The 253,511-nt window shown below is 40.5% G+C and overlaps 3 protein-coding genes across 13 annotated transcripts; 2 read left to right on the plus strand and 1 right to left on the minus strand.

Moving 5' to 3' along the window:
• The first annotated feature begins 23,981 nt into the window (after nt 1–23,981).
• ACVR2A (activin A receptor type 2A) lies at nt 23,982–84,899 on the plus strand. The gene is made up of 11 exons (XM_082057248.1): nt 23,982–25,734; nt 58,330–58,537; nt 60,792–60,901; nt 62,217–62,371; nt 74,372–74,515; nt 75,767–75,910; nt 77,203–77,348; nt 78,070–78,184; nt 79,344–79,482; nt 80,621–80,751; nt 81,642–84,899. Exons 1-11 carry the CDS (start codon nt 25,680–25,682, stop codon nt 81,834–81,836), a joined length of 1,542 nt encoding a protein of 513 aa, XP_081913374.1. The 5' UTR covers nt 23,982–25,679; the 3' UTR covers nt 81,837–84,899.
• Nucleotides 84,900–85,491: 592 nt separating this feature from the next.
• ORC4 (origin recognition complex subunit 4) lies at nt 85,492–102,105 on the minus strand. Of its 4 annotated transcripts, none has more exons than XM_082057250.1 (14): nt 102,063–102,105; nt 100,353–100,424; nt 98,326–98,402; nt 97,002–97,092; nt 95,770–95,845; nt 95,307–95,392; nt 93,146–93,194; nt 92,098–92,249; nt 90,717–90,890; nt 90,293–90,379; nt 86,982–87,090; nt 86,480–86,575; nt 86,319–86,386; nt 85,492–85,805 (listed from the first exon to the last, which is right to left on the minus strand). In XM_082057250.1, the coding sequence occupies exons 2-14, from the start codon at nt 100,407–100,409 to the stop codon at nt 85,617–85,619; spliced, it is 1,311 nt and encodes a 436-aa protein (XP_081913376.1). In that variant the 5' UTR covers nt 100,410–100,424; nt 102,063–102,105; the 3' UTR covers nt 85,492–85,616. The 4 variants fall into 4 exon arrangements, with proteins under 4 accessions (XP_081913376.1, XP_081913375.1, XP_081913377.1 ...); XM_082057249.1 differs by lacking the exon at nt 102,063–102,105 and adding an exon at nt 101,968–102,052; XM_082057251.1 differs by lacking the exon at nt 102,063–102,105 and adding an exon at nt 101,127–101,278.
• A 265-nt stretch (nt 102,106–102,370) lies between these two features.
• On the plus strand, nt 102,371–230,335 carry MBD5 (methyl-CpG binding domain protein 5). 8 transcript variants are annotated; one of them, XM_082057239.1, is made up of 16 exons: nt 102,371–102,795; nt 146,821–146,918; nt 166,817–166,952; nt 171,019–171,194; nt 175,761–175,818; nt 185,990–186,107; nt 186,241–186,670; nt 190,513–190,615; nt 191,069–191,249; nt 194,049–196,187; nt 208,112–209,140; nt 210,826–211,040; nt 212,738–213,946; nt 219,434–219,546; nt 224,558–224,633; nt 226,878–230,335. In XM_082057239.1, exons 7-16 carry the CDS (start codon nt 186,558–186,560, stop codon nt 226,947–226,949), a joined length of 5,250 nt encoding a protein of 1,749 aa, XP_081913365.1. In that variant the 5' UTR covers nt 102,371–102,795; nt 146,821–146,918; nt 166,817–166,952; nt 171,019–171,194; nt 175,761–175,818; nt 185,990–186,107; nt 186,241–186,557; the 3' UTR covers nt 226,950–230,335. The 8 variants fall into 8 exon arrangements, with proteins under 8 accessions (XP_081913365.1, XP_081913366.1, XP_081913367.1 ...); XM_082057240.1 differs by having other exon boundaries at nt 186,536–186,670; XM_082057241.1 differs by having other exon boundaries at nt 185,990–186,092; nt 186,536–186,670.
• Nucleotides 230,336–253,511: the final 23,176 nt, after the last annotated feature.

Here is a 253,511-nt window from a genome sequence, read left to right on the forward strand (position 1 = left end):
GATATTGAAAACTGAGCGCGGCGTTTCACACAAGCTTATGTTACGTGGTACTACTTTGTGTAGTTCTACTCACACTGAACAATGCTGTGCAGCTCTGAGATGCGTCACTTGTAAACTCTGAATGCGGTGGTATTTTTACAGGGCAAAGAGCATCGCTGCACACAGGGCAGGTCTTATACAGCTTCACCAGAACAAATGCGACTTCATGAGAAACAAGAGAATTCTAATACTGTGTTCAGTTGACCTGGGCAGCTCAGCTTGGCACCACATTGCACAATAGGTGCACACCATGACAGACTATAATTTTGTACTATAAAATAGATAGGTTGGTGCTTTCCTGTGGAATTTGCAGGTGAGAGGTGCGGAGGCAGAGCGACTTTCCACCAGAACGATGAACGGAACGTGGCCAGAAGCGCATCCTGTAAGTCTTGGCAAATCCATCCTCTCTGGTCACTTACACAACCGCACAGGCAAATGCTCTTTGATCCACCTGTATCAAAAACATCCAACCTACCATATAGTCCATACACATTAATAGTTCACTTCAATTTAAACTCAGCCATTTTGACAGAACTGGATTAAGAAACCAGTGTATGTGTTTTGTCAAGGGAGGGAGGAAGAGGTGTGGAAATACCTCTTCATAATCTCAGTCACAGCTCGAAAGGTCCATCTGGCCACAGCCGTACGGTTTTGCTGCTTTCGCAAAAGTAAAAGAAAATGAAGCAGAGCGTAATTTACAATTTATCCACCTGAATTCGTGACCATATTCTCATTTTCTGTAGGCTGTACGATAGGGATTTCATTCCAGGCGCCACCTTGTTACCCTGAACACTTGGTGAAGACATCCGATTAGGTTTTAATTAATTCTGCCAGACTTTTTGACAAAGGGCCTCCAGAATAATTTTAATACTGCAACTTTTGGTATGTGATGAGAATATTTATACTATTTTATTTCTGTAGGAGGAAATAAAGTACCAGATTAATTTTAGCTTTTAGAAACACGCATGAAAGCTCTAAAGATGGAGAAGTGAACAAGAGAGGTTAAGCATCAAACCCCATAATGATCTAAAGCTGCTTAGTACAAAAATTCATACAAAAATTCATTCCAAATGAGATTTTTCCTGAAAAACTATTGTAAAGGAAAAGCTTTCTTATAGTTGGAAAAACATAATATGGTATTTTAAGTCATGACATGGAAGACTCAAAAGATCCTGAACAAACAGTTCAAATTAAACTGAACTGAATTCTGAAAATGCATGTAGGGGTTTACTCCAGATTGGCACATATGCTACAGGAAATTAAGATTTATTTATCATTATGAAACTGATATGACAAGTGTTTCTTCTGAAATAATAAGCTAGAGATGAAAAAATGAAATTGGAACTAAGGATATGTTTACTAACATATCAGAGTTCTGTGTACATAAAAAGAAAATTGCATCTCCCAAACATCTTGCTGTTAATATACAATTCTGGGAACAAAGAAACTCAAGTTCGAAAGGAATGCTATCATCTCTGCCACCATCTGCAATGGGAAACCATCCACCAAATATATTCCCCTGAAAAATATCTAACTAGTGTTGGATATCATTCCCAGAAAATTCCAAATGCTGCTGAACACCAAACGCCCTTTTTCATGAGCTGAGTCAGTGATGCTGCACAAATCCTTCCATCGGCCACGCCGAGTCTAACCCAAAGCAGAGCCACGGTCTTCAAGAGCCATCACCATCCGCTTAAACGTTACAGCCTGTGTGAACGGAAAGGCAGAAACCGAAGCGATGTGAATATCGCAACATCTCACCTTCGCAACTCCAGACAGAAACACCCTCACCACTTGGTATATTTTTCCCGTTAGGAGGTTGTAGCTACGCAGTGAAGTCGTTGATATTCAACAGACCATCTCTGCTCGATGGGGCTTGGGATGTGGTGGAACAAGGTCTGATGAGCAACGTGAGCAAGCACAGCGGGGAATTAGGGAAGAATAAGAACAGACAGTGATATGGACGGCGTTGATGTGGTTTGAGAAGAAAAGTGCTTAGTTTTACCCTCAAAAGAATTAACTGCCACCTACTTCGTAAATCCACATCTCACTACAATCAGTTACACTGGAGTTGGTCTCATTAAGGTTATTTGAAGAGTGTCACTACATCTAGACATAAAAAAATTTTATATTTCCATATTTATCACAAACAATCTTATGGATTTGACAAGTCTTCAACATAATGTGTAGAGTCATTTAAACATTAAAAATTACCATTAAATGTTTTCCAAAAAATTACTCATTTGCAGTTTTAATTGGGAAAAGAGACTCAAATGAATTAGCTTAAATACACTTCAAAATCTTCCCTAGACCAGCCATTTAAAAATGTTTAATGCATCTAAATAACTGTAAGTATTCAGATAGAGCAAAAAAGAACCCCATCTGAGTATTTCTGTACATCAGCACTACATATTTCAGAACCGAAATGTCCCTCTACTGTTCTACTAACCCAATTTTTTTAGGAGAAAACACCGTCGAACACAACTAAGTCAAAGATAAGAAGTTATCCTCCAGGTGTATTTTATTTGGTCTGTAATGAATGTTTTTGAATGCTTAACTGAATGTTCCCAATAAAGAACCACGTAAATAAGAGTTCTGAATTTTAAGTTGATTTTCCAACATTTACGTGAATCACATGACATGATCTTTTTTATCAGGTGCCAACTCCCAAAAACGACTGAGAAAGACCAGCAACACAGGAGGGTTTCTTGTTGCTGTGTCTTCTGAATTCAGGTGAAGTTGAATCCTTAAATGTTACCAAAGCTCCCCCAGTTTACTTTGAAATCTAAGCAACCAAAAAAAAAAAAAAAGCTAAGGGAATTTCTCTAAGAAGAAAAGTGTATAGCAAACTTATTTCAAAACAGACACTTCACAACAAAACAAATCATCTCTGAGGTACATGATGATGGATGTGAAAAAGGATTTTCTGCCATTAGCAGAGCTCTATTTCATAATACACTATGTATCTTTTTAAAATGCATATTTTTTTCTTATTTAAAAAAAACAACAATTAAAAATAATCTCTTCTGCCAATGATAACCTGGTTTTAAACTAAATTTGATTTACTTCTCGTATATGCTATCATTGTTTACCCAAAGTGGCTTATAAATATGCATAACAAAAAATTGCATGATAACATTAAATCAGTAATTGTTCAGTAGACGCGCTGCATTTTCTCCTCAAATTTCCATTGACTTCTAACAAGATACAGTTGTACTAGTGGATTTATTACAGGAAAGACTGTGGGACCTTCAAGGTCCCAAGATCCTTCAAAAGGGAGGGAGCTCTGTGGGTGCAGAAGATGAAGCGCTTGGTGTCTCTAAAGGATGTTTTCTCCTCCACGCCTGTTGATTCTAAATAATAAGAGGCAGGCGAAGAAAAAGAGCAGCAGCATTAATGAGAGCGCTTGAGATGAAATGAGTAGAATGAGCACAAAATAGTCGAAAATAGAAAAGCAGTAGACCACAAGATGAGACTTGTTTCATTATCTATAAGTAGCACGATGTGTAGGAGCGTATAAAGTGCGGCTACATTTCAAATATAAAAATATTACCATGAGGCTTCTCCCTCCCACTCTATTATACTCTCCAAGAGAAAAGAGAGTAGGTAGACAATGAAATTCTTAGTTCACTGCCAAGAATTCCAGTGCAAACAAATTATCAAGAGAATCAGATAAGAATAATGATGTGATATTGATAGAGAAAGCAGAAGCTTGGTATAAATTAAAGTTTAAAATAAACTGTAGGAGTGACAGAAGGAAAAGGTAAAAAGGCAGAGAAAAAACATATATATATTTTTTGATGGAGAAAAGGGTATGTAAATCCTGTACGTACTACTGGTAACAGCCTGAACAAACAGATCTCACACTGTAGGTAACATCATTGGCAATGCAAGATGCTGGTCACATAAAACAATTTCTAATTGCCAAAGTTACCCTGCGCTGAACTGTAATAGTATCTGTACTAAGCAGTGATTCAAAGTAAGTTTAAGATTTTAGTAGCTCGGTGCATTTTGCTTCGCTCATAGGAATATTCCCATAGTCTCCCGAATTACAACACCCAAGTAAAAATATTTGGAGCCTGCCTGGCTGATTTTCAAGGTTATCCAGCCTGAAGAGATCGGGTATGAAATCAGAATCCTCCTGCCCAGGCCTTCTTGAACAGCCTCCGTCATCATTTCAGCTGACCTAGTTTTCCTCCTCCTAGATACTCCTGCTTCATGGTGTCTTGCTCAGATGTATTTGATACGATTCTGCAGGGAATTCCCAGGAAGATACATCCCCGCTCAAGGACACAGATTTATTTAGTCTGCCACAAATGTATATACCAAGAAATGTTGAAATTATGGAAAGATGGTGTTTGGTTGCAAGTCAAATTTAATCAAAGAATTGGCAACGGTATTGTACACAATCAAAGAATCAGCATTAAATGACGATTGTATCAGAAGACCTAAGGGAATTCAGGTGAATGATTCTTGAAGGGTGAAATGACTTAAAATGAAAAAAATAAGGGAGAATGGGATGCTTTACCAACATATGGGAATGAATAGAAGGTTACAAAACAGCAGCACACTAATAAAAGGCAAAAGATGTCACATGCAGCCACCACCAAGGCAACTAAGGGCTGATTAGGCTGAATATCGACTGCAGACCTGGCTGCACAGGTTGGAATGATGAACAAATCCCACCTGGTTAAGAACATCTACACTGAACTGGCTCCCACTTCAAGATGCTCTAAGATGAAAAGTCAAGGAGTTAAGCAAAACAGGCACCACCCCAAGTCCTGAAGAGATGAACAGAACTGATTGCGTTAATTTTCCACACAAAACTCTGCCTATAGAAATTCCACACTTTCCAGCTCTACAACTGGTTTATTCTATAGAAAAAAAGTACAATTGTGGTATGGTTCTACCCTTTTCTCAACAAAGAGAAATGATTGGAACTGAAATTAAGCCATTAACATGGACAGTTTGAATGTTGTCTCAAAACAAAAAGAGGCAAATTAAAAATATGTTATTGTTTTGTATACAGTAATGAATCACATCTAACCTGAAGAAGAAAAATAACACATTATAATAAAAAGAAAATATATTCTTAAATGCTGATGACTCTCCCATTTCATGCACCTTAACACAAAAAAGCAGACTGTAGAAATTAGTAACTCCCCAAAGCATAATTACTGTTACTCAAATAAGACGTGAACTAGATTTCATAAAGCCAGGAAGGTCTTCACTACCACTGATTTGCTTATGTTTTATTTTATATATACTATTTTATTGCATCTGAGGGGGAGTATATGCCTTGCAATACAACATTAAAGTGCATATATGCAGGCAGGCTGATAAGTATTTCAACAAAAAGAGTCCTTAGAAAGTGCATTGTCCCGTACCTTAGCCTTTCTAAAGGCTGAAAACATCTCCAGCACCTTACAAGCTGGCTCCTCCTCCTTGCTAGACCGTGTAGATGCTGGAATTTCACATCCCTATCTCGGCCCATGCTTGTGTCTATTTTATCTGATGTATTCAGCAATCGCAATTAGCCACATAATTCATTAAATCTGAATAACCTAGGTGCAGTCAAATGGCCATAGAAGGTAAAGATTTTATGTTAGCTGTTTCTTAATTAAACAAACAAAAAAAAATCGGGTCTGAATCACCTGTGTCAGCAGCCAACTACATCAATAGATTGGGAGACAAATGTCTTGAAGTCCAGCAACCAACACCATAAACAGTCTTACCAAGCAGAGCTACAGGGTCTGCACAATGAATGTGACGGGGATTTAGGGAGTTGGACTCGATGACTCTCACAGGTCCCTTCCAACTTGAGATATTCTATGGTCTATTTGTAGAAGTAAAGTGATTCTTTAGTACTTAAAGTACTAAAACACTTTCAAAAATTGAAAAAAACCCAACACACTACTACTGTTTTAAACCATTATGCTACTTAAACACAGAAGTGATAATACAATTAGAGTAGCACTCTAAGTAGTACAAGACCAACTCTATTTAATGACACCAGAAATTCAAATTGTTTCTCATTGTTTTACATTAAAGAAGGTTTAGGCCAAGTTTTGAAGCATTGTGTTTCTTACATAATTTGTTTTGAAGGAGTTATACTTTTCTGACTCTTTAAGCTCTTGATAAGTCCCTTATCTCATTTGCACTGCTGGAGATCTTTAAACCCACTCTCTTCATAGTTAAAAACAACGTAACAAGATTAGGCTCAGAGCCAACAAAATCAACCATGTGCCAACTTCTCTTCAGAATTCTAATTAGAACATCATTTGTATTAACCTCCATTTTTCTAACATAAGGACAATACTATCATTTCTATGATTATATCAGTGAAGTAATTATCTATTCCAGGAATATATTGCAAGATAGAAACAATAAAATGCAATACTAATAGGACGACTTGTGCAAAGTTATTAATAGGCAATTATTCCAGAATGCCTTATATTCATCTAAAAATGCTTAATAGAATGGCAATGAGTTGATAGCCATCCATAGTCAAGAAGAATTTGATAACAAGAGTACGTAAAAGAGCATTTATCTTCTAATCTCATGAAAAAATTGTCTAGCTGGGCAAAGAGCTCCTACACTTTCTATCCACCTTTTCTGATTAGTTTTACCATCCATAGCATCACTTATGCTCAAGACAGAACAGCTTTTTCAATCAGCCTTGGAAATGATTTTATTTTCGGCCTCCGACTTAAGAATGACAAGCACTGATTTTTAATATTCCGTTCTTAGTATGAATCCAATTACCTAGTTAACACATGCTTACAATATGTGTATATTGCTAAAGTTACCATGACTATTCTATATATAAAATAAATATGTATGGTCTCCTATTATTTTTGTTTAAATAAGACACTAAATAGCTTTCATTAACAAAGTGAAATTAAAAGAAACCAATCATTAAAAACACACATAGGTTGTACATGTGGTCTAGAAATGGAATGAGGAGCTTGTCAGATATATGTTGCACATAAACCCCCCTAAAACCTCCAAATCTAGTTATTACAGCCACCGACTAAACACATTGCACACTTTAAAGCGCTTTCCTGCTGCTGGATGGAGGTTGCAAGCTCTATTCAAAGGCCGGTAATGCTGCTCTCTCCTGTCACTTCACGTGTCATTCCACAAAATGTTATTTATCTCCTGTCTCGTGATCAAAGGAGGTGCCAGGTGCCTGTTCTACCCTCAGCTCCATCTCCCTGGGCCAGGGAAGGTCTCCAGAGTCCCCTTCAATCTCCCCGATTCCCTCCAACCCTACCCATACCTCTCCTAAATCCTCCTACGTTTTCGGGTTAATGCTATAAGCTGATCGAGGCTGCTTCCCCGCTACCTTTGTGATGAATTTGCCTTGGAACAGAGCAATTTGGCATTGGGTCAGATTTTGGGGTATTCCATATTACCATGGGACCCATAATGCTGAGACACTAAGTGAAGAGTTTTTAGTACAAGGTATGTTTTAGAGAAGGATATTCGGTGAGCAATATCTTCAAAATCTAACAAAGGCCCCTAGAATACCAGCCAGAACACTTTTTCATATAAAAGAGTAAATTTTAAAACCAAAGTATAGATTTTGGTGCAAAATTTGCCATTTCTTAATGAACCGACAAGAAAATGCTGGGACTTCAATCACACATACTATTATCACCCTCTTATATTGAACAGAGCTTGAAAAGCACACACTGAAATATTAAAAATACACTTACAACAATAGTTTCTACAACTGGCAAAATTAAAATAACATTCATATTTTAAACAGAAAATTGCCTAAATCTGTGTATTACCAATGGGTATATATAGTCACTGAAACCTATGGCACTCCTTGTGCAAAATAAACCCAACACAGAACCAATTAAAACTGGGGATATATGGAATGCATATGTTTATCATAATACACTTACCACAGTCAGATCATATATTAATATGAATCTCCAAGTGTGTAAACACGATGCATTTTTAGCAACTGTTTTCAATGAAGATGCTATTTTTGCATCTATATAAAGACAGACAAAAAATTGAAATTATAAAAATCTCGTTAGGTCCACCATCTTAGAATAAATCAGTTCAAACTTAAACAAGACGGGCCAAAACTTTCAGGAGATAATTAATGTTGCCCCAAGTTACGAGTGTACAATTTGACCCAAAATTTGCACGTTGTAGCAAACGGTACAGCCTGAAAAAAGATTTATGTTCTACATAGGACACCTCAAGCTGAGCACCAAAACTATTTATCATCCATCATAATTTAAGTACCTATTCCCTTTGCAGACAGAGCAGATAAAAGTATTCTGTGCGAGGAAAGACATTTCCTATAAAAACAGTCATGAAAATAGCTTTGAGTAGTAGATAAACTTATTTATCTGCTATATAATCTATTATATAATTAATTTATATGGCAATTAGAATTACAGAATCACCTCTTGAAGTTAGTTGGGGTACTATTACCTTATATTGAACATTGTCGTTCTAGACCTTTGAAAGTGACTTTGCCTACAGAATCTACAGATTGCTGGGGAGAACCTCGGACATTCTGGCAGCCAAGAGGCAAATGCACATGGGAACTTGTTGCTTAAGGTTTAATCAAGCTCAGCTGTAACAAAAACTTTGTCAATTATTTTTCAAGCCTTGCAGGATTCGTAAAGCTTTGGGTGGTGTTTTACAAGTCACTGGGCTCCATTTCATTTAAGAAGTTAATTTCTATTTTTGAATAGTCTTAAAGACAACCATATGACCGGAGCTTCCACTCGATTCTCCCCAAAAGTACATTGGCTCTGCGGCTCATTTTACCACTGAGCAATCTCACATTTTAATGCATTCAGAACTAGGTAAAGTTCCTTCCAGAAGGAAATATGATTGATTGTTACAATGACAGTAATTGCTTTTTAGTAAAAGTAACCATTATGATAATTTTCCTCTAGAAAGAGACATTTAACTAACTAAAGTAACTTGTTACTTTTCAACACATTAACTTCAGCAAATGTAACGCTACGAATGTACAGAGCGCACAGACACAACAACATGCATCACTTGGGGAGTCTGCACACTTTCTTCTTTCTATATTTCAAGTAGTGTTTCCAAATAGTATATGCTTAAAAAAAAAACGCATACATAACACAGCATTAATTAAACTGTTAAGAGCTGCTACAGCACATCTATTGCCAAATCTCCTGTTTAAAAATTCTGACTTCCAAGTAGCAAACTTCAGATCATTATGAGACATTAATTCCTCAGCATCTATAAAGTGCCAACTCTGAGAAAATCACAATAAAAGATGCCGGTAAAGCGAAGCAGCTCAACAGTAACTCCTGACACACCACCAGGAGTGAATGACAGACACAGAAAAGCATTTACAGTGCAAAAAAACCTGTATGGAACCCTATAGATATAGACCGCAACCAGGAGAGAGAAGGATTTCTGTGACAGACGCCCTGTTACACCACACTAATAGCTACAAGTTACTAAAACCCCATATTAACACTTAATTTCATGTATTGCTTCCGAGTGCCACTTGAATACTAGTTAGAAACCAACCGCCAAGTCTGCAGCGCCGCACCCATGAGAGGTGCCTTATTTTTTCCAAACTGCTATTTATAAGCATTCCATGCACCTTAGGTTGTAGTAACTTATTAAATATGTAGTTTCTGATAATTAAGAGCTGCATCATAAAATAATTTAAGCATCCAGGTTTTGTTTCACACCACTTCACATGAGTTGAAATAAAAATAACTCCACCTTTGCCTTAAAGTTGTCTAAGATAATAAGAATTCCTTATGCTTTAAAGGGATTCTGAAGTGGAGCTGAAATTAGTCTGGATTGAAATTTTGGTTTTATGAAATTTCCTTTAAGTGGAAATATTAAAAATTGAAATTCCAAAAAATCAGATTTAAAATTTTTGCTTCAAGCTTCCTACCTGCTCTGAAGAAACAGTTTTTGTATCTCTGGCTCCTTCTACCTCCTATACCCTCTCTGAATTGCACATAACGTTTACAGTGCAGAGTTGTGCATTTGCAACTCGAGTTTCCATATCTAACGTTGCAAGGAGAAGTCAATCCCTGTCTTTGCAATAATTTTTTCTCTGCCCTGTTGGAAAACCAATCTGCTCCTCTAGTTCTTCACACCTTGCAAAGGAAATATCACTAGCTAACTCAACATAAAAAGGGTTTTGTTATTTCCCTAATCAAAGCAGCGCTATTAGAGAGGAGGCCCTGCTTGGGCTGGCAGGTCCAGACTAACAGGTTCCATCCCCCTTATCATTAGCACTGGTACCTGCTCCACCCTGCTCAAAATTGCTGACATTTCAGGTATGTTAATATTATTTCTATTCTATCTTTTAAAAGGATTTTTTTTTGTAATGATTTAGATTAAGAAGCCTCAGTTCAAACTGCAATGTAAGTATTGAGCTGGAATGATCAATGGTTTTACCTTTTTCTTATTTAAAGATCCTAGATATACTTTTAAGATAAAATAACATAGGTGCTATAAGGAGAGACCAGAGAAAATTACAGAGACTCAATGATTTTTTGGCTTTTATAGTTTCAACTATTAGGGTGCAAACTCCTCGCGAAAGAAAAGCCAAACCCCTTCAATAATCAGAACGAACTGCAAATTCACACAGCTCCAGACTTCTTTCTTTCAAATATTTTCAAGATTAAAAGTCTTCCCACTCCTGTTCACTTTCTACTACATTATAATCAAAGAACATTCAAGAAAATTTCAGAAATAGTTTGGTTGCTCCAAGATAAAGTGAAATTAGAAACAATCAGTGACTGACACACAAACAGCCATAACCTAGGGCACGTGTGAGGAGCTTACTAACACCCATTCCACCATGGAGTTTTGTAAGACGGTTTTTATAACAGTGTCCTGGTTACTTTTGAGGAAGAGATTTCCAGTTTAAACAGAATTGGCAGTCGACCTCCATAATTAATCCTTTATCTTTTCCACATCGTCTAAATTTCACATGGCAAGCCACATTCCCAAATTTTGCTTTGCAGCGTGTAGGAGTTAATTCCTCAATATTAGCTGAAGAAATTAATGATTTTGCAGTGTCGTCGCAGTGTTAGCGGTGATGTGCTTTACTCAACGCACCTCAGAAGAAGGTTTTGATCAGATGTTTAGGTTAACTGTTCAAAATCATGCAAACCAAAACACTAATAGAGGGTGTAGCGCAACTCTGCCACGTCCATACCCGCACTCGGCCCATGACAGAAATGACGCTGATTTTCTGTAAAGAAAATAAAGTCCACACTGGTCAGGGCACCTGATGGGACCTCCAAAGAGAGACCACAGCTGGGAAGAGAAGACTTTCCAGTGGAGCTGAGCAAGGACACCTTTGCCAACCACACGAAACTGCCTCTTTCCATCCTTTGCTTCAAGGATCCGAGGTCAGGTTGAAGCAGCAGCTGCGGTGCAGGCTCACGATGTATCAGATCCAAGCGCCAAGCAGGCAAATACAAATTGGGATTGATATGAATAACTCTCGCACATAACGCATTAAATTTGGCAGGCTTAAAGGGAAAGACGGGGGGAAAAAATAGCATAACTAGTATTTGCATTGTACTAAAAGATTACTTAAATTAAAGAGAATTTAGCCAAAAAATAGGCATTTAATTTTTATTGAACTAGCTGTAATTGGCTCAGAAATTCCAAGAAATAGAGCAGTATGCATAAGTACTATGTAAGACCTGTAAGACTAACGAGTTGATGCAACTAACCATGATCCATATTTTTATTCTGATGTCCAACAATGTAATAAATGAGACAAGAATGCATTTTCTAGTATGTAATTTGGGATGAGTGAAACTCTAATTCTTTGTAATCCAAAGATAAAACACTTATAAAACGCATAAATTATCTTAGCACAGTTTTGGAGGAAAGGAACGAGCTACTTAAACTGTCAGGTTGTAACACTGACAAGCACAATTCACTGAAATCCCTTGTTTTTCTCCAGTTGTTTTGTTGCATGACTACTAAATGTAACTAAACAATATAGAAAAGACCTGTTGTGAGAGGTTGTTAGAGGGCAGAAAAATATCTTAGTGGGTGTGGAAACATGTTTTGGTTGGACACAGTTTGGATCACAGAAGATACAACTTGTTTAGAGTGAAATGGTTCAAGGCAGGTGATAGAGTCACAATTAGTCCAAGGCCACAGCCTGGGTTCCAACATCACTTGTGAGTCAGGGTGTAAAAAGACGACCATAAAGCCTCCTTGAGAACGTCTGGCTGTTTAGGGAAGAGCCACAATTTCAACTGCAATTCCACAAGCCCTTTAAACCAGCCCTTGCATCAAACAAGAGGCTCCTGGGTTTTTTCTCACACTCTCTGTGGTCTCAACACCAGGAAGGTGAGGACCTTGGAGCCAACGTCAATATTTGTGAGGCTGGGAATGAATTGGGTTCAGGACCTAGTTTAAAGCTAACGTTTTGTTTCGGTTTGTTTGCTGGGCTGGTTTTAACCCAAATCAGCTCCCCGATCAATTAAACGTGCAGCTGCAGGAACATTTGTGCAGGGCAGGGCAGCATCTCTTGGCTTACGCCGGCTTAAAGAGTTCGTGGCAGTACAGCATGAATGTAACCAAAGACCCGCTATAGTCTGACACTGCTAATAATCCACACATGCCATTCCAGAATACAGGAATAGTTAAAGCATATAAATGGCCTTGCCATGTGCCTTGCATTGGGGCCTGACAGAGGAGAGCTTAGAAATTGCTGTAACAGCCTGAAAAACACATAAATTTTGGCCTAACTCTGCCTTCCAACGGCAAGGACAACAATCTGATTCCCCAGTCATTTGCATCAAGCTGCAGTATGATTGATGACAACATGATAAATGTATTTCCCAGACCTCCGGCAGTACAGCTTCTGTCAGAAAGCTGATGACACTTGGTGCATTCTCTGCACTTCTAACCCCAACCTGTCCCACCACTGTTGATCCTCCTTGAGCCTCTGTCCTCTGCACCTTCCCTTCTCTACAGCAAGGCCACTTTTCTGCTTCAAATTTCCACCAACGCTCCAAAAGCAGCCGAGAAGCAAATTGAAATAACAGCACAAGTACCAGAAGAATCAGGATGGAAACAACACTCCAGTTTTCCCATTCCCGCCTCACTGTAGTATAAATGCTCGCTACAGACAATCTGAATTCTCATCTTGTATTATTTCCCAAAAAGCTGGACTGGAAACGTGCATATTCACAAGTGTTGTCTTTACTTGGAACCACAAGCTCACTGCATCAGTCTGTTCTACAGTGGCTGATCTGTTTGAACAGTTTATCTTCATTGCTGTATTGACGCAGCAATTCTACCAAAAGTATGAGCTATTCCAAGTATTAGAAGCTATCTATCACAACTAGCATTAAAAATAACTTCATGCTGGCTCTTTTGCCACATATTTTACATATTATTTTCATTTTCTCAACGTATTTTTAAGAATTCTTTTTGGTAAAAGGGTTGTAATTACATTCTAGTTGAATTTAAAAAGTCTCCAACAAAAACGTATGCCTGTATCTGGTACACATCTTAAGAAGAATTTAAGCAAAGCAGTAATGTAGAAGAATAATCATCTGCTAACATATATACAGAGACATACATTATATATTGTGCACATCTCAGGCGGGAATCATCTAATAGGGCTTAGACATAACAGCATGATATTATTTAAAATAATAGTTTAAAAAGGGGTTTTAGAATATTTTGAAGCCTGTTTACTAAATATTTGACAATAAGTCTTCACTACAGTCAATACTATAGAAAGCAAATCTTGCGGATAAGTACTTTTTCTCCAACCATCATATATTACTGATATTAGGCTGCTAGAAGATGCGGTGTCATGCTGACGATCCTAAGATGATCCACAAGTCAAGCAGTTATTTATACAGTTCCTAAATATACCTGGATAATTTCCATTACGAAATTACGAAAAAGCACAGCAAACAATCAATTGAGAGCATACTATATATATTATACACTGAGTTGAAAAACGCTCCATAGTTGCACAAAGTTACTGCAGCTCGGTTGTATTAACTTCATTAAACCTGCTTCAGAAACCGTCATTAACTGAATGATTCCGTATTATTTAGTTGGAAAATGAGAGAGAGAGAGTCTGTTCTTGTGTTCTAATTTGGTTTCTCCCATCACTGCTACAAAAGGCAACAAGGTTCTATTAAATACTCCCATGCTCGGTAATATGGATGAAACCAGGTCTTAGTTCTTCCCTCCAATAGCGCAGCTACTTATGTTATTCGGTGAATTGCCTGATATTTTAATGACAATAAAACTTGTACGCCAATAAAGATTGGGACTATTGGTTGTAACAGATTATTAAAAGAAAAACATGAAGCAAACAAGAAGAAAAAAGCCTCTTTCCTTTCACTTGCCTCAGACAGCGCCTGGAAACTTCCATGACAACATCCATTAAACTCAGCAAGAAATACTGTCTGAGCTTTCTCTGAGGTGAAACACTCAGCACAACCTCAATGTTCAAACTCTGAGTATGCTTAATACAAAAAGTAAAACTAGGCAGTGCTATGCAGAATGCCAGGAGAAAAACTCTCACCTTTCAACCCAAATTGCAGCCAAGCAACTGTTTCAGTGGAATAAGCCTCCAAAACCATGGGAATCTCTCTCTTGAAGCTGTTTAAGCTTCCTTAATGCTCTTAATCCACCTTGATATTGAAATACTAGACACACTGGCACCCACCTTCTGACTTCCAAATTGCTGGTCAAGCGCCTGAGAGTTTCTGTTCCCCCAGTGTCGATCCTGAGAGGCTTTGGGACATGGTCTAACTGGGCTTTTCCACAAAGGTTCTTGTGGCCCTCAAGAAACACCTCACTGGAAGGGAAAACCTCTCATGGACTCGGAGGAAAAACAGACTGTGATAGTGGTGAAACAACCAAATAAACCTCTCTGGAAAAAGAAAGACATAATTTAGGGAACAGCACAGAAAGAGGGACCTTCGGCTCTACCGCTGTGCCATTAGTTAGTTCAGTAATTATCGTAAAAAGAGGAATGATGGGCTTCTGACTGAGGCAATCCCTGTTTGTGTACAAATCCGAAGCCAAAAAGGCCCCACTTTCATTTCACACCTTTAGAAATTTCATTATCAGGCTAACATATATATAGTAACCACCAAACCACCAATACGCTCATTATCAGAAGTGACTAACAGTTTCTAAATGGTGTTCAAATGGAATCATTCAAATGCTTTGGGGCACCTACCATCTGTGTGTGTTGACTTCAGCTTCTCTACCCCTCCATATAAAATAAAGATACTTTCCTCACTGCAGTATTATAAAAATTACCTGATGTTCCAAAATCAGGGTGTATGCACTATGTATCACTAAAAAAACAACCTTCAAAGTATGTTTTCATTGTCTAAAGGATTTGAAGGCAAAAAATGAGCCTTTCTATTAGAAAGGTTGACTGCTACATACAAAACTTCCTGGTTAAATGGTAAAAAGCTTAGCTTTTACTCAAAATAGCCTGACCTGGAAGAACTTCTCATTATTTTCAGTACACAGGATTTTGTTGTCTCAGCCATGAAAATATTCATTTTTCAGTGTCTGAATTGTAATTATTGTGAGAATTTGTAGATGAATCTACCTCGAAACTATTCAGCAGTAGAAGCTGTGAAAGGATTTAGCTGTCGGGTGAGCTGGTCAAGAACTGAGCACATGTATGAACAGCAGCAGTCTGGGATTTTCTGACGGTTGCAGAAGATCATTTGGTTTTACTTACTGAACTTTAAATGGCCTTGGGTTGGCTCACCCCATCCAGCTTTCCAAAGGCACAATCATTCCAAAGAAATGTTACAGCTGGATTCTCATCATAAATAAGAAGTGGACAGCTAGTTGCTGTTCCTTGAGAGACTTTTAAGTCTATAAACTTTAGCCATCCTTCCGTGGATCTGAAACAGGACAAATTTGGGAATCTTGCATACCTGTTACATGGAAACCTGTAATGTGCCACATTTTCGGGAACTCTAGCACTTGGGGAGAGGTGTGCTTTTAGTAACAGTGAACAGGAACAAAGGGGTCGCTGCAGGCTGAGCTCCCGTTGGCAGGATTATTTCAACGCTGCTTAAATTCTGTGCAGAAATTAGGAAATCCCTAAATCACTGATTATGGGCTGAAAGCAAAACATATTAACTTGAACCAATTCATATTTCTTAGGCTGCGCTGTCCCAGAGTCACACTTCTGACTTCCTTGGGGTTCCCACTACATTTCCATAAAACCACCTTCAGTAAAAAGCAGAATTGTTTACTTGGTGGATCAGAGAAGGGAGACACCATCATGGGCCTGAGGAAAATGCAGTTTAAGATGAAACACTGAGAGGCAACAGCAGCTCTCACCTTTAATGTTGCCAGATCTCATTGGTCAGGCACTGATATAATAGATTTTCCTGCTATCTATCAATTAGAAATATTTCACTGTGCTGTAAGAAAATACAACCCACCATAAATAAAACAGCAGCTCTGGAATCTCCCTTTCCTTTTGTGATTTTACTCTTTATCAGTATTTATTAGACGTAGCTGTTCCTCTTTCACAATGGGAATGATAACCATCACTATTTGCCCCTTGAGTCAAGCTCGGACAGCAGCAGGAGCTTCAGTGGCCAAGTTTCTTTCAAGGAAGTGGGTCTCCAATCATACTCCAACCATTGTCCTTTGCAGGAAGGCTTTACTGGCCTGGAACTGCTGCCCCTACAGCACAAAAACTTGTGCCCCATAATATATTTGCAAGGGTTGATTCTACATTCTTCACTTATTAGCCACAATAAACCACAAAATTATTAGTAGCTTGTTCATTACCATGGACCTTCACATTTCTTTCCTAAAATTCCAAATGACCAATTTTCAAAACAAATATCTGCAGGTTTTTTGATAGATACTTGAGTCCCAGTTGCCACCTCTTTCTGAAACCAACCAGTTACATTTTAGAGCCTCTATTTATTAGCATTTTAGCAAAAACAGTAACTAACATTTGAGCTCCAGTACCCTCTAATCCATCTAAATCTTCAAAAAGTTCACCTCCCATTATTGCTCTTTTAACAATACTGTTGCGAACTTCATTATTAAAGTTACCCGTTGAACCCAAAACTGGCACTCACTCGTCTTCCCCAGCGCTCATTTTGTCTCTGACATTGAACTGAATCAAATTATATTTCCGGGAACATTCTAGTTACTGAGGTTTTAAGTTACTGAAGTGGGACAACAGGACGTGTCTGACAGACAGACCCAAAGACTCATGAAGGGCCATCACTCCTCCTCTTCCTCCGGGCAGCCAACTGCCATGGGGACCTGCAAACCTCTGATTCACTTCTCAAAGCGTTCGCATTTTAAGATTTGGGGCTCAAATGAAAACTCAAAGGACAAGCTCTGTAGTCTGTTCTTTTAAAAAATAATACACTTGTTGCTAAACCTTGAATCCAAACTGCATGTCACAGCTCTGATAACAAGCCCACTCTCTTAAAGTTCTCCACCCCGGGGGCACTTTTCTATGTGTTTCATTTTGATTCAATGAGCAGAACAGATCTAATTTTCTCTAGAACCTACGTCACATACCTGACTCTAATGCTGTGCTTTTCATCAGGCTCCCATAAATTGTTTGTGATACTAAGAAATAGATGAAAACTTTGGCTACACTTTTGATAAAACCTCTTTAGCTTATGAAGAACATACATGCATTATATTTACTTGTAGCATTGACTGTGACAGTGCATTTAACTTTCTTGTGCTCCTCTAATATTGTTCAACAAAAATAATACACATGTATTATTAATTTCTGATTAAACTCTGAACTTAAATCACACATCACAACTTGGAAAATTAAACAACTCTCCTGATCCCACTCTTCAGTCATTGCAGAAAGCTTCTAGTATATTTTGAAAGACATCATAAGTAATTACATCTATTCAAGTATTTTTCGTGTTTCAAAAGAACCAAAAGTCATATTATCAAAATAGTTCTAAAGAGCACACAACTTAATACTCTAAATATCAGACAATCTCTCCCCATATTGCCACTTTATCTTCCTATTTCTTGTGACTGTCCAATTACAAATTGTCAACCTAAACCATGTAATTCTTCATCAACCAATATACGTACATATAAAGACTTTCCAAGTAAGTGTGAAAGATACATTCTTTAAAATCTAGTATCGTTGTCAGGACACTGCAGCAGAAGAAAACACTTGTCACACATGTTCAGAATTCATCAAAAATCACAGTGAAAACATTACACTGGTTTTGCTTCCTGTGACTACAACAGAGTTTGTTTAGAAAGGGGTATATAAATTATCATACTATATTCTGAGAAGCAAAATCTCTACACAGACCTGAAGAACCTTGTTTTCATAGCACAGCTCAGGGTTTTAAGAATTCATCTTGGTCTCTTCTTAGCACTTCAAGAGAAGGATTGTATAGTATAAATTGAGAATATAGTACGATATTTAGAAAATGTGATCTTACTATGAAATATGCACTAAATCATCCATGATAAATGTCACAGTAATAAAAAATTGTGACACAACAAACTGCCTCTAAGAGACAACGAAGCGTCTGAAAACAACAGGAAGCTCTGGTCGGATGATCTTTCCTGACAAGACAGTGTGAATCCTAGAAAGAAACATTGCTCTGTCCTCCCCGAAAATAGGTTAGATATTTTTGAATCTCCGCACAAGTATCTTAAGGAAACAAAAGTCTGGGTAGCAGATCAAAAAGGAAAAGTAATGATTAGTATAAAACTAGCTTTGAAGAAAAATTTTTTGATGGAGATTGTATTTAAGTGTTAATTTCTGTAAAACTATTTATGTGTGTGCTTGTTTTTAAACTTGAAGCAGGGAAACGTTCATCTTCTGTGGGTCTACAGGCTCCACCTGATTACATTAAAGAGGAATTTGTCACACAAACTCACTATAGAAATAGCTTTATGTAACACTCTACTGGCCGAATCCTATTCATTTGTAGTTATTAGAACTGCTCACATGAATAAAACGAACACACTTCAGGCAAACCTCATCATACCTGAATCCAAAACAGGGTTGTTATTATTTCAGCATGTATTTTACTTTGTGGCTATCAGCTAGATTCAACAACCTCATGTAACATTTCTAAGTTTGATTACAAGTGCAAAAGGAGAAAATCTTGATGGACATATATACCAACCCAACCCAAAAGCACACCACAGGTAAGCTTTTGATTTCATTTCAGTTCATCAGCATTTAAAAGGTTGATTAATTCTACATTTTCTCAGGGTTTAAAGCTGCGTTATCCATTTAACTGTAAAGCATCTCAATAGTTTTTGAACAGAGCCAATAAAAATGCAAAATAATGAATAATTTTTAGTTATGCATACTCCTGTGAAATTCAAAATATCTTTAGGACACTTATTTTCCCATTTTCTTAAAAAATTAGACCGTCCTCCAGTATTTGCACTTTTTCCCAGAGCATGGAAAGCTAAGCTGGTCAAGATGAGATCCCTGACAGCAATCCATTTCTGCTTGTTTGCTCATTTTTGTTTTCGCTATGTAAGGTCAGTGTTTGAAATGTGGTTCTCTCTTCCTTCAGAGTTTCAAAGGGAGAATTACTTGGACCATAAGGGAAGATTAATGAGACAATGACAAAGCTTCTACCTGTTGATGTTACTTCTGATATTATAAACCCCATGTTTCCCATTCTACATTTCAAAAACGCTTGTACGGACACTGAATGAGTCTTGCACAGTAGCTTCTTACCTATAATGCTGTTTCTGCATAAAGAGTATCGATTCCGCGCTAAGTGTGGAAACAGCAAAGGCAGGGCTGAAATCCTCCATTCCTAGCAGGGCTCTGCAGAGAAAAATGAGATATTGCTGGGTTTTAATTCTTCTCATTATTCCCTAGAAGGAAAGTTATATTTGTGCTGCCTCTAGGCAAAGTATTACACCATCCCACACGGACGAAAGAAGGAAACTAAGATCACATCCATTCCACCCTACTGCTGCTACCCCTGCACACGAGCTCTCTGCAGATGCCCAAGTCCGTGATGCTGTATCTTCAGTGCTCATATACACAGTAAATGATTCATTAAAAATGCATAGACAGATTGATCGTAGAGGAGCGGAAAAAGATCTGGAGTTTAAGGCGAAAGGAAAATAGAAATGCCAAAGGGTAGAAATGGGAAACTCCCCCAAAGTTCGCATGAGAAAGGCACGCAGAGAGACATTTACAAACAGAGAGGAGACAGCAACTGTGTCATTTACTATGTCTATTAGGGATAAGACTCATCCTTATACTAGTAATAAAAGCAACAGCCTAGAGAAAGCCCAAAGCCCTTCAAGAATTTTGCATCAAGCACCTCACAAAAATGGCAGGCAATTTCTGCTAACACGCATGCAATGTTTGTACCACATTGCCTATTTTTTTTAAATGTAATTAAAAGGGAGAAAATCCCTAACGCAGACACAGATAGCTCTGTTTTCATGGTGCTTATAATGATATCACTGAAACAATGTTACGGTGCTGCATCCATGCAACAAATCTATTTTTTATTGTTTGCGTACCAAAAATTAGCATATTTGTACCTCTCCTTATGTATTTCTTTTCATACGCTCTATTAGGTACCTCTGCAAAGGCTGCAAGGCTTATGTGCAGCACCAGTGGGGCTGAAAACAGCCCGATGCTTCTGGAGCGCTGTGGAGATCTGACCCCAGTTACCAATACTCTACCGAATCCATACACCACTTGCCATGCTCCCATTCGGCCTCAATACTGGGGAGGAAAAGACAAAAAGATAAGCTTCATTTGTCATTCCTGTGGCCCTGATAAACATGCGATTGCCAAGAGCAACCGTGCGCTATTACTGTTTCTGTAATATTTACTAGATGGCCAGAAGGCATCACTCTGCTCAAGGGATCCGGCGAGCAAAAAAACACCCATGCTTAAGAATAATAAGCTCCTTGAGTAAGACACCCCTCCTTACTATGACATTCATGCAAATGGTGTTATATAGATATCTATTCTATTTTCATTTAAAATAATTGGTAAAAAAAAATATGCACCATAATTTACGTGCTGTCCGTAAAAAAAAAAAATAAAAAGCCAAATACCTACAATGGGAAGTATATATATATATATATTCACACACACACACATACATAGCAATATTTTTAGCTATAATTTCCTACTCATGTGGCAACATGATGAGCATTTTGAAGAAGCTGAGCCAAGTGAAAATACAACCTGCAGAACAGGTCATGTTTAAATATTCTGCTATTGAAGAATATTAAAAACTACAGATTAAGTAGGAGTGTTGTAATACTTTAATTAATGCTTGTAAATCATTCTGAAATACTTGGATAAAAGATGGCATAAAAAGTGTTGCCACATGTCTTGAAGCTTCAAGATGTACACAACGCCATACATCTTATTTTACTTTTTGGATGTTTTACATCATCAAAAATATTGCCAGTGTGTGAATTTAGCGTTGGTAAGTGTTCAAACACGGCAGAGAAACACCAAGGATGCCCGAATCCTGATTCAGAACTCTGGTAAATACCTCAATATAAATAGACCGAAATATCCACATTTCTTCATGTTTGAACCCAAGTGCTGGTGGCGGTCACCAGGTCTGGTTACTGAATGCCTCTGCTGATCAGTGAATTAGCACAGCTGACAGCCTGGCAGTGTTACTCAGCCTCCACTTGGCCGTATCTTCACATATGTGAAATATCTTATCCATAATATTCCTTCCAATCCAGTACCACCTACTATTCACATCACCAAACACCCAGACCATGCCATCAAGCCATCTGAAAAGGAAGGTCTCTGAAATCACTCTATATATGTGGTTAGCAAACGACTTGCCACTTTTCAGAGAACTTGGTGCTTCTTGCTTATGCAAACACAGCCCTTTATAAAAATGAAGACATTAAAGACCAACATTAAGGACCTTATGCTTTCCCACATTGATCTCCAGATCTGAGACATGTCTTCTGTTTCACTCATTTTCATATTTTATGGCATCCATTAAAAAAAAAAAAAAAAAGCATAGGGAGCCTCACCAAACATACAAAGGAGCAGAACTGCTGTTCTTTAGGAACAAATGTGCCAAAATGTTTTATCTAGAGGACGCAAAGTAACACCAATATACGCATCTTCCCAAAAAGGCAAGAACACTAGTAACTATTCACCCTTGCTGCTCTCTCCCTCCTTTGTTCCGAACCAAGAACACGTGCTGCTTCATACCCACGTTCTGGAAGCAGAGGCCATTTGTTCTGCTCTTGCACGGCACATAAAACAACGCAACGTTGTGCCCGTTTCGGCAACTTCTGACAGCTATCCCCCTACAAATAAATACTGCAAGCCCCTAGACTGCAGCAGCCAAAGGACAATGATAGGAAACAGAAGTTTGTTGTGATTTGAAGGAGGCCGAGCAAGTAAAGGTCGAGAGAAGGCAGCGTGGCCACCATGTGAGCACAGTTCCCTGCTCAGGGTGAACAGGGCACACCTGGTTAACCACACCTGATGTAAATACAAACATGGATTTAGGGACTTTCTTGATGTGATGGTGTCTGAGGGTGAAACTGCAAAGCACCTTGTGGCCCTGAGGAGCGTGGCCACCACAGGACCCACCACCATGTCCCAACAGGGGCCAGCAGCGGCACCCGGGCTGGGGGCGAAGGCAGAGCCGGGAAAGCTGCATTTCACACCTTTGGTACCAATTCATGGCTTCACAGAATCCCAGAGTGTCAGGGACTGGAAGGGCCCTGGAAAGCTCATCCAGTGCAATCCCCCCATGGAGCAGGAACACCCAGCTGAGGTTACACAGGAAGGTGTCCAGGTGGGTTGGAATGTCTGCAGAGAAGGAGACTCCACAACCCCCCTGGGCAGCCTGGGCCAGGCTCTGCCACCCTCACCCCCAACAAGTTTCTTCTCGAATTTAAGTGGGAACTCCTGTGTTCCAGTTTGTACCCATTACCCCTTGTCCTATCACTGGTTGCCACCAAAAAGAGCCTGGCTCCATCCTCCTGACACTCACTCTTTAGATATCTGTGAACATTAATGAGTCCCCCCTCAGTGTCCTCTTGTCCAGCTCCAGAGCCCCAGCTCCCTCAGCCTTTCCTCACCCGGGAGATGCTCCACTCCCTGCAGCATCTTGGTGGCTGCGCTGGACTCTCTCCAGCAGTTCCCTGTCCTGCTGGAGCTGAGGGGCCACAACTGGACACAATATTCCAGGTGTGGTCTCCCCAGGGCAGAGCAGAGGGGCAGGAGAACCTCTCTCCACCCAAACACAGCGCTGGTACCAACTCACAGCTTCGCACCGGCTCTCACGCCGGGTTTCATGGCGGTTTTGTTCCGCCGGGCCCCACCTCACCTGGGGAAGGAGGAGAGCTCCCCAGCACCAAGAACGAGCCCCGCAGAGGTGCACTGACAATCCCGGGGGGTGTGACCGGGCGGCGCCAGCCCTGCTGCCCCCGCGGCGCCGGCGGGGCCGGGCGCAGCGAGCAGGTGGCGGCGGGCGGCGCGGCCCGACCCTCACACCTGCCGGCCGGCATCGCGGCCCCCCCGGACACACACACGCACACGCACGCACACGCAACTGCGTTACGGAGGCGAGAGGCGACAGACTCCGGCCAGCACCGACCTTGGCGCTGCACAGCGGGGCCGGACGCGGGCGGGCGGGCGGCGCTAGGGCCGCGCCCATAGGGGAGCGCGTGTGCGCACCCGCGAGGCGGCGCGCGGGCAGGTAGGGGCGGGAAGAGCGCGCTCCGCCCGCTTTGGGATGGGCGGGGAAAAGGGGAGGTAGGCGGGGCCAAGCGGCGGCCGGCGGGTCGTGAGTGGGCAGCGCGGCTGTCAATCCCGGCGTCGCGCGACGGGCGGCCGCGGTTGTGGGAAAGGAGGGGAGAGGGTGGGGGAGGGGGGGGGGGGGGAGGAGGAGAGGAAACAAAAACAATCGCCCGGGCGCCGCCATCTTGGGTCCGTTCTCCACGCCACACAAGTGAATGGGTAGATATGAAATTACCACAGGGGAGCAGCAACAGCAGCAGGGTACGGAGGGCTGTTCCGAGCTGCCAGCTGGACTCGGGAGACTCTAGAGACGGCTCCTGTCGCCGCCGCCGCCCCGAGAGAACCCCCGGGCTCGGCCTTTTCTCCTCGCCAAGCCCTAAACTGCACTCCTGGAGGGACAAAGTTGGGCTCAGCCGCGCCGCCTCTGCCGCCCGGGAGACGCGAGAGTTGGGCTCCTCGGAGCCGGGAGTGAGCCGGGGACAGAATTAGGGCCGAGGGTGCCCAGGGGATCCCCGCCCCCGCCGCCCTCCGGCCGGGGCTCGCCTGGTGCGCGGTGGGGGAGGCAGGAGGAGGCTCTGCCCGCCCGCCCCTGCTGCCGCTCGCCCCTTCCTCCTAAAAGGAGAAAAAAAAGAAGGAAAAGGCAAGAACGGGATCGAGCCGGGGGGGGCTGGACTGTCTCGCTTCTGCGTTTGACCAGCGGGCGAGGAAGAAATCGCTGAGGAGTTGGAGAGGAGCATCCAGCGGGAAAGAGGCACCGAGCGGCTGCCGCACGGGGGAAGGAGCGGCCGCCGCATCCCCCGCCCTCCTCCCTTCCCGGAGCACAATTCTCCGAGCAGCACGGCGCCCGAGGAAGGATTCGCCACAAAGAATATATCACCCTTCTCCCCAGCGGCTGGATACTGCGTTTTATATATATAATATATATTTTTAATTTTTTTTTTTCAGTCGCTCTTCTGTGTTTAAATACCAAATATAGCCTCTTGGCGGGGGAAGGGGATGGAAATCTCTTAGAAGAATTTGCAATCTTGCTGGGATTGGGGAGTGCTGGTGCTGCCGGGCCCGGGAGAAGGGGAGATGTGCGGCTCCGACGGGCGGCAGGACTAGAGATTTGCCACTTCTTCGGGAAGCCCGAAGGTTTGTTTGCCCTCAAACTCTTTGTTTCTCCCCTTTTCCTATCCGGGGTTACGCTAAAACCCTCAGCATTATTAAAGAAAACCGAGGTGTTGCCCACGTGCAGCTGGTGGCTTGCCTTTTAAAGGTAGTTTTCATCAAAAAAAACAAAAAAAACCTGACAAAACTTCCTCCCCTTCACCTGGAGGCTTTTGAGGTTTGAAACTGCAATGGAGCTACTTTTCTTCCAAACACTACATGTTGTATAAGAGGAGCCAGGACTAAAAACATCGTGTTTACAGATTTCGATCTGACTCCCCGACACTCGGCACCCACGAGTGATGCTTCACGGAGCCTGGTGTGGAAAGGCCAAGTTGGAGTGTGCTCAGAGACTTCGGCCTGTCCAGCGGCTCCGTTGTTGACTTTTTTTTTTTTTTCAAACGTGGATTCGTAGCATACTTTTATGAATTAAATTTTGCCACCCTTTGTACAGAAGCCAAATGACACGTGTGTTTTGAAACACGGTTCCAAATATACCCATCCCTCAACCCGGATTCTCGCAAGAAAGAGCAGGAGGGAGATCGTCGGTGTCTAAAGAAATTTGATTTTACTGTTTCATGAACATTTGTCTGCTGCAGAAATGTTGCTATAGATTGCTTTATAGTGGTTCAGCAAGAAGGGAGATTTTTCCAGCTTGTAGGACCCAGGAAACTGGATACTTAAAGTCACTTAAATGTTTTAACAGCATTGGAAAATGGGAGCTGCTACTAAGTTGGCGTTTGCTGTTTTTCTTATCTCTTGTTCTTCAGGTAAGTGAACGTTCTTGGTTTTACCGTTTTTAACATAAGGCTTTGAGGTCAGCCCTTGAACGCTTGATGTAACTTCGTGGATTAGTGTGAAGGAGGAGAAATCTTTAGTTTTTTCACATGACAAATGTTTGGGGATGGAAGTGACTAAAGGCAGAAGCTGGTTTTATCTTTATCCTTGGAAATGCATATAACATGAGCACTTCAAACGCGTGCAGCGCTTGGATTTCAGATGAGTTGTGTGGAACAAATGGGGAGACATAACCACCTAGTGTCACATCCAGTCATTTGGCAATGCAGTTATTAGTGTTTTGGTGTGTGGGGGGGGTTGTTGTTGTTTTTCTTAAATAAGACTGAATGGAAATGATCTTAACTTCAATTAGGTCTCTTGCTCTGGACTTTCAGTGGTGAATGGTAATCTTCATTAATGCTTCATTAGTTTAAAATAGGTACTGCTCTGAAACCATCAGCTCGTCCTCTAATGATAGGAAGGGGTGTGTGCGTGTATAGATGTATGCACAGAATGAGCCTGAGAAGGCGGATTTTCAGTTTCTGAACAATATTTTGTAACGCTTTGTATTTTGCTACTCAATGCGACTCTGCCTTGTAGTGCAAAAAACAATAGCCACTACTTTTCTCTTTAAAACAGCAGAAGTTGGATTTCAAATGCCAACTCTGAGTCCTGAGGAGGAGGAAAATGGTCATGTTATGGGAGCAACCAGTGGTTGGGGTAACAGTTGGTACATTCCTGCTTGAAGCTCCAGCAGTTTCACCAAAAAAACCTGTTATGATCCGTGTAATGGATCTAATATTTGTTTACATGGCAAGCCTGGCGCTTTCTGCTTATGCTTTGAATGTGTATACGGTCCTCTGTTGAGGTTTAAATAGACTTTTCAGCGTTCTTGCGCGGTGTGCTGGTCTGAAATCTGGCAGGCAAGTGCCCAGCTTTTCATTGTAATCGGTGTGAGGGAGGGATGAGATCCGTACAACAATGCCTTTTAAAATTCCAGGGTGATAATGTACAGGATTTTGCTGAACAGGACTTTTTCTTGTGGTTAGTAAATGGATAGTCTAGTCTTATGTCTGTAGCGGTATTGATCAATTCCGTGTGCGCTAAATGTGCTGTGAAATGGCGAGCGCTGCCAGAAATAAACCAAAAAAATCCTTTCTGTTTTAACTCGAGAAATAACAGAGCAGGTTAAGGACAGGCAGAACGTTGGTCTGTTTTGTTTTTTTTTTTTTTTTATTAGGCTGTACAGTTTGTTCCTTTTTTGAAACAAACCAGGGTTTCTTCTGGCAGTTTTGTCTTGCAGTTTTTAAGTTACTCGAGCAACATTCCTTTCAATTCAGTAATATTTTCTGTAGGGAAACTTCTTCCCCCCCCCTCACAGTTTCTTCAAGACTCGGTGCCATCTGCTCTTCATGTCTGTCTCTGCCTTCCACGTCCTTCTAAGATCCGTTTGCCTAGAGCCCAGAATAGTGATCTTGTTGACTTCATGTATCCTACTTATTAAAAAGAACACTTAAGCAACAAAAGCCATATTTTCTTTAACGTTTCTTGTTCAGGTTGTTCTTGGTAAGGCAAAATGGATGTTTCTCTTGCCTGTGAAGGTGGAATTAATCTTTGCTAAATGAGCAGGAAACTGGCTGTAATTCCGACTGCTTCTGATGTTAATGACATTGTTTTGGTGGTTATTCCAGTATTACACATTAAGTGTTCCGGTATTTAACAATTATTAAACTATTTTCTACTCGCCTAAAATTTTGGAGTGTCTGCAGTCCCGGTGTAGGTCCAAAATAAATAGATTTAACAGCAAGCTTTTGGTTTTATGCTCGAAATTATAAGATTTTGTAAGCTTTTAGCATGAAGTACAGGCATTCTGCTAAGTTGTTTCTTTTCTGTGACTTGTTTTGCTTTGAAATCATACATGATCAATTGATTTTAGTGTTACTGTCAGACCAAGTTGTTTCTTTTCCAGTCTTTAGCCTGAAAATCTCTGCCCAGGCTATATTTTAAAGAATATTGCAATGGTTGAAGAAATCCTGGAGTTCAGGTGTGCAGATGTCTGGTTTGTCTTTCTCTGGTCTGGACTCTCCAGCTGCTCTTGAGTGTGTGTGTCAGGGGGGAGGTGTTGGTTTTCTGTATTTGTTAATTTATTTTTATATGCAACTATTTTCCGCAGTTGTTTTCACAGCCAATTAATACCAGTGTTCTTTAAATAGGTGAAAATGTTGTGGTTTTTTTCTACATGGTGGGTGTGGAAGTGGTCTTCAGGTTGAAGGCATTCTGTTTTAATAGCTATAAACTGCTGTAGGAGATCCTACAAATGTGCTCCAAATGGATAGGAATTCCCAGTTAATCTAATAATCTTTGCTAAGGGAGTGAAAATATTTCTCATTTCTGACTAAGATGTTTGAAAAAGAGCATCTGTGTTTTGTTATTAGGCTTTAAAATATTTGTGGATGCTTGGATAGAAGTGGGTGTAGGTTTGCACCCATTTGTACTAACTCAAGAGAATGAGATGAATGCATATTAACTAAACATGAAAACAAAGTGCCCGGGTCAAAGTTCTCCATGTGCCCTTTAATATACTTTTTATATAAACCGCTGTGTGTTTTTTGATTTAATAAAGAACAGAAGATCCTGAAGTAATAATAAAATAGTTACGAACAATTGAATGTGCTTCCTGTGCCTCTCCTGTAGGTGAGGCAAGATTGTAGGTGAGCTTAAAAAGGAAAAATAGTAAATAAATAGCTTGTTCATCAAAGAACACTTCTCCTTAGATATTATCTGTGTTCTCCCTTCCCCCAAGGAAGTGTGTTTCTGTGTCATCTGGTTTTTGTGTTTGCTGAGTGAGATTTTATAACATTTTGGGAACAGAGAATATATACTTTAAAAATTTTCTCTGATGTTTCAGAATATATACCCTATGCAGCTGAAAAATGTGGGAGATGTTGAAGTAGTGCGTTGCCTTTAACCAAAATCTTCTGTTGGGGGTGCTGTAGTTTTTAACACCTCATGCTTCCTTTTGTTACTCTTAAGCTCCGTATTTCCCAAACCATCGGCTCTCCTGAGCTACCTGTTCTGTCTTTAGTACCTGGGTGGTTCCTGATCAAAGTAGTTCCACCGCTTTAAGTCTTTTACAGGGGACAAGACTCTCATTTGTTAAAACTCACTTAAGCTCAGTTCACGTTAAAAATCACCTAGGCAGAACGAAGCGCATCAGAAGAGTCTTGGTGCTTTTTTTCCTAATTCTAGATCATTCTCAGGCCATTCAGAAGCTCTTGAGTAATTTTGCTAGAGGAAATGGCATGTGAAAGATACCTTTGTAGTTGAAATAGCTTTTTCACTGCACGGAGAATGTTTTATGCTTTGATTTTTAATTTATTCTTCTCCTGTCTCACACCAATTATTAGTGAGAATGATGTCTAGATAGAACAGTAAAGCTCAAGATACTGCTGGAGCTTCAGAAGCTGAATGGTTTGGTGTTCTGGAGGAATTGAGGGGTGGGAGGTGAGATTTTTTTTTTCCTTAATTTTACTAGTATAATGTGGTTGGTTGGTTGGTTGGGTTTTTTTTGTTTGTTTGTGCTTTTTTTGCTATCCTTTGATTTATTTTACTTTTTTTTTTAATTTGGTAGCACTTGAAAATCCTGCCAAAGGGTTAGAAGTATTGTTTGTGAAATTGTCTCTGCTGGTATGTTCTCTGCGAGCTGTCCATGATTGTGGTTGAACTCTAATCTCTTTATTGCACAGGCAGAGCAATAAAACACTTAGGACTTGGTACTGCTTTTAAAGTAAAATTCTGCTCCAGATTCCTTTTTTATAAGAGTGTACACTCTTTTTTGTGTAATGTGTTTTACCATTGGGCCATACCTTAGTGCTCTTGTTGTTGCTGTTGAGAGCAGCATTTGTAAAACCACTTTATACTGTTTTCAAGCATAGATACATTTAAATAACTGTAAATATTATGTAGTTTACAAAGTTTCATGGCACCAGCTTGATGTTATAACTTGGATTACAGATCAAAATTCTGTTACTAATTCTATGTAATCTGTTAATACTTAACAACAGTTACAAACCCTAAATCTTCTGGGTTATGAAAAATAGCTGTACTTGTGCGAAGACAATATTAGAACATATAAGCCTAGTTCTAGTAGAACTCTGCTTGACAAATGTTTCTGGTGAGATACTGCTGTCATGGGTTTATTTGCATTTATTTGCAAGTATTTTCTTATGGAAAAAGCTTAAATAAGTTTGTCTTCAAATGCTGGATGCCGTCTAAGTTGGGGGGTGGTCTGTGTGACGGGAAAACTGTTCTATGCTATATGGGGGTGCAAGAAGATAATTTCTGCTAGTGTGAATAATAGTTTTCAGCTGGTTTTGATGCAAACTATTTAAATAGCATTCCTTTTTTTTTTTTTCCTCACCTTTCTGGAATTTGAGGGCAAAATTCCTTAGGTGGTGGTTTTGGACAATTTGCAAATGAGGATAGACAAATGTTTTTTCTTTGTTTAACTATAAAGGCTCATTTTTGTCATAGCATTAGTTTTAGATGGGGGGTGTGGAAATAACAGTAACTCCAGTGTTTTTTATGCTTACTGATTCTACCTAATTGTCCAACCTTTTATGCTTCTAGTTTTGCCAAAGCCTGGCTTTCAACTCCCATAGCTTATTTGTCTTCAAAATCGAATCATTCTGATCTCAAATCATCATCATTATGAAGTTTATATGTCTAGTGTCTGGTTCCCTTACAAGGTGGTAGTAACACTTTTTTTCATAGACAGATATGGTGGACATGATATATAAAAGCAGTTTTTGGAAGACCTATATGATTTGGAGCCAAGGTATAGTAAGTCCTGTGTTCTTATCCTTGGGAAATCATCTGGAGAATAATCATTATAACATGGGCTGTAAAAAGATAGAGGTTGACAAGGAATCTGATTGTAGAGGAGATTTCTTGGTGAAGGGGAGATGCATTTCCACCACTTAATTAACAGAAGCAGATTAATGCAAATGTCTGCTTTAGCTGGTTGGTAGAATACATGGTCTGTTAGCTATCTGATGTCCCTGAAAATGAGAACTCTTTAAAAAGATCAAGAAAATTACGAATTTTACAGCCAAGTTCTTGTGTGATGAAATCTTAATGTGTTTTTGTTGCCTTGGTGCTTAAAATTCAGTACATCTTATTTCCTGTTATTTCCATATGGAAATTGAAGTGTTGTTGGAAGCCAGTGACTTTATGTGGCATCTCTTATCTTCTCTCCCCTACACTGTCTGGGTGGTGGTGGAGGTTTTTATTTTTTTAGAAGCAGTTTGTGACTACGGTGCCAAACAGCAGAGCATATTTAGGCTTAATCCCACAGAAAATGAATATTTACTGCTATATTGTATACATTGCATATCTGTGTGGCTAAGACACCCAAATGTACATTAGATGCATCAAATACTTCAATTTTTGGTGGGAAGAGAGCGAAGAAGGTTTTATCCACTGCAGCAATTATCGCAGAGGCACCATTCCTTAATAGCTTCACAGTAAAGTAACCCTTGAAGAGAAAGGTCAACATTCATGGATTTCTTCTGCATTTCCTAGTTAACGCTGTAATTGGAAGCAAGTAGTCTGGCTAGAAAAAAAAAAAAATAGACAATTCGCTTCCTAACTGGAGGCATAAATCTTTGGTTATGTGGTTAGAGGAATTGAAAAACACTTGGAAATGAAGGAAGCATTTGTGGGAAGACTACCTGTTCCTGCAGCCAGGAGCAGCTGGAGGCAGGACTGCTGGTGGTGTTAGGATGGGATCTACCGAGGCCGGGTGTTGGGGGCGTGAAGTGCTTCTTTGTACCCACCTCTGGTCAGGTGATGTTGCAAAAAATAAAGTAGTTCAGTGAAAAAATGTACCTTCTCTTTTTATCTTTCTTCTGTTCCATGGTTCTCCCAAATTATTCTGATTTTTTGGACTGGCAAGCAAAGAAGGGTGAGCAGGATGGCAGCCTGTACCTCTCTGTCTTTGGAACTTTCTTTGTGATGGTCCTAATGAACGGAGCTGCTCTTGCTTTCTGGCAGAAACTTCGTTATGGAGAAAATGAGCGAGTGACGTGGTTACAATTGTATTGATGCCAGCAAAGGTCCCAGTGACGGCTGTGAAACTTGAAATCTTGATGACTTTACACGCTGTGTATATTGCCAGCTCAATGTTTCATTGGTTTTTCAGAGGGTAAATTAAGTATTGCTGAATTCTAAAAACTTGCCGTGTAAAAGTTCTAGTATTCTTGTATCCCACTTGTATATCTGGTTAAATTGGTGAAAGATAATCTGTTTCAGTCAGGATGCAGAGTCAGTCCAAAACTGGAATGAATTTCAGTGTTTTTCTTGAGTTATTTGCTGAGAAGGCTTGTTAGTAACTGTTTAAGTACATTGATTTGGCGTTCTTATGATGTTGAGTACCTTTAGATGGCAAGAAGGCTGCGTGTTGTTGAAGTAGCTCAAATGGTTAGATATCCCCTTTTGAGCTTCCTTATTTTGTTAAGGCATAATTTATATTTTTAAGGATTTATATGAAGTTATAATTAGGTGGTAATTCGATTTAAAATGCTGAAACCGGAATGTAATTAAAAGCAAAGCCCTATATACTCTTAACCGTGACAGGCATGTGAAAAATGCCAAAATACTTTTTTTTCCTCTTTTCAAACTTTTATTATACGAGAGGAACATTGCCTATAGTGAATTGAACTGACTGGAATGCAAGATACTTGAGAAGAATCCACGTTTTAGAAATGCTAGATCTTGGCTAAAATGAAAGCCAAGAATATTTCTCAAATTCTTTTTTTTTTCCTGAACTTCGATATAGGTATCAACTAAGCTGTTGATACTGTATTTTGCATTTAGAAACAGTAGGTGTTGCTTTCTAATCTAAGTTTGTTGTGCGCCTAAGTGAGGTATTCTCACAGTTGGGAAGATTCCACTGTATCTGTAATGATGACAGTAAATGAGGGAAGTTTTACTGGTTTAATTGTTAACATTGATACAGTTTACAGCTGATACCGGAAAGGTTGATTAAGACATTCAGTTTCATCTAAAGGTTTGGTTTTCAGCAAGTGTCTGTATTTATTTTTATAACTAGGAATAAGAATCTATACTGCTGAATTTTATTGCTTTCCTATAGCTTTAACTCTTTGTGTCCTTCATTCCTAAATGAGCTGCATTCAACCTCTTGTCATTTCACCAGGAAAGAGCTTTTGTAGCTGAAGTTGCAGAGTTTCTTGTGGCAGATTGACATCCATCCCTTTTAGAAATGGAGAAAGTGGTTAAAATTATTTAGGATATTGTTTCCATATTTTCTGAAAGATATCGCAGTTTTTATGAGGCTAAGGCTGTGTGCAGTTTTTATTCTGGAAAAAAAGGAAAGGAGTAAGGCAACTCAGTTCGAAAACTGTCCTACTTATTAAAAAAAAAAAAAAAAAAAAAACAACAAATAAGGAAAAAGAAAACCACAACCTAAACAGTAAAATCCAAACAAACCAAAACAACAAACCAAGGCATAACCTGGTTTGGGGCCAGAAGAACGGAACCAGGAGGAGGAGGTCCATGGTCAAGTTCAATGTGGAATGGACGTGCTTGGTCTGTGACACATAGCGGAAGTGCATTCCCTGGACCTGCTGTGATCTGCAGTACAGGTACTTGCTTTGAAGAAGCAATGCCTGTTTCACGTGTAAAGATTATTGTTATTTTATATGAGGATTGAAAGTTTTGATGCAGGAACAGTGCATTTGGTGGTTACTGTAATCTTGCAGTCTATCTGTTTGGTGGGTTTGTTTTGCTTTCCTTTCTCTTTTTCTTTCTCTTTTTTTTTTTTTTAATATCACTTCATAATTATGGCTCTGAATAGAAACAGTTCTTTCCTCTTTGAAATTACTTTTTAAAAACATAGAAGCATAGATTGATTTGGGTCATCAGGCCACCTTTTCCAGCATCATGCTCAAAGCATGATGTCCACCAGACCTCCAGGTTCTTTTTGGCAGATCTGCTACCTCGTGTAACAGTCACCACTTGTACCGATGTAGAGGATACGTTGTCCATAGGACCTCACGTTTGTCCTTGAATTCCATGAGGTTCCTGTGGCCCACCCTTCTGGTCTGTTCAGGTCCTCCTGAGTGACAGCAGCTTCCTTTTGGTGATTGTGATTTGGAGATTATTTTTAACATGTAAGTTGAAATTTAATGTGTTTTTTAAAGCTGTTTTTAAATACAACCAATCATTTTATCAACTTGAAAAACTGTTTCCTTCTAGGAATTTTGGGGAAGATCCACATAAACAGGGAAGTGGTTTAATTTTGTTTCTCAGTTACAGTGTGAAGTGTATGACACAAAATTAAACTTTGCAGTAAGTAACTGTTAATTTTAGAAATTTTTGGTAGTGTTTGTCAGTAGAGGGTACAGATAATTCTCTTCAGCTCATAGCAATTACACGATAGAGTTTTCTTTAAATATTTCCCTGTTTCAAGGTTGAAAAACATTTAGGCTGTGAAAGTTGCAAAAAATTTAAATTGCACACAATTGCTTGAATTATTTCTCATAATTTATTAAGCTACTTTAAAAAAAGACCACTGGTTAAATATTTTCATTTTAATTCTCTGATTTTTAGTTTAGGAAAGGGTCTGTTTTGCAAGTTGTCTCTAGGCATAATTGTGTTTCATTAAATTTAACACAAAACCTGTCAAAAAGGTTGTCTTAAATGACTTTTTGAAATGTTATGGTTTGATTACATTTTGTTTAACTTCAGATGGTGGCACATACGGTGGGGGACAGACCCCAGCAAATTAAGCCTCATCTAACTGTGCCGGTTTAGAAAAATATGAATCAGCAGTGAGATCTTAATGTGTATGTGCCATGTATGTACTAAGAGCAAGATTTGGAGCCATGAATGTTTTGTGAGAAGGTTATTTAAAACCACAGGATGGTTTTGCTCCCATTCCTGCCCCCTAATAAATCCCGCCCTCCAGAAGTCAAACAACAACCCCAAACACTCTGGAAAACCTCCCGTGGAAAGAAAAAGTACTTGACAGTTTGAAAGTCTCCTGTTGCTGTTCACTTGAAAAAAATACTGAATCACATCGAGTTGGATCACAGGCTTTCAGCGAAGCCAAGGCTGCTCAGGTCCTGCTTTTTGTTACAGCAGAAACGGAGTGGATCCCTCACAAAAAATCGTGATGCTCCAGAGTGCAGCTGTAGTTCTTCCAGTGTCTTAAAAACATTCTGATGGTTGACAAATAAAGCAAGATTCATTTTACTTGGCTTTTGTCTCCTCTAAATGAGGGAACTGTGCTTTTGACAAGTTGAATTTAAATCCCCCTTTTGTTTCCCCAAATGATGTATAATTATTTCTGTAATGTATAACTTCTTGGTTTTTACTATTTTTTTTTTTAATAAGATAGTTGGAATGATTCAGAAAATACATTTGAATGTGGTTTGAACCTGTGGTGACAGGTGCTCTGTGCCTTTGAGAACACATACACAGAGGCTGTAGAGGAGATAATTTGCAAAAAAACCCATCAGTAATCCAGCTCTTCAAATTAGGAAGAATTATGATTTGCGGAGAATCATCTATGGCATATCCTAAGGAGAACTATCTTCTAATGACCCATCATGAGGATTCAGCCATAAAACTAATTTGGTTTTTGTTATTTGGCTGTTGGTTTGTTGCTTTTTTTTTTTTGTGGTGGTGTTGTTGTTTGTTTGTTTTTTTTAATCCTGAGTCTAAAGAGTGGCGAGAATATGTACCGAAGTGATGGTACCAATCTTACTCTAACTATGTATGAGAACAGAAATAGAATCATTTGGATTTTATGTAATTAATGCTGAATAAATTTTAGAATTGGGTGAAACATCTTACCTTACAATTTCAGAAGCAGAATGACACCTGATAGAGTGGGCTGAACCTTTTGTTGCTGGTTGAAAATTATCTAGAACCTGGCTTTGCCAAAGTATTGCTTCTGAATTTAGTAATTCTCTCACCATTAATAAAAATATTTTGGTATTGGAAGCTTTTTCATTTAAAGTAAAGACGAGTGATGGTATCTGTGCAGAAAACCTATTGGCATTTTTTTTACTTCAGCACAATCACCTTGGTCAAAGTATTAGGTTGCTTTCAACAATGTGTAGCACGTGGGCTCAGGCAGTTAAAATCGCACCAGCTGAGTGCTAACAGACTTGCTCCTGTTTCTTCAGATACGAGGGTAGGTGTGTGTTTGAATTTGGTTTTGGTCAATTTTACATGCTGCCAAGGTGTGTTCTGAAGAGCTTCAGTTCACCATCTGAGCTCTTCTCCCCACTTTCTTCCTTCTAGTCATAGCCAGTCTAACAAATAAGACAAGCATGTGCTAGTTTGAGAAATCCATTATTTAAGGAGGGACTGACACATTCACTGACCAATGGGTCATAGGCTTTGATAGGAAGTCTTGGAATGTTACTAATCAACTGCAAAATCCTTCTTGTGGATTGCAAGTAAGTTGAATATCTAGCATGTGTCAGATTTTGCTTGGTCAATGGTATAATTAGACAGGATGTTTGAGGAGAAAAAGATATTTTGAAACAGATTCAGTAATGAAATGAAGTTTTTTAAGTAAACTAACGAAGTGCATGCTTTTTTGTTGTTCAGCGAGCTCCATAAAACAGCCAGTTAGCTTTCACTTGTCCAAAAGGGTTATTTCAGTTGCATCTCTTGTCAAAGCTGACAGCCACTATCTCTTAATGCAGCCGTTTTGGGCAGCTTGTCCTTCTTTAATCAAAACTGGGGGTGGTTTCCTTCTGTTGAGAAGTCCCTGGTGTTCTCCACATGGTAGAAGGTTATGTGTAGTAAGAAGTTGAGTCTTTCCCCAGGCAAAGGAATTCACTCCCAGGTTCACTGGTAACAGTGAGGCAGAAACTACATAGGAAGTTCAGACTGGTACAATAGGCTGTAAAATCAAATTCTATCCCAAGCTTAAGAAAACAATTTGGAAAGATTATTTGCAACATAATCTTAGTAGTGTCTAGTTTATGGTACTCCAATTTTAACCACAGTTTGTCCTAGAAACTTATTCTGAGCAGGTAGGCATAAAACTTGAGAAATTCAGATACGAGCAGAGATAAGACAGCGCTCAAAGTTCTAGAAATGATGGGGGAAGAATGTAGGAGAGATGCTTAAAATAATGAACCTCATTTGATAATGACTGAATATACTGATTTCAAAACACTGAACACAGCACCAATAATCACATTTACAGAAAATAGTTGATCCAGTGACTTAAAAAAAAAAAAAATAACCAACTTATCAACTAAGTGGCCACATAGCAATTATGTCCAGGATCCCTGTCTCTCCAGTCTGAGAGGACTCAATCTTGTGAGCCAGTTGCCAGGCAGCATGTAAGAACCGGGCTCCTTGTCAGGAGCTGGTCCTGTTGTTACCGTTACAAATATTGTGTCTCTAAGCCAGATGAGCGAGCTGGTAGCACCAGGGGGGTCAGGAGTACAGAACAGTTATAAACAGTCATTGAATTGACAAAAGCCATAACGCAGGGAGATCTGCACATTTCCTGAAAGGTGTGGTTGAGATTGTGGAACATAGAGTTCAGCTTCAAGTCTTGGGGCACCTAACTAAAGCCTTGTGTTACACTCAAGTGTGAAGGAAGCCTCAGGCTTTGTTCAGATACGTTGTTTTTAACATACCCTGAAGCTCTACTTGAGGACTTCTGTATTAAAATCCAAGCATGGGCAGCCAAAGTGAGATATACAGTATTTTCCAGCAGCAGTATTCTGAGATTCTGAATAAAACATGACTAGAAGCCCGGATGAGCTTCAGAAGCGTGGAGGAATCTCACCTTGGCTGTTAGGTGAAACCCATCATTCTGTTTCTTCCCAGCTGTGGTCTTCTCCAGCTCAGTCCCAAACCTGCCTCTGTTTTAGGGAAGAAGCTGTTCCAAGGCCCAGGCTGCTGCTTCCAGCAACCTGTTCCTTTGTCTGTTTCCAATTAACCATGATGTTCAAGTTGTTTTCTACTTAAACAAAGCAGAACTTGTAAACCCTTTCTTCCCTGAAGTGGTGGCTTCTGCTGAGGGCATCTAGGTTAACACAACAACTTAGTGCCCCCAGAAAGCAGAGGCCTAACTCTACATTGTTTTTCTTTTCTGTCCACCTTCCCTCTAGCAAGGCTGTTGATTCTTCTCTTGGGAGAGCAATGTACCTTTCTTACTGACCTTTGCCAGCACACCTTTCTATTCAACTCAGCAACATCTCAGCTCCACCCTCTAGTCCCCCAAAAATGTTTATCTGTTGCCGAAATAGTGTGCTGGAATTTTAGGAGCTTAAGTGTCTTGTGGAGAAGTCTGGTAAGTTCTGGAGAAAAGACAAGATAATGGCACTGGAAGCAGAGAGTCAGACAGATGAGGTGTTAGTGGGAACTCTGGCTCTCTCTTTGTATCCTTTTCCAAGCAGAATCAGAACATTACACACAGAAAGTGCTTTATGTCTTTTTATTAGACTAGTCTTCAGCCTGCTTGACACGTGGGAACAGCTTATTAGTGCAAAAAGGAGGCAGAGCCCTGGTGGGATTGATGTGGCTGCCACAGTGCGGCTGAGGCAAATGGAAGTGAATGGCTGTAAAACTCCCTGGTCAGATGATCTGCAGCCCATCGTGGATGCTCTGAGGCTGACAAGGTGATTGAAGCCTGAGCCCCCACTTCCAAACTGCTGAGCTTTTACACAAAAAGCTTTTATGTGGAATTTCCAGTAGCTGCCTCTACTGGAGAGTGAAGTCTTCTCTAGTACATGCATTTCTTAAAAGAAAATACTGGTAGTCTAAGTGGCTGGCCTCAGGCCTGGGAAGGATGGGTTGAATGGAGGCGTCAAGTCTGGAAACTTAACTTCTGTGGGTAGGAACTTGTGTTCATGTGCTGGGTTACCTACTGATTTGCTTAGGGCAACTCTCTGTGGCTGGAGTCCCATGGCCCACCCACTGACTGTACAGGGAACCTGGGTTCATGGTGTTACCAATCTTGGTATCTCTGCATAAATAATACTATAGTCAAATAAACAATGTAAGAGAAGAAACAAAGGCAGTTTGAATGTTGCATCCACCTTAACTCTAGAACATTCCTGTTAAGTGTATTCAGGATGAAGGTAGGTGTCCTTCTCTTGTTGTTTGAGTTGGTTTTCAAGGAAGCTTTTGCTTATAAGGAAGGTAGGTCAGAAAATCGTAGGATTCCTTGTGTTCTCTCTAAAACGCCAGTCTTGCTACTCGTGATAGGACAGTATAAACCACTCCTAAGAGTGCTACAGGGAAAGGTTGAGTCACTGTTACTCTTTGGCCACTGATTCAGCAAATGTCTGTTGGTTGTGTTGAGTGCATGAAGGTAATCATTGTCCTGGGAGGAAGGGAAAAGCAACAACAAATACAAACAAAAGTGAAAAGCAACCCATTTTTCTTCTTATTTGAAGAAGAAAAGCAACCCATTTTTCTTCTTATTTGATCTTGTTGATCTACAGCTTTTTATGTACTTGTTTAAATAGTCTTTGACTATTGCAGAACAAACACATTGAACCGGCAAGATAGGAGAACTCTTCCATAACTTTTTTTTGCAATTGTGAAGCTTTTGTGTTCTGTACTGCCAGGAGAATTTATTGCGGAGTGAATTCCTCACTTGAGACGAGAGAAACACCTGTTTCTGGCTGAGCAGAAGCACTCCTCCATCAAAGACAACATCTGGCAGTAGAAGCCCTTAAACTTCTGTTCATGACTTCCCTTTCTGTCTAAGATACTCCAAATACAACTTTGGAAGTTCTCTTGAGAAAATAAATACTGGTGTAATGGAGATTTCTGGCTATCTTAAGAAATTACAGCACTAGAAATACATCATCATTCTGTCCATTACCTTATGCCTGAAGAAGCTTTATTTTACTATTAAAGAAATTAGTTCTTTTGGATGCTGCTTTTTTTTTTTTTAATAACTAGGAATAGAAAGTTAAATACGAGTGCATATTTAACTTAATCTAAACTAAATGTGAACAACTTGAAATCTGCTTAGTTGTTTTCTGTTCTCTGAGTGCACTAAGAATTCCAAGCATCAGACTGGAGGATTCAGCTTTTAAGCATCATTCTCTTCTAAATTAGGTTAGGAATTTGAGGTTAATACCCTAGATACAAGTACTTAGCAGTAATTTCTGTCCCAATCCATGCCAGTTCTACCTCTGGCTGATAACTACAGAATTGCACTTAAGGATGCTTTTGGGGCTGAGTACCTTGATAACTGGTCTTTTCTTCCTGTTGAGCCTGCTGGCCATCTGCTTCACATCAGATCCACTGAAGTGATTAATGAAGGTACTTTAAACAGAAAAAGTACATTTACTAATGATGGGTAATTGAACTGTAGAACTCACTGTTTCAGAACACGTGGAAATGAAGAATGGTCTCACAGATGGACAAATTCAGGGAGGATAGTTTGTTCGGAGGTGCTTAAACTTGGGCTGGGTAGAACTTCCAGATCAAATCATTCCTGATTGCTGAATACTCATATGAAAAGCCTTTATTTAAACCTACAGTCAGTGTTTCCTGATGCTTTCGAACCATTTTCCTCCAAAGGATATTTCTGATGAAAATCAGGCAAACCTGCTGGTTTTTCCCGTGTGTGTTCTTACACTGAGCTGGCACCTTAATACTGGAAGATATCTACTGTTCAAAAACATTTTTCTCATCTCTTCCAAATAGGAGAAAAGTTCTAGCCTCGGTGTTTGCACTTTGGAGTTTCTGTACATGTATGTCTTTGAAAGTGCAACATTAAATAAGTTCTTGTACTTGAGATTCCCTTTGGCTTCCCAGCTGACCCTGTGTAAGTGCTGAGTCCTGCTGACAAGGGCGCGGATCCTTCCCCTCCTCGGGACGGGTTTCCAGTGCCTGCCTGTTGCTGGTCCCAGCATTTCTGTGGCAGGACAGAGGGAGTTGAATCAGCACTTATAATCTCGTGCAAAGTTCACTTTGCTTCCACTTACCATATGTTTTTGAAAAGTTAAATTGTAGCTCATGATTCTGTAGTTGCTGCTTTTTGCGTCATCCTGAAAGTAGTCTTTAGGGCATGAAGGGGGTCAGAGGGTTCAAGTCAGGCAGGTTCTGAACAGTTTAGTCTGGTGGTAGGTTGGTAGGAAGTTCTGGGGGCTAATCTGCCCCTGTGAGTTTGTATTATCGATCCTAGGTGGGTTTAATGTCTGAATTCTCTTCAGACTCAGTGTGCTTGCATCACACAGTGTCAGCATATTCGGTATCAATGTGCTACTTGGGTGACTTTAGTCATAGTGGCAGTGAAGACATTGCAAATCATATAGGCTAATTCAAAGTAAGTATCCTGTCTTCTTGAAGTGTTGCTTTGATGTGTTGAATCTTCATCTTTAGTGTTGCTTGAGCAAAATAGATCAAAACTAGTTTATGTATAATAATATAGTCTGTGACTTGTACTCCCGATTCAAGTATAGATATCTTTTTCCTGGTCCTAAGAATTGCACATTTTAGAACTTTTGGTTAAAAATTCTGTTTTTCTGGTTACCACACCTAGATCATGGATGATCCAGAAAAGATTCTTCGTCCTTTGTGCATCTGTTGAGGTGGATATTCAACAGGTTCTCTTGCCAGCTTTGTCAAAGCCTTAGTTGACACAGGGTAGGCCTAGTCTTATTTTCCAAATGCTGTGAAACCTGAAACTCAGGATAATTACTTAATTATTACTTTGCCCATGGTGCAGTCCATGAAGAGGTATTCTTTGCCTCTTACCTGCCTCCACGTGCAGTGGGTGGAATGCTGGTTCTAGGGAGTCCTGTAAGAAACCGGCATTATTGTAAGTGACTGTAACTGCTGCCACGGCTTAAGGTGTTGACTGGAAAGTTCTGGTGAATTTGTGCTCGTTAGAAAATGACGTTAAAAGGCAGAATTATAACGGAAAATTATTTTTTTGAATCTTCTGTGCAGCATAACTGAAAAATTGTCATTTTCCTCTCTTACTGAAATTCTACTGGTTTCTTAGGAGTGTCATTGAAGACATCTTAGCAGATAACTGCTAGCAAGTGCTCTCAGAAATAAACTAATGGACTGTACCTGCTGACTTTGTCCTATTACCTTCTATAGGCAGCAGAGGTTGGTACTGTTGCCTCTGGGCAGGGGGAGTATGTATGGAAAACATATTTAAGGAGCCCTGTTTGAGACTTCTGTTAATATGGAACTTAAAGTTTTAATCATCAAATTTAAGACTGTTACTTTGTCGGAGTGTGGAGAAGCTTTTTAGTATAGAAGCAACACCCTTGTTCTGGCTTTCACTGTGTTCTTGAATAAGAAGAATAAGGTCAAAATCATCTCCTAAAGTGCCTTCAGGATTTCAGGTCAATACATGTCATTTTCTTAATTATTGTCTAAATTTAGAAGACAAATTAACTTCTAGTAGTGAGTGCAGTACCTGCACCTGAAAGCTTTTGTTTGTGTTGTTTTTTTCTATCACGTACATCTGTGATTCAGCCACGGTCTTCTGGATTTCTTTTTGTCCAGTCACAGCTTGATGAAAAGTGTCAAAACCCGAGCTGTCTTTGTGTAGCCACAGTGTTCCTGCTTCTAGGCTATGCGGTTAATTCCTTATTCCACACACAAAAAAAAAGCAGACTAGTAGTCCATTCTGACATTGAAAAAAAAAAAAAAGATGATAAAACATTGAAGTTTATGTAAGTGCAGTATGATAGAAACTAAATTTTATTTGCTAGGTACAAAACAGAAGTAGTCTGTCTAGCTTTAGTTATTCTATCAAATTTACCTAATCAAAATTAAACACAGTAAAAACTTCTGCAGCCAAAACTGATCCCGTGTTTTTGAAGATAAATAGCCAAGCTCTGAGAAAGCCTCTGCCTGATCTTTCAGTACTTTAAAATTTCCTTCTCTACCTGAATACTTATATGTATTTTTTTTTTTAACTTATAATATTGTGGTGGAATATATCAGATAAGCAACTTGAACAATTGGCCAGGAAATAGATTTCCTTAGTGTGGCACTATGAGGTAGCCCAGTTAAATAAAAAAACTCACACTGTGCTTTATATTATTGTATACTCATTGCATATGGCAGCCTAATCTGCTTTAGTTTGGTGTGGATTCTCCTGTTAACTCTCATCTCCTCTTCCTGAGGAAGCAATGAACTTAAACCACAGTACTTTAGGTTATTTCTCAGCGCACTCTTGTTTTCTACAGCTGTAGGGTCTCAAAAGGTGTGCAGAATATCCCCTTGTTAAACTGTGTTTTTTAGGAGGTTAAAGTTAAAATTTGTTGTGGGTCGGCCTAAAGGTAGATAATTCTTTAAATAGATTGTAGTCAAATGAACTACAGCACTACAGAAATACTGCAGAGCTTTAGGATGCTACTGATGCTGGTGCAAGAAGAATAAAACGCAGGTGCTTGCCGTGTTCACTTCAATGAGGTGTTGACCGCCCTAGTGTGAGATAGTATTACTGTGGCATTGGTGGGATTATTGCTGAAAAAGGCCTTGTTTGAAGCTTCGACTCTAAAAGTGAAGTTGACAAATTGGGAAGGGTTCAGAAAAACGCTCTTCAAGAATTATCTTTTTGTCTACGAATCTTGTGTTATTGAGGGGCTAAGAAATCCAAATCAGTTTAAGTAATGGCATGATGTCTGGACATTATCTACAGTTAGGCGGGATTTCTTACTAAAGGTCTTAGAAAGTATAAGTATTAATAATCAGTATTTTCAGTGATGAAGGTGAGATTACACACAGTGTCCATTTTTAAACTGAGATATTTAACACTGAGATTTTGAATAAGAGTCGTAAATTTTGAATTTGCTGCTACATTTCAGTAGGATTTCTGGTGGGATGTGGGGTTGTTTAAGAAGTTGTGAGCTTGATGCAGAAGTTACTGGTTGCAGTTCTTTGCTCCTATGGACTTAAAATGTAAATTTTCACAGCTGTTGCCTCAGGTTTATACAATGATGGATTTTTTTGTGGGCATGTCTCTCCCAGACTCTTGTTGATGGGTAGATCATATGTGAGAACTTTGGCAGAAGGGAAAACTTTAATGCAAGACACTTTCAATAAAAGAAATTTAATGACTGCTAGCAATTATACAAAATCCTAAATGAGAAAGAACCAGAAGGTAAGCAGAATAAACAAATGTACACAAGGAATAGATTATTTTTGCATTAAAGGATATGTATTAAATCACATAAATATTCTATATGTATATGTGCACCACCTCTCCAATTTTTAATTCCCCTTAAAAATGTAGAAGCAATATTATTTTTTTTTAATAGAAAGAAAATCAAAAGGAGGCTGATTATTTATGTTCTCAGGTAATTTCCCAAAGCTAGTTTAAGAGAACTGTGTACAGAAAATATACAGAAAATAAATATGCTACACTTTGTTGCCTGCTGAGTTCCAGTCTTAAATGCAGAAAAACAAATCAGAACTTAATTCAGTATTTAGAGAATTTTATACCAACAGTTCAAAAAGAATTCTGTTGCTGTTCAGTAGGTTTCCTTACCAATACTTCCTTCTGTCCTTTACATCCCCAAGTCCTTTATCCAGGGAACTGTGCAAGTGTGTTTAAAATTATATTAGCTTATTTCAAAGTCAATAGCTTTGTAATCAGTGATAAATATCTAATTTAAGGATAATTAAAAATGCTTGTCATATATAAGCATATGATTTTAAGTAAAAGTTGTTTCTGCTTGCTTGGGAGGTGATAAGGTTGTGGACTAAATGTGATTAATGTTCTTTGCAGATGTTGCTTTATATGCTTAGGCTTTCAGAAGTAAAGTAGTCTAGACTGTCTGTCTGCATTCTCCTGCAGCTTTGATCTTGATTAAAACTGGTTATATTACATTTATCATCTCCTTTTTTGAATGCCAGAAAGTATCTTAACTGGTTTTCTGTATGTATATATGCTTATATATAAAGATACTTTTAACTTCTTTGAGTACTCTAAAACTTACACATTCTGGTATGTTCAGCAAGTAGCAAAAATTGGTATTTTATATCTTGAAAGTCTTTAAACTATCATTTGAGTTCAGATACAGCAAATATTACTCAAAATGTTAGTGAAATCCATAGGGAGTGAATCAGGTTAACATTTTTAAGTGGTTTCTTCCCTCCTGTTGGATATACATCTAAAGAAAGGTGGTAGCTTCTTTGATCTTGGTGCTGCAGTCATCTGTATTTCTGTCGGCTCTGATATTAGTGAGCTGTTAATATGGGTTTCATTCTACTCTACTGAGATTTTTGTTCCTGACCGCTGCCCTCCCAGCTCAGGGTGATTGAACCGGGCTGCTTCAAGCTGGGAAAAAGGGTCAAACACAACAGTAAAGTACCTGAGGAGAATAAAATTTGGCAGGGAGTGGGATGTGCCCAATATATGGCAGAGCAAAAGATCTGAACGCTTGAGTTTTCAGATCTTTGCTTTGGTATTAAATCTTTTGCTGCTTTCAGAGATGGTCAGTTCCTTGCTTGTCCGCACCTATTACCACATGAATGATTCTTGAATAACCGGGTTTTCTGTTTGTTTGCTTATTTATCAGTTGAAGATTGCGTAGGACTAATTTGACAACTTGATATATTTTATGGGGAAGTTTTAAGTGATGGAAATCCTTTTAATACTAACAAACTATATGATGCTCAGTCAGTAAAACATTTTGGTTAATTCCATTAAATATTAAAGTAGATAAGGTTTCTTTTCTATTATAACTTCTGTTGTTGCCGCCACTGTGTCCTTTGTGTAAGTCTGGGTAGAGCTGTTTATGAAATGTTTTTAGTTTCTAGACCACAGTGGTGTCTTAAATCCAAGTTTGGGAACATGGCTCCATGTACTCATCAGCTATTCAAAACAGATGGAGAAGTAACTATATAAGAAGTTAAATAATACTTAGCTGTCATAGAACACTTGTAAATCTATTATAGGAGGCAGTGAGTTGTGCGTTGCTCTGTACTTTGCCATTACCTATTTTTTTTTCCTGATCCTTAGCTATACAGTGATAAAATTGTTTTGATTTTGTTGTTTCTTGGTAATGATGTGTGATTGTTTTGTTTTTTTAATTCAGTAACAAAACTTAATATTTTTATATTAGACTGTGGTTGTCATTATGGAGATCTGTAATCTTGCCTAATTGTTGACATAGCAATCAAGGGAAAATTAAGTAAAATATTTGCATACAAGTCTCACACAGCAAATCTGGATTCTCCCTGTTTTAAAAGCATTACCCAGTACATGGAATCACAGATGGTTTGTGTTGAAGAGACCTTCCCAGCTCCCCCAGTGCCCCCCCTGCCATGACAGGGACATCTTCACCAGCTCAGGGTGCTCAGAGCCCCGTCCAGCCTGGCCTGGGATGTCTCCAGGGATGGTTCAGCCACCACCTCTCTGGCCAACCTGGGCCAGGCTCTCACCACCCTCATAGGGAAAAATTTCTTCCTTCTATCTAATACAAATCTCCCACTTCCAGTTTAAAGCCATCACCCTTGTCCTGTCACTCCATGCCCTTGTAACAAGTCCCTCTCCAAGTTTCCTGTAGGTCCCTTTAGGTACTGGAGGCTGCTCTAAGATCTCCCCAGAGACTTCTCCTCTCCCAACCCCAACTGTCAGCCTGTCCTCCCAGCAGAGCTGCTCCAGCCTCTGAGCCTCCTCTGTAGTCCTCCAGGTGGGGTCTTAGAATTCTGGAGCCAAGGGGCTGAATCCCTCCCTCGACCTGCTGGTCGCGCTGCTGGTGATGCAGCCCAGGATGTGGTTGGCTTTCTGGGCTGTGAACATGCATTGCCGGGTCATATTGAGCTTCTCATCAACCAACAGCCCGGAGTTGTCCTCTTAAGGGCTGCTCTCAGTCCGTTCTCCACCCAGCCTCTTAATTTTGTAATTGGGATTGCCCCGACCCATTTGCACTCGGCCTTGTTGAACTAGAGTAGGTTCTCGGGCTCACCTCTCCGATCTGTCACAGCCTGTCTCGGTGGGATCCCTCCCGCTCACCCTTCAACGGCACCGCACGTACCCGATGTACTGGCCGAACCAGAGCTGCCCTTCTAAATGGAGGTGCTTTTGTAGTTGGGAGCTGTGTAAAGCTCTCATACAGATCTGAGCTCCTTGAGAGCAAGCTCTTAATAAAATTCTGGTCAAGTATCTTAATACTTCAAGTTAGCATATTGAAAAGTTGACGCTAAAAATTTTACACAACATTTTGTAACAAATGGATTTCTAAGGCTTTCTTGCCAAATTAAATGAAGCAAAACTGGCTTAATTGAACACTTTGAAGCATTTTTTTCATTGATTTGCATGCAATTAACTTCTTTAAATAGTTTGGAGTTGTTGTACTGTGTCAGATGCGGGCTATATGATCAGGGGATGTGGTACCAAAATTCTGCTTGTTCATGTGTTATCAAACATGTGACTTGCTAAAAACAAAGAATCCAGTTAGAGTAGGTTTTTAGTGTGGTTTTAAATACTTTTGGTAACAAACATACAGTGAAGCACAGTCTTGTTGACTTCACTTTTACCATGTGTGTGGTTGTTAAATGAGAATTTAATTTTATATATTAATTATTAAATGTTTAGGTGTTTAAGGCCTTTAAAACATACCTTCAGTATCTTCATACTTAGAGATAATTCCATCAATAGTTTTGAGTTTCTAAAAGGTATTTTGTATTTTTTTTTTAAGTGAGATATTATAGATGGACATCAAATTTTTGTTACTCATACCTAACCACAAATGTTTCAGTCTTTTTTTCCTTAATTGGATCTTTTTGGAATTACTTGATGTTGGTAGATTATATTTATAATCTTTCAAATATTTGTATTTGTGCATTTCAGGGAATAGGGAGATGATCTAGAAATTACTAGAACTGAACTCATATTCACTCTAATAAGGGAAAAAACAGGTGATTCCATACTGTTCTTCGAAATTCTCCAGTGTATAGGTTAAGTTATAGCAATTCAGCAGCATTTTCTGGTCAAAGAATAACAGTAATCTGCATCCACTTCAGAATTTCTTTTGAGAAGACTTTCTGGAGAGATTAATATTTTTTTTGCCATGTTATCAGGGCCGAACTTTAGAAGCTTGTGCATAGTTACCTTTTAGTACACAGGACACTGTTGCAGTGTTTATTTGGGTTTAGCTCATGTAGCACTGAGCTCTGACGATATTTTCAAGTATCTGTGTGCCTTGCTTCACATTAACATCAAACAGCCTTAGAACAGGCTTTTTTTTCCTTAAGAAAAACACTGAACATGAAAGCATAAACTATTTTTAAGTGCTTGTAGGCAGGTAAAATAAATAAAAGCCACTCTCTTGGATTACTTTTGCATTGATTTGATTCTCACATTAGATGAGTGCTGATTTATTAATGGCAGCTGTTGCAGCAGCCGCTGCATTTAACTGCTCTAATGACAATAAATGTGCTGGTTGTCCAATATGTAGCATGTTCTTAAAGTCACTACTACAGAGTTATGCTCTAGGACACTGGTAAGAGTTTTACGAACATTAAAATTTAATTTAAAATTGCTCCCTTTTGCAGTCAGTTATTCTTAAAGCCCTGACAACAAGTGCAGAATAAGTTGAGTTTTAGTACATAGTACCCTGACTTTAACCTTTGGCTTTTAAATACTTCATTTTTGGATTTGTTCTTCAGTTGTCAATCTTACTTTCCTGAATACAATTAGTAATAATTTATATATGTATATAAACACCACAAAAAGGCCAGTGGATAGCAAAATGTGCTTTATGAGAATCCATAAAGATTTTTTAAAATGGAGCAGGAAAATTGTCTAATATTGAGGTATGTTAGGAAATTGCTTTGTTGTTCCATTGCTTTTTTCATCTTGTTGTGAATCTTAAATTGCTGATGAAATTCTGCCAGCTCTCACTTCCACAGGAAAAACTCACTTTGTAGTATCTTTAGAGTACGGAAAGGTAGTGATGGGGGTTAAAAGTAAGAAAAGTATTTAAATCAGGAGCATTACATGTGGTGAAAATGTTTATTTAATGAAGACTCCATAAGACAGCTGGACTCTGGATTTCCCTGATCTTCTCTAGAACTAGGTATTGAAACAAAAATTATATTTGTTCTCTTGCATCCCTCAGTCGATGCCCACATGGTCCTTGTTGAGGATGAGGATTGTGGTTACCAGAGCTGAGCTGCTGTGGCTGGAGCTCGAGATGAAGAGTTGACTTAGGAGCTTGAAAGCGAGGACGGTATGTGCTCCTCATACCAACAGTGTTCTTGTGCATAAAGCTGTGGGCTGATTCAAGCTATGTGAATGGGATTTTTAACATAATCTTCAGATCACATTCTGATACAGCGAGCAAAATAAGGCAGCCTGAGAGGGGACAAACAGAACGTTCATTTCAAGTGATAGGCAGTTCAGCTAGAGGTAGAGAGGCAGTTTTGCCGGACTTTTCACTATAATCAGTGCTGATTTCACAGCATAAAGACACAAATTTAAGAATTCTTTCAATGTAGGAAGGGTTTGGAATTTTATATAAATAGGACTGGACAGTAGAAATGGAATTAAACATGCAGCAACGTTTAAGTTTATCCAGATATTTTTGCTTTAGGAAGGAGGGTTCAGCAGTCAAAAACACATTAGCATTTTTATGATGATAGGTATTTACTCAGATGTGTAATGCTGCAGTCTGACATTTGAGTTTAGTGGCTGAAGGAAGGAATTACTCGTTTCTGCCAGTTCAGCTCTTTGGGAGGCCATACAGCAGAATCTGCTCTTTTTGATTGCACTGCCACTTAAAAATGTATTTCAAACCGTGGTCTTGCGTGGTAACAGATACCATGAGCTCCTAATGTGATTTGGCTGCGATGCATCCGATCCTAAAATGCTCCTGAAGGAGTATTTCCTAGCAAATCAAAACAATATTGATACCGGACAAGTCTTTGGAAATGTCTTGAGAACTGAATGTAGTTCTGGCCAAGCTGTGTGAGAAAGATGACCTTGGGAAGGCCTGCTGTTGTGATGAGGTGCTGAAATGGAAAGGAGAATGAAAACGAGAATAGAAAGAAGCCCCTGGATCACTGTCTGTGTGGAATCAAGACTGAAGCTAAACTTGATGACTCTCCATAAATATGTTGGAGAGTTAAATAAGGGAGGGCTCAAAAAGGGTTTCCAGCTCAGCTGAATGGGTGAACCTTTAAAGGATTGAAATTTTTCAATCCTGGCTCCTGTGTTTTCCCCACCATGGTGTTGTATTTGCCTGCATGCTCGAGGTATTCCCTCTCTCCGTTGACACCAGTTTGGAACCTGTATTTCGTACTGGTTCGCTGCCATCTGGCCAAGGGCAGCTGGAGCTTGTCTGGATCTGCTGGGCCGGGTACGTGGGCTCGGCAGCTGAGCCAGGCCAGGCACAGAGCTCAGCGCTTTCCAAGTTTTCTGGGCCAGTGTTCAGCAAAGGAATACAGCTGATGCTTTAATTACCAAAAAAAAAAGGTGAAAACGGTTTGTAAGTATGTTTAATCTGGGATCTTGGTTGTAACCACAGAAAAGTATAGTGATGGCAAAAGGATTTTAATGTAAATAGCTTCATCAGGATATGAAGGATAACTCTGTAGTGTTACTGCTTGTTGGGATACAACACCCACAGGGAGAGCTCTTTGAGATCGGAGTTTAAGACAGAATCACGCTGGGCCTTGTTGTCTTTTAAATAGTTGTATAAGGTCTAGAAAGACAGAAAAAGAAGTGGGGTGGCATACGTTGCACAGAGGAAACATCAAACGTGAAGCTGGATGCCTGCCTCGTGGTGTCTTGACTGATTTTATTTGACTTGGTGTGCGGTTCGGTTTTCTTTGCAAACTGTTAAAAAATTTGCCTTGAACTTGATTGATTTGGAAGGCGAAAGGTATTATTATAATTATTTTTGTAATTTGCGTGACTTAACTCTTCTCTGCGCGTTTTGTGAGCGGTCAGAAGGGATTCTCCTTGCAGGGAGGCAGCCTTATTTCTCATTATATAGAGCTGCTAAACATTGATGCTGATATTATTCAACAGGGTTCTGGAGGATGCATGAAATAAAAGCTACAGAAAGAGAAAATTTTGTTTACTGATATTGTCTGCCTTACAGTCAAATCAGTTAAGGAGATTTAGAGACAAACCGAACTCCTGGCAAGCTTTTTTTCTTATGCTTTTTCATCAAGTGATGAATATGTTAGAATTTCCCATCTCCATGAGGTTGCAGGACTGAACTTTCATTTAGAAAGTTTTAAACAATATTTCATAGTTCATGGTTGGGAAGTTCTTTGCGAGGTTTCATAGCTCATGGAAGAACTTCTACAAATACCAACCCCAAGAAAGGATCATTTTCATCAGAAATACCACGTGTTATTGCCGTATTGCTCAGAGCAGGGTGGGCAGCAGACTGAAACACTTGGCCTTGGCATTTTCCCTGAGAAATCCCCACTTTTTTTTATAGCTATCTGCAAACCGATTCCCTTTTGCCATATGGAGAATATAGATTGATTTTTTTCCTTTTTTTTTTTTTTTTTTCATGCGGTCTGTAGAGAGGGAAGAATTGTGCTTCTCTCTCTAGGCTGTCAAGATAGCATTATTTGAAGGTAAACCATTTTTTCTTAGTTAACAGACTTCTCTGTGGCCCCTATTTTGCCTCTGGCAAATGTAGCATGATAGAGTGGGGTATGAAGAGCCGCCAGATGCCATCTCCTGAGCCACCTTCAGGCCCTGGTGGCGGATGAAGCCTCCACTGAACCTTCCGAAGCTGCAGGATCCCGCTTCCTCGGGACTCTCCGATCAGATGAACAACGGTGACATGTGTCTGAGATCACTGCTGGGAAACTCCCCGTCAGGCCTCAAAATAGAAATTCTGCTGGTGGCCACCGCCAGCATGATAGTCATCCTTCAGAACACTTCACATCTTCCTAATCTAGTGCTGATATCTTTAGGTGGTTGATTTAGGCTTTACTCTGGGACCATGGCTACCAGTGAAGTGCTTTACTTCTTTAGTTTAATAACAGTGTCCTAAGACTCGGTGGAAATGGTGTTAGCTGTGTGCAGTGGGATAGCTTCCCTAGCTACTTCATGAGCAGCTGCCTTACTTGAGCCGAGCTTCATCTGGAGACAGCTGTAGATGATACCGTCTGGATAGTCAGAACCCACGTTTTCAAGTTTTCAGTCTCAAGCACTGAGGTTTTATTTGAGTTTTGTTTACACATTCAAACCTGCACATAGTTTTGCAGGCCAGTATTCATGGGGGGAATAGTGGGAAGGGACCCTTGCATCCCTTTCATCTGAGCTGTGTTCCTTTTTCTTACTTCCTTTTATATCCTGGCTTCCTTGAAACAGCTTTTCCTTTGAGTTCAGCTACTGTGATTATTTTCTGTAGTTTACTGATTTTTTTTGTTTGTGTTTTGGGTTTGATGCTGGGGAGAGGGGGGTGGTCCTAATTGGAAACTGTGTCTATTTCTAGCACTAGTGCCTGTTAGTTCCTGGTCTATCTTTTTCAACCTCTGCATCTTGTAGAATTTAAACTCTTCTGGTGAGTATTGAGCCCTGTGCTACTTCTCGTGGTAGATTTTTATCATCTCGTAACACTTTCTCTGTTGTGTCAGGCAGGGGACGTTTGACCAGTGCCATCTATAAAAGCTACCAGCACGTATGAGCTGAGTGTGGTCCCCAGGCTGTGCTTCAAAAAGCCAAACAATTTACAGAATCTTTCAAGCTTTTTTCCCCTACAAAATCATTAGACAGTGGATGAGAAAGTTGTGTGTTGTGTGCTGCTCGCACCTTGCAGTGACAGGAATGGCATGTTTGAACTTGAAAACATCAGCCTGTGTTTTAGTGTGTTTCCTTGAAGTCAAGAAGTGTGAAAAACAGCGCTTGAGCTTTCTAGAGATTGCCAGAGGATGACAGTCTTTATTTCAGAGGTAGCTGATGCTATAGGTGCCAGTTGTGTCATTACGGGCACCGTCATTTCTGCCTAAAGAATCTGGCTGTCACCTGACGCTCTTTCTCCATTTTCTGCCACGTGCTTTGCTCTGAAATGATTTTGGAAAACTTGGACACCAGAATTCTGTTTGGTTTTTTTTTTCCCCACTTGCTTAAATCCAGTCTTAAAAAGATATTCAGAAGTACAAGGCAGAACAGGGAAGTTCTCTACAAAATCTTGTTATGACGTTATTAATTTATTCTAACAATAAAACAAACTGCTTGGAGGGACTGCAGGGAGGAGATCGTATTGCAAGAGTAATTTCAGCTTCTTTTTTCCTTGGGTTCAGCAAGATGGAGGTGCCGCTGTTCCACCTCCTGCAGTGGCTTCTTTCTGAGTACTCCACGTATCGTGTTTGCCCCCTTAATCCCATCTCCTTTAACCACTCAGATGGAGACTTTGCTTTGCATGGAACTGTAGAGTTTCTCAGACTACACAATTGAAATCAGAGGTTCCTCATCTTTACTTCCACCCTTTTCCTTGAATTCTGGCCTCACCTTTAAAGATGCTTTCCACTAGTTCTGCCACCACCATTTCTAAAATGAGAATCACAGAATCTCGTATTTCCATGGCCGGCTCATCTGTACCAAGTTTTCCATTTTGGCAAGGTGTGAACTGCCAAAAAATGGAAATATTTTTCAAGTATATGATGAGATATCTAAGAAAATAGAGATTTCCTGATACTCCCTACCTTTCTGCCCCATCCCCTTAATCCTACTATAGTCCTGGAGAATCGAAGTTTAATATAGCTGTTGTTACACAAAAAGCTACACTAAAACTTCCTGGTTTCCTGTAGGACCCCTGTTGAATTGCAAAATATATAGCAGCACTTGGTGGCGTTTCTCCGTTCTCCCGCAGTGAACGCTTGGTCGAACATTCTGAAAAGGAGAAGGATAAGGAGAAACTCTAGTCAAAAAAATATGTATTTTCTGTATAAGGCAGTGTGGCAACAGTTCAGGTCGTTTGTTACTTTACTGTCTGCTTTGTCTTTTTCCTGATTCTTGTATTGCTTAAGTTAATTGCTGTTGTGTTTGGATTTAATGAATGAACTTTGGCTCATTTTATGTGCAGTACAGACCTTGTTCGACCTGCGAGCATTGAGAACAGTGATAATGCGACTAACACTTGTCTAAAGGTCTACAAAATATGTTTGGAGGTATATTGGTGTGTATAAGGAAAATAGAATAGGTCCTTTCTGTTGTAACTCTGTTTTATTAGGTTGAAAAGAACCTCTTTATTTTTCCTTTGAGAAACATTCCCCTTGGTGTTATCAGCAAAAGTACAGAATGATAAAAACCTCCTTCCTGCTTGCGGAAACATCCAAGCCGGGCCTTTTTAGTATATATTTGTAGCCTGTTCTTAGATATGTTTGTGGGTTTGTGGAGGCAAACAGAATAACATATATGGACAAGTACTTGAAAAAGATACCTGTCCTGTAACTGAAGTGTTTTCAAGTTGCTATTTATGCTACATTTTCTATCCTTTTTTGTTCCTCCAGAACAGTGTATTACAATTCAGATCCTTTAGTGAATGGGCCGTTCTGTCTCTTCAGTAACACACCATGTCCAGTCCCTGTGGTGCTTCAGGCCATTCTCTTCAACTAGTTTATTCTAATAAACTACCCCTTTCCTTGTAAGTTTGTGGATTTCAGTGCTCAGAATGAGTTCAAATTAATCTTTTCTGTCACATGAGTATTCCGACATATAAATCCTTACCAATACTGTCACTGGTGTATATGATAGAACCAAGTTCAAGTGCAGAGTAATGGACTTGTCTGGGTGGGTTGTGCAGCCGTGAAATACACAGGTGATTTATTCTTCCTGGATTTCAGTGTTGCCATTTGCATCTCAGATTAGATGGAAAACAAAGTCTGTAGTTCTGTCTGGTGCTGGAAGACATGCAGAAATAAGTTTAAAATGACATTTTTAGTTCCCCTCTAGTCAGGGCTGTGTGAGGTGTGCAGAGCAATCTGCACACATAGACTGGCTTTCAGAAGAGTTGTGGTTGGTTTTTTTGGTTTTTGTTTTAGATCTCAGTGCTATCAAATTAATTTTTGTAGCCTTTCCGCCAGTTTTCATGACTTCAGCTTAGAAGTTTTGCTAGATTTCCAAAACCAACGTGGAGTCCCAGATTCACCTTCCCTCTGACTAGAAGACTTTGTTTCTTCTTGTGGTGTCACCAACCAAATATGCTGCAAAAGTGGGATTTGGGGCTGGGAGTAGGACATGGGATGGGGTGAGGATGGGACTGTCTTCACGTCTTCTCGGGAAGCGAGGGAGATAATCATGGTCACGTTTCAGACTTTTATTAAGAATGTCATGAAACCATTTTTCCATTACAGACCAATGGTGTTGCGTTGCTCAGTTTCAGATTTACTAAATAAAACTGGATGGTAAACTCCCATGAGTTTGTATCTCTCTTTTTGACTTCTAGGTGTGATGTAGTGGTATCTGTAATAAGGAATTAATATTTTATCCAGAATCTTTGGCCGGTAATGTCTTTCTAAATTAGGGCTGTGTTAGTTTAGTCCTTTTTATTAGCTATGCATAGATTTCACTGTTTGCCTCTTTTTTTTTTTTTTTTTAAAGTTAAAAAAAATGGCTAGATTTTTGTTTTTTCAGGAATTCGTATAGTCTTTCTGCTTGAAAAAATGGTAGTTGGTCCAAACTGCTGCTAAGGTGAGGTTTTCCAGACTGCACATGTGCGCTCTAATAAAATTGCTTTCTGTACTGCTGACAGTGTATCCTGTATTAACAGCGGTTCAGAAGTTCACTAGCAAATGGTGGTTTTCTTTTTTTACTGCAGCTGTTAGGGATGAACACAAATGTATAGCGATACAGCAGCACACTAACTGCAATATGATAACAGCATATATTAAATATCATGTGTCTTAACAGGCCAAAACTAAACCCTATTATAGACTTGAATATTCTTTGCCTTTTTAACGTGTTTTCCTCTTTTATACTCCAAGTTCAGTCAGTAGCGTACTCCATGGCTTCCTTCAGCAGCAGCACTTTGCCTGTTGAGATTCAGTAATAGATTTCCAGAAGACCTGACAATTTTATATGGAAAAATGTTGTCAGCGTTCAGAATGGTTATAGGAGTTCCATTACAGACATACTGTGCCTAAACTGGGACCTGAATAAATTTGCTTTTGCTGTAAATTCCAGCTGCCCTTCTCTTCTAAGAATCTGATTCCCATGGAGGGGGTGGCAAGGCTGGTTATGAGCAGATGTTGCTCTGTGCGTCGTGCTCAGGGCTGCCTGTTCCGTGTGGTTCCCCTTCTCTTCTTCCCTTCCCTGTTTCACATTCCTGCTTTTCTACTTCTAAAGATGAATCCAAGACTGTCCTGGTGTGTCCACCCATCAGTGTAGTCTGGCCAGACCTATTGCAAGTGTCCACTCTGGATGTTTGCAGAGGAGGTGTTTTGTTAGATGGTCTAATCAGATCCAAAGGCACTAACCCAACAGTGGGATTGCTGGGCAGTTGCGAACGTTGAACTGTTTCAGAGCATTAACACGTAAGAAAACCTGACTCTAGAGAAGTCATGTATAAGGAGAATGTTTGTGCAAAGTTAATTTTACTGTAGTTTCAGCATTTCATCAAATTCAGCTTGTCTATGGTCCTCCAAAGCCAGGCTTGGCAGCAGAAGGAAAGGAATGGCACGTATGAGATAAATCCAGGACTTCTGCTTTATTGCACTGACAGAACCAAATTGTTCAATCTGTTGCCTCATCTGTTTCTTGCCATAGCTGGGAGTTGTAAAGGTCAGGCCATCGCAGCACAAAGAATATAATAGTTAACATGCTGCATCTCGCAGTGTCACCAGCTGGCTAGTGCCTTTCTCCCGTGGAACAGCCAGGCTCTTTCCCAAAAAGCGTAAGCAGAATTCTCTGCCTATTTTGGGAATGCGTCAAAGTCAAAAGTTTCTGAAGGTGGCGACGTGGGATGCCTGGTATGGTCAGTGCTGTGCTTGGCTCTGACATCCTGTGTTTCAAGAAGACTGCAGCAATTTCCAGCTTGAAATCATTCTCGTCACCCTGAGAGGGGCTGCTTTTCTGTTCCCTGTACAGTCGGGTCTGTTCACTGAGAAAAATTCGCTTATTGTCGGCTGTGTGTGTTTGGGGAGGTGTTATGTGATGGAACCCCAGGCGCTGTTGAGTAGAGTGCCCGGGTGACAAAGGTTTCATCCTGCAAAAGGAGTTGGGGCTTGAGCCGCTCTGCTTGCGATACCCCTGTGTAGAATGAGAAGCACGGGTATGGCTAGAAAGCAATAGCTAGTGTATCAAAATTATTGTGAATATATGAGAATAAAGGAGGTGATACAAATAAAAAAGTATGAAACTGCTATGGAAACCCTTTTCTGTTTAAATCTGATCTTCAGCATGATGTACCTGTCCCTTAAAAATATCAGATGGTTGGACAGGCAAAGTAAACGTGCTTTGTCATCCTTCTGACCCTTCCTCAGTTTTGAAGCCAGTCCTCTGGCTCTGGCTCTTCCATCTTCCTCTCTGCTTTTCCATGTTTTAGTACATGTTAAATGATGAAGCTTGCATGAAGATTGACGATGCACTCTTAGAAGTATTTGACAAGATAAAACTAGAAGTAAAAGCCTCCCTTCCAGTGTTTTTGTTAGTGGGTTTGCATCCTTAACAACCTTTACCTTTGCAGAAACCAGATTGGTGCCTTATATTGCATTAAAATTATGAAGTTAGCTCCACTGTATTACATTAAAACCATGAAGTTACCTCCACTTTGAGGTGCTCAGTCTGTTAATACTTGCTGGGTTTTGCTGTACATTGTCAGTAGGCATTACATTTGTAATTTAAAAGCCAAAATTAAATTTAAAGGTTCAGAGACTTTTAAGAATATTGGGATGACAAAAAAAACTATCAGGTGGTTTCAGGGTAGGTCAGTGAGTCTGTTCTGGTTCAGCAGCAGGTTTAATAGAGACTGGGTCTGTGGGACCCCCCAGCACACAACCAGTGCCCTCCTTGGAGATGAGGAGTTAGTGTCACACCGAGTGGTCTCCGTTCCACTTCCTCCCTCAGCAAATCAGAATGACATAAAATAGGCTATTTTAACATAGTGTGGTTTGTACTTCAGTGCTCTGTGTTAAAAAGCTGCATCGCAGATGAAAGCTAGGGGAAAATATGGTTTAAAACTGCATTACTTGAGCGTAGGTTTCTAAGATATACTGTCTGCTTTTTTGGCACACGTAAGGAGACAAAAATGTCTTTTGGTAAATTCTACTAGCTAATATTGACTAATATTATAACTGCATCTTTGCTGTTCAGTATTATAAGTCTTCTCTGCTGTTGCTATTCAGGGAAAAGTATTGCCTTAGCTTGTTTTTTTTTTCATTTCTTCAAATCTTGATAAGTTCTCCAAGTTGTTGTTTGACTTAACAGAAGATCTTTGTTTTATGTTTCGACACTTGGAATGCTTAATGAACTTTAGATGTTTTCTTTCTTCATTAAAAAAGAGGGGAGAGAACGCCTTGTTGCAAGTGGCGTCCAATATTTTAGTACCTCCTGGCTTTGACTGTTCATATGTCTCATCCTTCAGAATGCCATTTAATTGTGGTTTACTTTTCATTCCTAAAAGGTGCCATACTCGGCAGATCAGAAACACAAGAGTGTATCTACTACAACGCTAATTGGGAAAAGGATAAAACAAATCGCAGTGGTATTGAACCTTGTTATGGTGATAAAGATAAAAGACGACACTGTTTTGCTACTTGGAAGAATATTTCTGGATCAATTGAAATTGTGAAGCAAGGTTGCTGGCTGGATGACATCAATTGTTATGACAGGTGAGTGAGTTTTCCTACAGATTGTCTACTTTTACATTATTTTGCCTGTCCGTAATTTACACAGCCTCTCCTTTGCAAACAGTACTTGGTACAAATGATAATACCCTAGTATGTGGATAGTTATCTTGGGTTTAGATGCACACACATGCTTGTTATCGGCTCACCCTTATTTAGGGACCTGACTTCATATAAGTACTTTATTTTGTTCCAGAATAGCATATTTTAATCTCTTCTTACTTATTATATATTAAAAAAAAAAGTGTTTAATTTATTCTTTTTAGGCCAGCAATAATATAGTTTTTTAGATTATTTGTTATTGCCAAACAGTGCAAATATAATTATTGAAACCAGAATGCAAAATTCTATAAGTCACTTGTCCAAAGTCTCTGGAGTGGGAAAATCAGCACATTGCATCTTCTTTTTACTTAAATGCTGAAGTATTTTGCTGATTTATTAAAAAACTCCCCTTGGTGGCATTTCTTAGAGATGTCGAATATTCTAAAATTGCAGTGATGTTTTTCTAACAGATGGTCTAGCAAGTACCTGTGAGCACTAACAGCGGGAGCTGGGGCTTGGGAGATATTGGCTGAATAAAGGTCATGACTCTCTTAAGAAATGGTATTCTTGTTCTTTGAAGTTCTGTACTAAGTTTTATCTGACCAAAGCTTATATTGTTTAGAAAGGGAGAGAATTTAGAAAATAAATACATTATAGATATTAATTAAAATTTATTTAGAAATTATTTTTAACAATATTTTAGACAATTTTTCTCTTGTTTCTTAAATATTGACTGAGTAGAGAAGTCATTACAGCCATTTGTACCAAATGAACTTCCCACACACACTAAGATGTTTTCTCCTTTAATGACAGTTTAAAGCCAAGTTGAACAGTGATTTTGATGTACGTTTCTCAGAGAAGCAGCAAAGCATCTGCATGCCTGCTTGCACAGCGTCATTGAAATCAGCTGTGCTGGGAGGCAAAGAACAAATCTAAAGAAATCCTATTTGTTGCTTTTGGTATCTAGTAACTGTAAGTCACTCAGGATGGGAAAATGGTGTTTCTTGTAATCCGTTCCTAGTTGTAGCTCTGCAGAAGAAGTTGGGGATTTACAGTTTCCAAACTAAATTTATTTCTGCCAAATGTTAAATTTGTAGAATGGAAATAGATTTTTATTTTTGTTTTTCAATTTGGAAATGGAATTAGATTCTGTAGCATTGTTTCCCATGCATCTTTGAAAAGTCTAAAAAAATGGTATTAAATTCTGCCTTGAGCAAAGAAAAGAAATGGGAAGAAGAAATAAAGTGCAGGAAGGATGGTCAGGAAAGAGTTGAAAACTGAGTATAAATTTCTTTGGCTCTAAGACCTCGTTAACTGCAATTTCTCATAAGAATGCGTACTGCCATATTTGTCTAAAATATCCATTACACAGAATCTTATCTGTGGGAGCAAAGAGTGTTTTCCTGACCAGGCAGTTACAGCTCTATGAACTCCAAACAGCAGCTGATTAAGAACATGAGAGAATAGATGTTTTGTGGCAGTTACAGTACAGTGTAATTGTAGATGCTGGTTCTATAAAATAACCTGATTCTTGAAGGTGAACCCAAAACTTTTTTGACAATCTTCAGCTGTTTTTAAATCCTCAGCTGTAATATTTCTGCAGGATTTTCAGATGTTTCTCTGCCTGCTCTCAGGTTGTTTCCTGCCTGACTCCTGGTTTTCTTTTCTGACGTGAATAGTTTCAGGTTATTCATTAATAGAACTTTTCCACAGTTAATTCACTGAGCGAAATGAGCCCTGTCCTGAGCATAAAGTGGGCAGGGAAAAACTGCAGAAACTTTTCTCTTTTTCTAAAATTAAAATAACATTGAACGTTCTCCTTCCCACTTACCTGAAGCCCTGTCCTGTAAGTTTATGGCTAAACACCAGCTGTTCGATGGTTTGTCTGTCCTGTTTAAATCCAGATCGTGAACTGTTCTTCAGTACTTTTGTCAGGTTTTGAAACGCAGCCTGTTGGTGGTTTTCTTTAACTTTGCCTAAAAATGTGCTGGTTCACTTGTAATATTTATATAAAACAATGAACAACATTTCAGTTTGTTTCTTCAGATTTAACTCTTATTTGAGTAGTGTGTTATCCTGGATGACTTAGTGAAGATCACTTTAAATTTTAAATGTGATCATATGTTTTCTCTTGAACAACAAAAAACCCCCACCCTGACTGAAGATAATTAAGTTTTGTATTTTTCTCTTTTTATAGGAATGATTGCATAGAGAAGAAAGACAGCCCCGAAGTGTTTTTCTGTTGTTGTGAAGGCAACATGTGCAATGAACGCTTTTTCTACTTTCCAGAAATGGAGGTCACGCAACGTAAGTTAGTCTGACACAGTTACAAAGAACTGCTTAGCAGAGTTCAGAAATACTGAATATTGGGCATGTTCAGGAGATAAGACTTTTCCAAATGTTGTGGGCACTTTTCCCTGCCAGAGGTTTCTGATTCCCAGGTGCTAGAGCTCTGTGTGTTCACATAACGAGCCCAGAAAATTGCCAGTTCATTTCTTCAGTCGTGAAAGGTCTCTAGACCAGAAGTAATTGGAATTGATAAAAGGTACTTCAGCTCTTTTCTAAGGGTGAGAAGGAAGGATAATCTGAAATAATAGGCTGTTTTAAGATACAGAACTTACCTTAATTGTATAGTTAAGCTTCTGTAAGTGTCTATAAATCACTAGGCTAAAAGCCATATCATCCTTATATCCGTGTACCAGCCTATGGATGCTGCTCTTCTTGAACCGATGCTCTCGCTGTTTCTTTAAACTAATTGGACCTTTGAGTTTCTCTGTAAATCGACACAGTAACCTTTAAAAAGGGAGACAGAATTTCCTCCCAGGTTACAAAGAAAATCAGATAGCCAGACTTAACAAATAATTGTTTTAAAAAACAGTAACTAAAAGATGATTTGATTATTCTTGCATCTCTTCTTCCAGTCAAGAATCTAATCTTTGTTGGAAAACTGAATAATGTTAATAACTGAACTGAAAACAGCAAATGTCTTGTGTACCACATAGCCAGAGGAAGTTGTTTATGAGATGAAATAACATTTTCTCTGAGATGAAAATAGCCTTTGTTGACCCAAGAGATACTCTTGTCATTTTTGTCAGTAGTACTGCTCAGGCAATAATTGACATTTTTTGCACTCTCATTGCACTCTTTTGCCCTAGGGCTCTGTGGCTGCTCCGGGGCCTTTCTGGGGGTCCTGGGGAAGCGTCAGCAAATCAACACCGCATAGACACGTTGGCTAATTAGTTCTGGCCTGGTTTACTAATTAATGACCTGCTATTGTATGCATTCCAAAGGCTAAACCTCTGTATCGATTCTTTTTTCGTTCATTAGGTGATGGCATACTTGTGATTTTTTAAAATATGAACACCTCTTCCATACTGTAGATAGGCAGAGCTTAGAAGCGGAAAAAAAGATGTGCTGATAAATCTGGGGATCTAAGTTAGTTCTGCATTTTCCAAAATGCTGCTTTTTTAAATATGTCTGTTGATAATAGAGTACACTATTTAACCAAGTGTCGTTAGCCTGTTGTGCCAGTTGCAAGGATTTTTAGAAAATAGGGATTTGAAACATTTCAAGCACTGGATGTTTTTTGTCTCTAAAGTTGTGCCCTTTGTTTATTTTCCAGCAACTTCCAATCCCGTTACACCGAAGCCACCTCTGTTCAATACCTTGCTTTATTCGCTGGTTCCTATAATGGGAATTGCAGTGATCGTGCTCTTTTCCTTTTGGATGTACAGACATCACAAGCTGGCGTATCCTCCGGTACTCGTTCCAACCCAAGTAAGTCACTGCTTTATGATTTTTGGCTTTCTGAATGGTAAAACCACTTTCTGAAGAGGAGAGAAAGGGGTGTCATGGCTGAAGTTTTCTGGTACTTTCTTCATTTAGAGATGCTAATGCTTGCTAGCTGCAAAAACAGAAAATTAAGCTTTACTTAAATACCCACTTCTCCTTTAACTAAACTAAGGAAAATTTGCAGTGACCAAGCCACAGTATTGCTGTGGGAAGCTTGTACTCCCCTGTACTTAAAAGGACTTTTTGTCTGAAAGTTGAGTGCAGCCGCGCTCAGGTTCTTGTGCTTTATGTAAAGCGGAGCTTTAAAAATAAAGGAGACCTGCTGATTCATAACAACAATTTACAGTGAATAGAAAATAGGAACTAGTAGAAGCTTAGCTAGTCTTAAAACAGCACAGAACTGGGTTACGGGGATCATTTAAAGGGAATGTAAAGAAAATCTTCAGTTGGAGCATCATTCCAGGGCTTAGCTCAGTGTGTGGCCTCACTTGGATTTGTCATCTTCTTCCCCTTCCTTGTTTGTTTATTCATTTGTGTTTTGTCTTCAAATGTTTCAGTTTTAGAAGTGTTTGTGTTTGACTTAAAAAATATTATGAGATTGCGGTCTCTAAATTAGAAATGTCAACTGGCCATGGTACATGAAAACAAAGCTTTTTTGGCTGCGTGTGCACAGTTCCTGCTGTTGTCAGGCTCCAGCTGGATTCTGGAGGTGTAATTACAATTAATACTAGAATACATCTTCCTTTAGTTATGTCTGGTAGGAATTGAACTTAAGCTTCCTAGCAAGCACTCAGAATATATTACTTCTCATACAATGATGATACCATGATGCTATTTGTGATTACGTAAAATTAAAACACTTATGTTTGGTAGGATAGTATTTAAAAAGGTTTTCTGTGTCTTTACTCTGTACTGCCAGCATCTGTGATATTTTTGTTTGACTTCAGATAGTTCCGGGAAGCAGGATTGCCTTTGGTGATAGATAAAATTGTTTTGGTTTCAGTTTCATAGTAATAGATAAGAAAAATTTGGGGGGAGGCAGTGGGCATATGTTCTTGCCAAATGAAAAGAACATAATTTAGAGGAAAGAAGTATGTTTGCTGTCCTTGCGGAAAGTATTGCAGATCCTCCAACTTCACGCAATCTGTTAGCATAATTATTTCATCCATCTCAGTTTTTATATATTTGGGACTTCACATCAACTTAGTAGCCTGCACTGTAAGATCAGATTCAGAAGTGCTGATTGTATGAAGGATTTCAGTATGTAATTTCCTTTCTAGACTTTATTGATTATTTTTTAGATTTCTTGAAGTGCTAGAAAACCAAGCAAATGTTAAATACATGTGAGATATCAAGAACTCCAGTTTTTGTATTCTTCCTCCTTTTTGTTGCAGTTCTTTTCTTGCATGTTTTTGTGTTTGGTACAGGAGTGGACACGTCATAAGTTTTTAATAAATAGGGTAATAACCTGTTTTGTTAATGCTCAGATTGTATCTGCTGGGATAAGTATATGTTGGTGCTTGAGTTGGTTATGGTGTCATAAGATTTTCTTATCTTGTGGTGAATAGGCATTAAGGTTTGATGTGGGAAGTCAGGAACAGCTACTTCTGCCTGAAAAACTAAATGAAATTATTATGGAAATAGAATGTATAAATATTCTCCCATATGCAGCAGAGCAGTATTTCCCACTTTAAATTTGATTAGAGCTGATTTGAACAGGAGGCAGAGGAAGCAGGAAGAGAGGGAAAAGTATTAGTAATTGTATAACCATGAAACAAACATTTAAATATTTATGCAATTAAAATATTAAATATTAATATTATACTTAATAATTAGGGCATGAGTTTGTAGGCAAATGGATTCTTTTCTAAATCTTTCTGTAGCAAATGGTGGCACGGATAGATCAGACGTATAGGAGTTACTCGCTGGAAAACAGGGATTTCTGTGTGCGATAAAGATAAAGGTTATCTCATTTTATTTGCTCTGTTCCCGGAAGGCATAGGGAGCGTGTAGGTTCAGTACACCCTGGTACTAATCTTTCTTCCAGTAGAAATTAAAGGATAGATGAGGAAGAAGCAAAAGATAAAAAACTGGAAACAGTGAAGAATGGGACATTTTGGAAGAATGAGAAGATGGGAGAAGTAAATAAAAAATCAGAGGACAAAAGGGAAATAAACTGTTTGGAATATTTAAAAAAAAAAAAAAAAAAAAAAAGCTAGAGGATATTTTTGAACCTGTATTGAAATATAAAGGACAAGTATCTGAAACAATGCAAACCACTTCATGTTCTTTTGAGAGTAAAATGGTTTGATGGTACATGCACGGCTCAGGCGGTCCCTGCACCACCCGAGCTTGGTTCACAGCCGCCTGGATTCGCTTAACTTTATCTTCTCTTTGAATGTACAGATAATTATTTTAAAGCATCGTGTAGTAGCATTAGTTGGTATGTTCGGTTTTAAGACTGGAAAGCAGTAGATATTTTTGTTTGCTCCTTACACGTCTCGTTCTTCTTCCTACTAATACTCCCAGTAGCAATGTGGATGCGGATGGCAAGGAGATGATATTTTATGCTCATTTATTTTTTACATCTCTTGAGCTTGGGCCAGAGTTGTCAGTCAGAGCTAATTCCAACCGTGGTGTTACCACTCTGCCATCTGATAGATAGGACCATAACCTATTTTACGGCACAACTGACACAAGTAACACTTGTGTTTTTTATCGGTTCGAAGAACTGTGGCTCCGCGCGTTTTACATCTGAACTGTGCAAAAAGACATTAACCTCTTGTACTTTTTGTTGGGTGCCCAAGTTATGAATATCTCACTGGATCACAGAGTTGCTTTTTTTGTTCTGTGTTGTTTTTAAAATGAGAGTCATATGTTGAGAAGGTTGGAAAAAAGCTTTAGATGTTCACATAATGTCACTTTTCTTCATAACCTATTTTTGCGCTTTCTTCGAAAACATTTGAAATTCCTTAGGTCACAGACTCTTGATGTTTTCAATCTCTAAGCGCAAGAAAGCCCTCATCTAGGCCCGTTTGGTCTTACCAGAAACTTAAACATTTGGAATGACCCCCTTAACCTGCTGCCGCCTGTTGGAGTGTCCAGGGGTTGGTTCTAGGAACTGCCATTTCTTTCTTCTCAAAGAGAGGAGGGTGATGTAGTTCAAACAACCAACTACATCTTCTGCTTTTAATATCTTGTATGTCCCTTCCTTTAAGCTTTTCACCCACTATTCCCTGTATTAAGCACAATAATCTTTTATGTGCTTTGGTTTTGATTTTTTCTTTTAATCACATATGAATGATCCTCACTGGTCCTTATATATATGGAGACCATCCCTTGTCTTTGATCAAAGTCATGTGCTGTGTGAACCGAGAATTAAGAATAATTGAAGCACATGTATCAAATAAAACCAGATACTGATCGTTGCATCCCTCTGATCTCAAAAGTGTTTTGAGCATCACAGAATACTCTGTGATTTTGGTGGATGGCAAAACCGTGACCATCTTTCCTCAGTGGATCTTTTCTTGAAGGCACCCAAATATGAATAGATCTTTGTAGCTATATCATGGGTTTATTTCATTTTCAGCTGTAAGAAATTAGAGTTGAGAACAGTATCACATGAGGTGAATAACGCTGGAGGAAAATCTGTAGCAGTGGCAAACACCAGACACATTGTGAGCTACTGACCGCAGGTCTGATTGCATGGGGAGCCACGGAAAACCAAACTCTGGGTTGGAAACTAGTAAGAAAAGAACATGTAACTAAAGTCACGCCACTTTTTGCTGTAGTTTTTGACCTCAGACATCTGGTCAGGGCCACCAGACCTGTGCAAGGATTTCAGTGTGGAGATGGGTGTTACTTGAATGGTGTGATTTCAAATAGTTAGTAATGGGAAAATTCTTATGGTTGGGTTTAGAAAAGAGTTTCATGTATTGTTTTTATTCTCTAAATTAACTTTTAGTACATTAAATAATCTGCCTGGTGCACTGAAAGTTTCTGGGATAATCTTTATCTTTATTACAGTTGGCTGCTGAAGAAGAAAAATTAAATCAAGTGTTCGGGTTTTTTCCATTTTTCGTCCATTTTTGGTCTTGTTGTCGTTACAGACATTTTAATAGAAGCATCATAACAATTGAAAAATGAAGAATCAGAAAGAGAAGTTTTTTTACAAGGACTTACTCCAAACCTGGGGAGATTAATAGCGACTTGAAAATATATGGGGGAAATGGCAGGTGCTTATATGAAATAGGACAAGAGATTGATCAACAAGAGAAGCTGGAGCTCAGGAAGAACAAGGATTAAAAAAAATAGATCAAGACTGAGTTAAAGCTTGTTGCTCTCTAGGAAGGAGTTAAGGTTGGGTACCTATCAGTGGTGGATGAATGATTAACATCTAATGAGTGGCAGTGTTGGTATAAAAAGGAACAGCTGGAGGATCTCAGGGTTTGGACTGCTCGATGTGTGAATGATTTTGCATTCTCTACTACTGCAGTCCATGTCTTCAGGACTAAGAAGAATTTCTTCTCTAATTGATTCCAATCAATAGCTGGGATGATGCAGGAGGAAGGTCCGGTGCTGTCCTTTGTGGTACTGGGAGGCTTAACCACGATATGGTTGTTTAAAGGGAAGAAACCCCACAAATATAGGGATGCTGTGAGAATGCACTAGGAGAGCTATTCTAGATAAGGAGTCTTTACATTTTTAGAATTCGTGGGCTATTATAATCCAAGTTGTTCCTTCTTTAACAGAGGGAAGATTTGTATGACAGATAATTGAAAACAAGTACATAAAGTGCTGCATCCTTTTTCAATGCTCAGTATACAAGCAGACGTCCAAAATTTTGGTTCTAAATCTTGATAGTTTATTTGTTTTTAAAGTACTTTCCTGAATTCTCAATTTGCTTTCAGAACAAGCTATCTCCATTTAAATAAACCATGAATTAACTATTTTTTTTAAATCTTCAAGAAGAGAGAAAATACAAGTGCAGACTTATGGCGTCTTATCCTAAATGGCAGCCTAAAGGCAACTTGATAGTTAAAGTACAATTAAAATTTTTAAAAAGTTTCAAGTGGATTTCTATAGTGAACTTCAAGTCGCTTTGTGTTTTTGCATTGATTCAAGCAGGACATTGTGTTATAAGCTGCACCCTTGCAATACCGTACCTTATTCCTGGCTCATTAAAACATCGGTTTAGTTTTAGGAGTGGGTTTGAGAGGCTGGTGCAAGACGATGTGGATCCATCTGCTAAAGCTGGATATCAGCAGCACTTTGTGTGTCTTCTCAGAAGTGCTGGCTTGCCATATATGCATTTAACAGCTGACAAGACACCAAAGGCTTTTGCAGCTATATATTCCTTTATCTTGAATTTCTCTCTGTCTTCCATTCATCATAAACAGTAACATTCAATATAATCCACATTATCAAGACCACATATAGATTACAATATTAGTGCATTAAACACAGATGTCATATTTAGGGTACTAGTTAGGAACAAATGGAGGAATCAGTGCAATAAACTTGTAATCAAATAATTTGAGCTTATAAAGATTTTGTTACATGTCTGATGTTCAGAATATGGTTGTGGGTAGCCCAGATTTGGGAAAAGACCAGACTGCTTGGGTTTTTTGGTCTAATTGGTTACAAATATCACCATCATTTCCCTAATCTCTGTTAAAACCTTTAGAAGTAGTTTTCAGGCAGTATAAATACAAGTTAGTGTGTGTATATACATTTGTGTAGATGATAGCTATTTGGGGGTGGGGTGGGGGGGTGTTCATAGCTCTCAGTTCTTATTTCTGAGTTGTATTAATTCCTGAAAATAAGTAAGCACATATTTGCATTTCTGTAATCGCCCGATACTGCTTAAACTGGTGACTTGTGCATTTCTAGTGACAAGTCTGAGGTGGTGCGCTGGAGTCTGAAGGGAAGGACGATGATTGTAAAATCAGAAGCTCTATGATGTGTGTAAATCCCTTTAAAAATGTTCACGCATGTGTAATTTATTAGTGTTTGAGGGAAGCTGATCCCTTAAAAGAGCAGTGAGAGGACTCTTCTTCCTCATAGTTTCATGTTTGCAGTTTCTCATTGTGGTAAGAACAAAAAGGTTGGATTTGTGATCTTTTTCCTTATTTCTGAGGAATTTACATAATGCTCAGGAGTTGGAGAATTTTAATAGCAAATAGGCCTGAAAAAATGACTAATAAATCTTTTACAGCCACTGGAAAGATGTTTGATTAAGCAATGCTTTTGAATTTTAGTTGTTGTTGTCCTTTGACTACTTGAGTTAGTAGAAATATGAGCACACAGAGATATTTCTCTTACTCTGTTCCTATCAGAGTGAGTGATGCTTTTATTTCGCTTGACAAAAGGAATCTGGGGTGCTGGGAGGAGGAGCCTCTTTCATTCACTGTGCTCGTTGTTTGTGGAGTTTATGCTGCAAAATCTGGTTTGTAGTTTTTCTACGTGTACGTGGAATAGCTGCCATTCTACAGGGGCCAGCAGCTGAAAGAGATTTGAAGGAGAAGATGATCGGCTGCTCTGAAAACCTGTTTTAAGGGCTTGGTTTAAGGGTTAAACCTGGTTAATGGTTTGGAGTGACCAAGAGGAGGAGCGATCCTGTTGGGCTCTGGCATTCTTTAGCGCTCTGTCACCGGCAGCAAATTCTACTACAGTATTTATAAATCTGAGTCCCAGCTAATCTAGCCTTGAAGAAATACTTCAGCCCTTCTATTATTAATTATTCAGATAATGCTAAGTGCGTGCTAGACGGTTCTCAAGCGCAGAGAAAAGCCTCTTGTTGGCCCCGGCGCTCGGTAGCATCCTGACAATGTTAAAGACAAAGGGTGAAGAAAAGGGTGATGGCTGTTACGTGGCAGCTGGATACTCCAAGTGTGCTTGGATTTCGTACTCTTGTAACATGTATCTGATTAAATTATAAAGGAGAAAGCAAATAGCTGAGGGAAAAGTACAGGAGGAGGAAGGAAGGTGTCGCGGAGCTGCTGTGCTCGGGCGGCAATGTGGTTGTTCAATAAAAAAGAGACAGAAGTAGCACAAACAAGCTCGTGTCATTACAATGCACTGAAAGTTACAGTAACGGTTCTGCGGGACTTGGCTTTTTAGAATGGATTTCATTCCGAGCCCATAAACTCCTGTGACTTGTTTGAAAGAATCTTTAATACTGTCATCTCCCTTCATATATACAGGCTGTGGTGCTTTCAGGCTCGCTTGTTCCAGTCACACCTCTAGCACGCCAGATTTATTGATTCAATTTAGTTATACAGACCTAATATATTATGACCTATTTGATTATAAGGTTCAGCTGTAACTTAGCTGTTAAAAAGTGATGTTTTCTCCCAGCTAGTACCAATTGCGGTGTTTTAAGAAATCCAGCGCTGCCCTCTACTGTGCACTTGTCAGCATAACAAGAAATCAATTCGCATAACTTGTGTTTGTCTAATTCCCTGCATGTGTTCATCTACTGTTTTCTAGTAATGTAACTGTTAATATACTTATAATGGACAATTCTGGTTTTAATTATAAGATCAATTCAGCTAATGGTCAGTGTGATAATCTTTATTTTTGCCCATTTTTCTTCGCTAAAATATCAATGATGGACTTTTAAATGATCTGTTGTTAGTACAAGAAAGTGTTGCTATCCTCATAAATATTTTTGTTGTTAATTCACAAGCAATTTATTTTGTCTCTTATGAGCTGTTTTTTTCATCCCATTCTTGGTATAAATAGTAATTTCTTTTGCCTGTGTTTTTTCCCCTCTCTCCAAGCACGCCTTTCATATAATGATTGAGGTAAGATGCATTGATGTTTGTTCATGGTTATGGAACTTTCTGTGGACATGTAAGAAGTTGTTTTGGTATGAATTTTCTCCCTACTTTCAACAAGAAATTTGTAAGCATGCGTGGTTTGAAAAATACAGATTTAGTCTGCTGTTCAGAGTTTTCTTAACGTTTCCTCTAATTTCTCAGGCTGTTTAGTTGAATATCTGCAGGGATTGATGATCAGATGTGCCAGATGTGGTCAGCTTGTGGTTCTTCATCTCCAGACAAGCTCGGGCTCCGGTCCTGAGCAATGGGATGGGATGGGGTTTGTGTGAATAAAATACCTGAGGGGAAAAAAATGTTCTTTCACTATTAAGTCTCTACTTCGACTTTTTCACTGGTCGGAAGTTATTTTTACTTGTATTAAATTCCTGAGAGTTCATATGAAATTACAAGCAACTGAAAACTGTTAATTGAGAAACTTGGTCATTGTTGCCCAGCTTTTAAATTGAATGTTGAAAAAGTCAGGGTTTGAGTTGTAGTACGATTGTCTCTGATAGCTGAAGTCTCTTGTAAATGTAATTTAGAAGAGAATAGAATGGTGCTATTTCAATATTGTCCTGAATATCTTGCATCTATAAAGATGGATCAGAGTTCCTTTTATTTGTATTACAGTTTTGCTTCAAATGCCGTAATTTCAGTTAGGGAAGAAGCTGAAGTATCCTGCCTACAAGTAACTACTTGGTTTATATGACTTTGGGGAATATGTTTGCAGCGTATGATAAAACAGAAGATTTTATGGGGTCAAAAAGAGAAAAGTTGTCACCATTTAAAATAAACACATCTGGATAAAAATCAGAATAAATTTTAGAATAATAACAAAATTTAAGGGTTCTGACTCCTTTTACTGTATTTGGATCTTAACTTTGCAGATCTTCTGGTTGAAAATAAACCAGTCGCATGCTAGAAAGGGAGGAAACAGCCAAGATACTCGTCAGACTAATTGAGAACTTGTCAACCGTGCTCACAATATAAGCCGTAGAATAAATCTAGCCAAGGGGAAATATCGCACCATTTAACAAGGAAAACTTGCGTGTGCTCTGGAAGTTTGAGAACTTGTTTGCATGTTGGAGTCAGGAAATAAATATTTCCATAATTGGTCTTTTTTTCCCCTTGGTTGTGTGTGGTGAGTGACCCGATCCAGTTGCCGTATGAGAGACACGACTGGAGATCAGCTCAAGAGCCGACGGCTGTTGGGGCTGCCCTTTAAACCACCTCTTCAGTTGGTCATATTTTTACTGCATTTATAGTTTCATGTTTGTTTTAGCTTCTCTGTGATGAGAACCATTCCTGGGGACACTTAGAGAAACCTATTTCTGGAAGTGGCCGTTCTTTAATCGTTATTTTTCCCCCTATTCTTTTGCTGGAGTGACCCAAATGCACTACCAGCTGCAACCCCAGCTATAAAAACCAGAACCAAAAGAGCCCTGTTTGACACCTGAAAACCTTACAGCGTTACAACATAACTAATTATCTGTAATTTTGAGCATATTGCCTTGATTTGCTGCGTGGTCCAACAAGAACCAGGGTCAGTCCAAGGGAAGGGACAGGGAAATTATTATAAACTATTTATTTCTCGACAACTGTGGCAAGCTCTTTGACTAATATATCTGCATTACATCTTTACGTGATGTTGTCATCTTTGGCGCCACAAAAATGATTTTAAAAAGCCTTACAAAAATTATGATGCCTGTGACACGTTAGACATTTTTGCTTAGAAGTAGAACAAGTTGAAAATACCGTCAAGGAATGTTTCTGTGTAAAAATAGTGCCTATAGTTTTGGAGTAAATGCCTGTTAATTTTAACCAAATTGTTTAGGAAAACAAACAAACAACAAAAAAGGAAAACTCTATTTTTTTTTTAGCGATGTTAACAGAAGGCAATTACACTTTGCATTTTAAATCTGGGCTTGTTTTGATTTGCGCGTGTGGGTGTGGAAGTTTTGACTTTACAGCATTGTTTCAACATGAAAGGGGAATGTGGAGGGAACCACAGGAGGTTGGTCCATAAGGCAGTGGGAAAATGTTTTGAAATGCCAGGATTTTCTAGGAAATGGGAAATTTGGGTGTACGAAAACTGTTGTGGTCTCATGTGCAAGTAAGAACCCCAGTTTTCACTGGCCACTTTTTACTGAGGAGTCTTTGAGAAGTAGTAGTGATCGCCTGTTTGATGGTTGAGGAAGAGATTCACATAGTGTGCTTCAGAATACCAACGCATTTTTTTTGGTAAGGGAGTTGTTCTGGGCACTGAAGCCAAGTGAGATTTGGGATAACACCCCATAAATTGTTCTTTTAATTCAGGCAAGTCACAAGGTTCAAAACTTTACGAAGTTGTCTGTTTGCCTGATATTAAATGCCCAGATGCTGCACGGCACTCGGGATTCTTAAAAATGGCAGGGGTTTGGTACAAATTATAGTAGGCTTTGGGGAGTAAGTTTGGGGTCTTTCTTCTAGTTTCACTTGTAACCGTAACTATTAGAGATTGAGGACAGTTATTTCCCTGACGCCCCAAATACTCATAGAGGGCTTTGGCATTGAATGAAAGGCAGCACAGGAGGGAAACCTCAACTCTTAAACCTCATTGTCTGCATTGTTGTTTGTCCGGTTTAAACCCAGCAGTTTTGATGTCACAACTTTAAGCTGTCATATTTGCTGAAGGATTTCAGACTTTTTTCCAAATATAATATTATAGTGTGTGTCTGATTGAATTTCAAGCATTGTGTTTTCTTTACAGTTGATTCGTGGGATTAGGTTATGGTTTCTTTAAACTGCTATAAATCTGTCTCTCTGTGAAACTCGTTCTTTTTGAAGGATGTTGTTGGTTAGTAAGGAAAAAGATAATAGTTATTTATTCCTGCGCTGAAACTACTCAGAACTTGTATTGGCTACAGAAGCGCTTGTCTCCATTCACACAGTAGTAAAGTATACTTAAACCCAGAGTTGTTCACACACACGACTTTCACATTGCTCACTGAAGTGCTCAAATACTTAACTATTGAGTGCTCTCATTCTGGAGAAGCAACTACTCCAGTGGTTTTCATTCTTGCTCGTTAGAACAGCTGTGACAGGGGAAAAATATAGAGGCCTAGTGTACGTTTTGGATGTGGTTTTGAACAGCAGACTTTAGGGGTTTTCGTGTTGTATTCTGCCCTCTTGATATAATTTAAAAGCGATACTTGGCTTTCATTTGTATGGTTTTTTCTTTCATCTGAGGTGTTGAGACTTGTGGCCCCATTTGTGGTCTCCACAGACATCACCGCCCCTAAAAGCAGCCGGTCACCCTCTTCCCATCTCTGGTCATAACCCTCTTGACATTTGCACTTCTCTGCAGAAATCTGGACTGAGGAATAAGCTGTGGTTTATACTAATTTTGGGGGGTGTGGGAGGTAGATGGTGACAGTATTGGTGGTTGTGCTCAGTGACCACTGCACACCAGAACTGGGCTTGTTTTCCTGCCGAAAACGGGGGTCAGACAGGAGAGATGATGTTTCTCTGGTAACGTTCTGCGATGTGAAAGTAAATGGGTCTGATGCATTTGTTGCTTGTAGCAAAGATGCTTATATAGATACAAGGTAAATCTAATGTGGTAGACTGGAGGGAAAAGGACGGCCCAGAAAGATGCACATCTTCGGCAATATAGTTGAAAATCTACTTCTTATATTCAGATGGCGTGTATAATAAAGAATATGTAAGAGATATGTAAAATACAGGATATTCAATAAGCTGTCACATTTTCTTTTCTAGAAGGAGAAATAGTTGAAATCGGTAGTAAGATCAGTGGTCCCATGGAGAGCTGTACAGAAGCTCTACCTCAGTTGTATTTTCCAACCCTTAAATGTATCAAAGGCACTCAATTCTATCTCTTAAAAATGAGTAACAAGTAAAGCTTGATTGTCTTTATTCCTTAATTTCTGCTGTGCTTGTACACCTGGTTAGACAGATTTATACTGTAACTGTTTTGCTGTCGCTTGCACATCAATTCCAAGCATGTTTTACAATCTCATTTTCCTTCCCTGTGGAGAAGGGTCGGTGTTTGGGTTCTGGTTGCTTTGGGGGAATACAAGTCTCTTCCAGTCCAGCAGCCTTTATGTTTAGTGCTTTCATCATATAACAGCAAAAGTAACTAATGGTTTTCACCTGATTTCAGGATCCTGGCCCACCACCCCCCTCACCGCTGATGGGTTTGAAGCCGCTGCAGTTACTAGAGATCAAGGCCAGGGGAAGATTTGGCTGCGTATGGAAAGCTCAGCTACTAAATGAGTATGTTGCAGTCAAAATATTCCCTATTCAGGTAAGCAGAGGTTCTTGGTGTTGCTTGTAATATCGTCCTGTTAAACCAGCTTTTCTAATCACAATAAGAGGCTTTTATTTTAAAGAATTTTCAATAGATACTAGAAATCTAGATGGAAATGTCTTGAGCTGAAAAGCATGCAGGTGGAGTTTTATTGAATTAAAGTATTTTAATGCAGCAAACATACTATTGGAACAAACTGTGTGAAATTTATATACGTTTCTAGTCATAAAAAATAAGTATTTAGCATGAATAGTTTAAAGTGGCTATCACACATCATCAGTTGAGAATAATTTAATATTTTTTGAATTAAATTGTACTTAGAAGGACTGTCCTGATATTCAAACCCATAAAGTGACTGTTCCAATTAAATGTGCCTCAATTGAGTGAAATGATATTTATTCCCCAGCAAGTACCCTCTGAAAGCCATGTTCTAGAATTTATTGTGCTCATAATTTCAAGATCTAGTCTTGTTAAAAATACAAAGCGATCAAACACAATGATATTAGGATAGATTTTACATTAATTAAAAACACCCGCTGGTACATGAGGTGAAGAAAAGCGCTTGTGTTTTCTGGTGATTAACCAGGTGTTGGCTTGCTGAATAAATACATCTGCAGGTTCTTATTCTTCTCGGAGAAATGGCATTTATTTAACGCTGGTTTCAGCCATCAACACAACATAAATTAAATCTGAGACTTTGTCCATTATTTCAATGAAGGAAAACCTATTTATAATTCTTAATGGGGTTCTTGTAGATTAATAAAGAATAAAAATGGAGCCATGTACTTAATATTAAAGCAATTGTAATGATTTGCATTATGTAGACTCCAGTCCTGATCTCCAGCTTTCTGTGTTTCCATGATGTATATCTCTGATAGTTGAGGTTCTTTTCAATAGTTTTTCAGGTTTTTCAGGCTATTTTTCACTATATGTGAATATTGAATATACGTGAAGAAAGGTTTTTTTCCTATTTCAGTGTATGTTAGGTCAGTATTTTGTAGCACAAATATTGTTATTAGTCTAAACACTTGTAATTTTTAAACAGGCAGCCTCATAATGTTAATAGCATACACTATGCTTCTTTCCTTTAGGTAGTAAATACCGTCTTGCCAAAAAGAAAAGGTTTAGTCATATTGACAGGTCACTTACAAATGCAAAGTAAATTCTAGGAAGAAACTTATGTCAGGGAAAATACCATCATAATGAGAATAAGAGGTATTAACGTGGTTTGTGTTCTTTCGTTTAAAGGACAAACAGTCGTGGCAGAACGAATATGAAATTTACAGTTTACCTGGAATGAAGCACGACAATATTTTGCAGTTCATCGGGGCGGAGAAGCGAGGCACCAGCATCGACGTCGATCTCTGGTTAATCACAGCGTTCCATGAAAAGGTAGATACCGCCACGAACACCGACTCCAGACAGTTACCAAACAAATTTAAAAATAATGTTTGCTTATTCTTAGCTTTTCTGTTTCATTGGATATGAATTTATTTAAATTTGTTTTCATCCAGCTGAGAAAGTTGTCATCAGTCTTTACTTCATAGAGAAGTTGTTTCAGAAAGCAAACAAAAACGCATTCTGCTTTTTTGCTCTTTAGAGTGTGTCATTTTTAATAGCCCCCATCTAAATCTGCCTAAATTAAGTAAACTCCCATCTTGCGAAGATTGTGGTGTTTTATTTCAGTTTTACTTGTGTTAGATGATTTGTGTCTATAAGAATAAAGTAATGTGTCAATTGTCTTGTGATAACCACAGTAAGAAACATTTAAGGTTTTTAACGTCTTCACAATCAGGTAGATAATATCCAACTAATTTGCCTTTCTGAAAGGTTATTGCCATTTTTTTTGTTTTTATTTTGTCTAAGGGTTTTAAATCTTGTTAATATTGGGAAGATGGCATCTGAGATGACTCTGATGAAAAATACCTATTTTGCCGGTGCTTTGTTCATTTTCCCTCTTGTGTTGGCTTTTCACAGTCACTTGTGGCATCTCACAAACTGGGCAATGTGAGAATCTGCGAAAACATGTGTGCAGAGTGGGCTACACAAGTGAGGGTGATGAGAAGTGCTTTGTGTAGACTAGATTTTTACTTTATCTCTTCATATTTATCTCTCATATTTATTCAGAGTCTGTATTTCACTCATTGGGAAACTGGAGTTTATTAATACTATTGTTGGTCTGTAAGAAAAGATGTAGATTATCAATTAAAGGTCTTAGAGAATGGACACGCACAATTCAGCAGGATTCTTTAAGGTGAATCTAACCTATAATTCTTGTGTCTGGAAGACGATAAATCCTCGGGAAAGCAGCACTGTCTTTAGAAATAACTTCAATAGCTTAAGTCCAGCTCTCGTTTGTTAGGCTGGCAGTTAAGCGCGGTTTATTGGCAAGTGTTCCGCTTACCTCGAGCTCATTGCACCATTTGTGTGTTGAGGTGATGCCGAAATGCATCTTGTTTCTATCCATGGACCAAGGATGATGCAAAGGTTCTTTTTTTGTTGTTTAAATCAGCAGTTTGATCATATATGTACATTTATAATTATGAGGCCTATCAGAAAGCAGAGGAAGGCAGACTGGCGTGTCGTGTTCTGTAATGACAGAGCCCATCTGGAAGGTTTCTTTATAACCAGATGAGAACGAAATTGATCTTGTAATTGCCTTTTTTCCTTTTGTTGCTGTGCAGGGTTCATTAACAGACTTTCTCAAGGCTAACGTGGTTTCTTGGAATGAGCTGTGTCACATCGCGCAGACCATGGCGCGAGGCTTGGCTTATCTTCACGAGGATATTCCGGGGCTCAAGGACGGACATAAACCTGCCATCTCACACAGGTACAGGACATGGAAAATATTTTCATGGTTAATATTTAACTTTGAGCTTAAGGATGTGAAACGTGGATAGATAGGAAGTATTGAAGTAGTTACTCTGTAATCTCTTCCTTCCAGGATTAGCGAGAGATAAGAAAAATCTGCTTGGCCCTTGCAAAAAACAGTTTATAGAACTGGTTGTGGTGTTTGTGGTTAATGTCATAAATTCTTTTTTTTTATGCAGTTAGTTATTTAAGTACCCTCTGCAGTATGTGAAATAATTGGCATTATAGCTATTTAAACAACTTGAACACTTAAGTATGTACTGCCTGTCTGAAGGCATTCAGTACTACTCAAACATCTACTTATGCCTATTGTTGCCTATTTTTCAAAGTGTTTTGTTTCCTATTATTTAAACAAAAGAAATATAGTTGTAATTAAAATATGCAATAACGACATTTTTAATTCTATTTCTGTATCATACATGCTTATAAATCTGTATGTATTTTAAACCTAAGCAGAAAATGATATTTCTAATTGTGGCCTCATATACTTACATAAGAATAAAGGTGTGCAAGTGTACTCGTAGGTTTTATTATTATTCTTTTGTTTAAATGAACTGCTTTTTTAGAATTTCCTTGCCTTTCATATTACAATGTTCTTTGTGTTATATATTACTTTTTCCGTATAACTTTATGTAGTAATTCATGTTCTAGGTGTCTAATTTTCTTCCTTATCTTGAAAGGGACATCAAAAGCAAGAACGTGCTGCTGAAAAATAACCTTACGGCTTGTATTGCGGATTTCGGGCTAGCTTTGAAGTTTGAGGCTGGAAAGTCTGCAGGGGATACACATGGACAGGTAAACATGGGTTTATTTACACAAATGATACAACTGTTAACGGCATGTGAACGGAAATGGATGGTTTAGGCATTCTTCGTGCACAGGATACTGCAGCATCAACCTTACTCTTGGTGACCTTCAGGGATGTGACAATCTGTGCTGTCTTCTCACAGGCTAAAAATTAAACGATTCTTTAGATATTACAGATCACAGCCTTCCCCTCCATCTCGTTACTTGGCCGCTCTCTTTGGACAAGAAAGAGTCGTCTTGCCATATTTTATTAACTGTTCTGAGATACTGTTCAGAAATGGAGAAATTACACTGGCACCAGTTTCTGACTTTCTGACCTGGGAACAGTCACTTTTCTGAAATGACAAGAGCACTGAGCAAGCACTGGTCATCCCTGGAGTTTCATAATGAAATAACAACCTTGAGATTAGAGCATCATGCTCTCTGGAAAAGTAAATATATTTAATTTTAGGCAGAACTTCACAATTTATGGCTGAGTGACAAAAATAAGCTCAGTAACACTGCTTAGGAGAAGCGTGAAGTTTTAAATAGTGGAGTAGATCTTGTTCAGACATCATATAAGTTCTGATTTATTCAGATGACAGAATTTATTAACCGATGGTGGTCAGAAAGCGTAAGGGTTTAATACGGCTTTCTCAGTGTGAACTGCATTTCAGGAGCTAGTTTGGGTTTGGTATTTTATTGCAGCTTCAGTCCTGGGAAGAAAAATAAGCAAGTTTCACGTTGTTTTGTGGAACTATAATATTGTGACATCAAAACAAACAAAACCAAACCCAAAACAAACCGTGGCCTTCCTGTGATCTGGAAGAAAATAGGGAATGGCCGTGACAAATATGTTGAATTGTTTTACAGGTGTGTTATTTTAAAATATATTCATGTTTTCCTTTTTCATGAATATCCTTTATAGGGTCCAGTCTTTATTATTGTTTCTAGTTCTTCTTACCTGCTATTGAATATAAGAATACAAGACACTTTCAAGATTTAGTCCCCAGCCAGGATAACCATGGCTATTTCTAATCTTTGACAAAAAATACTACTGGTCTACAGTATTTATTTTATATATGTTATAATCAGCACCAGGTGGAACGGTAAGCGTGGTCGTGTTGATTCTCAGTGTACGAATGTGTGCGCTTTCCTCTCTCCCAAGGTGGGTACCCGAAGGTACATGGCTCCGGAGGTACTCGAAGGTGCTATCAACTTCCAGAGGGACGCGTTTCTGCGCATCGACATGTACGCCATGGGGCTGGTGCTCTGGGAGCTGGCGTCGCGCTGCACCGCCGCGGATGGTAAGCAGCGCACGGGAGCCGTGGAAATAGCTCAGGGCGTTTGTGAGGTGCACTCAAAGCAGGAAATTGGAAGGTAGATTGTGTGTATGTAATAAAATTTATTAAGGGGTGGTGTAGTGAGGAAGTGAGTGAAACACCAACATCATGTAGTCACTTTTTAATTCAGTCTCTTCAGTATTTGGCATCCCAGGTCAAAGTTTCCCAATACGTGGACACCTGTTGCGTTTTGCATCTGCTGATGGTACGGAAGAGAATTACTGTGCAACTCATAATACGGTTGGCTTATTGTGAATTCAGCCTGATAGTCTCAGCACCAATCAATTTATCTTAAATTATTGCTTCCTTTCATAAGCAGAAGCTCAGATCAAGTTAACCTTGGTAACAGAGACATCCCACCAGCACCTGCAGAGGAATTGGGCAGGGAAAAAGTTAATGAAATATAACACAGGCAAGTGTAGAGTCTTGGATCTGGGCAGGAACAACCCCAGGTTCCAGTATAAGTTGGGGAACGAGCTGTTGGAGAGCAGTGTAGGGGAAAGGGAGCTGGGGGTCCTGGGGACAGCAGGGTGACCATGAGCCAGCACTGGGCCCTTGTGGCCAGGAAGCCAATGGGACCTGGGGTGGGTTAGAAGGGGGTGGTCAGTAGGTCCGAGAGGTTCTCCTGCCCCTCTGCTCTGCCCTGGGGAGACCACACCTGGAATATTGTGTCCAGTTGTGGCCCCTCAGTTCCAGCAGGACAGGGAACTGCTGGAGAGAGTCCAGCGCAGCCACCAAGATGCTGCAGGGAGTGGAGAATCTCCCGTGTGAGGAAAGGCTGAGGGAGCTGGGGCTCTGGAGCTGGACAAGAGGAGAAATCTGGCAGGTGTGGTTATTTTCCCAGAACATAAAGGAGCTGTCAGTGCTGGCAATCAGCCTGCCCGGGTCCCGGTGCTGTGTAGATCTGCACTTCTAACATAACCACTGGCTTTTCTCCCCCTTTTTTTAAAGCAAATGTGTAGAATCATTGAATAATTTTGGTTGGAAAAGATCTCTAAGATCAAGTCCAAGCATCAAGCCAGCACTGTCAACTCCACCTCTAAACCATATCCCTAAAAACCTAAGAAAAATGTGAGTTTTAACTTATTTTTCTTATCCATAGGCCCAGTCGATGAGTACATGTTGCCATTTGAAGAAGAAATTGGGCAGCATCCCTCCCTCGAAGACATGCAGGAAGTTGTCGTTCATAAAAAGAAGAGACCTGTTTTAAGAGAGTGTTGGCAAAAACATTCTGTAAGTAGTTATGCAACCAAGTGCTTCCAAGTTCTGCCACCATTTGAATTTCAAATTTTGTTAATCCTGTGTAGTGCTCGTAATACTGTCTTTAGGAAGAACTGAAGTTTAATAACTCTAGTAAGAATTAAATGGACTGTAACCTAATATGTTCTTAAAATATTCTCGCATTTTGAGTGATTTGAAAGTGATTTTTTTTCACTTTTTTGGCAAAGAGATTCTTGAGAGTTACTTTTGAATGCACATGTTAAAAATAACAAGTATTGATTTACTACAGAAATGCTACAAACTGAATGTAATAACTTTGCGTAAGTGGTGTCGGGTGGGAAGATTTGGGCTGGGTTAGGAACAGCGCGGTTTCCCATGGGGTGAGCGGTGGAGCCTTGTGGTGACGCTGCTGCTTATTCCTAGCGCTGGATTTTGAGAAAATGGGTTGTTAGGAACCACGGGTGACACTGTCTGTCTGCAAGAAAAACGAGCGTGTGTCACCGTCTGCTCCTGCAACTGAATCAGCTTTGAAGTCAGACAGAAATCCCCTCTTGGACTGGGGGATTTGCATTGAGGTTTTATTTGATTGCTGAAGAACTTCACCTCTTTTAGTGCCAGATCTTCTAAAACGCCACGAGGGCTTTCCTGGCAGACCACAACATTATATGCTCAAAAGGATTTGTTTAGGTAGTGCAAAATAAATAAGACATAAGGCCCTGTATGACATACTAGGTTTCAAAACAAATATTTCACAGCTTCCTGGTTAAAAGTGGGCAGGTTTACCTTAAAATGCAGTTTGCTATTAGAACTGCTCAGCGACCTCACCGTAATAGAATTGCTGCTAACTCCGCAGACTGATTTTGGGCTTGTTTTTCTTTCTGTCTCCCGGGCTTTGCTCGCAGGGCATGGCGATGCTCTGCGAGACCATAGAGGAGTGCTGGGATCACGACGCGGAAGCCAGGCTGTCAGCGGGTTGCGTAGAAGAGCGGATCATTCAGATGCAAAAATTAACTAACATTATAACAACAGAGGACATCGTGACTGTGGTCACAATGGTGACAAACGTTGACTTTCCTCCCAAAGAATCCAGTCTATGATGGTTGCACTGGGCACGGAACTGACCGCCGGGACTCTGCACTGGAGCTGCTAAAGCCGCCGGGCTCGCGTCGGCGCTGGTTTTGGTGTGAAAAGAACGGTAAGTCTCTCTGGAACGTCCCCAGGAGGGGGTTTTCCCTTCGTTTTCCCTGGATCCGTGAGACTTTCTGCATTCATTCCCTGCTGACACCGCGAAACCAGAACGTGCTGTCGAGGAACTGAACCGAAGGCCACGGACCCGCGCGCTGGCTAATCAAGCGTTTTAAAAACTGACGTCCGATTTCTTAATACCTGTCAGAAGAGACTAATTCCTTAAATGAACTACTGTTATTTTTTTTAAATCAAACATTTCATTTCAGATTTAAAAAAAAAAGAAAAAAAAAAAAAGGGTAACTTGTTTTTATTGCATTTGCTGTTGTTTATAAAATGACTATTGTAATGCCAATATGACACAGCTTGTGAATGTTTAGTGTGCTGCTGTTCGGTGTACAGAAACAAACGTAATCGAGTGGGATATAGCGAAGAGGCTTCCAAGTATTACTTAACCTCCCTCAACAAGGTATACCTCAGTTCCACCTCCACTACACCCTGACATTGACAACACTAACAGATTGGAATAATAAATCGATCCATGTTTTGTAAATGATGTATTTCAGATTCACTGTGTTATTTAAGAAGGGTAAGCTATGCTTCATGCCAACAGTAAATGGCCATTCCTAAAGCAGTGTTTTTAGCCTTTTCTTGTACTAGCTTGTTGTGTATAAAAAAAGTGCTGTTTATTGAAACAAAATTTTCCTTCCTGTTTTAGTTTAAAGCTTTTCTCTTCCCTCCATTTCCCAGAGTATCTCATACATTTATTTAACTGAATACTATTTAGGTTTGCTGTGTCTGAGGAATATTTGAAAACTTAAGCATGACTTTTTTTTAATTTTCTGTGAGCTGTGACACTGGAAAGCTCTGAATTCTTTTCTTTTTTTAAAGTCTTTTTCCTATTTATGTTTGTGCAAAGCGCGTGTTCCGGTCACTAAACAGTGGGTTCTGTATCGCTGTTTCAGGATCACCTCAGGAAGCTCCGTTTTCCCCAAATTCTGACTCTCTGTTGGAGGTTTGAACTGGGCTCTGGGCGCAGCTCGGTGCTGTTGGACGGGAGCACAACCTGGGGGCCGTGGTACGCAGGGCTGGCCTAGAACCGCGGGGGAAACTCCAGCCACACATCTTAGATTGGAAATTCTTACCAATTTCAGGGATGATTTAGCTATGCTTACAGCTGAAAATACGCAATGAGTATGTAGAGGTAACGAATACCAACGGCCGCAGCAGACTCAAAAAATGAGGAAAAACGTGTTGTTCTGAGTTCAGCGCTCATGCCTTACGGTCACATCACAGAGACTGGGACACAGGTGCCAAAGTGCTTCTCTCAAGTCGTTTCACTACATTTATTTGATCCCTTACACAAATTTTCACTTAAACTAAACTTTATAAACCTCTAGAGGAAAGCCCTGAGAATAGCTGGGAATATGCTGTGTATTCCATCATTTTTTACACCAGGCAGTCCGTGTCTTTTGAAGGGTTTTAATGTCGCAATTAGGAGCTCGCTGGGAACGTTATCTTGAAAATTGGAATTTGCAGCCAAAAGTTGCTCTCATTTCCCCGGGCACAATAAGAGGCGTTGTGGATAAACAAGACCAAGGTCAGCGCTGTTCTCACCTGGATGAACTGGGGGTGCTCAGCTTGGCTATTGAAAGAAAAAAAAGAAACAGCCACTTTCTGGCCGCTTCGATTGATACTTTAATTTTGCTTCCATTTTTTAATCCAGGGATGTTACTTTACGCACGCAGCAGGACACGAACGCAGCTGCTGAGTTGTGAACAAATCCAAGTCCGTTTGTATGTCACTAAAGATCTGTGGTCCGATGAGTTCTAACCCCTTTAGTGGCAAAAATGGAGTCAATGCAGGTGGCTTAATAATCCCCTATTCCAGATGTGATGCAAAAATTGGTCATGTATGAAAACGTGCATCACCTGTGCGTTATCCTTTAAGCTTCAGGTGCTGCGGGCTCCAGGAACACCGAGCTAAAACTTACCCTCATCTTTCAACCTGCCTTTGGTTATTGCTCATATGTTGTGCTCCTCCTGCTTTTTAACAGTGTCATTAATGTCACTGTGAACAGGATGGTGACAGTATAAATGCTTTTTAATTGGCACCAGTACCATCCCCAGAGCTGCTCGGGTGCAGCTGTTCTCGTGGGGCATTTTGATGCGTATTTTTTTGGTTTACTTCTGGAGCGTTTAATGCACCCAAGCCAGGACTGAGTGAGGCTGCTGCTGGAAACTCTGGTGTTACTCCCAGCGCCCCTTGTCCTGTTACCTCCCGTAGTGATGTGGCTTTGGTCGCAGCCCTGGCCCTGAAATCCAGGCCAAATCTGCCCAAACGGTGCCCACAGCCCCCCTGAGAAACCAGCCCAGTGTTCCTCTTACGTTGTGTTGGAGGGTGAAGGCTGGTGTCATTTTCAAATCCCACCTTCTGGTGTGCTAAATTGTAAGCAGACAGTACTAAGATTTCCCTGTTCACACGAGCATTCACCAGAACGCGTAGGGTTACCAGTTTGCTCTTTTTCCAGCTTCACTTTTTTAACCTTTTTTTAATACATTTCCTTTTATTAGGAACACTTGGTACAAAATGCAGGACGCTGCAATACACCTTCATGGGCAAAACGATTCAAGTAGCATCCTTGATGGAACATCATTTACCTCAGATACTCAACCAGCAGTACTTTTTGTTTCCTTTATTTTTTTTAATGCTGTTTCAGTCCATATACTATTCGTTACCTCTCAAGATTTTGGTAAACAATTATTTGAACTTTACTCTTTGTATTTGTCAGTGTTTTGGGCACAGGTTGTTGTACTACTGTCAAAAGGTACTTGCTGTTTTTCTGCAAGTATTAAAACCAACCCCCCCCACGCCCTCAATAAAGTGATTGATTGTTAAATATTGTACAAATAAAAATGTATACTCTTTCTCCCCTATTCCCCCAAAAAGTTAAAATAAAAATGTGACTACTATGACTCACAAATGCCTTTTTTCAAACCGTCACGCTGCGGGAGAAGAGGCAGGTGCCTGTTCCTGCAGCAATTCTCAAGCTGCAAGGCAAGCTCTGGAAAAAAAGGTGGTGACCTTGGAAGCATATATATGTTCTATACATTGCATATAGCTGTAGAAGCCATTCCTGCCCCACAGAGCCCAGGGCAGCCCCTGCTCAGAGCTCCAGAGGAACCTGTTCTGCACAAAACCACCACTTGGCAGCTCAAGCCACATGGGGTGAAATGTTCAATTATTACGTTTATGTCAAGTTAAATTTGAGGAAAAAAAAAAAACCCAAACAACAACATTGAGTGAGTATGAGCTGCAACCTGTGACAGGGACGGATCTGAGTTTTGGAACGTACGGTGCGAGTCCTGCAGCCCCTGAGCCAGCACCCAACGCTGCGTCCAAAACGGAGAAACGTCAGAGCTTCGGTTTCTACAAAGTGGAAGAGAGGAACCGTTAGTGCTGAGCTAAACCGAGCGCTCCAGCCGGTCAGATTGATGGGCGCCAGAAGATCCCAGCACTACGGTTCTCCGTAAAAACCAAGATCCTCAATCCATCAGCAAACACAGCAACCTTCTTACAAAAATTTATTCATCTGAACACCCAACCGTGGGGAAACGTTACATCTTCTGGAGTTGACAGTTAACCCCAAAAGCTTTGATGACGCAGAAGGTGATATTTAAGTTCCAAATGGTTCAGAGCCAGCTGAGGGACGAGGCTGCCCACTGCTTGACGTCCGTGGGGCAGTTGGGATACACCTGCAGCGCGTCCATGATCTGGCTGTTGTCCAGCAGCAGGCTCATGAGGAGGTACTCCCTCTGCGCACGGACAGACGGCCTTTCCAGGGGCTTTACTAACTCCAGTTGCACCAAGTGTTCAAATGCCTAAAAATACAGAAAAGGAAGATTTCATTCTGGGCCGTACTGCTCGTTTTGAGACGCGGTTTTGATGGAAACCTCTGGTGTGACCTCAGCAGCCAGACACGAAGTGATCGGCTCTACTGCACCTGCGCTTTTCTTCTGTAATACATAATCCCTGCAATCTGGTGGAGGTGTGACCGACTGGGAATGACTGTTACGCTGAGATACAAACTGCAACAGTCTATTACAGGTGCACAGACTTTCCATCACCTCCAGTTCAACTGGAGGATGTAGAATCAGAAACCACGGCTGCTCAGCTGAAAAGCTGCAGAACCAGAAGCCTTGACCAGAGAACTGCTGGTCCTGGGGATAAATTCACGAACTGGAAATGCAGGATTATGTCCCACATAGTGTCCTACAAGCAGTTCCCTGAGCAGAGCCCGGCAAAGTCACGCTCACCGAGTGACAGCAGCAGCTTTGTCCCACCATGTGCACTTCATATGTTGAGGCAAAAATCAAATGCCATTTCAGGCTTACCTTCATGACAACCGGCTTTTCATAGTTGTACATACAATGCGCCTTCCTTTGTATGAACTTCTGGAATTCTGTATCAGTCACAGGAAAGGAAAAAAAAAAACCAACTTATTGATGGGAAAGTAAGTGATTTAGGGGTTGTAAAGCTCATGCATTTCTCTCACCGTTGTAAACCATCTGGAAGTTGAATGGTTCTCCTTCATAAACATCATTTAAGTGTTTCATAGCTATAATCAAGCAGATTTCCAGGACAGACAAACCTGGAGGGAAAGACAAGAGCTCTAAATATTTCTCGTAAGCTTATAAGAAACACAAGCAGCTCATATACTATTTTTATCCTCTATTTTTATACGCTCTAGGCCTCACGTATTTGTTATGTATCTTCATATTGTAAAAGAATTCTAGAATCGGAGGGGCTAGATAAGAGGACATGTGTTTTCCAGACATTTGAAGCGAGAACATGAAGAAACAGGCTGCTTCCCTCAAAAAGCAAGAAATTGAGGCATAAAGGAAAACCATCATTGCAGGCTGTGTGGCCTGACAAAGAATTCCGAGCAGCACCAGAACAATCTCCGTGTGTCCCTGACACACCGCAAGGATTCCAGGGAAGGACCTGACACATTCTGTGCTCCTAAGAAATGCCCGGGGGGAAGAGCTGAGCTTTACCATGTACAATATTCGCTTTTGAGTCCATTCTATACTGCTTGCTTGCTTCGTGAAGATCTGACGCAGCGATGAGTGGGTGATGCACAGTAACGTTACTTACAGCGAGCATCTAAAAATAAAGCAAAAGACATTTTTCGTTTAATTACTAACTACCAGACATGCTTTCTGCTTGGAGATGGAATGCAGAAGAACGCACTTCCCCTGGAGTCACCTCCTGGAAACATTAACGAACGAACCCTACACACAGAGTAGGCTCAGACTGAAAACCTTGTAAATAGCTGGTAGCTACAGCTCCATTTGGCCAGGAGGGGCTTCCAGGCTTAAAACTTTCAAGCCTCGTCACTAGAGGAGATAAACACTCATTAACTTGTTTATATTAATTTCAATGGATTAGCATACTGCAGCGATTGCTGCGAGAAATGATTTACAACTGCTTTACACACATTGTACACAGAGCCACAGCGCACTCAAAGTGCTGAGAAAGGGCGTGAAGGCGCCTCTCGGTTTCGGAGCATCAGCTAAAGCCTCAGCTGCAGTTTGAATCCTTCATGAGCTTGAGCTGTCACAGCAAGTGAGTTTTGAACACATGCAGGTTAATAAAGAGCCAGTGAAGTGACGTCTCTGACACCAGTCGCTCAAACCATTGATCGTGCACACGCCGTAACACAGCAGCAGGCACGGGGCTCTCACTATCTGCCTTGGAGATACTTTGTCACTGAATATTGTTCAACAGGAAAGAAATGGCTTTTAGCAACTACCTCCAACTTTGTGTGATGAAAAGCTATTTATTTCACCCATTTCATTGAGATGCTTCATGGAGAACAGCCAATGCTGCCCATCACCAGCCTCTTCCAGTCCTCTTTCTCTCCCTACAGCCTCGCAACGCTGCGTGAGCATTCAGACTCCCAAAGGTACGGAATGAGGTTTTACACTACAAAGACTAAAGGGAATTTGGAGAGGGAAGAAGGGGAGAGGTGAAGAAACAACAGCCAAAAGCCACTAACAAACATGCGAAACGGAGCGAAGTTGAGGAAATGCAGCAATATCTCTTCTAAGTCGCTGCTCATCTGCGTCAGGGCCAGTGAAATGTGCAAGCGCCAGGTCAGGACACAGAACAGAGCACAGAGCAGCCTCTGCTTCACCAGCTCCAGGGGCAGATAATGAACCAGCGTTTACCAAAAGAAAACTCAGTGTTACCAGCTCATGTACAAGCTATCGAGTTCTAGCCACGTGAGCAATCACTTACTTTCCTTTGCTAAAACCTCGTTCAATTCCTCCCAGCTTTGTTTTGCGCAATACCGCTTAGGTTAGTGCAATGTGAACCAGATACTGAGTTTCCACTGAAAAGCCAAGAGTCCATCTCGCAATGCAAAGTGATGGGGAGCACTAAATGGAATTTAAAAATAGTTGGGCACTGAAAACAAGGCCTTGCTCCCAAAAAGCAGATCATCAGCAAGATCGGCTCCAATTCTCACCAAAAGAGTTACAAGAGAATCTGTATTATGTATTTTTATGAGTGAAAAAGCCCCCTTCTAAAGGAAAAGTTCAGAACATGCTAAAGAAAACAATCACGAGCTTGAGCCTCAGCCCCGACACGCGTTGGAGCTGCTCAGAGAGCCGCCAGCTCTTCTTGCACCCCGTCAAACCACAGAGATTTCTAAACTAGAAATAATCTGCGATCTTGTAATGAACTGAAGTAAACTGAGGAGCAGCAGAAAGAGGACTCTGGTTTCAGCAGCAGAGCAGGCAGTCTCGGATCTTGATTTCGGGCCGGTTATAAACTCCGTGTTGGGAAAAGCTCTCAGCGCTAAAGAGCCCAAGAACAATCACCACAGCGCTGAAGGTTCCAATCTGAATATGCGCACAGCACAAGCCGGTACATTTAGTGGCTTTGCACACTGACAGAAGCACAAAGGTATTTTAAGGTGCTAAAATCAGTGTCACTTGTTTTCTGTAATGAATGTTAGTGCATTCTTATTGTGTTAAAAAATGAGAGGGAGGTGGATAAAAAGAGACTCTTCAAGAGAACCTCACCAGCGTTAAGCTTAAGCTCAAGCTTATTTGTTGCGATAGGAGGGAGTTCAGTGTCAGCATTAGCTCTGACGTCCTGAGCACAGACTCTGCTCTCACAGTTACCAGGGAGCCATCAGTCCGGTTTTCCTCCCTCCCCTGCCATCACTGGGGAAGGGTGAAGATACCCAGGAAAACTCCTCAGCTTCCTCAGGCCCTTGACCAATTAACTTCTGTCTCAGTATTTCTAGGGATTAGGAGCCTCAGGCTTCCAGCACCTCAAGGTTTAATAGATTAAGATGGCAGTTCCTGGACCAGCGTCACAGTAATGGACAAATTCAGGACAGCATCTGGGCATCCTGCATCACTCCATATACAAAACAGTATATGGGAAACAAAGCAGTGCCTAATCATGCACTTCGTGAAGTGATTTAATCTGATAACTCTGCAGAAGACGACATTGGAAGTGATAAAAGAAAAGAAAAGCATTTCTCCATGTGAATAACAAGACCGTAGATCCATGGAACGCTCTTACAGGAGAGGTATCCAGGATCCAAAAATGCAAGTGATCCGTGCTCAGGAGCGTCTCAGCAAGAGCAACGGCTTAGGCAGGAGGAGGAGCAGGAAGAGGGATGAGAACAACAAATATTTGAGCCCTAAGTGACTGTTACTCCAAAAGCAGCACCGTGTGCTTTTATATCAAAAAGTGCATAGGGAGTTATCCAAGAGGAGCTCAAAAACCAGGCCAGGAACACCAACAAAGCCTTAGAGTGTCAGGAGTGCAGAGCACCATGGTGAGAGAATACACTATGAGGCCAGAGTCAAAAAATGGCACCAAAATGTATGGATATTTTAAGAGAGACATTAGTGAAGAGAAGCAGGTTCAGTACTGTGACAGATTGAGTGGAAGAGGAAGAATGGAGGAATATTTGGCTGCAACAACAGACCCAAAGGTAGAAAAAGTAGGTTCTAGTACAGGCAGTTTTCAGCGTTCACCAGCAACCAAAAACAATCTCAGATAGAATATTTTGAAAGTATTTCACCTGCACTTTTGGTTTCAAAATGGATAGAAACCAGTACACCCTGACGATGCAGCTGCTACAGAAATTGGAAATACTTTAATTGATTAATAAAGTGAGGACTGATAAAGCATGCAAGAAACCAGTACTGTCAAAAGCCAGCTCAATAAAAAGATATTTCAGGTAAAGCTCAGATAACTGACACGAATAACACAGGTTTTGTTTACCCTTTGTTTGTTGTTGCAAATCAAGAAGATACTATATACGTATGTAGATACATACCAGCAGCAACTGAAGTGAGCGCAGATCTTTGGTGTAGTGAAAGAGGCTCTGCAGCACATCTTGCACAGTTTTGTCCTCTGAGAGATGCTAAAAAAGAAAGGAAACAAACCCCATAAGTGATATTTTAATCATCTCAGCAAACAATTTCATACTCAGCTCAAAAAATGCCAGTTAGGTAACTTCAGGAAAGAGCTCACCTTGCGCTTGGCCATGCAATACTTCAAGCCTAACCTAACTTTCTGGTCTTTTGTGTGACACTTAAAATTTTATCTCCTAATTCAGTAAGTGAAGATTCTCTATCACAATGTGATTTATTCCATATCAAACTCGACTAGTGAAAGGAAATAGTAATCTTAGGTAAAGGCTTTACACTTACAAACCAGTCTAAGCTTTACTATAACTAAGTATAAAGAGCTTTAAATACCTGGACATTATTATTCCATTTTTGTGCAAAAGACTCATCAGGAAATTCGGCAGGAAGAGAAAGCTGTTCCTTGAATATCTTAATGTATTGTTTAAAGTTAAAGGAATTCATCAAATATATCTGTCGGTGAGAGAACCTTGATTTTACTCTCTTCTCCAAGAGCTCCAGGATATCCTTGTAAATAAAAATACATTAAAACCATTTAAAAGCAGACACATTTACCGTGTTCTTTGCTACGGTAAAAACTACAAGAGAAAACAGCACAGTAAATTGTGTTGGAAAAAATAATATTATTATATTCTCAGGCTTCAAATGTTCTAAGAAGACCTTTGCTAATTATGATAATCGATGTGCCTAACAACTAGCCATTTACCCAAATCATGTGATGCGCTACATCATACAGGGTAATTAGTTGCTAGGATACCCAGCACAATTTCTCCATAGATTATGTAAATTTTTCAGTTACTTAAGCCTGCATTCAAGATGTTGCAGCCTATCACGGCTCCAGACAAGTTGTCTGTGCAGCAGATCCGCAGGTTGGCAGCTGTCAGTTCACAAGCCTTTTGTCACGCTGAAAGAATCCAGCTTTAAAAAGGAAAAAAACCAACTGAAGAGCCAGTATTTCTCTTTGGAGATTGTCAGGCAGAACTAAGCAAGGCTACCATCAGAAACTAGATGTGGGATTCAGTCATTCAGAGAAACACAGTCCTATTCCCCAACCTTGTACTGGGACACAATGGTTGCACGCCCAGTTTCTAGAAATTTTAGATGGTTTTTTTAAGGTTTCTTGTGTGTTGGTTTTGGTGGTTTTACTTGCACTAAAAAAAAAAAAGGCTGAAATTCCTCACCAAAAAGAAAGTCATAAGAGTAAACATAGAGCCAAGAGTGCAAAATCTAAAGACCCCTTTTGATTTCGAAGTCACACGCAAGAGTGATTTAAAAAGAAAATAAGCAGTAACAGGTACCATCATGACCATGACACAGCCTCAGATTCCAAATCTGAGCCGTAAGTGGTCTGAAATGAGGGGTGAGGAGGATACCAGAGGCAGGACAGTAATGATACAGTAATATAGAACAGTCAGATGGACACATATGGCTCTTCTGCGGGGATACGGGACAACAGGCTTGAGTCCCCTCAGAAATGTAAACCTGCTCCTCTAGCAGTGAAACTGAAGGCTTTGCAGTTTTTTGGTCATCTAAGTTTGCTCTCAGCACGAATTATTATTGTTTTTTTAAATCTACCTCACCCTCCTTCCCAATTCAAGTCAGAAAAATGGATTCTTGCAAAAAATCTTGTAGTAAATTAAATAAGGTTCCAGGAGAGAAGACAAAAGTTTCTTTAAAGCAGCTAAAAACTGAATGAGAAAACACTATTTCTTACTTGTCTACACGTAAGTCCAATAACTGTAACCGGAGTCTGCGCTGACTGGGATACGTCAAAGAGGTTATAGAGCAGTGTCTGATTCTTGTGATGAACAAACAAGTCAAATTCATCCAGTATAAACAAGACTGGACAACTGCTAGTTCGATCTCCTGAGACAGCAATTTTAAGAGTTAGTATGTGGTAACACCAGACTTCCATCTCTACAGCTTTCACGGTTTTAACGATTTACATCTTTTCCTTAAGCTTTTCACCAAGCCCTCCTTCCACACACGTACTGCTACAGCAGTAAAAAGAAAAATACACTGAAAGAAATTCAGTGAGGTTTTGTAGTATTTTCTCAAGCATCATTTCTGGTTGCAAGGGAAGACAGACTTCTACGGCAAATGAAAAACAAACCAAAAAAACCCCACAACACTATTTTATCCAGATGGATAAAAGAATCACAGAATCCCAGAATGTCAGGGACTGGAAGGGACCTGGAAAGCTCACCCAGTGCAATCCCCCCATGGAGCAGGAACACCCAGCTGAGGTTACACAGGAAGGTGTCCAGGCGGGTTGGAATGTCTGCACAGAAGGAGACTCCACAACCCCCTGGGCAGCCTGGGCCAGGCTCTGCCGCCCTCACCCCAAACAAGTTTCTTCTCATATTTAAGTGGAACCTCCTGTGTTCCAGTTTGCACCCATTGCCCCTTGTCCTATCACTGGTTGTCACCGAGAAGAGCCTGGCTCCATCCTCCTGACACTCCCTCTTTAGATATCTGTAAACATGAATGAGGTCACCCCTCAGTCTCCTCTTGTCCAGCTCCAGAGCCCCAGCTCCCTCAGCCTTCCATAGCTGACCATCACATGCCAGCCTTTACGGCATCAGTTATGTTAAGTATATGTCTAGTATTACGTCTTTTTTACACTATTTTGTAACCATGACACATTCCTGGGTCAGATTTCTTCAAACCACTTGTACAAATAGATGAAGAAACACATGTACACTCATTTTTTAGCCAAGTGACAAACACAGAGTTTCAGAAGAAGGGCTGCTAGCACTTACCTTTCCTTAAAGCTTCGAGAAGGAACGCAAGGTTTTCAGCAAAACTGCCCTACACAGAGGAGAAAAAAGTGCACAATAGATTTTCTGTGTCATTCTCAGAATTGTGTAACTACATCAAGTTCAGGCATGTAACGAAGCCCATTGCCTTCTAAACCCCTGCTTGCAAAACCAGTGCATATTTGAAAATTTACCATGTTACTTCATGTTGTATCATCACAACCTCTTCAGGCCAAGAAAACTGATAGTTAACTCTACATTGATGCACTTTTTACCCGTCTGAAAAACCCCAGCTAATTGCCTCAGGCAGTGATCAGAAGAATGTCTACAACAAGCTAAAATTACAAGTAGCCTTATACTCATTTTCCATCGACGCACATGCAAAAACTGCCACCTAACGTGTTCCGCTGAGAATGAGCAGTAGGCAGCTTTTTAATGTGCAACCTTATTAGATAAAAACATCAGACATTCACGAGCAACAAATCACCGTGACCATCCTGCTTCAGTTACACGCACATTGACACGCTCTGAAGTGCACAAGTTGTGAGATGGGAAATAACTCTAACTGAAGACCACGAGCCCTATCAAAGGAGGCAGAAAAGCCAATTTACTCTCTGAATGAGAGCTGAAGATGCTAAAAAAAGGAAAAGTTTCTGTCAACAGATGTAAGGACCTTCCTGCAAATTGGTGCGTTTCCATGGCCATGTGCAACCAAAGGGATTTGAGATGGCTAAGAGTTTAAAGTAGTACTCCACAATAATTTATCAGGGAAAACGATAAGGGAATTAAGCATATTTAAGTCTAGTTTTGCCTTCAGCATTTTTGGTAATGGAACTGTGGACCCTGAAAGGTTGTTGTAGTTCTCTGTTGAAGAGCCAACTCATTCAAATGGCTACGCTGAAATTAAATAGTCGTTATTTCCTTTTATTACTGCAGCTGTATTTGGGAAAATTTTAGCTCATGACCAGTTTTCCAGTCACTGTATCTAAAATCATTTGGGATAAATAAGAAACCAAAGCACAGTCTAAGAAGCAAGCACTTCCAAAAGGCAATAAAACCTCATGACTACAGCCTACAAGACTCCACGCTGTCTCTAGCCTAGTTCTCTTGTTTCTTTTAACTGAAGTGGTAACATGTTATGTCTCCAGCTTTCCAAATGCAACTGATGAAAATAAACCTCATTTACTGAGATTTCACCCTTCTCCCCTCTCATCATTCCACTTTAGCCACTTGCATTGTTATTACATGACTCACAGCTGTGTAAGCTCTGCCCATCTCAAAGGTCCTGCCTGGGAGCACAGGAGATGACACCCAGAAGGACCTTCTGTGGTACCAGATGGTCCCTCAAGAACATGCACCAAATAACAGGCAACCACCAGCGGAACTCCAATCACTGGCCCTCGTTATTTCACATTCAAACCAGAGAAATTTAATCTGAAGAACTCCAGTTATTCTCAATTACTGACTTTAGTACTAATGTAAAAGAGTTTCTCGTCTTTGGGAAAAGGTCAATAGAAACAAATATTCTAAAAGAAATTCTATGCAAAATTTAAAGGCTTTAAGAAGCCTGGATATATTTCCCTATGAATTAGAAAAGCTTGCAAATATATTAAAGATACTGCTTTTTGGCTGATAAACTGGTTTACTCTTTGTCTCAAAACCTTACAGTGGATGATCCCAAAATCCTGTACCACTCTGAACAAAGTCTCTTTGGAATGCGGAACGTTTGTTTCATTTAAAGGCTTGAAGTAAATTTTAAGAGACTCTTTTCATTCTTGCTCCTTCTCTAAGTCAAAGTTGATGGTTTTTGAAAAACGATCAGGATGCGTTAATATCGCTCAACTAGCAAAACATAACGTTCAGCACTTGTGTAGAACATGAGGATTTGTTGGCATGATTGAAGTGTTTGTAAACCAGGATCTTCACAGGTAAATGCTGCCACAGTTCAGTGCTGCCACCAGTTATTAAATATTTTAAAATACTCAATTTAAAAATATTTAATTTAAAATTAAAAGCCCTGAGAAGACTGAGCCGGCCCACACAATTTTGCTAATTGACTCTCAAAGCTCATTCAGTCTCAACAAGCTGCATCCTATCAAGCTGGCTTTCCAGGCAAGGATTTTTGAGGGAGGTAAGTGAAGAGTATAATAAAGTTAATACTTACAAAAACTTTATCCCCAACCACGTTTTCCAGCTGCAGCTGCCTGGTGATCTCCTTCAGGGCCACTTTATCATTAGTCTGCAGGAGGCCTGAAAGAAAATGATTTTCCGTGAAGAACTGGCAGGTCTCCTTCACCCCTTCACCTACAGCCACTCGAAACTTCTCCAAACCTTCTCTCCATCTCCCAGCTTTTCAAAAATTAATAGACAGTAACTTACAATACATAATAAATTAATTCAAACAATTAATTCACAACTGAACCAATTTTTAACATTTTGAAAAGTCATCAAAAGCACACAAGTTCACTCTATAGAGGGAGGTACAAAGAAGGGTGTTTCGGAGCTCACATACATTTTTCCATAATCAGGGCTTGAATATAACTGCTGAAACCAAAATTTTTGTTCAGTACACACAATCTATAGCAACTGAATATAGCATAACATTTGAGTAATGCTGCATTACTTGCCATTCAGATGAACTTCCAAGAGGTTCTCTCTGACTTGTTTTATTTCCTTGAGTTCTTTTAAGACGTGATTTAATAACTAGGAAAAAAAATACATCATTTCCTTGTAAGAAGATGAATGTATTAACAGTGAAAAGGTGTACAAATTGATATTAGCAGACAGGAAGCAGTGTCACCTGTATCCTGGATATGTTTACTGTTTATCAATTTATTTCTATTCAGCTGTGTGTAAAAGCTTGAAGGCTGCTTGCTGTAGCTATTAGCAATACTTCCAAAGTAATGTTTGTAATTTTTCATTCTTGAATACTTTCTGCAGTAAGAACCAACCTATTTATTACACTATATACTCATGTAAACATAAAAGACTTAAGTGTTTGCATAATATTAAGGTATACAACACTTAAGTTAGATGTCATCCCTACACGCTTCAACTAAAAAGAATTACTTTAAAATACAAAACCTACACTTGTCATGAACAAACTAAAACTACCACTCAGTATTCTACCTCCTAGCAATTCAAGTAACAACATTCTCTGATGTGTTTAAAATAGAATTAAGATACATTACCATTTTCTACCTATGAACAGCTATGGAGAAATCTGCCTCTCAGTCTACTCTTTTTACAGTTTTTGGATGTCTTTTCAGTCATTTTTACAGCAAAGGCCCAACAGCACCAGCAGCATAAAGTAAGCGAAAAGCTGGATTAGCTGCAAAGATTAACTCTGCGGCAAGAACCATCACAGAACCGTAGCGGGGGAAATGATGAAAGGCGGCAGAATCTATGATGTAGTCAGATCACTGACCGACAACCGCAGCTCGTTCTGAAAGTAAACGTTTCCATTTTGCATGGTTTGGGTCCCCGTAGCGTGTCATGGAACTGGTGAGGACAGGCATGAATTCCAAAGCACGCACACTCCTGCGAGTCATTGTGAGGACCGACAGGTCCAACGTTTTGTCAGCCGCACATCAGTCTATTCTGTTCTACAAAATCACCAGGAACTCAGCATTTGAAAAATATCAGAAACCTGTTAGGAAACCAATTTCTCCATATTGTTATCCAACAGAAGTAGCTCACTAGAGGTCAGAGAATGTTTTGAAATTCTATGGAAACAATTAGCAATTATCTCTTTAATAACAGTCAGAGATGAAAATTTAGCTCCAAAAGCTCAAGGACCTCAGTGAAGTTTGACCTCATCTGTAGTTTGACCTCATACAAACTTTTAATACGTTTATACCGCAGTCTTTCCTGATCCTCGGGCTCCAATAATGAGGGCAGAATTGCTTTCTCCATGAACTGTAGTTCGTTTCAGCAGTTCCAGCAGATGTCTGTGTGGACAACAGCAATAGGTTAAAAACATCAAACCGGACAACACTCACTGAAACTATGGAAAACGCAAAGAATCTTTACCTGTAAGAGGAAACTTGATACATTTCAACTTGCTCTCAAAGCCAACACTCAGGGCATGCAAAATGTCATACAATAAAGTACAAAAGGCTGAGTTACCAGATCCCTTAAAATATTCTAAAATATTAAAACATGCAAAAGTCAGGAGTATCACTAATTCATAAAGTTCTACAGATCTCCACCACAAAAGGACAGACTTCAATAATTAGTGCTTAAAAAAAATAGATTGCTTTCTGTGATACCACTATAGCTCGTGAAAAAGGAGGACTGGCAAACAGATTGACAGAAAACCTTGACAGCAGTAAAAATTAATAATCTAGTGGAACTTATTAATTTTGACAATCTTCATAAAAGTGATCATATGCTAAATGTAGAGATTCAAAGCTTGCGAACAGTAACATCTATACTGAACTTCAAGTTCATATTCTATTCCCATCCAAAAGAAGGCAAAAAGAACAACTTCAAATTCTCTTCAGATAGACTTGTCACCTAATATCACATTTAAAGTACTTGTAATAACTACTGACACATCAATTTTGTACAAATGCGTACATTTATTATGGGGGAAGGGGGCTGTTGGGTTTTTTTGTTGTTTTTTTTTCCTTAGAATATTGACATTGCGCAAGCGCTTCTAAAGGAGTGATAGAGTTATCATGGAACAGCTGCAGCAAATGCACGTGGGTTTGTTCACTATTTCAGAGCTAACTATAGCCAAGAGCCCTGACACAACTCGGGAAAGAGAAACTCAGTGCTGGGAAGTTCATCATGTCTCCTCTCCAGATAATTCCTCAATGGTGGCATATGAAGTAGAAGACAGTCTGTAAATGTCAGATTCACAACAAGAGAATTAACTTTTCACTTGGTCAGGTCATAAACCATAGCCTTAGAATACACGCTCTCGGCATCTTTCAGGTACAAAAAAGAGTTTCAGGAATTACAGATTTGAAACAAGGACCAGAAATCCACAACTCAGAGCCTGACAAAGCAGCAAGCAACAGTTGTATAAAAACTTCATCACCATTTCAGGCAAACAAGCATTATGCTGCAAGTCATTTGGAAAACAGAGGTAGCAGAAAATCCTGACTTAGCATCTGACTACTTTTTTTACCGTGGTTTAAGTAGAAATGACTCACTATTTGAGTCTGCTCACTCACCTGTACTGCTGTTCAGTCCCAAACAGTTTTCCAGTAGCATAACTGTGACAGAATCTTTCACGTAAAATTTTTTGCACCTACAAATGTAACACAAGACAGAAAGAAAGTTTGGTGCTTCAAACACCAGAATGTACCAACAATGTAAGTACTGCAATAAAATAACAGTAAAAATATGCATGTTCCTGTGGTGTTACGCTCTGTAACACATACATTTTCATTGTCATCAAGGATATAAGGGTCTTGAAAGTAAGAATAAAGTTGCAGTAGGCAGAATACTTAACATCCCTTTTGTAGCAGGAAAGAATCCAATGATACCAACACTTGTCTTTGGTCCCTTCTGCTACAGCTTCTTTCCTTAACCCCAAGGGGATGCTATACTTGTCACCAAAATTAGGGCAGGAGTACATCTATTTCATAGTTCTAACTTATTGTGCAATACAGGCAAGAAAACATTTACCAGCTGATTTTAAAAAAAATAACCCACTTAGTTATTCCCCCAAAACTTCAGGCCTACACTTTTTGCACCACTGGCAACAACATTGCAGCCTAGTACCTTCAAACATTACAGAGTATCAAGCTTACAGGTTCTTTAAAGATTCAGTTCAAATATCTTGTTCCTAGAAGTTTGCAAGTGCGGTAGGAAGTAGTATAAAACCAAAGCTAACATTTTTCTCTCAAAGGACGGAATGAAGCTTGTCCAGCTTGATTACTAAAGTCCCAAAGCCCTTCAAACTGCATGCTGAATACTGTTATTTTAACTGTTAATGCAGATGTATTGTTTGAGATATCTTTAGATACACTGACTTCTGTTCTTCACATTAAGAGGTGTTACTTAAGATAGTATCTTCAGTCCCCAAACAGCCAGCCTCCAGCTTCAGAGCAGATTTCTTCCCACCACCCAACTAGCAGCACACAAACTGGACAATCCCAATTTTTAAGAATTTATAGGACTCTATACTAGTACTTCTCCACATCCCTCCTTTAAGCTCTTCTAAAATACTGCACACCCCATCCTTTTGTAATGCTTGGTGTCCAACTGAAGTGTTCATTGTCAAATAATTTCAGAGTAAACTGCAAACTGTGAATGAAGTGATTTTCCTTTAAAATCACATTTGAGCGCCCTGTCTTTCAGTTAAAGTGAATGTCTATTTGACCTAGAACCCAGCTGCCCAACTGTATCATTATCATGCACATCTGTGTCCTTGTTTTTCCATTCTCTTCATCTGAGCTGGCTTGTCTTCCCTCCATATGTTTTTTCTCTACATTCTTCAGCTGCAACTCTTAACTCATTTCTGCTGAATCCTAAGAAATCATGAAAATGGATACAAGAACAACAGACATCTATTTTGCTAAAAATTCCACTTCATGAATAGAATTAATTTCTAATATGAATTTTTGTACCTGACTGTTCAGTTACTTTTTCTTCTACTGAAGTCCTACTGATTTAATTTCCAGATTTATTCTGTTTTACTGAACAATCTATCTGAACAGTCAGCATTGTCCATCCACAAGGGAAAAGGTTTTCTTCCAGTAAAGGGATTTTGTAGGTAAGCTACTAAAATACGAGAAATCACTGAATCAGAGGTACTTCACTACATGACACATCACAGTTTTAAGCAGACACTTTGAGAAACAGAAGAAGAAAGCTGTTAAAAAAATAAGTCCGCAAAATTATGATTCATCCTTCAAACTGGAAGATAAAGACTCTGTTTAAATAAAAATAGATTTATACAAATCCGTTGCCACAAACACCTGTAAAAGCGCAAGACCATTCTTTACCATTTTTATTAAGACTCCAAAATGCAGATCATTACTGTAACACTTGAAGCCAGCAAACATGAGCTGAGAAGCTGAAAGGCATTCAGAACCTAAATACAAAACCCATTTACAGTCCTAGACCTGACATCAAGTATCTGCACATGCCTTTTCAACTGCTCTAGTAAAAAACTACAGAATGACATGGATGGCAGAGGATGGAAAAGTTTCATAACTTAAAACCAAAGTCAGCTAATGACAATGTTACTAACCTGTGAAATGCACTCTCCATTTGCTCCGCTGCTCTCTTTCAGCTTACGTTTACTCATTGCAGAAGTTTTAATCTTTAAATAAGAAAGAGAATATAAAAGTTATACTAAATTACTCCATTTACCAGATAATTATACTTGTCAGAAACTCAACTTAGATGCTAGCAAACTAAATTTAGTACAGCAAACACAAGACAGTTGCTCATTTCTAAGAACTTAAGTTGTAATGAGTATCTTTTAACTGATAAAGATGCAGTAGTTTATATTACTAGTAAAAAAAAAACAAACCTCAAATAATTTTAAATTCATTTCTGATTGGATGCAACCCATGTTTACATACAACTTCTGAACAGCATTTGCTTTGGGATGCCTTTCAGCACAATGCAAACTGTACCCAATGGAACAGATATTAAAGGTGTTCTTCCAAGCTTTTCTACTGAAGTCCTTAAGGGCAAGGATACTGTTCACAAGCCTGTAAATGACGTGCCAAGTTCCACCGAGACACAAGTTCCACATCGTTCTAACAAATGACATTTGAACACCTTCTTCTCTGACCAAACACCAAGTGCAATGTGTTCATTTTCATTGTGTTTAAGATGGTCTGAAACAACGTATTTATTTTTTTGCAGCTGGAACAAGCTATAGGCACATGGTAACACATTAAGCCACAACTAAGTTTTTATAAGACACCTGGCTACCCATATTTAGACTGGTGCAGCTTATAACAATAACCACAGTGACTCTCTAGATAAAGAACATGAGTAAAAACCAACTCGCCTTCTTCCTGCGAACAGAAAGCTTCCAAGACTTGCTCCACGGCAATTTACACTTATTTCGCACAGCCGTCTCCCCTTTCTCCCCGTTCTATTTTAAGGCAGCATCCTTCATCCCCAGCACAGCAGCTGTGCCTGCAAAGGACCAGCCTGGCTGCTGAAAAATACATAAACGCAGCAGTCACTGGGGAGGCAGATGCAGAGGAGCACAAGGCGCAGGAACACAAAGCCCGAGAGGATGAACCGAAACCATCACATTCATCAAGCAGGAGCGCAAGAGCATCGAGACCACCGGACGAGGAGCGTCCCCGTTCCCGGGTTTCACTGAGGGCTCAGAAGGTTCCACCAAAGCGCTGCAACCACCGAGGGCTTTCAACGGGAAACCCCCGAGCCCCGTGTGCGCTCCGGGTGGGCGCTCCCGCCGCACAGGAGACGAGACAGCAGCAAACCGGGACCCGCGGCGTTCGGGGGAGCGTGAATCAGTCTGGGTGGAAAATACCCTCAAGATCATTGAGTCCAACCATAACCCAGTCGAGAACCTCATCTCCTGTCCACCCCTCCAGGGATGGTGACTCCAGCACTGCCCTGGGCAGCCTGTTCCAATGCCCCACAGCCCTTTGGGGAAGAAATTGTTCCCCACATCCAACCTCAACCTCCCCTGGGCAACTTGAGGCCGTTTCCTCTGCTCCTGGCGCTTGTTCCTGGGGAGCAGAGCCCGACCCCCCTGGCTCCAAGCTCCTTTCAGGCAGTTCAGAGATCAGAAGGTCTCCCCTCAGCTCCTGTTCTCCAGCTGAACCCCCTAGGTCCCTCAGCCGCTCCATCACACTTGTGCTCCAGCCCCTCACCGGCTCCGTTCCCTCCTCCCCACTCGCTCCAGCCCCCGCGGTCGCTCCCATAGCGGGCCCAGCGCGGGCCCCGCGGGTCGCGGTTCGTCCCTCACCCGACGCGGCCGCAGCTCCAACCGCCGCCCGCGCGCGCCCGCCCCGCCCCGCCCCGCCCAGCCGCCGCGCTCCCGGCAGCCCCCGCGCCGCCCCTCACGTGACACCGGGCTCTCCCCCCTCCCTCCCTCCCTCTCACCCGCCCCCTCACTTCCGCCCCATCCCTCCCCACCACTTCCTTCCGCCCCGCAGCCGGATCTCTTTCCGGGTGCGCGCACGGCCCTGTGGGAAGGCACGTCCCTCCCTCTCCCCCCCTCCCCGCGGCCTCCCGAGCTCCCCCGCGGCGCATGCGCAGTGGCTGCTCCCCTCTTCCTCCCCGGCAGCGCCGGAGCCCCAGCAGCCAGAGCAGCAGCAGCAGCTGATGATGAGGAGCGCGGGGGGGGGCGGGGGGACCCGTTATTTATACCGTTAAAGGGACAGGCCGCTAATTCCGCTCGGCATCGGCGCGGGGGGCCGGTGCCAAGCGCCCCCCCCGAGTTACTCCCCCCCCCCTCCCCGCTCCCCTCAGCGGAGGAGCCCGGGGAGTTTCTTCCCCCCCACACGCCCCGCGGACTCGTCGGCGGAGGGAGCGCGGCCGAGAGGCGGCCCCGGCGGGAGGCGGCTCGGCGGGGGAGCGGCAGGAGGCAGTTGGGCAGCCCCCACCCCCTGCGCTCCCCTCCTCCCCCTTTATTACCCTTTGTGTGCGTCTCCGCCTGCGCCGCTCCGGGGCCGGCCGGGCGCCGGGGGGCCGCTGAGGTGAGTGCGGGGCGGCGGCGGGGCCGCGGGAGGGGGGAGCGGCGGCGGCGGGGCCGCCCGCTTGTTTACCTCAGGGACGGAGCGGGAGGGGGCCCGGCGCTCGGCCGCGCTGGGCCGCGGGCGGCGGGGAGGGGGCGCCGGGCGCCCGCCTGTCACTTTCTGCCCCTTCCCGGCTCGCCCCGTACGGTCCTGCCGGAGCTTTGTTGTCGCCGGGGCCGCGGGTGATGATGCTCCGGCCCTGCTGCTCTCCCCGCCGCCCCGGGGGCTGGTTCCTCACCGAGCCCTGGGCTGGAGGTTGTGAGGAAAGTTGGGGGAGGCTCCGGTGGGTGCTGAGCCCCCCGAGCTGGCCCTGAAAGTGCTGCTGGCCTCGCTTCGGGGGGTGGGATAACGGCGGGGGACCCTCGGGGTTCGCTCCCCCCCTGGCCGGGCTCTCCGTGGTGGTTTCAGGCCGTTATTTGACTTGTTAAACCCCTGTGGTCGTTAAGGCCCCGGCCGTACAAAGACCCGCTGGGGAGCTCAACTTCCAGGGGCTGTCCAAGAACCCCGTGTTGGCAGGATTGGTTTTGCTGTTCGATAGCGGTACACGGTTATCGGTGGTGGCCGGCTATATTTGGTCATTGGTTTGCTCAAATATATATATATCATGATGTGTTTTTCCCTGGCCTTCTGCTGGGAAGGCCAAATGTCTCCATTCGCGCTGGCGGTGTTGCTGGTTTGTTAGGTCAGGTAGGGCTGTTCGGCTCATCTGACCGTTATTTCTACTGATTAAAAGGAAAGTTACGTGTCAAAGCGTCTGAAATAGATTGAAATGTAAGGGGGCAAACTCAATGCCTAACTCAAGGAATGTTGGAACAAGCCTTGTAGAGATTTGTAAGAACCCAGAACTAAGAGTTTGGGCATTAATGCCAAGTTGAAATGAGAGTCCTCTACATAAGTAGGATGTTTCTATTGAAATTGCTGTTGTCTGCTTATTTCTGGAGCTTAATTATGTGCTCGGTAATTTTAAAAAGGCGGTTTGAGTGCTCAGTTTATGAATTACTGTGGAGCGTGCTGAACCATGGAGTAGGCCATGAGGACGTATTTCAGTGGGGCATCGCGGTTAAACGGTGGTCGGCAGAGAGCGTGTGTCGGCTCAGCCCCGCGCTGGAAGGCTACCCGCAATAAAGACCCTTCCTGAAATGCTTTGGCGTCTCCCATTTCTAATTTGTACACTCGTGTCTTGTGCAAAGCAGCAGTTTTGCGATCACACTGGAGTCTGAGAAAGCCGTAACTTGGTGGCATGGAAAGAATGAAAGAAAAATATAGTTGGACTGATACTTAATGGTACTGTGAAGAAGAATTGAAGGCAGCAGCCATGACTGTAGTTCTTTATAGTAGTTTGCTGTTAGTTTTCTGTTAGCTTGTGCAAACAAGATGACTTTGGTTTTAAACACATGAAAAAATTCAACAGCGATAATTTTCTTCAATATAAAAACTCTGTTTTTTAAATGCGTGACTGTCCTTTGAGTTAGTTTACTACAGGCAAGAGTTGGACAGCAAAAGACTGACCAGGAGAAAAGAACGCTGTTTTATTTTTTTATTTTTTATTTCTTTCGTGACAATGCTTCTTTTCTCAACCTGAGATACCGTTGATCTACTTTCATCTGTACATTGAAACCTATAGCTGCTTCAGGATTATGCTCCCAATGTATGTAGAGCTGCAGATCCGCCTGCAACTTTCATGGCCTACAGCTGATGAGATGTATTATTTATCACAGGCATTTAACACTTTAATTTCTTTGTGTTTTAGTGTTAAAAATAGCTGTGTTTTGATTTAATATGGTTGCTTGGTAAAATACTCTAACAGAATGCTAAAGCTGGACAGAATAATTCAGAACCTTGTCTTACTTTAAATCCTAGAGATACAATTAAGTAATAAAACGTTCATTTCCATAGGCCTCCAGCCCCTGTGCTGGAAAGACAATCGCTGATTTGGGGGAATTGGGTAGGGAAGGTCCATCCTGAGGAGCCACTGGTGGGGCTGGGATTCCAGGTTGTGTTGGAGGCAAATCCTGCAGCGCTGAGCACAAAGGGGTCCAGCGCTAATTTGGGGCTTCTGGCTGCTGTCACAACAGCCTTCTAAGAACTGAAAGAATTGAATCTCTCAACCTGTGTCAGGGAGGATTGTGTGCTATCAGCAGCTATACCTGAAGGGCAATACAGTTTTTATTTGTTTGGGTTTTTAAAGCTCTTTTTGCTGCTAGTATGAATGGGTATTTACAATTGCTAATTTCATTTAGGAAAACTTTGTATTTTCCAATTATTTTTCTTTTGGCCCAAAAATAATAATTATTTTCCTGTATTCCATATTAGTGGCTTCCCAGGTACTAAGTCAGAGAGATTGTTTTGGATTAGCGAGGAACCCATGTCAAAACCTAGGCTGTTCTAGACATAAAGATGCTGTTTGGGCCAGACTTATGTTTGTCTTTAACAGCCCTTCCTTGGAGTTTGCTGTCTTACCTTTCTTTGTAGATGAATGGGTTAGTTTCTATTTAGACTAGGTAAGCAGATGTTTGAAGAGAATAGTTATGATGCAATACTTTCAATAATTTAACTTTTCTTTGCTTCAGTCCTTTCATTCTTCTTTGGCTGTGGAGGGATCAGTCTTCTTGTTGAAAAGTACTGAAGGTCTTGGCATAAGTAACAGTCCACTCAAAAATGGGATGCCTTGGTTTTCAGCTGCCTTGTTTAATTTGGTTTGTCGGTAGATTATTTTTTTTTTCCTACTTTTATTCGTGGCGATTCGTTGTATATGAAAGATCAGTAACTTGAACACGGTCCATAATGACAAAATTAGTTTCTGAATCAGCAGCAAGTGCTTGTCGTGGATGTTTTTTCTGGAAAGCAGTGGACCAGGTGGGTGGCCCCCCATGCCCATCTGGAGCCCCACTAATGTCAGCGTGTCGTTCTATGGGCTTAAGAGACCACATGCACAAAGCAGCTTGCAAGAGAGGAATCTCATCTATTAATGGCTCAGGACACAATTTTTGAAAGTGTCTGAGCTTCCTTTTCAAAAATAGTGTTAAAACTTTTGAAAAGTGGGGGGGTTCTGTTTCTTCTTTCGGGCTTGTTCAGTTGTCTGTGGGCTTGGTTTTGTTTGGTTGTTTTTTAAGGACCCTGTTTTAGTTTCTGTTTTTTCCCAATGGAAGTATCAAAGGTACCGTTGATTTCAACACTAAAAAGATACAGGATACCTTTTTGAATGCTCTTATGTCATTAAGGACCTGCTTATTCTTTTTAAGAGTTATTTGAATGTTTGAAACCACAGGCTTTCACTGCCTTTTCTTTGTAATTGTTTTTGGAACTATTAAGTGGGATAGTACTGCTCAATCAGCTTCAAATAGGCCTGCACAGGAACCAAGGCCTGTATTAGGAATACAATTTTGGAAGAGCATTGGAGCCAGATAAAAATTAAAGCATCCTGAAAGCTGTGTAAGTTGAGTTAAACCAAGGGGGATGCTAATAAAAAGCATCAGTTAAGAAATTAAGAAGTGCTGACTCTTCTCCTCTCTTCAAATTTCAAGTTATTTCTTATAGCAATACCAATTTTTTTGGTAAATCTAGAAGGGAGTTCTGACTTTGTACTGTTTTTAAATGGAGGTAAAATTTGTTAAAACTGCTTAGGCTACAAACTTATAAAGTTTATGAGTACATATGCATGTATGTTTAGCTACATACACAAATGCATGTTTATATACAAACAGTATATAAAAGAAGTGTAAAAATTAGATACTTTGAAACAGTACATAAAATTAAAGCAACTGTGTGGCTCCAAAGATCTGTATTTCAAGCCTTTTACCTCCAGGTTGTTGTTTTGATCTGGCACATGGCAGCAGGAATCAGTCATTACCATGAGCTGGCTATTCATAGACCTTTGTGAAATGAGGTGATGTCTCAGTTGATCTGCAGCTTGACAGGTGTTGCCATCACAAAAATCTCCATTCCCTCCCGGCCTTCCCATGGGAGTGACATAGGGACGAATGCTGGAGAGTTGTTTGAGCGTCGGTTCGTTGGGTCGGAGCTGAGGAACGTTGTAGAGAGCAACACACAGAGCTGGAGATGCACAAGAGACACTTGGCACTTCACTGTTTGGGAATTTTTATTTCTGAAAACCTCTGTTTCAGGAGCTTTAAATTTACTTAAAAAATTAAATGGTAAAAAGTCTGAAATTCTTTTTGAGGTTTCTGATAACTTTATCAAATAAAGAATAAAGCATCTCATTACTCTTGTTAAATTCTTTATATCTTCTATAGGAAATATTTTAAAATAAGCTAACAGTATTTTAAAAATTATAATCTTGTCACAGTATCTGGTAACTAAGACCTATAGAAGCAATATGTTAATTGCATTATTCCTATATGAGGGAAAATTGAAGGCCAGGATTAATACAATATACATATTCTCATAATTTTTGATGAGTCTACATTTTCAGTGACATTAATTCCAAACTTTTTTGGTGACTTACTGAAGGAGGAGTAATCTGAAATGTAAATAGCATCTTTAATATTAGGCCCCGTGGTTTGCAGTGCCAGTAGCGTGGCCTCGATAGGAAAAATTCCCAAGTGAGGGAACTAGAACAGTTGTCAATTGTTTGCTCAACAAATCCTATTGGATCAAATGGTGATATTCTCAACATTTAGATAAAGAGAGGCTTGCAATTATGTTGCCTTGTACCCCGCTGCTAGAGGAAACAAACGCAGTCTAAGTTAGTAGAAAAGGAAAAGTCGGCCAAAAGAAGGTAGGCCTACAGGTCAGAAATACAGATAGTCCGTTTTTTCTATTCATACTGCCTAATGTTTCAAAAAGCATGTAAATTACATTTCCAGTTTGCCAATTTTAGCTTTTATTTTTAAACCCTGGTAGATCGTTGCCAACACATTGTTTAGGATTATCTGTTGTGACAAACTAAACTCTTTATAAAAATGTTTAAAACACTTGGGTTTGTCTTCATCCTTTAGGGTTTTACCTGTGTACCTCATGTATATTTTCATATACCTATATGTATACCCATGCACATATATTTATACACATGTGGATGTGTATATAAATGGATATATATGATTAGTGCCACTAGAAAGAGTACAAATTTAATGTGTTTTGGTAGGACTCAAGCTGTAGCATTGACAATAACAAGCAGCTCTCAATGGCTTTATATCTTGACGGTGTTTGCACCTAATCTACTTTTAATTTCTATATATTTTAAATATATATATATATTTATATATAAGACTGCAATGGAGACTTATGCATCTATTTCATTTTTTATACAAGCATACTGTCAACTTAAAGAGGTGAATTTTATTTCTTTTATATGTATGTAGAAAACAAGCACAAAAATGTTTTTGCTGGATCCTCTCATCCAACTCCTTGATGAGAGGAAGAATTGTAGTATCTTCTATTTTTGTAAGAAGACACTGCAAAAGTGGATGAAGAAATGAAGTAGTCAGAAACCTGTAGCAAGATAAATATGTGTGTGTATATATATGTATGTATATATATGTATATATAAGAACAGAACTTTCTTTAGTCTTTTATGGATGTGGTGGCAGGAGGGGGATATGTTGTCCCTTCATAGTCTTTTGGGGGAAGAAGCTTGGCTAAAGCAAATCATGAGAAGGATCAGATTTAAGAGGCAGACGTGATGGTGTAAATCGGTGAGGCAACGTGTTCTTGTCGTGTGGCTCTTGAGCGTGGCAACTTGAAATGCACAATACGATAAGATCTGCTGGTATTTCAGAGTTCAGTAACTTTTCTTGATGCATTTTGAAGTCTTAAGAGAAGAGGCCTTTGGAAAACACTGCTTTGTTTTGAAACCATTTCTTCTATAGTTTTCTGGCTTTTGATTTTCTTTTTCTTGAAGGATCAGCCCGTGTTTCTCAAGGATAGCCCCCTTTGAAAACTTAGTCATTTTCCTTGGCAGACTCTCATTCATACCACCTTAGGAAAGGTTAGGCTCTTTAAAAATACTCTTTCAAAACATATTTTTTTTCCTCCTTTAGCATTTTGTCACACAGGCGTTGTTGCCGAAGGGTTTCTTGGCCGTTGTAGGAACTGTAATCTAGTTAAAAGGTTTGTTTATGCTTCTCCTCTCTGTTCTGCTGATGGTATTAGAGCCGGGCAGCTCGCTCTTCAGAGCAGTCAAACTTCAATTAAAGCTGCAGCCTTCAGTTTACTAAATATCAATATGTTCATGGCAGCTGCAAATAATTGCAGAAAGGATGAAAGTAGAGCAGTGGCCTGTGATTTCTCTCGCAAGAAGTTAGTTTTTCACTTGTTGTTCTTTTTGTATTTAGAATCCTGCACGCACGTTTGGATTCAGACATGTGTTGCACATGGTAGAAGCCGTCTATGAAAGACTGAGATCTATATTTGGGACTGTAGCTTTTCAAGGCAAACCAGTCATTGATTTCAGTGGAAGTTTTGTCCTAAATAAGGGCTGTAGAGCATGTTCCACTGTATTGGAGCAGGTATCAAAATTGTTCTATCACAGCCATTGCGCAGGCTGTTGTCCACACTCAAAGTGCCGCTGACTTTGTATTAGGTAAATTAAATATTGAGGGCTGTGAAGTCCTACCTTCTCAGGGTAGCAAGAATGTGCTATATTTAGTGGACAATAACTCAAGAATTTGTGCGTTTAAAAAAAAAATGCTAACTATAATAAAATAGATTTCATGTAATACTTTAAACTTCAGGCTGATGTTTGGGTTTAAGGATTACGTATTTAAAAATGTGTGAATTGTTGGAGCCTTTTAAAACGCGCATGGTTTTCCTTCAAGTCTGCTTTGGTATTATTAAGTAATAATGCACGTATGTGTCTGTGGGCCATCTGAACTGAAGCAGCAAACCATATCTGGCCTGTAGGCTATTGGTTCCTCACCTCTGTTTTAAAATTAGTAAAATCATTTGCAGCATGATTCATTTCTAAAAATTACTTGTCCATCTGTGCCGAGCGTACTAGCTATAAAGTTGCAGGGCTCGCTGTGGTACTGTTGATGTTTTTTCTGAAAGTTGCACTACTCTCGTAACATCTTTGTTATATCGCACTTCAGCCAGGTTGTTGTTCCCTGAGAAATATGTGTGAGTTAGGCATGTAATTTGGGCTATTATGATATTGCCATGTAAGGTGATTTTAGTTTTTTTTTTTATATTAGTAAAATATTTGGGCTCTTCATAGTTTGTTATTAAAAATCTATATACGAAATCTTTATACTGAGGAAAAAAATAAAGGGTCTATTCTGTTTTCACTGGTGTCAGTGCTAAAGTATTTATTAACTTCCGTGGGTGCCGGATTAAGCCCTAAACCTGAATTCTTTTTGAGTTCTATCTTCACAAAGGTGTTGGGGAATGAGCAGTTCTAGCCATGTAACGCCCCCAAAAGCTGGTCACTGGGCAGCTTCTTAATCACCTGGTATGTGGATTCCTGGTGGATCCCCTCACATATTTCACTTTCTTCCTGTGCTTGTGGGTTTTGCTGGGCTTGTTCCTGAGCTCCGCTTCTGAGCTCCGCTTCAGTTCTAAATCAGTCTCCATCATTTTTTGCAACTCAAATCATTATCAGCTGTAAGAGTCCTGCTAAGAATCTGTAGGCACGTGGTGAACTAGAACATAATGAGCATAGCCCTGCAACTAAAAAATAAACAGCAGATTAGAAGATAATAATTTTTAAGTCTTTTTTTAATGTAAAACAAAGTTATACACACTTTTTGCCAGTAAAGGTATTCCTGTGTGTAGGAACTACATTGTTTGTCTTACAGTTATTGCTCTGATAGTTATTATGTAGTTTAGTTAGAGAATGAATTTATAAACTTTGTAGACCAGTTGTTTGCATTTTTTCTTATATTTGAAAACAGTCAACTTTTTCCAAATATTGATCTATGCTGAATAAAAATAATTTCAACTCTATTCAGTTTTGGTTTTTTTGAAGTTGTGGGTTTGATACACCAACCTGAGACACATCCCATAGTAGAACTGTTGGGAGTATGTTAAACTGATTTTTAATATAATTGCATTTAACAAAGCAGTAAAAAAACTGTTAATATTCATCTTTGGCTAATGATTGCAAATGATTGTAATACCTTGTGTGCACTGGAATTATAGTGTCTGTATGTCTAGAACGTTTCTGAGCTTCTATTATAGAAAAAATGAAATACTTTTTAGTTGCTGTTTTGGTAGAGAGTAGTCAAAATTCATATGCAATATATGAAAATCTTCATTATAATATCAGTGAATGTAAACTTATTACTGACAACTGGTGAACCTTAAATTGAAGATACCGCAAAGCACTTCCAGTTATTGTTGCCTTGAAAGCAAGCTCTTTATAGAGACTTCTATTTCATATCCTAGCATAGGGCCTGAAAAAGCCTGTTAGCATGTGTCTTGGAGGTCTCCACAGAGAGCTAGTAATTTGGGATTAGGTTATATTAATTTGTATGTTTATCAAAAATTTGCCAATAATTTTTAATTTCTGCCCAATGTAATCCATAATTGTTCCATCCTCAGTTTGCATAGACTCTCCTGTTGTTCACTTTTGCTTCACTCACATAGTTTATTTTGCCCTAACAGAAATACCTAAGAACTTACTAACAGTTAGTTGGTCTGCAAGTCATGTTTGCTGCTCAGCTCAGCGTTTTTCTGTGTGTCAGCAGCACAGCGAGTTTGGAATGCCACAAATAAGCTTGAAACTTCAGAGAACGCATCACTAGGTAGAAACATTAGTATTTTTGTGCAAACACAAGATGGTGAAGCCTGCTTCACCGGAGAGGCGAGTTCCCGGGAGCTGCAAGGTGCTGCTGGTGGATAAGTCCTCCTGCGACTTACTGTGGTATTCGATGTGAGGTGTGTTTATTTGAAGGGAAGCTGGTGTTCTGCTCTCTGTAAGAATACAGAGAATTCTAACTGAAAGCTTCCGTAGGGGCCTTGTGGTGCGGGAGTAGGAAGGAAGCAAGTGTGAGACGTTAGGAAGGAGCAGACTTTGGGGAGAGGTTGGTGTGCAGGGGCATGAAGTATTTGCCATGGCAGAGGGAAGGAGATTTGATAACGGACGTGATGGTGACAGTTGATGGAAAAAGAATCTTGTTAACCTTACCAAAGACACAAGTATGAAGCCCCATGGCTTGTATTTTCACACACAGTATCAACTAGAAAGTGTTGCTTAATCGCAGTCTTTACATACAATAGAGGGATTTGAAAAGGGAAATAAATAGGCATTCGACTGCCCAGACTTGGAAGAGCTTAAAGTTGTTACAGTTTGGATCATCAGGCGTGTTTGGACACCAAGCCCCGCAGTTTTCAAATGATAACTGCTGTCAGCAGAAGAGAAGTCCAGAGATATCTTTGAGGACTTTGGCCTGGATGTTTAGATTTCCACAAGTTAAGTCTCTAGGCAACTAAATACATGACTTGAGCTCAGCTTTTTCTTCTTTGTCGCACTTCAGTCCTCTCTCGTGGCTGCAAACTCCTCGTCTTGGTAGGAGGAAAGCAATTGCTGCTGGTTCCGTAGCATAAACAGCTTGTTTGACAGAGACCTACGCGTTGAAGTTTTCCTCAGGAAAAACATCCCATGGTTATATTCTGAAAAGGGTGGCTGAAATGCTCAGCATGCCTTCTCTGCCTCGCCATTAGTTTGTTTACTTTGACTATATTCTTTCTTACTCGTCTCTTGAGTAAACAATTCTAATCCACGGCTGTAGATGCAAGTCATTTTTGTTATTTATTTCTGAACCTCCCTATTTTTTGAAGCATCCTTTTGACATCGGATGACCAGAAGTAAATAGAGTACTCCTAGTGAGGGGAAAACCACTGATTTATATGGATTATTCTAATCCAACATCATGCAAGCAAAATCAAAAAATAGTTTGACTACCTAATGATTCAGAAATGCGGAAGTGTTGCCAAAAATGTTAGCATTTGTTAGCTTTACACTTGAGCAAATGCATTCTGGTAGAGAATTGAACTTCTTTGTTTTAACTCTTATCTTTAGAGTTTTAAGGCTGTGAATTTATTCCACAAAAGCAGAAGCCTGTGGTTTACAATTAATAGAAAGATGAAAATAGTTTTCTAAATTTCTTGCATTATCCTTTTTGGATAAATATTTCTAGACTTACATGTACAGAAACAAACATTTTTCCATTGAATATAGCCAGAAAAGTTGTTTGATTTTGGGTTTTTTTCATTGAACAGGAGCTTTAATATGATTTAGCATTTTCTCGTTTGAGATAATGGTCTGAAGTACAACTTGTGCCATAGGAAATAAATTCAGTATACCTTAGTGAGGAAAGGAGTATCTCTTAAATAACATGGGTTTCTGTGTATTTTGAGTGATTAAGTATTTCAACAGAAATAGGAACAAAATGTCTTGAGGAACCTGAGCAGAAGTCGGAACCAGATGTGTTGATTTTGTAAGCATTAAACAGTCTGCATTTTTAAAATTATTCTCTGATCCTTTTGAATTCAGTGACTGACTAAATTATTTTATGTGCTGCTTATGCATATTTGTCAATCATAACTGGAGCTCTGGTATTACTGTAATATAGAAGAATAGTAATAATGAGGGATTTCTCTTTTTCAATGACTTCTGTGAAAATTATTTTGGACCTAATACAGGCGGATGATTTTGCATAGTTCAATAATGAATAAAAAAAAGAAAAGCGGTAATTTAGGATGAACAGTAGAAGAGACTTCTTATAATGAGAGAAACTTGATTTCTAAATTTAATTTCTATTGGATAGCTTAAATTCGAATGGCTGATATTATTCTATGTTAGCTTCTTAGCTTTGCTGCAAGGGAGTATCTTTGCACCTACAAGAAATTAACTTAATTTTTTGATTACTTTTTTCCTGTTCAAAACAAAACAACAATAAAAAACCCCACAAACCTGTCCCCAAATATTTAAATGTATGTTTTTCTCTAAACTGCAACAGCTGTACAATGTTTTAAATAAATATTCTAATACAGTTCTGCCAAAACCGGAAAAGGGGATTTGTTCAATCAGCTGAAATAAAAATTCTTTGCAAACTAGCAATGAGTTACTTATGCATTCTCCCCATGATTCAGCATTTCATGAAAAATATGTTAATAAATATTTGCCTTAACTTAGAAAACCAGATTTGGGAGGATTTGGTTTTCTGTTTAGATTGTACAGAGTACTACCCACGTCAGTTGGCTCTTTGACTTCAGAAAGGTTGGAGGGGAATCTAACAAAGGGAAAATGCCTGTTCTGCATGAAATACAAATACGTGCTCAGCAACTGGATTCATCTCTGACAATATTTCTTGTCAGATTATTTTCTCACTATTATAAAATTTTACGGCCAAACTTAATTGTTTTGGATAAAAGCGAGGACAATAATTTCTGTAACTGTAGAGTATGAAATATTAAGTGGTAAATACATGGACAAGTGAAGTCTTTAAGAGTACTGGTCTCATTTTCATTTATAACTTGGGAGCTCTACATGACTTTTACTATTACTTTTACTTTATTTTAAAGTAGAATGCCTTTTCTACATAGAAAAGTAAGAGTCATACATTGTTATGTAGTATTTTTTTAGTTTCTTTTAATATTATGTACCATTACAATATTAAATACTAATAACATGATTTTGGGTAAGAAAACTTTAAAATCCTGTCTGGACAGACTCTGTATTTCTGTAAAGATGATAATTGCTCTCCTAAATTTGAATAACGTATGTTCGTGTGCATACATACGTGCCTTTTATTTTTGAGGCTACTTCATTTGAAGATGTTATGTCAAGGTTTTGTTTCCCTCTGAGGTGGATGGGGCTTGTACCTCTCCGAGAGGTGGAGTGGAGCTTATTTTTCTCTGTGCAATGGAAAAAGAAGTTTATGACTTGGGCAAAACACTTTCTCCATTTCTGTAGAGACTTGAGTGTTTAGTGCCCAAAAAAACTTTTTCATAAACACAGCTATAGAATACCTAAGGCAATTCAATTCATCTTTTCAAGGGCAAAGGGTTTTTTTTTTCTTTTCTTTCTTTTTTGATTACATTTTTTGAGAAAGGGAGCTGTCAGAACGAACTTTATAGTTTTTCTTTTGTTGCATTGACACTCTATAAAATTTTATTTTAGCAGATTTGATCCAAGAAGGAAGAAAACGATAGACTACAAGTAGGGCACAGAACAAAGTTGTAGGTTATTAAATATTTTCAAGGAGAAAAGGAAGTAGTTGAGTGTGCTCACAGAGGTTCCTGAGAAGCCTGGAAGAGATTATCTTCAGCCAACAGTAGGTAACGAAGGACAGGATGTGAAGGGAACACTGAGCTACCAGCGCAAAGGAAATTTGAGATATTAGCCTGGTTCAAAACTGGTTTTGCTTTAGATGTCTTCTGACTCTGGAATCCTTGAGCTATGCTGCGAGAGAGTTTTGAGCATGCAGATTAAAAAGTGGATGTTAATGTCTTGAAAGAGACATTTTAATAGGCTTTTAGCTATTTTTTTAAGTGAATTTATCATTAAGGAGAAATGATAGCAAGGCAACAGATGAAGTGGACAAATTTAACACGTCACACGCGTGTTTGGTTTTGGGGAGTGTTTTTCCTCCCTCTCCTGCTGTCCACATTTTTGTACATTTTCCTGAGAACTGGCCCCGCTCTTGAGGGCCTGGGCAGTATTGATAGAATTAGTGAAGGGTCATTTGGCCAGAGGGTTCATGTCATAATCTGTCAGCTCAGTTCCGTCTGGCAGGTGAGCTGTGTGTTTAGGCAAGTGTCTCCTTCCACCTATGGCACCAGTCTTCCCTCTGCACCCCGCTGAGATTTCTCAGCTGGATTTTACTTGGTGTCCAGCAGTGAATTTGTCAAAAAGACATCAGCATTTAAAATATATATATATTAGCTGTCCTCCCAGCCCTGTGAATTGCTAATGCTTCAGGAACGTACGCTGGGCAGCGTGGGGTGTGTACGTGTGGAGGAGCGGAGCAGGTGGAGCCAGGTGAGCTGTGCCGAAGCTGTCAAGACTGGAAGATCTGTCTTGTCCTTGCCAGTTGAGACTTGTGCTAGGCTTGCACGTATCGTGAGCATAATCCTTTAGTCAGATGCCATTCTCACAGAAAATCGCATGTTATTTTAGGTGCATGGGATCGCCCCGGCAAAGTGCTTGGCTGATACTGACCATCTCAAGTTATGAGGTCTGTGTCAGGGTATATTAATGTTACAGAACCTGCCTATGCGTAGACTTACACATGTACAAACACGTATGGAGCCTGCTTGCACAGCCCAATAACCTTAGCAGTGCTGTCTGTAACCCAGATGTGTACAGCTGTGGCTTGCAGTTGCACTTTATTGTTGCTGGCTTTCTGAAGTCGTAACTGCTGTAGCCAGCCTGTGAATTATCACACTGTGAAAGATTGTTTGTCGTCCTTAAGCCCTCTTGCACAAGTGTTTGCCATCACCTATTTTAAGCCAAGGTACAGATGATTCAATTATGTTCTTCACTTCTGCCTTTTTCCAGCTCGTGTCAAACCCCGATTCTGCCACTGTGGGATGGGCTGCAAGTTCTTGGGGCTGAACTGTTTTTTCAGCAGGTTACAGAGATTTTTGTAAGAGTTACAGCCAGCTTTCCGGCAGCCCCTTCTGACTTGTAGGTGGCACTGGATCCTCTCAGAGGGGAGTTAGTACAGCAGGTTTGAGAACTTTATGAAGCAGCTACTGTAGCTTCTGTAACTGGCTTCTGATGCAAGGCAGTTGAAATGAGATGAAATCATACGGATACGAATACCTGAGCACTTCTGTAAAGAAAGCCAGTCATACATGGAACTTTTCTGAGAGTATTCCACTTATCCTTTGTCTGCCTAGGGAAATGAAAAATACTGCAGCAGCCTGAAAGCAGGTGGATATGATCCAGGCTGTGATAGTTTGGGACTCAGACCTTGTGTTTTAACAACTTGTCATTTCTGCAGTTGTGGAGATGCTCATTAAATATGTCATGTTCAATATGCACTTTATTGAGCAGTTTACTAACAAATTATGAATAAACCAAATGTATCTTGAGCGGTAGCTGGTTTTGAAGGGGGTGGTCTTCCCTGGGTTAATCACTTTCATATCTGTTAATGAACTTTCACTTGTGAAGATTACTGTTGGGTTACACAGGTCTTGGTTAAGCCATAGTAACTCTCTTCTAGTAAGAGATGCAACAAGGTTGCATTGGCAAACTACTTCACACAGCTGGCAATGGTAGGCCCAGACTTCCTGAACAATATGGTGTTGAAGAGGAACATTCCAGTGTTGTTTCAGATTTTTGCCTACTTTACACTTACATGACTACCACAGGGTTCTGGTGGGGCCATGCTTTAGTTACAGACCTGACAGTTGTGCATTTTATTCTTCAAGACAAAAACCTGCCATTCGAATGCTGTTAAGCCAGTGTGAGGCGTGTTGCTGTGTCATGCTGTGCTCTGCACCACCGAAAGCAGATGCCAAATTGTTTTAATGTGACATGCACAGAAGATGCTGCTGTACAAAGGCACATTTCAAGGGGGTAAACTCTCCAAGTATGGGGTAGGTCCAGGTGAGCAAGGAACCTGCTTTAGGTTTGTGTCTTTGACACGTGTGACCATCTAGAAGGAGAAAACCCAGTGTAGCGATAGGGAGAATGTGCTGTTCTCTTGTCTAGCCATGGTTTATTTTGGTTTTATGCGCTGCTATTACAAACCCTTAGACCTTTTAATAATGACGTGAGAAGTTTGGGTGCCGTTTTCTGGTTTCTTCTTATGTAATTTAAAATAACATCATGTTTTCCAAAAAGCCAAAATACGACAAAGCATTAAACTTAAAAAAGTACCCAGGGAAGTATTCCAGCTTCTTGTCCACTGATATGTTTGTAATTAGAATAGCGTAGTAAACCAAAAATGGATGTAAAATTGTGCCCTTGGAGAAATCCTACAAGGAGTCTAGAACAGGGACTTTTTCTGCACTGAGGCTTCCACTAGATTTATTTATTCTCCAGTTTTTTTAGCGCAGATAAAAGGGCCCAGATCAATGATATAATCCACCAATTTAGACCTTAGTTTCTATTTTTAAGTAAGTGATATCTTAAATTTTTGCTATAGGGGTTTGGGAGCACCTTGTAAAGGACCATTTGTCCTCTGACCATTTTAGATTATAAAGCCAGAATAAATACGGAAGGGAGAGCATACCAAATTTGTAAAATATCAATCTGAGCAGAACAAAAGGATTCTTTTTATCTCCTAACTGAAAAATACTCTGATTCTTCCCCACCCCCACCAGAAGGCATAAATGAACAAAGAATTCAACTGAACAAAGACACCAACAGAAGCAGAAAAGGTGAAAAGCCACAACCAGCGAGGGAACATGAAAAGGAGGGCCATAAATGATTTGTTGTGTGATACACAGGTTGTTAATGCTGTTAATGATTGAACTGTTTATTGGGGATTACAAAGGGTTCGTAAACTACTCAGGAATTTCACTGGACGTGACAGAAATGAGCCAAAGTAATGTTAGTGGGATGCTGAATTAGGCCTCGGAGGTTTGCCAGTAAAGTCAGTCTCGTGCTGAAGCTCCCCGAGCCCGGTGAGGACCAACCACGTGTGGCTTCAGGGTCCTTCTTTGCTTAATTCAGCCACTGGACGTATTCAGACCAACCGAGACGCTTCTCTGATGTTAATAACTATATAGCACTATTGAGTTACCAGTGTGGTAGAGTTACAAGGAGCGTGGAAGTTTACAGAAATATGCAGTAATACTTGCTAGACTTGTAAATCTAGTTTGGGTTTGGTGGGGTTTTTTGGTGGGATTTGTTGTTGTTTTCTAGGGTTTTTTAATAAATGCAAACTCCCTAAAATCAACCAATTTTTACCGATAGTTACATATGTGTTATTTGCCCTTCCTTGGGTCCATCTTAGTTGCTACAGAGAGGAAAACAGTGTTCCTAATACCTTTGTAATTAAGGGCATCCAACTTGTTACTTACCCCTCATAACTGTAACGTTGTAGCTTCAAAACTGGAAGTCACTACCCGTGTTTTACTCCACCGTAATACAGATTACAGCTACCACTTACTTGTAGGGCTGGCTGCTTCTCTTCTGGCTGTTCTCTCGGCTCACTGAGTCGGATTCTGGGGTTGTCCCCACGGGTGGTGACCTTAAAAAGGGCTCAGAGGAGTACTGTGGCTTGTTCTGTGTTTTGTTTTTGCCGTTCCAGTCTGAAATCATACTGCTCCTGCTCACAAACCTCTCACGCAGGATCTGATCATGAGGGCTATATTTAGAAATCCAGGAGGAGCTTTTCAAACTCCCCGTACTAGAGATTGGAAGAGGAGGAGTATCTGGACTTCTCATTTCCCCACAGAAGAGGCTCCTCGGTTTCTGAGCACATTTTTGGTGTGTATGATCAGCCCGTACCTGTGTTTGTGTTTTAAGTAAACAAATTCAAGGCTCTGAGCGACCTGAGCTGGGTGAAGACGTCCCTGCTCATGGCAGGTGTTCGACTAAATGACCTTTGAAGGTCCCTTCCAATCCAAACTATTCTGTGATTCTATGAAACCTGTATTTCTGGTGGTTTTCTCAAAGTCATAGACACATCTTTACTCTTAATAGCTCTTCAGCATTTTATTCTCAATGGTTGACTGTTCAGTAGACAACTGGAGTTCAGCCGATTCATATAGATCATGCAAAATAGTGAAATGGTTTATTTCAGTAGTGCTGGTTTTCACCATTAGAAGATTAAGGAAATAATGAGCAGATAAGAAAGCTAGAACACCTTGGCCATTGTAGAAATACTTTAATGTATCAAATTGCACACATCTCCTATTTATGCAAAAATCGTTAATCCAAACCACATGTTTGTACATGCTTTTATTTTACTAATTGATGATACGAAGTCTGGGGCAAAACATGTCTGTGAGGAAAACTATTGGCATATTCTAAATGGGAATTCAACCACAAGCAATGTATCAAGTTAGCACAATTTGCATTAATTAGCAAAATTAATCAGCTGCCAATCAAACTACTATGAGCTCCAGTTTTGACTGGAGTTCCTGCTTACTGGGGCTAACCCAAGTATCGTACTCAGGTGGGGTAACTGTTTGCTACTCGCTGTTGCAGAAATTTGAGCTGATTGTTGCTGCGAGGGTGAGTGATTGCGTGCAAGGGAGCTCCCGACGCTTGGCTGGTGTTCCTGCAGCAAACTGTGACAGTGTTTGGAACGCGTGGTCTCTGCTCTTGGTGCGTTATCTTCTGCGGCTGCTTTGCTCCATAATGTAACATGCAGTATAGAAACTACAGAAGTATAGTGATACAGTGGTGAATCCATCAGTTAAGAGTTAACTGTGACTTGGGTTTAGTGTTTTTTTTTCTCACAAGTTGTTCAAAAATTGATGGAAAATGTTACATTAAACCATAGTGTACAAAAGCAGAGATCAACATACCACTCTGCTGTGTAAGTTAAGGTTCGTCTGCAAACCGAATTTTGGGGAAATAATGCTTATCCTCTCCCTTCCCTCACAAAAACCAGAAATCTTGTTCTAAAGGCTTTTGAATTTTTGCAGCCTTTTCTGGACACTGGGAAGAAGAGAAAGTGGATGTGGCTGAATTGTCTGTCTAGCATTTCAAGGTATCGTTTAGGAATAGTTCATGGTACAATTGTGTTCTGCAGAAGTCATAGTATCTATACTCATAAATAATTAGTGCATTTTCTGCACTGTCTGTCTTTAGAGCCTGCTTCATTAGCAGTAAGTTCAGAATGAAACCTCGCTTGCTAAGCTTGGGTTTAGTAGTTGATTGTCCTCTGGGAAGTGGCCTTTCTCCATCCATCAGCACCCAAAACATCTCCTGGGCTTTAATCATCACATTGGAGAGTGTCTGTATTGTCCTGGTCATGGAGGAGATGAGTGATAGTATTGCGTTTTCTTATTTTATGTGTGGATATTTACAGATTGCTTTTTCTGTACAGCACAGGAAGTTTTTCTGGAATTAAAGTAGGTTGTCTCCATTTGGAATTTTTCCTCTTAAAACCAAACCTTTTTACTGCAAACGAAACATTGCGGGAAAGTTTTCTGAAGTAAAGATGCATGTACAAAATGATGGCTGGGTATCCTCCCACAGTTTAAAAAATTACTACTGATGGTGGTACATCTCAGATACAGCAAAATGGTTGTGTAGAGATTATAAGTGTTAGAAAATTGCAGTTGCTTGTTCTAGGAAAATGCAGAGGAGAACATATGTCTAACTTTAGATTAGAACTTGAACTGCAAACTACAGAGGCAGCAGGATGGAAGTTCTCCAGCCTGTGCCGGTATTTATGGTCCAGGTTACATATTTGTGTTATTCTCTTTAAGAGACCCTGCAAGACTGTTTGGAGTTCTCCTACCTAATAGACGTTTTTGATGTTCCTGACAGAGGATGAGTTGGGTTCTTCTGACTTGTGATGGCTGTAAATTAATAGGTAAAGGAGACTTCGCTTTCTGTGTCAGTCATAAAAACCCAACAATTTGGAAAGAGACATTGCAAGTGCATCTTGAAGATGATTTTGTAAACCTGGAGAAGTTTTGTGCCAGAATCTTTCTGAAACTGAAGGTCTGGCAACTGCTTTTTATTACCTGGCGTGTCTGATTCTTAACCATAACCATACTTCTAATGAAAAACTCAAAGTAGTTACTTGAGTTTGTGCTGTGGTCCCTTCTTGAGCTGGAAACTTATACCGCTGGATGAATGATGGAATCTGGACTTCTTGTGAATACAGCTTCCATTAAAATGAGGTGTATCTGAGCAGGTTTCTCTTGTCTGTATAAGGATTAAGGTTAGAGGGATTTTACTGTTTGGTAGTTTGTTTATTTTCCTTCTGGAGGAAAAGTTCAGATGTGTTAATGAAGTAATCCTCATCGATCCCCCGTCTGGGTTCTATTGATTACCTTACAAAAATTCCTCTGGATCACTTATTTACCTGGAGCTGTCTTTTCAGAATGCTTGAATGAATACAGCTGTTGTAACTGGAACAGTGTCCCGACTCTTGTGAACTGCTGCTGGGAGTACTTCAGTCCATGTGGACAAGAACAGGTGCTGGCTTTATTCTGAATCCGTTACTTGGACACAGGCTGGTTCCCCCAGTCTGTGTATTGCGGGTTTGTTATCGTGGCAGTTCCCTGTCGATCTGTCACACAACTGCAATCTCAGATTTGGCCCATGGGAAATTTCTTCTGGCTGTCGTTGTAACCTGAGAGAGAGATCCCAGGTACATCGAGCTCTCAAGGCTTTGGCAGAACCTTTAACATTGTACTAATAGTTTAAGGAAAGGGCATAAGCTCCGTTTCTTGAAGGATCACCTGGTTATTGGGAGAAGAGCCATCAACAGGTCTTCAGTTGTGGGCCTGGGAGGTGTGACTGCAGCATATTTAGGCGTATTCGAACTAGCTTGGGTACAAAAAGCTGCTCGGGTACAAAAAACCTGCAGCAGAGCAGGCTCCAACATGCTCCAGCCGCTCTCACGGGCGCTTTTGCTGCTGCCTTTTCGTTGCTGTTTGTACCCGAGCGAGTGAGATTAAAACTAGGTCATGTGTGTCTGTCTGCAGTTCCACCCTGTGTTACTGTGGGCACACCTGAAGTTGGGTTTCCTCTGCCCAGCGAGTCCTCCCGCTTCTCCTTCCACAGCCCAGCCCAAGGAAGGGAGAGTGAATGTGAATCCGGAGCGTTAGAGGAAAAGGCTTTTTGCTGCTTTGTCTGAGAACACTAGGAATTGATCACTGTGATTCTTCCTGAGTTTAGCAAGTAGAAATATAGCGCTTTCTTGGTTTTAGGGAACTGGAAAATTAGCGTGGATGCATACAGTCATAAAATATCTAATTAGAAGATATCAATGATGCCATCACCTTAGCGTAGGTAAATGTGTCCGAAAGCCTGAGCTGTCCTGTTCTGCACGGTCAGGATCGTGACGTCCCCGCATGGACTCTGCCGGCTCGGGGACAAGTCCCAAGCCTAAGAATGTGCTGCTTGTGCCCACATGGATGGTCCACAGTAATTCTAGGCTATGGTAATTATGTCCTAAAAAGAAAAAAATCATTTCTAGGCAAAAATAACTAAGTTTTACTGAAGAACGTGCATATTCAGTGGCAAATATGCAGACCTCCTTCTTTTTGCCTACTTCCTTTCCCATCCTCCACTCTGCACTTTTTTTTTTCCTTAAAGAAAATAAACTTTCCCTTCCAGGTTCAAATGCATTTCTATTGCTGTAAGTCTCAAGATTAGCAAATAGGAAGGTAAGACCTGCAGGTAAAAATAATAACCTGAAATGTAACTCTGTCCTGCCTGGGCATTCATTTCTTATTTGTATCTTCAGTTTAAAATATACAAAGAGATTTTATTATTATTATTTTTCTCTGCTAGAGCTACTTCACAGAAGAAGAGTCTGAGCAGAGGTGTTTCATACCTGTATAGGGGTGTTTTTGTGTGTGTCATTTGGTATAGCTGTAAGATATGTTTTAAACAGATAGGAATTTTGCAAATATATAGGTCTTTCAGGAATGCATAGCTCATGTCGTCATCATTTTTCAACTAACCACGATCCAAACTTTGTTTTAGATAATGTGAGCCAGCTGGGTTATTGTTAGTTTTGTACAGTACTATTTGTATTCAGGATTTTTTAAATGATTTGTACTATGCATTATATAATAAGGATTGAGGATTTTTTTCTTAACTTTAGTTGTTTTGTTTGGTTTTCATTGTTAATTATGGATCAGGTGTTACAACGATCTGATTATTTTGTGTTGCGGTAGGAAAAAGGTTATTTAAAAAAGGGTTTACTGTATGCTTTGGGAGGGAGAAAGAAGAGTAGTTTCTGCAAATGCAATAAAGAAATAAATAAATGTAGAGAATTGTTTGCAAGTACAATGCTGCAGGAAACATGAGACAGCACAAAAGCAGCCTCCTTTGCAGCAATGCTTGATCATGTGCTGCTTCCCCGAGAAGGAAAATCCAGCTTAATAATCGTGACACTTGTCAACTTCTAAATATGATCAATTTTAGAAGCTCAATTACAATTTATTTTCTTTTGTAGATCATAATTTCAGATAAATATCGCTAAAAGGCAATTCTGAGCTCAAGAGACAAAGGCAATTATATTCTACATTAATTTGTTTACCAGTGTCACATGGAATAAATCGACTGTAAGTTTTCATAAATTATCTAGATGTGCCAGTAGAGGAATAATTTTGTAGGGTATTGAAATAAAGAAATCTGAATTCTTTTCTGTAGTCACGTGTTTAATTAAACATTATGCAAATGGTGCTTTATATGACAAAAATCGTACAAAACAGTGCTAATGTTAAAATTGGCCAAATTATATTGGGATGCCAGGGCTGCCTTTTACCTGCAAAGGCAAAAAATGGGGGGAGGGAAGCAGAGGCAAGTGAGTAGAACCTCAGAACCAGTACTTGCTTATTCCCGTTGTTTCAAACAGGGGGCTTTGTGGTGAGCATCAGCCCCATCCACAAAGGAGCGAATATTAGCCTGGAAGTATCAATTTTGAACACTTCTGGTTTTAAAGATAACCTTTAGAACACGAGCCAATGTGATGTAGAGTTTCCAGGAATACAAACAGAATCGTTGCTTCTGCTTCAGACCTTGCCGAATGGAAAAGCTACAGCAGGGATAAAAAGATTCTATTATATCAGTTTTGTTGGGGTTTGGGTTTTGTTTTTCTTCAAGGCACTGCAAGCAACATGAAAATTCAGACAAACATCTCAATTTCATCCTGTTTGGGAATTCTGTGAGTAGGATTAGCAGCTGCACTTCCTCCGCGATTCATACCTGTCCTTTTCCAGATTTCATGATTTTTGCTTGTGCTTTGAAGACAGATGCTATAATTGTAGAATACCTGAGCTGGAAGGGTTGAGTCCAACTCCTGGCTCCACACAGGAAACCCAAAAGTTAAACCAATATCTAAGAGCGTTACCCAAACTTCTTGAGCGCTGTAAAGCCACAACCACTTCTCTGGGGAGCTTGTTCCAGTTCCAGACTGGCATAAATAACCTATTAGTTGCTAGCGTTGAGCATTATACCTTGCTTCTAAGTATTTCTTGTGCTTAACTCTTTAAATCTTGTGTGTTCTCTGCTGTATCTTGGGCTGAAATGAGAAGCAACTCCCATGTTTTTCATCATTTATAATGGGTTTCTCTTTGTTACCTGCAAAAATATAGATAAAGGTTTGTTGCTAGTGTTAGCTGTGAGAGCCAAATGTGCTCACTTTGTGTGTTTTTCTTTTTAAACACAAATACAAGATAACAGCAGTGATTGAAGTCTGTTTTATGGATTTTCTTCCAGTTGCATCCTGATATGCTTAGGTTGTTATCCTTTGCTGTAATTATTTTATTTTATGATACCTTCAGAGCACCTGATTTGTTTATCTTTTATAGATTTTTTTTTTTTTAAATGATGTCAAAGCCGGATCTATTTATGCATCCCCATGGTGACTGAAGAGTCAAAGAGAAAAAATATGTCATTTGACAAGTGGCAGCTGAAAGAGATTAAATAACTTGCTCAAGTCAGTGTCAGAGTTGGGATTAGAAGTCTGTTCCCGCTGTAATCTCCGAACACTAGATTATGTTGTTATTTCTGGCCTGAATTATAGTCTAATAAAAGATATTTTAGAAGGTACTGTGGTGTGTCCTCTTGCCATTATTTGTATCTCCTTTAATCTTTGAAGAGCACGATTTATCACCTATCCTTAATTTTTCAGCAATTAAACTCTTTTTTTTTTTGGTGTACGTATGTAACAACTGTTTATAAATATATCAGTTTTAAAAGGTTTTTGAGAAATTCTCATACGTATTTTTCACTTGGGGATTAGGTGCGTATGTGAAGGAATGAATGTTGGCTGCATGGAAAGGATGAGAAACAGAACACTGAAGAGAGGAGGCAAATGTTCTGAGTTCTCTTAACACCCCTGTTGTTACTTTAATACCGGTGTGGACAGGGAGTACAACCAGGCTACTCTCTGTGTAAGCTATGAGTTAATTAGAACTTGAAGATGAAGTGGCAAGAATGTGAGCGTGTGGCTCAGATAAACATTTCCAACTACATCATGTAAGAGATTCATACTACATAGTTATTTCTGTGTATGGTGAAGAGGACATAACTTATCGATTAATTAGTGTGAATTTTGCAATGGATTTAGGAGGCAGCATGATTATACCCATGTTGTTTTGGAGGTTTATTGTATGTTCTGTTCGTGGATGAGATGGCGAATGTAGCTTGTGAAAACCACCTTGTCAGATCTAAAAGGGGAACCATGAATTGGTCTAATAAAAGTGAATGTTTGTTGCCATTCCTTAAACCTGGACTCAACACCTCTTGAAATGAAGATGTTAGGCAAGTACACCCACCATAATTATGCACATCACTATATTAATGAGAGGAATTAGCAGCAAAAAAATCCTAAGGCTAACTTTTGCTGCTCTTCAACAGTTTTATGCTGCAAACTGAGTAAGGACGGACAATTCAGGGAGCTTTTTTTAATGAATAGGATTTAAATCTAAGGAAAAGACTTTCAAAGCAGAATATGTTCTGCATGGTTGTCACTGCTGTCTAAATAATATCAGATATCAACATAGTTTGAAAAAAAATTACTCTCAAAGTAAGATTATTTAACATCTCTGGAAAGCAATGCTTTAATGAATACTGCTTTTTTGATACTTAGAATACTGAATTAGACTGCTGGGTTTTATTTAAATGTATTTTAAGTATTGGTCTTCACTGAGCAAAAGTAAGATCGTACACAAACAAGTACAGCTCAGCTAAAAAGACAAAAATATGAAATCAACAGTACCAAAATGTAGGTTGGTCAATGCAGATTGTCCAAAAACACCCAAACCCAACCCAGATGCATGTTGTTTGACTTCTTTGGTGTTGCTCATTATTTTAACAGACTTTGAGTTTGTGGGAGGATTGAATGGTCATCAGATGAAGAACTTTAATCGCTGCAGGTTTGGCTATCGGCCTTCGAGAGCACTAATTGTTACCTGATGGTAGATAATAAAACACATCTGTTCTTTAAAAAGAGAAAAAAAAAAAAAGTAGTTTTCTGCTCTTTCTTCAGGTCTTCAGAGTCAACACAAATATTTTTACAAATATTATTTTTTTTATTATTCGGCTTTCCTACAAATATTATTTTTTTTTATTATTCGGCTTTCCTCTGCTCTACAAGTGTTGCACATGCTTACCTCAGCACGAGAATAACTTATTAAGAATGCCGTCTGAACGTATGTTGTCTGTGCCTCACTAGAGGGTGACGGATCCTATTGCGTCCCCATGAGTTCCCTGGGAATAGCGGAGCCTTGTGTCGTCCTTTGGAGACGTGGAAGTTCTTCTCTGACTCTCCTGGAAAGGCCACTGCCGTGTGTTTGTCAGGCTGCAAACAGCTTTTTTGTGACCTTTTGTGATTGCGAGAGATAAAGACGCAAATTCCTTCTGAACGTTCTCCTCCGTGTTGCTCCAACCCACAACTCGACTGGATCTTCCAGAAGGAAGAGCTGTTTTTTTTTGAGCTTTCAGCCCTTTTCCTCAGTGCGTGATTAACAGCCACGGGGGCTCTGTGACCGCTCGCTCATGTTTGCGTGGCTCATTGAGGAAAAGAAAGAAGAGGTGTGTTCGGAGCAGGCTGGCTAAACAAAATCTGTGTGGGAAAAGGTTGTGTGGTTGTTAAAGACTTGTTGGGATGCCAGGGGAGCATATGGTGTGTGCTGAAAGGTCCGGGGCTCCGCAGGCTGAGCCGTATTCTCAGCGCTGTCACCCCTGTGCTGTTGTATTGATCCCCCTCCTGCATCTGCGCCGTCCCCGTGACTGATGGCAGCCTGGCCTCACCCTTCACAGAGCAGTAAATATATTCCTGTTGGGATGGAGGGCTCAGCGTTACAGGAACTGAATGCACAGAGAAGCTGAAAATAAGTATTCCTGACAAGGTTTATGGTGGTATAATTTCAAAGTTATTTAGTGAAATTTCAGCCATGTAAATTATGTCTGACTCATGCTCACAGTATTCAAAGTCAGCTTTTAAAATACACTTTTTGAAGTTTTCAGTGTTGCATACGCCCTGTTGAGGCAAAGAGGAGAACATACTAGTAATAAACAGATTAGTAGGCTCTGAGCATTCTTGGCAGTTGTGTAACTCCAATATAAATTTGCATTCCTTTATTTTGTTTTGCTTTTAAGTGGCCTTTTCATGATATCTTTCCTTTTCCCATTTATAATGAGGCAAAAATTGACTGCTATCAAAACTAAAATGTGCCAAAAAGGGTAGAAGCTTATCACTTCTGAACTCGCATAATGATTTTCTGTCATATTCCGAGTGTATTGCAGAAGTTCATCATTGTGAATACTGAAAATGTCACGGTAAAAATTCCCTGTTTGATTATGTAATTAGAGAAGTCTCGACATGGTTTGTTTGGGGGGGTGGTTAATGGAAGAACAGCTCAGATGTGTCCTCCAGTTCTGGATAACTCTGCAAATAATAAAAGTGTCTCTATGGCAGCGTGCGGTGGTCCCTGTCTCGTGTGTTAAGGTGAACTGGTAGCAGAGACCTGTGTCATGGGAGGAACTGGGAGAAGGAAAGAGACCAAAAACCCGGCTGGCTTCCCCAAAATTGTGTGTCGGGCAGGCTCTGAATGTGCTAATTACAGCTGAGCGCAACATGTGCAAAATGCGTCCTGCCGTCTGTCCTGCCGTCTGTCCCGCCCGGGCGGGAGCCCTTTTGGTGCCGTCCCGTCAGGAGCCACAGCAACAGATGTGCTCAGAAAAGGCAAGGGCTTGCGGTTCATTCAGTTCGGCTCCGCCTTTGCACAGCACCATATGGTTTATATAGATGGTTTGTATACATCTTGTCTAGCAGATGATTAGGAGTTAAGGATTAAATGGAGAATTGAGTCTCTGCTAAAGTCTGTGTAAAGTGATATTAACGCAAACATGATGGAGCCCTAGAAGTGACTGACCTGCCCAGACATCATTGGTTTTGAGAATATACAGGTAAATGACCATTTAGACATATTTTGATGTTATGTTTAAGAAGACTGAAAACCACTTTGAATTTCTAACGTCCACATACGAAATGTTAGCTTTTCTTTTCTAATTTGTTGTCACACACAAAAGAAAAAGATGGCGAGGGGATGCAGGTTGAAAGACGGATGCAGTGCCTGGTTGGAAGCAGGCTGTGATTTTTAATGTGTCTCCTGCCTGGCCTCCAGTTGTTGCTCCACGCAGTGTTTGACTGGTCTTTGTGTGTTGGATGCTTAAATTGAAGCTGAATCCCAGCCCGTGCAGAGGTGATGGCGCTTAAAGGTGAGAAGGAATTGTTATCACAGGTGGAATGTAAAACTTGGCCTTTTTCAGCTCCCAAACTTGTTTCTGGAATAGACCATTCAAGACTTTGCCTAAGATGTCTCTGTTATCATAGGATGTTATCATTTTAGGGAATACTGTTGTGTTAAATCAAAAAGGAAAATATGAATATACTGAACTTCTATGACTTTATATTCACTCTTGTTAAATTCTGCAATGGAACCTTTTTCTGATTTAAGAAACCAAACTATAACAGGTGCAAATATATAATAGAAGATTTTAATTGAGTGTACAGCCCAAACACTTAGTTATTTTTGTAGTTTCACTTATCACAAATGATAAAGCTAATGATTAAAATCAGGTTTTTTTTTTCTTCTGGCTTGAAAGCATTTCAGCTTTCTACACATTTTTAATTGGGCAGATATAAAAGCGATGTGGGAACTTATTATGGGAAACTGAAACAGGATCCTATTTAGATTGAGTAGCTTCAGAATTGAACAGCCCTCAGAATTTAGAGAGCATATTTGTTTTTCTTGAATTAAATGAAATGTGAGCAAGTCAACTTGCCTTCAAAAAAACCCACGAATGTCTTCATTCAGGCAGCAATTTTGGGGCCAGTACCATGGAGTCGCAATTAAAGGTGTTTATGATTCATGTATCTGACGTGGACATCCTCAGGTCTGAAACGATGGCCTGTAGGGGACAAAATAGAAAACATTGTCTGAGTATCTTTGATTAACTAAATATCCAACCAATAGGATAGAATAAAATAAAAACGAAAGTCAGATAGAAACAAAATAGAACCTCATGGTTTACAGATTGGTTTTTGTATGTTTACCTGTGGTAAATGTGGAAATACCACCAAATACGTGTGATGTGGCAGTTAATTGTAGAACACAAGTCACAGGGATGTGTGACGTTGAGTTTTTACGCTCTGTTTGTCGATGTGGAATACGGGCTCATTTTTCGGGAGGTGATGTTCTGTAGCTTTGGCGGCCAAGTTGCCCACGGTCAACTGCAGAGACAGCAGCAAAAAACAATAGGTAGTCAATGGCTGCTTCTTATCCTGCGTTTTCCTTCCAGCTTCTCAGTATGCTTGGACGTATTAAAATGGGGCATTTTCCAGAGCTCATTGATGATTTAATCAAAGCTGTTAAGATATACCTTTGTATAATGAGGAGCCATCCAAGCTCAGGGCAGAAAGCCCAGTCAGCACTCAGCAGGCCAGGAGAGATTTAGCCTACAGATATCACCTCAGTTCTCCTGCTTAACGCTCTGTTCAAAGTAATTAAAACAGTCCACGATAAAAGAAAAATCTGTAATTAAAATCATAGGACTGCATCCAGCCATGTACAAGGCAGAACCACACGAGTCCTTCCATTGCCTCTTAGAAAAATACATTATTTGGAGGAGGGCGCTGGTTGAGTTTTGAGCCACAGTATCGTGATAGGATATTTTTAGTTCCTTAGGAGCCTCGTCCTCTTCTGGGTAAAGTATCATTTGAGCCTTCAGATCTTTGTGAAGGCTGTTCTGCTTCACAGAATTGACTTATTTTACTTGTGGTTTAATATCACAATAAATAGTACGTGTTGCATCTGCGCAAACGTCATTTCCATTTTTGTAAGTATGAATCAGTATTTCTTTCATGTTTATGATAACTGCACTTAATTTCTCACATGTGATGGTATTTGAAAAGTGGCAGTGTTAAAGAATATGGGAGCAATCTCAGAAAATGTATTAGAGGTATCTAAATATGGTAGGATGCCTTTTTTCATATGTTTAACAATAAAAGTCTGCCTTTTTTGTAGTCAAGACCAAACATTTGAAAGTTAAACAGAATATTGTGTTAACGGAATTGAAGCTATATTGACGCAGAAGAAAGTATATCTGGGATACTATAGCATCCCAAAAACGTGCAGTTTCATAGTAGCTTTTGAAAGCAAGGTTGTGTTCCTGCAGAGTGGAAGTCATGTGCTGCCAATATCAAACTGATTACCAAATTTCAAAGATTTACTTAGAAGAAATCCATCCATTAATTCATTGAATTTTTCATTGATTAAGTCAAGAATTCTTGTACAGCCAAAGCTTGTTTAGATTGATTTTTAAATCCTAGAATTTAATAAGTTTTAGAAATAAGATAATTCTCTAGGTTATGATAATTCTGATATTAGGTTATGAATATGCTCATATAAATGAGTATATTCTGACCTTTGTGAGTGTGAGAGATGCATTTCAGTGAAGTACCAGCAGTCGCTCACTTTGTGTCGTGTGTAAAGCTGCATTCTGCGAACTGTGAGATGGAAGATCCTTCAGACCTTCTTCCAAACTCCTCTGCAAAGCAGGAAGAGTTGCCGCTTACTGCTCTCAGTAGTCTCGTTTTTTTTGTGAAAAGTTTCAGATTTGTCAAAACAACTCGGGACGCTTTGACTACAAGGTTCGAAAGCTCTCAGTTTGCTTTTTCTCGCACAAAACTATTTTGCTTCTGAATCTTAGGTAATGTTGATAGATGAGGATTCTCTGGTGTCCTGGTGTGAAGCTTCCAGCCACCTCACCCTACTTGGAGCCATAATTTGAAATTTTCTTAGGAGATTCTTCTGAAAAGCAAGTCTATTTTAGGGTTTCAGCAGCCTTTTAGCAGTTGATGAATGGCCACTCTGTGATTTTGGTTTGGGGAATGTTTGCCTTTTTCCTGATGTCTTCTTTCCTGCCATGCGTGTTCTTGCAGCCTTTCACGAATCTGCTGTGTTCATTTGGGTGCCACAGCTTCTTCTCATTGAAAAGCCCATTTTTAAGGTGTCTGGTGCCCATATAGCATCTGCCTGTAGTCTCTGAAACTTTTATAAATATAATAAACAGTTATTCTATCTAGACTTTTAAGTCATTTGTGCTTCCATGCTCTCAATCCAGTATCTCTACTAGATAATCTTTATTGTTGCCAATTTGTAACTCTCTTTGTCATTTACCCAATGTGCTACACTCACTTTATGTTCAAAGCCTTGACATTGAACATACCCACTTTCCTATTTTTCAAAACCTCAGTTACATTTTTTTTTACCTGTTCTTTGATATACTACGTATACTATGTAAATATTTCACCTTTATTTCCATTAATCTGCTCTCGTATTTACAAGTTCAACTTGTGTTGAATATTTTTACACTTTACCACTATAATACATAAGTGTAAAAATTGAAGTTACTATTTTATTATTTTATGTCACTTTAGCCTTATGGGAAGGCTGGTATTGAACTATGGCTGTAAAACCTTCATGTGGAGCAGAACCTTGGAAGTACTGTGACATTCCTGGGCTTATTGTTTCAGAATTTGTTCTGTGTTATCAAGGAGTAATTAATGAACTAATCTTCTACCCACTAAAACTTTAAAAATAGCCCAGCGTTTCTTGAACATATTTTCATTTTAACAGAATTTTCTTGTCTTTGTTTCTATCTGGGCTCAAGGCTTGTTTTCATCAGCTATCAAGCTCAGCTTTGCTAAACCTCTGCCAGGTAGTGTCCAGACATTTAACTAAGCAATGCTGAAGTTACAACCAAGAGAGTTTGATTCTCCTGAGCAATATTAGCCTGTCTAGCACATCAAAATAAGCATGTGAAGGAAAATTGGGCGGAAGGTTTTGCAGGCAGACAGGCAATCCTAGTGACTTGATCTACCTGTACCAGCAACTTCAACTCCATCCCTGCAGCAAACTGAGCGTGTCGTGCAGTTTGCGCTTGTCACGTTCTTTGGTTGCTCTTTTGCAGTTACTTGTTCAAGCTCTTGGTGGGAACCCAGCAAGAAAATAAGTGATGTAAGAGTAGCGATGGAGCGTACTTTAGCTTTTCCACCTGGGGCACAACTGGTTAAACGTAGAGATGATCCAGGTCAGAAGATACAATCATATTGGACGTGAGAACGTGCATTAGGCCAAGATGTTCCTAATGTGAGGAACTTTTACCAGACTAAAATGAGGTAGTCGTGGTATTTTTACTTTGAGATTGTTATTGTGGTAAAATAAGAAAATAAGGGGTGATGAGAAGAACTCAGTCAATAGAGAGAATGTGCAGGTGAATGTGAGTGTGATTTAATTTGGGGCATGAGCAGATGAAGAAATTTGAGGAGCCCAAACAACTGTGGTCAGAGATAAGAGATCAGTTTGAGGCTGCAGGGGCAGAAAAGCAAAGCTTGGAGAAGAGGGAGGAGACTAAGAAGTCACAGAAATAAATTAATAAGGCTGAGCAGGTCAGGTCTAAGGCCCATCTCTGACCCTTTCTGTGTAGAGACAGACTTCATTGTTTATCAGAACATCAGGCGGCATCAGGCATCTCAAAATGAAGCTTGGACTTGCTCCGTGTGTTTTTAGTAGTCACTAATGGATCTGCAGCCCATAACTACTGGTTCCTTTTTGAAGGCGTTTATACTTCTGTCCTCTACAACCTCCTGTGACAACATTAGGGATGCTCTGATCATTCAGTATATTGTTTTTAAGAGTAAGAAACGTGTTCTGGGTTCTCTTGCCTCCCCCCAGCACTCACATCCCTGCAGATCCTGCCTGAGCAACCACGCGTTCTGGGGAGATAAGTCAATATTCTTGAGACATTCAGGAAATATCTGATGGGAACTGTTGGGGAAGGAGCTGGGGAGGGACACTCAGGGAAGCGGGAGCGGGTTCAGAACGTGCTGCTGATGTAGCAGGAGGCAGATGAGAGCACCCAGGGAAACAAATGAGATTTACATCGTGGAGCTATTTTAGACTCTGTTATTCTCCATGGGGAATTCCCATTCAGCTAAGAATGGTACCATTCTTGTAAAGCATTTTCAGTGAAGCTTTGTGATATAATTTTTTATTAGAAACTCTAGTTAAACTCTAGAATGTAGAAAATACTACAAGAATTATCCATCTCGTCAAGGCTTTTAAAAATGAATGACTTGGTATTGCAGAAAGGGGAATTGTTCAAGGTAGCATGAGGGTGACGTAGTTCAAGGACAGCCTTAACGCTGGTTTTAACTATTTGTGTTAATGACTTTGACACCAACGCAGGACCCTGTAACCAGCCATGGTAGCAGGGGGAGGCAGAGGGAATGGACGGGTGGGTTTTCAGACCCTTTTCAGACATAGCAGGGACCTGCATCAAATGAAGCAAGGGACTGTGGAAACATTTACCTTTGTAGTTTTTTGTGTTGTTTTTTATTTTCCTCCCTAATATGGAAGCAACTTTCCCTTCTAAGCATATTAAAACCAAAGATTATTAAGTTTATTAAACTACAACATTATTTACAAAAAGTGGTAGAAGACCGAAGCGTCTGCAGCTTTTGCTGATGACAACAGTGGGACTCAACAACAACCCAGCGTTGTAACCTCCGCTGCCTGGAAGGACTTGACTTACTTTCAGAAACATTTTCTTGTGGTTCAAGAGAAAAATCAAACCTTGCTGAGGTGTTGAGCTTGGTTGGCAGTATCTCTGCTCTTACAGTTCACAGAATTCCAAATATCTCAGACCTTGACAACCAAGAAATGAAAAGTTATGGTACAAGAAGATGCAGACTTAAATCTTCCCCTGCTGAGCTGGCAGTAGCAACTGAAAATTATTTGCATGCTGAGGTGTAGTTGTACTGAATAGTGGAAGGAGCAGTTGAAATACCTAAAAATGGGGCTGTTGGTTGGATATAAAGAGATTTATTGAACTTTGCCTGTTCACCTCATGTACAGTCTTTTCTGTGTGTTTATGCTTCATTTCTACAGTAAATGAGGCCCATTTTCTCTCTGTAAGCTGAACAGGAGGTAGACTTACGGGTTTACCTCTGTTAGTCGTACAGAGTCGGTCGTCATCCAAGGAGGGGGAGTTAGACAAGCGCATTTCCACCTGGTTGGAGGGGCTGGAGAAGGCAGAGGCAGACGTGTCCTGGAGTGCACAGGGAGACGCAATGAACACAAGTTGGAAAAAAGGAGATTCCAGGTAGAAGTAAGGAAAATGAAGTCACCGTGGAGGTGGTCAGCCACCGGAGAGATGGTAGAAATCCATTTTCGAAGGTGGGTGAAATGATGTGTCAATGCCCTGAGCATCCTGATCTAATCAGACTTACTCATAGCAAGAGCTTAGACTGGAGACCTCCAGAGCTCCTTTCCAAACACCACGTTTCTGTGATCTTAACCTATGGTAAGTGTCAGTTATCTGGGGATAAGTGAAAAGTGAGATCGTAGACCAAATGTACTCTGCCCTGTGTCAACACACATTAACTATGGGTGACTCTGGCTCGTGCCCATGATGACTCCAGCATTTCCAGGCCCCCACCTCTGCTTTTGCTCCATATGGCCTTATCTCTCCATGGGTACCTTCGTGTGCTCTGCTTCTGAGAAACCGATGCCTGCGTTTTACCAGCATGAGCTTTTGTACCATGAATTACAGCAGGAAGTTAATTCGAGAAAACAGGTTTGTTTGAAGGGGCAGCTGCTGGTGTGGTTAGTTGTGTTGGTGCTGTGGGAAGGGTGAGGTGTGGGGCAGAAACAGTAGAACTGCTTCCTCCAGTAGTAACACCAGCAGTCGAATGTGAAAATGCAGAAATTTGATACCAGTTTCTCATAGATCATTAAGTTACATTCACTCTGTGATGTTTACTTTTTCTCAGCATTGAGGTTATTGCCACAACACCATTTTCAAATGGCCAGGATTATTTATGAACATACAGACATTTAACTACGTCGATTTTGTATAAAACCATATCACTGTGTATTTACTTTGCACAGCAAAAACGCTTCGGATTTCTGTGAACAGCGTATTGGTTTCTTGGTTTGATGACATCATTTTTGTATATTTTCATGTTTGCATTTATTTACTGCACAAATATTATCAAAATCTGAGGATTTCAGGAAATAGCTGGGTTTGTGGAATTTTATACCAAGTGATTTAGTGATACCACTTCTGGGCTAAAATGGTGGGTTACCTTATTTATCGGAGGTACGTGAATGTGCCTTTATTGGGTTTCTTAAGGAAATAATGTTACTAAAAGGCTAAGAAAAGAGAACAAGCAAGAAAAGCCTTAACAGCCTACGTATATCTGACGTTATAAACAACTGAAGATAAAAAGGAAATATTTAGGCTAACGTAGGGACTTATAGCTAGAAATAAAGCAGTGAGATGAAGAAAGCCAAGATTAAGGCTAAATGTCATGAACGAGCATTCTGCAACAGTAGTGGGGTTTAGATGACTCTTCCAAAGAAAGCAAAGAAAAAATTGTTTCAGGACAAAGGCCCTTTTTTCCTCTTTTTTTTTTTTTTTTCCTGTTTCTTTCCTTCAGCTTAACCACTTAGTGCAAAACAACCTTGTATGGCTATATGAAAGAATCGATTACATTTAAGGCATGGATGCGAATCTGTGCATGGTTGGGAGAGGCGGTGGCGCCGCCTGAGCGCTGTGCGGATCCACGAGCCGACGGCGCCGGCTTTGCAGGACCCAGTGCTGACCTTGGAAAGGGCGACTGGGGGTCTGTGGGACTTTGTAGGAATGGAGTGATCTGCCTGGTTCAAGATTTAGTTCTAGATCAATTGAAAAAAGTGAGAGTCAAAATTGGGCTGAAGCTGGTAGAGACGATGAGAGGAAGATTGGAAGAAATTATTGAACTTACATAGCATTTTTTGCCTTCGTTTTTGGATGCACATAAATGCCTCTGCTTTATTTACCACTAGTTAGGATGGCAATTCTACTAGTAATTTGTACTGTTTAATTTGAGATTAGAGTAATTCTAGAAGAGCAAGAAGGGGGTATGTATTTGTGGTCTGTTAACTATGAACAGGAGGTAACAAAACCAAAATCCTGACATTAAACTTTAAAATGGGTTAAATAGATGGCAGTTTTTAACAGCATCATTATTTTGACGTGGATACTCATAGCTAAGCTTTTGATACCTTTCCTTAAAAACCGTCTAGTATTATCTCAAGTGTCATTAAAGTCTTGAAAATCAAAATGACAATTGTGGTTTAAACTGGCATTATTCTGCAAGTATTTGTCTTGGCACATTGGGGCAATAGGGGCCAGGTGGGAAATGTGCAGCTGAGCAGCGATTCTGTAACAGGCTCGGTGATGGGGACAGACATGCAGAGTACCCTTGCATCTTGCTTTTTCTCGCATATATATATTCAGTCTTCTACGTATCCCAAACAACCATTAGAAAGTGATTAAGAAATCTGTTAAAATATGCAGTGTTTCTAAGAAACCTGTAAGTGCGGGAGCTGAAGATGAAAGCTATTTCTCAAATAGTTTGAAATCATTAGAGTTGTCGATATCACCTTGGTCTCATTTGTAGAAATATAGAGGTAAACTTAGAATTTTTCTTATTATTATTATTTTATTTTCCCCTTCCTGCACTTTTCTGAATTAGAACAATGTTCCAACTGAACTTTCATGTTCTGACAGTCGTCACTTCCAAGCCGGTGATGCAGCGTCACCTGGGTGAAACCGGAGACCAGCCTGGCTCTGGGCCTTGGATGGGTTTGCTCCAGATTTAAAGAAGAGCTGTTAGGTGATATTTTGTCCCAACGTAACAAAAATAGTTAAATCCCTCCTTAAGATCTAAACCACAACTTGTCCTTGGGCTCCTTGCTGCCCCGGGAGGGTCTTCAGAAATGCAGACACTCCATCTTAGAGACAAACCTGGCTTATTAATTACTTCCATAAAACAGTATTTACTACAAATACCGTTTCTGCTTTTAGACTGTGAAGAGCCAAACCGCACATGTGCTATATCTGGATCCAAAGGAAGTTAAGCGACACAATCCTGGTAATGCCTCCTGGTGGCTGTGAAATGGGGATCTGATGATTACGGTTCTCTTGGGAGATGTCTCAAAAAATTAACAAGGTCTTTTTCTGAACAAAAATTTCCAAACCTCATTTCAACCGAGTAGGAAGGGAATACTGTTTTTTATCTGTTTCTGGCTTAATTGTCTGCGCGCCTGTTGTGGAGATGTCAGCGTGCGCTAGAGGTGCCTCAAACCCCTGGGAGGAACCAGACAGCTTTCCTGAAAGATTTTCTTTGTAGTAAAAATAAGATGGCAGGAATAATGATGGAGACAAAACTGATAAAGGCAGAGACATCAGGAGGCATGGCAGCCTAAAGCCTGAATTTGTAAAGCTGCGTTAGGTGCATCTTCAGAGCTGGAAAGGCCAGTCAGAAGGTGCCTCCATTGCCATGGCTCATCTTTTCTCCGCGGAAAGCAATGAGTTCTTAACCCAACGTGCCTCAGCGGTGGGAATCGGGCTGGCCTGAGCTCCCAAGGCACAGACAGCCCGGGGAACCTTGGGATGGTTGGGTATCTGGATTGGAAACGGCTTTGAGAGCCCTGCGGAAACAAGAACTCCCCGCCCGATGCCCAAGTCCGCTCTGGTAATAGCGCAAAATTACAATGGCCCTAAGCTGATTAAACGGCACGGCAGATTGGACACGCCGAACCAGGGTTGTTCATCAGGCAGCCACATATATTGGAGGGGAAATTAGGTGAAAAAATTAGGAAATCCATCCAGAATTATGGGTTTTGTTTTTTTAAAAAAAATAAAGGCAAAAACCTGCCACGGCTTTTCTCTTTTTAATGTGCCTGGAAAACCTGCTTTTCAAGAAAGCAGCACAGTGAACTGGAAGGAAATGGGATTTTATATTTTATTTAACCAAGGAAAGAATACAGGCATAACTTGAAATAAATTTGCGATTTAAAAGAAAATGACATTATTCCATTTGAGGAGTATTCTGATATTTCTTCAAGTGGTTTGCAGGTTCCACGGGTCTGATCTGCATGTACTGAGCACACAGTAGAAAAGGGAGATAAATTCCTTGCTCTTAGTAATACAATCATCTCGCAAGGTATTTTTTTATTAAATTAGACCTGTGTAACTAAATTGCTTCTGATGCCTTTTGTAGCCTCTCCTAAATCATCAGCTAAATAGCAGCTGCTGTAAGTTTGGCAAAAGGAAGAAATGAAGTTTTGGAAGATGATTTTCATTGTTCCTGATAGTAATCAATCAGAATTTGATACTCGTTTACAGTCTTGTTTTAAAAGCATTGTCATTATGGTGGTGCTACAAATCTTGTATTAATGGAGGAGCAAAAATATAGTAAATATGACCAGTACTTTGAGATTAAACATTCTGTGGATGTTACTTGTCGAGTGAGTACCATTCTCCTTCATTAAGGTAAACAGCAGGATTAAAAGGATCACTTCCCCAACGTTTTTCTAGTATAATTAGAAGCAAAAACAAAGCGCATACAGGCTTACCTGACCAATTAGAGAATTCTTTGTTTGTTTTCTGTTATTTCCTGTTTTATTGATGCTTTTTGTAACTCTTCTTTGTCTCTAGAAAAATCTTTCGTGTGTCTGACTGGGTTTCAGTTTGAACGTGCGCTGCTAATATAAAGAAGTATTGCCCTGTTAAATGTTGTGGGATTTGGGGGCACTTGGGAATCAGTTTGTTTCTGGGAGTTCCATCACAAGAGAAATCCTTTGTAAAACTACAGATGTTAAAATACAGACCAAAAAAATGCTTCTTATCCTGGGAAATTATTCAGAGTTACAGTTGAATATTGAAGTTAAAATGCAGAAAAGGCCCCTGAAACCTAGTAACTATTATTCTAAGATTTCTCAGAAACACTTCTCGTCGACCTTCTTTCTGGTTCCTTTCCTTAAAAATACATAAGATATTTATGAATTCATGGAAACATCCATATAGTCTTGCTTACAATTTCACCAGGAATTATTGCTTAGCTATGAATAGAAGTAAATGCCAATGACCAGGAGAACAGGGACTGGTGCGGATGGAGGGGAAGCCCTGGCCATAGTGATACCCATAAGTGGGCAGAACTGGTAAAAAGGGGCTAAGGTATAATTTAAAAAGGACTGTTTCTCTACTTATCACCATATAGAATTAGTGCTGGGGGGTTTTGGGGATGTCCTGGTGTCCTCCTTGTGGGAGCAGTTTGCTCCTGAGCATTCTGCCTGGTGGTATCTGAAACGTGGTAGAAAACCGGGCAGTTTGTGCTGAATAATTATGCTCCAGCTAAAAGAACGGAAAAAATACTGTTGAATGGAAGCTGTCCCAAGATCAGCCAATTAATACCATTTTTCTGTTGCATTTGATTGCCTTTTCTGTTCTTTAAAGAACATGGAAAATAAAACAAGAGACATATCTGAAGAGATGCCTTTATTTTCTTTTGCTGTGTAATCAACACAAATTCATACATTCTTACATTTACAGCATTTTGTGCTTCTAAATGTTTCTAATTTAATTTTGGAGGAGGAGAATATTTCTTCAAACAATCGAGGCTCAACACGGTGCCATTTTTTCCATCTTAAAATAAAGCCTCTGAAGAGATGTCAGTGTTCTGTCTGCTCTATGGTGGCCTCTTTGCAGTGTTCTGATTCACTGCCATGATTTCTGCTCTTCACTGTTTGAAAGCACAAGAACACTGATTCTTTTATAATAGTAAACGTCAGGATGCACTTTTCTCAAAATCAACCCAAAACAAGACCTCAGTGCAACTTGTAACATCCTCGCAGGTTTTAAATGCAAGTATCTATAGGAAATCCCCATTCAGATGCTAAAGCTTTGTGTCCGTGTTTCTATAATGCAGTCCCTTCAGTCTTTAGTTCTGTGTTTGTAAAAATTATTACCGTGACCTCAGTTCTCTATGGATTCGTTATAGACAAGATGCTGCCCCAGGCCTATAAAATGCTGTTGGGTTACAGCGACTGCCACAAGCAGGGGTATATTTTGGGAAGGATCTAAACAGCAGAGGAAGAATGTCATGTTATGAAGCTCAATGATACTTACACAGTTATATTTTTCCTGTTTTCTTTCTTGGGTCTAAACCCGAACAACAGGTAGCATTCCTAATTCTTTCATTCGTTTTTCCCAATTTACGCATTTTCACATTTTCAGAAGAATTTCAACTCCCTTTGCAGTGTTATAACCACGAGATTAGAGTTGACAGAAATTTGGTATTTTGTTTCCAAGTGTGTCATCAACGTACCAAGAATTTGAGGAGGTCACTAAAAATGACTCTGCCACAGTTTCTGTTAGTAAAGTATCATCTTCACGTGACTTGGGAATTACATTTGAGAGTATATTTATAGATACATTAGACATTTGGATGAATGGCAATATAGATGCAAAGTATTTTATTCATTTTAAAAAGGTCAAACCCGTATTTTTGTTGAGAGATTGTTCAGATTTGCTGATGCGGGTGCGGGATGTGTGACTGGTCATTGCGCGGTTAATTAGTCACAATTCAGAACAGTACTTGAGTGAAGCATGAGTAAATCTCATTGCTTTGTCAGTAGTTGCTTAACTACAAAGTAAGTATATATTTAGTAAACCCTGCTCACTTCTATGACCTAGTTTGCTGCGGATAATAATTTTCTTAGGGCAGCACTGGGCTTTCCCCCCATTTTTCCGCTGTTTAACTTACATGAATGAGAGATGGAGTTTAAATCCCATGTTCTTCATCTTGCTGTGGCTGCGGATGGTGCAGATCCTAGTTGAGCATCACCTGAGATGGGAAATAAATGGATGGAAAAGCTTCTCTGTGCTTGGTTGAATGAGGCCCAACTTGTGTGCCCCTGTAAAGCTGAGAGCAGGCTCTGCTGCCCAGGCCAGAGCAAAGGAGTGAGAAGAGGAAAGAGAAGGCTAGAGGGCGTGTTTGGGAATGACGTTGTGGCAGAACGTAATGCATGGGCGGGAGGTTGGATCTGGGGAACAACTTCTTCCCCAAAGGGCTGTGGGGCATTGGAACAGGCTGCTCAGGGCAGTGCTGGAGTCACCATCCCTGGAGGGTTGGACAGACGGACATGAGGTTCTCAGGACATGGGTTAGTGCTTGGGTTGGATTAACCGTTGAACTTGATGATCTTGAGGGTCTCCTCCAAACAAAATGATTCTATGATTCTGTTATTTCCTTAGTGGTTGGGTTGATAGAGGGGAGTTTTGGTTTGGTTTGTTTTTTTCTGCATTTGTTTTGTCATTTCTCTCTTAGCTTGTTCTACCCCTTATGTGGGCTCAACTGTAGTTTTAGTTTCCTAAGATATACAACCTGAAGTCCTGTGATACTCCAAGAGATGGTTGCACATTAGACAATCCATGGAGAACTTTGCTTTTGCTAATTGTAGAAGTTGTTACACTATTCAGCTTTAAAGAGAGATGAGCTGCTTAAAAGTGTTTATAAATAACCTAGAAAAGAAGATACTCATGTGTGGAAGAGAAATGGAATTTCTTTGTAATGTAGTAGTGTCGTGTTGAGGGTTGTGGGGTTTTCTTTCTTTCGGAAATATTGTTTTGATTCTCAAAACTTCTAATAGTACTGAGATTTTGACTATATTAAAAAATAAAGTATCAGTGTAACTAATACATACAGAGAAAATACTTTTTTATATGCTTATAAATATAGTATTTCTATGTGTGCACATATGGTTTAGACTTAATATAGCATATCTATCTCTATATATGTAAGTAAATGTGAGTAGAATTCTTTCTTAGAACAATATTGGAGCAGAGTCATCTGTCACACAATCTCATTAGTTCTCACTTGCTCGTCTCTGACAAGAAACCAACACAGTTGGTTTATTTATTTCTTGCTTGAAACTATTAATTTAGTAAAATATTGAGGCTGCCTTTTCTGCGTCATTGTGGAACAAGAAAAGAAATCGGGGTGGTTTTCTTCATTTTTCCTGTAGGCTGTTGTGCCTTTGGAACTGAGCCGAACCGTCTCGCGGCTGTAAAGGCACAGGAGAGGCTGTGACCCGGGGAGGGGCCGCGGGGTGGTTTGGGCAACGCTTATTCCCGTTCTTCCTTCCTCTTCCCCCCCCATCAGGTGTGATCCGCAGGACAGGCCGTGCATCTCTGGTCATGGCTGGAGAAATAGAGAGCTGCAAAACCAAGATCCCTTACGAGTTTTTCAAGTCCCCTAGTCCTTGAAATTTGTCCTTAAAAAACATTGAGTTACCCTCTTGTAGCTGTATGCAGATATATGATGAATCCTGAAACTTCTTGTGTTTTCTATGTATTTTTCTTAGTGTGAAATAATCTTCATATGATGGCAAGTTTGTTTTTTTTTTTTTTTTCCTCTATTTACAACTAAGAAAATCCAACCTCCCATAGGCAAATGCCTGATAGAGGATACAAAGTCTTGTAGTGTATGTATTATATGTAGTATATGCAACAAGCCTGTTGCATATGATCCCTTATCTAAAATAAAATGTTCTGATGTTTTGCACCTATCCAAGCTAATGGGTTTCAATTAATACCAAAACATCTAGATGAAGCTCGGGCATGTTTTCACCCGTGCCATTTCAAGTGACACCAGTAACTTCATCAGAGCTCCTTTGGATTTCTGCCTGTGCAGAAGTTGGCTCTTTCAAGAAGCTCGTTTGCTGAAACTAATGCAAATATTGAATTCCTGAGGTTAGAGCGTCTTTTGTTTGCGTTTGTGATATTGTAATTAAAAGCAAAGCCCCGGCGGGGGGTGGTTGGGGACAGTTGCCGCAACTCATGGAAACCCAAGTAAAGAAACCCCGGCGGGGGTCAGGGTGCCCTGTGCTGCAGCTTTTTCTGCATTCCGCTTATTTTTGTCCAATGTTTGAACAATAATGTGTGCTGTTGGGTCAATAAGAGCAGAAAATCCACCATATCCCAAATAATACAAAAACAGAGTACAGGAGCTGTTTACATTGGGAACAAATGGAAAGACATTTTCTAATAGACATCAGAGAAACATATTGATGGTTTTGCATAGCTATGCAATAAAATATTTAGCTTAAAAATAAATCTGATGGGTTTAAGACTTAGTAGCACCCGTGAGTGTGAAAAGTAATGTCTAAAAACAATTTATTATTTTTCCCCAATGCTTTTTGAGCGTTTAATTTGAATGATGATTGTCATGTGTTCAGACGGTTTTGCATCTTCAAAGTTGCTGCTTGGGAATAAATTAACAAAAATATATTTGAGTTTTAGAAAGTTTCATATCTCACAAGATACTAAATGTTGAGTTGTATCTAAATAAATGTTTTGTCCCCGGTCCAGAAAGAAATTGAAAAAAAGAAGAGTCAAAACAGATTTGAACATTTGAGCAGAGACATATGTTTGGTGGGCTGGCACCAGACTAGGATGCAGAATCTTGTAGAACCAACTCTTCATACTCCAGGATATTTAGAGGAACAACATTCAAAACAAGGTGCTAGAGAATTAAAAAAGAAAAGCAGAGAATTTGGGGTTTCTTTAAGACAGAAGATGTCTGGTTTGAGTCCCTTTATGACTGTCCCTTTATTTCTAGTGCCATGGAGCTGTGCCTTTTTTTGCATCAGTGTCAACCAACGTACCAGAATCAGAGATTATAAAGAAGATAAAGGGTTATTAAAAAGGTGTTTTAATTTCACTGGTAAATTCACATTAATTGAAGATGAGGTCACACTGACTCCTTCTGGCTGTTAGGGTGATGATCATAAAATCGCATGTAGAAAAAATAATGAAACATTGGGTGCCTTTCAGCAAAGTGAACAGGCCCCAAGAGGTTTGGAAGATTCCCAACACAGGGTTGAACACAGGAGAAGCTTCTTCCCTGTGATGATGTGATGTGATGTGATGCTTCAACTCCTCCAAGAAGGCTTAGAGGTTTTGAGAACAAAATTAATGGTACTTAGTTGTTATATATGCGAGGAAGGTGATTAAATCTGATCAGGAGTAACGTCTGCGATGGGAGCAGAGTTTAAATATCTGGAGTTTGGTTGTGCAGTTCGATGCCAACAAAGAAAATTTCGTCTCTTAATACTAAAGGCGAAGTGAAAATTATTTACTTGTCAGGCAAAAAACAAAAGAATCTTTTCAGTGGCATTTAAAAAATCTGGGGAGATTTGTATGGGGTTCAAGTTCTTAAGCAAATTGAAAGCTACGTTTGGGCAGTTGATAGAAAGCCTCAGCACCTCATTAAATACACAAAGATGCTTTTAGGTGAAACAAGTCTCAGACTCTGAATCACTTTGAAGAATAATTGTTGTAAATGGTGCAATGAAATGTTGCATTCGTTATGTTGCTCCATATTCTGTTTTCTCCCTTTAAAAAGAAGTGTTTTTTCCTCCAGTTCTCAGTGCAACTTCAATTGTAAGCTCTCCCTGTTCTGCCTTGGAACCGCTGATGAGCATCTTCCACATTGAACTTATTCACCAAATCTGGTGCTGATTTCTGCCTTGGTTTCTGCGCCACTTTATCGTTTATTCCTCCGACCTTATTGCTTTGCAATATAGAACACGTGAAGTGCAGCCTGAGCCAGGCAGAGCTGACCAAAGGAGTAGATGTCGTGGGTGCACGAAACATAGACCCATTGAATTCCAAGTAATTGCTTTGGGTTTAATGTTAATTCAGCAAACTTGGGTGTCTTAGATTGGATTCTTTAGTGACTTCAGGCTCTCAGTTCCTACCCAATAGCTTTTAAAGTCTTTAATAGGGTCATTTTGTATTTGCGTTTTTCATCCCCCGTACCAATCCAGCTCTCAGTTTGTCAAGCACCAAAGCACAGCGTACATCCAATTTATTTTTCAGATTTTTTCATTAGAAAAAAAGAGTTAGCATCATCGTGGTACGTATGCAATTTTACTTCAGAGACTGATCTGACAGTTATTTTTTCTACAAGGGTTTTAAATGTTCGGAGGCAGTAGAAAGAGCAGAGAGTACCTGTTAATGTGTTCAATAACTTGCTTTTTTGCGGCATTAGTTGATATGAAAGGTGTCTGTTCTCAGATGATGGAAGTTGAGGGCGTTGGGTTTACTTCAGAAGAAACAAACATGGACAATTCAGGTGAAGTGTTAGCATAAAACTGGGACTAAATATCTTTTCTGTAAACTGCAAAAAAACTAGCATTTTTGCTATTAGAACTATTTAGTTGTTATGTCTCTAAGCAGCAATAAATCATCTACAGGGCCTGCTAAGTGATCTCATCACCTTTCTACACGTCAAGGCTGCTGGCAGTCAGGTATTCCAGGCCTGCAAATAACTGAGTGAATGGATAAATTGTGTTCTAAACCAATTCATAATTAAGGTGAATTAGCTGCTGTGTTGGCTGGGGTTGCATTGCGGCTGGGTTGTGGCTGCCAGGAGGCAGCAGCAGCTTTTCCTCTGCTCGAAGTTGGGTTCCTCCTTCATCTGAAAATTCATCTTTCGTACCTACAGTACCAAAATAATAAAACAGCTCGAATAAATGATGCTCTATGGTTGTACTGTTGAATTTTAACCATAATTGGCGTTTTTAGGGACACTGTCTTAAAGTTACCTTCAGTTTGGCTTTGCGAAGTTTAGGGAGGTATTTTAACTTGTCATAAACTTCGCGCTTATAGTAGAACACACTTCAATACTGATGTGTCATTTCATTTGGCATTTCTAATCTTTAACTTGCAGGATGGTCACCGCTGTTGTTATTTCTGTGTGATAACAGTGAATTTCCCAAGTTTGGTGTATTTAATCTTAAATATACTAATGCGGAGTAATTTTTGGCTCAGGCAGGTAAATGCTTTCCCATGTAATGGCTCTGGTGCTTGTCCATTTGTTTTCAACAGCAGCTAATAAATTCACGTTTTGTATGAAACACACAATTTTTGCACCGTCTTAGTAAATAAATGTGTTCAAAATCTTCAGTCTGGTTGCAACTAGTGTGGCTTATGTACAGCTTTGTGGTCCTTCTTCAGATCCGGTTTGACGATGATGGTCATTGGAGGCATAAATATTGAAGAATATATCATTTACAGACAAGATCTTTGAAATCTGTTTCCTTCAGACAGCAAAGGTAAGTAAAATAATCTGTATTATGCATTTATACATAAATGATAAGTTAGGTAAATTTTTGACCTTCAAAATAACGAGAATTAAACAGCAGCTGAAGTTCAGCGGCCTGACCACGCTTCCAAAAGTTGTAACTCTTTTTAGTAAGTTTATTTATCCTACTAACGTGAAAAATAAGCTGTATGGATGGAGCTTGGTTTCTTTTCCTCCTTTTAGTTACAAGAATGAGTCCTTAGCTTGTATTTTTTCTGCATTTATTGTTATTCTTTCTCATAAGTTTTTCGAACTAGAGATGATTTGCAATAACCGTGTGTGATACTGAGGAGAACCAGGAATACCTCAGATGTTAAAATCTGAAGAATGGGGATGGGGATCACCCCTCAAAAAGACAGAAGTTACATGGAAAAAAAAGAGCCAACAGCACACAAAGTAAAATAGTGGTCAGTCTCTTGGAGATTTCTAAAGGAGGTTAGAAAAATGACTTATTTTAAATATTAGAGACATGAATCTGACGTGCAATCTGCTTGTCCTGTTTATTTGGAATGTGCGGACTTCTGATCAAAGTAAATGTTAGATATTCAGGAGGGTTTCATGTATTTTTTTTCTCTTTTGAAACTAAATATATAAAACACTCTAATATAGGAAAAAAAAATTCTGTTATGGAAATAGAGCTAATTTCCCACTCATTATCTGCTGTTAATTTAATGGGTAGTAATATCTGGAATTTAGTGGTGATTATATGGCAGTAGATTTTTGGTTAGCTGTACAGCTCGTCTATGAGCAAACCAATTAAGACATAATTTCAGAACATAATTGAACTCCTAATGGGACACTTTAATTCACTAGAAATTTACATATTTGCTTTTCTTTGTTTTAGTAGACAGGTCCAAAATGAGGGTACAGCTTCATTTCTGAACTTCTGAATATGGCACCTTCATCTGGGGCTTTTCAAACCAAGTGTGTAAAATGCTGTTGAGTAAGAGGCTGGATAAATTCATGAATAAGTTACTTAGTTCTCGAATCTGAACTTTGAATGGCTCTCGGTAGCTGTTTATGTGGAGAATAAAACTTGCTGTGGTGTTAGGATGCCATGGTCCCCTTGATGCTCTTTTCTTCTGGAGTGCAACACCCTGCGATGCAACACAGTGAAAACTTAGTACCAAGTTTGTTCCGTCAGTATCTTTACATAGTGTCCTGGGGACAGCAGGGTGACCATGAGCCAGCACTGGGCCCTTGTGGCCAGGAAGCCAATGGTACCTGGGGTGGGTTAGAAGGGGGTGGTCAGTAGGTCAGAGAGGTTCTCCTGCCCCTCTGCTCTGCCCTGGGGAGACCACACCTGGAATCTTGTGTCCAGTTGTGGCCCCTCAGTTCCAGCAGGACAGGGAACTGCTGGAGAGAGTCCAGCGCAGCCACCAAGATGCTGCAGGGAGTGGAGCATCTCCCGTGTGAGGAAAGGCTGAGGGAGCTGGGGCTCTGGAGCTGGACAAGAGGACACTGAGGGGGGACTCATTCCTGGGGATCAATATGGAAAGGGGGAGTGTCAGGAGGATGGAGCCAGGATCTTCTCGGTGACAACCAGTGATAGGACAAGGGGTAATGGGTACAAACCAGAACACAAGAGGTTCCACTTAAGTATGAGAAGAAACTTGTTCCCGGTGAGGGTGGCAGAGCCTGGCCCAGGCTGCCCAGGGAGGTTGTGGAGTCTCCTCTGCAGACATTCCAACCCGCCTGGACACCTTCCTGTGTAACCTCATCTGGGTGTTCCTGCTCCATGGGGGGATTGCACTGGGTGAGCTTTCCAGGTCCCTTCCAACCCCCGACATTCTGGGATTCTGTGATAAGTCAGAGCTCTCCTGTGAAACTCTCATTTTAAGGGTTTTTTCAGCCCAGGTGTACCAAGGGTGCTAAAACCTTGTGTGACTGCTGTGGATCAGCACACGCAGTGGACACGGGCAGATGTGTCGGGGTTTGTGTCGTTCTGGGTTTTCTCAGCACTCATGTGGTGCCAGAGAGAAGAGCAGCTGGGAAAGAGTTAAAAAGTGCAGCACGCACAACTGACCTGTATGACCTAAAATAAGGAAACAAACAGTATCTGTTTGTTAGACGGAAGCTCAAATTAAGAAAGAAATGAAGGCAGTTCTCTTTTGGTTTTCCTTTGTTTTTTCCTTTTTGGAGCCCCAGAACAGAAGACATTTTTTCATTTAAAATATGAACAGTACTGAACTGAGAGGGGTTATTTCTACCTCTGCCGTGTTGACCTTAAACTTTTAGGGTTTGTTTTGTTGTTACTGTTTCCTTCAAGGAGAGACCTTTGAGAATGTTTCTATTTGTTCTGAAGTCGGGACCTGCAACACTTGGTAAAGAAAACCAAATGTTTTGGGGGAATAATTATCAAAGTTTGCATTTGGGTGAAGAGTAAACATATTTTTCTGTGTGAAAAACTGGGGCAGGGAAATTATTTCTTTCTGTCAGGTTAATGTTTTACTAGTTATTTCCTTAAAGTTTTAATATGTACCTATGGATAAACCTCACAATGCTTCTACAACATAAAAAAACCCAACATTTAGTTCTTATTCTTGGCATCTTAGCTTTTATTTTGTACTCTTTTTCGTCTACTGCTAGGAAAATGTTTACAGCTGTATAGGTATGTGCAGGCACTGTTTCTATTCCATTTGATCTATTTTTAAATGCAGGGGCTTTTTGTATTTAATACGCATTACTGCGCTTGCAGTCTAATACTTCAAAACCTTAGTGACCTTGGTTCACCCACTTGTACCTTGTACATTATCATGCACTCTTTAATTATATGATAACGTGCTATTTTTCTCCATAGAAGGAAATCTTTGCATTAAATAGATGGCTTTTAATTGGTATGGAGCTACCTACTATTTTTAATTGTTCGATATGTTGTTCCAGATCTTTTGTACTATATAATCTTCAAACCTTGCTCTGCAGATGGAATTAAGAATTTCCCTTTATGTTTTACTGTACCTTTTAGCAACAGGTTTTCTCTGAGACTTTGTGGCACAATCCTATCTCTTATCTATTTATCAAAATAACCCAGGTTATTTTGCAGAAGGTATTTCAGTGGTAGGAGCTTTCCTCGCCAGCTCTTTCGCTGGGCTGCTGAGGTTTGGGTACCTTTTCTAGTACTTGCAGAACTGGGGATCTCAATCCACGATGATTCTTTGAAGCCAGAAAAGCGAGAGCAGCGATTCGCCCCGAGGAGCATAGGAATTAAGAGGGTTGTTGGCCTGGGCATGTGTTTTTTGAAGTCATTATTTCATTCTTCTTGATTCTCGGTTTCACATTCAGCCATTCGCACTCCTATCCCAGTTCCCTGGATGTCTCATGTCCTGCATCGCTGTTTTCATTCTCCCTCATCCAAGTGATTTCTAGTGTCAGCAGGTTTCTATTTCAAGTTCATTCTCCGCTCTCACACAGCACCAGCCTTCCCTCATTTCACTTACTCTCCAGAATTACGCTTCCACTCTGGCTCCAGCTTTACACCTCGTTTTCTCAGGGTGAGTGTACGCAGATGGGATTCGAAGGCTGCACGTCTTCCTAACCATGCTCCGAGGCAGCTGCTGCACGTCAGCGTCTGTACTACAGCCCTTGTAGCTACTACAGCCCTTGTAGCTACTACAGCCCTTGTAGCTACTACAGCCCTTGTAGCTACTACAGCCCTTGTAGCTACTACAGCGTGGCTGTGAATGCTATGGAGGAGCTGGGCCGGGCTGCGTGCCGTGCTGGGAGGGTTACACACAACCCAAGGGCTGCCAGACAGTGTCCTTGCTATAGCGCCTGTGGACATGGACATTCTGCGTTTCCAAAAGCTTTAAATCGTGTCAGAAAATGGTTTGAATTTATGGGTATTTTTATATTTTATTTATGTTTTCATGTGTGTATAGCAGTTCTAGCATGAACACTGGATTTTCCTCATCTGTAAACTGAGTTGGCACTTACTGATTTCTAATATTTATTTCAACATGTGAAAGAAACCAGAACAATATGTGACAAGTCCTCATAATACTTTTCTCTTGTTAATCACATAGAAGGGGGCAACATTATAATGGAGACATACAGCATTAATAAGAAAGGAAACTGGTTATGAAAACTTAAGGAGAATGAGTGAGGTTTACATCTGCTCTTTGTTTTAGCTTTTTAAAGAGTACTTGGAAAATTATTCTAGATGGAATTTTCTACTGTGTGATAAAATAATAACATGTTTAGTTCCCTGTGCCATCTCCAGCTGCAAGCCAAGTAGCCGTTGAGGCCTCCCTGAGCTGCATCATTCTGGGACTCGCAATATATCACTGCACAAAATCAGGCCTCTCGCTGTCCAAACTTCATCATTTATAAGGCTGTTTAATTATACTGAAGTATATAATGAATGACTTGGCGTCTCACAGTGTGTCTCTAACTAGTTTTTCTTCCTGTGTCATTACTGATGTTTTGGTGGCAGTTATTGTAAGGCAGGGAAGGAGCAGGGTCGTGGCGCGTCGTTCTTGTCCCTGGCGCAGCCTGCGCTCGGCGTTGACGGACAGTTTCTCCTGAATTTTCATTAGAACCAAGGAGCCCAATTGTCTTTTCTGGAGCCGTGGTGTTTTTCTGAGAACAGTCAATTCTCTGCCTCTCACAGCTTTTAATAGGAAACGGTTAGTTTTTCTGTGAAATCCCAAGTTACGTTCTCTAATGCAAGATATTAACTAATTGTACTTTCTTCAATTTAATAAATGGAAAGTTTATTAATTTGAAAGTTAACTACTTAAAGGATTTTGAAGGAAAAAAGAAAGCTATTCCTTTAATGTTGCTCTACAATATCACTACTTTTAGGTACATTTTAGAGTACATTTAAATATGCCTTAGCAGAAAATTTTGTACCTCTTGTGTCAAATTTTTCACATTTTACCAGAGCAAGAAGTTTGTTTTCAATCACCCCATTTACCTTCCAGCTGGTCCTTCCGAAAACATTTTCAGATGAAATATGGGCTCACTTTTTGAACTCTTTCTGGAAGGAGATTCCATAAATAAATATTGCAAACTACAAGGCCTTTCCATTTTGAAAAACTGGAAGAGCGGGCACCGTGAACAAAAGCAAATATTGCCAACACGCTTTTATTGTTACCAAATTAATCAAGCTCAATGGTCTAACTGTAATTTCAAAGTTAAATATTTAAGCAATGCAAAAATTTCTGATACTCCAGTGCCTCTCTCCATAATTAATAACATCATAACAAAATTGTTAACATTCATCTTTTTTAGTATATAATTTTTCTTATCGAAGTCAGGCGTATGTGCACACAGCTTCTGAATTAGTTGCCTAAGGGCTGACCTCATACAATCACGGTAACCTGGATGTCTCCAGAAAGATTTGGGGGTTTTTATTATTTAGAAAGTTTTGCAAATGTCTGCGCTTACGTTTTCCTGTAATACATCAAGAAATTTCTGTGAAGTAAAAGGCACATCATCTTTGCTTTTTCTTAAAGAGCCGTGGGTTTAAAATAACAGATAAGAGCTACTGTCGTTGTTTGTTAATTACATAAAATGTTTAAAAGAATGTAGTATCTAAGATAAACTGAATTATTCTTTTCTATCCTAACACCGAATCAATTTGAGATCTTTGATTTTTGTGTTCCTAATTTCTTCTGGAATAGCTGTGCTCTCAAAAGAAGCTCAAGGGTAGTAAATTCCAACTCTCTTAATGAAAAGCAAAGACATTTCTTTACATGCAGGTGGCCTGAAATGTTATGTAGGTGGTTTGTTTTGTTTTTCCATTTTGCTATTTAATTTTGTTTTATTTTGCAATTATTATAAATCAACATCATTGCAGGCCCACTATCATGATTGAAATTGTTGAGGAAGGTTTGGTTTCTGTCCTCGTTCTCAGCGCACAGGAGCTTTTCCTTGGCTGTTCGCTGCCCTTTCCCCCTCAGCAAGAGGGGAATTCTCCGACACTGCCACCGCTTCTCATCCAGCCCTGGGTTGAAGCTGCACGTTCAGCTTGGATCACCAGCATTTATCCACGTCCCATCTGGCCTTGTACAACCAGGAGCTGCCATTTATATAGACTAAGTATAGCAACGAGAGCTTTCTTACAATGAGAACGAAGAGCTTTGAAATTAAACCAGTTCTTGCTTTTGTTGAATTATCTTTAAGCGAGGCATTGTCATTTTTCAGATCCTGAACAGGCCTCTCTCAGCGTCTCTGCTGATGGGAGATCCCGACCCCAGCTGGTCTCTGCTCATCCAGCTCAGTGAATCTCCAACGTCTTTCTGTCTTCTCCTCGAAGGATCTTGATTCAGTGAGGCACTTTTAAATTCAAACCAGTGATGCTTTTAGATTCAAGCTCCTCCAGAGTTTCTGAAGAGCCGCTCTTCCTCTGGAAAGCTGTGTTGATACACCAGAGCTGCCATGCAAAATAGGACTTTTATTTTCATTTTACCACATGCCTGAACACTATTAATGGGAGGTAGGACTTCCACCAAGATGGTTAAGATGCCACAGTTTGCTTTAACTTAGTCTCCCAAACTGAGGTTACATCTCTTCAAAGGATTCGTTAAGTTTCTTTTGGTGTTTGCCCTCAGTATCTGAAGGTTTCTACACACCGTTCTGAGAGTGGGAACAGAAATACTTGAGCTTAGGAAAGGGACGGGTGAGGTAAACTTTACATGTGAAAGGTATCATGAAAAGTGAAAAGGTGTCATCTTTTTTGATCAGCTCCATCCATCTATCGAGTCCTTAACACAGGAACTGAAACCATGTAGGACATAGATCCCAGCGTGAATTTTCAGAGTAACTGCAATGTCTTTGAGACACACGTTGTTTAGATGCTAGAAAACACAATGTCATTATTTCTATCCTGTTGATACGTGGAAATGTTCATGGTTGAATCTTGCGCATGGTTTGATTATAGATGATGAGGGGGTAGCTACATGACAGAATTGTCATTTAGTTGCTGTCCTGACAAAAGGAACAAGCAATGGAGAAGGGGACGTGGCACCGGCAGTAAAAGCAGAACAACAGAAACTGTATAATTTACATTATCTGTCTTATATATAATTTAACCTCACCTAAATAATTCTAACATAGTATTTTTGATTATGCTACTAATTCTTGTTTGGAAGTTTTATACATTTTCTGGTGTAGACATTTATATTGGTTCAGTTCTATATCTTTTTTTCCTTTAATTTTCTTTGTATGTCAGGCATAGTTTAAGCATTTGAGTGACAGCAAGTGACATTTCCATAGCATAGATTCTGTAGGGAAATGAACAGTTGACAGTGGCATAATGGCAGCCTGGCCCCGTCTGACAGGTGGGTGTTCTGGCTGGAAGATACTTTTTGTGTTCAATAGAGTTCTCATGTAGTAGTTTCCGGTTTATATTGTGTTCTCGTAGTATAGAATTAAATATATACCCATGACACATATGCTTCAGATGTTTTTGGGGTTTTTTTTACACAATTTCATCTCTTGAAGAAGAAATAGTGTTACATAGTCTGAAAGGAAATTCAACAGAGATACTGGTGTTAGTCACAGTCCTTGCCTTTTGTATTCTGTAGATGTGAAAGAGTGAGATATCTTCCAAATACACTCTCTGTTCCTGTATAATGTCTCTACAATTAGTTAAGAACAACATGGAATAAAGGTCTGGATTGTTTTAGAAAGTAGAAGGGAGCACTTGGCTGGTAGTTGCATGGCAACTTTTGGCCTCTCTAGGGACTTATAATCCCCAAATATTCATATTCAGTTGATCTTGGTAAAGTTATCGAGCACCTTGTGTGTACTATGAAATTTTGCAGCTGGGGAAAGTAAGAAGACTTTACCTGGTTAAAGTTTAATGACAGTATTTCTGTTGACTTGCAGAAGATCAGTGAACTGCTGTAGCTGAAAAACATGATGAATTCAGCATTAACTCAGACAATACTGGTGTATCGTGTTGTCTGTGCACAAGATTGATCAGTAGAACATTTTACTTAAATATATTTCCAACCTTTATACCGTTTTTAAGTGTAAACACCTTAGTAATCTGTCTTCAACTGTTATATCAACAGAAATATTTATTAAAATTGCTTGTGATCCTTGGAACACAATTCTTTGGAAGCAGCGATGCTGTTGTTCCTGCAAAGGGACACTTTAAATCACACTGCAAATTCATTCTTATTATGCAACAACAAAACTTCTAATTTAGAAAACTTGCTAATTTAGATGGTATTACTTAGAAAATGCCACGTTACCAATATTTAGCTGATTTTGCTGTCTGTCATGAATACAGAGAGTGGATAGCCCTGACATATTTGCATACCTGAAATCCTGTAAGAACTAGTTCGTTTACACTGTCCTTCCTCACCATTTCACCTGGAAAACTGTTTCCGTATTTAATTGCCTATAACAGTAAGAAATCACATTTTATCGAAAATTAATACTGTTCTACCTTTCATCTGGAAGGACTTATATATTTTCTCTTTGTTTATAAGCACTAAATCTTTGATAATTGTGCTGTTGCTTCTTCTTGTTGGTTTCCTCATCTCCCTTAGCTGTACATGTGCTTTCGCATTTTCTTGCGCTATTTGCAAAAAAAAAAAAACAACAAAAAAAATGATAAAAGCTTTGAAAACCGTTTACCTGAAAATGGTCAAGCAAACAGTGTTCTAAGAAACACAGCCTAGTGTAGTTTTGCTATGAATCTCTAGCATAAAATTGATGGATAGCGTACTAAGTTTCAAGCTCTCCTACTGGCACGTCTTGTTGCTTTATCCTCTAAATCGCTGATAGAAACAATGTTAAATAGAATTTAAGGATTTTTTGGAGGGTGAGGGGAATTACATCTTTGACAGGAAGGCAAGAAGGGTCTGACTTCCCTCCTCTGTGATCAATTCCTAAATCCAGAACTAAGTCTATAAGAAGTAAAACCAGTTTAGACCCTCAGCCTGGGAACTGAACTTGGCATTGCGGCAAAGGGGCTGAAGGGAGCCAAGGAGGGGTTGCTGGGGACTATATGTTCTTCCTTACGTGTTGGAATGGCAGAGCTGTGTTCCTTAGAATCACTTTTAGCATAGATTCCAGTTCATATAGTATTTAGATAATGGGATGTATTCACTGAAAGGAAAAAAAGAAAAATACAAAGTATCTACTGGACTGACACAACAGTGAATTATTTGTTTAGGTAGAAGTAGAAATTCATAAAACATTAATCTAGGATTGAATTATATGTTTTATCATTCAGTTAAGCGTGGTCGTTTAGTGATGATTGAAAGGTGATTGTAAAGCAGACAGATTTGAGGACACGGTCAGCGTTCAAACCCAATTCCTGAACTGCAGAAGTGTCAGTTCTGCTCATAGTGCTGTGTTGATTGCAGTGTGTTTCATTGCTATGTCGAAACAGGCATCTCATTCGAAATACCTGCCCTTCTTCTGGATTTGATGTGTTTAGGGCTTTTTGCAGCAGCTTTTGTAATATGAACTCTAGGTGAAGATTCACCTAGAATAATTCACTCTTCTGGTGAAGATTTTGTAGAGAAAATAAACATGAGTTATCCTTTTAGTAGGATTTTCCATAAGTTCTGAAACTTGGGGATTTAAGTTCTATCAGTTACTAGATTCAAGGTTTGGCCAACCAACGTAAATGGAGGGGTAAGCTCTGGCACATCGAGATCTGTCTAAATCTCTGTTGTACGCATTTGTCACATTCTCCAGAAACCGCTGTCTGACCGTGTCATTGCTTCATACTTTCAAGACAAGCAAAAGAGTTCAATAAAAACACTAATCTGCACTTCTAAAGAAAATCTATTAAAATAGCTACAAATGTGCTACACCTTTAAGGCAGTCTTAGAACACTAGATTTTATCTCATTTTCTCTTACCTTACCTTCAAATACATTGTCTTGGTGCAGTTTTAAATGCAAATGTTGGTCATCTCCAGAGCCTGTATGCATTTTACCACTGACATTCCATAACTACTTAACCTAATTCTACCTACCATTCTTTATTAATTCAATTTTTTACGAGTCAGCTTTCGATAGTTTTCCCATCTGATACTTTTGGATGTATTTGGACAGGAGTGCACGATTTAAGGCCTCTGGCCAGGCCTTTTCAGGAATCAAACTGTCTCTTGAGCTGCTGTTGTTCCAGTGGTTCACACGTACAAGTCCAAAAGTGGCTTTAGAGATTTGGGATGTAGGTCGAGATCTTTCCCATACGTGTGTTAATTTATTCCAATCCGTACTGGTGTCAGAAACAACAACAACAAATTCCCGATGGCTCCCGAGGAGAAGGTTTCCATTCTGTGTGAAGTACTCGATGGGTATTTCATTAGTGTGGTGGTGAGTATTTCATTAGTGTGGTGGTAGGACGGTGGTTCTCAATGCTTCAAGTCCCAGATTATGCTGAGGCTTTTGACATAAACTGCATATTTCCAGTGTGCAAATCTATGAGTGTGTACCCAGGAGGAGATACAACTGAGTAAATCAGTTTGGGGAAACTTGTGCTCATTAGATATTTAGAAAATTACCAGGTTTTGCGGCATTCCAAGGAATGCTTCAGAAAGAAGCTTAACAGCTGTTAACCTCACCCTGTTAACGGTAGAGAAAGTCACTTTATATAGTGGAAAGAGAAGATGAGCCTTGTTCTAGGGTGCTGGAAATCAAACCGTTAATAGTACAAGAAATCTTTATGGTTCTCTTGTAAATCTTGCAACATGGCAATTTAAAATCAACTGTCCCAGGAGATCAGCACAGGTTTTCAATGGGATCCAACCTGCAAACAGTCTGGGCCAGAACTTCCTGTGCTAGCGCCAGCTGAAAAGAAGGAAGAAAAAATCAAGTTGATAGGCTTCGAAGTTGATAATTGTGCTATGCTTGTAAATCACTGAATAACTTTTCCATTGATATAACAGTTACTGTATGTAAATGCACATATAGTGTCTTTGCAATAAGGCAAAATACCTGAAATCCCAAATTCCTTGCTAAGCTTGCAGCGTTGCAGCTACTAAAACACAACCTGATGTAATACATTGCCATGCCGCTCAACCTGAGACGATTCTATGGATGTCAAACATAATGGTGAGGATATTCAAAACTCATGCAAAACGTGCCGTCAGTATGTGTGACCTAAACTGCAGAGTAGCATCATGTGTGAAATTATCTTGCTGTAGTTCCAAATAGCTTCATGGATTAAGTTTTTTAAAGCGCTACTCTATGACAGTAAGAATTAAAAAAAAATACCTACCGCCTCATATTTTTGGTTTATTTTAACTTCCCAAAACTTCCATATCTCAAACTCTCTTGTCAGTGTGTTTGTAGAGTGACAGTTCCTGTGCCTATAGTAACTTACACTCATTTGGGGCAGAGAAGAATCTTTGGGAAGGAGCGTTGGATCTGTTTCTTGGTAAGACTCTGCACAGCGAGCTGCTTACATCGCACTCTCCAAGTCATCTTCTATTGCTGATTGCACAAAAATTTAAAAGTGGGGATTAAAATCAACTTCTGTTCCTTCGTATTGGTTTTATGTGTTGGTCTACTCCTAAATAGCATCTGGAAAGCATGCTGCAAGAATGCATTTCTATCAAACATAGTGGCAACATTTATACAGAGATGCTAAATAGTGTGCAATTAATAAAGTGCAGGACTGTGGGGCTTAATGAGTTTAGAAAACCAATGTGCAATCTGACCACTTTGAAACAATTGTCATCTTTAACTCCTGGACATAAATTGAGTGTTTTCATCTTTGCGACCTGTGTTGCAAGGGTCCGGGCTCCCATTCTCTAGATGATTATAACAGATGCAGGGTTTGCTGTGGGATTTGTATTTGGACTAAGACAATGACTCCAATTGATGAAGCAGAAAGGATAGTTTACTGTGTGCTGAGAGACTCTGCCGCAAAATGACTTGGTTACATCCAGTGGGAAGAAATACTGATATATTATGGTGCATGGATGTAGCAATAGTTCTTGATGATAATGTGAGGAATGCCAGGGTATTATTCATATTATGAATTAATATTTTCTGTATTAAAGGTTTCTTTAGGAGAATAAACAAAAGTCTATTTAAAGAAATAAAAACCTTGATTTAAACTGCTCATTTTTACCTGCTGCCTAAAATACCTGAAGGTGCCGAAGTACCAAGTTCTTTTACACTGTTATATTTACCATAGCGTGCTTAGCTGGGCTGACATACAGCACTTGCAGACAAATGATTTGACTAGTTCTGTTTACTACAGTTTCTGTATGTTTTAGGATAAATTCTTACCTTAAGTAAATTTACTCTGCTTGGTTGTGAAGCCCTGGGATGCAAGATGCTGCATGAGTAGATTCTTAATTTGGGGAGTTTAGTAGAGGACGTGTTTATAGTTCAAAAAATAAATAATTCAGAAGACTGGGTCTGGTTTGTGTTGACTGTTTGGAACCCTACTTAAAAATTACTAATTCAATAATTTCCCTTAGTAACAGCTCACTGTTACCTACATGAACTTTTACAGCGTCACGAATTTTTAGTAATTTTCATATTCTGCATTATGGCTTGGTTTGGTGCTTTGCGTTATAACAACGCATTTAGAAGCTAATTTTAATAGTGCTTGCGTTGGCTTTATAAAGGACATCAGGCTTGCTTTCTGAATTTCCCCTGCAACTCTTGTTTTGTGTGTGAGATGAGGCACTTTCTGGGGCGTCGGAAGTTTAAATGAGGTGCGTGTTCCTAGAAGTATTGGACAACATAACCCTCAAAAGATTGTAGCGACTGGAGTTGAGGGCTTGAACACCATTCTTTGTACCTGCCAGCACAGAAGGTCAAGATGAGTATGCGGATGTATTCCTCATTTAATACATTATGAAGCTACTTGAAACTTTGATGCTGTAGAACAGAAAACTCTTGAAAGTGTTTAAAATCTTGGCACTAAAGATTGGGGTGTTAAACATTAGGTTGCACAGATCTCAGGTCACTGAAGATTGAAGGCATTCTTATCTGGTTTTCAGGTTATCTTGATATTTTGATATTATTCTGAAATCATTCTTGTTGGCCAAACTGTTCTCTGAAACTGAGCGGTAGCTAAAATGGGTATTTCCCAGTGCAGAAGTGCACGTTGCCATTTTGCAGAATAGCTTGATCTTGTGTCTCTGTGGCTGTGTTGGCCTGAGCTTCTCTTATGCTGAGCCGAGACTGCAAGTCTTCAATCCCTCCAGTGAAGGTCCTGTTCATCGCACCTCTTGATCACTTGTTAATCCAAAGTGAAGGTCAAAGTAGAATTTTATATGGTTATTTGGGGTCCTCATTTCTGTTTACTTGTGTTTGCCATGTGGTTCCACATTCATACCTTCAGAAAAGCTGCCTGAAAACGTCTCCATTGGCGTAGCTACGTCCTGCCAGCCCCTGAAAGGTATTCGTTTAAATCTCCTCAGATTCTTTGTAGACGCAATTCTCGTAACCACGGGCAGTTGGCAGATCAAGCAGTCCAAATAGTTGGACCATGGCCACTGAGCAATGCTCCCAAAAAATGGGGCCGTGTGCTCGTACAGCTGTCAAATTTAAAACAAGTTAGCGTGAAGATGAAGATGCGCCTTGGTCCTTAGGCTTCAGCTCACTGTGAGGATCTCAGCGCTTGGTTGGAATAGAAATCTTTTTATCTACCAGATTAGCAGTTGCCAGGGGATCTGATTGTCCCATCAATTTCAATCTAGCGTAATTCAGGAGGAATTTAAAGTTTTTCTCCTTGAACGGCTGTCTCGTACTCTCTTTGGGAAATGAATTCTGTCATCCGGAAGCTCCTCTTAACTCCTTCCTACCAGCCTCCCTCCTTTGATATTAGAGACGTTTGCAAGTACAGAAGCAGAAACAAAAGCTTCAGGGGTCAGAAACTCTCTCGTATTTTAAACATAAGTCCAGATAATGTAAGAACATGCTAAGAATGAAGGAACTGGGGCACTTACCTGTGGTTTCTGTGAAAAGCAAAAAAACCTATTCATCAAATTAGACCAGCTGACACTGTGTAATTCGCTGCTATTAGATCCATACAACATTGGAAGGCTATACTCCTATTACACTTAGATTTTTAATTATTAAATTAAGAAAACTTGCAAAGCAATTAAAGGTATTTAGCAATTGAAGTCTCTTCTGTTGCGTGTTAGAAGCTTCTTTGGCTTGAAAGTTTTTGGGTTTTTTGTGGTAGAGAAAATTTTACATAAAATCTTCTAATAAAATAAAATAGAGAAATATACGTAACCAAGTTGTCTGTTGACTATTACTAAAAGTTGTGTTCTCAGCTCCTTTTTCTCGTGTCCTCTGCTGATGTGAAAAGGGCCGGGATGAAGCTCATTCAACTCATTTGTTGGCTGCTCAATCCCATTGAGCACTTTTCTTGATTAATACAGCCACTCGCTGAATTGCTTCCCCAAGCAAGAAACCTAATGCAATTTATATTTACATTTTGAATTTTTATATTTTGAATTGACATTTTAGATTTTGGGATATAACAAACTTAGAGAAAAGGGCTATAAATCTGTGATTATTTTTGTAACGGATTTGTTGTTGTTGCAATCGCTTTCTGTCTTTAATCCTTCAACATGTGCACGTAACTTTGTAAAATCTGGTTTTTACCGACTCCTACCATTGATTTACTGTCAAAGATGTTGACAACTCGAAATGCTGGTTTTACTGTCGTTTCCCTCTCTTGTCTAATAATGCTTGTAGAGCAGGTGTGGGACAAAATATGGTTGTGGAAGTGCTGAGGGGTGGAGTTGCTAAGGCAATTCTTTCTAGTTTAGTTTCCATCCTCTTCCCCCAAAGGCTGTTTAATTATCCCAATAAACCAAAGGGATAGTAAACTTACAATGCTGAGTAATAAGTTTTTTTTCTGAAAAATTATCTTAAGTTTTTAATGCCATGATATTTCCTCTGGTTTTTCATTTGCAGTTTGACTGGCTGACACTTTCGTACATCAGCCACTTTGACTTTTAGTTTGGGAGCCCTCCTTGTTCGTTCTTGTTGGTGAATTGCTCAGAGTGAAAACCAACATGAAATTTTACCAAATAAGAATTATCACTTTTGTGTTGTATGATAAAGTGTGCAAACCAGACCAGCAAACCAGTTCCGTGCCTCTGTCCGCTTGTTATTCCTCAGCTTGCATAGTTCTGTATTGCAAAGTACTGCGTTAGAATAGGAATTGGAAGATAGAAACCTTTTTATTCGTAGTGCTCTGCAAATGGAGAAGGTTGGAAAGCAGTCACACAGCTGGTTTGGAGTGGGAAGGCATCAGCGGCCACTTACGCGTGGTCTGGAAATTACTTGTTATTGTGTTCCCCAGTGATGAGGAGCTGAGTAGCAAAGGTTCTTCTTCACCCCGACTCTCGGTGTTGCAAACGCTGAGTACGCGCTCGAGCATCCCTGTCAGGATATCGAACGCGGTATCAGAATCTCATCAGTTTACCGCTCTCGGATGATCAACCTGCTGTAGGAGATGTTTAATGTGATGCTTTGTCTGTGTCAGCCGTAGCTAATACTGCAATCATTGCCTCTCAATTTGATGATTATTTTTTTCCAATTAGAAGCCACTGCAATGAGACAGCCGGCCAGAAAATGAAGACGCCTTAGTGCGGCAGAAATCACCACCAGGTCCCACGGCAGCCCTGCCTGCTCCCTCCCTAAAACTCTGCCCTTAGTAACTTTAAATGGTTGAGTATTTAGTACCCTGGAACTTAGAGATACCTTAAAAGCAGACTTCATAAAATCTATCGAAGCTTTCTGAAAAATCATTCAATCCTAGGGTAAACTTTTAGAGAATTTTGATCTCTATCTATGAATAAATAAGATGGATAATTCTTAAATGATCAAACACATTGAAATAGTAGGGCATTTTATATAAATATAGACTCAGTGGTGATCCAGTGTGAATTATATTAAACTCAGTGGGAAACCTTCTATTAACCTTAGCAAGAAAAAAATTAGAATTCCAGAAAGTGAATTGTGCTTTAGGAGTCTTGTGTCAGGGGATTATTAAAATACCATCCCGATAGTTTATGAATGAATTGGACAATTAGTAGTATTAATTAGTAGCAACGTCAGTTTGAAAGAACTACTTAGAGGAAAGGCGATGATGGATATTCCTCGATGGTGAAGGAGGCAGCTGGGCAGTGAAATAAGATTCCTCCAATGTGTATGTTTTTGAACTTTCTCAGCCTTTCCAGTTCCACACAGGATACTCGCTGTTGTACACGCTGCCCAGATCTGGAACATCACAACATTTAATGCCTTGTAAGGTGTTATGGAGATATTAAGTAATGAAATCAGTGTGTCTGGTGACTTAGGTTATCATTGTACTGGGAGATGAACACCCGTTGGCCATAGAGGGAGGATAGAAGCAAGGAATATGGGAAGTGGCTGCTACGGGGAGGACTTTGGGTACATCACTAATTAAGCAAAGAGTAAAATTCACTACGTTAAAACCATTGGCACTGTGTTCAGTTTCTTTAACATTTTCTAATTATCTCATAAATGAGTAGAAACAATGAAAAATAACCATATGTGGTGGTGTTTGTGTACCTGGGTGAGGTGATTCTTTTCTCTGTGAATGTCAGATGTACAATGTAATATTTCAGAACTGGGAGCAAATGGATTTCTCTGTCCTGGCATTGGCTCTGACCTGAGTCCAGACCAGAAGAAAACTGATGCAGAGCCTGAGCTGGACACCAAGATTTGCCAGTTACAGAGAATAGCGCCAAGAATTCTAAACTAAGAAATAACACAATTTAGAAAGTTTATGTCATTTTCTTTTTGGAGGATTTACTTTTAAACAATGGCGTAATATCGTGTCTAAAAGAAGACACTTTATTATGTGAAGATAAAGTATCATGGGGCAAAAATATAAACTGTTAGTGTGCTTGCTAGATTAAATTTCTTCTTTCCTAATGAATTTGAAGCTTTGGGTAAGATATTCATCTCCAAGTCCAGGTATCCTTGTCTTCTGCTCCTTATGCTGTTGGTCTGTTTATCCAAGTATTTTTTTTCAACAGTTCAGCTGCTTGTGGCGTGTTCTTAAAGGCATTTACTTCTATGTATTTATCTTTTCAATGTTAAGACTTTATGGTAGCCATAGAAATCAAGAAGAAAATGGATTAACGTGGTCCTGTGCCCACTGGATGGTTCTCGTACAAACAAGTGGCTGTCACGCACCTTTTGAAATAACACTGAGTTTAGAGACATGTACAGAAAGAAATTCAGTCGTTTGTCAGCTTACAGTAGTAATGACTAAATAACATTTTAACTAATATATTCTTCTGTACCTCTAACAACATTTTTTTTAAAACAAAAGGAGGGTAAAAGGTAAATTGGTATTATACAGCACTAAAATTATTTATCATCTCAGTTCTCATCAGTTTCGCAGTTATCTCTGTATTAAATTAAAGAGCAGTGAAGGAGAAAAGTAGAGTACATTTCCATTGTGAGCTAGGAAATGGAAATGAATGTACAAGAGGTATGCAAAGTAGCCAGTGGACACAAACCACAGGTTTTTAAAATGCGTTGTTACAGATGAATGAAAATAATTTTTAAATGATGCATTAATTTTGAATTCTGATGTTTTTCACCAAACCAAAATAAATTGGAATGTATGTTTATTTGAGAGAACCTTCCATTTCCACACCCTACAGGTCCAAATCTTGAGTATTAATTTGATTGAAATATCAAGAACGTGAAGCAGGAAAGACGTTCCTGTTTAATGTGGGAAATAGATTCTTGCCATAGCAACCGGGTCCATGGACCGGCACCTGGCGTGATTCCCTTTCCACTCACAAACCCGCCTATTTGGTTGGGAGATATATTATTAGTACTTGACACTTTGTTTATGGAAGTATCAGATAGCAGGATTTATAGGGTTGAGACTATTGACTGAATTGATGTCTCTGATTTTCTCCCCTTGCCAATTAAAAAATGTTATACTTGGTTCCCCTTGTAACTGGAGACACAAAACGGGGTGCTCTCCCTTCTTACAACTTCTCTATTCAAAGCCGCATCTGCTCAAATGCCACCATCGCCAAATCTGTGAAAAACGTTAGCATGTTAGCTTTATAGCTGTATAGCACATACTTCAAACAAATATGTTGGTATGTTAGCCTTATAGCTATATATCACATACCTAAAACAAATGTGTTAGTATGTTAACCTTATAGCCATAGCTTATTTTTAAATTGGCTTTGCTAAAAAACCTGCCTGTTGTTGTATTTCTTTTGGCTTCAGTGTTTTTCCCTCGGTATATCATGTCGTTAGGCAGTTAAAAGCATTTTTGAAGTTATATTAATATGGCCAACTTGTCATACAAAAGAACGGTACGTTTGGAACAGGCCGTATGTTCACACAGAGGTAGTTGTGGAAGGTAGGATGTTTGCTTCTTGTTTGCTTATGTCAACTCTTATATTTTAACTTCATTTTCTCCTGATACGGTGTCTAGGAAATATTCAGATAACAGATATGTATTCTAATTGGTAAGGAAGCAAGTTTATTATTTACCAGCAGCCTTATGAGGACTTTAGTCAGGTACTCAAGCTGGATTTTTAGACTTAGTTCCCTATTTTTTGGTATTATAACAGTTAAAATTTAGAATTAGGGTCATACATTTTGAATCTGTAGACAGCTAAGTATTACTTTTATTTAAACAGTGAAATATACTCAAGTCCTTCTATGAAAACAAGAGGTGAGACTTTTCAGTACCGCAGTGTTGTAAAATAAAACGAATGAGCAAACATATTCCATTTCCTTAAGCACCTGGAACTGCCAAATTCACGGCTGCTCTTCCCCCTTGGAATTCTTCATTGGCGCCCGTGTGCCGCTCCTTGCGAAGCGCTCGCTGCCGGCCCCGCCGCTCCTGCGGCTGCGCAGATTAGGGAACCGATCTAGGTTAAGACTAATCCAGCAGAAATACACAAATCGGCTCCTTTATCTGCTTCACCGGAGCAGCGGGAGCAGCGACACCTGGCCTGGAGCAGGAGGAACCTTTGAGCAGAGGCTGAGTTGTGCCTTCTAACATGAGTAAGGGGCTACACCGTGGGGATTTCCTCCTCAAGAACAGGAAAATGAGGTAGTAAGGAAGAAAAATCTGCTGTCCCCATAGTTTTCAGTCCTTCTGCTGAGGAGCTAACAGAGCCCTCATTTAAGCCAGGTCTTCTGGATTGATCACTGTTCCAGGTCTACACTAGTGAAACATGGAAAGCCTGGGATAAGTTAGTCCAAGCGTAATCCTGCAAAGATATTTCCACCAGCTCTTAATGCTGGTAACGGGAATAAAATTAAATACAAGGCTGTGGTTGGGCTGAGTTCATGATTCTCCATTACATGGTCAAGTCACAGAATTAGTTGTAGCTGTGTTTGTTTTAGGGGAAACTCGACAAGGCAAATGCCTACAAGTCTAAAAACTATCAGTGGTATCCAAGCTACTTTGTTTTTTTTCTGTTAATCTATATATGGAAAGAGAGAGGCGTGTTTATGAATTAGATATAAATAAGCAAAACTGAGCATCTTTTTAACAGTTTTAGTTCTCTGAAGCTTTATGGTAGATCTTCTCAAGACCATCTCATTAAAAAGCCGTTTTATCCATTCCCCAGCTGTGTGGGCTCTGGTTCTCTAACCTTCAATTCTGTAGAAGTGTAAAGGAATGGAGGGTCTGATTTTGTGTTTATTGTCAATGAAGAGAGATGCTTCTAGAGGACGGTTCACAATACAGCTGTACTGAGGGTCACATTAGATTAATTTCTTTTAAATCACACTTTGGACTCTGCCTTTCTTCACTGACCACTGAGAGCATGTGGGTAAACTCACCAGTTTTGTTCCATCACTTTTGGGTAGGGAAGCTGTGCAGTCTCTGTGAAGTGCAACTATTGATAACATGTCTTTCTATGAGTTTTAGCGCAACATGTGTTTTGTTGCAGGAAGAAAAGGCTTTATCACAACCAAACGGGCGAAGAAACATAAAGACTTGAAAAAACAGCACTTCTCTAATTCCTTCCAAAAGCTCAGAAACCCAGCAAACCTGAGGATCACCTCCAGCAGTCTTCCCCATCTGACGTGAGTGAACTTTCTCCTTGCTGCTCTTTCTCTTCCTGTCACATATATATGGATAGGAAACATGGGCGTTTAAATGTTTTAAATTGTTTCTTCTGTTTTCTTTGAGGAGTCACAAAATAGCGGTGGGTTCTCAGTAGGCTGGTGTCACCGGCACTGTGGTTTATCTGGTGGTCACCACTAGGAATTAATGACACTGCGTTTGGCTTTAGTATTATGGAGGATGGTGCAGTTACTAAACAACATTTTGTGGGACTTAACAAAATGAAAATCGCCATTACTGGCAATAAAATCAGACAAAATCAGGCAGGATGCTTGCAAACAGGTCTCGAAGCTTTTGCCATTTTTTTTAATAGCGCCGAGCCCCCGGCTCTGATTTGGAAGATACTCTTTTGGAGGAGTGTTTTTCAGTTATGCTACAGGGTAAATGGGAAGAATAACCTGAGAAAGAGCCAATAATCAATTGGTTTAGAAGAACTAAATTTAAAACCTCGCTGAAGACGAAAGGGAACCGGCTGCCTGTCACTTGTGACAGCGCAGAACTGAAAACTTATTGAGTTTGCTTCTGGTGCTGGGAGATCGTTTTTTTGGTATTTTTCATCTTTTCTTCTGAAAAGTAGAGTATCTTTTATTTTAAACGCATCAACTACCATAGTTGTAAGAATATTGTATGTATCTTAAGAGATTAGACGGGGACAGGATTTTTTTAATCTGTTAGGACAGACTTGTTATGTAAATAGAAAGCTCCCAAAGCCAACAGACAGCACATGCACTGGAGAAACAGATGGCTCTTCCCCAGAAACGCACTCCCCATTACATCCCTGCAACTTGGTGAGGACTCGCTGGGAAGTTTATTGTTATGGATGTGCATGCAATTGAGAAATAGACATATTGTAGTCACTGTGTAAGTCCTGGACTTAGCTCTGAATGGTAAAAATAAACCAGTGTTTTCATGCGTGGTGCAATAACAACTAAGACAGTGTGGCATTCACCTCCATACACTAAATAGAAGTCTAAGTGCTTTTTCAGTGTCACTTGTCTGGGTTTTTAGTTGAAAAAAAATCCTTTGCAGTTTTTACATACACTTATTTTTAATTGTTTATCACTGGGAGTTCCTAATAGGCAAAGGAAGAGGGAAAGGCTGGTTAAAAGCAGAATGAACACAGGACTTTGAGGAGGGGAAATGCAATGTAGGACCTATTGAATCAGCCACAAAAATTCTCTTGGCTCCTCATATAGGAGCCTTTTGATTATCACCAGCAGTCTCTGTATGCTTAGTACGTATCAAACCGTACCAGGTAACCAGTCATCTGTCTCTGTGGTGCCAGTAGCTTTGCAAATGGCATCTGCATCATTAAGGTAACGGCTGTTTTTTCAACACAGACTTTAATTACAGCTTTGCTTACGCGTTTCCATTTCCGTGCACTCAGTATGGGCAATCTTTATCACTAATTCATTGTCACTATTTTGTTTAGATAGTAGAAGTTAAAAATCAGGGTATTTGTTTAAATTCATTGTACTCACACTTTTCTGGAGATTTCTTGAGGCCTTTATTAGAAGCAGCTTCTTTTAGTGATGCTGCTTCAATCCTTTGTGCTGCCCACATGACCCAGTTATTTTAAGCCCTGGTATGACTTGGGTTTCATTCTTGGGCTATTTCATCCATCTATTGAAATTGTTTCCAGTAAATTAGTTTTACAGTGTTTGCTGTGATTAGCATTATGTGCTCAAGGGAACTTCTTCATAAAAATGCCTCTTATCAATACCTTTCAATGTGTTTAAATGTTAATAAATAATTTTATCGGAAGAATGTAATATCCATAGTGAAATGATGATGTAAAATATATTTGTATGCAAATTCTTTAATGGTAGCTTATACCATCTTTCTATTTGTTTTGTTACTGTGAAGATAAGCTATGTTGTGAAGCCATGAGTTCTTTTTTGTTTATGATTTTATGAAAAACCTACATATCGATGTTCATTCTTTGAAATATTTTGTGCAGCTTATATACAGCAGAAACAAAAATGTCTGTCATTTCTACGACAGGAGAAGGAATTCTTACATTGAAATGATGCCATTTTTGTTTGATTTTAAGATTTAACATTTGTAGAGGAATTTAGAGGCCATTGGTATTGGCTTTGTTGATAAGCCGAAGCCGGTAGCTACGGCCCCTTGGTAGGAGCCCAACCTGCTGAGTTCAGTGTCCCTCCAACCCCATGAGGTTTTATTGTTCTCCTGGCCCGTCAATACCTCCGTTCTTCACCTGCTAACATGCTGAAATTTTCTTTTCCAGTCATATAGATTCAGGATTTAGACTCCTTGCATTTATAAATCCATAGCGTTCAATTTTGTTTGTTCAACTAAGTCATTTAACCCTTTCAACTAAGGGGAAGAGCCTCTATTTTACTGTCAGCAATAACATCAGTTTTGTTGGTTTGTGTGTTTCATTATTTATCTTCTTATTTTAATGATTTTAATAATATCTATGGACTGGATGTACCTTGTTAGTATCCTAAATATGTAAAAACTTTCAGTATTAAGAACAGGTAAGTCCTGTAATGTTTGGAAGCATTACATGTGCTTAAACATGAAAACTGTCTAGTACCCCGATCTTTAAGCAAATCTAAACATATATTAATAATTTTATAGGGGTGTAATTTTTAAAGTCAGATTGGTTGGGGAAGAACTTAAGCAAGTTGATAGGGGTTTTTTTGCATATAAGATAGTTGTTTGCATATAAGCAAAGTGTGTGGTGCCCGGCTGGGCTGCTGGCTGCGCTCTGAAACAACCAGCACCCTTTGTACTCATGTCTATGAAACACCGAGCCCCAATTTTGCCCTTAAATTGGGAAGGTGCAGATCAACTGATAACTCAGTGAAATCCTTGGTACTAACAAAGTCAGTGAAAGCCAAGGAGCAGGTCAGCACCAAGAACGCAAAAAGGGGCTGCTTATAAACTTAACTGAGATATTTTAATAACACTGTATTTGGTATCTGCAGCTAATGTACTTGATGTGACTTCTGGGCTTGTATCCTGTTTGTTTCTCTTATCTGCAATTTTTCTTTCACACTTTGTATTTACATGTTTTCTGTTAGGGGAGAAGCTTTGAACAGCAGCCGAGACCTTTACTAGGATGACAAAAGGCTTTAAAAGAGATTCCAGATATGTGATCTGTAAATCAGAGCAAATTCAGTAGATTTTAGGATTCAGAAAGTATTGATTGGCTGTGTGGCATCTATTTTAATCAATGATTTATTAAAAAAAAATAAAACCCCCAATAATTCTGGATTATTCAATGTGTGTTTGTAATCCCCAACGGTGCCCTTACCAACTCCTCGGGTTTTCAGGTATGAAGCTTTAAGGGCCCACGTGAACTCTTTTGGATATGCCTTAAACCTAATGAGCTCCAATCCATTTCACCTCTAAAAGAACTAATTAATTGACTTAAAATCCTGCAAAGACTGTTAACTCCTTTCAGTGTCAGAGCAATTGGAACTGGCACAATGAAAGCTGGAGTAGCCCAGAGCCAGGACTGCAGGTACCTTTTGCTGCCGATTCTGGAGGAAACTGGTCAAGAAGAGGCAGATGTTGTGGAATTCCACAGGTTCTGTTTCAGCTGGGGCTTCACCAACATCTGTGTGCCTGTGCAAAGACTGATTTAATAGCTCATCAGCAATATTGGTGGACCTTTTACACAACCAAAGCCATTTGCAGGGTTTAAAAGCCTCTTGAAAGCCTGGACTTGTTGCCTTTGTAGGTGAAGGTTTTTAGCGTGCATCAGGACAACTCAGGTTGTCTGAAATGTGACCTTTTTTTGTATGCGTATTAGTTCCATCATAAAAATCCATATACTCATGGAAAACTACTCATTCTCGCTGGTGAACCACCATAATATAGTAAAAGTACCCTTTTTTTTAATCAATTCTGGTCAGACCCTTCTTTAAAAGCAAACATGATTAGAGTTTATACTAAGAACTAATTGAATAAGGGCTTAGAAGGCAATCAAGAAAAGTGAAATCAAACCATTTGGCTCATTGTTTAATTTAAATAACACGACTGTCTCCACAGATGTAACGTGGGGTGCAAGGGTTCCTCAGATGAGGACCCAGCCTCAATGGACGGAGCCCATTGTCGAGACATAAACAGGAGACTGTCTAAAGCAAAGCTCAAAGTGCATCACAGATTCTAAGAAGCCTAAAGATCCCCCAAGGGAACTCGAAGCAAGACCATGAGAAGTAATGTAGGTAAGTTTGCAAAGGGAAAACAATGCATTTATCCAGCCGAGAAACTGGTAGGAAAGTTTTTTACAAAGTGTATTTCAAACAGTATAACACAAAAGGGTTGAGCTGATGTTGAAAAAGCGAATCCGAAGTACAGCAGACATCTTCAACATTTAGTGGTGCTGAAAAAGAAAAGTAAACACTTTAGCGATTCAGATCTTTGTAGGAGATAGACAGTGCACTCATACGTGGACCTTTCTGATAACAGAACAAAGAAGAAAAAAGCATTCTCGACCTAGATTTACCAGATTGTATTGAAACAGCATATGAAGCACAATATTTTAATGGTAAGAAAATTACCATTTTGTGACAGTGTGATTCATATGGAGTATTAGTCATAATTGGTAGTAATCTATTTTGACATAATTAAACAACAGAACTCCAGTTATCTGTATCAGAAAATATGCAGCACCATTCTTGACCTAGATTATATTGTAGTAGCAAAGTAGAGCTGCCTTGCCCTGAGACGAAGCCAGAACGTTACAGTAAAATGGGAAATGAAATGCTCTTATTCTTATGCATTTTCATAATCAAAATATAAGGTTATACCATGTCAACAACCAGCAGATGGAGAAAAAGAACGTCCCAGGAAGCTCAAAGAACACACTAGGAAGCGGAGCTATAAATACCAGGCTAATTCCATAGCTTTAAGATTTCTCCAAAGCTTTCTTAAATCCCTCCAGAAAAGACTGAAGAGATCCCTAATCTGAAATGCCCCAGTTGAAGAAATGTGTACTTCTTCATTTTGAAATAAAGTGGTGTTAACGTACAATAGATTGTTGGGACATTTTAATGAGTCATTGTAGTGTCTATACTATACTCATTGCTTCAAAATAAGGTTTTTGAAAACATTGGTACATTTTCATTCTTATCAGTATTTTCTTCTTCAGAGAAAATAAAGAATTCTGTCTCATCACCTCCGAACTGATCTGTATAGTATTCACTCGGAATACTTGATGTTCACCACTCTTTTTGAATCTCTGTTTTTTAGAGAGCCGTCCCTTTCAGTAGAGAGCGCTAACAGAAGAGCAGGCTTCTTTGGTAGGATTTTATGAACATTTGGAAGATCTTTTGATTCCTGTTTTTTTTTTTCTTTGCATTTGTAAATGGTACCTATGAAACATAACATTGTGGCTATATTTAGAGATAGTTGTTTTTCTGGCTTCCATACTTCGTATTCTAAATGCCTGCAAAGAGGCTTTCAGATTTCATGGCATTCCAAGGAGGATGTTATTTTGATGCTGTAATTTAATTTGGTGAATCTGCAATATGAACAGGTTCTAAGACAAGTGTCTGTAAGAAAACCTGGATTGTGAGATAACTAAATTGTTGAGAGATTATTTTCTCCGTAGTGTTGGGTGAAAAGCTGTTTACACGTGTGTTACTGAAGCGCTGTGTAACGCTTCCTGTTGATATTGGCAAAACCGGTCACTGGGGATGTCCTGAGACAGAATTCTTGTGTAACCATAGAGTGATAGTGGTTGGAAGGGACATCGGGAGGTCACACGGATGGGCTGAGGTTGGAAGGGACCTCTGAAGATCCTCTTGTCCAACCCGTCTGGTCAAGCAGGGTCACCTAGAGCACGTTTCCCAGGATCAGTTTCTAATATCTCCATGGATGGAGATTCCACCACCTCTCTGGGCAACCTGTGCTACTGTTCTATCACCCTCCCGGTAACAAAGCATCTCCTGATGTTCAGAGGGAACGTCCCGTGTTTCTATCTGTGCCTGTTACCTGCGTCCCATCGCTGGACACCCCTGAAAAGCGCCTGGCCCCGTCTGCTTTGCACCCTTTTTTCAGGTATTCATACGCATTGAGAAGATCCCCCTAGAGCCGTCGTTTTCTCCAGAAGTATTCAAAACTTTCCACGTTGCACGTGTGGCTGCAATTTGTCCTTTAGCTGTGGACATCAGAGGAGATTCTGGCCCATCTTCTCCTTAGCCACATGTTAGCTTGTTGAAGACAGCACTAAGATCTCCCCTTCACCTTCTCTGCTTGAGCTTCTCCCTCCATAAAGATCTCTTCACTCCTTAAAAATGCTGCTTTACCTTCTGCACTCACGTTTTGCTTGAGAAAATACATTTAAAATAACACCTTTTTCAGAAGCTTCTGAGTTTCCATTGCATGTTCCCTCTAGGAGAGGAAGGCAGCTGGAGAACTTAAAATCACAAATCTTCATTGCTAGAGTGCTGGGAATTTTTACAGATGGTATCGTAACAGTGTCTGACACGAGACTCGGTGTGTGTTCAGTGTCAGTGAGACCATAGGTGAAATGTCCACTGCCCTTTAAGGAACATTGGTATTAGCCAGAAGACGACGAAGTAGAGCAACAAGCTGGTGACAGATTTAGAAAGCAGGACTGGTGAAGAACAGCTGAAAGGGTTGGGTTTGTTTATTCTAGGGAGAAAAGAGAACACTCTAGGACAGGCATAAGGCTTTAAAAAGATAAGAGGTTTTTATAAAAGCGATAGTGGCAGCTGCTCTGTACATTTCAATAGCTTAATTTGCAGGAGGGATTGTTTAGGATAGACGTAAAGAGAAAATGGTGCCAGCTTGTTTGGTTTGCCTCGTATCTGACTATAACTATGGATGAAAACTGGGATATTTTACCTATAACTGGCGTGAAATCTGTGATAGGTAATTTTTGAAATGTATAAAGAAACAGCTTTCAGAGAACACCTCGGTAATTCTGCCCGTCCGCCAGTGGTGGGGGCTGAGCAGAGTTCTCTCCTGAGCCCCCTCTTCGCATCCTCAGTTTCTCGAGTTCTGTCAACTTCGTTGTGGGATTCGCTTTGTTTTATTTCCCTGCAAACTTCTGTTACTGATAATATACTTCAGTTTGAGATATACAGTATTTAAGTCTTTACTTATCACGGTTTTCATTACAACACAATGAACCAAAGGACTTTTTTTCTTCAATACAATGCTTTGAAAAGCTCTTATTTAAAACGGAGTGAAATTTGGGTTCTGCAGGCTTTGGTAGTTTGCCACCGCTCTCCTTGAATTCAGATCCCCATTCAGACGATGGGCTGAAGAATAACCTAAGAAATAAATACATGCACAACAGACATGGGAACCTGTCGGACCTGTCCGGAGCTTGAAGTCGTATTTCTTAGATTTTTCTGCCAAGACTTTCTGGTGCTGTTTATGGAGGCTTTTTGGTGACAAAATATATTTGTGTTCCTAAATGACTTTATTTTGATCAAGCTTTAAATATGTTGTGATGAAGAGCTGACCAAATGGCTCTTTACCTACATTTTTTCCAATCGCTCACTTTTTGGAACATGGACCAGAACATGCTAAGTATCAGTGTTATGTACCTACCGTCTGCATTGCCAGAGACGTTTTTCAGGCTTATTCAGAGACTAAAGAACTGTTTGAGTTTTAACTTAATATCCAGCACAACACATTGTCCTTTGATTGGGATGAAGTAGTGCGCCTTCCAGGTTCTCAGATTTTTGGAGCTTTGTTCTTCAACTCTTGGATGTGCTACATCCTAAAAGGGACGCTTGGGTTTAATTTCTGGGTGCCTGTGGTCCTCATTCTCATTTTTCTTTCCTCTGCTTTGACGAGCTGGTGCAATTCTCTTTTACTTGTCAAGCTTGAATGTGATTCACCCTTTTGTTTAGTTCCTCCTGAAGAGAATCAGACCTTTTTTGTCTAGCTTAGGGTATGTGCAGTCTATGGCACATGCAGTAAAGTCAGGTTTTATAGCACATGGATTGAGCAAAGCCATGGATACAGACAGGAGCTGAGCATCCTTACCAGGTACCGTCTTGCTCTCCATTGAACCCAACCATGTCCTGTTTGGATGGGAAAACACCTCCAAGGAGAGTTTCACAACCCCTGTACTGAAGCAGAGAATGGAACACTTTTTATTATCATAAAAACAAACCCTGAATTTTCTAGGAGCCAGACCGCAGTCTTCACAGTTCACTGGGCAATGAAATTTATCCTTATTAAGGTGTCAGTGTGAGTACGTCTGATAATCATCATATAAAAATTCAACTCAAAATACACAGACTCTAGCATTTAGATACTTGGCTCATTTTAGTAGGCTAAAAGTATAATATCTTGGCTTTCTTAAAAATAAACCTCTGAGCGAAGGGGACGGGACAAGCAGACAGAAAAGAGGTTTTTCACTCACGAAGCGCCAAATCTGATGTGAAACTAGTGATGTGTGTACAGTCAAGAACTTTATCGTCTTTGTTGCTGGAATGCTGTTTAAACTTTAGAGTAGATTTATTTTTAAAAAGAAGCTGTACGTTAACATTTTCTTAAATATAATTCTTTCTGTGCTCATGGTGTATTATGGAAATGAAGTGTGTACAAAATACGTTTGATGGAATCATATATTTATTTCAGTGTTTTAAAGGAGAGACGATATTCTAAGCAGCCTCTCTGGTTAAGTGTTTATAAATATGAAGGAATAATTAAGAATCATTTAACATTGAAATCTTAAAATGGTAAGTGGACTATATTGGTTATAACTGCTTATCTTCTGTTTCACCTGATTCTTTGTTTTTCAGCTTGGAATGAACAAGATGAACATATCCACCTTTAATCTAATGCTTAATGAGGAAAAAGGTCAGGCTTTTTACATTTTTTAAATTGTTTGCCTTACTGTTAATTAGTATATTAAAAAGTACTATATATTTGCATTATTTATTTCATACATCTTAAATAACAAACCCAAATGTGAAGCTTTAATATGAGGGCTGAGAAAGAGCCTTTTGAAGTGGAATGGTATATTGATAAAGCAGCTGACTCAGAGCAGTGCAAGTAGAAGAAGAAGCTATAGGAGGAAAGGTCATGGATCCAAATCTTCATAGAGATTAAGTTAAAAATTATTGAAGGTATAATTAATGGACATCTCGTATATCAATAAATGTCACAATTTTCACGGAGTGAAGGCATTTAAAAGGATTTAAATCACCCGCTTTATTTTCTTTTTTGAATTTCTGAGTCCTCTTTTAGAAAACAGAGCTGTCTGTGTCTTAAATAAACCAACAGGGCCAGATTCTCCAAATACTTACACATTCAATTAGTATATCGTGGCAAGACAGTGAGGAATAATCTACTAATGCTGGAGAGTCATCTATCACATGGGGCTGGATCTGAGAGGCAGCCCAGTCGCTTGAGCACTGTTACGTTAGTGCCAGATAAGGCTGGAGAGTTTGCATTAAGTTGTCTGAATAGCTGATTTTTATGTTATCATATTTTTTTAATATCTTAAGAGTATTTTCATGAGGGAAATTGCTGAGTAGAGATACATAATTCAGTAAACAATTTAAAAAATAGCACTTGGAGAAAAAAAGACATCTGGCTAAAAATAGTATAGTCATGTGACTTATTACTTGGGCACAAAAGCATCATTTACAGGTTTAATTTGCAATCCTACTATGTTTCTGACATTCTCTTGCGCAGAAACTCAGTCTGAATTATTCAAATGTTTTTAAAATTGCTGTGTCCTGAACTTGAGATGTCTGATACGAAGGAGGTTTATATAGTTTATTGAGCTCTCTGCGTTTGAGATATGGGAGTATGATTTACATTTTTCCCATTTATTGTTTAATTTTTGAGCTCGCCCTGCACAGTTAATGGAGATCCGGGGCTAATCCAGTGATTGTTATGCTGGCAGGTTGGAGCCTTTCACCATATTTCCAGCAATTTCATTTTTTCCTTTCTTTAACTGCTTATCTAAAATCTAATTGACTTTTCATGGTCAGGTTTTGAAATAGTTACATTGGAATATTCTTTTAAAATTCACTTTTTTGTTTTCACAAATTTATATGTCCCTTGTAACCGGTGAGTCAATAACATACAGCAAAGCTGCAAGTAGAACTGAACACTCACAAATAGTTATTACCTATTTATTTTCTGTATCTGTTTATTAGATACCTTAAGAGCATCCTGTGTCAGATGTTCCCGAAATTCATATAATCTTCATTATAAAACAATATTTAATAATTTCAGATTTTTGGAAGCTTGAAACATGAGTATTTGTTTATTCATGTGCTTGGATCTCCCTTTGCAGTAATTTCAACTGCAGGCTGAAACTTTAAACTATTTATAGCTAAATCATTTCATAATAATCAGTGTGTTGCTATTAGAGTTTTAAGATGATGGTAATTTAACTCCCTTATCCCTTTTTTGGATAAATGTGGCCATTTTCTAATGAATCTGTGTGTTATGTTGGTGAGAGCAATCCCACTGTGACAAAGCAGATTTCTCTTTTCTATTGATATCCTCTCTGTTTGGCAGGAAGTCTTGCAAGGTCTGAATTCTCCCTCTTGTAGGCGCAGATCCCTTCTTTTCATCCCCATTTTGCAGTCAGCTTTCTTCTTGACGTGGTAACTTTCCTTGATAGACTCTTCTAGAGCCTGATAGTTTCTTATGGAGCTCACAGAGTGACAATTGCTGTAGAGAAGTTTCAGTGGTATAACCATAAAAGATCCCCGAAGCCACAGAACATTAAGATTTACTCCTGCTTGTTCCAAAGTACTAAATTCTGGAAAAGTGTTACATCAATGAAAGCAAAATACTTTAACAACCGTGGCTTTCTGATGGTTTTAGAGGGGACAGAAATTCCTATTCAAAAACAGCCCCCCCAAAAGTGGCCTTCCCAGTTGCAGAACTGCTGATGTATCATCACTGCGTGATGAAGAGAGAACTAAAAGAACTGTAGAAAAGCTGTTCAGAAAGAGTTCAAGTATAAATTCTCCTTATGTTACAGAAAGCTCAGTCCTTTAAACTCCTCACTAGGAACCTTGCTTTGCGACTTTCCTGCCATGTAACACTGTACTTGCTGTGTTGTTTCACAGAATAAACAAATATAACCAGTTTGTGTAAAATTGATAAAGCTTTGTGCCCACAGATTGAAACAAGAGCATTGAAAAGGAAATATATGAATGGCTTTTGGCCATTAGAAAAAGAATTGAAAACATCCAAGCCCAGGTTTTTGGTTTTCCGGGATTTGTAGGTTGCTGAAGATGGACACTGTATAATATACAAGTTCCTCGTTTCATTCTGAGAGTTCCCCTAAAGTTGCAAAGTTGATGTAACGATGTTGCTTCACTTCTTATTAACATTTAGGTTAGTAATATTCTATTTCATAATATTCTCTAAGAAAGGTTTTGATAACAGTGACATGATTCATACCTGTGTAGTATCTTGGTTAATTTAGATTGCATACAAATATTCATCTTAATTTTTTAAAGAATTCTGAGTGCTTACATGGTTTTGGCAGTAAAACAGGCCTGTCTCACATGCGCGCAGTTTGACCTATTTCCCTTGTAAAGAAATAAATTAATGTGGCGGAAGGCCTGAAGGAGCATTATGACTCCTCTGTATTCTTCTATGGACCGTTGTATTTCTTAAATTCTGATTGAACCTCGGCTCTGTCTACTCACAAAGAAAATCCTTTTGTTTCCTGCCATCTTTTTCGATTGTTGCATAGTTCAGCATTGCTCTTTGTCAAAACCCTTTCAGAGATGCTCTGTGTAATCAGACGTGCACATGAGTGCACAAAGGAGGTTCTTGAAAGGGTTAACCTTCTCCATTCCCTCTTTGAAAATGGAAACCTCCGTTGCTCCCAACTCTGGGATTTATACAGATCGATGTGTTACAGTTTTGGGGTTTGGTACTAGACGTACACTAAATAAAGGATGCTAGAAGAACTAAGCTCCTTCCCAGTTCAACCATTGCTTGGACAACTGTTAATGACACAGTTAAATCTCCTCAGTTGAGGATATTTTGCAGCTCAATGAACTCCACTGTTTTTACTTGGTAGGAAGGATATTATATGTAAGGGTCAACAACTTCTGAGTAGTTACCAGCATGCTGGGCCAAAATGCTCCAAGAGAAGAGGTTCCTACTGTGTGCTCTTAATGATCAGCTAAAATATAGAACAGAATCATTTTGGTTGGAAAAGACCTTTAAGACCATGAAATCAACATGACACTACTACATTACAAAGAAATTCCATTTCTCTTCCACATATGAGTATCTTCTTTTCTTTCTAGGTTATTTACAAATACTTTTAAAGCAGTTCATCTCTCTTTAAAGCTGAATAGTGTAACAACTTCTACAATTAGCAAAAGCAAAGTTCTCCATGGAGATTGTCTAATGTGCAACCATCTCTTGGAGTATCACAGGACTTCAGGTTGTATATCTTAGGAAACTAAAACCAAAGTTGAGCCCACATAAGGGGTAGAACAAGCTAAGAGAGAAATGACAAAACAAATGCACCAAAAAAAAAAACAAAACAAAACTCCCCTCTATCAACTCAACCACTTAGGAAATAAGAGAATCATAGAATCATTTTGGTTGGAAAAGACCGTCAAGATCATCGAGTCCACCTGTTCCCCCACTCCTGTCCCTGCCCCATGTCCTGAGAACCTCATGTCCGTCTGTCCACCCCTCCGGGGATGGTGACTCCACCACTGCCCTGGGCAGCCTGTTCCAATGCCCCACAGCCCTTTGGGGAAGAAATTGTTCCCCACATCCAACCTCAACCTCCCCTGGGCAACCTGAGGCCGTTTCCTCTGCTCCTGGCGCTTGTTCCTGGGGAGCAGAGCCCGAACCCCCTGGCTCCAAGCTCCTTTCAGGCAGTTCAGAGATCAGAAGGTCTCCCCTCAGCTCCTGTTCTCCAGCTGAACCCCCCAGGTCCCTCAGCCGCTCCATCACACTTGTGTTCCAGCCCCTCACCAGCTCCGTTCCATTCTCTCCACTCGCTCCAGCACCTCAAGGCCTGTCTTGGCGTGAACATGACTCAACCCTTCTCCATGAGAATCTTGCCCTATCTATCCATGACACAGCTGAAAGTCATTTTATTAGTGTAGATTCCTACTTAGCGGGTCTGCAGTGCTGGCTTTGGTCCAGCGGCGTAGGAAACCAAATACTGCGGGATTCCGTCCATCCCATGGAGGTGAGCGAGGCTGAGCTGGGTCATGTCCAGTGGGCTACGGGTACAGGTCATTGACTGTGGATTGAGAGACCAGCATAGTGGCCAGGATTCTCGATTTTTTTCTATTATTATTTTTTTCTATTTCTGACTAAATCCATCCAAATAGCTGTCATTTTATAGGGTGGTTATATTTGGGGTCTTCTGAGCCTAAAAAGTTCTACAGCATCAAAAGTAGTATAAATCAGCAATACGTAGGCCTTGTTACAGTACAAAATAAAACCATCCTTGATACAGTTCAAAATAATTTAATACCAAAGGTAGATGGACTGGTATAAACCGATGCGGCACTGGGGCAGTTTAACATGTATCATTTTAATTAAGTCATTCAGTGGAGATCAATTTTCTGGTTGTTGCAGTGTACTCTGAATACTCTGTATTTACGAGTAAGATGGAGACGACTTCTCAAACCAAAGGTAGAGTATATCATGTATACAGCTGTGCTGTAGTCTTGGGTACCACTACAATGAGATAAGATTGAAGGAAGAAAGGTCTCCTTTATGCTTTAAGCACATTTATTTGTTGAATCACTCGCCTAAAAATAGGGCTTCACGAAGTATTCAATACCAATCGAATTAGTCAAGAGATTGCTGCTTTTCAAACTGGAAAAGCATTCCCAAAACATGATGCAACATTTGTATTTACTACATGATACAGGAGAATCCCAACTAATTTCTTTTATGGACTTAAACAGATTAATAATGTGCAAGCAATAACTAAATAAAAACTCATTTTAACCCTGCGTGGTTTGAAAATAATGCTCTTTAATACACTAAACTTCCTGTTAGTTCTAAAACCCTAAGACAGTGATTTGGGGGCATTTCTGCTTCTCAATGTATTTTGTAGGTTTTCTGTGTTTGAAAGGAAAGCCTGGGAAGTGAGATTGCAATTTATATCTATAGGCAATGTGTTGTGTATGTTTGCAAAACTTTATACCCAAAATCTGATCATTCTATAGGTAAGAACTGGCTTTTGTGCGTCAGAGAGGCATCATTTTAGGCACACTTAAAAGTTCATGTAAGAAAAGAGTAATGGAGCATCTTTGCAACATTAGGCTGTCAGAATTTGTCTTAACTGGCTTTATGTCCACTTATTGATAAAATAGATGTTACATTGGTGTTCATATCATATGTGATAGATCTGAATCCTGACTATGAGTATCTCATTTAAGTTTTTGATTACTTTGTACCAAGTTTTCTATTTTACCGCTTGACCAGAAAATTGTTAAACATTAATAGCTGAACGTGCAGAGACTTCCTAGAATGCAACATTCCCAAAAGTGAGGCGGTTGCGTTAAAAATCAAAAACATACTTTCAGCATATGAAAATTAAGCAGAAATTTTCCATGGTGGGCGGGGTTTGAGGGGACTAAAAGGGGGAAACAATTCAGTGTAGTTTTGCATAGTTCTCCAATGAAATATTTTTAAGCGTATTGTAACGAAACCGGACTGCAAAACAAATGGAAACGGCATGTCTTGGCACACAGAAAAAAGAAGTAATTGATTTAGATGTGGCAAGTTGTGTTACTCGTGCTGAGATAACATGAGTTGTCTGGAGTTGTTACGAGATTACAGAGAAGAGGTATTTATTACATGGGTTGATGAAAATCAGGCCTTTGGATAGAACCCAGTGTCCAACATGCTTTGGATTTGGTCCAAAATCCGAATACTTTCTATCCCAATCCAAAATACTTCAGATAGAACACTTCAATGGAGAAGAGGAAAATGGGACATCAAAAGACGGGATTTTTCCGCAATCGAGTTGGAAGATTCTGGAGCAGTAAGAAATGTGGAGGTTCGAGGGGTCAAATGGATGCTCTGTGTGGCAGAGAGGCTGGGCCCTCTGGGGCTGTAAATGGCTTTTTCAATGACAGTTTGCCAGACTGTGCCACTGTCCCCTCCACTTGGCCCTTGAAACTTGCAGCTTCTCATCTATGCTGCTTTATTGTATAAAATGTTATAAATCCAACTGATGCCATGGGGTGAAAAAGAGCCAGACCCAGCCTGGTTTAAGTGCCCCCATCCTCTCTTTCGCTGCTGTCTTCCTGAGCTCTGTTTTCTTTTTTTGGCTGATAAATGCTTATTGGGAAAATGTAAAAGGTGTCCTTTGTTGAATCAGATTTAAGAAGATTAACTCTTCTGGGAGAGACCTCTACTATGCTTAACTTTTCTATAGTATTATGCAGTTAAATAAAATAACACACAGCAGCTCTGCACGAGCGGTTTAGCAAAGCATTTCTGTACCAAAACATCAACACAACCTCTTTTACCATTCATAGAAATATGCAATGGTTACAATATGTACTTGGTATTTTATTGCCTGCGTTTTGTGGAAATCTGCAGAGGGTTACGTGGGGGTTTAGTGAAAAAATCTCACTTTCGTGAGCGTTTTCCTATAAACCATGGCTAGTTACTCACTGATTAGCAGTGTACTACACCATGGCTGGTTACACACTGATGAGCCGTGTCCTCAGAAGCTTCCAGGGAGCCTGAGCCCTCTTGTCTGCAGTTCCTTGCACACAGACACGTCGGTGTGTCCTCGCAGACCCCAACTTGCCTATGAGCACAGTAAATTGCAAGAGGAAAGGTCAGACTTTGGCGATGTGAATAGCGTTTTTCACTGCTTGCTGCTTAGGGTGAGCATAGTGGGTTTTGTACCTGGGGAAGAATGGAAAATGCATCATCATACCTATGCTCTGATTCATTTTTACTGTTTACATCCCTCTAGTGCTTGTGTTATATACAGTTCTTTAGCCTCTAGTGCTCGTCAAGAAAAAATCATACAAATAATAAACTTTGATGGAAGGTATATGATTGAAGCAGACATTTTATTCCAATTCATTGTATTGAATAAAAATATTTCAATATTTTCCACAGCAGAAGCAGTTAAGTGAATTCTTTCGCTTCTTTTCGTATTATTTCAGGCTATATGCAGTATAGAAAAATGGTTTATCTGATTAAATGATAATAAGTATTATGGTGGTGATGGAATCGGATGTTAGCTGAGGTGGAGCATTGCAGAAACAGTAGAAATATAAGGTTACTTCAAAGCATCTCTTGCTGATTGCGCAAAAAAAGAAATTGATGGCTATTATTTTCTCGTAATGGATCCAGTGCAATCGCCCTAAATAGCAACGTGAGCCACAGCAAGACTGGGCTGAGAGGAGCGACTTGCTCTGCACCGTTTGCTTCCAGTATTTTAAATAACATATTTTCTGATTCTGGTTTTACTGTATTACAGAGAGTTAATTCTTGTTAATAATAATGGGGACATTATCTACCTATTTTAGCCATACGTGGGACCTGCAATACAAATGCCAGTGCAGCATTCAGCAATAATGCTGCAACCTGAAGGTGAATTCTGGCTTAGTTTTGATGAAACGTCATCTTCAGCCTTCTTAATTGGGATAAAACCAATCAAACACCGAAACTTCTAAACTGACAACCTGAGAGACTCCTGAACTGTTACCAAGCGCTCTCCAAATCCTATTTCTGTGCACCAAATGTAGAGATTAAAGGGTGGATTGTTTTCATATGAGAGATCTCAAGGTGCTTCGTGTGACCTTCACTGGTCACCTGGGGCCTGGTCACCTCCCCTGTCAGTGACCTGCGGCCTGTCAGGCCTTAAAAGGGGCCTGGAAAGAAACATGGGGACAGACCTTTTGGCAGGGCCTATTGTCATAGGACAAGGGGTGATGGTTTGAAACTAAAAGAGGTGACATTCCAACTAGATATTAAGGAGGAAATTTTAGCCACTGAGGGTGGTGAGACCCCGGCCCAGGCAACATCTTCAGCTGAAAACTAATTAACAGAAATGCAACATTCGTGTTCTTTGGAATTCGGCTCAGTTTAAACCTCTTGCTAATGAAGCACAAGAAATCATTAAAAAATATGCAGAGATGCTTTGAGGTTCGTTACAAACGCACTTTGCTCATTGTACATTTAGGTGTTGCTTAATTTGAAATGATCTTTTCGGCCTCGCCTCTAGAAGATAACTGCGTGTTTTTAATCACGCAGACTGTGAATCCCCTTCGGTGTGCAAAGGTGCTTTTACAAGGCTGAGGCCCTGGCCGGGCCATGGAAACGCTCCCAGCTCTGGGTGGGATCCCATCTCCAGGTGGCATCTCCTGAACAAGCCACCCGTGTGCCTGAGCTGCTCCGCTGGGCTCCTCTTGGCTTCGGGGACGTTCAGCCTAAATATAAGATATTTTTGTCCCTGAGGGTGGTGAGAGCCTGGCCCAGGTTGGCCAGAGTGGTGGTGGCTGAACCATCCCTGGAGACATCCCAGGCCAGGCTGGACGGGGCTCTGAGCAACCTGAGCTGGTGAAGATGTCCCTGCTCATGGCAGGGGGGGCACTGGGGGAGCTGGGAACGTCCCTTTGACCCAAACTATTCTCTGATAGTCTCATCATCCCTCCCCCAGTTTTGGCTGGCCAAGGATTACACCCTATCCGAGTGCTCCAGAGTACAGGAAAGTTGAAACAGGTCCCTGCAAAACAGTGCTGGGCTATTCTAGAGGGTTTTGCACTGCAGAAAATGGCACGGGTTATTCTGAAAGTTGCACTCTTTATTCTTTAGGTATCAGCACCTTAGTCCAAGGGGTATGTCCAGCCAGCTTCTTCCCACTCCACCTCCTTCTTGTAAATACCATGGCTGTGTTTTTCTTTATGTAGCATTTTGAACTTTACATTTATAAGTAGCACATCTAAAGAGAATGTGCCATGTAAGCGTACGTAAGGGTGTATTTTTGAGGACTATATTTATGCCTCTGTGGTCTTCCTTTAGTGGTCTTGAAGGAAGGAGCTGTTGTTACAGTTAAACATAGATGTCAACATGCTGTTGGTAGCTTTTGTTGTAGAATTGTAGGATCCTAAGTCTTTATATTCCATTTCTATCTCAAAAAACTTTTTCTTATTAAAATCAGTCAGGTCTATAGTAACATTGACTATGTTTTAAAATGTTAGCATAACTTTGGTATGAGGAGTAACACAGAACTGACATGCAGTTCCAAATAAAACCTGTTACTCTGATAGTTGTCAGTGCCATCTTACAGTTGAGTTCAAGGATTGTTGTTTTTCCAATGTATTTTCTATCTTAATTGCACATTCCATGTTTGTCTCGCCTTAATAAAACGTCCAGTCTCAAGAGTTAAGTCTCACCTGGTCAGCTTCAAAAACTACTTGGGGGGAATATCGTGGTTATTCTGAACTTCTTGTGTGAATATTTGTTCATACAGCATAGTCGTATGGAGGAAATTATTACTTATGTTATTCAATTGTTTCATAAGTATGCAGAGATCAGTGCAACGATGCTGGCTTTTCCCTGTTTATTTTACAATTTTCTTGTAAGAAATTATTATTTTAATTTAGTCTAATGCAGGGGGTTTCAAATTTTTATGGATACTATCGGTCCTGAAAGCAGCTTACTTCAAATTAAATCCATTTGGTTTTATGAACAATTTTAAAGGGCGCTAATTGAGCTAATCATCTCTTGATAATTCAGAATAGAAGCACACGTGAAACTATTCAATTAAAAGATACGTCCCTTAATACACCCAAACTGTACATTAACTATTTATTAATAGTTGCACTCCATTAGGTTTTGAGACATAGCTCTGTTGCACCCATATATAGAGTGTGCTGGCATGACAAGGCTAAGCCTTATTTTGATGGTTCTAGTGACACTGAAAATTTAGATTCCAAGCTTTTGAAATGGATGCAGCTTTATACATCTCCGTGAATTACTGAACTGGGCTGCAAATGGCTCATGTGTTTTCTATATCTGTATTTTTCAGGCTGTTTCATTGGAGCCAGGGAGTCATGAAAGAAACTCAAGAAGACAACTTGGATCATGAATGGAAGATAAAAAGAAAACAAAAAGAATGTGGCATATAAAGGGTATAATACCTGGAGGTATTAGATCTGACTCATATTTATAAAAATGAGACGAGCTTTCACAAAATACAAGTTATTTAGACAGTCATCAAGCTTGGAGCCATGCTGTTGAACTAGAAATTCTCTTTTTCCCCATTCTCCTTTCTGACAGGTAACAAAGGATTGGTGAATTACGATTTTCCCAAGTTGGAAGCACTAATTTTTATCTATATAGTTCATCCTTATGAATATATAAGGAGTTAAACATTGCATATTTAATGTGGATTATAATGGGAAACTGACTCATTAACAAAAATGGCCACTTTTAAGGACTTGGTTTCAAACTGAGCTGGAGCCTCCCAATGCACTTTGTACGATTTGGGGAAAAGTGTACTGAACGGCCTTCTTTGGGAGGCCATGATGACTTGTAGTAAAAGGATATCATCTTACTGTTGATATCTTTGAAGACTCATAAACAGAAACAGAAAAATGAATGGTGGAAAGGAGTGTGACGGAGGGGACACGGATGGAGGGCCACCAGCAGTGCAAGTTCCCGTTGGGTGGCAGCGGCGGGTGGACCAAAGCGGAGTGCTCTATATCAGGTAACGTTATCTCCAGTGGGGACTGCTTTTGGTTTTGCCGTAGTTTTGCCAGAACGTGGTAAATTAGTGACTCAGCTAATCTTTTGGACTCGAAAACTCAGAGGGCTTGTGCTTTTGGAAGCACGAGATCATTTTTTCTGCTGATATTAGTGGCATCCACTTAAGTCAGTTGTGCCATTTGCATGCCCTTAATATACTCTCAAATCTAATATTGCTTGGTCTTGAAAATTTCATAATCCTTACTATACATTTTGCTTCAGGCATGAATAGTTCTTTATTAGTTACTATTGTCACACGTATGTCAGAGCTGAGCAGAAGCAGATTTAACCTTACTTAATGTCTTCATTATTCAAACCTTTTGCGATGAAACCAACCAGATGTTTAGTTATGTGCCACACCTGAGACCATGAGAAATCTCTGCTGTCTTTTTCCTCCTCCCATACACATAGACATTGCGTTTTCCTTGCACCAACACGGGACTTCTCTGAGACTTTGCTGATGGAGTTTAACGCCGTGATCAGGCATGTGAAGAGTTGAGATCGAGTGGGACTTTGTTCTGTCAGCACAAGTCTTCAGTTCATGCAGATCCTGCCATTCGCTCTTCTTCCCCAACTCTTGCCTGGGTTTATGTTCCAGATCTCCATTAGACTTTTGTGGTTTACATACTCGCTGTTGAAACAAAATTTAAATGGTTTAACTGCTTAGTAGCTGTAGAAAACATTGGTTTTTATATGCCTTGTGAGGGTTCTGTGTTCAGCGTCACTGACGTTCTCCAGCAAGATTTACTACTACAGATTCCTCACATTTCTCATGTAGAAAAAACGGAATGCAAGCCTAAATTTGGAGCTTTAGGTATTTTGTGTGTTTATTTTGCTAGCTTATTGGATTCTTTTGCTTCACCCTGGAACAGTCACAAAGAAATCTCTTGAAATTACTGTTAAATTTATACATTCAGATAAACAGACTACAAATTAAATGTTATTGGAAAAAAGATCAAAGTCAGCTTTAACGAAATACGGGTACATCAGGTTTACATCACAGAAGCCTAAACAATTATCAGTCGGTTATTTGTTTAGTCTTATTCCACTATTCTGTGATTAAAAGAACCACTTCTTCACAACGTTTTATGTATTACCAATACCAAATAATGAGTCAAAACATACCCCGATTTTACACTAAGCTCTACCATAAAAGATCAAATGCATTCCAGGATTTCTTGTTTGTATTCTTAATTAGCAGAATCAAACAAAATCCATGCCGGCGATACGCACGTTAAAGATAAATTGCCTTCCCCTTGTATTTCTCATTAAAGCTGTAATTTACTGGGCCTCTGCCTTAGTTAAAAATCAATGACCAACAAAAAAAAGTTGTGGGTTTTTTTGTTTTGTTTTTCCCTATCATCTCTATATCCAGGCATCAAAACGTATAATGCTCTGGTGTTTTTATATACCTGATGATCTTACCTGCATCCGAATTTGGTTTTGCGTGGCTGTAAGAAGCAGCCCGTGCAGCTTGTGCTGCTGCTTCAAGCAGATATCTTTCATGTGTATCGACTAGTAAATGTTGGTATCCTTCGGACAGTCATTTGCTTTTCTATAGTTTTATTTTCTATTTTTTTATTTCTGCCCTCCTCCCAAGCTTTGCCCATGGATTTTTTTTCTCTGTAATCCAGCCGTTGAGAGAATGAAAGGTCAGACAATATTGACTCCAAAGCTATGCCAGGGAAAATTAGTGTATATATTAAGATGTGACATGATTTAACAAGAATAGATGATCCCAGCTGAATAAGGACTCATAGTGTTTGTGCTTCCTTATAAACAGGAATGCTTTTCCATCAGCTGTCCACAGTTGCTTTGGATTAAATCCATTAATTAACTAGTTTTTATTACCTGGTAAAAGTACTGAGTTGAGTCTCGGTGCTTTTCTTAGTAAAAAAAGTGCTACAGCCTTAAAGTAGAACCTAGATCTCTTCTTCAGCTTAGTCATCAGTGGAATAAACTGAGAAAAGCTCTTGAATAATAGGAAAAGGTTTCAGAACTGTCAGTAACACATCCTAGTATATTTTATAATTTATTCTTTCTTTGGGATGCAAACACATCTGGATGAGCTCAGTGGTAGCACCTTACAAAAGAAGCTGCTGATTACCCTTTGCAGTATAGAAACACGAGAAAATCTTTACATGCAAAATATACTTTGCAATTACATAGGTCTGCCCAAAGAACACGGCAGAAGCAGAAAAATTGGCCTCTTTTTTAATGTGGTTGTTTCTTGTGGACAAATAACTGTTGCACATACATGCAGTAGGGATGCTGAGTCCCACGTGCTACAGATTCAGTGCCCGAACTGGTTACGTGTGCCCGGGCAAAGTGCACACCCAGGAAGGGTGTTGGAAATTGCTTCATTCTAGAAAGAGGGGAAAAAAGCAGTGTGAGGTGTAGCTTTCCCCTCGCTGCTCTGCAGCCTCTCTTACCAACGCAAATCAAACAGCATCCCGACCACAGAGCGGATTCCCAGGGAAGCATTTAACACAGAAAGCGGCCGTAGGGATTTTGGCTGTAGATGGGATGGTGTAGAGCAGATTCCGATGTTTTCCGTGGTTTAACCAGACTGTAGCTGGAATTTAAATAAATAAACAAAATAAAGAGTCATTTCCCCCTGCTTCCTACGTATTTTAAGACAGTGAAGGTTTGGCTTTCTGTCTTACCTATCACTTCTCTTTAGATCGCTCTTTTATCTTGCTTATCCTCAGAACCGTCACTGTTACACGTGTTCGACCTGGGCAGTTCTCAGTAAAACAATTATTTCAGGGCAGGCCTGACAAATAAATGACTTATTTAAACTGTCAGCATAAGTTTAAATGTCACTTGCAGATGTTGCTTTAGATGTGACTTAGTTGTGCAGAATTAGGTGTTTATACGTTGGGGTTTACATAGGAAAGTTTGTCATAGTTTGGAATTGTGGCTGTTTTCATGATCCAAACTATCCCAGTGAAGTTGGTTTTGTTGAAAGAGGGGCTGTTACTGCTGCCGTTAAGAACCAGGGTTTTAGCCAGTCCTCAGAAATTACTGCATTTTCCCTATTGAACAGTTTAGATGGCTCAGTAATAAAGAGCAATCCAGAAGTTAGAGGCTCGTGACATGACAACTTTTTCATCCTATGAATTAGTGATTTTGGCGTAACAGAATTTCCACTGTTCTATTTCTGGCTATGGAGATAATGATGTTCTGGTGGGAGATGGAGAAATCCGAGTGCAGCTGATCAGAACCTCACTGGATGGGCTTCTTGGTGTCATTTTTCTTGCTTTCAGTGAGAGGGTTGAAATTTTAGCTGAATGAAACCAAATTGTTTGTGCAACCAAGAGGTGCAACATCAGCAGTTCTGTTGCTGTTCTGCCTTTTCTCTATGGGTTTTCTCGTACTTCTTGAAGAACACTTTTGCAGGTATTTTTCTTTTAAGATTAGGTCTCAGTCCTAAAAAGTACCAGTGACTGTCGTGCCTTTATAGGAGAGAGGAGGGAGAAAACTAATCTTAGTGTAGTTAGGCAGTAGCTAAGGCAGGACTGTAATGTGATCAGTAAATATCGATAATCCCCATTCCTTTGTATTCTCTGCACTTGCAGTGTTTGTTTTTCTATAGTAAAATCTTCCTTTAAAATGTTCTTTTGCGGGCTGTTTTTGGTAAGTATCATCTCAGTTCTTCACTAGAAGCAATAAATACTATTAAAACAAAAAATAGTAAATCTTAGCTGTGTTATTTTGAACACTCTACGTGAACTGTTAGAATGGTAGATGGAATTCCTGGCCTATCAAATAGCTTGTATTCATCTTTCTGTTCCTTTGCAGTCCCAGTGGGTCTTTATTATCCTGCTTGGAGCAGGTGAAGACTTACTTGCTGACTGATGGAACATGCAAGTGTGGCCTAGAATGTCCTCTCGTTCTTCCCAAGGTAACGAAAAGCTTCATTTTGGGATCACTGCGCTATAATCCTTATCAGTTATGTCAGCTGATGTGCTACGCTATGACTTAATCTTTGTTCAGATCATATATAAAATGAGATAAGTGGTATACACCCCAAGATTTACCTTAAAATACTAAATGAATCTTTCCTCTGCCTTCTCCCCTCAGGGGAAAGACCTGACTTGGTTTTTATGGGGTTTTAACGTTTTCCTGTTAAATTGGAAACCTACCACCACCACTATAGTGCATTCTCACATGATCATATGTGAGAATCAGAACAAGACACTGCTTTCTGTTTCATCTCTTGAGCAATGTAGGCACAGTCAGATAACTGTAAGAAACACAAGCAAATCCAACTTTCTGTAACGTTTCTGGTTCAGGTGTATTTGGTGAGTTTGCTGCCTAGAATCATGATTTTAAACATGAAAATTTTTCCTCTCAGGTCTTTAATTTTGATCCTGGAGCTGCTGTGAAGCAGAGAACTGCTGAAGATGTTAAAGCGGACGAAGATGTCACCAAACTATGCATACATAAAAGGAAAATTATTGCTGTGGCTGCACTTCATAAAAGCATGGAAGCACCGCATCCTTCCCTAGTTCTAACTAGTCCTGGTGGTGGAACAAGTGAGTATCACAGAATCACAGAATCGACTGGGTTGGAAAAGACCTCAGAGATCATCAAGTCCAACCTTTGGTCCAACTTCAGTCCATTGACGAGATCATGGCACTAAGTACAATCATGCAGGATCATTTAATTACCTAATTTTGAACATACATCATTACGAAAACACCCCCATAAGTCTTGTTTATCGATGGTGCAATAGTAAACAGATTAAAGGAAAAAACAAAGGTAGTAATTAGAGATGTAGGTAGATAGAAAAGGAGTCTAAAAAGCAGGTCATCCCAGACTAAGAGCATGATTTTCTTGGCAAAGATATCAGATTGTTCTAGACAAAGAAAATACATTAGCTCTCATCTTTTGGAACTGTAGTAATATGTCTGATATTCTGTCACATGGGAAATTAGAGAAGCAGAATAAAGTGATTATAAAGGGATTAGAATGTGGCTGAGGACTTGGCTAAATGGGAAATGGTATTGCAAGGCAGAAGGTACAGCTAGAGAAGATCTCCACCCTAATTTCTCAAGGATTATTTTTGGGCACCAACCTGGATTAGCATTTTAATTTTCCATATCAACAAAGAATAAGGTAATTTGTTGATGGACGAAGTTGACAAATAATGATCAAACAACATCGAAACATCTTGAAAATCTGGGGGGATCATAGAGACCCAGAGTGAAGGAAAAGGTAGAGCAACAAATCCTGGTAATTGTAAGGTTGTTCACCTGGGGACCAGGGAAGAAAACTGTCAGCTGTACATTAGTGAGAAAGGAGACCCGGATGGAGCAGGAGTAGCTGATGAAGCTGCATAGAAACTGAAAATGAGGTACTTTGTAAGGATTACAGGGAAAGGTTCTGCAGTAGTCCTACAAATCCAAATGGTTAGGCCAAAGCAGGGAAGGTTACTTTTAAGACAGAGCTTGGCAAGTTTATGGTGATATGTTCTGTGTGCAACTTCTGGGAAACAGCCCCTGATAACCTGAGAGATCTTTTGCGCCCCTATACTGCTGTGATAATAACTGCTAACGGCTCTGGAGCTTGGCTCCAAAGTGGAACATTTCAAGAGTATAAACATAAATAATACATTTCAGCTGTGTAGACAATGCTGTGATATCAGTGCTGTTCATAGTACTGATGGGCTCTTGCATTTTGAAATCGCTATTCATGACTTTAAAGCTTTGTTTCAATTGTTTCTCGCAATGCAATTTTTTTTTTCTAAATGAGCAGTGCTATATCCAACATTACTATGCATTTTCCATATTCTTTATTTTGTGTTCTTTTTTAGTAATACTTTCAAAAACTTAGCAAAATGAAGGAGGGAAAATCAGCTAAATATTAGAGATACGAGTCATATTTTTGTGGTTTTGCCTTCTCTGTTGATCAGAATTTTGTCCGCTAAGAGAAGAGGAAAATTTCCCAATAAATTGCCTTTTCATTTATGCGCATTTACATTTGACCCTTTGCTTAGGTCCAGCATTCAAGGTGAGAGTTCTCGTACATATTTTGTTTTACAGCTCAGTCTTGAGCTTTGTCCCCTGAATGAGCCTTTGGTTGTATTTTGGGAAAGGTAATATGTTTGTTTCTGTCGTGATGTAACTGGTTGAGCAAATAGGATGAAGGCAGGATTGTCAGTGCCATCTGTGGCCGAGGGCCGGGCTGAAGGGAACAACGGAATCGGGTTCTTGTGAGTAGCGGTATTTAAAGGCACCTCTGAACTGATTTGAACATGACATCGTTAGCTCGTTACTCAGGTTTACGTTTTCGTATTCAAAGCCTGCACGCCAGGAGCACATTCATTTTCCTTTACTGAGCTCGCTCTGCAAGCTGAATTACGGATTCCCAGAGCAGCAGAACTGGCACAAAGGCCGCCAGGCTGGGAGCTGCTCGTGATGCTGTTCCTAAAGCAAAACACTGAAATACATGTTTTAAAATTAGCGGGCAGAACAAGTCATCTTGTGCTTGTCGGAAGCTCTAGTCTCAAAACTGGAATTTACAGGGATTTTTTCAATTGCAGAGGAGTTCACGTGTCTGCGTACGCAAATATCCCCAGGGCCTTTATCTTGAAACCAGAAGTAGAAGTGAGCCCCTTCTTGATTTCAGCGTTTTCAGCCCAAGCAAAGCTTGGTGCAAAAGCTGCAGGAAAAGCCTTAATTTGGTAAAGTAATACAGGACACAATATAATGTATGTCCTCACCTTTTGAACTAAAGCAGGGCCAAGGTCGTGTGGCACAGCTCCCCATCCATCCTCCCCAGGGCTGGCATTTGGGGCAGGACCCTCCTCTCTGTAGGGCCAGGAGAAATGAGCCTAACGCCTTGTTGGGCTTTGTTCCTCCTGTACTCAATAGATGGTGCCAGAGGCTCCTTTTCCCTGCGACAGCAGCAGTGATGCTGGAGATGCAGGAGCAGGACGCTGGAGGAGAGATGGGTAGGAGAAAAAGACAAAAAGGGGCTTTATAAAAAATATACAAGAACTGATGTTTCAGAAGGAGCATGCTAAAATAAATTAATGTAGGTAGCAAGTAGCAAGTGTGCTTGAGACTTAAGAAACACAAGACTTAAAGCTGTCCGTGTTTATGCTGTCTTAAAAAGGGCTGTGGAGTTAAGGTGTGTACAGCTGCGCTCTGTAGTAAGGCAGCACGCACTGGTCCAGCAACTTCTTGGTGAGTCGGGTGTTACTTCTGTGGAGGCAAAAGTTTAGCCAAAAGGCTTTCTGGCTTTTATGAGTACGTTCGCACGCGGTAGTTTTGCACTGGAATGCGTGATATTGGATTTCAAAACGGTAATTGTTGTGTTTTTGCTCTCAGGTGCAACTCCAGTAGTTCCTACTCGAGCGGCAACTCCAAGATCAATGAGGAATAAATCACATGAAGGAATTACAAATTCTGTGATGCCAGAATGTAAGACTCCTTTCAAGTTGATGATAGGGGCATCTAATGCCATGGGTAGGCTTTATGTGCAAGAAATGGCTGGAAGCCAGCAACAAGAACTTCATTCTGTCTATCCTAGGCAGAGATTGGGTAGTAATGAACTTGGACAGAAGTCTCCGTATCGTGGCAGTCACGGTGGGATGCCCAGTCCAGCTTCATCGGGATCCCAGATATACGGAGATGGCTCAATCTCTCCTAGGACTGACCCGCTTGGAAGCCCTGATGTTTTCACAAGGAACAATCCCGGTTTTCATGGAGCACCCAACTCCAGCCCTATTCACATGAACAGGACACCTCTGTCTCCACCGTCAGTAATGCTACATGGTTCCCCCATACAGTCATCCTGCGCAATGGCTGGAAGGACTAACATACCTCTTTCCCCAACCTTGACCACAAAAAGCCCAGTAATGAAAAAACCCATGTGTAATTTTTCGACTGGTATGGAAATACCGCGAGCAATGTTTCACCATAAACCGCCCCAGGGCCCACCCCCGCCTCCTCCACCGCCTTCTTGTGCTCTTCAGAAAAAGCCATTAACATCAGAAAAGGATCCACTTGGCATACTTGACCCTATTCCTAGCAAACCGGTGAATCAGAATCCCGTTATCATTAACCCAACTACTTTCCATTCAAACGTCCACTCTCAGGTACCTGTGATGAATGTAAGCATGCCTCCTGCTGTCGTCCCTCTGCCGAGTAACCTTCCTTTGCCAACTGTCAAGCCCGGTCACATGAACCACGGCACTCATGTTCAAAGAGTTCAACATTCTGCTTCAACTTCCCTCTCTCCTTCGCCAGTCACGTCCCCAGTTCATATGATGGGCTCCGGGATCGGAAGGATCGAGGCTTCTCCCCAAAGATCACGTTCTTCTTCCACATCATCAGATCATGGAAATTTCCTGCTGCCTCCAGTAGGACCACAGTCATCTTGTAGTGGTATTAAGGTTCCCCCCAGGTCCCCAAGGTCAACAATAGGGTCACCGAGACCATCTATGCCATCTAGCCCTTCCACCAAGCATGATGGACTTAATCAATACAAGGACATCCCTAACCCATTAATTGCTGGAATGAGTAATGTACTAAATCCTCCAAACAATGCAGTTTTTTCTACTGCATCGGCTGGAAGTGGTTCCTTGAAGAGTCAGCCTGGATTGCTGGGAATGCCTTTAAATCAGATCTTGAACCAGCACAACGCTGCCTCTTTTCCAGCAAGTAGTTTACTCTCAGCAGCAGCCAAAGCACAGCTAGCAAATCAAAATAAACTTGCTGGTAACAACAATAATAGCAGTAGCAATTCTGGACCTGTTGCCAGCAGTGGCAACAACGAAGGACACAGCACTTTAAATACCATGTTCCCTCCTGCAGCCAACGTGCTTCTACCAACGACTGAAGGGCAAAGCGGCCGAGCAGCACTGAGAGATAAATTGATGTCTCAGCAAAAAGACCCGCTGAGAAAAAGAAAGCAGCCGACCACCACGGTGTTGAGTTTGCTGAGACAGTCTCAGTTGGACAGTTCTGGGGTTTCCAAAGCTGGATCTGATTTGACAAGAAAGCAAAGTCAAAGCTCCTTTCCCATCAGTTCTATGTCCCAGCTACTTCAGTCCATGAGTTGTCAGAGCTCTCACGTGAGCAGCAATAGTTCCACCAGTTGTGGGAGCTCAAATACTCAAATACCTTGCTCTGGTAACCAGATGCATTTTGCAGACACCAGTATGAACTCTGGCAGCCTCCAGAACTCGCTGGCGCAGGGTTTGCCGCTGCGGGGGGGAGCTGTGCACTGCCAGAACGCAAACACTAACTTTGGGCACGGCACCAGCCCGGGCACCACCAACCATCTGGCAGGTTTGATCAATCAGATGCAGGCCAGCGGGAGCTGCGGGATGCTGGGGCAGTCAGGAATGGCGTTAGGAAACTCGTTACATCCGAACCCACCTCCGTCGAGAATCCAGGCGTCCTCCACTCCAGCGATACCAAACAGCATTGTTAGCAGCTGTAATCAAACCAGTCCTGAAGCAGGTACGTTGCCTTCTAAAAGGGTGCCCCTATGTCTGACCGCTTGGAAATATATGATGACTATTTTAAATGGTTCCTTTTACATATCCACTTTTTAAATTTGAGTTTGCCAACATGAAAAATCTGCCTATTTCATGCTGGTATCCTGAAACTCAAAAATAAAATGGATAAGCAAAAGACAGTGGTAGACTACAATATATCTTCCTTTTCCTGAACAAACTCACCCATGCCTCCTTCCCGTGACAACTCTTGCTTTTAGTAACTTCTCCATGCTCTGTGTATATAAAATCCGTGCACTTCTGTACATAGTCAGGCCTCAGCTTTGCTCACCTGCCCAAATAAACTCATTTTTCTTTGCAACATGCCCAGCTACTTCAGCCATAGAAAGCTGTGGCTCACCTGGCAGCCCTTGGCCAGGCTGCACACGTGCTCTTTACTGCTCGCATTAAAAATCCCATGTTATCAGAGATCCAAGCGGATACCAGGAGTACAGAAGTTTACAAAATAACCTTTTTCAGGGACAACGCAAGGGAGCAACAAGTCTGTGTTTGCCTCTATCATGATAGCTTTATTAAGCTGGTAATTAAATGGTTGAACGAAATGTATATTCGGTTGGAAGAAGGTAGAGAGGTTTCCTGGTTTATTCATCAGTGAAGACTGGGAGAGGAAACAGGTGTGCTGCTGTTTAAAGAGCAAAGGGAGACAGCTCAAAAACGTATATTTGATTTAACTGCTACTGGTTGAACAAAGTATGCAGTTTTGAAAGATGGTACAATGTTGATTTCTTAAGTGGAAAGAAAACCTTCCATTTGGTATTTCAGTCTTCGGGCTCGCTTAACTTTGAAAGCGCGTGTTCGACGCGATGGTAGCTGGGCTGCAGCCGGTCAGAGAAAGCGACTGTAAGCGTGCAAGTGGTCTGGCTCATCGGCCCAAGAAAGAACCTGCTACGTGTTCTTGAGCTTCCTCCAAGAGAGCTGTTTATTCTTTAAAATACACAACAGAATAATATAAAAACTGAATTATATAAAAAGAAGTTTCTAATATCATGCCGGTCACAGTTTCTGGTGACTTTTAAGGATTTCTCTCCATTCCTGGGGAAATAAGATCTTTTTATTTTCTTTTCCTTGGCTTTATTGTTGGTTTGTGTCCCAAGCAAGCAGCTGTTAATCCTAGCGTGGCTGGTTTGCCCTGTCTCGCTGACGGAGAGGAGGATTTCCTGACGCAGTTTGTCTCTTCTGAGACTCTGCGCTCTCTTTGGAGCAGAGCAGAGGTCTGGTTCTCCCTCAGCTCGCTTCCCCGGCCCACTAAGCAGCCTCAGAACCCCTCAGGCAGGAGCTGGGTGGGTTTCCACCTCTGTTGAGTTCCATGGGGAGCAGCACTGGAGCGCGTTAACGTGCTCTCCGGAGAAAGACAAGTTCATCAGCACCTTTCCTTGCGTCGCCAGGCCTGGTCTTTGGACAAACTGCGTTTCCTCTTGAGAAGACAACGCGACAGAGGAAATCTGTGCGTGTCAAGGCCCCGTGAAGAAAGGTTTCCACCTAAACAGCCAGTTCGGTCCTCATTGGTATAGGAGTACTAATATGGATATAACCCCACTTGGAGGTATAGCGATATAATTATAGGGCCATAAACTGACACTTTTTTGCTAATCTAAATGATAAATGGTAGTTCTGCATAGGCAAAGACACATTTGATCATATTCCGTTCCTCACTACGGAAGCGTTTTTTTTCCTTTAGTTTTGCTGCTTGCAAAACACACCCAACCTGCATTTAATTATTTTAGTAATGTCTGTGATGACTAGAAGCCTCGAGACCTATTTTCTTGCTTAAGGTGAGGTTTCTGATTCCATTTATCTTTGCGTTATTCCCGGAGCAAGGCCCTTCGTCCCCCGTCCTGCCTGGGTCGTCACAGCGGCGTGGGGCTGAATTCCTCCCATCAGAATGAATCTAATCCATTTGTATTGGAGTTTGTGGGGTTTTTTTCTTAAAGTATTTTAATTGCTAAATCTGTTTGCTGTTGCTGTGCCAGCACTCAGAATAGCTACTCATCAAAATAGTTCCTGAGAGAAAAAATACTGAGAATCACCACAATTAGAGAGCTGGTTATTGCCGAAGCTTTTAATTATATTTTAACCACATGGATCAAATTTTATTGTCGTAGCTTTTGTTTTCTTCTTCCGCAGTTTCCAGGTGATTTTCAGTATGAGTGTGACGGAATTAAAAATGAATAAATACAGAAATAAACATTTCTGTTTCTGCAATAGAAAGCTTTTGCCATTTTCCACGTTTGAGCCCTTGAAAACCAGTCATGCTCAATGAATTTTTATTAAGAATTTCAATCTCTCTGTCGTATTTGGGTTACAAACACCCCTCAATAACAGCTGTCCTAAAGGAAGAGCTAGCAGCAGGTCTGTCCATATTATTTAGGGCTGTTCCTTTGAACAGAGTCCATTTTCTACCAGCAGACTGGGTTCTAGACTCTTCTTTTTTCTAATGAGCAATGTTGATATTTCTATTAACCTTTGGCGCTGTATTCCTCGTTAATTGAGCCCTCAAACATAAACCGAAGGTAGAATCCAGATTGCCAGCTTTTATATTTATTCATTAAGCCACTTTGCTTCTCTTTGGCTGTGTCTGTTGTGTTTGTAAAATGGACTGCGTCGTTGTGTGATGTATTTTATTATAGAGTCTGGTTATTTATTCTCTTTTCCTTGCTGTCAGAATGTGCCGTTAGTCCAGAAGTTCACAGCGTAGAAAATCTCTGTGTGAGTGTTGAATATTCAACAGTGAAATCCTGCTATGAATGCAACAGGCAGAAATGATGCGAGAGATGCAAACAAGTGAAAAATGTTTGGGAGTAAAAGCTCTATACAGCTGATAAGGGAAATCAAGGGAGCTAATATAACCATAGCAAATAGAAATAAAGATAAGCTGTCTTAAATAGCAGAACATCAGAAATATGAGTAACTTAAGGTCTAGAATATTCGTATTGACAAATAAAGGGTAGATTTGACAAACAAAGGCTGTATCCTTCCATACACTCAGAACAGTCATTTCTACTGGTTAATTTTACAGAATAGAAAATAGTGAAATAGAATTAAATGGGGAGGAGTGCGCAGGACCAATACCAATTTTAATAGGGGCAAGTACAGTGTAATGTAATTGGGAATGGAACATTGCCCTGGAGAACGGTGACTCACAGGAGCTGAGCAGGCTGTGATTTAACAGACATAATGCGAACTGTCGGGTCAGTGATGTTGCAAACAAATACAAATAAACAGAAGCTGGGTGGATCCTTGGAAACGTAAAAAGGGGAATATGGAGTGGAACTGAGGCTGCTCCTGGCTCCCTGTGTAGCTGGGAAAACCAGAGTTAGGATGTGGTGTTGTGGCTGGTTATAGCTCCTTGTGAAAAATGCACAAATATTAGAGATTTCAAAGGATGGCCCCAAAATTGCGGTGGGCGGTTGTGCTCAGACCTCAGGATGGAAGCCCGGGAGACAAGAAGCCCCCCAAAGCCAGGCTTAGCCCCCCAAAGCCAGGCTCAGCCCCCCCAAAGCCAGGCTCAGCCCCCCCAAAGCCAGCCCCAGCTCCCAAAGCCAGGCTCAGCCCCCAAAGTCAGGCTTTTTTTCTGCCCAGTCGGCTGGAGCGATCCGGGACTGCCTTCCCTTCGCAGAGTGGAAACTGTCTTGTTAATAATTGTATTACAGCTCAGAGAAAAATTACCTTCAAATCAGACCGACCTTTGGTTTTTTCTCTTTCAGCAGCATGGGGTACGATCGTGGAGACGTGTCCCACTTCTCTGCCCTTTGTAAAGTTGTAGTTTGTCTCGCTTTTTGCCTGTAGCACAGAGCTCTGTCTCCTGAGGAATGAATTGAATGAATGAATTCCAGTGTAAGTTGGGGAATGACCTATTAGAGAGCAGTGTAGGGGAAAGGGACCTGGGGGTCCTGGGGACAGCAGGGTGACCATGAGCCAGCACTGGGCCCTTGTGGCCAGGAAGCCAATGGGACCTGGGCTGGGTTAGAAGGGGGTGGTCAGTAGGTCAGAGAGGTTCTCCTGCCCCTCTGCTCTGCCCTGGGGAGACCACACCTGGAATCTTGTGTCCAGTTGTGGCCCCTCAGTTCCAGCAGGACAGGGAACTGCTGGAGAGAGTCCAGCGCAGCCACCAAGATGCTGCAGGGAGTGGAGCATCTCCCGTGTGAGGAAAGGCTGAGGGAGCTGGGGCTCTGGAGCTGGACAAGAGGACACTGAGGGGGGACTCATTCCTGGGGATCAATATGGAAAGGGGGAGTGTCAGGAGGATGGAGCCAGGATCTTCTCGGTGACAACCAGTGACAGGACAAGGGGCAATGGGTACAAACTGGAACACAGGAGGATCCACTTAAATTTGAGAAGAAACTTGTTTGGGGTGAGGGTGGCAGAGCCTGGCCCAGGCTGCCCAGGGGGGTTGTGGAGTCTCCTTCTGTGCAGACATTCCAACCCCTGGACACCTTCCTGTGTAACCTCAGCTGGGTGTTCCTGCTCCATGGGGGGATTGCACTGGATGAGCTTTCCAGGGCCCTTCAACCCCTGACATTCTGGGATTGTGTGAATTGCTTTGGTCAAACTACAGGACTTGTCCTTAAAAAACTGAGCTGTGGTATGAACATTATTACTTCAGATTATAATTTCTGTGAACATGGGGGGTTTGGGGTTGTTTTTTTGTTTGGTTTTTTTTTTTTTAGTTTGGGGTAAGTATTGTCCCTTATCTTGTGGCAGAGCTGTGACTGTAAATGCTGTAGATGGAAGGGAGTGATGCAGATTTTGATGAAGTAAGGAACCTAAAGCATAAAATGTTACATGAATAAAAGGTTACAAGTGCTGTCGGATGCAGTGGCAGTCATCAACATAATGCAGGCCCTTACTTATATGTAATGTTCTTTCGTATGCATCAAAGAAAATGGGGTATTTTAGAATATATCACATTAAATATTAACAAAGTGGCATATTCTAGTTTGCAAGCCTCTGGATTTACTCCTCAAAATTACTTTTATATATCACAGAATAGAAACTTTTTGACTTCGCATTCAGAAGAGTATGTGGCTGGCGTCCTTTATGGGGCCTCTTCCATCTGAGGAAAGTCTCTCATTAAACTGAACTCACCCCTGGACAGGATGCCAACCACCTACTCTCCTAATTATAAAGCCGACTGAAATGTTGTATTGATTTGGGGTTTTGGTGTTTCTAGAAACATACAGAGGGACTTTTCTCCACTGGGGGGTGGGATGTGATTGTAAGGAATCACTGGGTTTTCCAATCTGGCACTACTTTTCAACATTGTACCTTATTTTCCTCTGTGTTATTATTTTGGCGAGATAAAAGTTTCCTATTCAAGTGAGAACTGTAAAGAATAGGGAAGATGTTCTACATGAAGAATGAGATTTCCAAGTATGAGACATGTCGAGTCTACTCCCTACCCTGCCGTTGAAATGAATATTCTCATTTATTTGCTCTTTTTACCCCTTATTGAAGATTTATGCACAAAACCACTCTCATTCTCTGACCATAAAGGAATCACTGACTTAGCAGGCGTCCACAATCATATTCGGTAAAGCTTAATTGTTGACATTATAGACTTCTATAGGATCACATAAACATACCTGCAACTGTGGGGCTTACAGTAGAAGAAAAATTAGGCAGTGGAATAGATTTTTCTTTTCAAATTACCTCTGTTTATCAATGTTTATTGTGTTTTTCTTGTGTTGTTTTCTTTCTTACAATTTGAATTTGCCAGTAACTCACAGTCTTTTAGTTGACCAGACTCTTCTCTGGTTGGTGTTTTAACCGCCATACATTTTTCTAGGGATTTATCTTAATAACAGATGGAGGATTTGTAAAAAATAATAATAATGCAGAAAAAATAGTCTTCTTTGCTCTAAGCAACTTTCTGTGGGTGAGGATGTCCCTGCTCATCGCAGGGCTTGGACTGGGGGGGCTTGGAAGGCCCCTTCAACCCAAACTCTTCTGTGATTCATTGAGCCAAGTTATGATTGTGAAGGAAAACTTGAATTAATTCTATGAGATTTCCTATACATATTTAGCTCTCCGCATATTCTGAAAATATTAAACAGAACGAGTGGGCAACTCCCAATCTTTCTGGAAACTGCTTTGCGCTCTTTACCTTTCTCCCAAAATGTTGCCAGACCCATTTGTGACTAAGTGACTTCTCGAAAGATGCAGGACGCATGCTGTACCGCTCACTGATTTCCATCCTTAAATAATCAGTTAAAGCGAGAGTTAGAAAACCGCTGTTCGGAACGGGGCCGACATTACAGGTTGCTGTAAGTGGAGAGAAGGGAAACGTGATGGTGCACAGGATGCCGTTGGCAGCGATACACCCCGATACTGCCCTGATCAACGGGGTATTGCAGGCGCTTCAGTCTGGTTGACATCCTGTGCAGATGGACTCTGCGTTCTCAACTGGTTCTGCTGGGCTGAGGATGTTTCATTTATGGGTCTGTTGTGATTTCTCTGTTGTCTCAAGGGAATGCGCGATCTCCATAAGGAGAGTAACTGACAGTGGTTTGCAGTTAACTGCTGAATTACGGTTTCTTTGGAATTGAAAGCACTATAGTAAATGTGATACCAGATAAATATCTTAGGTGTTTTTCCATTCCAAAAAGAAAATGGAGAATATAATTATAAAAATGTATAGCTCTTGTTTCTAAGTTTATAGTAAGTGATGAAATACATAGTTAAAGAACATGTTGTCTCCAGTTTTTAAGGAATATGAGGTCATATCATTTCCATCAGCGATTAAACTGCTGTGAAAGTTAATCCTCTTAAAACCACTAATATAACAATGTTGTCACTAATCCAAACTAGCTGTTCGTATCTCTAAGTTGATACTAATTCTTATTTCATAGTAGTGTTGCAGTAGCTTCTGGAGGCTTCCCGCAGTGATGGGTGACCCTGCGGCGTGGAAGTTGCACACATGGTTTCAGGTGTAGTTGTAATGACAATGCCCAGTGATCGTTGGTACTTTCACACCTTCCCCGTCTCAGGGTGAGGCAAACGGGGCAACGTTCTCCATTCCCGAGGGATCTTTTTGAAGGGATCTCACAGAGATTTGTGCCAGAGCTGCCGGGTTTTGCCCAGGACAGGATGGGGCGCTGGAGAAACTCATTACGTGACCAAGGACTTAATGGTTGAGTTTCTGACAAGGCTTTCAAAAACTTCAAATGTTCTCCGTTTAAAAGTAATAAAGAAAATATCAACTGTAAAACAAAGCTAGCTGCATTTTTATTGAACACGCAGAAAAGTAAGAATTGAGAAAGTGGTATCTATAATATCTATTTGTTCTCAGCTCTTAAAATGTTTTAAGTGTTAATGACTAATGAGCAAGTCCTGCACTTTCAGATTCCCGAGTACTTAATGCACCTGTTTTATGCGTTATTTTTGTCCTACAAATTCCAGCAATAGAGATTATTGGAATAATAGAATACATAATGAATAGTTTCTTACAGAGAAATGCAGTGTAAAATACTATTTGCTGTATCGTTTTCTGATTGGTATGATTTAAGTGGAGATTTTAGGAAAATACATAGATCATACTACAAACACAGATACAATCCACATAGGAAAATAAATTAGCTTTCAAAAGAAAACAAAATTAAAATACTCATAAATAAAGTACTACAGCCCACAAAGTAGTAGTGGGCTTCTGATTATTAAGGACTGTTGTTTCCTGAGCCAACATTTATGATGCAGTGGGTTTCCAGGGTTCAAAATACCACGTTTTTTGAAACTTGTTAAAAAAACCTCGTGATTTCCTTTTAGCTTTCAACTCCTTTTCATATTTCTCATCAAAAGCCACCAAAATGTCATCTTGGAGCCTGGATACAGCAACAACGGACCGTTTCGTATTGGGGTTTGGGGTGAGCTAGTTCACTGTCTCGACTCTTTGGTGCTGTGGCGCATCTTCTTTTCTTCTGGCATTGGTCCTTCTCCAGGCCTGATGGACGCACTCGCGGTCAGAACTGTGGTCCTGTTTGTGTGGGGATCCTCTGTCATCCTGCCCTCTTTGAAAATTCTAATGAATACAATATGTGGGTCTAGATATCACTTTGAATAAAAGACGGACCTCAAAGGGCATCCAAAGTCACTTCCAGATCATGGAATCAGAACAGTTTGGCTTGAAGGGACTTTCAGAGCCCATCCAGTGCCCCCCCTGCCACGAGCAGGGACATCTTCAGCAGCTCAGGTTGCTCAGAGCCCCGTCCAGCCTGGCCTGGGATGTCTCCAGGGATGGTTCAGCCACCACCTCTACGCTTTGGTTTGAAACAACAGGTCCCTGCTAAGGACTTTTCTTGTACGCTCAGTGCAGCTTAAACCTTTGCTTTTTCCCAAGCTATTTCACAGAACTCTCCTCATCGTCACGCTGCTGACGCTGTGCATCCCCGTCTTCTCATTGCACCTGGTCCCCTCGCGAGTCAAAAAACCCAGGACTGCTCATCTTCATCCTGGATCTTGGAGATTTGGTTTTGAAAGTGGAGCAGGAAAGTTCCGAGCGCTCTCGTGGGCCTCCCAGAGGCAGGTGCCCTTCTGCACCTTTTTGTAGCAGCTCTATCAATTACAGTTATGGACAGTTATAACTATAAAGGGCAAGGAATAAACAATGGAGATTTTTGTCTTTGGGATTGGGGCCAAGCATTCAGAAGATGTCTGGCAGCACTATATTTTAATGCAAATGGGTTTGCATGCATTTCTTCATCTAGAATATTGACTTGTTGGAGATGGTGTTTTGGAAGAGATCCAGAAAACATACTTTGGCAGTGCAGTCTGTGCTGGAGATGGATTTGTCCAGAATGCAGTTGTAAATTAGCTGCTACCCAGCTGAGGACTTTCCTACACCGACTCCTTTCTGTGAGGCAGCTTGAACAGAACCTGGGAGAATATTGCCCTGGTTTTCGTTTCCCTGCTGAAGTTTGGCTGCTCATCCCCTCTTCAACTCCCAAACTTCTCAAGTGTGGGTTGAAATCAGGATACGTTTTCTTCCTCCTCCTCAGAATTCATCAAGAGATTTTTTTCCCCAATTAATTAATTGCCTAATTAATTAGGAGAAAGGACAAGTGCCCATTGCTCTAGATGTCCCAGGTTCTGTCCCCAGCAGCGGTGTCTGATGGGACTAGAAATCACTGTTTGGCAAAACCTAAGAGCAGTTTTCCAAGTTTGAGGTTTCCTTCGCACCAGATACTCTTCCGTGTGGTCATTTACCTGAGCGGAATGGAAAATAAGGTCATAAATTAGAAATTGAGGTTAGGTCCAAATTGCCAAAATTTGGTTTTATATTCATGAGAGCTCTATATATAGAATAGTGGCCTCATGTCTGAATTAAAAATGTGCTGCTTAACACATCAAATGTGATTTCTACTAGTGAGGGAAACCTTTAGCTGCCAAGGAAGAAAACTTGTATGTCTGTCCTTCCCCTATCGCAGAAGTAGAGTTTCCAAAAAAATAGTGCCTGAAATGAACTCATGCTTTGGAAGTCCAGTGTATCAGGCTATTCCTGCAGGAAGCAAGCGGATGGCAGCCTGATTTATCATTTATTATTACTTAACGTCATTAATAAGTGGGGGAAATAGCCATCTGAGGATGTCCGGGTATTACCTGCTCCATCTTCAACTAGAATACAGCCGGAGAGCTTCGCCTTAAGTGCAGCGACAGAGTTTTGCTTCAATGAGCAATTTTTCTGCCAACATTATTGAAGAGGCCGTATGTATTTTTAACCAGGGTGGGCATCTGTCTCGTGTCATGCGAGTGGCACAGCTGATTCTGCTGCTAAAACGGGTCGAAATGACTTTGTTACGGTATTTCTTAAATCTGTAGTTTGGGGATTTTTTCCTAATATTTGAATCCTTGGAGTGTCAGTTCTTGATACTGATTAAAACAAAAGAAATGTGAAAGTTACCTTTCTTGTGAGCAAACAGGTACCTGATACCCCGTTTCCCCGAAAATAAGACCTAACTGAAAATAAGCCCTCGCATGATTTTCAGCATTTTTGAGGGTGCTCGAAATATAAGCCCTACCCCAAAAATAAGCCTTAGTTATAGTTCATTTTAAAAGTCAATTTAAATAGTGTCCAGGCAGCTATGTATGTAAAAAAGTAATATGTTTTGGAGCAAAAATTAATATATTTGGGGGAAACGGGGTGGTTAATGATGGGTGTGGCTGTGGGCTCTGTAACATACTGACTAATACCGCCCAGCATGAGAGTTTGAAGCTCTTATGAGCGTTTTCTCCAGCGAACTAAAAAGAATTTGCTTTTAACCACAAAGATTGTAAAGACTTTTCTATTTTTGAAAAACACAGCTCAAAATATATCAGAGACTAGTGGAAAAAAGGAAGATGTGGAGTTATATTTGAGTGTAGTTCAGTTTCCCAGGTATATTCAAGGTATTTGCTGGGCCTGTTGTTCCAAACTGCTGCCCAGAGAAATGTACTTGTCATGAAAGCGCTTTTATTGCTTTGTTAATATATTTCTCGCCACAGCAGAGCAGGTTATCCTCTGCTTTTTGATTACAATTTGTGCTTTATCTTTTGTGGATTTATTATTGAATTTCTGTACTGAATTATGATAACGGTACTTGGGAGAAGGTGTGATCTTTCCTCCCTTAAATTCAACGTGGTGCTTCATGTAGCATGTTGGTTTTGTTCCTTTTGGAGTTAGTGTAAGGTTACAGTGCTTGAAAAATGGTATTTTAAGTCACGGGTGATGTCAAGATTTGATTGAGTTCTCACAACAGTGTAGTTGCAAATCCCTCTGCAAATAGCACTAGTTTAGAAAAATGATAATTGATACTTTGTGATAATCGATACCTTCTGATCCCCACCATATGAGCTGTATTTGCTGGGCAGTTGAGAATGGAGAATTATTTTATTGCATCAAAACCATAGTTAAATGCATTTATAATTTCACAGTTCTTATATGCAGGCAGTGTATTATTTTGATACTTGGATGTTTTGCAGGTGATCACTATGAATAAAGTAGGCAGGCGTAGTTAAGGCGTTTTCACTCGCTTTGATTGTCCTGTTCTCCTCTCCTATGGTTTTTGTGTGTGAGCACTGTCAGTTCAAATCTCTGCCTTCACTAAATGACAATGAATCATTTATTTTATACTTCAGATTTGGTAAAGGGGTGTAAGAATACCCAAATAAACTTTAATGTTCTCTCCCTTTCCATGTAACCCCCTCACAGTAAGTCTACCCACTTGGTCCTTCTTTTCATTACAAGTGATGGATATGATGAGACCACCCCAGTTATTTATACCTTTTCTTTATAAATTATTGGGTTTTTTGTCTGCTAACCTAACTTGACCATAATATATTTTGCTCATTAGATTTTATCGTAGGCATCATCATGACATGTAATCGCCATCATTGTATAATTTTTTTCAGCAGTCCAAAGTAATGCTTTAAATAATAATTCTCTGAATGGAATAGAGCTGGAAATGGAAGAGCATAAGGTTCATATCTGCGTTTAGATCGTGTACTCACAGCCTGTCACCCAACATCATTCATGTCTCCCATTGATCCTTCTTCCCAGGAGTTATTTCATACGGGTCCACAACTAACTATATTAAGTTATGGTTGTGTTTAGGTTTATGGTAATCAAAATATGCGATGAATTAAATCCTATTATGTCCCCACACAGAGAAATGAAAGGGAAATACTTATGTAGAGTTAAACAATTTCTGGTGGCTGCAGCACAGCACGAGTGTCGGAAGCGGCTGGTGGCAGATTCATTCATATTTTAAAAATACTCAAGTGCGGATGCTCCTGCGCGTGGGCACCAAACATGAGTGTTTTGGATTAACCATGTTACTTCATAACATTGTCTCCTAAGAGGCAATATCCTGTTAACAGTTTTGTTCTTTGGCGTTGCAGGGGGTTCAGGACCATCATCATCAATAGCCATAGCTGGCACCAGCCAACCTGCCATCACCAAGACAACATCTGTGCTTCAGGACGGCGTCATCGTCACTACGGCGGCTGGGAACGCGCTTCAGAGCCAGCTGCCCGTCGGGAGCGACTTCCCCTTTGCTGGCCACGAACACTCGCTTCATTTTCCGCAGAACAGCTCTTCAAACAACAATCTTCCACATTCTTTGAATCAAAACCTCCTCAATTCTCTACCTATCTCTTTGCCAGTGAATCAGCAACATCTCCTAAACCAGAATCTATTAAATATACTACAGCCTTCAGCAGGAGAAGGCAAGTCTGAGGTCAACCTCAACCCTTTAGGTTTTCTCAACCCGAATGTAAATGCTGCTTTAGCTTTTCTCTCCAGTGATGTGGACGGGCAGGTATTACAGCCTGTCCACTTTCAGCTTCTAGCAACCCTCCTTCAGAACCAAGCCCAAGCAGCTGCCATGCTTCCCCTACCATCCTTCAACCTCGCCATCTCAGACCTCTTACAGCAGCAGAATAACCCTTTGCCCTCCGTCCCGCAGATGCCGGCCCCTCCCGACCATCTGCCCGGCAACCAGGCAGACAGCAGCAGGGTGGAGACCCTTGTCCCCAACCCCTTGGGCAACCCTCTCCCCAGCTTTGCGGGCTCTGACACTACTTCTAACCCCCTGCTCCTCCCGGCCGTTTCGGGGGCCTCAGCATTAATGGCCTTGAACCCCCAACTGGTGGGAGGTGTCCTGAACTCTGCGTCGGGCACCACCGCTCATCATCCAGAGGTTTCCATAGCCACCTCCTCCCCAGCAACCACCACCACAACCACTACATCCTCCGCAGTGGCAGCACTGTCGGTGTCCACCCTGGGTGGTGGGACAGCAGTGGTGTCCATGGCAGAAACATTGCTGAACATATCTAATAATGCTGGGAACGCAGCCGGTCCAGCTAAACTCAACAGTAACTCTGTGGTGCCACAGCTACTTAACCCTCTGCTGGGGACAGGTCTGCTTGGTAAGTTCGATTTCTTCACAGATATAAAAGGAAAAAAAAAATATAAGAGGGTTGGGGAGGGGCAATTTTGCATTCTAGGTTCTATTCTTTAATACTCCGCTTTATCACACTTATTTTTTTTGTAAGGATTTTGTATGGTACAGCTTGTTTATTGAGGAAAAACACAAGGGTTGTTGTAAGAAATCTAAAATACATTCTAATTTAGAATCAGAGAATAGTTTGGGTTGGAAGGGACCTTCAAAGGTCATCTAGTCCAACCCCTAATTAAATTCAGTAACATTTCATACCGGTTTTGGAAACTATTTTATATTCCATCCTTAATTCTGATGCCACCTGGACATACTATGTACACCTTAACATTCTGTAAGCGATTGGACTTGGCTCATTTTTTAAGTAGTAGAAGCACAGGTGCACCTGGGGTGCGGTGCTTCGTTTGCAGTGTTCCGTTTGCAGTGTTCCATCTGCACTGCTTCGTTTGCAGTGTTCGTTTGCACTGCTTCGTTTGCAGTGTTCCATTTGCAGTGTTCGTCTGCACTGCTTCGTTTGCAGCGCGTGTGGCATCACAGGGTTAGTACGAGTAGCTGTGCAGGAGGGGAAAAGTGGAAAAATGGCCAAGTGCCTCTTTCCAAACAAATCACAGGTGCCCAAACTGGGAGCACAATCCCCGAAAAATAACCCATAGAGCACTTAAGGTGGGTCCTTGCACCAGTCCAAGGAGGAATGTTGCCCTTCAAGCCCTTTAGTGTGTATTTCTATTTTCTCATCTATCTCTTTTTTACCTTAGCTTGTAGTTTAGAAACGCAGGGTGTCTCACTTAACAAACACCTACATTCTAAAACAAGTGATTAAAAAGCCATGAAATACAAGTGTTTTCTCCCTGGCTGTTTTGATGATTTTACCAAGAATAGGTACTATAGTTAGTACTCCTGGTGTTTGGACTACGTAGTTTAATAGATGGACTAGTAAGAGGAGTTAAATAGTGGCAAAGATCAGATTTTAACTTATTACCCCATACTTCCCTACTAAGTGGCTATCATGAACTCAACTTTACATTTGCCATGTCACATACAACTAACCAATGATTCTGCAAATGGAAACGTTAACAACAATGTGAGCTTTTAAATTTAAAAAAAAATCCTAGAAAATGGATATGCTTTTAAACTTTATCATTTTAAAGTCACGTTCACCAGCGTATTTCTTTTACTAGAACTAGAATTTTCACATAAAGTAAGATTTTCGTGTAATACAAGATGTTAATACAGTTGTTTCTCTGGAATGTGAAATGTTTCTCCAGAAAGCCTCAGCTCGTTTGCGTAGTTAATGACAAACTAGTTTTGTGGCTTTTAAAACTGATTTTGTGCCCCGCTCCCCGTCCCCAGCCCAGCCCTGCTGGACACAGTCGCCCTTTGCAACCAAATATCCTCCTGCTGTACTGGGTTGTCCCAAGAGCAGCCGTGTCAGAAACCTTTAGAAAGGGCCCAGATAGAGGCAAAAGAAGCAAACCAGAGAAATAAAGGAACAAAGAGTAGGGGGCACATGCCTTGAGGACCGTTCCTTAGGAGACTGATGGGAGAAGTGTTGTTTTACAGCATTTGTTTAGCAGGCACTTAAAATTAGAGTCAAGGAAATTCCTCCGGAGTGTTAAAAACTCTCCTGACTTGTGTTTCCCTGTGTTTGAATTCCAGGTGACATGTCATCTATAAACACTACGTTGAATAACCATCAGCTGAGTCATCTCCAGTCGCTATTAAACAACAATCAGATGTTCCCTGCGAATCAGCAGCAGCAGCAGCACCTTCTCCAGGGCTATCAGAACATGCAGAGTTTTCCGGGCCAGCCCCCAATTCCTGGCCCAGCCAACAACCCCAACCCCATGGCGTGTCTGTTCCAAAATTTCCAGGTAGAAAGCAAAACGAAATCAATATTCAAACAAATACGCAACTTCCAGTAGGTAAAATTATATCCTCCAGAGTCTGATTTATTTTTTCCCGAGTGATTAAAACAATATGGTATATACAACCGCTTGCCTCTTGCAGTAGTTGTCAGATTTTGCAAATCAGTACCATTTGTTACTGAAATTTTATACCTTCTTCCTTAGAAATTTGGTGTAGAAAGAGTCATTATGCTGCATGTATTGGAAAACAATACGCTATGTATGTTCTGACAATTATTATACATTTTTAGCAAAGTTGTTTTCTGTTCCACAGAAATGATCATAAATTCCCGTTTAGACCAGTGAAATGATTCAGTGATGAGAAATGAATATTCAGACCACTTTACAGTAATTAGAAACTTAATAAATGATTATAGGTGGCTGTATGTACCGGTCCTTTTATATTCCCAGTGCTGTTGAGGAGCTGGCTGTGATGTGGGTTGTACAGACTGAAGAAAACAGGCATTAGAATGAAAATACAATGACAAACTGAGCAAAAATGTCCACCTGAATAGACGATTCTTCCTAATGCAAGTTGAACTGTTGTACTAACGCTGGCAGGAAGCATAGCAACCAAAATAAGTAATAAAAGCAGAGTTACAGTGCGTATTTGCTCTCATTCAGTAGTGCGGTGCTTGCTGCAGACGTGAAGGCAGAAGCCTGCGGGGAGCGCCAGAAAGGGCTTTTACCCTTTAAGATACAGGTGACGTGTCATTTTCTCAGCGTAGATGTTTCGCTGCTGGTGCAAAATCACAGTCCTCTGCCTGCCTGTTACCTCTCTCCAGTTCTGAATGAATTCTCGTAGATTCATCACTAGTTTTTGCTTCAGATTCTCAGTTATATGCATAGTAATAATAAGTATTCAAAGGAGCTTTTAGAAATGATTTGCCCTTGTTTTTTACAGTGTTTTGTTGTAGCACTATTATTGACATCGTCTTCACTGCCTACGTCTGTGACAAGAAGTATCAAAAGCAGGTTTTCTTTAATCTGAAGGTTACGGTTTAGCGTGGCAGTGCCCGGCATGACAGCTGCAGTGCAAAGGGATGCAGGGGGGGGACAAGGGGCTGAAGTACAAAAAGATCCCGTGAGAGAAGCACGTAACGGAAAGGGGAAAAATAGAAGGACAGAGTGATGGGTCTGTAGTCCAGAAATTGAATGAGGATCAGACAACGAGCCCAGAAGAACAGTCGGTAGGGAGGAAAGAAGCAAAATTAGGGTCTGGGAAGGAGCAAAAGAGAATGGTTGAGAACCAAAATACTGACCTTGGTGGAGCTGTTTAGGTCTTGAGAGGTAAAAGGAGGGTGCTCTACTTCAATGAGGAGAGGAAACCCCTGAAAATGCTCTGAAAGAGACGGTCATGTAGCCTCAGCAGTGCCTGCTAGGTTGTATTGTTTCATGCAAGGCGTCTGTTTTGATCCGTGAGGCAAAGCCCGACAGCCAGTGGTTTTGTTTTCCTCTAGATGACGGGGGTTTTGTTTTCTGTCTAGCTTGTCCAGCATTACAATTCATAACTGATATATAACCAACACAACATTACGTACTGTAACAAATAATCACCCTGGCCATCCTCTTTTTTTTTTTTATTAAAATGAAACAAAGTTTGTCTATTGAAAAGGAACTTGAGGCAGAATAGCATTTTGCATCTTTTCCTCCGCTCTTTGCAGGTGAGAATGCAGGAAGACGCTGCTGTCCTGAACAAGAGGATGATCACACAGATGGGAATGGCCCCGGTTCCTGAGAGCTCCGGCACTATGCTTCCTCCTTTCCAAGAAACATCTTGTGATTTGCAGCAAAGAACTGAACCATCTCTCGGACAACAGGCGAAGGACAACCTCAGCATCGCTGCTCAGGGCGATACGGCGGTGGACGCCATCTACAAAGCGGTTGTAGATGCTGCGAGCAAAGGAATGCAAGTGGTAATCACCACCGCCGTTAGCAGTACCACGCAGATGAGTCCCATTCCAGCGTTGAGTGCCATGAGTGCCTTCACAGCCTCAATTGGCGACCCGTTAAATCTCTCCAGTGCTGTCAGCGCGGTAATCCACGGAAGAAACGTCGCCGTTTCTGATCACGAAGGTAGGATAAGGAACGCGAGAGGACCGCGAGTGCTGAAGAATTCAGAGCACGGTAAAAATTCCAGCGAAGGGGATGGGTATGAATATTACAAATCAACAAGTTGTAACACGCCCAAAAAACAGTGGGAAGGGGAGCAAAGTCCTGTCAGTGAGATAAATAGGTGGAAATGCGATGAGTTTCTAGAGCACTCTACCCACATCCATAGCAGCCCCTGTCACGAAAGGCCCAATAACATCTCCACGCTGCCGCTGTTGCAAGGTGAGCAGCATCAGATACTGTTGTCACAGCGAAACTGTCAGAGTGAGAAAATGTTGGAGGAGAATTTCAGGTATAACAATTACAAAAGAACTATGATGAGTTTTAAGGAAAGACTGGAGAACACTGTGGAACGATGTGCACACATCAACGGAAACAGGCCTCAGCAGAACAGGGGGTTTGGGGAGTTGCTGAACACTTCCAAACAAGACCTGGTTCTGGAAGAGCAGTCTCCAAGTTCCTCAAACAGCTTGGAAAGTTCGTTAGTGAAAGACTACATCCATTACAATGGAGATTTTAATGCCAAAAGCATTAACGGGTGTGTGCCTAGCCCTTCGGATGCTAAAAGCATCAGTAGTGAAGATGACCTAAGGAACCCCGACTCCCCTTCTTCCAACGAGCTGATCCATTACAGGCCGAGGACGTTTAACGTTGGCGACTTGGTCTGGGGCCAAATCAAAGGACTGACTTCATGGCCTGGGAAACTAGTCAGAGAGGAAGAAGTTCACAATTCATGTCAACAGAACGCTGAGGAGGGGAAGGTATATTTCTATATATACGCACATATCTATATATCTCTCTATCCACACATGTACCTATGCCCATGCCAATTTTTCTCAAACCTATCTCAGTCCGTTCTTTGTTTTTCTTTGTCTCTTATTTTGGTAGTACAAATTGCTTTTCATCATAACTATAGCTCGCAGAACTGAGGTTTTCCCGTAGTTATCTAACTTCTACCAGTGCCTTGAAACAGATTGTATTTTGGCCTGATTATGCTTTACTGGTTTGTGCAGAAAAGACTTGCTACAGAAAAAATGTTCTTAACAAAAAAAATGTATAACTTATGTGGTGTATTTAGTTGGAATTCTGGCTGTGTCCAAAGAACCTGATGTGGAGATAACCGAAAGTGTTGAAAAGTGATCGAATCAGATGGAGGGGTCTGTAATAAGTAACAGTTTGGTGATGGACGCATACGCTCTTCAAGAGGAAATGTGTGCCCGTTTTCACCTGGAAAGGAGGTTTTGACCATCTTTTAGTAGTGAGGAACACGTTCCAGTTCGTTCTTTCGTAGTAAAATCCATTCTCTTTTTGGCGACAAATCACATGCTTGTTGGAGAATACACAGAAAACACAGTTATCAAGGAGTTATTGGTTATTTTATTAAGATAAATATTTCAAATTCTGATCTCCGTTACTTGTATAACATATTTTTGTAGTTCTTAGAAAATATTTCACCTCTTCCATATGCTAAGTGCTGGGTTAGAAAATGCAGATTTTCAAAATATGCAAGCAGAAAGGAAAGGGCTAATGAAATCACATTTTACCTCTGACACAAATCAGATCACTTTAAAATGATGCCTTTTTCCCCATATACCTGCTGGGGATGTTGCACACCAGAGTCATAGAAACACAAAGCGGAGATAGTGAGTTGGACCAAAGTGTTTGTTTTCCCCAAATTTGGCCAGCAGCAGGTACAGGGCTCCTCCTGCACCACCAGGGACCAGCTCAGGACCTTCTGGAGCTGCAATTGGTGTCTCTGGTGCAACCACCGCTGGTCTTACGGCCGTGATCGCAGGGTTACCTGAGCCCCACGGGCAAGTGGAAGTTCCCCAAGCACGGCAACAGGTCTTAGAGTCATCGGTGCTGGAAATACCTGGTACGATGCTTGGCCAGAATGGTTTCAACCCAACTTCAAGAGAGCTTTAGTCTCTCTTCACAGATGGTTTCTTTGTTGATCTTCTCGGTCACAAAGGTTTCAAAGAGTCTGAGTAACAAAAGTATTTACTTTAGAGAAATCACTGTACTTTAGTAACAATATTTGAATGCTTAAGTTTGTTCCCTATAAAGGTTAAGTCCCCAAATTACAATTCAGTTTATAAAGGACAGGCAAACGAGAGAGGCCACAGACTATAAAAGATTAAACACATCAGGAAAATGAGGAGGTGTGCAGTATTACCGTCCTGGGTGAATTAGGAATACAGTCATTACACTGCCCGTACATTCCAAGTATGCATTTATGTATTAACTTCACAAAACTGTGTATCCATATCTATATGACTGTCTTGGTACAATTTAAGAGCATATTTTTTATAACTTCTGTAAAGTTGTGACATTGTTTTATTTGTATTCCTTAGCAATTTTATAAGTTTCCTCCCCGGTTCGTGGACACCAGAATATAGAGTTGCTTTTGTGCAAACCTGCCACCTTTCATTTTGTGCCATGTACATACGTGATACGAGCATTGTGTGATATTACATGCAGTGGCACGGATTTTATTGTATACTGGAGCACAAAGGAGGGGGAAGCAGACTGTGGAAATCCATACGTTGCTGTGTGGAAATCCATACGTTGCTGTACGTGCTGCCGAGGCGCTCATGGAGGCAGCAGGAGAGACTGTGCCAAGCTCTTCATCGGGAAGCCTCCCGGAATGGATCGCCTCAGCTCATCATTTGAAATTCCAAATAAAAAAAGGATATCTGATTTTTGCCAATGAAGAAGTAGAGAGTGAACGACTGTCCCGAAGGTCGGGAGTTGAGGTTGAAAGGTGGGATGCAAGAATATGCAAGAGGTGGAGATGGGGATGTGCCGGCTGATAGTTCTGGTTTGGGGTGAAAATAGGCAGGAACGCCCATGTATGGTGACAATGTATACGTGTTCAAACACTCCTATAGCACCTTGTACAGCCATGGGCTTCGGGGAAAGGAGAGGAAAGGGGAAGGGGAAGGGAAGGGAAAGGGAAAGGGAAAGGGAAAGGGAAAGGGAAAGGGAAAGGGAAAGGGAAAGGGAAAGAAAGGGGAAAGGGAAAGGAAAGGGGAAAAGAAGGAAAGGGGAAGGGGAAGGGGAAGGGGAAGGGGAAGGGGAAGGGGAAGGGGAAGGGGAAGGGGAAGGGGAAGGGGAAGGGAAGAAAGAAAGGAAAGGAAAGGAAAGGAAAGGAAAGGAAAGGAAAGGAAAGGAAAGGAAAGGAAAGGAAAGGAAAGGAAAGGAAAGGAAAGGAAAGGAAAGGAAAGGAAAGGAAAGGAAAGGAAAGGAAAGGAAAGGAAAGGAAAGGAAAGGAAAGGAAAGGAAAGGAAAGGAAGGAAAGGAAAGGAAAGGAAAGGAAAGGAAAGGAAAGGAAGGGAAGGGAAGGGAAAGGAAAGGAAAGGAAAGGAAAGGAAAGGAAAGGAAAGGAAAGGAAAGGAAAGGAAAGGAAAGGAAAGGAAAGGAAAGGAAAGGAAAGGAAAGGAAAGGAAAGGAAAGGAAAGGAAAGGAAAGGAAAGGAGCAACAAAAACCCTTGAAAACCAAAAAGAAACAACACTGGAAACAAATGGTCTTCAGCAATTCTGCTCTTCAGAACAGCCCGGAAGGTCCCGCTCCATGCTGGGGGTCACAAGCACTGGTTCTGAAAATTGTATTTTCTGCAGAGCTTTCTTAAAACTTCTTTTAAAGTATTTGTATAATCAAATGTTAACCTATATTGGAAGATGAGTTGTGCTATGCTGTTGGGATTTCCCGGTACTTTGTATATTGTCTGTTCTTTATATCGTGCATAATTTGATTTTTGTTTCCATTTAAAAGACTTGGGTATTAAGTGTAATAACGCTTCTGTTTGAAGAGCAGCTAGAACGGTGTTTCCGTACGAGGAGAAGAGAGCAACGCGGCACCTTCGCTTCCTCGTGACCGCCGCCTTTTGGGGCTGGAAAATTAAATCAGACCCCAAGGGAAGTGCAGGGGTAGCAGCAGCAATGTCTGCAAGCCTGGAGCTGCGTGCATCCCAACACAGACAATGTGTATTTCATTAACTAATTAACTTGATTATTATACAAATCACCTAAGCGGGAACAAGGTTTTGAGAGCAACAGTCCGAGGGTTTACGTGAGGAGCAGTTGCTGTCATTAGCGCGTTCCATGGGGGTTCCTATGGGGCAAGGGTTGTTGGCAACAGGACTTGCCATCGATTAAATCAGGTTGTTTCAACGCAGCTTTTATAGTTCTACCGATGACAATAGGTGTGATTCATCACTGGCCTGGAAATCCCCTTTGTATGTATTATTTAGTGTTGTAATGGCTTATTGTAAATGAAGGCGGATTATATTCTTAATGCCAATATATCCGTTAGAGTTGCTTCCAATACGGTGTTATATTAACAAAATGATGCTACCGATTCCTTTTTGTCACTTAAGTCCCTTGTCACCCAGACATATCAGCTCTTCGTAAAAATATTTTGCATTGAATTTTCTTCCGTATCTCATGGCAGGTATATACAACCCTTCACAAAGTTTGTTCCTTGTATACACATATATATATATATATCTCATGGATATGGATGATGTACAATTTGGCATTCACGACAACTCTGACACGTAGCAAAATTTCCATGGTAAAGGATCGAGATGTTCATGTTATTGCTCTTTAATTCTGTTCAGCTTGAAAAATATAAGTTTCCTGTTTTGTATGTTGCCAAAGTCTGGAAATATTTGAAGTATTTGCCCTATACGTGAACAGTAGGTATGGTTTTAAGGGAAAAGTGCTGCCGGCTGCGGCATAATTGAATCTATTTAATGAAAATAGAATTCCTGCCTCTGCATCTGCAGATTTTAATCAATAATGACTCTTGTCCTCTAAGTTCCTGAAACGCCACTAATTCCCCAGTTTCATTATCGGATGCGTAAGTTCAAGATGTGTGAAATTTGGTCTAAACATTTATTATATCAGGCCTTATTTCACGAGGTTTTGACAACTTGCTCACTCATTAACTTCACGTTGTCACGTCTGAAATGCGGTTTCGTTGTGAAGATAAATGATTTAGTAATCGAAAGGCTGCATTTAAAGGGAATTTGCATTTAAATTTGTTTCTTGGGTTGTATATAGGCCCGCTTAATAAATTTGTATTTATTGAATTAATTTTCCTTGTATCAGAATACAAGCTGTGCTTTTTAATGAAATATTATAAGGTTCTTGTTAAGTTATGCAAAGATTAAAAAATAAGCCAAGCATAATGTAGCAATAATGACCAAGAAAAAGGAGTCTGTCCATTTGTTTCCTTTAAATTGATGTGTTTCAATACCTTTTCTTGTTTTTACAAGCAGAAATGACTGAGCCAAATCAAAATAACAAGCAGAGTTAAGTGGACTAATGTGTTGAGAATGCAAATGATGAGATCATATGGACGATATAATCAGTTTTCTTTCACGTTTGTGTCGTTTATCCGAGTGCCGACGGGTACCTACCCAGCGGTGCCAGCGATTATACGCAGTGCTTTATATACACGTTGTTTAAAAGGTGATAATTCTGCTTGGTTTCAGGAGAATGTCAAGTTCCAGTTAAAGCATTTTCAATCCCAGCTCAGCAGCCCTGTTGAGCACGTGCTCAAGTTCATTCCCGACTCGGCAAGTCGCTAAAGACCATCCTAAGTAAGAAACTTCAAAAGACATTTCTCTGGAGCAATAGATCAGCTGGCTAAGCCGAGCTCTAGCTAAGACTCAGACTCAGAACTCATAACTAAAGCTGCTCATCCTGTTTAAGGCCTTGAGCTTTTTAACTTAAGCGCGGACCGTGGCTTTTCGGAGACGGGAATGAACTTGGCCATGGCACCAGCAGCGTCGCTGAAATGGGGCCTTAAATGTTTTACCCCAAAATCTGAGGTGATACGAAGCGCTTTTGTGTTGACCCCATCTGTAAAAATCACATTGTGTACTGGGCAACTTGGTGTTTTAATGCATTCCAGGCGTAAAATACATTTGTAAAATGTGAGTACAAAACATCGGATTTCAACAGCAGTGCTAATAATATAAAGACAAGGCTTAAAAAATAGTATTTTCCTTCTTAGTTTTGTTTTCTTAAGTCTCCTGGTTTTGGTTTTTTGTATTGTTATTGCTAGTGGTGTGGACGTGTAGAGAAGTTCTATACATATATGTGTGAGGGGGCCTATATGGCCATACATTAATTTATTCTTTGCTGGGAAGGTTAGTGTCTTATGGATGCAGCAAAAATGAGGCTCCATACTAATGCATGTCTAGCAGTAAAGTAAAAGCGGTGTTTAATAATTGCAGGTCTGGGTAATGTGGTTTGGTGTTCATACCTTCACTCAGGTGGAGCCGGAGAAGCTGAAGACACTAACAGAAGGTCTGGAAGCTTACAGCCGAGCCCGGAAAAGGAACAGAAAGTAAGGAAAACTCATTTATTTACCCGTGAAACGGATTAATTAAATTCCTTTCCTGCCCAAGACTCTTATTTTGGAGAGTTAGCAGGTCCACCACACTGAAGAGTTCATCTTCTGAATTCCTCCTGTTGCTTATGATAATCATCTGTGATCTTTGATATCTGCATTTTTATTGCATCTTCTGATATTTACAGTAGCCTTTGTAAAATGTCAGCCTGCTTGTTAGAGCCTTCAAGTGTAGGATTTCTAATTTACAGAAGAAAAAGTTATTCTATCAAAACTACTGTGACCGAAGCAGCTTTTATCTCTCCGCTGTCCCTCTGGCAGCTCTGCAGGCCCAGCACAGGTTTATTCACATAAATTCCCTTTATTTCCCGTTACCGAGAAGCGTTTTGGAATCTGTGGGGTCTGGCTGTATTTAACCAGAGCTTTGTGTCAGACACTATGAACTGCTTGGTTTTATCTTACCTTTTAGCTTTTATTTACAAATATACAAGGACACAGAGACTGTGAAACAGTAAGTGTTAGGACGTGAAGCATCAGCACAGACAGAAAGAGGAAAGCGTTGACTTTAGGAGAAAAACGTCCTGGCCAGCTGTGAAAGGATAGAAAAGCAAGAATGGTTTGGATTTGTGCTGGGGTTGCTGTTGCTTATTTACCGTGGCAGTGAAAATGTGTCACTTTGTGGGAGAATTTAAAGTCAGCTGCAATACTTCAGCACAATAAGCGCAGGCTTTAAGGAATTAAATAATTATTTGTCTTCAGCTCCTTTTAAGGCGTGAGCTTTTCTGCTATTTATATGGCACGCGGCGCTTCAGAGAAATATCTTCTTATGCCAATGAGACGATGTCGCTGGTTGTTTTTTCCAAGATCGTCCTCAAAATATCTTCCTGGCATTTGAGGGCACGCGGGGAGAACAGAAAAGGGCTTTTGGCACCTCCCCAGTTATTTGCTCGTGTCCCTGAAGCGAAATAGGTGACTGAAGCGAGGTGACCCCAGGAGCAAGTGTAAAGAGCTGTTAACAAACAGTGCAATTTAAGAAAAATTCCCATGCTCTGATTTGCATCTGTGCGTTTAGCAGACTGCAAGGCTGCTCTGCAGACCCGCTCAACACAGCCGCCTTTTTTTGTGGCATTTCTGCCTCTGCCTCATCTCTTGCCCATAAGGAAACACGAGAAAACAAATACCCCAGACAGGTTTTTTCTCCATATTTCGACTTGTGCTTATTTCATAGTTCAAATCGTTTGTTACTTCTTCCTGGACTCTTCCTCCTTTTCCTGTGTACTGTTGTTAAATTCATCAAAAAAGTTCTCTCTCTCTCCCATGGTCGTCTTCCTGGTGTGTGTCTCTGTAGCATCTTGTTACACACAGGTCCAGATTTTTTAAAACACTTAACATTAGATCTAGTTGCTACATGTCTAATACTCCTATTTCCTCCCTGTAAGTACTCAGCATGTACACGTATCACGTACTGGCATCGAGTTGAGCGCTTCTGTAGTGAAGACGACATGGGTAAAGGAACCCGGGAGAGATTGATGTTGAGACAGAGCAGACGAGCATCACACAGGTCCAGAGTCTTCAGCAGAGCAGGGTGATGGGCCAGGTCCTCAAGATGACGTTCAGATACCTTAACCCCAGAAATTATCCTTTGCATTCCTACAGTTTGTCTCTCAGCCCTCGTATGTTGCCCAATTTTGGCACCAGATGTTACTCACAGGACTACTGCAGTAATCTCCTTCACTGCACAGTCTTAACTCCATCTCCTGTAATATATATTAAACATAAAATTATTAAAACTAAATCAAAGATGAAAAATATGTGCAAAGCTAAAACCAGTATCATAATAAGGAGGTAATCGAGTTGCACCCTAAATCCAGTATTTGTGAATTGTAAATCTTAACCTAACCTGAAGTTTTTTAAATGGTTTGTTATTTAGTTTCTCAGGTTTCTAAACAGGACAACAGAAAACAAAAAAGTCACCGTAGCACATGTGATCAGCACAGTCACAAGTGTTATCTCTGTGACTCCCCCGCAGTGGGATCCAGCGCGTTGTGTGCAGCTGTGATGAGGTGTTTGCTGGGGTCACCTCCAGGCCGTGGGGTGGATCCGTAACCTGGGGTTTATTCCGGGCCTTGTCGGAACCAAGCGCTGAGCCGTCCCAGCCTCGCTGGTTCCATCCCGTCTCACCGCTCCGTTCTTCTCCAAGCCGGCTCTTGCTGCTTCCAGCAGGTCACAGTGTGGCCGTTTCCTCACCCGTCTGGTCGTGGTCTCTAGAAGACAATCTGCTGGTGACCCGGTCTTCCCTTAGCAGAGCCTTGTCTGCTCTAATCTTTGTTCTCTCCAAGCTTCATAGTTATCTGTATTCCTCTGTCCACAAGTGTTCTCCTGTCCCAGCACCTTCCGTGGGTCACACCCAGCACCAGTGTCTCCTTCTGCTGTGCTTTCTGGTTCCTCTGTGTGGCATTTCCCACACCTGCCTTCTCTTTTGTCAGGGATGTGCCATTTACCATCCCTGCCGTCCCCACCTCCGCCATCCGTCCCGAGTTCTTTCAGAATGACGTTTGGGCGGTGGCTTCCTAGAGCTGAGGAGTTCCGTCTCTGACGTCCCTCCTCTTGGACATGAGCAGTGCTCAGAGTTGACCAGGACTCCAGTAAGGGAAGAACATCTCTGCCACCACCTTTCCAACCTCCTGCCCCAGTCATTCTCCATCCTGACCCAGTCTAAGTGTCTCTGTTCTCTCCTGGTGGGACACCAGCAAGGTGACACCTGGGGTGTGTCCACGGGGAGAGGGAGCTTCAGCTCAGCACGTGCTCAGACTTCATTGAGATGAGCCAATTTGGTAAAATTTGAATAGGCCCGAGTAGGGAAGAGGAGGATTAAGAGAACCTTTCTGACAAAAGGTTACTCGTTATCCTCCCCAAGGGAAGGAACTGAAACCCTTCTCCAGAGCTGTTGGCCAGGAGAGGTTTTCTAAGAGATAATAAGCTGCTTTTTCATGAGAGGAACAAACTGGTGCTAGAATCTTCTAGATGCAATTTGACAAGAAATTGGGATGTACACGGGTTGTTTTGGGTCACTAGAGACCCGATGTGCATGTTCCTCTGATGTCAAAGTCTCAGGTTTTTAGCTGCAGTGTTTGTCTGCGGTAAACGGGCGTTTCAGTGATGGGCACTGCGGAAACTTTGATTTGCTCGGGGCTGATCATCATCGTCACAGGACAATGGACATGGCAGCAGTGTCTTGAGACTACAATTCAAATGGTTATTTGTATTTTAAATACTTTCAAATGGCTGGTTTGACTAGTAGCAATAATTTCACAGGTACCACGAGAGTGGGTTGCTGATAGAGCACAACGTTGATTTAATAACTTTGCATCACATATAGGTGACTTGACATCTGAAATCTGCTTCTAAATGACATGCAGGTCAGTGATGATATCAGTTATTAATATAGCTGTGTTGTAAATGGAGTTGTGTTACCTTTCTAGGAAGTTGTGCTGCCACTAAACAATATTTGTTCATTATTTACAAAATCCAAGGCTGCCTTCACTTGGCCAAGTTGCATAGCTTAAGCTTGGGTTCGCAAACCATGTAGCTCAAGCAGTTCAGAAACCCAGCTGGACGTCAGGCTTTGTATGAGAATCTTTATTTCAGTTTACCTCATCATTTCTCCAGTCGATTTAAACTACAACAGGATATGTAGTTTTAAAATTGCAGAAAACCCCTTTACCATTCCAAGCCTTATATGAACTCGTGCAGCTCCATCAGCGCCTGCAGCCCTGTGGTTCTTCACTTTGTGCAGCCGGGTCAGTCAGGCTTTTTGATTTTTGAGTTTTTTTGTGCAACCCATGCCCTGGTTTAGCACAGCTGCCCCATGCAAAACGCTCTTAGGGAACATGTCACCAGAGTAACGAACACCAGCCCCTCTGATGTGCTGGCTTTGCTCTCCCGGCTGTGCCCATGGTGGGACAGTCATCCTGCTGAGCTCTGGACGGAAGGAGCGTGGAGCTGGCTGGGTGGCAGCTCTGCTCTTCCTTTTGCCAGCGCGTTTAGTTGCTATGACTCTTGAAGTCCTGGGGAAGAGTGTCCCAGCTGATGTGATGATCTTTCTGGATTAAAAGGGAAGATTTTAGAAAGTGTCTCCTCCTGTGCGGGACAGTCCCAGTGACCCGGCGGCCTCGCCACTGTGGGACGGGCTGTTCGCTGCCATTGTTGTCCCTCCTTTCTCTCCTCCTCCTCCCCTCGCTGCTGCGGCTCCAAAGCAGGGATAACCGCACTTCGTTTTTTTGCAGAGAATATATATATATAAAAATATATATGTATATGCTCATAACGCCTCTCATCTCCAGGATGATCTCTTGCTCATCCCATATTCAGCCATTTCTCTTCACATTCACTGCTCTTCTAAATGTACCTGTTCAGCTGCAGGCATGAATGAACCAGCCTCTCTAAATATATACATATATACATAAATATATATATATATCTATCTGATTTTAAGCACAGATCCTCAACAAGCTGTCAATGAACAGCAGTAACGCATGCTCAGGTTCTCTTTGCTCGCTGGAAAATCTGCAATGTGAACACAGAGAAGCGTGACCTGGTGTGCAAGTGGGAAACCTCCCTAAAGAAATACACGTTAAATCCCAAATGTCCCTGTAAAAGCAGATGTGCGCGGAGCTGCCCGTGACCTGGGGCCGCTTTTGGTTTGGGAGAAGAAAGTCATCTCCGTACCTTGACCATTGCCCTTGATGTGCTGTCATTCCATGCAAAACTAGCAACAATTTTGAGGACTGATATGACTTGTTTTCCTCTGGCTATGTCAAGTGAAAAGGGATCTTTAACTTTGGAAGAGGAAAACTTTGCAGCTCACGCCTGGATATTTTGATTTGTGCTGTAACAACCTGGGAGGCTCTACAGCTACTTGAATATATCCAATGTGTTTATAATGAATTTTTGAAAGTTTTCTTCTGCTACTAAGAATGAACTGATGGCATTATTTTTCTCTTCCTAGAAGTGGAAAGCTAAATAACCATTTAGAAGCTGCTATACACGAGGCCATGAGCGAACTAGACAAAATGTCTGGGAATGTAAGTCTCTTTTCACGTTAGCAATAATCTGCTTTTCCTGTGGTTCTGCGTGTGCGTCAGTTGACGATGATGGGGGCGTTGGGTTGGGCTGCTTTCTAACATAAATGTTGTTTGTGTTTTCTTAAGGAATGTGAAATTTTCACTGTTTCTCCTGTATTAAAAAACTTTTGCAAATATTCTGAAAAATAGGAAAATATGTAGAATTTCAATTACATTATACTTTACAAAGGACATACTGTCACTCATGCAGCCTGATAATATTGGGATCAGTTCCAGTCCTGCCCATATCACAAGGGTTTTCTCTGGCCAGTGCCACAAAACCAGGCTCATTAGTGTTTCAGTTTGAGTGGCGTGACAGTGAAAGCACATTTAAAAGCATCATTCTTTCCAATGTCAAACTCTTCGAGTAAAGCTTTCCTGAGCTGAAATGAAAGATACTGCCACGTAAGGTAAGATTATTTTAAATATCAAGTCTAACAGCGCTCTTTCTGAAATATTGACACTGTTACTGTGTCGTCTCAGTATCTTTCTAATACAAAATTTGGTTTATGTAATACGTTCATTTTCATATATGTCTGTAATTCAATTGGAGCACATTTTAAAATGAAAAAAGTCTATCACAGCATGTCTAACCTCTCATAATAGGAGTTATTCAAATTATTAATTATAAAACACCTGAATATATGAGAAAGTCTTTTTCCTGGCATTCAACGCTCAGTACTGAAGATGCTCATACATGGGCTAGTTTAGAAGTGGTAAAACTTTGGGGAAACTGCTGGAGCTACATAAAAGGAAACGTACCCAGAACTGCAGCCTTAGAGCTGGTTTCAGAGCCACCAAGAAATATTAAATAATTATTCAGTAGCTTTAATGGCTGTCATAAGTCATAACAAGATCAAGTCTTTTGTTTAAACTTGGGAATTGTCCAAAATGAGATTGAGTTGTGGTTTAAAACATGTTGTCCTCCTGTCTTTGGAAGGAAAAGTGCAGCAGGATCTGTCTGCAGGTCTGTCCCAAATAAACGCAGGGGATGTGTTTGGCACACGCAGCTCCCGTGTCCGCTCCACCCCGCTCTCCTTGGACCGGACCTTGTTTTTCACCTATAAATCCAGTAACACTAAAAACTGTGCGATGTGCGTTTTATTGCGATATAAAGGAGCTCAGGGGAACCTGCTGCGATGGGATTTGCTGATCTGGTAGTTCTGTGATGCGCCAGCCTGCGTGTCATTGCACAGCCTTGATTTATCTTTTAATTATCTGGTCACAAAACTGGTGATCAGGGTTTATTTCCATAAAGATTATGATTCTTAGAAACAATCATAGGGAATCATTGGTTCTCTTTTTAGTCGCTTGCAGTTTTTTTAACCACTACTATTCAAACATCAGTTACGTTTTAAATGAAAAGCACGTGCAAAACAGATAATTAAAGCGTTATTGGTAAGAGCAGGTGAACACATAATGAATGTAGCGGTCTGGAGGAATATGGGCTGGTCACAAGGAGGGAATTGTGCCCGATTTGGGGTTTGTGCCGTTGCCCGGCTGCAGCCTGGGAGCTGCAAACCCCTTCCCGGCACCGCGGCCGTTCCGCCGGCAGATGGGGGTGACATTCCACCGGCAGATGGGGGTGACATTCCACCGGCACATGGGGGTGACATTCCACCGGCAGATGGGGGTGACATTCCACCGGCACATGGGGGTGACATTCCACCGGCGCCTCCCGCCTGCGCTGCTGCCGAGCTGCCCGCGACCAAAAGCTCCACGCTCAAATTAACCCAGTGTTCAGCTCGGAATGAGTATTTCCTTTCAATAGCGAGGTGAAGACAGAGCTTGTTCCCTACACAAACACAGCTCGTTCCTGAACAATGCTGCCGCAAACCGCGTCTGACCGCTCCGGTTTCCACTTGTGAGCGCTGTTTTCTCACCACCTACTTTATCGCTCTGGTCACAATGATGTATGAAGTTTTCTCTCTAATAATTTGACATAATTGCAGTTTTGTTGCCGATTATGCGGTTTCACAACTCCTGTAGCCCCAGGGCAGCAGAGGTTTGAGATGCACCGACCGCAGCATCAACCTTTTCCTCCCCAGTGCCTCAAAGTTCTCAAAGTTCCTTTTAATTTGCGTTTCCATAAGATAATAAGCACGGTTTTATAACAGCACCTCGAGCAATCCTGTAACTCATGTATTACTGGCTGGTTACTTTGACCAATATTCTTTGCTAACTGTTAAATATACTTATTTTTAGGTCCACCAAATCCCCCAGGGAGACAGACAAGTGAAGCCTCCAAAACCCAAGAGGAGGAAGATCTCTAGATAACATTGAATGTCCTTGTTACTGGTCCAGTACTTATCAAACTGAACGTGCACATAAGTCTGTGTGTAGGTATTGATATAGACGTGGTTATATCAATATTTATATGAAGACAGATAGACACCATCCCAGGGTGCTACGCGCATTAGTGGTACAATATTTTTGATGATTAGGAGGGATAGCGGTTGCTGGATAAGCCAATCAGAAATCTTGAATGGTTGCAGTAACGATGTCAGATGATTACTGAATTTTTTTTTTCTATAATACTAAAATTGTGATTATAAGAAATAGTCCAAATGTTTCTGAGAAATTTTCATTGTGTATATAGATAATACAGAATTTCATGGTGATATCTGAAATGTAAATATTGTACAATATTGTCATGTACAAGCGTACCTAATGCACACTTTATCTTTTATTGTACAAAAAATAGTGTACAAAATTCTTTGGTTTCTATTGAGTACACATACAAGAGACTACCAGTGTAAAGTGATAAATAAAAATACAGCCTAAATGCTTTTATATGATAATGTAAAAGATGCTGTTTTTGTATTTAACAGCAGAGAGAAGGCATGATTATGTAATACCTTAATTATGGCATCCACTTCACGCCCCCGAGTGTCCATGGACAGTGTGTGTTGGGAATGACCCTCGCAGATTCCTAACGGGGTGTGGGATCGCGGCTCTTAATTCCGAATTCAAAGGCTGCAACTGCCGGTTGCGTTTTTATTTACTTAACTTTTCAAGTAGAATGCTGTAGATTTTATTAAAAAGAAGAAGAAAACAAACAAACAAAAAAAGTAGACGGACTATTTTAGTCAGCCGTTTCTGTAGGTAAAGTTTCATAGCCACCTGATAAATTAAACACTTTCTATCCCCCGTAACGTTGACCCCTCAAGCCCCCTAGGTTTATTAGCTTAAATTATCTAAGGTCATTAAGCAGCGTGGTCGCTTTGAAGGGGCAGAGGCCCCGCTCTGCTGGTGTGATCAGCACTGATTGCAGTTGGGGTCGGTATTCCAGTGTCCAGCCCGCGGTATCGAGACAAATAATCAAGGGTGGCTTACAAAACTATTAGCAACAGTAATTTTTATCAGTATTATGTAACATATCAGATTTATTTTATTTAAAAAGAATTATTTATACCATTAACAGATTCTTATATATATTAATGTGGCTGAAATGTGCAGGTTAAATCTATTAACCAAATTATTTATGTTATATGAAGTGAGAAATGTGATACATATGTAGAAAAAATTAATACACTACAGATTTAAAAGTCTAAAGCTATGAGCCATTATAAAATTAATGAACGGAAGTGTAGCACAAACATTATTTCCATTTTATTTCGTTTATCTTTTTAACACTGCTGGTGGTGCGATGGTGATGGAAGCAGCAGCATCCTCTGTCTTCAAGGCTTCCCAAAAATACCTCTGAGCTCACCGTTCCCGGTGCCGCGGTGGCGTCCGTAACCGCGGCCTCGGCAGCTGGGACCAACCGCGTACCTCAGATTTCCCTTTTCTTTTTATTTCCCCCCCCGAATTCCCAACTCTGGACTCCCTGGCAGTGACCAGCGTCCCGGGAAGCCAGTGCCCGCATCCCGCTGGTTCCTCCTCTTCCATCCCCAATTCCTTCGTAAGGACGTGACTGTCCTGGGGACCCTTGGCTCCCCCGGGGTGACTGGGGCTGTCACACCTCGGCACGAGGGCTCTCGCTCCTCCGGCCCCAGATATCAGGAGGGCTACGCCAGCTCCGGCGCCTGGATCCCTCCCTCCTTCCTTCCGCGGGGTTCATTTGTCTTTTCCGTGACGCCACCGTCCTCCACGCAAGCTCGTGTGAAGTAAGCGATTTTCTTCATTTTTAAAAAACTTCATTTTGTGATTGTTTTTCGGCGGGGGGTGTAGTTCCGCTCCCGAGTCGCTGTGTGCGTGTGGAGTGTCGCTGCCGTGGGTTTCCCAGCGCGGGCTTTACTCGGCGGTTCCGCGTGTGCAGGTGTGCGGGCGCCTGGCTCCAGCTCCTTTCTTTCTCCCTTTGCTTTCTGTCCTAGAGCCGAGTTTGTATTGACCGACCCTTCTTTAGGCATTTGGGCTCCTTAGGTTTGTACTTTCTCCCCGCTGTAGACTTACATCAGTAGACTATGGAGAGTATTTTAGTGCACTTGATTTCCTGGGTTAATGGCGTTGCTGTGGGCTAGGAGTAGTTTGTTTCAGTCCATACCGACTTTTTTTTCTCTCTTTTAGAGTTTTTCTGGTTCCATGTAAGCAGTCAATGTAAATATTGTGAGCATTACAGGTCATGCGGTGTTGTGACATTTTAAAAAAATGTTGCACCTACTTTACGATTAAAAAACTGGTCACTCGTACTTGAATTTTGCCCATAGAGCCATTTCTTTCTCTTTGCATTAAAGCATAATATACTTTTTTGATGGAGGCCCAACCCTTCTTTCTACCTTATTATTTTTTGTTGAATAAATCTCTATTTTTTCTAATAGAAGACTTAAAAATGAAAAGTTTAAAAAATACTTTTTGCCTACTTTCTAATTTCAGAGAGAATTCCTATATTTAAAAGGTAAAAAAAAAATATACTCCATTGCGGAAAGTGGAACAGCACTCTATCTGTCATTAATATGGCACGACCAGCCCAAAGGCAGCTGGCTGAGTCAAGCCCATCGCTATCTGGGCAGGGTAGGGAACGCGCGATCCTTTGAGGCTGTAAAGTGTTACGTATTCTTGTCTATTTATTTATTTATTTATTATGCTCTCTTTTTGCGAAGTGGGTGACAATGTGGTTGAGTCATTCGGATGACGTTCAAATTAAAGGAAATACTCCTCTTTCTATTATGGAGCGTTTTGTGAACACCATAAAAACAAACAAACAATTTTCATTTATTTCAGTGGCTTTTCTTCCTATTTTCACTTCTGACAGGAAAAGTTTGGCTGCAAAAATAATATCCGCATAGTTTAAGACAAAAAAATTCAAAAGAACACCCCACCTCTTATGTCCCAGGTCTGTTATATTCACAGTCTAAGGTTGTAGGGGTTAAAAAGGAGTTAAAATTTAAAGGTATTTCCTAAGGCTTTGCAGAAGGTTTCTGAGCAATGTGATACCCTTTGGAATCCCTGAGTTGGATGGTGTAGAGGTATTAGAGGGCTCGTGGTGACTGAATGACCGTAGCACCGCTACCTTTCTTAGCTACAGTTTGTATTTTGCTATGTAGGGTTGTAATGTGAGAATTCCAGAAGAGCAGTAGCAGAAAAGTGCTTTTCTATTTTTAAAAAAAAAAAAAAAAACAAAACCCATTCTAGTCTTACTAAGAATTAGAGATTTTTTTAATATCAGTTTTGTAATTTTTGATAAAGTTGTCAATATGATGATTAAATCACCAGAAAAACCAGCTCCTGTGATGTTCTCTTCGGGGCAGGGACTCCGCTTTGCTCTGTACTTGCCGGATGCCACCCCAGGGTGCCCGGTCTTAAACAGGGCCGCAGGCACCGCTGGCCAGTTAAATAGCAACCAACAAGGTGGAGGTTGATTAAAACACATAAAAGCCGAGAGAATTCCCAGTTCAGGCTGCAGATCCCGTCACCTGTTGTCCGTCTCCTGCCTCCCGCGCCCACCCCGAAGGTTCTGGCCCTGACGTCCGACGGGTAAGTTGAGGAAGCTGATGGTGCTGAAGGTTTTGCTCACACCACCCAAGACCTTCTCGTCCCAGTTAAATCCATTCCTCTCATCTCACCGTGGGTGTATCTACCTGTGTAACTGGGCAAGCTGACCTTCACAGTTCAGGATTCCACAAAAAATATACCATTAACCCATTGCTTTAAACTGATGGACAAAACCCCAAGCACATCAACAGATCGTTTAGTCCAAAATTCACTGCAAGCCCCATTCACACTGGTGTCAAATCAACTCTAGAAAAACACTTGGAGACTTCAACAAAAAAGAAATGTATCTCCCTGGGGGCTTCCTGAGAACCCCCCAAGCTCTGGGAGCCCATTTCTGCCCCTGGTTATTGTATATTGATTAGCGTTATCAAGAACTAGCGGCTAACAATGAAACACCAAGCCTGCGCTCATGTTGTACAATAACGCTGGGGGTGACACCAGGGACTGGTTCTGTGTTGCTGTAATAAATGGTGCCCAAATACACATACCCCAAAAATCCCGCCAGCCTCTGGCGACCCTTTGCCGGCTGCTGTTTAGTGCAAAACAGAGTAAACCCAGTGAAACAGAACAGTCATACATTATATTTGCTTTGCATTTGAAAGCGAAGCAGCGGGAAGTCAGACCTGCGTAAGTTCATTTCTCTCTGATGGGTTTTACAATTTATTTATTGGCTGGGAACACTTAAAAGTGATTTTTGTTGTTGCTTTAAATATATATATATATATATATAAATCAGATATGATTTGAAATAATCCCTGCAAAAGCATGTTCTGGAGAAATTTCATCTCTCACGTTTTTACCTGCTGTGAGATAAGTGTTCGTAATCGAGTTGCCATTCCAAGAGAAGATAAGGGGTTGGATTTAGAACAGAAAAAAAAATATGTATTTTTATATATATAAATTCTTTCTGGGAGTTCCTATTTTGGAAAAAATACAGGAAATGGGGAGGGTTTTGATGTACTTATCCTGGATGAAGTAGAATGTGGGGAAAACAGAGTTGTACTCTTATTCCTGTGCACAACCCCCCAAAAAAACATTAATGCAGGTTGCCCCAAGCCACAGAAAAGAGCCGTAAACGTGCAGAATCAGCCAGCACTTCAAAATTACTGACAGAATGCGACACTGATGAGTCGGGTCTGGGCAAGCTGGGCCTGAGTTTGAGTCCGGCTTTGTGTGGGCTGACCTGGCTACAACGTGGGATGGGAGAAGAAACATCTGGTGCAGCCCCGTCCCAGGCGCTGGGGCAGGTAAGTCCTGCCGGAGTTAATGATTTCACTTCACTAATCACCTTAATACCTATTAACCGTTATTTAAAACCAGGGATCGTGGGAGACTGTATGGATAAGGAAAAAATAAGCGTTCTCACCTTCAGGAGATGTCAAGGTGCCAGAATTAAGGCTGCCAAAAAAAATCCTAAAAGTACGGAACAATAAAATAATAAATGCTTTTGGTTCAAATATATATATATATATATATATATATAAAATGTAAACAGCTGTTTTCTGATTCACATGTACCTGTAGCCGTGAACGTGGCTGGGGGGTGTTGCCAAGTCATTGCTATGGGGAACCACCAACTTTTCCCATGGAAACCATGTTTCTAGAATAGACCTTTTTCATCCCACTTCAGAAGTTTCCATCCCATCGAGTCACAATAATTTTAGGCCTTTTTGAAAGAGAAGGAATTCTTAACTCCTGTAGAAATACTGCTTGCCTTCAGTTCCAGGAAAATAATTTCTTGCTTCTCTCACTGATTTTTTTTCTCTGATAAAAAGTCATGAAAACAACAAGGATTGGGGTTGACCGTTATCCGTTCTCAATCCAGGGAGCTGCTCTCGAAGGAAATAGGGAAGATTTATAGCTGAGAAATCAGCAAAAAATTCTATTCTAATTTGATTAGTTGTGGCCAAAAGGACAATCTGTAGTTCCTTGACTTGGTCTCATAAATTTCAAGAGTTTCATCAACCAATATAACAAAAATTCAAAAATTTCTTTTACCAAAAAAAAAAAGGAAGCTTATATAAATGATGACATTTGAGGCTTTTGGCATTTCAGACAATGTCATGACAGCCTTTCTGTTAATTGGCTTTTTAAGTGATGAGGGAAGTTATTGGTCCTTATGAGCTGAGTATTGACGTTGTTACACACCCTGTTGATGGGCAGGAACCCCCATCATTGGTGATGGCGCAGCACGGAGTATCCCCGACACCTCCTCTACTCCAGTAATTAAACATCAGAGTTTTACGTTCTCATCCCGCAGTCCTAAGGCTGCATTGGCACGCTTTGCAAGAACTATTTTTGCATAATAAAGCCTGATCATATATGTGTTGTTTTAAGTGGAAGCTGAACTAAAAGCAGTATAAACTATGTAGAATAGAAAGTAGTTGAAAGGCTTACTAGATATACCCGTAATTTGAGTTTGTGAAGTCTTCAGGGCACAACGCAGAACAGTCTCTGTCTCCAGGAGAGGGAAGCAAGATTAAATTAATTAAAAAATAGTTTTTAGGCCCTTCAGCATGTGCTGTAGTACTGAAATGAATTTGAGTTTTGCCATGGGACCCATTAACATAAATGAATAAACTCACTTTTCCCTTAGAAAAAGGCAGGAAAAGGGAAGGGAGTCAACAGGTCCACAGCAGCATCAGGTGCTTCTCTCACAATTGCAAAGTGCCAGAAAAAACCTGAAAGGACCTAAATGTTTGCCATTAAAATTTGGTTATGATGGAAGAATTAAAATAGACAGGAAAAATGTTAGCATTAAAATTAGATTGTAAAAATTTTGGGAGATCTATGAAAGTACAAGCGTGGTATTTTCAACCCTAAATAAAACCTGCGACAGGGCAATAGTGTTTGCAGATGTTGTGCATTAGGGCACGCCCTTGGACAAGTGTCCGTGCAGATGCTGAATCCAGATGTATCTCAAATGCTTCTCCGTTTATCCTGTGGTCGGGGAGCAGTGAGGGGCGACTGGTTGTAAAGGGACAAAAAGCCCCAACAGTCACCCCATTTGCATCGGCACAAAGAGTGAGGTGGGACGAGTTTGTCTTGAAATGAGACACGTGTAGGCACGGAAACACACGGCCAAACTACACACGATTCCTGTTAAAATACTTGGAATAGTTGTGGGAGAATTAGGCTGAAGCCCAGTAATGGCACAAATTAAACCTGTACAGAGCATTTGTTTCTATTCTAGGCAAAGGGTTCTTGCTGGGGGACTGTGACCATGGGCTGAGATAAACACACAGTCACGTTTTACAGAGTGCCAACACAAATATCTGCATTGGGTAGAAATGGTCACTAACAGCAGAGCTTGTATTACCTGGGAATATAAGGAAGGCAGCAAAGCACAGCAAGCAACAAATGATGAATTATTCAAAGCAAATGTCAAGTTTTAGTAGTGACTGTAGATGTAAATCCTTTTTTTGAAAGGCTAAGCGTTGCCATTAAGCAAGTCCATATGACGCTACATCTGTTGGCTTTCTTTTATATCACTTTATTTTTATGTATGCTGGGGGAAAGTATTGAGAATTTCCACATTAGAATTTTATTAACATCATCTCCCCAGTTTCTGTTGTCTGTTGATTTAATGTTTGATGAAGGGCTGATTTTCCTAGCAGAAGTTAGATCCATAACCACTTTATTAACTACCCAAACTGTACATCTTCAAACAAAAATACACTTTTGTGGAGACATTTTAGTGCTGAAATGAAGCCTCCACACATTGAACACAAGAAGTCAGATAAATTTAACGAGCTGCTGTTTCCAGAGCATCGCCTCCTGATCTGGTGCTTTCAAGTGACCTTACACTGGGCGTTTATTTGAGTCACTCCATAAGAATCCTTCCATGTGTGGGGAGAACGCGGCCTGGATCGAAATCTGTTAAGTTCCCCCCTCAAATCAGAAATTACTGATGTCTCTGAATTTTTATTTTGGATTGCATCGCTCTTGCCAACGTAAGACGCGGGCAATTCAGTCCAGTTTGTCTGATTTCTTCTGCATTTCTTCTATTTCAAAATTGCCACGTTTGTCCCGCAGTAGCTGCATCCAGACAAAGCCAGTTGAATTTCTTGTGAAGCCGGGGAGCGGTGTCGCGCTCCAGAGGGACGAGGACGTCTCCATTTCTCTGCAAACGCACGAGCAGCCTGCGCTGGGGGACTCCTATCAATTCCGTATCATCAATCTCTCCCAGTGTTTCTATGGCTCTCATTATCTCGCATACCTCCAGGTTAAGAAAGCAAGAACAATCGCCCATTGTCAGTTTATGAAGCAACTTTTTCATCTTCCTTCCCCGAAGACTAAATAGTTAATTAAGTAAATTAAAATTAATTATGGAATCTGTACAACAAGATGTTATCACGTCTGTCCCCCAAACTGAGCTTTCTCTGCTGTTCCTGCACTCTCAACCTCCTAATCATAGAATCACAGAATGATTTGGGTTGAAGGGACCTTCTGAGCCCATCCAGGGACATCCAAGCCCATGAGCAGGGACATCTTCACCAGCTCAGGTTGCTCAGAGCCCCGTCCAGCCTGGCCTGGGATGTCTCCAGGGATGGTTCAGCCCCCACCTCTCTGCCCAACCTGGGCCAGGCTCTCACCACCCTCAGTGTAAAAAATATCTTCTATCTAGGTTGAATGTCCCCAAAGCCAAGAGGAGCCCAGCGGAGCAGCTCAGGCGCACGGGTGGCTTGTTCAGGAGATGCCACCTGGAGATGGGATCCCACCCAGAACTGGGAGCGTTTCCATGGCCCGGCCAGGGCCTCAGCCTTGTAAAAGCACCTTTGCACACCGAAGGGGATTCACAGTGTGTGTGATTAAAAAGGTGCATTTTTCTTCCAGAGCTGAGGCCAAAAAGATCATTTCAAATTAAGCAACACCTAAACATACAATGAGCAAAGTGCGTTTGTAACAAACCTCAAAGCATCTCTGCATATTTTTTTAATGATTTCTTGTGCTTTGTTAGCAAGAGGTTTAAACTGAGCCGAATTCCAAAGGACATGAATGTTGCATTTCTGTTAATTAGTTTTCAGATGAAGATGTTGCAATTAACTATCTACAGTGATACTCTTATTAACTGTATGATAAGGGTGACTTAAGTATCTACTAAAATAATGGATTAAATGGCCAGTGTGAATGAAATGTATCATGAGGATAGATGAACCTGCAGCAAAATGAACACAACTGTTTACTAAATGAAAGCGAAGCCTAACAGGTTCATTGATTTTGATCTTGGAACTTTTAGGAGATGTACACCTTGGAGATGTCGAGCACTTTCAGAAGAGCAAATGTACCTGTTCCACAAGGCAGTCGGAACCAGAAGCCTTCTCAGGAGTGTGTGCAAGTACCAGTGGTGCCAGGGCGAGGAGGGACCGTTCCCACCCTGGGGAAGGGGGTCGGAGAGCAAGTGAGAGCCCAGTGGAGCGGTGAGGATGGCTGGAGTGGTGCCTCTCCCCAAAACAGCTGCTGACAGAGGGGCAGCGAGCCCAGGAAAGGAGCCGCCACAGAGACGGTTCTACTCTTACCCACCATCCTGCTGCTGCCTATTCTTAGGTCTTATTTTCCAAAAAGGATCAATGAATATTAATTAAAGAAGCTGTAAACAGAAGTGCGTGATTCAGATGCTCACACATCGGGGGGGTGTTTGGCAGGAGCACTTGCAGGGAAATGTAAATAACGACGGCTGTCGCAGGCATGTGAGTGTGCGCTGGGGTGGGTTCAACCTCTGGGGCACGCAGGTTTGGGTTATGCAGCACACTGTGGTTTAACCCCTGCAGCGACTCGGCCCCACGCAGCCGCTCACTCACTCACCCGGTGGGATGGGGGAGAGAATCGAAAGATTTAAAGTGAAAAAACTCATGGGTTGAGATAAAGACAGTTTAACAGGTAAAGCAAAAACCGCGCACACAAGCAAAGCAAAACAAGGAATTCATTCACTACTTGCCATGGGCACACAAGTGTTTTTTGTGCTCCCCACCTATGCTCCTCAGCTCCCCACCTATGCTGTTCCTGTTTACAGGGAAAGCAGATTTTATCACGACATCTCAGACATCTGTACGAATCCTCCCGAGCCCAGCTGTTAGGGCATCGTTCAGGTAATCTTGAATGGATAATACTCAGGGTCTTCCCAAAACATGACTAATAACATGTGTTACAGAGCTGGGTTTTGCTAATGATCCTTAAAAGATGAAAGGAGATTTCTTCTTGAAAATTTCCATGAGTTAAGAGTCCTCCTAAATCTAAGAGGTTTATTTCAGCTTTGTCCTTCAATAAAGAAAAAACCCAGGTAAGATGTGCCTCCTCATAGGAAGTTCGCATTCTTGTTTCTGGATCCAAAGAATAAGTAAAAAGTCGTGAAATTTACATTTCTCAGAAAAAGGCAAGTTAGAAAACAAGGTTCCTCTAAAACCTCTAATGTTACTGCTGCAGAAAGGCATTAGGGCGCAGTGTTTTCAAGTAAGTAACCACGAAGCTGAAGTTTTCATGTCTGTAATGCTCAGAAATAGCTGCTTTTAACTGAGGTTGCGCATTATCTTTTCTTTCTTTAAATTTGAATGGACTCTTACTTCGGCTCCATAGACAACTGCATCTATTCAAGCTTTCAGAGAATTTAGAAACATGGTGTTTCTCTAATGTTTTCTCCTAGAGCATCTTCCAAGCAGTCTGGTATAAGCACAGTCTGGTCTCCAACGTAAACCGAGCTAAATTTGTTCCTGCTCCCAACCACCTGAGCTGGGAGTCTCGCCACAGTTCCTGCTCATACATCTGTGTCAGGGCTTAATGGATGTGAATAGTCCATGAAAATTGAAATCACCATTCCACCAATGCTGAATTTGGAATTGTATTTCTCCCTTCACTGACCTGTTTTTCCAACCGCTGTGCAGCTCCAGCTCCCCGTACCAGGAGGAGACGTCGCACCTTGGCTCCCTCACCAAAGGAAAATTATTTCTTAACCTGCACGCGTGACTTTCTTATCGAGGTATCCACCAAGCTGCATGCATCACTTACTCTATATTTGTTTATTTAATGCTAAAACAAACTATGCTTAAAAACAAAACCTTTGGCCCCAAAATAGTGGCTTGAGGCTCCTGTGTGTGGGAAAGCCCTGGCCAGCACTGCTAAGCACAACATTGAACAAGCCTTAGCAGTTTTCAAGCTCCATCAGACCATATTTGACTTTTTCCTCCCATTGCTCTGACTGGGACATCATCCCACAGTGGCAATTGTCTTCTGATTTCCAACCTGAGTTTGCACACGGCTCCTTTTCATCCACCTGCTCTTGTTCTGACACAGTTGTTCAGCGTGTCTCTCTGGATATTCAGTCACTGGTACATCTGCAGCCAGTGACCGTGTCCCTCCTCGGCTTTTGCTCTGTCAGAGCGAGCAAGCTGCACACCTCTCCTCTCTTTCCATGTGGTAATTTCTCCCATCACTTGTTTATTTTGGCAGCCATTTGTTGCCAAATTTGGTAATCACCTGGTAATTGATAAGCCATCTCAGCAGTATGCTGATAACACCCGTACGTGGCTGCTTCTCTCCTAAATACCTGTAAATCATCTGAGCTAAACTTGGAGCCAGCGGTCATGTTGGAATCAACTCATGCGTATAGCTGGCTGTCACTTGTTTCCAGTTATTGGAATTTATTTTATAAATTTGCTTGCTTTGTTGTGTGAGCTTGTTCAAGTCAAAGCACAATTGGAAGATGCCGATGAGCTGGTTTTTGGTATTACTTGTGTTGCTGGAGGTATTGACCATACCAAACCACCACTTCTTCTCACTGTCATCCAGCACATTACCAGTAAGAGATTTTCTACGTCACTTTCTCTAACGCAGCAATTTCTCGTTGTGTTTAATTGCTTTCCTAATCACCTGTTCTCGTTAGTCCGGCACTAAAGAAAGCTCGCTCCCTGGTGAGGAGACTCCCGGCTAAAGCCCAAAGCTGAACTCATCTCCTTGGAGCAAATAAAAGAAAGAATGAGGTGACCCAGCGTCTTCTTTCAGTTTTCATCTTAATTCGCTTGGAATTCACAGGTAAATCCTCTCTATAGCAGGGAGGTCCTAAACATCTTTAGTCATAGGGTTTTATAAACTGTAGGAGAAAAGCAGGATGTACTAAGATGGTAGGATGCAGAAGTCCATAGGGGTTTTTGGTCAATAAAAGTACAAAACAATATGGTTTTTAATCTTCCAGTGTGTAAATGTTGCAGTTCTGAATATAGCATTAAAAATATGCCCTAAATCCTTCTTTTAATTTCCAGAGGACTTTACATCTGGCAGCAACTTGCAAATACCTTGCAGAATATTCTGGAAAAGTGAAAGTCTGTCAAAGCTTCATCTTCTCCTAGGATGTGATTTAGCAGAAATATTCTGTAACAGATTGAGTTATGTTTTCTTCTAGCACAGTAATTGGCTTCATGTTTCAAAATATGAACCACTACAAATGATGTTTCTCTCATGTATCCAGAGGTATCTCATATTTATATCCCAATAAGCTTATAATATTGAAGAAATCTGTTGGGTTTCAGTCCTTGCATGACAGCTGTAGTTCTTTCAATCATTATTATTACAGAATATTTGCACAAGTTCCCATCTCTGTAATTTTCAAATTTTTTTTTTTTTGCAATTTTGCAACACAATTTGCCTCCCTGGATCTCTGGATATGTCATAAAGACTCCACTTATTGAGCTCAGCAAATGTCACTTGTTGACTGCATATTTCTACTCAGTTCAACTGTATATTAGCCTGGGCAGAATTTTCACAGAAAATTACAGTCTTTGTTTTTAAAAAGTTAATTATTGCTGTAGGTCTGATCTCTTCCGCTTTAATTTCAGACAAATATATGTTTGCTCAGTTTGCTGGAATCGATGAGTGAAGGTATATATTGGGAAGCGGTGTGGGTTTGAAGTGGGATTTGCTTTGATATTTCTGTGCGAATCCATGTGATAGCTCACTGACTCATCTAGCTGAAAATAGGTGCTGATATCAAGCACAGAATTCTTTACAGATTTTTATGTTTTCTTCCTTTTCTTGCTTAGCTAGCTGCTCTTCCAAAAATTCAGGTCATTATTCAAATCTGCACTTAGATTAAAACTCTAGATAGCATCACTCTTACTCATTGATGAATCACACTGCAACAAATTTTGGTCCTACTGAACAAACTATGTGTTGCCTTAGTCATAATTTGTTTGGCAAATCACATGTCAGTCTTAAATTAAGCACTTGCTTAAAGCCGATGCTTTTGCAATATGTTTTGGAAAGTTTGCGTGTAAGATTTATACTGATTTGTATAGATAGGATTTATATTCAGAACTTCTCAAAGCAAAGCTAGAGAAGGAAAAATTCTGTCCAAGGTATAGGCCCAGTCTTTATTCCCAAAATACATTAGTTTAGGTTTTATCATTTGGACAGAAATAAAATGAGCTACAACTGTTAAGCACGAGAATATTGACCTATTCTTTTATAATACTATTAACTACTGAAAAACACGAGTTGCAAGTAAAATGATCTATTCTAGACTGTTTTGCACTAAGCAAATTCAAATCCTGCTCTTTACTGTTCTTTGCCCATTGTATTAATCTGCACATAGATAAATTATTTAGGGAGAAGGTGAGGCCAAGGGCCATCATGCTGAGCTCCAGCACCTGAGTGAAGGCATCAGAGCAGCAGCAAGACTGCAGAGCTGCTGCCAGAGGAGACAGGAGGCCCCAGGCAGGTCCTTCTGCACCCAACAGAAGCAAAACAGAGACAGGTAAGAGCGTGGGTAAAATACAAATGGATGTTGTCAGCAAGATACCTACACAATCTGAAATTAAACTTGTTTTGTCAGGTCTCTTTCTAAATTAATTTTAAATATTGGCTTTTGGAAGTGTATATTGTTTGTTCCTATTCTTATGCCAATATCAAATTCATAATGAATGTTTTGAACTGTCACCAAATAGCTCTTTACATTAACAGGGCCGTTCTGCTCAGCCATGAATGAGGATAACAGGAATTTACCTGAAATGAAAAACTAAACAGAGAATGAGTAATGTAAATAAAACCATTTCCAAAACTACTTTGAACAGAGCACTTGCAAAATTTAATATAAAGGAAGGCAGGAACTGAGGTGGCAATGTTCAGATTATAAATCACAGGGCAGATGGAAATGGGGTTTGGTTGGATCCAGCCATGGCTCTGGCTCATGCAGAAACATTAAAGTGGAAATGAACTCTGGAAGTGTATTTCCTAACAGACAAAAGGTATATTTAAAAGAGGAAGGAAAAAAATCATAGCTTCTAATATATTCAAAGCATATCCTGAATGCTGGTGTGTCCAAGGGAATAGGATAAATGCAGAAGTGAGGCTGGCAAATGACAGCCGAACCACAGCATGATCCATTGGGAAAAATACCATCAAATCTCCTGGTGCCGCATCAGACAAGGGCTCCACGCGCGTTCTGAGCTGGAGAAAAGCAAGAAGCTTTGGCAGCGCTGGTTAAACATGACCAAGTCTCTGCCCGCGGTGGAATGGAGACCTGAGGAGCTGTTCATCAGGAATTTAATAACCCCAGCGATGTGGGGATTATTAAGGAACCTGCGGTTCCTTGTGGTTGTCTTGTCATAGGGAGAATCTGTTTCCTTTCCCATTGGTGAACAGAGTAGAACAAAACGTGTTATTACAGAGGTGTCAGCAAGAAAGGAAGGACATGTACATGGAACCATAACTTCCCAACTTAGAATATTTTAATACGTTGCAAGCCACTGTTTTATTAAAAATCTTTCGAGTTGGTTATCTAGATACCTGAAGTTAGAGTGAAACTCCTGAGTCTGAAGCTCACCATCACATAACAACTCAAAGGTGAGTGCAGGGGTACAAATCTGGGAGCAGGACTGGGAGAGCTCCATTCTCCCCTGGGAAAAGGGGGTGTTCAGTGAACCCCCCAACGGCCAGGACCTGGAGAGCTGAGCATGTAACGCTGTGGATTTCAGTGTCGCTTCAGCCCGGGTTCTTCCTGCACATTAACCACAGATACCGCCAAAGCAAAGACAGAAAATAAAAAAGAAAAGCTTAAAACAATGGTAAAAACTCCCTTAATGGCTGGTTTTTTGAGGAGAAGGTACGTTGTTTCCACAGTGCTGCTGAAAGGAGCTTGGAGCCAGGGGGGGTCGGGCTCTGCTCCCCAGGAACAAGCGCCAGGAGCAGAGGAAACGGCCTCAAGTTGCCCAGGGGAGGTTGAGGTTGGATGTGGGAACAATTTCTTCCCCAAAGGGCTGTGGGGCATTGGAACAGGCTGCCCAGGGCAGTGCTGGAGTCACCATCCCTGAAGGGGTGGACAGACGGACATGAGGTTCTCAGGACATGGGGCAGTGCCAGGGGTGGGTTAATGTCTGGACTTGATTATTTTAAAGGTCTTTTCCAACCAAAATGACTCTGTGATTCTGTCATTCTACACTTATATGCAAGAGGTGTGCGATCGAAGGGTAAGACATCCTATTTTTGGTCAAACTCAGCTGCATTTTTACTACCCTTTAGAACAGGTAAAACAGACCTGCAGGCACAGACAGGCTGGGTTTTCCTGATCAATCACACATTCCATACAGAGCACTCCTGGGCGTGCTCCACATCTGCTCACACAGAAGACTCCAGCAAAAATGGAGTTAAACAAAGACATTTTGTTGGCACAGCAAGATACACCTGTGTCTCGGATACTGAGTGGCAAATGTATTTCAATAACACCAAATTTTCTCAGCCACACCTGACAGTGTGAAATTGCTGAGCAGCTGAAAGAAGGAGAATTAGCTAAAAATTAGAGGAAGGTTTAGAAGCCTTCAAAACCAAAACAATAATTAATCTTTCTCTCTTCCTCCTTCAAATTTGTCATATTAAAGAATGAATTTTTAAAAAATATGACTTGCCTGTCTGGATTTTTCTGTGTATTTCCTATTTCTATTTCAAAACATATGCTGCCATGCATATCTACTCCAAACTGGTACTGTCTGTCAGAAATCTAATGAGGCCTAGGGAAGCCTTTAGGTAAGAACAGATGATAAGAAAATTTCTGGTTTAGCTTGGCTATGATCTAGATTATCCATATTGTGGAGTAAAACTAAGTTTTTACAGAAGTACTGCAAAGTTTGATAGAAAAAACATGCAAAATGATTTTTCTAATGTGTTTTTCAGTTTCCCCAAGAAATACAAGAAATTCAGGGTCTAAATTATTAACTGATTTGATGTTTATGATTTATTTCATGTTAATAAATTTCTGCTTTGAAAGCCTCTGAAAAATGCATTGCTAAGGTCCTGGACTGGCTTTTGCTAATTTGACATTAGTTGTGCCCATGCTAAAAGGAAGAACCAAAAAAGGCACCTAAATTACCAAAAAGCCATTTAAAATAGATTTTTATATCATAGAAGCCGTTTGACACATGAGGAGCCTCAGTTCCCAGTCCCTGGAGATCAGCATGACTGAGAATTCAACCCTAGTCACTTCTGAAAACAATGGCATTTATTGCTAGAGGATCAGAGCTGTGAGATGGTGGAGTTTGACTTTGCAGGGATTGGGGGCCTGGAGAAAGAGAAGCAGCTTCAGTGTAAAGCTAATGTGAACTGTGCCTATCGAACAAGATGTGTAACCCCATTTTTGTAAGTTTCATGGTTAGTATTTTTGATTAAATTATTCCTTTTATTCCCATTTGTCAGCATAAAATACAGGTAATCTCTGAGAGCCTGAGCAGCTGATTTTCCTTCTGCTTTGCAACACAGTTTAGAATCACAGACTAAATGAGGTTGGAAGTGATTTCTGGAGCACAGCAGCTGTGACCCCTAATCAGAGCAAGGTCACGTTGGAAATGAGATCTAGTTGATATAAGCTTTGTTCAGTGGGTTTTAAGTGTCTCCAGTGGAAAAGATTCTCCAGTTTGTCTGGGATGCCGAGTTTAACCAAACTCACTGTGATTTGGTTTTTTTCCCTTATTCTTAATCACTTTCCGTTGTTGCCCCTTGTAACTCTTCCCTCCTCCTGAACATGCTCCAGCTTCTGACCATCTTAGAAGCTCTCTGGACTTGGTTCCCATACGTCAAAATTCTCCCAATGGAGTATCACAGCACAGAGTACAGAGGAGGAATCACTTTCGTGCTTAGCATGTGCTCAAATAAATAAATTCAGTCTTCCAAATTAACTTCAGCTTGTTACCAACCACCGCTTTGACCCACATGATGTACATGTGATGATTTTGAATGAGAAATGGGATTTTCCATGCCCTGTTTTTCTAAAGGAAGAACTGGTATGGCTATTGGGTCCAGGTAGAAGCTCAACAGCTCTTCCTGGAAGGACACCAGGTGGCCCAGCATAGCAGAAGGATTACGCCTCAGATTGCATTGCAGCTATTTGAGCTCCTGGAAGCTGGGGACTGGCTGGATTTCATCCTGCTCCACTGAACCAGGATCGCTGGCAACAGATCTTTCGCCTGCAGCTTAGTTGTGACTTAGCAGACCTCCTCGTATTTAAATAGTTCAAAACCTGTATTTCAATATTTAGCTCTGTGGCTAACAGCGCAAGGGGACTTACAACTGGTAGTTGGTGTCTAAGCCTTGCAGGTGATGAGTTGATGCTGCTGGGCTGACCGGAGGATTCTTGGAGACACACGTCATCTGCTTTCACATGGAAATGTTTTGAAGAGTGGTTTGAGGAGTTGAGCACTCTGGTGCCTTCAATCTTTGAGTATTGTCTCTTAGAAAGTTCTAAAGAGCTGATTCCTCCAGGGGAAGAGGGACAGCAGAGGGGCCGTCTTACAGCAAGACGAAAGGGTTTGCGGAGTTCCTGTGAAGTGCTCCAGTAACTCACAGCTTTCCCAACCCGTCCCAGAACTGCTGGTTCTTGAGGTCACGGGACAAATCCAATAGGTTGACAGGTAGATTAATTTCAGATAATCTGAGGCTGAATCTTCTCCCCGCACTGTGGTGATCCTCAGTATCAAACTACTGTTTCTCTCCCTCTCTACTTCTTTCGTTAACAGTAATTTAGAATAACTGCTTTGTTTCATTTTGCCATATGGTATTATATTTGGCTGGAAAGCAGTAAAACAGTGCAGGGAAAGCTTGATTATGGTCTTATAACCTGAGGAGGCTATATATTGCAATAAGCCTGAAGCTTTAAACAAAAAAATTGCTATTGGGCTAAATCTATGCATTTGTTTTTCTGCTTTGACAGTAATATACCTTCTTCCTGCTAGAACCACCACATAAAAGTTTTATTGGCTCAGTGTTGAATATAACAAGAAATTGATTAGAAAGTGTTTTCTTTTGCTTTATGGGTTGCCGTGGGTCAGTGGTAGACAATACTTTGTGTGCGTTTATTATTATTATTATTTAAATTTTGAGTACAAGCTGTTCATCAAGTTCCCCGAGTGGGCAACGTCTCAGATGGATGGGTGCATGAACTACAAAGAAATATGTCTTTATCTCTCCCACTGCAGTTTTTTGCTTTTGAGGAAAACTTAAATCTGTTGTTCTTTTTGATCAAAGAAAGCACAGCCCATGTTGAATTATAATTTCACTCAGAGGAAAAAGCTTGGTAGCTTACAAATGTATTTTGGATAAAACAGACAAGTTGGGGTTAAAACTACTTGCAACTCTTAGGCTTTATGGATCATTTTCTAAAGGATTAACCTGTGACTTCAGGAAAAGCTCACAAAAATATCTGCATGTTTAAAATAATAAAAGAACTGTGTAAAGACATTAATTTACAAAAAAAACACGGAATATTTGGGGGGAAATAGGAATGGATTCATTTGTGTTCCTTGAAAATGTAACTACTGCACTGGCATTTTTTTCAATTGAAGATTTATACTAAAACTCTGATGAAATGTTCTCTTTACATAATGGCAGTATTTTTCACTCTTTTGTTTCTCTTTCGTTTTTAAGAATGACTAATTACTGACACTACCCAGGTACTTCCAGAAACATTACCAAACTCAGTCATTCTTTTGTCTTGTAAGATTTTTGCTACACCTGGAGTAGCCAGAAGCACTTGCTGACCTGATTTTTAATCCCATAGGCATTATTCAGGAATTTGGGGTTAGAAATTCCCATCACGCCCATGACATCCCTTGATTTTTCTATGTCCAAGCATGGGACCTGTTGCATAAATGTTACTAGAGCCTTCAGAGCCTCAGCAGCAAGGAATGAAGTTTGGCAGGAGTTTGTCTTGCGTTGCCTCACAGCAGGGTAACCTGGACAGAAAGTGAAAGAGTTGCAGCTGGTTTTGTGGCAGGTCTAGGAGACTCTGGGTGGCTGCCTGGGCATTTCTGAGCCTCCTCAGTTATTTGATTCACTGGGCAAAGAACATTCCCCTCACTGTCACCAGTGTCCTCTTACCATGTCTGCTCTATCCCATGCCCACAATTCAGTTCCTACTTCTCTTTTCTTCCTTTTTTGATTAGTGAAGTTCAGAGAAATGTCGTGAACAGGTACTGCTGTGTCTATACGCCAAACCTGAGTCCAGGACACAAGGTGGGGGCTCTACACATCCAGGTTCAAGTTCAGCCTCAGAGGAATATGTAGTTAGACTCGGCTGTGTGAAAATATCCTCTCAAGATAACTGAAATAAAAGCTCTCAGATTGGCATTATACAGCGAGAGTGCCTGCAAATCTGCATTTGCACCAAACTTCCCTCTTCTTGGTTCCTCAGCCTTCCCCCAGCATTGAGCTGGTGCCTCCTCCAAACTGGCCTCCTCTCAGCTCAAATCAGTCATGGGAATAATGTCCCCAGGGAAGTGGTGGATTCTCCAGCATGAGACACTGTTAAGATTCAGCTGGACAGGGTGCTGGGCCAGCTTGTCTAAGACCGGGCTTGTGCCAAGAAAGGCTGGACCAGATGATCCTTGTGGTCCCTTCCAACCTGGGATTCTGTGATTCTATGAAATCCCTGACGTTGGGCTTTCCAGGGCAGGACCCAGTGATGGGTACGAGGCACTGAGGTTCACCTCAACTGGAAACATTGCTCCTCCTTCCAAAAAGAGTTTGGCTCTGAACCTAAAGCAAAAGAGTGAAGAAGCCGCATGTGCTGACAGGCGAACTTCTCCCTCTTTTTAGGGAGCAGCATGGAATCATTAGTCACTTAAATAAGAATAAATTGCTCAGCTGAGCATGGTTTGCAACATTGATTCTGAGGAAGCAATCACAGGCATAAATGTGTGACTTCCCTGGAAGCAGGTCTTCCAAAGCATTTGTGTATTTCTCAAGATGATTATATACATGGCAAGATATTTCAATGAATGGTGATCAATAGCAATTTGGAAGAGGAAATGCTGTATCAGATTTGCCAGGACTGATGTCTGCATGACAAAAGTATCTTCTTTATATACTGCTTTCTTTAAAAAAAAATCCTCTTTTCAAGGAAGCAGAGAAACTTGAAGCTTGAATACATTTTAAAGTCTGAATGTTGACTGCATAACTTACAACAGAAGACTAAAAACTTCCATTACTATGAATTTATGTGCTGACAGTGTACTACGAACGGTAGCACCATTATTCATTGCCATTGTAATGCTTCAACTTCCTTTTGATTTTTCTTGCAATCAGGCTAATATTTTTGTTTCTTGATGCTCAGCAATGTTGCTGAAAGACTTTTGCTTTTTTCTGTGATTGCTTTCTGTCCAATTTTCCTGAAAAATGGGGAAAGTACAGAACACATGACAACACTACTCTGATACAAGTGATGATGAACTCCCCTCTGATTAGCACCAAATAAAAGTACAGTCTTTCCTCCTGGGAAAATGCCTTTCGACTGCAACTCACAACAACGATGTGGGGTAGGGGAATTTGGGGGATCACCTTGGTTCAGCCAGGCACCCCGACATCAAGCTACAAATAAAGATATCCTACTATGATGGAAAAAAACGTCCACTGCATTGGCAAAGGTGAGAGACTTGGCTGCCAGCTGCACCTTCCTTCCTATTTTTACTGTATTAAGCCATTAAAACACCCTTCCCGCTTCCCTCAGAACTAGGTGAGCAGGGAAAATGTTGCCATTATCAATCGGTAAGAAAAGTTGTTATATCTGGGCCACTATTCCAGAAGACAGCAATTATCAATTTCTTTTTTTTTTCTGAGGTAAGCATGTGGTTTTTAGTGTATTTATAAAAAGTTACGCCTTGGGTATTTCCTGATTTCTTACTTTTACAGTTGTCTGCAAATTTATTTTTAGAAAGTGGACCCACTTCTATCCTTGCTCTAAAATTCAGCAGAATTGTGAAGCTCTGAAGAGGAAAGGGAGCAGCTCTTACTGCCGGGCAGAGCTTTTCACAGAATTCCAAATAAAAACTGTGACAGCTTTTAATGCTCCGTGATTCGTACTATATTGGCACTTTAAGTGGCAGGATGGGTTTTATTTTTTAACACAAGCTGAGGAGCTCCCAACACATTGATTAATCAACACATTGATTAAAAAAAAATTTAAAAAATCTTGTATTTGCCTCCTGAGGTGTGAGACGTTGGGATAAATTTGTATATATTTGTAAACTTGTTTTTCACTATTTTCTCGGCTAGATTTTTCTAGGTGAGTAAATCTCACTCTTTTTAAGACCTAATGTTTTTCCCAAAACTTAATGGTATAAATACAATCCATGCTATGTACCAATTATGACAGTCGTTTTCTAGCTCCAGTCACAACCCGTCTTTTCCTCTTCACTGGCCAGTGTGTTGTAAAGTTGCCTTTTTCCTGGTGGTAAAACAAATGACCGTGCAGCATTCACACGAGCCATGTGTGCGCAGAGGCAGCTGCAGCGCCGCTCAGAATGGCCAGGAAGGGACCAGCCCCTGCCCTGCCGAGCATCATCTGGTTTTGTTTAGTGCAAAAGACATGGGTTTCTTTTGGTTGAGGGGGAAGGGGAGAGAGTGGGAAAGAGAAATAATAAAAATCTGAGATTTTATGATGCACCTGTTTGGTATTTAACATTTTTTGGTGTTATCTCCTTCCGTTCACTTGCATAAATTCTTTTTAGTGACACAGAAGAAGCTGTTGCTTTGAAGCCCCGGGCCGATGTGCCAAACCCACACGTGAGTCACTGAACCAGCTGCCCCGGCGTGATTTCAGGTCACACTTTCGCTGCGACGTCTGCGAGATCACACCCTGTGACATCCAGGATGCTGCGCTGGCATCTCCTGTCTGATCTTGTCCGTCAAATACCAAAAGAACCACCGATTCCCTCTATGCCCACCATTTTCAACATTAAATGATGTCAAATAGGTTCAAAATGCTTTCAGTAGACTTTTCAATGTTTATGATTTTCAGCGGATGTCTCTCTTGAGATGGTTATTTCTTTAATATGAATACACATATCATATTTGAGCTATGAGTATCCTTATTATTACATACCCCTACGTGAAAATTATTGCTGTTCTAGACTACCACTTTGTTATCAAATACATCATTTTTGCTTCATATTCTGTCCTGCCCGTTTTAAAAATTAACCCCAGATTCTTGTTTTCCACTCGTACAGGTGGCTGGTTTTACTTGATGTTCCACATATGCTCAGCATAAATACTATGTGAGGCATATTAATATATACATGTATGCATGTCTACGTTGATGAAGAACAAACTTCAGCCTACGAGGTAAAACTGAATGTCTTTATCTCTTAATAGAAGAAGCTTTTGCAGCCTCAGTGACTGATATCTGTGTCATATAAGGACATAAGGAGGTACTCTCACATATAAACCTGCAGGTTTAAGGAATATAATTCTAAGACAAATTTATCTGGTTTTGTAATTGCTTTGTTGTTAACTTGCTTGTTGAATTGTGTCATAGAAGAGCACAGTCACAGTCAGAGAGTTGATTTATCTTTTGACTAAGAATCCAAGAGTTTATACAATAGGAAACAGCAGCACCAGGTTCCTTTAAAGAGCGGATGCCCCCTTCCGATGCCTGTGTTACCATTCAGACATCAAGCACGCTTTCCTTTCATTTTAAATGTATTTCTTGACATGGATATTTTTGGTATAAAACTTAGATCAGGAGCTTCCTGCTGCTTCCCAGCTCAAGCATTTTTCATCATTTTACCTTCCCATTATAATTTAGGGAATTGGCTATTTTCATAGCTGCCCTTTTATTTAGTTTTATATGGTGTCTGTTACTGTTGGACTCAAGATATTAACTTCATTTTCAACTTCTAGAATTTTCATTCAGAGCTTTACATCTCCCCAGAAGCTACACCATACTAGATTTCACGTTTTGGCTGATAGGTTTTGGTGACCTTAAAGAGGAAAACGCACAGGCTGCCGGTCCCCTAAACCCTTTAAATAATTTGAAATATAAATGGTTTGGAACAGCTGATACATTGAACTCCAAACATTTGCCACTAAGCATGCTTAGTAGCTACTTTGATCAAGCTCTTTTTCCTGACAAAACCCCCTTTGAAATGAATAGGACAGAGGTTCCTTTCACTTCAATAGGGGTTCTCAGACACAGGGAGAAAGAAGGACTTCATAACCTTTAAAAAGACTCCTCTAGTCCATTCATATATCTCCTGGAAAGCTCAGCACTTTCCCTTGTGCCGAAGTTACTAAGCCAGCCTCCTGGCTACTTTCAGGCTCCCTTCGAGTGAAGCTTTGCTTAAACATGAGATCAAAACCCCCTATAATGAGGCTTCTGCTATCAAGGCAGGAATCACGAAGGTACAGTGGCTGTAGCAGTGACATTGGAAATATTTGTTAGCAGAGAGTCATCAGCATCACTCCTCTAATTGCATCTTTTAACCCCCATGCAGTGTGTACCTGGCACATTGCAGAAGACAAAGACGGTTCTTCTATACGCATCATATTGCGATGATTATTTTGGGGTATTCACGGTCAAGTCATTAGCGCTCTAAAATTCTAGTGATCTTTTAACACCATACAATTAAGGTTTCAAACAACCTCCGAGGCTGGATGACACTGTGCCTTTTCAGAGGCTATTAACCACTTCTGGAATCTATGTTTCTATACTGTCCATGCATTTTTAAAAAAATACTTCTTGTACTTATAAGGAAACATCACGCAATTACATGCTCATGACCTGTCAGATTGCAATAATGTACATTGAGGATTCTTCACATAACCATCCATAAGTGATGCTTCTGTTTAGTATAAGACTAATGTAGGGAGATGTGTATTATTAGAAAAACAAAATTACAACAAAACCAACAAAACCAACAATGGAAAAACGTGCAAAAAGACCATCACAAATGACCCAGGCTTTAGGCGGTTACAGTGAGAACAAGCATCCCTTGTGTTATAATAAATGCTACTATGGAGAAGCAGAACCAAAAGAAAGGATGTGACAAAGTACCTGAGCCCATGTAACACTAATATTTCCATTGATATACGTGTTCAGATGAAATCTGGGTATTTTTGGTCCATCCAGTATGTGTGTGCATATTCAGTTGCATTATCTTACACAGAAAATACAAAGACAAGTCAGAAATCAACAACTGAGCAAATAATTTCATTTGAGACATTGTGTCCTTGATTTGGGCATCAAAGTAAGTTATTTTATCTGTAGGTCAAATATACTTCAGCATTTTTCTACAGCTGAAATTCTTCAGAAAACCTGTAATATTTTACAAGAGATTAGAGTATGTACTGAAAAGATGCGTGGTTCTGGCTTAAAGCTAAGATAACGTAAGTAGAAACTTTAGTCCTACTCGTGTTCATGTATGTGCAATGGCTTTCTGACTACACAAAAAACCTCAGGATCCTACAGGGCATCATTTTAAAAAATTGCATTGCTTGTAGAAATAAAATAACGGGATGAGTTTAGGACTAAGAGCCGCCTTGAGGGTAAATATGTTGCGGTTTTGTTCTTTCTTTTTTCTTTTATTTAAGCAGTGAGAAAGAACAGAACACGCACACAAAGGGAAAAGGTTGTTATTATCTTTTGTTCTGTTGTGCTAACTGAAAAAGCAAAAAAATCTTACGGCAGTAAGTAAAATGCCTCTTTTTTGCTAGAAGGGAAGCAGAAAGTCCTTCTTGTCTCTTAACTACTCGACGAAGTACTTCAGGAGGAACTGCCCGTTCCTTGCAGCTACCCTAATCTGTTCAAATGCACGTAATCTGTACAGCAGGGCTGTAACAGACTACATGTGATGGCATTTATACAGAAAATGCATGAAACATGAGCTGAAAACGCATTTTATTTACTGAGACTGGAATTCATGCCCCTCATATGCCATTTGCAGACATTTGCGTCGCAATTAACTCTTTGGAAAATGGCAACTGTCTGCTGCTACCAATCGTGAATCCATTTGGGGGTATCAAATCAATTTTGGATGTTGGAAGTTTGGTCACTTCTAAAATGGTGCTGAACTGTAAATTCTAAGCTCGAAAGTATACAGCTCCCATATATTTGCATGTTAATTCTAATCCAAGTCAAAGAATTGCCTACTTTTATGAATAAAAATATTTTAAGGGAATTATAAATAAGTGCAATATATCACGGTTTTGTTCTCTGTTCCCTTTCTCACAATTTTTAGAGCTTCGTTTGTTCATGTGACTATTGTTGAACATTAACCTGACGCTTTCACAGGAGCAGCTAATATAATTTCCAGATCTTACCCAAGACTAATTTGGATCCATGGCTCATGACTGTGATGTTATTGCTGCTTCTTTTTTCCTGTTGTGTGTTACTGCACTTGCTTCACCTTCCTTCTCTCTCTCTCTCTAGCTGACACAGTTCTTTATTCTTCATTTTGTAAATCATGTGTTTATCACGAACAGTGGTTGTGTTTGCTGCATAAGACCATATAAATAACAAATGCAGTAGCTAACTAAAAATGAACAGCAATTCAGAGACTAAATCTATTTGGTCAAGTTTTGATTGTTTTTTCCTTTTTTTCTTTGTTTTGTTTCTTGTTGTTTGTTTGTTTTTAGTCAAAAGATGGAATACTAGATACAGTTGGCATTGTGTTCCAGCTGGTAACATGGTCAAGTCTTGTCTGCTAGCAGTTCCAGTTTATTCTGGAGGCAGATTGCCCTGACAACTTCTGTGAGAGCTCTAAGGTGAGAAAAAGCAGCTCATCTCTGGACATCAAAATAATATGGAAGCGATGAGGTATTTGGAGCACTACAGGTGTTTGATGAAGGGCTTTGCAGACTCCAGTCCGTACCGACGCAGGGAGCTCTGGATGGGTGGAGGACTGTGGCTTTGTCCACTTGGAGAATTTGGGATTATTCTTTCCAAGTGGGATGCCTTGTTCCTGCTCAGTGTTGTGTCCTTTTAAAGTTGGCCAAACCAAACATGAGGAGGAACTTCTACAGCAGATCAGCATCACAGGGCACGCAGTTATCTCATGTATCCTGAGTAACTCCAGACCTACGGACAGGTCTGTGATACAAATTCTGCACAGGAGGAGCCCCGTATTTTGCTGTACGCAGAACTTCATCCCTCTTTGACACTCAGTCCATGCAGAAAGAGCACCATGCTTGACTAAAAAAACATGAGTTTGTTTCTGAAGTGTTGTGTTTGTAACAATAACTGAATCACAGAATCCCAGAATGTCAGGGGTTGGAAGGGCCCTGGAAAGCTCATCCAGTGCAATCCCCCCATGGAGCAGGAACACCCAGATGAGGTTACACAGGAAGGTGTCCAGGGGTTGGAATGTCTGCAGAGAAGGAGACTCCACAACCTCCCTGGGCAGCCTGGGCCAGGCTTTGGCACCTTCACTGGGAAGAAGTTTCTTCTCAAATTTAAGTGGAACCTCTTGTGTTCCAGTTTGTACCCATTGCCCCTTGTCCTACCATTGGTTGTCACAGAGCCTGGCTCCATCCTCCTGACACTAACCGAAGTTACCTTCTCTCGCCGGCTGTTTTTATTGCTAAAACGTGTTGGTGTCAGCACAGCCGGTGACGGAGCACGGGGCTGCGGGCTCCGTCCCTCCATCACCACACGGGCCTCCCG

The sequence above is a fragment of the Streptopelia decaocto genome (assembly GCF_964273445.1).
Source record: "Streptopelia decaocto genome assembly, chromosome: 6".
Lineage (NCBI taxonomy): Eukaryota > Metazoa > Chordata > Aves > Columbiformes > Columbidae > Streptopelia > Streptopelia decaocto.

Excerpts from the sequence above, each read along its gene's own strand:
- ACVR2A (XM_082057248.1), top strand. The coding sequence starts at position 25,680 with ATGGGAGCTGCTACTAAGTTGGCGTTTGCTGTTTTTCTTATCTCTTGT. Across the intron at positions 60,902-62,216 it reads AGAAATGGAGGTCACGCAAC|CAACTTCCAATCCCGTTACA; the intron begins GTAAGTTAGTCT and ends TTTATTTTCCAG. Across the intron at positions 80,752-81,641 it reads AGTGTTGGCAAAAACATTCT|GGCATGGCGATGCTCTGCGA; the intron begins GTAAGTAGTTAT and ends CTTTGCTCGCAG.
- ORC4 (XM_082057249.1), bottom strand. The coding sequence starts at position 102,018 with ATGGGAGCGACCGCGGGGGCTGGAGCGAGTGGGGAGGAGGGAACGGAG. Across the intron at positions 93,195-95,306 it reads TGGTTGGGGATAAAGTTTTT|GGCAGTTTTGCTGAAAACCT; the intron begins GTAAGTATTAAC and ends TCCTCTGTGTAG. Across the intron at positions 85,806-86,318 it reads AAAAGCCGGTTGTCATGAAG|GCATTTGAACACTTGGTGCA; the intron begins GTAAGCCTGAAA and ends CTGTATTTTTAG.
- MBD5 (XM_082057239.1), top strand. The coding sequence starts at position 186,558 with ATGAATGGTGGAAAGGAGTGTGACGGAGGGGACACGGATGGAGGGCCA. Across the intron at positions 190,616-191,068 it reads GTCCTCTCGTTCTTCCCAAG|GTCTTTAATTTTGATCCTGG; the intron begins GTAACGAAAAGC and ends TTTTCCTCTCAG. Across the intron at positions 224,634-226,877 it reads TAGACAAAATGTCTGGGAAT|GTCCACCAAATCCCCCAGGG; the intron begins GTAAGTCTCTTT and ends ACTTATTTTTAG.